Genomic DNA, 226,486 nt, shown 5'->3' with positions numbered 1-226,486 from the left:
CTCTGACTATGGTCTTCAGCTTAAAATCTAATTTATCTGATATGAGAATCGCTTCCCCAGCTTTGTTTTGAGGCCCACTGACATGAAAGATTCTTATCCATACCTTCATTTTCTGTCTGTTGTAGACAGCATATGGACTGGTCCTGTCATTTTATCCAATCTGCAGCCCTGTGTGGTTTTATGGGAGCCTTTAGGCCATTCTTGTTGAGAGTGATTATCAAAGGAATAGTTTTTGTTGACATCATGTTGCCTGTGAAGTCCTTGTTTCTATAGATTATCTCCATAAATTTCTGTTCTGTCACTCTTGCATTCTTTCTTTTTTTATCGAACACCCCCCCTTAGTATTTCTTGTAGTGCCAGGTTGGTGGTCACATCTTTTAAACCTTGCCTGTCTTGGAAGCTCTTTATCTCTCCATCCATTTTGAATGTCAACCTTGCTGGATGATATATTTTTGACTGCATGTTCTTCTCATTTAATGCCCTGAATATGTCTTGCCAGCCCTTTCTGACTTGCCAAGTTTCCGTGGACAGTCATTATTCTGATTGGACTTCTCTTCCCCCTAGCTGCCCTTAGGACTTCTTGTTAAAATTATGATACCTGGATTTCACAATCAAGTGTCTGAATCTTTCTAGACTTGATGATCTTGGGTGGGGGGTATCCTTTCTGCCTCTAGGACACAAACACTTGTTCCATTACCCAGACTGGGGAAATGTTCATCCAGAATTAGTTCAACTATAGTCTTCTTTCTTTCTCCACCCCCTCGGGGATCCCAATAATTTTGACACTGGAACGTTTCACGGCATCATTTATTTCCCTAATTCTGATTTCGTGGCTTCTAAGCTCTTTGTTCCAGGCCTCCTCCTGATCCTTCTTATCTATCCATTGGTCTTCTAGATCACTAATTCTATCTTCTGCCTCAGTTACCCTAGCTGTTAGAGTATTTAGATTAGACTGGATCTCATTGATAACATTTTTTAACTTCTGCCAGATCAGCTTTCACTTCTGCCCTTAGAGATTCTATGTTGTCACTAATGGTTATCTCCAACCTAGCCATTGCCTGGATAATTGTTAACCTGAATTCCCTTTATGACATACTGTTTATGTCCATATCCTATAGTTCATGGCAGAGGGCACAGTCTGTGATTTTTTTCTTTGTTGAGTGTTCCTTCCCCTAGTCATTTTGGTGAGAGGTAGTTGAGGGGATTAGCTTGAATATATCAACCACAAATCCAGGCAAGGTGCACCATGGAAAGTTTGGGAGCATTCGGAAGTCACCACCAAAAAAAGAAAAAAAAGAAAAAACAGAGAGAAAAGGAGAAAAAAGAGAGAAAAACAACCAAAATGAACCCCAAAAGTAAGATTTATATGGTACATAAACAAGAATGAACAAACAAAAAGACCGACAAAAGTAAATGACAAGAAAAATAAGAAAACCCAGCCAAAATGCATCCCAAGTATAAGATTTATATAATAACCAGAATAAAAACAAGTAGAGAAATACTAACAGAAGAATAAGATGGTAGGGTGGTTATAAATCCTTGATGTGGAGAAGGAAGTTTATTTTGGTTCTTCCTGGTTCCTTGGTTCTTGTTATCTTTGTTAAAGAAAAAGAAACCCTGGTATATGTATGAAAAAGTTCAAGTTAAAAAGTTATTATAAAATATGTTGTATTATGAAGTATGTAGCTGTAATGGTAAATAGGTTAAAAAATTTAAAAGAACAAGAATCGTTGAGAACGAATTAAAAAAAAGAAAGGGAGGAAAAAGAGAGAAAAAAAGAAAGAAAGAAAGAAAGAAAAGAAAGAAAGAAAGAAAGAAAGAAAGAAAGAAAGAAAGAAAGAAAGAAAGAAAGAAAGAAAGAGAAAGAAAGAAAGAAAGAAAGAAAGAAAGAAAGGAAGAAAGAAAGAAAAAGGAAGGAAGGAAGGAAGGAAGGAAGGAAGGAAGGAAAGGAAGAAAGGTTGTATCTATGAAATATACAGGTTTTGAGGCAATACCGGGAGCTTGATATATTATTTTCTCCTGATGTTGGGGTTCTACAGTTACTTGGGGACCCTGTGGTGGATGTCCTCTTGTTCTTTTGGCTTCTCAAGGAGAGACCTGTTCTGTTATTTTCCAGTCAATCTTGCTTCAGTTGAGTTGCCCTGCCTCCTATCAAGGGGCTTGGGCTCTATGCAAACTGGTTTTTCAGGCTTTTGTTCTCTGGAGGTTTTTGTTCTTTGATGGCTTTTTGTGGCTTTTCAGAGGGTCAGAACAAAGAATCTGTCTGTACCCAGACCTCCACCTCAGAGAGAAACCTCAGTCTGCACCCCTCTGGATGGTCCAGAACACACAGACTCCCCCTCTGCAAGCTCTGCTGAACCTCCCACAGGAGGTGTGCACCCCTAGCCATGTCCCACTTGTCACCCGAGGCCCCGCTTATCTCTGCACGCCCATGACACTAATACCGCAAGCGATTGTGGTCCAGGGAGCCCACTTCGGGTGGTTGCCTTTGCCGGGACTACTGTCTGGAGTCCAGGCCCACACCAGGTGCACTCAGATCCCACAGGTGCACAGGTCATGGAAGGCTGTGGGCTAAGGGATATGGACCGGAGTTTACACTGGGTTCTCTCAGGCACAGGCAAGAGTGTGCCCAGTCCTGAGAGGTGGTGCAAGCAGTGGAAATCAGCAGGCTCAGGGACCACTGACTCGGGGCCCACCGTACTCTGCCATGGTGGTCACTGTTGGTGACCATGCTGGGACCATGGACTTAGGCCCCTGCTTGTGACCGTTGTATTCCACCAGTTTCCCCTTAAGATCTTTTGCTCTTTTTGAGTGCTTTTAACCAGACTCCAAATTAATGCTGGTCCCCAATCACAGGGCACTTTCGTATTGTGGTATTACTTTCTGTTTATCCTCTGATATCAGTCAGAGCATTCCCACTCTGCTTTACCTGTCCACTGGTGTCTTCTGCCCCCATAGAGATCCGCAAGTATATAATCTTACATCTCAGGCTGATTTCATGGGTGTTCAGAGTGTACTGGTAGATATTTAGCTCATTTTAGGGGACCAGTTGAAACAGGGTCTCCTACTTCTCCACCATCTTGCCCCTTCCTCTCAGCATATAAATAAAATTTTTCACTATGAAATGACATACATAAAATAAGTAAATAAGATTAAACTTCTGCATTTATTTTAAGATTTCTCTATGCCTATTATTTTCAAAATTAAAATGTCAAGTAAAATCTAACTGAATCTAGAAGCTCTGTTTACTTTCCAGTGACATCTCACCAGATAGACAACTCTATTATTTACAGTCAATAGGGTTGACTTATAACTATAATTTGCAATTTTAATTCAATTTTATAAGCATGTAGTTGTTTAGAAATCTCATTGTAAAATATTGGCAGACACTGTACTGTTCTTTTTTTTTTCATTTCTGATACACACTTTTCTTTTATTAATGAGACTATTTTTTACAGCAGCTTTAGGTTCACAGAAAACTTGAGGGAAAAATACAGAATTCTCCCATATATCTCTTTTCCTGACAAATGCATCGCCTTCCCCCATGTCAATATCCTGCACCAAAGATGTACATTTGTTATAATTTATGAACATATATTGACATACTATAATCAGTCAAACTATTGGTAGTTTACATTAGGGTTCATTCTTTGTGTTGTCCATTTTATGGTTTTGGATGAATATAAAATGTATCCTTTATTATAATACCATAAGAGAATTTCACTGGCCTAAAAATCTTCTGTGCTCTCCCTCTTTAAGCCTTCCCCCAACCTACAATCCATTATGTTTTTACTGTCTCCATAGTTGTGCCTTTTCCAGAATGTTTTATAGTTGAGATCATACAGTATATAGCCTTTTCAGAGTAACTTCTTTCACTTAGTAACATATACTTAAGGTTCCTTCATGTCTGATGTCTGGATTTTCCACAGTTTCCCCTTAATACCCATTTATTTATTCACCACTGAAAGACATATTGGTTGCTTCCAAATTTTTGCAGTTATGAATATAACTACTTAAATATCCATGTGCAGATTTTTGTGAAAAGATAAGTCTCCAACTCTTTTGGGTATATACTTTACTTTAAATTAGGGTCCCTAGCAATTTACCATTTTATTAATGATCTAAATATATCAAGAAGTTAAAAACAACAGATTATATTGAAAATTTTAGTTGTTGACTATAAGTGGTGGACATTCCTGAATCTGGTACCCATTGTTAAAGACAAAGGTTTCAATATTCAATTCCATGTCTTTTTATTTTTCTGTATTTTTTTGTATTCCATGTCTTCCTTTCATACAAAACAAAACAGAGCAAAGAAACCACCAGAATATAATGAACACAAAGCCAATAGTAAATCCTTTCTAATCCATAATTACTTTAAACATAAATTAATTGAATTTTTATTTAAAAACAACAGGTAATTATAGGGTGCCTGTGTGTCTCAGTGGATTAAAGCCTCTGCTGTCATCTCAGGGCATGATCTCAGGGTCCTGGGATCAAGCCCCGCATCAGGCTCTCTGCTCACCTGGGAGCCTGCTTCCCCTCCTCTTTCTCTGCCTGCCTCTCTGCCTACTTGTGATCTCTGTCTGTCAAGTAAATAAGTAAAAACTTAAAACAAAAACAAAAACAGGAGATTACATACTGCCTACAATGATTTTCTTTACTTTTAAGAATACACATAGGCTTGGGGTGCCTGGGTGGCTCAGTGGGTTAAAGCCTCTCCCTTCGGCTCAGGTCATGATCCCAGGGTCCTGTGTTGGAGCCCTGACTTGGGCTCTCTGCTCAGCTGGGAGCCTGCTTCCTCCTCTCTCTCTCTCTGCCTGCCTCTCTGCCTACTTGTGATCTCTCTCTGTCAAATAAATACAATTTAAAAAATACACATAGGCTGAATGTGGAGGAATGGAAAAGAAATTTCCCATGAAAACGGTAACCAAAAGACAGTAATGTGACTATATTTATATCAGAGAAAATACACTTTAAGCAAAAATTGTCAAAAAAGACAGGAAGGTCACTATATAGTGATTAAAGAGTCAATTCATCAAGAGGATATAAAAATTGTAATAGACACATGCCTGAATTTCAAACATCTGAATATATAAAAGAAATGTTAACAAAACTGAAGGGGGAAATAGACAGTGATACAGCAATAGGAAGGAAACAAGGAAAATTTTTAGTGCTGGAAAGTAGAACTTAGTCAGTGAGAACTCCTAGTTTTATGCATTTTAATTGTTTGACTTTTACAAAATTTTATTTGTTTTACTTTAAAATGAAAATTAATACTAAACTATTAAATGTAAAAGCACAATAACATGTAAACTCCATAGATGTTAACCTCTAGAATTGCAAGTTTATTATAAATTTTTATTTTATTGCTCATTTAAAATAATTTTTGCATTTTTTTATTTTATTTTGGAAAATGTGTTTAGTTAAAAATGAAATACAAATGATTGGTCACTAAAGTGAAATTTTGAAAAGGGGATTAAGATAAAAAATTGAAGTTGCCAGGTCAATCGATGATAATTTTATTATATTTTGTATAGAAATTGAAGTATAGGTGTAGAAGTGGTGATAGCAAATGTTTACAAAATAACTAAATGAGACATTTTTGAGAAATTCAAACTTCACAAAATGTACCTTTCTCTGAATACAATGGCCATAATTTATTATATCCTATTTATTAAAAATGATTAGGGCAAGGCAAGGTACTTATCAAAAACGTCAATATATAGAGGTTGTAAATGTACTATCATGCAGGATCATGTAGGTAGTAATTTTGTCATTGACTATTATGTTGTCAAAATTTTCACTACTTTTTCTAGCATTTCTCATACAGTATTAATAAACAGAAAAATAGTGTTTTGTTCTTTTGACTATATACATAAGATATAAAAACTAATATAATTTATAGCAATTATATGACTTTTTTTTTTATTTCAGATATGTAATAATTTGGGTAATTGTCATTGCTTTCCTGGCTATAGGCCTCCACATTGTGAATTCCACATTGGTTCACCAGGGGGAAGTATTGATGATGGAAATGTGCAGAAATCTGGTGAGTAGAAATTAAACTTTTAAAACAAAATATATACTCTTTTATGAAATACTTAAAGAACTATAATGCTGAGTCAAATCTTTCATGATCACCTGAGTAACATTTTTTATTAACATATAATGTATTATTTGTTTTGGAGTACAGGTCCATCAGTTTCACACAATTCACAGCATTCACCATAGCACATACCCTCCCCATTGTCCATCACCCAGCCACTCCATCCCTCCCACCCTCCTCCCCTCCAGCAACCCTCTGTTTGTTTCCTGAGATTAAGAGTTCTTATGGTTTGTCCGCCTCTCTGGTTTCATCTTGTTTCGTTTTTCCCTTCCCTCCCTTATGATCCTCTGTCTTGTTTCTCAAATTCCTTATATCAAGGAGATCATATGATAATTGTCCTTCTCTGATGTATTTCACTCAACATAATACCCTCTAGTTTCATCCACATTGTTGCAAATGGCAAGATTTCCTTTTTAATGGTTGAATAGTATTCCATCATATGTATGTGTGTGTGTGTGTGTGTGTGTGTGTGTGTGTATCATATCCTTATCCATTTATCAGTTGATGGACATCTAGACTCTTTCTATAGTTTGGCTATTGTGGACATTGCTGCTATAAACATTGGGGAGTACTTACCCCTTCGGATCACTGCATTTGTATCTTTAGGGTAAATACCCAACAGTATGATTGTGAGGTCATAGGGTAGCTTTATTTTCAACTTTTTGAGGAACTCCCATACTGTTTTCCAGAGTGGCTACACCAGTTTGCATTCCCAACAACAGTGTAGGAGGGTTTCCCCTTCTCCACATACTCACCCACACCTGTCATTTCCTGACTGGTAAATTTTAGCCATTCTGACTGGTGTGAGGTGGTACCTCTCCGTGGTTTGGATTTGTATTTCCCTGATGCCAAGTGACATTGAACACATTTTCATGAGTCTGTTGTCCATTCAGATATCTTCTTTGCCAAATTGTCTGTTCCTGTCTTCTGCGAATTTCTTCATTAGATTATTTGTTCTTTTGGTGTTGAGTTTGATAAATTCTTTATAGATTTTGGATACTAACCCTTTTATATAATATGGCATTTGCAAATATCTCCTCCCATTCTGTTGGTTGTCTTTCGGTTTTTTTGACTGTTTCCTTTGCTGTGCAAAAGCTTTTGATCTTGATGAAGTCCCAATAGTTCATTCTTGCCTTTGGAGATTCTTCTAAGGAGAAGTTGCTGTGGCTGAAGTCAAAGAGGTAGCTGCATGTGTTCTCCTCAAGAATTTTAATGGATTCCTGTCTCACTTTGAGGTATTTCATCCATTTTGAGTCTATTTTTGTGTGTTGTTTAAGGAAATGGTCCAGTTTCATTCTTCTGCGTGTGGCTGTCCAATTTTCCCAACACTGTTTGTTGAAGAGACTGTCTTTTTTCCATTGTTTCCATTCTTTCCTGCTTTGTCGAAGATTAGTTGACCATAGGGTTGAGGGTCTATTTCTGGGCTCTCTAGTCTGTTCCATTGATCTATGGGTCTGTTTTTGTGCCAGTACCATACTCTCTGGATGATTATAGCTTTGTAACAGAGCTTGAAGTCTGGAATTGTGATGCCACCAACTTTGGTTTTCTTTTTCAACATTCCTCTAGCTATTTGGGGTCTTTCTGGTTCCATATAAATTCTAGGATAATTTGTCCAATTTCTTTGAAAAACGTTGATGGTATTTTGATAGGGATTCCATTAAATATGTAGATTGTTCTAGGTAGCATAGACACTTTCACAATATTTGTTCTTTCAATCCGTGAGCATGGAACATTTTTCCATTTCTTTGTGTCTTCCTCAATTTCTTTCATGAGTACTTTATACTTTTCTGAGTACAGATTCTTTTCCTCTTTAGTTAGATTTATTCCTAGGTATCTTTTTTTGGGGGGGTGCATCGTAAATGGAATCAACTCCTTAATTTCTCTTTCTTCTGTCTTACTGTTGGTGTATAGAAATGCAACTGGTTTCTGTGCATTGATTTTCTATCCTGACACTTTATTGAATTCCTTTATGAGTTCTATCAGTTTTGGGGTGGAGTCTTTTGGGTTTTCCACATAAAGTATCATATCACCTGAAGGAGTGAGAGTTTGACTTCTTCTTTGCTGATTTGGATGCTTTTTATTTCTTTTTGTTGTCTGATTGATGATTCTAGGACCTCTGGTACTATGTTAAATAGCAGTGGTGATAATGAACATCCCTGCTGTGTTCCTGACCTTTGGGGGAAAGCTGTCAGTTTTTCCCCATTGAGAATGATATTTGCTGTGGGTTTTTCTTAGATAGCTTTTACGATATTGAGGTATGTACCCTCTATCCTTACACTGTGAAGAATTTTGATCAAGAAAGGTTGCTGTGCTTTGTCAAATGGTTTTTCAGTATCTACTGAGAGTATCATATGGTTCTTGCTTTTTCTTTTATTAATATATTGTACCACATTGACTGATTTGTGGATGTTGAACCAACTTTGCAGCATGGAAATAAATCCCATCTGGTTGTGGTGAATAATCCTTTTAGTGCTCTTTTGGATCCTATTGGCTAGTTATTTTGGTGAGAATTTTTGCATCCTTGTTCATCAGGGATATTGGTCTGTAATTCTCCTTTTTGAAGGGGTCTTTGTCTGGTTTGGGGATCAAGGTAATGCTGGCTTCATAAAATGAGTTTGGAAGTTTTCCTTCCATTTTTATTTTTTGGAACAGGAGAATAGGTATTATTTCTTCTTTAAATGTTTGGTAGAATGCCCCCGGGAAGCTGTCTGAACCTGGGCTCTTGTTTGTTGGGAGATTTTTGACGACTGCTTCAATCTCCTTACTGGTTATGGGTCTGTTCAGTTTTTCTATTTCTTTCTAGTTCAGTTTGATAGATTATACATCTCTAGGAATACATACATTTCTTCTAGGTTGTCAAATTTGCTAACGTATAGTTTCTCATAATATGCTTTTATAATTGTTTGTATTTCTTTGGTGTAGGTTGTGATCTCTCCTCTTTCGTTCATGATTTTGTTAATTTGGGTCCTTTCTCTTTTCTTTTGGTTAAGTCTGGCCAGGGGGTTATCAATCTTATTAATTCTTTAGAAGAACCAGCTCCTAGTTTCATTGATCTGTCATGATCACCTGAGAAATGAAAAGAGTTATCTTGAATCGTGGCTTTAATTAAATTAGTGTTACACAATATTTGTGATAAGATTTTCTTAGATACTTAGTTTTCCTCAACTTAGTTACATAAGTTAGAAGACAGTCCTCAGGTGTTATAAGTGTCAAAGCAAGAAATAATGAACTTAATTAATAAATATTATATGTGCCTTGATTTCTCCGCCAATAAACTATTCCTCTTCTCTCTCTTCTTGGGCCTCCATATCCTTGATACACAACAATATTTAAGTTAGGCCAGTTAAAAACCCTACAAAGGCTCTAAGTGCACAGGAAAAGAAAAAGTCTCATCTCTGACTTTAAATCAAAAGCTCCAAATGATTAAGCTTAGTAAAGAAGAAATACTGAAAGTCACAATAGACCAAAAGCTAAGCCTCTTGCACCAGTTAGGCAAGTTGAGGATGCAAAGTTTTTGAGGAAAGTTAAAAATGCTAATCTATTAACATACAAATAATTTAAAAAGCAAAATAACCTTACTGCTAATATGGAGAAAGTTTTAGTGGTTGGGATAGAAGATCAAACAACCATTCCTTTAAGCCAAAGCCCAATCCAGAGCAAGGCCCTAATTCTTTTCTGTTCTTCTAATGCCAAGAGATGTGAAGAAGCTGAAGAAGAAAGTTTGAAAGTAGCAGAGGTTGGTTCATGATATTTAAGGAAAGAAACCATCTCCATCATATAAAAGTGCAAAGTGAAGCAGCAAGTGCTGATGTATAAACTGCAGCAAGTTAGCTAAAAGATCTAGCTAAAACAACTAATGAATGTGACTACACTGAACAACCTAATTTCAATGTAGACAAAACATTGGCAGAAAATGCTGTTTATGAATTTCATAGCTGGAGAGGAAAAGTCAATGTCTGGCTTCAAAACTTCAAAGGGAAGGCTGAATATTCCTGTTAGGGACTTATGCATCTGCTGGCTTAGTTGAAGTCAATGCTCATTTTCCATTCTGAAAATCCAAAAGCCTTAAGAATTAAGCTAAATCTACTCTTTAAATGGAACAGAAAAGCTTGGGTGACAGCACATATGTTTATAACATGCTTTACTGAATATTTTATACCCACTGTTGATGACTGCTACTGAGAAAAATAGAAGCTTTTCAAAATATCATTGTTCATTGACAATGCACCTAGTCCTGTAAGAACTCTGATGGAGATTTACAATGAGATTAATGTTGTTTTCATGCTTGCTAACAAAGCATTCATTATAAAGCCCATAGATAGAGGAGTAATTTTAATTTCCAAGTCCTATTACTTAGGAAATACGTTTCATAAATCTATGGCAGCCATAGGTAGTGATTCCTCTGATAGATCTGGGCAATGGAAACTTAATACCTTCTGGAAAGGATTCACCATTTTAAATGCAATTAAGAGCACTAATGATTCATAGGAAGAGGTCAAAATATCAACATTAACAAGAGTTTGAGACAAGTTGATTCCAACACTTACTGATGACTTTGAGTTATTCAAGACAGGTGGAGGAAGTAACTGCAGACATGGTTAAATAGCAAGAAAATTAGATTAGAAGTGATACCAAAGATATGACTGAATCACTGCAATCTCATGATAAAACTAACAACAGAAGTTGCTTCTTATGGATGAGCAAAGAAAATGGTTTCTTGAGAAAGAATCTACTCCTGGTGAAGGTACTGTGAAGATTGTTGAAATGACAGCAAAAGATTTAGAATATTACATAAACTTGGTTTTTAGCAGGGATTCAATTTTTAAAGGGGGTACTTTTTTATTTTACTATAGCTAAAAAATGCTATCAAACAGTATCACATGCTACAAAGAAATCATTCATGAAATGAAAAGTCAATCAATGTAACAAATTTCATTGTTGTCATATTTTAACACAATGCCACAGCCATCCCAGCCTTCAGCAGCCACCACCCTGATCAGTGCGCATTCATCAACACTGAGACAAAATTCTCCTCTGCAAAAATGTTATGGGGCACCTGGGTGGCTCAGTCAGTTGGGTGGCTGCCTTTGGCTTGGGTAGTGATCCCTGCATCCTGGGATTGGGTCCCCTGTTAGGCTCCTTGCCTGGCGGGGAGCCTACTTCTCCCTCTGACTCTGCCTGCCACTCTGCCTGCCTGTGCTCACTCTCTCTCTCTCTGACAGATAAATAAATAAAATCTTTAAAAGTATATTATGGTCAAGTTTCATTCTTCTACATATAGCTGTCCAGTTTTCCCAGCACCATTTATTGAAGAGACTGTCTTTTTTCCACTGGATATTTTTTCCTGTTTTGTCGAAGATTATTTGACCATAGAGTTGAGGGTCCATATCTGGGCTCTCTACTCTGTTCCACTGGTCCATGTGTCTGTTTTTATGCCAGTACCATGCTGTCTTGGTGATCACAGCTTTGTAGTAAAGCTTGAAATCAGGTAATGTGATGCCACCAGTTTTATTTTTGTTTTTCAACATTTCCTTAGCAATTCGGGGTCTCTTCTGATTCCATACAAATTTTAGTATTATTTGCTCCAGCTCTTTGAAAAATACTGGTGGAATTTTGATCGGAATGGCATTAAAAGTATAGATTGCTCTGGGCAGTATAGACATTTTAACGATGTTTATTCTTCTGATCCAAGAGCATGGAATGGTCTTCCATCTTTTTGTGTCTTCTTCAATTTCTTTTAGGAGTGTTCTGTAGTTCCTCGAGTACAGATCTTTAACCTCTTTGGTTAGGTTTATTCCGAGGTATCTTATGGTTCTTGGTGCTATAGTAAATGGAATCGATTCTCTAATTTGCCTTTCTGTATTTTCATTGTTAGTGTATAAGAAAGCCACTGATTTCTGGACATTGACTTTGTATCCTGCTACATTACCGAATTGCTGTATGAGTTCTAGTAGTTTGGGGGTGGAGTCTTTCGGGTTTTCCATATAAAGAATCATGTCATCTGCGAAGAGAGAGAGTTTGACTCTTTCCTCGCCAATTTGGATACCTTTTATTTCTCTTTGTTGTCTGATTGCTGTTGCTAGGACTTCTAATACTATGTTGAACAAGAGTGGTGAGAGTGGGCATCCTTGTCGCGTTCCTGATCTCAATGGGAAGGCTGCAAGCTTTTTCCCATTGAGGATGATATTTGCTGTGGGTTTTTCATAGATAGATTTGATGAAGTTCAGGAATTTTCCCTCTATCCCTATACTTTGAAGCATTTTAATCAGGAACGGATGCTGGATTTTGTCAAAAGATTTTTCTGCATCAATTGAGAGGATCATGTGGTTCTTCTCTCTTCTCTTATTGATTTGTTCTATCACATTGATTGGTTTGCGAATGTTGAACCATCCTTGTAACCCAGGGATGAATCCCACCTGGTCATGGTGGATAATCTTTTTAATGTGCTGTTGGATCCTGTTTGCTAGCTATACGTAGAAGAATGAAACTTGACCATTCTCTTACACCGTACACAAAGATAAACTCGAAATGGATAAAAGACCTCAACGTGAGACAGGAATCCATCAGAATCCTCGAGGAGAACATAGGCAGTAACCTCTTTGATATCAGCCACAGCAACTTCTTTCAAGATACGTCTCCAAAGGCGAAGGAAACAAAGGCAAAGATGAACTTTTGGGACTTCATCAAGATCAAAAGCTTCTGCACAGCAAAAGAAACAGTCAACAAAACAAAGAGGCAACCCACGGAATGGGAGAAGATATTTGCAAATGACAGTACAGACAAAAGGTTGATATCCAGGATCTATAAAGAACTCCTCAAACTCAACACACACAAAACAGACAATCATATTAAAAAATGGGCAGAAGATATGAACAGACACTTCTCCAATGAAGACATACAAATGGCTACCAGACACATGAAAAAATGTTCATCATCACTAGCCATCAGGGAGATTCAAATCAAAACCACATTGAGATACCACCTTACACCAGTTAGAATGGCCAAAATTAGCAAGACAGGAAACAACGTGTGTTGGAGAGGATGTGGAGAAAGGGGAACCCTCTTACACTGTTGGTGGGAATGCAAACTGGTGTAGCCACTTTGGAGAACAGTGTGGAGATTCCTCAGGAAATTAAAAATAGAGCTTCCCTATGACCCTGCAATTGCACTACTGGGTATTTACCCCAAAGATACAGATGTAGTGAAAAGAAGGGCCATCTGTACCCCAATGTTTATAGCAGCAATGGCCACGGTCACCAAACTGTGGAAAGAACCAAGATGCCCTTCGACGGACGAATGGATAAGGAAGATGTGGTCCATATACACTATGGAGTATTATGCCTCCATCAGAAAGGACGAATACACAACTTTTGTAGCAACATGGACAGGACTGGAAGAGATTATGCTGAGTGAAATAAGTCAAACAGAGAGAGTCAAGTATCATATGGTTTCACTTATTGGTGGAGCATAACAAATAATATAGAGGACAAGGGTAGATGGAAAGGAGAAGGGAGTTGAGGGAAATTGGAAGGGGAGGTGAACCATGAGAGACTATGGACTCTGAAAAACAGCCTGAGGGCTTTGAAGGGGCGGGAGGTGGGAGGGTGGGGGAAACAGGTGGTGGGTATTGGGGAGGGCACAGATTGCATGGAGCACTGGGTGTGGTGAAAAAACAATGAATACTGTTACGCTGAAAATAAATAAAAAATTTAATTTAAAAAAAAGTATATTATGACTCACTAAAAGTTCAAATGATACTTAACATCTTTTAGCAGCAGTGTGTTTTTACATTAAAGTATTTACAGTGTTTTTGTAATGATAATATACACTTAATAGACTACAATATACTGAAAAGATAACTTTTATATACACGGGGAAACTAGAAGACTAAGTTAACTTGCTTTTTTGTGTTATTTGCCTTATTGTCTTGGTATGGAACTTAACCTGCAATATCTTTTGCCTGTATTGTAATTCCAGAGTAAATACTAGGAAAACAATACAAAATTTTTAGAAAAAAAAAAAAGAATTAAAATTGTACAAGGTATAACTTTATACCAATTAATAAGATGAAGTCTAAATAAAGGAAAAAGAACATCAGGTAAATAAAATAGTTAAATATATATATAACTTCTATAATGATACTTTAACTAAATATCTATCAAGGAGACATTCAATTTAAAAGCAATTGCTCAGGCTTTCCAGGATAGTGATATAGGAATACTCAGAACTTAACTCACCTTCCCCCAAGGACACATCAAGTCTACAGTTACAGATAGATCATTTCCTCTGAAAAAGATCTGAAAACTAAAGAACTCTCCACAACAAAGAATAAAAGACCACACTGAGGACTAAACATGTTCTTGCAAACACACACACACACACACACACACACCCTTGTGCAGAGTTACCCAATAGAGAGGGATCTCATAAGACAGGCACTTCTCCCAGAGGAAGGAAGTGTTAATGCCCCATGTAGCCCCTGGGATCTACACACAGAGGTGAGTTCCCAAAAGACTTGGCTTAGAGCAAAAACAGTGGGAGTGACATCTGGGAATTCCAAAGTGCTATAGGAAACTGAGATTCTGCTTTTGGGGAGCTCATGAGTGGTCTCATTACAAGACCTGGTAAAAAAACAAACAAACAAACAAACAAAAAACAGCTCAGTTTGCAAGGCACTTAGCGTATTTAAGAATTTTCTTGGTTTTCTTTTTTTTTTTTAATTTATTTATTTGTTAGAGAAAGCGAGCGAGCACAGGCAGACAGAGTGGTAGGCAGAGGCAGAGGGAGAAGCAGGCTCCCCGCCGAGCAAGGAGCCCGACGTGGGACTCGATCCCAAGAGCTGGGATCACGACCCGAGCGGAAGGCAGCTGCTTAACCAACTGAGCCACCCAGGCGTCCCAAGAATTTTCTTGGCTTTCTGGGGACATTACCTCAAGGAGCATGGAACAGCTGAGACATTCAACAAAGACAGAAGCATTAGTAGATGCCAGTATTGCATTCTCCACATAGCCTGCTAATACGGGCTGGTGAGTTCAGATGCAGCACCCTTCAGCCATCTTGCTGTGTTGGACAGGAGTGGCAGGCATGGCACCTTTGAGTCCTAAAAGTATGAGCGGTTGCAGTGCTCCCCCACTCTCTGGCTCCAATAGGCAAAACTAACAGTTGAGAGTTCTTCCATTTCCTAGCATAAGTCTGAAAGAATAGGCAATTGTGACATTCTCCTAATCCGTAGCTGGGGATAAAAATTGTGATCATGATCAGCATTCTCCTATTCTCCTATTCCCAGACTAAACCCAACACACACAAATGAGGCACTCTCCTGCTGCATTGCTGAAGCCCACGGGTTTGTGTAATTAAAACAGTTTCTTGATGCTTTTCTGAAGCTGGTAAGAATGCTCCACCTCATACACTCTCCAGCTGTGTTGCTAAAGTGAGAGGGTACACATAATCCACACAGGAGACACACTTGATCTCCTAGCCTAGTGGCCAAAAGTGCTGGCATTCCAGAACTTCATGGAACTATAACAATCAGAAAGAGTTTTTGGCAGACCACCATTACTAGGATAGTGCATAAACAGCAGACTGAAACACAATGCCAGTCTTCCTATGAAGAGGCCTATTTAGTTAGTCTGGAGGTTAGGCCAGAGGCTTAACAAGTTTGCCACAAATGTAGAGGCTATATTTTAAAAAATATATTCTTTAAAAATATTTTAAAAAGAAAAACCTTTAAATATACTAACTCAAGAAAAGAGAAATAAATTTAAAAAATCAGAAATGGAAGTGGAGACATTACAACAGATACCACAAAGTAACAAAATTTAATTAATTAAATTTAATTTATTTGCATATGGTTATCCAGTTTTCCCCTACATGATGTGTTGAGGAGACTATCCTTTCCTCATTGAGTATTCTGGGCCTCTTGTCAAATATTACTTGACTATAAGTGCAGGGGTTTATTTCTGGGCTCTCAATTCTGCTTCATTTTTCTACATACCTATTTTTATGCCAGTACTAAACTCTTTTGATTACACTAGCTTTGTAGTATAGTTTGAAATCAGAAAGTGTGATACCTCCAGCTTTTGGTTCTTTTTCTGGATCACTTTGGCTCTTTAGGGTCTTCTGTGACTCCATACAAACTTTAGAATTTTTTTTTCTATTTTTGTGGAATATTTTTGAGGGATTCCATTGAACCAATGGATGACTTTGAGTCATATGGATATTTTAACAATATTAATTATTTTAATCCATGAACATGGGGTACATTACCATTTGTTCGTGTCTTCAGTTTCTTTCATCAAAGTTTTATAATTTTCAGTGTACAGATCTTTCACCTCATTGGTTAAATTTATTCTTAAATATTTTCATTTTTTTGATGCTATTGTGAATGGAATGTTTTTGTTTTTGTTTTTGTTGTTTTTTCTCTCAGATGTTCTATTATACATGTAAGAAACACAACTGTTTTCTGGATGTTGATTTGGTATCTTGCAATTTCATTGAATTTATTAGGTAGATACAATTTTTTGGTACTGTCTTTAGTATTTTCTATATATAGGATCATATTATCTGCAAAGATCATTTTTCTTTTTCATTACTGATTTGGGTACTATTTATATCTTTATCTTACCTGATTACTATAAATGGAATTCCAGTAGTGTGTTGAAAAAGAGTGGCACCCTTGTCTTATTTTTCATCTCATATGAAATCTTTCTTACCATTGAGTATATTAGCTGTGGACTTGTAAATGGCCTTTATTAAGATAGGGTATCATAGTAGATTTGTTGAGAGTTTTTATCAGGGAAAGATACTATATTTTGTCAAGTGCTTTTGTGATTTATTGAGATGATCGTATGACTCATATCTTTTTATCTCTCATTAAATTTATGTGGTGTTTTGCATTTATTGATTTATATATGTTGAATCATCTCAGAGATAAATCCTACTTTCTCATGATGAATTATCTTTTTAATGTGTTTTTGAATTTGATTTGGTAAAATTTTGTTAAGAATTTTTGCATCTATATTTATTACAGTTACTTGTCTGTAATTTTCTTTTCTTGTGGTATAAGGTAATGCTGCTCTTGCAGAATGAGTTTGAAAGTGTCTTTTCAATTTTGGAAACATTTGAGAAAGATTGCTGTTAATCTTTCTTTAAATATCTACTCGCATTCACCAAAATAATCTGGTTTGAGAATTTTCTGTTTTGAGAGACTTTGATTACATTCATCTCCATACTTTTGTTGGTCTGTTCAGATTTTCAATTTTAATGTTTCATTCTTGATAGATCATATGATTACAGGAATTTATCCATTTTATCTAGATTATCGAGTTTGTTTGGCTATAATTATTCATAGTAGTTTCTCGTGATTCTTTGCATTTTGTGGTATCTGCTATAATGTCTCCTCTTTCATTTCTGATTTTATTTGATTTCTTTCTCTTTTCTTGAGTTAGTATAATTAAAGATTTATCTTTTTCTTTCCTTTTTTTTAAAAGATTTTATTTATTTATTTATTTATTTATTTATTTGACAGAGATCACAAGTAGGCAGAGAGGCAGGCAGAGAGAGCAGGGGAGGCAGAGTCCCTGCTGAGCAGAGAGCCTGATGTGGGGCTCAATCCCAGGACCCTGAGATCATGACCTGAGCCAAAGGCAGAGGCTTAACCCACTGAGCCACCCAGGCACCCCAAAGATTTATCTTTTTCAATATTTTTAAAGAGTCAAGTCTTAGCTTCATTGACTTTTTCTGTTGTTTTTCTAGTCTCTATTTTATTTACTTTTGCTATGATGTTGATTATTTCCTTCCTTCTACTAACTTTGATCTTAGTTGTTTGTTTGTTTTTTTCTCCTAGTTCCATGAGGTATAAAATTAGGTAGTTATTTCCATATTTCATTCCATTAACTTCTAGTTTCATACAATTGTGATTGGAAAAGATACTTGGTAAGATTAAGGAACTTTTGTACACTGTGGGTGGGAATATAAAATGGTACAGCCAGTGTGGGAAACATTATGGAAGTTCCTCAAAATTTTAAAAATAAGAGTACAAAAGGATCCAATATTTCCACTATTGGATATTTACCCAAAGAAATTGAAAACGATAATCCAAAAAAAGTATGCATCCCTATGTTTATTTCAGCATTATTTACAATAGCCAAGATAATGGAAGACACTTAAATGTGCATCTATAGGCACATGAGGTATACATATACAGTGGAATATTACTCAGCCATAAAAAAGAATGAACTCTTGTCATTTGCAATGACATGGGTGGAGCTACAGAATATTATGCTAAGGAAAATGTCTGTCAGAGAAACACAAATACCATATGATTTCACTCATATGTGAAATTTAAGAAACAAAACCAATGAGTAAAGGATTTAGGGGAAGAGAGGAGGAGGCAAACCAAGAAACAGACTCTTAACTATCAAGAAAAAACTGACGTTCACCAGAGGGAAGGGGGAAGAGTAAAATAGGTGATGGGGATTAAGGAGTGAGTGTACTTGCTAAGAAGAGCATTGGATATTGTATGGAAGTGCTAAATCACTATATTGTACAAATGAAACTAATATTACACTGTATGTTACCTAACTGGAATTAAAAAAAAAACTTTTAAAAAAGACAAATGGATAAGGATGATTTTATTCTTCTTAAACTTGCTAAAACATGCTTTGTGACCTATCATGTGGTCTGCCCTAGAGAATATGTGCATGGAATATGTATTCTGCTGGTTTTGGATGGAAGAAATTTCTGTATGTGTCTGTTAGTTCCATTTAGTCTACAGCATGATTCAGGTCAGTTTCCTTGTTGATTATCTGAATATCTGATTATGCCAAAAGAAGATTATTGTGTCCTCTACTATTATTATATTGTTTTCTTTTTCTTTTTCTTCTTTGTTTTGTTTTTCTTCCTTCACACCTGTTACTATTTGCTTAATATATATTCAGGTGTTCTGATTTTGGGTGGGTGCATAAATATAATTGCCATATCTTATTAATTGATTGCCTATCATCATATAATAATCTTCTATGTTTCTTGCTACTATTTTGGCTTAAAGTCTACTTTGTCTGATTTCAGTATAGCTACTTCTGCTCTTCTTGTATGGAATATCTTTTGCTGTCTCTTACTTTGAATCTATGCATGTCATTGAAGCTGAAGTGAGTCTATTATAGGAAGCGTATAATCGAGTCTTATTTTTTATTCATTAACTCTATGCCTTTTATTTATTTATAATTTTTAAACATTTATTTATTTGAGAGAGAATGTATGTAAGCAGGGGAAGGGGCAAAAGGAGAGGGAGAGAATCTCAACCAAACTCCCCACTCAGTGCGGAGTCTGACATGGATTTGATCTCATGACCCTGAGATCATGACCTGAATGGAAATCAATAGTCAGACACTTAACCGACTAAACCACCCAGGTACTCCACTCTATGTGTTTAAATTGGTCTATCCATTAACATTAAGAGTAATTATTGATAAATAAGGACTTATTGATGTCATCTTGTTTTCTGGCTGTTTTACAGTTCTATTTTTCTTTTATTCTTTTTTTGATGCCTTCCTTTATATATTGATGATTTTCTTCTCTATCTTTTTTGTTTCTATTGAGGAATTTTTCTTTGTGGTTCTCATGAGGTTTACATTATAAAACATAAAACATAAAGTAAAAACATCACAAAACAAATAATATGTATGTATATATATACATATACATATAATTCTGATAACAGTTTAACCTTGATCATATACAAGTGTAATATTCTTTTATTCTCCCTTTTATGTATTGCATTTCAAAATTTATATCTTTTTGTGTATCCACTAAAAACTGGTGAAACTATAACTATTTTTAATTCTTCCTGTCCTTTAACCTTTATTCTAGATTTAAGTAGTTAGCACATTAGTGGGGCATTTTGAATCTGACTACATACTTAACTTTGTCAATGTGTTGTGTATTTTCATATGTTTATATGTTACTAATTAGCATTCTTTTGTTTCAGCTTGAAGAAAACTTTTCAGCATTTCTTATAGGGCAGGTTTAGTGGTGATAAATTCCCTCAGTTTTTGTTTATTAGGGGAAAATCTTTATCATATCTTCAATTCACAAGGACAACTTTACTACTTAAAGTATTCTTAGCTGGCAGTTTCTTACATTTAGTATTTTCAATATGTCATCCCATTTCTCCTGCCCTGTGAGGTATCTGCTGAGAAACCCACTGATAGCCTTATGGGGATTTTCTTGTCTGAGAGAGATTTTTTCTCTCACTTTTAAAATTCTCTCTCTTTAGTTTTAGACAGTTTTGTTATTGTCTTGGAGAAGAATATTTTGGTTGAAATTTTGCTTTATTGAAATATTTGCTTTATGAACTTTGATGTCCAAATCTCTCCCCAGTCTTGGGAATTTCTCCATCATTCTCTCTTTAAATAAGCTTCCCATTCCTTTCTCCCCCTCTTCTTCTTCCAGGAATCCAGTGTGTATATTATATCTTTTCATGATGTTCCATAATTTCCACAGGCTTTCTTGATTCTTCTTCCTTTTTTTTTCTTTTGTTTTGCACTTCTGATTAAATAATTTCAACTGATCTTTCTTCTAGATCACTCTCTCTTCAGCTTATTCAGGTTTGCTGTTGAAGCTCCTATTGAATCTTTACTCAGTCATTATATACTTCGGCTATGAGAGTTCTAGGGTTTGTTTTTTTTTTTTTTTTCTTTTTTTTCCCTTCTCTTTGTTGAACTTCTCATTTTTATTCCTGGTATGATTAAATTGTTTATCTATATTCTCTTGTAGCTTTCTGAGTGTCTGTAGAGCAGTTACTTTGAATTCTTTGTTGAGCAATTATTCGATCACTATTTCTTTGGGACAGTTATTGGAGATTTCCTATATTCTTTTGTTGGAGATATTTCCTGAATCTTCAGGATCCCAGTAGCCTTGCATGGATGTCTATACATTTGAAGATGTGGTCACCTCTTCCAGACTTTATGGACCACTTTTGAAAAAGGGAAGCTTTCACCTGTGAATGGAGCACACTTGATCATGCTGTGATTCTGGGTCTAGTGATGCAGAGTACTAAGTCCTGTGGCACCCAGTGACACAGGGTCCAGGGACCTGTAATGTCTTTTTGGCTCAGGTTACTGGGGTTTACCTTGTCAATGCTTGTATCATCCTTGGGAAGCACCTTATGGGGTCTATAGTTGCTGCAAGTGTTGTTTGGGTCCTAAGTGGCACTTCCAGGACCAACAGTTAGCAGCAAGTTTATGCAGTGTTGGTGGCTAGACCAGGTGGTATGCACACATTTAACTGTAGGGTCCAGCTGCAAGTGCCTATGTAATGGCAGAGATCAGTTGGAGACACACGTGTGATCAAGGCCAGGGTAAGAAGCAAGGGCCAGTGCCAGCTATGGGTCATGGGAAGTTGTAGCGGCTCTGGGTTTGTTTGCTCTCATGGTTTCACAATCTATCTGCAGGTGTGCATACTTCAGTGGAGGCAGTGATGGGCCTTTGGCTAAGAGGCATAGAGACGCACAGCTGGAGGGGTTATCTTCAGGTGCACTGTTGAAGTATTTGTATTTAGAATATACAAAAAAATTATATTAAGGATACATAAAGAACCCTTGAAACAATAAAAAGCAGACAACCCTACAAAAAATGGACAAAATATTTGAATTGAAATTTCATCAAAGAAGAGATGACAAATAAGCACATGTAAAAATGTCCAACTTAGTTTTTCACTGGGAAAATACAAATTATATTCAAAATTAGTACCATTACATCTCTATAAAAATTGGTTAAATTTAAAAAACTAACCATGGTGTGAAGATAGTGTCCCATATACTGTCATTGTAATGTAAAATTGCAATTTCACAGTTTCTTAAGAAGGTAAGCATTCACTTACCATATAATCCACTCATTTCATGATTTACCCAAGAAATAGAATGCTTATGCAACTACAAATCTTTGTATATAAATGTATTTGTAGTAGATAAAATCTGGAAATAACCTCAATATAAATTGACAGTAATTAATAAACAAAGTACTGTATATTTAAATAATAGATTGCTATTGAACAACAAAAAAGAATGAGCTATATAGTTACATGTACCAGTGTGGATGAATTTCAACATTACCCTTGTGAAAAGGAAAGGTTAAAAAGAATAATAACTTTATATTAAATTGTAAAAACTTGTAAACTAATTTATAGTGAGAGAATGCAGATAAATCAGTGGCTGCCTATGTGGGGGAGCAGTAGCATAGTGAGATTATAAAGGAACAAGAGGAAAGTTTTGTGGATGATGGATATATTCATTATTTTGATTGAGGTGATGATTTTATGGATGTATACATATAACAAAACCTATCAATCATAAATTTTAAATATATGTATTTATTATACATCAGAAATACCTCCAAGATGTTAAAGTAACAAAATTTAAATAAATGAGGGTATTCACACTATTTTGTTGTCAAATCTCAGTCACTAGCTAAAACCATTTTATTTACTTACCAAATAAAAAATTTTAAGAATTTTACACTAAATGTAGGAAAGCCACAGATGTCAAACAATCTTTAAATGTTTGCCTAATTGGGGTGTATATTTATCAAATGTTATCCATATGTACAGTTAAAATATTTGCATTTTATTGTTTATAAAGAACTATGATTAAAAAAAAGAAATATCATATATATGAAATATCCAAGATTCCCATCCACTGCTAATGGGAATATAATTGTTCATTTAGAAAAATCATTGGAAAATTTGCTAATGTTTAAAATAGGTATATCCTGTGAATAAGCATTGCTACTCAAAGGGCATATGTCTATTAAGAAGTATGTGTAGTGTACATATGTTGACTAAAAGACATGTAGTAGAATACTCATAAAGCACTATTCTATTCATTATACTCATAAATGCAAGTTACACAAATATTCATAAGGAATAGAATGCATTAATGGTTGGTATTTCTATGCAAAGATATAGCATACAGTGGTGTGAATGAACATTTTGCAACTACAAACAACAATGTGAGTGAATTCCCAAGTTAGGTAATAATGAGAAAAAAAAGGGGGGGGAAGTGTATACAATATAATTCTGTTTACATAAGGTTTAAAATATGAAAAAATTGATTCATGCTTTTAGAAACCAAAGTAGTAATTATCTTTAGGAAGAATAATGACTGGAAGGAGTCGGGTTGGGAGTTCTGAGATACCGATAATATTATGTTTCCTGGATTTGGTGTTGGTAACATGAATGTGTTTAATTTAGAAAATTCTTTAAGCTGTATAATTATGACATACATCCATTTCTGTTTACATGTTATACTTCAGCAAAAATTCACTAAATAAATAATAATAATAGAAGAAATCAAGATATTTATAAACTTTGGAAAGAAATGATGATTAAAAACATCCTGAGGATTCTCTTGGATTCTGGCAGGATCTGTTTTGAGATCTGAATAATTTTTGCTAATTCATTGCTAATATATTTATATATTGTGTACATTTCTGAATCATGTAACACTTTAATTTTTAAGTATAAGAAATAACAGATGTTTGTCTTTCTCTGACTGACTTATTTCATTTAGCATTGTTCTAGTTCCATCCATATCATTGCAAATGGTAAGATTCCATTCTTTTTATGGCTTGAATAATACTCCATTGCAAATATATATATATATATATATACACACACAAATATACGACATCTTTTTTTTTTATTTATCAAGTTTTTTATTTGAGTTCCAGTTAGTTAACATGCAGTATAATATTAGGTTCAGGTGCACATCATTTTTTTTCTCTATATATATTTTTTTAATTTAATTTTTTTTTCAGTGTTCCAAAATTCGCTGTTTATGCACTACACCCAGTGCTCCATGCAATACATGCCCTCCTTAATACTCACCACCAGGTTCACCTAACCCCCTACCCCTCTCCCCTCCAAAACTCAGTTTGTTTCTCAGAGCGCACAGTCTCTCATGCTTCATCTCCCCCTCGGATTTCCCCCAACTCATTTCTCTTCTCCATCTCCCAATGTCTCCCGTGTTATTCCTTATGCTCCACAAGTAGGTGAAACCATATGATAATTGGCTTTCTCTGCTTGACTTATTTCACTCAGCATAATCTCTTCTAGTCCCACCCATATTGATACAAAAATTGGGTATTCATCCTTTCTGATGGAGACATACTACTCCATTGTAAACGTGGACCATATCTTCTTTATCCATTTGTCTGTTGAAGGGAATCTTGGCTCTTTACACATTTTGGTGACTGTGACCATTGCTGCTATGAACATTGAGGTACAGGCGGCCCTTCTTTTCACTACATCTCTATCTTTGGGGTAAATACCCAGTAGTGAAATTGCCTGATGGGTCATAGGGTAACTCTATTTTTAACTTCTTAAGGAATCTCCATACTTTTCCAGAGTGACTGTACCAACTTGCATTCCCCCCAACAGTGTAAGAGTGTTCCCCTTTCTCCACATCCTCTCCAACATGTGTTGTTTCCTGTCCTGTCAATTTTTTTTTCCATTCTAACTGGTGTAAGGTGGTATCTCAATGTGGTTTTGATTTGAATCTCCCTGATGGCTAATGATGATGAACATATTTTCATGTGTCTGTTAACCATTTGTATGTCTTCTTTGGAGAAGTGTCCATTCATGTCTTCTGCCCATATTTTCATGCTATTATCTGTTTTGTGTGTGTTGAGTTTGAAGAGTTCTTTACAGATTTTGGATATCAGCCCTTTGTAGTGTCATTTGCAAATATCTTCTCCCATTCTGTGGGTTGCCTCTTTGTTTTGTTGACTGTTTCCTTTGCTGTGCAGAAGCTTTTGATCTTGATGAAGTCCCCAAAGTTCATTTTCCCTTTTGCTTCCTTTGCCTTTGGAGACATGTCTTGAAAGAAGTTGCTGTGGCTGATGTCGAAGAGGTTACTGCCTATGTTCTCCTCTTTCTCCTCTAGCATTTTGATAGATTCCTGCCTCAAGTTGATGTCTTTTATCCATTTCGAATTTATCTTTGTGTATGGTGTAAGAGAATGGTCGAGTTTCATTCTTCTACACATAGCCATCCAATTTTCCCAAGGTGTACATCTTCTTTATCCATTTATCTACACTGTACATTAACAGATTTTATTTAGATGCATAAAACATGAGTCCTTTAAAGATGATTTTCTCCGAGAAGAGAAACTGACTAGGCAAGGGTGAGGGAAGGGGTTTTCATAGAATATTCCTTTCTAAATTTTTAACTTAAATCCTATTAATGTGTTACTTTTTAAAAACATTGATGTCATAAATATGCTGAATATAGTAAGCAGTACTCAAAACATTTATACAGTTACCACAATAATTAAACTAATATCCATAAAAGACAAATATGAAATGTGATAAAAATGTCATTGTTGTTAGGGGTTATGGGTTTAAATGTCCTTTTATTTTCCTCTGTAAGAGTTGGCAATGTATTAAAATTTCAATTATTTATACAAATATTTATGTAAAAAGATTAAAGTAAAAAATAGTTTTATTTAAATATTTGGTGAAGTGAATATCCACTGATTTCTATGTTTCATTTCTAGATATAATTTTTATTAAAGAAGACTCCAATGCACAGCAGAACAACTGGCTTATTCTGAGTTTCTACATTGTTCTGCCCTTTATCATAATATTCACCATTATGATCATGAAACGAAATGAAATGAGAAAATCATGCAACAGAGAGAATGCAGAATATGAAGGGTAAATATGACTATGCAAATAATTTATTATCTTAATTTTTACTGCTCATCAACCAGTGAAATACATTCATAGTTCTATAATGCTTAGTGATATTCATTCTTAAGTATGCACTATTTTTACAATTTTATTTTCCAATAGATTGTTGCTAGCATATTGCAGCAAGTCAGAATTGTGGCTATTCTAGAATTGTTTTCCTCATGAGTATTTATAGTGTTTAGATGTTGCTATTCTTACATTTGTCATTCTTCTCTTCTGGTGACCAAACTGTTGATTCATTGAAAGTAAGAAACCCTCATTTAAATCCTTAAATGTAACATCACAAATGACGATTTCAGTTTCAAAGTAGTAATGGGTTTTTTTTTTTTTGAAGTCTATATTACTGGTCTATTTTATGAAGATATTTTATCTATACACACCTTGTTTGTAATATTGTTCAGGGAAGTGATGGATCATACACACTGAAAGAGAAAGTGACTTAATTGACCTATCATAATTCTCTGCAGAGAGAAAAAGAAAGAAATCAATGAAAGGCATCACAGGTAATGAAATTGAGGGGATCTGTGTAATGTGCATGCTCAACGCATCTCCACAATCCAAAAATTTCTACTGCCCAGACTCAATAAATATCCCTTTATAAACTGTTTTAGAAGGCCTGGGATATATATCTTTAGGTCTTTCATCTTGTGTATTCTATAAATAATATATACTTGGAACCGTTGAAAACATTATTTTAACCCGCTAGAAATAAAAGTATTTCATCTTATAAATAAATATTCATTTCTGTTATGTATTATCTTCTTAATTAATTTTATAAAGGACTTTGAATTTCAACTAAGTTTGGAATATCTAGCATAGAACCATCTATCCTGGAACCATCAGGTATTCCCTTAGGATGGCAACCCCTTATTTTCAGAGTTGCCTTAATCAACTTATTGATATCTTATGCTACAGGTAAGAAAATCTTGGCTCTGGAATACAATCATCTCGACCTTGAGTAAACAATGTATGTAAGAGAGTTTAATTACCTGGATTTTCTTTCTTATTTCTTCACTTATTTCCAAAGAAACTTTTTATCCACCTTTTTGTTATATTTTGGATGGCCTCTGCAAGAATGCCCTTTCATTCCTTGCTCTCCATGACACACTCAGTCTTTGATTTGAGTGAAATTAATGCAAAATTAATAGGTAAAATATTGGATCTTCTAACAAAATATGGTAATCTGGATCACTTGTCTTAATAAAAATAGTCATTGAAATCAATAAAATAACATACTACTAAAATGTTCTATTAAGTTAAACCCTGAAAAAAACTAGAAGACAGCATAGTGGTTATCAAAACATGAAGAAAGCTCCAGTAAGACTGGCAAAGTTAAGGAAGAATACTTGGAATAGCCATAGTATTTCTGGGGGCTTAAACAACTGGGAATGAAGGATGACATGTAAACTGTGCTGGGAAGCCAATTCAAACCCAAATCTAAGACCAAGATTTCACAACAAGAAGGGATTCAATTTTATTCTATGTGAGATAGGAATGATGATAGTGTTTCTTCTATACATATTTTAATTACTAGTAAGACTGCCAATCTTTATTTTCTTCTGGGCCATACTGTTTTTCTGTACACAGAAATTACTTGTCATATCATTTGACTTCTTCCCCCCATTTGTTTATATTTTATCTTTAAGGAAGTTATTTACACACATATACATACATATAGTTTACTCATGCTTTTTTAAAGATTTTATTTATTTATTTATTTGAGAGAGAGAGAGAGAGCACAAGTGGGGTTAGAGGCAGAGAGAGAAGCAGGCTCCATCCTGGAACTCTGGGATCATGACCTGAGCTGATGCTTCACTGACTGAGCCACCCAGGTGCCCTTACTAATGCTTTTTTATTCATACATGAATATTTCCCTGGATTCTTACTGAATTTATAAAGTATTTAGAGAAACTGATAGCTTTAAGGATTGTTTATGTTTATCCTGGAATGTGTAAAACAGGAATAAGTTCAAAAATATCAAATGATTTTTCATCACATAAAGGCATAATTGTTGATTTGCATTGATACATTGAATATGTGTGTGAGCTGTTGAAAACCTACAGGAAGCACACAACACAGTATGTGCAACTTTAGAAACATCAAAGTGGACACTCATATCCCCTCCAACAATTTAAAATGTAAGATATCACCAGTAACAATATCCAGTTCTGGGGTCTCTTTATAGGAAGAGTTTTAATATTATTTTGATGCCTTTATTTGTTATAATCTATTCATATTTCATGTTCTTTCTTGAGTCAACTTTGGAAATTTGTGTCTTCTAGGAATATTATTTCATCAAAATATATTTTGCTACATAAAGTTGTTCATAGTATATTTTCTTGAAATTATATTTAATTTCTGTAGGACAGTAGTAAATTCTTGTATTTCATATTTGATTTTGTGCCTAACCTCTTTTTTTCTCCTTAAATCTAGCTAAAGCTTCCTTAATCTTTACACTCACCACTGCCTCTGCACTGTTTTTGATGGAATTACCAAAACTCTGAGTTGTCAAAACTGACCAGTGTTTTAAAAAAAGATTTTATTTATTTATTTGACACAGAAAGAGAGATCACAAGTAGGCAGAGAGGGAGGTCGGGGTGGGGGGGAAGCAGGCTCCCTGCTGAGCAGAGAGCCTGATGCTGGGCTCAATCCCAGGACCCTGAGATCATGATCTGAGCCAAAGGCAGAGGATTAACCCACTGAGCCACCCAGGCGTCCCCTGACCAGCATTTTCTTTAATATTTCGCTTGTTTTGTCAGAATATTTCACTCTGTTGACTATTCTCTGCTTTCCTGAAATTCTTTTCTTAATTGCAAAGCAGGTCTACTAGCAACAGGTTCCCTCAGTTGTTAATTTTCCGTTTGTTCTGCCTTTTACTTGTAGTTATTTGGGATGACTAAGTGACAGATTTATTACATGCCAAAATAAAAACTGAAAGTTTCTATATACTGTTTTTTATAGTCAGGGACCATAATGCTTTCAGTTTTCTTCTTCTTTCTCCTGATTGTTTTGGCTATATGGGGTCTTTTGTTGTTCTATACATATTGTAGAATACTTTGATGTATTTCCATGAAAAATGCCATTGAAATTTTGATAGGGATAACATTGGATCTCTGGATCATTTGGGGTTACATAAAAATATTAATAATAAATTTTCCAGTGCATGATAATAGATTATCTTTTTTTTCTATCATCAATGTTTTATAGTTTCCATGTATAAGTCTTTTACTTCCACAGCTGAATTTATTTTCTAGATATTTTATTATTTTTTTCTCTTAACTTTTTTATTTATTATTTTTTACAGTTTTTTTTAATTTTTAAATTTTTAAATAAACATATGATGTATTTTTATACCCAGGGGTACAGGTCTGTGAATCGCCAGGTTTACACATTTCACAGAACTCATAGCACATACCCTCCCCAATGTCCATATCCACACCACACTCTCCCATCCCTCCTCCACCCAGCAACCCGCAGTCTGTTTTTTGAGATTGAGTCTTTTATAGTTTGTATCCCTCCCTATCCCATCTTCTTTAATTTTTTCTTTTCCTACCCCCCCTGCATTGCATCTCCACTTCCTCATATCAGAGAGATCATATGATAGTTGTCTTTCTCTGATTGACGTATTTCACTAAGCATAATACCCTCTAGTTCCATCCACATCGTTGCAAATGGCAAGATTTCATTTCTTTTGATGGCTACATAGTATTCCATTGTATCTATATACCACATCTTCTTTATCCACTCGTCTGTTGATAAAGATTAAGGAAGCTTTAGCTAGATTTAAGGAGAAAAAAAGAGGTTAGACACAAAATGACATCTAGGTTCTTTCCATAGTTTGGCTATTGTGGACATTGCTGCTATAAATATTCGGGTACATGTGCCCCTTCAGAGCACCATGTTTGTATCTTTAGGATATATACCCAGTAGTGCAATTGCTGGGTCATAGGGTAGCTCTATTTTCAGTTTTTTGAGGAACCTCCACACTGTTTTCCAGAGTGGTTGCACCAGATTGCATTCCCACCAACAGTGTAGGAGGGTGCCCCTCTCTCAGCATCCTCACCAGCATCTGTCATTTCCTGACTTGTTAATTTTAGCCATTCTGACTGGTGTGAGGTGTTATCTCATGGTGGTTTTGATTTGTATTTCCCTGATGCTGAGTGATGTGGAGCATTTTTTCATGTGTCTTTTGGCCATCTGGATGTCTTCTTTGCAGAAATGTCTGTTCATGTCCTCTGCCCATTTCTTGATTGGATTATTTGTTCTTTGGGTGTTGAGTTTGATAAGCTCTTTATAGATTTTGGATACTAGCCTCTTATCTGATATGTCATTTGCAAATATCTTCTCCCATTCTGTCAGTTGTCTTTTGGTTTTGTTAACTGTTTCCTTTGCTGTGCAAAAGCTTTTGATCTTGATGAAATCCCAATTGTTCATTTTTGCCCTTGCTTCTCTTGCCTTTGGCGATGTTCCTAGGAAGAAGTTGTTGTGGTTGAGGTCAAAGAGGTTGCTGCCTGTGTTCTCCTCAAGGATTTTGATGGATTCCTTTCTCACATTGAGGTCCTTTGTCCATTTTGAGTCTATTTTCATGTGTGGTGTAAGGAAATAGTCCAATTTCATTTTTCTGCATGTGGCTGTCCAATTTTCCTAGCACCATTTGTTGAAGAGACTGTCTTTTTTCCATTGGACATTCCTTCCTGCTTTGTCGAAGATTAGTTGACCATAGAGTTGAGGGTCTATTGCTGGGCTCTCTATTCCATTCCATTGATCTATGTGTCTGTTTTTGTGCCAGTACCATACTGTCTTGATGATGACAGCTTTGTCATCATCATTGTCAAGGTCTGATGACAGACCTTGAAGTCTGGAGTTGTGATGCCACCGACTTTGGCTTTCTTTTTCAATATTCCTTTGGCTATTCGAGGTCTTTTCTGGTTCCATACAAATTTGATAATTATTTGTTCCATTCCTTTGAAAAAAATGGATGGGATTTTGATAGGGATTGCATTAAATGTGTAGATTGCTTTAGGTAGCATAGACATTTTCACAATATTTGTTCTTCCAATCCAGGAGCATGGAACCTTTTTCCATTTCTTTGTGTCTTCCTCAATTTCTTTCATGAGTACTTTATAGTTTTCTGAGTGTAGATTCTTTGCCTCTTTGGTTAGGTGTATTCCTAGGTATCTTATGGTTTTGGGTGCAATTGTAAATGGGATTGACTCCTTTATTTCTCTTTCTTCTGTCTTGTTGTCAGTGTAAAGGAATGCGACTGATTTCTGTGCATTGACTTGATATCCTGACACTTTACTGAATTCCTGTACAAGTTCTAGCAGTTTTGGAGTGAAGCCTTTTGGGTTTTCCACATATAGTATCATATCATCTGCAAAGAGTGATAGTTTGACTTCTTCCTTGCCAATTTGGATGCTTTTAATTTCTTTTTGTTGTCTGATTGCTGAAGCTAGGACTTCTAGTACTATGTTGAATAGCAGTGGTGATAATGGACATCCCTGCATGTTCCTGACCTTAGTAGAAAAGCTTTCAGTTTTTCTCCATTGAGAATGATGTTTGCAGTGGGTTTTTCATGGATGGCTTTGATAATATTGAGGTATGTGCCCTCTATCCCTACACTTTGAAGAGTTTAAATCAGGAAGGGATGCTGCACTTTGTCAAATGCTTTTTCAGCATCTATTGAGAGTATCACATGATTCTTGTTCTTTCTTTTATTAGTGTATTGTATCACATTGATGGATTTGTGGATGTTGAACCAACCTTGCAGCCCTGGAGTAAATCCCACTTGGTCGTGGTGAATAATCCTTTTAATATACTGTTGGATCCTATTGGCCAGTATTTTGGTGAGAATTTTCGCATCTGTGTTCATCAAGGATATTGGTCTATAATTTTCTTTTTTGATGGGATCCTTGTCTGGGTTTTGGGATCAAGGTGATGCTGGCCTCATAAAATGAGTTTGGAAGTTTTCCTTCCATTTCTATTTTTTGGAACAGTTTCAGGAGAATAGGAATTAATTCTTCTTTACATGTTTGGTAGAATTCCCCTGGGAAGCCGTCTGGTCCTGGACTTTTGTTTCTTTCGAGATTTTTGATGACTGTTTCAATCTCCTTACTGGTTACCGGTCTGTTCAGGTTTTCTATTTCTTCCTGGTTCAGTTTTGGTAGTTTATATGTCTCTAGAAATGTATCCATTTCTTCCAGATTGTTGAATTTGTTGGCATAGAGTTGTTCATAGTATGTTCTTATAATTCTTTGTATTTCTTTGGTGTTGGTTGTGATCTCTCCTCTTTCATTCATGATTTTATTTATTTGGGTCCTTTCTCTTTTCTTTTTGATAAGTCTGGCCAGGGGTTTGTCAATCTTATTAATTCTTTCAAAGAACCAGCTTCTAGTTTCGTTGATTTGTTCTATTGTTTTTTTGGTTTCTATTTCATTGATTTTTGCTCTGATCTTTATATTTCTTTATATTTTTTTATCTTTAAAAATCTTTTTTTTATATATTTTTATATATAAAATCTTTATATTTATATTTTTATATTTTTATATATATTTTTATATATAAATTTATATTTATATATAATAAATATATTTATATTTATATAAATCTTTATATTTCTCTTTATATTTCTTTATATTTTTATATAAATATCTTTATATTTCTCTTCTCCTGCTGGGTTTAGGCTTTCTTTGTTTTTCTTTCTCCAGCTCCTTTAGGTGTAGGGTTAGGTTGTGTATTTGAGACCTTTCTTGTTTCTTGAGAAAGGCTTGTATCGCTATATATCTTCCTCTCAGGACTGCCTTTGTTGTGTCCCACAGATTTTGAACGGTTGTGTTTTCATTATCATTTGTTTCCATATATTTTTTTCAATTCTTCTTTAATTTCCTGGTTGGCCCATTCATTTTTTAGAAGGATGCTGTTTAGTCTCCATGTATTTGGGTTCTTTCCAAATTTTCTCTTGTGATTGAGTTCTAGCTTCAGAGCATTGTGTTCTGAAAATATGCAGGGAATGATCCCAAGCTTTTGATACCGGTTGAGATCTGATTTATGACCCAGGATGTGGTCTATTCTGGAGAATGTTCCATGTGCACTAGAGAAGAATGTGTATTCTGTTATTTTGGGATGGAATGTTCTGAATATATCTGTGATGTGCATCTGGTCCAGTGTGTCATCTAAGGCCTTTATTTCCTTGTTGACCTTTTGCTTAGATGATCTGTCCATTTCAGTGAGGGGAGTGTTAAAATTCCCTACTATTATTGTCTTATTGTCAATGTATTTTTCTGATTTTGTTATTAATTGGTTTATATAGTTGGCTGCTCCCATGTTAGGGGCATAGATATTTAAGATTGTTAGGTCTTCTTGTTGGACAGACCCTTTGAGTATGATATAGTGTCCTTCCTCATCTCTGATTATAGTCTTTGGCTTAAGATCTAATTGATCTGATATAAGGATTGCCACCCCAGCTTTCTTCTGATGTCCATTAGCATGGTACATTGTTTTCCACCCCCTCACTTTAAATCTGGAGGTGTCTTTGGGTCTACAATGAGTTTCTTGTGGGCAGTATATTGATGGATTTTGGTTTTTTCTCCATTCTGATACCCTGTGACTTTTGATTGGGCATTTAGCCCATTAACACTCAGGGTAACCATTGAGAGATATGAATTTAGTGCCATTGTATTGCCTGTAAGGTGACTGTTACTGTGTATTGTCTCTGTTTCTTTCTGATCTACTCCTTTTAGGGTCTCTCATTGCTTAGAGGACCCCTTTCAATATTTCCTGTAGAGCTGGTTTGGTGTTTGCAAATTCTTTCAGCTTTTGTTTGTCCTGGAGCCTTTTTATCTCTCCTTCTATTTTCAATGATAGCCTAGCTGGATATAGTATTCTTGGCTGCATATTTTTCTCGTTTAGTGCTCTGAATATATCATGCCAGTTCTTTCTGGCCTGCCAGGTCTCTGTGGATAAGTCTGCTGCCAATCTAATGTTTTTAACCCTTGTATGTTACAGACTTCTTTTCCCAGGCTGCTTTCAGGATTTTCTCTTTGTCGCTAAGACTTGTAAATTTTACTATCAGGAGACAGTGTGTGGACCTATTTTTATTGATTTTGAGGGGCGTTCTTAGCATCTCCTGGATTTTGATGTTTGTTCCCTTTGCCATGTTAGGGAAATTCTCTACAATAATTGTGTCCAATATACCTTCTGCTCCCATCTCTCTTTCTTCTTCTTCTGGAATCCCAATTATTCTAACGTTGTGTCATCTTATGGTGTCACTTATCTCTCGAATTCTCTCCTCGTGGTCCAGTAGTTATTTGTCTCTCTCTCTCTCTCTCTTTTTTTTTAAAGATTTTATTTATTTATTTGACAGAGAGAGAGACAGAGATCACAAGCAGGCAGAGAGGCATGCAGGGGGGTGGGGGAAGCAGGCTCCCTGCTGAGCAGAGAGCCCAATGCGTTGCTCGATCCCAGGACCCTGAGACCATGACCTGAGCCGAAGGCAGTGGCTTAACCCACTGAGCCACCCAGGTGCCCCTATTTGTCCCTCTTTTGCTCAGCTTCTTTATTCTCTGTTATTTGGTCTTCTATGTCACTAATTCTTTCTTCTGCCTCATTTATCCTAGCAGTAAGAGCTTCCATTTTTGATTGCACCTCATTAATAGCTTTTCTGATTTCAACTTTGTTACATTTTAGTTCTTTTATTTCTCCAGAAAGGGCTTTTATCTCTCTGGAGAGTGTTTCTCTAATATCTTCTATGTCTTTTTCGAGCCCGGCTAGAACATTGAGAATCGTCATTCTGAACTCTAGATCTGTCATATTACCAATGTCATTATTGATTAGGTCTCTAGCCTTTGGTACAGCCTCTTGTCCTTTTTTTTTTTTTTTTGTGGTGAGTTTTTCCACCTTTTCATTTTGTCCAGATAACATTTGCTTTCTCCTCCTCTGGAATTCCGCTGTTCTCCTTGGTGAATGAAGTTGGTCTTGACTGGGTTCTTGTTGATCTTCTGGGGGAGGGACCTGTTGTAGTGATTCTCAAGTGTCTTTGCCGGAGGTGGAATTGCCCCGCCCTTATCGGGGGCCAGCTAAGTAACCCGCTCGGGTTTGCTTTCAGGAGCTTTTGTTCCCTGAACATTTTCCACAGAGTTCCAGAGGATGGGAATGGAAATGGCGGCCTCCCAATCTCCGACCCGGGGGACCTGAGAGCTTGGGTTCCTGCTCCTCAGTGCACCCTCAGAGAAAAGCACCCAATCGCTCCAATCTCCCTGGCCTCTGGTCGTGCTTGGAGAAAAGCGCGCAATTGCTCATGCTTGGAGAAAAGCTCTCAGTCACTTCTGTCCCCTGGCCTCCAGCTGTGCACTTGGAGAAAAGTGTTCAGTCACTCTCTCTGGCCTCCAGCTGTACTCCAAGCTCACCCAGCCTCTGCCCGTTTCAAGGTAACCCCGAGTTGAGAGCTCATTCCTCGGCTCTATCTCTGTAGCCAGCTTCCCTGCTCTAATACCTGTGAGCTCTGTGACACTCAGACACCCCCGGTTCTTCTGTGACCCCACGGGTCCTGGGGTTATTCTGACCCCACGTGGGCTTCCTCCCAGTTTTGCCTCTGGAGTAATGTCCCTCAGTAGAGCAGACTTTTAAAAGTCCTGATTTTGTGTTCCATTGCTCTGCCACTTGCTGGGAGCCAGCCCCTCCCCCCAAGGTCTCTCTGCCCATTGCTTTGGATTCACTTCTCCACAGGTCCTACTTTTCAGAAAGTGATCAATTTTCTGTTTCTAGAATTGTGCTCTCCAATTTCCTCTCCAATTTCCCGTTGGATTTGTAGGTGTCCACAATGCTTAGATAAGCTACCTAGCTTTTCTCCTGCTACCTGATGTTTTAGCCTGCTACTTCTCCGCCATCTTGACTCCTCCCCCTATTTTATTATTTTTGATGTAATTTAAATAGCATTGCTTTCTTTCTGATAGGTAATTATTAATGTAAAAAATGCAGATGATTTTGTACATTGATTTTTCATCCTGCAGCTTATTTAATTTGCTTATTAGTTCTAACAATTTTTTGGTGAAGTCTTTAGGGTTTGCCATATATAATATGTCATCTGCAAAGTGACAGCTTTGCTTCATCCTTTCCAATTAGATACATTTGTATCTTTTCTTGAATAATTGCTCTGACTAGGATTTTAATCCTATGTTGAATAACAGTGATGGGAGTGGGCATCCTTGTCTTATTTATGATCTTAGAGAGCAGCTCAGCTTTTTCACTGTTCAGCATGGTGTTAGCTGTGCGTTTATCATATTTGGACTTCAATATGTTGAGGTATATTCCCTCTATACCTGTTTTATTGAGAGTTTTTTCATAAATTGGTATTAACTTTTGTCATGTTTCTGCATCTAGAAAGATGATGATATAATTTTTATCACTCATTTTGTTAATGGAATGTGTCATATTGGTTGGTTTGCAATTGTTGAAACATCTTTGCATCCCAGAAATAGATACTATTTTGATTATGGTATGTGATCCTTTTAATGTATTATTGAATTCAGTATGCTAATGTTTTGATGAGAATGTTTTGCATATATGTTCATCAGGGATATTGACCTATAATACCCTTCTATTGTGGCATACTTGTCTGGTTTGAGTATCAGGGAAATGCTGGCCTCATAAAATGAGTTTGGATGTTTCCTTCTGTTTGTTTGGTTTGGTTTGGTTTGGCTGAGTTTGGTAAGGACTGGTTTTAAATCTTTGAATGTTTCAAAGTAATCACCAGTGAAGCCAACTGGTCCTAGAATTCCATTTGTTGAGTGGTTTTTGGTTACTCTTTCAATTTCCTTACTAGCAATCTTTCTAGTCAGATTTTCTATTTCTTAAGAATCAGGCTTGGTAGCTTGGTTCTTAGAATTTATTCATTTCTTCTAGGTTGTAAAATTTTTGTTATATAATTATTCATGGTAGTTTTATGATTCTTTGTGTTTCTTTTTTAAAAATGTATTTATCTTAAAGAGAGAGAGAAAAGAGAGAGAGAGAGAAGGGGAAGTCGTAGAGGAAGAGGGAGAGAAAGGATCTCAAGCAGATTCCCTACCGAGTGTGCAGCCTGATGAGGGGCTTGATCCCACAACCCTGAGTTCATGACCTAAGCTGAAATCAAGACTTAGCCACTTAACCAACTAAGCCACCCAGGCGTGCCAATTTCTTGCATTTCTGACATCCGTTATACCTTCTATTTCATTTCTTTTTTTTTTTTAACTCTTCTCTCTTTTTTCCTCAGTGAGTGTAGCATACTTTGTTAGTTGTGTTTCTTTTTAGAGAACCAGCTTTAAGTTTTATTGATTTTTTTCTATTGTCTTTTTAGTCTCCAATTCATTTATTTTATTACTATCTTTTTTATCTCATTGTTTCTACTAACTTTGGATTTGTTCATTCTTTTTTAGTTCCTTGAGGTGTAAAGCTATGCTGTTTACTTGAGATTTTTCTTGTTTCTTGATGTAGGCATATATTGCTATGAAATTCCCACTTAGAAGTGCTTTTGTTGCATCCCATAAAATTGGTAAGTCGTATTTCCATTTTTATATGCTCAGGTATTACTTTAATTATCTCTTGATTTTTTTTCTTTGACCCATTGATTGTTCAGCAGTATATTATTTACTCTCCACATATTTGTGAAATTTCCAGTTTTCTTTTTGTAATTGTTTTCTAGTTTTATGCCATTGTGATCAGAAAAGATGCTTGACATTACTTCATTCTTCAAATGTATTAAGACATTTTTGTAGCTTAATATATCATCTCTCCTAGAGAGGTAGGATTAGATCTATCTTATCCAGATATCTATAGCTTAATTTATGCTGTAACATAGGCCTACACTAAGGTTCCATATATGCTTGAGAAAAATATGTATCCAATTTCTCTTGGATAGAATGTTTTGTATGTATCTGTTAAGTCCATCTGGTCTAATATATCATTTAAGGCAAAGGTTTCCTTAATGGTTTTTCTGTCTAGATGATCTTTCCTTTGATTTAAGTGGGGTACTAAAGTCTCCTACTATTGTATTGCTCTATCTCCTGGTAGGTCTGTTAATATTTGCTTTATATATTCAGGTGCATTACAATTGTTATATTCTCCTTGGACTGACCCCTTTATCATTATGCCTTCTTTGTCTCTATTACAGTCTTTGTTTTAAGGTCTCTTTTGTATACCCCAGCTTTATTTTGTTATATTGTTATTCTATATTTGATAAGACATTATTACAATACTTTCCTTTCCTTTTTTTATGGTTTTGTTTAATTCATGGAACAGCTGCTTTATTTATGACAGCTGCTTTAAAGTTTTTTCCTTCTAAATCTGACAACTATGATTTCTCAGGCAATTTGTTCCCTGCTTCTTTCCCTGGGTGTAGGTCACAATTTCCTCTTTCTTTGCAGTTTATAACATTTTTATTAGAAACTGGAAATTTTAGATAATACATTAATACAGTAGCAATTCTGGATACTTATGCCCACCCACTACACACCACACAAGACTCCTTGTTGTTGTTTGATTTTTTGTTTAATGACTTAACTGGAATATTTCATTGAAATAAATTTTCCCTATAATATGATGCCTCCATATTGCTCCTCAGATATCACAAATTGCCCTATTGTCTGATCCAATATATCCAATTGCCTTTACAAGAGTAGCCTTAATACACAATATCCTAATCTGTGAATCAAGGTCATTCAATGCATAAATCATTACACAATTTATGGTAAATCCATACTACCACATACTACACAATAATAAAAGAAAACAAAGTATTGATAGAAACAATTTTGAGGACACAAAGGGAACTATGCTAAGTGAAACAAAGCCCTTTTCAAAAGTTTATTTACACTATGATTCCAATTATATAAAGTTCTTGCCACATTAAAAATTACAGGTTTGGAGAATACAGTAGTAGTTGTCAAGAGTTAGGGATAATGGGGAGAGTGGGTGAGTATGTCTATAAAAGGGTAGCAACAAGAACTTTTTTTGATGGTATAGTTCTGTATCTTGATGTGATTATAGTTATATGAAACTACACATGTGATCAGGTTGCATAAATCTACACACACACAAATACATGTGTAAATGGTACACCCCAAGCAATTTCTGTGGATTGTATTACTGTCAGTTATCTTGCTTTCATATTATAGTTAGGCAACATATTAATATGGGAGAACTGGATAAAAAGTACATGAAACCTTTCTGTACATGCCTTTGCAATTTTCTATGAATATAAATTTACTTAAAAATAAAAGTTTAAAAAATTGGATCATGGGTATGAATTTAATAAGTTGAATTATGCAACTTTCCGAAGAAAACACAAATACTCTGTGGATCTAGGATTATAACAAGAGTTATTTTACATGAGAACAAATCATGAGGGGCACCTGAGTTTCTCAGTGGGTTAAGCATCTGCCTTTTGCTTGAATCTTGATCCCATTGTCTCCATACTCAGCAGAGAGAGTCTGCTTCTCCTTTTCCCTACCCCCATCTCCCCTGCTGATGTTCTCTCTCTCTCTCTCTCACTCATTCTCTCTCTCTCAAGTTAATAAATCTTAAAAAGTAGAAGAGGAAGAAGAAGGAGGAGGAGGAGGAGGGAAACAAATAATGATCCACAAGGAAAATTTGTATGTGGTCAAAATTAGAGATATCTGATCTAAAAAAAAAAAAAAATACCTTGTTAAGAAGGCAAAAAGACAAGCTTCAGTCTGATGGAATATATTTATATAACATATATTACCATATATCCCAGTGTATAGACCATATATCCAACAAAAATTTTTTATCTGTAATATATTTTAAAAGTTCAGAATCAACAATTGAAAAGAAATTTCATTAGCAAAGGGCAAAGACATGAACCGAGATTTGACCAAAGAATGTATAGAGATGGCATGCAAGCACATTAAGTGATGCTTGACATAATTAGTCATTGGAGTAATGCAAATTAAAACCATAATGAGATATCACACTTTTCCCAACAGATTGACTAAGATTAAAAAAATAATAATAATAGTCAGTACTAATGAAGATGCATAAAATTAGATCACTCATACATTGCTGGAGGAAACACAAAACATATAGCTACTATGACATATAACTTATCAGCCTTATTATAAAACCTGACAATTTTACTCTTGGGTATTTATCCTAGAGAGAACTTTTACATTTATGCAAAAAAAAACCTGTAAATGAACATCCATAGCAAAGTTATTTTTAATAGCTAAAAACTAAAAATTATCCAAATAATCTTTTGATGGATGACTCATTTAACAAACTATGGAACACTTATACCATGGGTATTACTCAGGAATAGCAAGAAATTATTAATACATGGCACAGTTTTGGTGGATCTCAAGGGAATTACATGAAAGAAAAAAACCAAAGCTCAAGAGCTACTATATGATGTCATTTATATAAAGTACTTGCATTACAGTTATAGAAATGAAGACCAATTAGTAGTTACCAGGGATTAAGAACTGGGAGTAAGGCAGATAGGTGTACTATGTAGAGGTTGTATGCTTTTTGTTGTTCTTGTTTGTTTGTTTGTTTTTGTGGTTGTGGAACAATTCTGTATTTTGATTTTGGTGTTGAACACACTAATCTATACATGTAATAAGATAGGATACACTTTTACACATATAAATGTGTCAGTTCATGTAAACAATGATGAAATCCAAATCAACCCTGCAGATTATACCAATGTTGATTTCCTGCTTTTGACAATGTAATTAATCATGCAAGTGTTTACCATGAGCAAAAACCAAGTGAAGGGTATACACATGAACACTCCCAGTAAAAATTTTTAAACTTCCTATAGATGTAGAATTATTTCAAAAAATTAAGTAAAATTAACTTTGGCTCCTAAAAAGCGTATTAAATGATTCCCAAGAATCTAGAAAAGAGAATAAAGAAAATGACAATAATAATATATACCAAGGTATTAAATTGAAAACCAACTTTATCAAGTCAATAAATTTAAGTAGTCTAAGTACTTCAATTTTTTAAAAAAGCAGAAAATGTAAAATTGGATAAAAATCAAGAGAAACATATACTATCAACAAGAAATCCACTTTCAATCTAAAGAAACAAATGGGTTAAAAGTAAAAGATGTACCATGCTAACACCAACACAAAGAAAGCTAAAGTGACTATATCTCTATCAAAGTAGCCTAAAGAAGAAATGTTATTTTATGCCAAAAGCATAATTTGATCATTACAATTATAATAAAAGGATCAAGTCTTTAAGAGCACACAAAATTCTTTCAGTTCTGACAGCCTTTGCTCTGTGTATTTAAAGCTGTTATTAGCTGCATAAGAGAAAAAGCCACAAATATCATTAGAAGTTTCAACATCTCTCTCTCTCTCTCAATATAAATAGATTTAAAAACAGTAAGAATAAAATAGAAATGAAAAATACTAATTAGCTGCATGATCTTTCAGAAGACCTCACTACAACAGCAGAAATCACATTTGTTTCAAACACACCTGAAACATTTCACAAGTTTGGTCAAATGTGAGCATGAAAAAGTAACAATGAATTCAAGCAAATTCATATCATGAAAAATATGTAGTCTGAACAAATAGAATTATATTTGTTGTCAATAACAGTAAAAAATCTTAAAATGGTTTGGAAAGCACACATTTTTTTAAAGCACACATGTTTTTAAGTAATTCACTAATCAAAGAAAAAAATCAACAAGGAAATTGAACATATTTGAACACAAATTGAAAAAAATGATAAAATTTGTCAGATATATACAAAGCAGTACTTTAAGGGAAAAGTTACACTCTTAATTATTTATATCAGAAAGTAAGAAATTTTAAATCAATTACATAAGCTTCCAAACAAAGAAACTAGAGAAGGAAGAGCAACCCTGTATAAAAAAGAAATGAAATTATGAAGTTTAGAAAATAGCAATAACAAAATGGAAAACAGGAAAAAAAATTATGAAACCAGTGAAACAAAAATTGTTTTTTGGGTAACATCAAAAAAGTACTAACTGTGTAGCCACAAGGTAGGAATGAGAGAGAATATATAACAAGTACAAATATCTAGAATGAGAGAAGATCCCTCATTACTGATCTTATAGAGAATGAAAAAATATTGAGGAAATTTTTTTTTTACTTTCATATATATTTTTTATTAGTAATGACAGGTTTTCCCCATTGCTTTGTTGTTGTTTTTTTTTTAATTTTTATTTTTTCAGTGTTCCGGGATTCATTCATTGCTTATACACCATACCCATTGCTTCATGCAATATGTGCCCTCCTTAATACCCACCACCAGGCTCACCTAAACCCCTACTCCCCTCCCCCCAAAACCCTCAGTTTGTTTCTCAGAGTCCACAGTCTCTCATGGTTTATCTCCCCTCTGATTTCCCCCAATTCACTTTTCCTTTCCTTTTCCTAATGTCCTCCATGTTATTTCTTATGTTCCACAAGTTAGTGAAACCAGAGGATAATTGACTCTCTCTGCCTGACTTATTTCACTCAGCATAGTCTACTCCAGTCCCATCTATGTATCAACATGGACCCAACAAAGTTGGGTATTCATCCTTTCTGATGGCTGTGTAATACTCCATTGTATATATGGACCATATCTTCTTTATCTGTTTGTCTGTTGAAGGGCATCTTGGCTCTTTCCACAGGTTGGCAATTGTGGCCATTGCTTCTATGAACACTGGGGTACATATGGCTCTTGTTTTCACTACATCTGTATCTTTGGGATAAATACCTAGTAGTGCAATTGCCTGATGGGTCATAGGGTAACTCTATTTTTAATTTCTTAAGGAATCTCCACACTGTTTTCCAAAGTGGCTGCAACAACTTGCATTCTCCCCAACAGTGTAATAGCATTCCCCTTTCTCCACATTCTCTCCAACACGTGTTGTTTCCTTCCTGTCAATTTTTTCCATTCTAACTGGTGTAAGGTGGTATCTCAATGTGGTTTTGATTTGAATCTCCCTGATGGCTAACGATGATGAACATATTTTCATGTGTCTGTTAACCATTTGTATGTCTTCTTTGGAGAAGTGTCTGTTCATGTCTTCTGCCCATTTTTTGATGTGATTATCTGTTTTGAGTTTGAAGAGTTCTTTATAGATTTTGGATATCAGCCCTTTGTCTGTAGTGTCATTTGCAAATATCTTCTCCCATTCCGTGGGTTGCCTCTTTGTTCTGTTGACTGTTTCCTTTGCTGTGCAGAAGCTTTTGATCTTGATGAAGTCCCATAAGTTCATTTTCCCTTTTGTTTCCTTTGTCTTTGGAGACATGTCTTGAAAGAAGTTGCTGTGGCTAATGTCGAAGAAGTTACTGCCTATGTTCTCCTCTAGGATTCTGATGGATTACTACCTCACGTTGAGGTCTTTTATCTATTTCAAGTTTATCTTTGTGTATGGTGTAAGAGAATGGTCGAGTTTCATTCTTCTATACATAGTTGTCCAATTTTCCCAGCACCATTTATTGAAGAGACTGCCTTTTTTCCACTGTATATTTTTTCCTGCTTTGCCAAAGATTAGTTGACCATAGAGTTGTGAGTCCATATCTGGACTCTCTACTCTGTTTCCCTGGTCTATGTGTCATTTTGTATCAGTACCATGCTGTCTTAGTGATCACAGCTTTGTAGTAAAGCTTGAAATCCGGCAACGTGATGCTCCCAGCTTTGTTTTTCTTTTTCAACATTTCCTTAGCAATTCAGGGTCTTTTCTGGTTCCATGCAAAATTTAGGATTGTTCCAGCACTTTGAAAAATGTCGGTGGAATTTTGATCAGGATAACATCGAAAGTACAGATTGTTCTGGGCAGTATAGACATTTTAACAATGTTTATTCTTCTGATCCAAGAGCATGGAATTCTTTTCCATCTTCTTGTGTCTTCTTCAATTTCTTTCATGAGTGCTCTGTAGTCTTTGAGTACAGATCATTTACCTCTTTGGTTAGGTTCATTCCCAGGTATCTTATGGTTCTTGGTGCTATAGTAAATGGAATCAGTTTTCTAATTTCCCTTTCTATATTTTCATTTTTAGTGTAAAAGAAAGCAGCTGATTTCTGTGCATTGATTTTTGCATCCTGCAACATTACTGAATGGCTGTATGAGTTCTAGCAGTTTGAAGTGGAGTATTTTGGGTTTTCCATATAAAGTATCATGTCATCTGCAAAGAGAGAGAGTTTGACTTCTCCTTTGCCAATTTGAATACTGAGGAAATATTATAAAAGTGCTAATACTAATAAATCTGACAACTTAAATGAAATGGACAAATTCCTAAAAGACTAAAACTATCAAAGCTTATTCAAAAAGAAATGGGGAGGGGTGCCTGGGTGGCTCAGTGGGTTAAAGCCTCTGCCTTTGGCTCGGGTCATGATCTCAGGGTACTGGGATCGAGCCCTGCATCAGGCTCTCTACTCAGCAGGGAGCCTGCTTCCTCCTCTCTCTCTCTGCCTGCCTCTCTGCCTACTTGTGATCTCTCTGTCAATTAAATAAAATCTTAAAAAAAAAAAAGAAAAGAAAAGAAATGGGGAGGAGCTAAGATTTTGGAGTACTAATAGAACCCTTGGTAGATAGATATCAACTCATTCTGAATATCCAAGAAATCAATCTGAGGATGAACAGAACAAACTACACAACTAGGAGAGAAGGAGCCACAATATGGAAGGAAGGGAGTGTGGAGATGTGATTTGGGGGAGAAATAGGTAGCAGATGCTGCCAAGGGGAGGGAACTCTGGTCATGAAGGCAGGCAAGAGAGAGAAAGAGAAGGACACAGGGGATCTGACAAGGAAAACACTTCCCCAAAGCCATTGACTGGATATAGAGGGGGCTGATATTCATGAGCTTTTTTTAAATCAGTAAGGCTCACAAACTGGAGTTTTAGAGGTCCATGGTGAGACTGGTATGGAGCCCTGAGGGTGTTGCAGTGCTCCTGTGGAGAAGAAAGAAAAATAGCCCAGTAACAAATAGTGACATCTGAGCATCTCTTGGGATATATAGGGAGAGAAGCTTTTCCCTTGTTGGACTGCATCTGGGAGAGGTGCATTTCCTCTCCAGGAACCAAAGAGCTGGTGAGAGCCATTACCTTCCCCTTCCACTCAGCATAGGTGCAGAGACACCTGCTGAGGGGGGCTAACTTGTACTCTGGCTTTTTGCTGCACTTTATTCCAAACTCCACTCTACTGCAGTTTGGTGCAACTGCTCTTGTAGGGCAAATCTATGTTAGTTGCAAAGCAGTGAGATCTTCCCCCAGAAGGCCAACATGGGCTTGTGCCACACCAGGCCCCTAAATTTGAGAGTTTTAAAACAGCCTGTCTGCCTGGGATAGAACACAGGTGCACTGCACTACCAGGAGAGAAGACACACATACAGGGTGTGGGCAGGACACACACAGGGTGAAGGCAGAGATCTGAGGGATGCCTGGGACATATGAGGGGAGATTGTTCACTCTTCTGGAAAGGCTTCCCAGATAGGGATGGGCATGAACTCCCCTCTCTAAGGATGAGGGAGACAAATAAATAACAACATAAGAAAGATTCTATTAATTTGTATCCCTCATGAAAGTGGATGGAAATTTTAACAAACTGAATCCAATGTTATATAAAAAGGGATAATATATCATGATCAAATGTGATTTATCCAGGGAATACAAAGTTGGTTTACCTTAATATTCAACCAACATTAGACTGGATTTTTAAAAGATCAACTCAACAGATGCAAGAAAAGCATTTGAAAAAAATCACAATATCAACATTCTAATTCCTAACCTACCTTAATTTTTAATCTCTGTTTCATTTTCTCTCTTGACTGCTGTTCCCTTAATCACTGAAATCATCAGCATGATCCACAAAGTCCTTTAGGACATCTACCTTTCTTTCTATGTATTTTTTCTTAAGTTATCTAATTCACTCTCTTTCCTTCAAGTCACCTTTTTAAGTGTTTAATTCAAATTATAAGGATGAAAATTTGTCTCCAACAACCTATTGCTGGTTCACAAGGACCTTAAATTCAACAAGTCTTCAACCCAATTGATTATCTCCCCACTCTTGCACAAATTTGTCTCTCTTAAAATTGGTGGTATTATCATCTGAGATGCTTAGTTGCCTTAACAATTCATCAAGCTTCATATCAAATTAGTCAACACACCTATTTTGTTCCCTGTATGTTTTAAGTGTAAATACAAACCTATGAAATAAAATGTTAATTTTACCAGGCACCACACTTGAAAGAAAGTAATACACACACACACACACACACACACACACACACACACACACACACGCTTCCTTTTCTTAGCTTATTTCCTTAGACAACTGTAATTGTTAATCCATTCTCTGTCTCTTTGAGACGTATGTAATTCTTCTTGAAAATTAAATAAAATTTGTCAATTTCACATTCCAGGAATATTTTTCTTAAGGACTTTGTAGGCAGGCATCTATTTCAAATATAAATATTAAGGAAGATAGCTTCCTGTCTCTCTGGCTCCTTGGGAATTTAACCTTGTTGTCTGGTTCCAAGCTGTAACTTCTTGGTTATCCTAAAGAAATTGAAAGTTTTCTTTGTACTTTGGATAAAGAAAGTTAACATGTGTGACATGGACTGTATCTGTCCTGTTATATAAAAGGGTAAGATTTCTTTCTTTCCTTGCAATCTCCCTAGCACACCTGTTTGGTTTAGACTTATTCAATAATAAAACTGCTTTGTTCCTTTCTACATTTGTGAAGAGGATTTTGGGTGGATTGATAGAGATACTATTTTTAATTACTTTTCCAAAATGCCTCTCATATTTCTATTTCCCCCCACTCATGGTTTAGTCATGAGGATATTGACATTTCTGGCCTAAACTATGCAAAATTCTTCTAATTAGATTTACTGTTTCCAGTCCTCATTATTCCTAGCTTACCATCCCTAGGATGATGATAAGGTTTTTTTGTTTGTTTGTTTTGTTTTTTTTTTGTTTTTTTGAGACAAAATACCATTCATTCATGCTTAAAGATTTTGGGTGATTTAATATTACTCTCAGGAGAAAATTATTGACTTTATACAAGTCATTTACTCATCCAATTATGGTTCAAAACTCAGATGTGACATCCTTTCTGTAACTACATTTGATATATGTAGAGAAAACAAATTAACTATATTCCCAGAGAATTTTGTATATCATGCTAACAATGAGTTTATAATTGCTAACTATGACATCTCTTATGCAAATCTGGTTACCTTCAGTCTCTGACCTGTTTGGTATATGGATAATTTCTCTTTTTTTAAGAGAGAGAGAGAGTACTACTGGCAAGGAGAGGCAGATAGAGGAAAGAGAGAATCTTAAGCAGGCTCCAGCCTCTGCATGGAACCTGACATGGGGCTCCATCTCATGACTCTGAGATCATGAATTGAACTTACATCAAGAGTCAGATGCTTAACTAACTGAGTGACACAGGTGACCAAGAAGTAAATACTCAAGCAAAATAAACAGACATAGATATCTTAGGATTAAATATTATATTATTTGCTACTGAAACAAATATTTAGAAAGAAGTATGAAAATTAAATTTTCTAAAAAAAACTATTTGTGTTTCTATTTACAAACAGGAGGAGCAATCAATATTTGAATTTCTCTATAGGTATTTATTTTAAGATATATAAGCACAAGTTTTCATGGAAGGCAAATTTAAGAATAACTTGAAAAATAGTCCTTATGAAATTGAAATTAGGTAATTCTGTTTTAAATAAGTGAAAATTTTTTCCCAATCTATATGCAGTTCACACATTGAAAGGCAATAAAGTTAACTTGGAAAGAACTACCATTTCATGGTTTAATATACAGGTTGGTTACTTGCCTAATTTCAGATTTTTTTCAAAATTAACTTTTTATGGTAGTAAACTACATCTAACCCAAAAAGTTACCATCTTAACCATGTTTATGTGTATAGTTCATTGCTATAGAGTGTATTCACATTGTGTGCAAACATCACCACCAAGTATCACCTGAATTCTTCATTTTGCAAAACTAGAATTCTATATTCATTAAATAAGTTCCCATTTCTCCCTCTTCCAAACCCTGGCAACAACAATTCTGCTGTCTCTAGGAATTTGGCTACTCCAGGTACCTCATGTAAGTGGAGTCATACAGTATTTGTCTTTTATCACTAGCCTATTTTACTTAGCATAATGTCTTCAAGGTTCACCCATGTTGTAGCATATTGCAGAATTTCCTTCCTTTAAAAAAAAAACAACTGAAATTTTCCATTGTATGTACATACCACATTTTGCTAATCTGTTCATCTGTCATTGACACTTGGGTTGCTTCCACTTGTTAGTCACTGTAATAATACTGCAATGAACATTAGCATACTAATCTCTCTTCTGGACCCTGATTTCAGTTATTTTGGATATATACCCAGAATAACAATGACTAAAAAGCAACCCCCCAAAATGGGAAAATATATTTGGAAAGCATGTATCTGATAAGGGATTAATATCTGGACTATATAGAGAACTCCCAAGATTCAACAACAAAAACAAGCACCTGATTAAAAAATGGCCAAAGGGCCACTTGGTCTCCTAAACATAGATTTTTTCTAAGAAATATAAGTGTACAGAGTTGAATGAACATATTTTATTTTTCAGTCATTTCATAGCCGAAATTACTTTGCCTCATGCTTAAATTACAAATCAATACTAGAATAATATACACTTATTTATATTTGTTCAGTGTTTTATTTGGACTCCTTAGTATTGTAAGAATCAAATTTATCTACAATAGAATTGATTTTTGAATTTTTAGTGTTCTTTCTTTTATGTATGTTTTCACCTGAGATTTAAAATTATGAATTCAGTAGTAGATATGGTTAAAAGAGGCAACTGTCTGCTGCCAAACATATTGTGAATTTCCATTTTCTGTTTTCCTTCACCACAGTAATTCAGTCATTGTGCCAGAAAACTACGACGTGGACTACTAACATTGCCAAGCATTTCACCAGCAAATGACCCGTTACTAAAGGAGAAAACGCATTTTATGACCCTTATGTCATCCCTGAATGCATTTCCAATGTCCGCAGTTTGAAAAATAAAGCCCAAGCCCACGAGGGCAGAGGACAGGCTGGCGTGTGCCTCCCTGTGTGCAACGGGCGGTGGGTGGGCTCCTGGGACTGCAACTGTGACTGTGCATGCGACTGGGCAGAGGGGAGGGGTGGGCGGAGCAGCCATGCCCCCCCCCCCGCCCCGCCCCGCTCCTCTGCCTCCCCACAGACCGTGCACTCCTCTGCCCCACCGGCAGGGAGCATGCAGGGCCCCACGGGAGCGGCCACCGTTAAGCAGCCAACAACCATCACCGTGCTAAAACCAGCAGGCTGCACAATGCTGTCTCTCCTGCTGATCCTCTATCCTCGCATGCCTGGGCAGGCTGACCTCCGTGGGCCATCTTAAGTGAAGGACTTTTCTCCATAGAGGGCCACATGCCACAGAGCCTCTGGGCATGGTGGACCCCAGAACCTTGCTCCAGAACCCTGATTCTGGCTGGGGAGAGCCCGGTGTCTTGTCACAGCTGGCTTAGAGTCAGCATCCTCCTGGGCCTGCTTCTTGGAGGGCTTGGAGCAGAACTGGGACAGTTGACCCTCACTTGCCTGACCTGAACTTGGAGGAGAGGGTGCCCATCTTCTGGGAGGTGGGGCCTTAAGAGCAGCACTTCTTCACCTGCTGGGGCTGAGGTCAAGTCCCAAAGTCTTTGGATGGTGGTAGGGTTCCCCCCCAAAGTGTATGGGTGGCGGAGGTAGCCTCTTCCTGTCATGTACAAAGTCTGATTTTGTGGCTGGTGAGTGAGTGTGTGTGTGGGGGGGGGGGGGCTTGGAAGTTCAAAAAGTGATGGGATATGACAGGACACATGAAGAATAAGGATGCTTCCAAGCATCGGGAATGCTCACTGTTAGGTCTGTAATCAAAGGAGCGAGACTGATAAAAAGTGAAGGTCAAGCAAAGCTTCATTTCACGCCAAGCATGGAGAATCAAACCGATGGGCTGGGGCCATCTCTTACAAAGATGCAACCCCTTCCAACCTCACGACTAACTTTTATAGAGCAAAGGCCATGTGGTTGAGCCTGGCTACACACAGGTAGCCAATGAGATTGCAACACACAGAAAAAACTGTACAGTCATGCTAGGTCACACACGGGTGGCCAAATGAATTTCAATTTACCCTAGTAGATATATGCGTGCCCCACTGATTGGATGTCTCTACCTGGCCTGACCCACCCTTGTATCTGGGCTTTGCTACCTGGAACTGGTTTCCTGGACTTGCTTTTAAGTAAGTTCCTCTGGGAGGGGCAGGGTCAATCTAAGTTTACTGCATAAACAACAAAATGGCTTCCTCTGGCTAAGTAGGCCCTTACACTCACACATGTTTTCCTTACTGTACATCCTGAAACATAACTTCTACAAATTGTAGTGCCACAGAAGATTGAGACAAACAGCAATGATGGCAAAGTTTCTTAAATGCATGCAATAATGGGGCCCCTGGGTGGCTCAGTGGGTTAAAGCTTCTGCCTTCGGCTCAGGTCATGATCTCAGGGTCCTGGGATCGAGCCCCACATAGGGCTCTCTGCTCAATGGGAAGCCTGCTTCCCTCTCTCTCTGCCTGCCTCTCTGCCTACTTGTGATCTCCCTCTCTGTCAAATAAATAAAATCTTTTTTTAAAAATGCATGCAGGGGCGCCTGGATGGCTCAGTGGTTTAAAGCCTCTGCCTTCAGCTCGGGTCATGATCTCAGGGTCCTGGGATCGAGCCCCGCATAGAGCTCTCTGCTCGGCGGGGAGCCTGCTTCCTCCTCTCTCCCTCTCTGCCTGCCTCTCTGCCTACTTGTGATCTCTGTCTGTCAAATAAATAAATAAAATCTTTAAAAAAATGCATTCAATAAGAAATCATTATTTGTATTTCCTGTACTTTTTATTCTATGTACTACATGGGACAAATCAATTCATACATAATCATTCGTAAAATTGTGTTCAAATTTACTTTGTTAAAGAGCTCTGATATTTGAATGAGAGCATTTATATTTTGATATTTAATTTTCAAAAACTATTCCTCAAGTAATATATAAGCATAATTCTATCTCACAAAAGGTCTATACAACCTACCAGTCTTTTATCTATTAAATTATGAATTTAAATATTTTTTTAAAGATTTTTATTTATTTATTTGACAGTGATCACAAGTAGGCAGAGAGGCAGGCAGAGAGGAAGGGAAGCAGGCTCCCTGCTGAGCAGAGAGTCCAATGTGGGGCTCAATCCCAGGACCCTGAGATCATGACCTGAGCCGAAGGCAGAGGCTTTAACCCACTGAGCCACCCAGGCGCCCTTGAATTTAAATATTCTTATACAAGTGCGATCGTACTAATACATTTGATTATTGTGGTAGCTATATTTCATAAACTCCCACCACACTGAATTAGCTCCTACTAAATCATTGCTGAATCATAGGTATATATCTCATGTATATAATCATTATATAATCTGAAATTATAAAAGCAATCCATCCTTTGGAGATTTTATTTTCTCTAATTTACAAAGAAGCAAAGGAGGTCTAGAAGTGCAAAGTGATTTGCATGGGGCCACCCCACTAATAGATGCCAGAGTTGAGATTCAAACACTCTCCAATGGCCCCTCAATGTGATCTTGCCATACAGTGCATTGCTCCCTACCTTTTTTATCCTCTCTGTAGAAGAACTGAAATAACAAGCAGAGTATCATTTGTTCAACCTCAGCAGAGAATGTGAACCTTAGAGTGACTGAATTTTTTCTCACCTTGGGCATTAATTCAAATGATCAAGTGAGATCTATGAATATTGATTTGGGGGAATAAATCCTAGCAAGTAGGCAAATTTGCAAATAGGGAATACTTGAGTAATGATTGACTATTCTGTAACATTGTTAGAAATAAATTTGAAGTGGATAAGTTTTAAAAGGTAAAAGATAGGGGCACCTGATTGGCTCAGTCAGAAGAGCATGCAACTCTCGATCATGAGGTTGCAAGTTTGAGCCCCACCTTGGGTGTAGTAATTACTTAAAAGTAAAATGTTTTTTTTTAAATCGTTTAAAAAAATCAATGAAAGGTAAAATATAAACCAGATTTTTTTTTTGCAGGTTATATGTTGAGTTGAAAGCTTGAGAGATTTTACATATAAGTTTTTAATATTAATTAGAAAGGTTAGCAAAAGATATCTGGGCACTGAAATGGCTAAGTGTATATAATACTGGTGAAAAAGCTGAAATGAGTTAAAGGAACTGATGCTTCCAGATCTCCATCACTTACTAGCTATGTGTCAAAATAAACTTAACATCTATCTTTAGTTCCCTTAATTATAAAATGGGTAAAATAGAACCTAGCCTGTAAGTACTATGAGACTTTAAAAAGATTACTTAGCTATAAGGCAAAGAATTTCTTTTTTTATATTTCCGTTATAACCAATAAGGTACAGATATATTTTGTTGTCGAAAAGATTTGGGCTTTGAGTAATGGTACATGATGAAACTATTACATGATATCCAGGATGTGGAAGGCAAATTATACATTTTTATTCTCAAACAATAAAGGAAGGATACTGAAAATATTTCATTGGTTTGTTTCATATACAGTTTATAGCAAATATAGTTATAAAATTAATTAATATAAAATAGTTTGTATATTTTGTTTATTATGCAGAAACAATGCAGCACACCACACTAATAGAATAAAGGAAAAGAACCACATGTTCACATCAATGATATGGAAAAAGCATTTGACAAAAAGCATACCCATTCATGACAAAAACAACAAGGGAAGAACAGAATGATACGGCCTCAAAATAACAAAGGATGTATATGAAAACCTATAGCTAACATTATGCTCAATGGTAAGAGATTGAAAACATTTCCCCTAAAATCAGGAAAATGGCAAGGATGCCCATTTTGCCACTTCTTTTCAACAAAATCCTAGAAATTCTAGCCAGAGCAATTAGGCAAGAAAATTAAATTAGAGATCCAAATTGCAAAGAAAAATTATCTCTATTCACAGATGATACCATCTTATACATACAAAATCCTAAAGATGTCCCCCAAAATTGTTAGACCTAATAAATTCAGCAAAACAGCAGGATACAAAATCAATACCAAAATATCAATTACATTTCCATACACTTAACAATGACAAGTCCAAAAAAGAAAACAATTCCATTTAGAATAACATCAAAAAGAATGAAATACTCATGAATAAACAACCAAGAAGATGAAAGAAGTATAATTAAAACTAGAAAACTTTTTTTAAAGAAGCTTAAAGAAGGTATAAATAGACTCCCATGTTCGTGGATTAGTCAACTTAATAGATGCAAATACTACCCACAAAAGTCTACAGATTCGTGCAACTTCCATCAAAATCGGCATGACATTTTTTGAGAAATGGGAAAATATATCCTAAAATTCAAATAGCCAAACAATCTTCAAAAAGATGAGAAAAATTGGAGGACCCACACTTCTTGATTTGAAAACTAAAAATCTACAGAAGAAAGAATGGTATTGACAGACATGTATACCAATGGATGAATATAGAGTCCAGATATAAACCCTTACATATAAACCCTCACATATATGGTCAAATTATTATTGAGAAAGGTGGCAAGACTATTCAATGGAGAAGTGACAATATTTTCAACAAATGGTGCTGGAAAAACAATATCCATATACAAATGAATGGAATTAGACCCTCGCGTGGCTGGTTTAGTGTTCAGGAACCTCTCTAATTTTTGTTTGTGTGGGAAACTCTTTATCTCTTTTACAACTCTGAATGATAACCTTGCTAAATAGAGTATCCATAGATGCACATTTTTCCCATTCAGCACTTTGAATATATCGTGTTACATGATAACTGGGCTTGCGCCAAGTTTCTGTTAAGAAATCCACAGTTAGCCTTATGAGTTTTCCCTTGTAAGTTAAGGACTTCTTTGCCACTTTCATGATTTCTTTTTTCTTTATAATTGTATTTTGCGAATGTAATTACAGTATGTGTTGATATTGGTCTGCTTTTGTTGATTTTGATAGTTCTTTGTGCCTCTTGGGTCTGGATGTCTATTTCCTTCCCCGGATTAGGGATTTTTTTTAACCTCTTATTTCTTCAAATTTTCTGCCTCCTTTTCTCTCCTCTTCTTCTGGGACTTTTATAATATGAATATTATTATGTTTGATGGAGTCACAGAGTTCCCCTAAGTCTATTCTTGTGTTCCACATTTCTTCTTTCTTCCTTTTATTCAGCTTCCTTATTTTCCATTATTTTCTCTTCTATATCACTAACTAATTCATTCCTCTGCTTTTTCCAGACAATAGTTCATTGCATCACGCCTGTTTCAAATCTCAATTATTGCATTCTTCATTTCTGACCTTTTTTTAATTATGTGGTAAGATTCTCCCTGGTGTCTTCCATTCTTTTCTCAAGCCCAGTGAATATCTTTATGATTGTTGCTTTACATTCTCTGTCAGGCATGTTACTCTTATCTGTTGCATCTAGATATCTGGCCATAACCTTATCTTATTCTTTCATTTTGAAAGAATACCTCTGTCTTGGCATTTTGTCTAAGTCTCATCCTTATTCTATATGTTAGAAAGACCAGTTACGTATTCCTCTCCTGAGAGTAATGGCTTTATGAAGAAGAGATCATGTAGTGTCCAGGATCTGGTGCTTCAGGGTGTGTCTTTTGTGTGTACTGCATATGTTCTGCTATTGTGTTTTGGTTCTATCCTTCAGGCCAGCCACCTACAGAGGCTCTCCTTGTCTGCAGTTGGCATTGTTTTGTCCTTGACCAGAATGTGGTAAGTTTTAATTAGGTGTGCTCTGGTCTGCTTGTTGAATGATGCCCGATAATACATTCAGTAGAACTTAAGACCTGTAAAACTATCTGGTTGGGAGATGTGGTGTGGAGAGTGGTTTTTGTTGGTCTTCTATGGAAGGGACCCATTGCACTGGGATTGAGGCAAACTTTTCTGAGAAGGGCAGTTCCACCATAGAACAGGGTGGGTGGGGATTGGTGTATGCAAGTTGGGCAGCTAGTGTTGACATTGTTCAGGTGACCCTGCATTTATACTTAAATGTGTAGTAGGGATATGGTCCTGGCCAGCTCCTTTGTCCCCAGAGAGGCACCTCCATGAATACAGCCTCTCAGGGACACACTCCAAGAAGAGGGAATAATCTCTCTTCTGTGTGCACAGGCATTCTTCAAATTGACATTTCCATGCCATCTGCCCCTGATTTGTTTGCCTGCCTTTTCTCCAGGGGTAGGGCAGTGCCCTCAGGGCTGTATCCCAACCAAGCCTGCTGCCCTTTAAAACTCCAGGCTTTAAGCCTTGCTGGTTGCAAGAACTAATGAAAATCAGTCCCTTTTTGTTTTCCCACACAATGGTTTTGGGAACATGTTTTCCTTTTGGGTTCCCCTGTTTGCTTAACTCTTTCTCACCCTTCTCTACAGCAATGGCTCCCTTTTTCCCACAGCACCTTGATCCATTTCTTCCCTAAATCTCATGTATGCAAATGCTATTTCAATGTGGCTTCTGTCCCTTAATTATGGAGTTAGTTCTGTTTCTCTTCAGGTTGATTTCTGGGGTATTTAGAATGATTTGATAGTTATCTAGTTGTGTTTGTGGGATCAGACAAGCCTAGGGTCCTCCTACTCCATGGCCATCTTCTCTTTTCTCAGCTATTTCTTCAAATAAATTTTCCATTCCACTCTATCTGTGTTCTCCTTCTGGGACTCCCACAATGCAAATATTTGTTTGATGTTGCCCAAAAGATAACCTATACTCATTTTTAAATTCTAATCTCTTTTAGCTGTTCAGCTTGGGTGCTTTCTAATATCCTATCTTCCAGATCTTTGATTTGTTCTTCTGTATCCACTAATCTGCAGTTGATTCCCTCTTGTGTGTTTTCTTAAATTTCAGTTATTATAATCTTCAACTCTGATACATTATTTTTTAAGATTTTATTTTATTTGTGTGTGTGTGTGTGAGAGAGAGAGAGAGAGAGAGAGAGATTGAGCATGAGCAGAGGGGAGGGGCAGAGGGAAAAACAGATTCCCCATTCAGCAGGGAGCCCAATGTGGGCCTTGATCCCAAGACCCTGGGATCATGACCTGAGCCAAAGACAGCAGTTTAACCAACTGAGCCTCTCAGGTGCCCTGATATGTTATTTTTAAGTATTTTCTTTATTTATTTCTTATTTACTTATTTATTTATTTATTTACTTATTTATTTATTTATTTTATTTTATTTTTACTGAAAATTCACTGAGTTCTTCCACTCCTCTGTCCAGTGAAGTGATCATCTTTATGATCTTTAAATTACTTATCAGGCATATTGGGTATCTCCATTTCATTTAGACTTTTTTTTTTAATGTTTTATTTCTTTTCAGCGTAACAGTATTCATTGCTTTTTCACCCCACCCAGTGCTCCATGCAATCCGTGCCCTCCCTAGTACCCACCACCTTGTTCCCCCAACCTCCCACCCCCTGCCCCTTCGAAACCCTCAGGTTGTTTTTCAGAGTCCATAGTCTCTCATGGTTCACCTCCCCTTCCAATTTCCCTCAACTCCCTTCTCATTTAGACTTTTTATGAGATTTTTTCCTTATTTATTTTGAAGCATATAAGGGTCTCCCCTTGCTTGCCTTTCTGTGTTTGTTTCTATGGATTAGGTGGACCAACTCCTTCTAAATCTGAAAGAATGATTACATATGGTCATCCTCTATATAGACTGTATATCCTTGGTGATTTTTGTTGCTGGCCTGAGCTTTTGCTGTTGTAGGGTAGGGGTCCTGAAGATTTCCATATAGTGGGCACGTTCAGGACAGCTGAAGTGAATGTAGGCCAGGATGTCATGGGTTTCTATGCTCTAAGGGCACTCTGGCAGGACAGCTGAGCTGAGGTGGTGTATGGGTCTGGGGGTCTGTGGGCTCTGCACAGAGGGTGCCCTGATATAATATCTTAAATTAGGTGCAAGTTGAAGGGCTCCTGAGCCCTACCCATAGAGGGTACCTTAATAGAATAGCTGAAGCTATATAAACCAGAGTATTCTAGGACTCTCCATACAAAGGGTGCTCTGAAAGGGTGATGAGCACTGGGGTGGGATACAAACCAGGTGGTCCTGGTGCTCCTCACAGGGGGGAAACTTGTCAGGACAACTGAAGCTGAATTGGGTGGTAGCCACATTTCCCACTGTGTTCAGCACAGTGGGTGACCTGGCTGGGCAACTAGAGCAGAGGCCATTGCAGGTAGGAGTGTTCCAGGACATTCCATATAAGGACTTCACTGGCAGAGTGTCTGAAACCAATGCAGGCATAGACCGTGGGTTCCCAGGGGGCTCTGTAGAAGCACCCTGGTAGAGTGGCTAGATTTGAAGCAGATATCAGCCACAAGGTTCTTGAGCACTCTGCACTGGGTTCCTGAGCAAATGACTTGGAGCCAAAGTTGTGCGGTTCCAGAATGTTCTAGGGTGATTTGTGCCTGTGTCACCTTGACACAAAGTCTGGGGCTATAGTGAGCACTACCCACGGGTTTCCCTGTGTGTACCACTTTGTGTCCACACTGATGAAATGGTGAGGGCTCGTGTGGGCTAGGCACCTGGGGCTTATTGAGGGATGATTGTTGTGTCTATCAGATGCTGTTCCTGTCTGGGTTTTTAAGATGGAAGAGGACAGGGAATTATCACAGCTCCTCAGCCCTTTTAAATTGTGGCTTTTTTTCTGTGTCCTAGTGCAACTGAGACTAGTATGGGCTTGCAGACCCTGAGCTCACCGAGGCTGCATGTTTGCAGTGTTAACCAAACCTGCTACTATGTGAACCCTGCTCTGGTGTGGCCTTTTAGAGTTGAGTGGGAATGTAAATTGTGTCATTCTGCCATCCCTCTGACTCAGGCAGCATTCCTGCACCCCGTAGCTGTTTGGCAGTGTTCCAGTGTTATCCCTTTTATATGCTAGTTGTTCTTTTAAACTGTACCTTTTTTCCTGTGCCCAATTCCATTGAATTGGAAGATGAGACTGTCATTTTTGTCATTTAAGGCTTCTTATGCCACTGAAAATGCAGAAAAATGCATTACTCTATGTAATGTTGTCAACTGATCCTGATTATCAAGGGTAAACTGAATGCTGTTACACAATGAAGGCACATGGGATAATGTTGAAAAACCAGGAAATTATTTGGGCTCACCACTTATTCCTTTGTATCCAATTACAGGAAAACTACAGCAACAAAAAGTGTAGCTCTGGGGCACCTGGGTGACTCAGTTGGTTAAGTGTCTACCTTTGGTTCAGGTCATTATCTCAGGGTCCTGGGATCGAGCTGCTGCTCCCCCCACCCCACTTGTGCTCTTTCTTTCTCGCTCACTTGCTCTATCTCAAATAAATAAAATCTTTAAAAAAATAAAAAATTACAAAATGCAGATATATTGGGAATTTAGATATTTTAGAAAGTTTGGGTCACTTTACCAGTTAAGATTTCCAAATAGTCAATGCTCTGGGTGTAAAAAAGATAGATAATTGGTAGTGGAAGAAGGAAATCATAATCAACTGTGGCCATATGATTAATTACAGAAATGATAGCTGTAATAGATTTACATATTTTATCTTTGCTTGTTAGGAATATGAATTAATTTTACATATTATTCATTTTTTCCCATTATTATTTTATATAAAAATTAGTGGTTAACTTTAAATTTAGTATTTAAAGACAAAACATTGAACAAATGTTGTGACTTAATATTTTAGAAGTAATTTATAGCCAATGATATATATGATTGTTAATAGGTCATTTCCTCTCATTTTTTTAGAAAGAGAAATACACTTGTATTAAGGATAGTCGTATTTTGTTAGGTAAAGCCATATAACTGCTTTGTTGTCTTATGGAATTCAAGTGTGGAGAAAGATGCATGTAGAGGCTGAATTGCCAGAGTGGTAGATGATGCTAGTTATCAAGTTATTGTCTCTCAGCCTCACATCTGCCTTTCTTACTCTTGCTTTGTGATACTGAATATGGACAATATAAATAACCGGCTAGAAGAATGCTTGATATTAACTGTAAAAGTCAAAGGAGGAGAACTAGAAAAGTAACAGCTTCTCTTTCTGGTCCTGGTGTTCTTTTCTTCCTATTCCCACAGCATGGTTGCCTGTGGTATGTGGGTTACCCTGTGGTGCTCAGTGTCTGATGAGTTTTCCTTAAATCTGATTGGGTGGCTTCCCACTCAGGAGCCTTGGCCTGCTGATACCCCAATAAGACAACACAAGATCCCTTGCTTGACAATACAAGATTACAGCTACCTGGTTAGTCTTCCGGTACACTGTTTGGAGGCTTCTTGCTCACCAGTAATATCTTGTGGTTTCTTCTTTGTGAATATCTGTCTGCTAACTGTGGACCAGCTCTGGTCTAGGGCAACAGAGTGATCCTCTCCTTCAGCAGTGAGTTGCAACCACAGGTTGCTGGTCTGAATTTCAGCCTTTCTAAATATTTTCCTTCTGAGGCTACTGCTCCTCAGCCCTGTTGTTAGTAGATGCTCTCTACATTGTTATTACTGTTTTCTTTTGACATCATCTTTATCCTTTTTAATAATCACCTTTCGCTAGTTAATAATTTTTGTATTAAAATTTGTCTGTTTAAATTATTGGTGTGTTTTTTGTCTTATGAAATGAGACCGACTGTTATAGACTGATATCTTTGTTTCAACTAAAAATATTGTTGCCACATTCAAACTTCATATAAAGAGTTGTTCTGAGCAACGTGGTGAGATAAAATCCTCCAAGCAGGCAAACTGAATAGTAAAGTTCTTTATAACTTTGTATGAAGGGGGGAAATGCCTTCATGTAATTATGTACATAGACTCCTTAACAGTGGCAAATATCTCTAATGGTTAGTCAGGGTCTTGAAGAGATTGATATTAGATTATATACGAGGAGGGCTCAAAGAGATAGATTTGAGTGGACTTATGTCCATCTCTTAATTTTCACCAATGAACATATACCACAGAGGAGGCATTCAGCTACTAGTTATAGTGGGTGATCAATCCTGAGGATGTCAGTCAAGATTTGACCTTAGTACTTAAACATGGAATGGCCATGGATTCAGGAATGAAGGCTAAGAATAAGTCCAACAGCACAGAGTTCTATCCATATAGTATTTAACTATTGCCTCTCCTGAATTCCAGTGTAGGTAGATGTCAATGGAGAGGCCTTGTTATAGTACTATCCCTTAAAACCAACCAGTAACTTGAATAGTTGGTTATTTATGTCCCTTTTTTTCTTTCAGGCTTAAGGGAGAAAGGTTAACTACTTTTTTCCTTGCAGGAATTGATACCTATCATGAACAAGAGTTTGCTTTCCTAGATAGCAATGCCTCTGCCAGCACTACTATAGGTATAGTATAGTAGATACCTGATTGACAAACAATGGTTTTTGGATAATACTATATTAAAGATACCTGATTGACAAACAATGGTTTTTAGACAATACTATATTAAACCAGTGCACTCATTTTACAGTGGATAAGGTGCAAGAATGGGTTTAAGACCACTGGGTATATACTACATTTTATAAAAATAACCAGCCTAACAATTCTACAGATAGGTGAGCAAGCCAACTCAGAAGAGTCAAGCCCAAACACCAGAAGAACAGTATAAATGAGTTCAGCGTAAAGTACCAATCTGTAGAACTGAGAGCTAAACAATTAGTTAGGTTTTTCTTTTTTTTCTAACAGGAGAAAAAAAAAAAAAAAACAAATTTTATTACATGCACCTCGACATCCAATAATGAAATTGAGACCCAAAGAAATGACCAAGGCAAGTGTTGTTTTATACTTTTCAGCCAAAGAGAAAATAAATCTGTGAGCATTTGACAGGACAAAGAAAACTTAAGACGGTTTGGTTTTTTTTAAGTCACTAAATGTTGAACTGGTTTGTTATGCGTCAGAAAAATCTGATTAAATCTTATATTCAACAATATACCTAAATACACATGTATCTGAACATTCTTTCAGGTTTTTTGTATGGACATTCATAAATTTTGCAAGTAATGAAGTGCTTATTTTGTTCTAATCTTTATACTTTAGAATTTCTATCTCTAAGCTTAATGTACTGCTTTTGACCTTTTGTATGGTGTTAATAACTTTTTATAACAGGTATTTTTTTACACTTATAACAGGTATTTTTAACTCATTTCTAGTCTCAGTAATTTTTCAAATTTTCACCATTAAGTGTAATGGTTTATCCAATTTTATAGAGGTCCATCAACAGATTATCTTCCTTCTATTTATTTTTAAAACCATAAATAGTTTATAAATTTATCAAATGCTTTTTATGCATTCATTAACATGAATTATGAGCTTATTTTTGTGATTATATATATGTGTATGTATATGTATGTGTATATATATATATTTGTTGTTATTGTTCAGAGATTATAATTATTATTTCTGGGAGAATCAGTCTCCTACAGATTACTTTACAACTGCAACTTAAAGTCAAGGTATCATCTTTATTAAATTTGCTTTTCCTTTTCAGTCCTATTTCCCCACTTGGATTACCTAAATTGTTCTTAGTAGTATTCAGTTATTCTTTATACATACTGCTTATGAACCATTGTGAGATTTTTATGTTGCAAATATTTCTCATATTCTGACTTGCCTTTTTACTTTCTCAACAGCATCTTTGGATGATGAGAATATATCCTGACTTACAATTTTATTCAAAATTTTCTTTGAGTTTATTGTAAGCATACTCAAGAAACTGCCAAACCCAAAGTCATAATACATTCTCCTGTTATCTTCTAGAATTCTAATTATTTTGTATTTTACATTCATGTTATTGTATAGTCTATAATATTACTATGTTGATTCATCCAAATTTACTATCTCTAAATATTATAAAATGAAAGTACCAGGATCCAAGGAAGATTTTCTTTTCATATTGATAACCAATTGAACCATCCGTATTGATGGAAAAAACCTTTCTTTCCCCAATGTTATTTTATCAATGGTCTCATTAACCAAGTGTTCATCATATATACTTCGTTGGCTTAGTTACTTAGTATTGAAATGTAGCTTTCTCTTGATAACATAAATATTGGTGTCTGGCAAGTTAAGTCCTCCAAATTCACTATGTTCTTAAATGAGTGACTTGGTTATATTTGGCTACCTGAATTTTCATATTAATAAAACTATCTGCTGAGATTGTATTGACATTGAATCAACTTTGTATAAAATTTGATAATGGGAACTTCTGCTTCTGGATTAAAAAACTAGAAAAAAACAATAAAAGCAAATGTCATGTGCTTGAATGCAGTCTAGAGTTGCTGAACAGTGATAAATAGATGCTTAAGACTTTGGAGAGGGGGGTCACCTGGGTGGCTCAGTTGGTTTAAGCATCTACCTTCAGTTCAGGTCATGATCTCAGGGTCTGGGGATCCAGCTCCACATCAGGCTCTCAGTTCAGTGGGGAGTCAAGCAGACTTGAGAGGGAGACAAGCAGTCCCTCTCAGTCTCCTTCTATGCTTTCCCCCTACTCTAATATCAATAAATCAATAAAATCTTTTTTAAAAAAGACATTGGAAAGGGGATAATGACACATTTGAGCTGACTTCTTTTGGCTGCTTCAATCTCCACATTTATAGATTTCAGGAACTGCTAATATTCTAAAAATCCATGCTTTTCTCTGCAGTAGTGCACTTTTGGGCATGGAGTGCAGAAAAGTAACAGAGACATGAATTCACCTGCATTCTGTCTTGGGACATTTGCCAATTCTTTTGCCACATGGGTTAGGAGACCCAGGAGAAAATATACTGAAAACTAGAATAGAGCTTTTAGCATTTTAATCAAACAAAGAATAGGGTTAGGAGACCACAAGCATTCAGTGGAATATCTTAGAGGCTCAAGAGCATAAAAAGTAATCTCGGCCTTATTGAGTAAGTAATTGCCTAAAATCATTATTACCAGGCAGAGAAATGGTAAACCATCCTTTAAAAAACATTAATATTATTTTGAGCCTCTACATTTTTTGACCAATGTCAAACACTCAAAAGTAATAAAACAATAATGGTGATAAATTTCTAGATATGTCAAATGACAGGATCTAAGAGAAAACACTAAAATAAGAAATAGACAGTAGAAACATTGGCAAAAATGATTGAGACAAGAAAGTTCTTATATAAGCAGTTGGTATTCACTTTAAGGTGTTTGAGAAAATAGAGATAAAAAATTTGGAAATTCACCAGATGAGTGGAATTTAGTAAGGCCTAATTTGAATTCAGAAACTGAATGATGTTATATCTGAAATAGGAATATATTATAAGAGGGGGCCTGGGTAGTTCAGTTGGTTAAGTATCTGCCTTTGGCTCAGGCCATGATCCCAGGGTCCTGGGATGGAGCCTCACATAGGGCTCCTTGATTAGTGGGGATCCTGCTTCTCCCTTTCCCTCTGCCAGGTGCTCCCCCAGCTTGTGCTCTCTTTTGCTCTCATTCTCTCTCTCTCTGTCAAATAAATAAAATCTTTTAAAAAATTATTAAATAATGTATTACATGATTTAATATTAGGTAAGACACAGCAGAATATAGCACAAGGAAACTGGAGCATATGTAAATAGAAATACTCAGTTTTAAACTGTTAGAATAAAATGTGGAAACATAGATTAGAGGTATGTGGAAAATAAGAGTCTCAGAATGAGAAGAGAGAGAATATGCAGTAGAAGCAAACATGAAGAGGTAATTATTAACAATTTTTCAAATCTTATAAGAGACATCAACTCACAGATTCAACAAGCTTTGTAAACACCAGGCAGTATAAATATTATAAAAGCCAACCTAATCATTTTATAGTAAGAATACTGAAAATCTATAGTGAATAGGAATTCTTCAGCTGAAACCAATAGTACACTCTATGTTAACTAACTGAAATCTAAGTAAAAAATTTTTAAAAAAGTAATTCTTAAAGCCAAAGAACAAGAAAGCATTACTTTCAAAGGAGCATTAAAGAAACTGAGAATTAACTACTCAACTCATATATTTTGGGGTTTTCAATAATTAAATTATATTAATCGTATCCTTACTGTACACAGAAAATGTTCTGGATTAGAAAGACTTCTTATTAATTTTTCATATTAAATAAGTTCATTGTTGGCACCTCTTTGCCCAGGCCTTACCCTTGGGTTGACACAATGAAAAATGTCAAGTATTTTTCCTACACAAGTATCTGGACATTCCCAAGAAGAGGAATAAGAAAAAATGACTTTTCTTTGCAGCTATCTTCCTCCCCTCTGGAAAGGATCTCCTACTTTCCATTCCATTCCATTCCTTCCATTCCATTCCATTCCATTCCATAAATCAAATCTCTCTAGAAGCCACATAGTCTCATACATGTTGGTTTTTATGATCTAGAGCTATCTCCAAGTTTTGGCACTTCAAGCATGTGACATGTGAATACCTAGAGAGATAATGCTTCCTGGAATCCTTAGACTGAAGCTAAGGACCTAGTCCAAGTTGGCATTATTTGACACTCTCTGGAATATAAGAGAAATTTTAGTATCTTCTTGGATAATAAATTAATTAGGCAAATGGTTATGTATCTAATTTTTATAGTATGTGAATGGTGTCAGGAGGCTAAGGCTATTACAGGAACAATAAAAAATCAACAAATGTTTTATTTCCCTCCATTGTAGGTCAGAAAGCAAAACAATAACATCTTTAGAGTGCTAATGAAGATTATGACACAAAATGCACTAAATGCAACCTAAAATTCCACTAAAATACCTTTTAAAATTGAAGGTAAAAAAGATATTTTCAAATAAATGAAAATATAGATTGTTTTACCAACACATTGACACTAAAAGAAGCAGTCGAGTGAGTTCTCCCACTAGAAAAATTATTATAGGAAGAAAACTACTAATATTGGAAAGCATGATTGAAAGGGTAAATATTGTCAGTACATAAATTGGATACAAGTAGGTGAAATATTCCATAAAATATTAAGATTAGCAGGTTAAATTCTGAAACACGACTAAGAAATATTTTAAATATGAAAATATACAAGCAGGAAAAAGATTTATATTCATATTCTGGAAGAAATCTGCAGAAGCTCAGCCACTTTGAGAAATTTTGTCTTTAAAGAAAACATGAGCAGAATTATAACAGCAGCATTTATTAAACATAGAACAGATGCCAACCAGGAAGATAATATATTCAAAATCTTTGTAAAACTCATTATAGCACCTCAAAATCTATTTTTAAAAATTGGGAATATTGTGATTTAAAGCAATATTAAATCTTTCAATTCATGAACATTGTTTTGTTGTCTTCTAATCCATGAACATTGTTTATGTCTTCATGTATTCAGGTCACCTTTAATTTCTCTTAATAGTAATTAGCAGTTTTCTTGTACAGGTGTGAAAGTTTTTTAACATGTTTATCTCCTAAGTATTTGGTTTATTCTTTGCTAATCAAAATAGTGCATTTTGTGGAATTTAAGAAACAAAACAAGTGAGCAAAAGGGAAAAAAAAAAGAGAGAGAGAAAGAGAGGCAAACCAAGAAACAGACTCTTGTTTTGTTTTGGTTTGGTTTTTGGTTGTTGGTTTGTTTTGGTTTTTAGTTTTTATTTAAATTTCAGTAAGTTAATATGCAGTGTGATATGAGCTTTGGGTGTACATTATGGTGAGTGATTCAACACTTACATAAAACACCCAGTGCTCATCACACCAAACACATTCCTTAACTCACAACACCTATTTCACCCATCCTCCCACCAACCTCCCCTCTGGTAACCATCAATCAGTTTTTTCTCTTGAGTTGAGATTCTGTTTTATGATCTGCCTCTGTTTTTTCCCCTTTGCTCACTTGTTAACTTTTCTTAAATTCCGTATACGAGTGATATCATATGGTATTTGTCTTTTTCTGACAGACTTCTTGTGATCTCACAACATCCCAGTAGGTGGGGCAAACATTTAGTTTACAATAAAAGGTAATAGAATAAGTAATAAGTAATAATATAGAGAGATGCGTATAATGTTTTGATTATTATGATTACTTACTAGTTACTTAATATTGCTAGTTTAGTTACATTTTCTTTTTTGTTTGTTTGGAACACATTTTAAGAATATTTAAAAGCCAACATCATAATTTTATCAGTGTTGATCAAGTAATACCCACGAACTCTAAGTTTAGAGATACACAGGAGTGACACTAGAAAAAAGTTTTAAGGTGACTTGGTAGCTTAGTCAGTTAAGCATCTGCCTTTGGCTAAGGTCATGATCCCAGGGTCCTGAGATCAAGTCCCATATAGGTATCCCTGCTCAGTGAGGAGTCTGCTTCTCCCTCTGCTCCTATCCCCCCATTCATGCTCACTCTCTCTCACAAAAATAAATAAAAATCTTTAAAACAAAAAAAGAAGAAAATGTTTTAATGTTTTTGAGTCAATAAGCTTTCCTCAATAATGTTTGTAAGTTTTAATTTAAATTCCAGTTGGCTGACATACACTGTTAGTATTAGTTTCAGGTGTAGAATTTAGTTATTCATCACTTACATGGAACACCCAGTTGTCCTCACAAGTATACTCCTTCTTTTTTTTTTTTCAGCGTAACAGTATTCATTGCTTTTTCACCACACCCAGTGCTCCATGCAATCTGTGCCCTCCCTAATACCCACCACCTGATTCCCCCAACCTCCCACCCCCCGCCCCTTCAAAACCCTCAGGTCCTTAATACCCATCACCCATTTAATTCATTACCCCACCCACCTCTCCTCTATTTACCATCAATTTGTTCTCTATAGTTAAGAGTCTGTATTGGCCTTTCTTAAAAATATATATTTATTTATTTGCTAATTAGAAAGACCACTCAAGTGAGAGGAGAGGGACAGAGGGAGAAGGAGAGAATCTTAAGCAGGCACTATGCTCAGCATTGAGTCTGACACGAGGCTCAACCTCACCACCCAGAGATCATGACCTGAGCTAAATCAAAATTTGGATGTTTAACTGACTGAGCCACTGAAGTGTCCCCTTTCTTTCTTGTTTCCTCTGTGCTCATATGTTTTCTTTCTTAAATGCTACATATAAGGGAAATTATATGGTATTTGTCTTTCTTTGACTTTTTTTGCTTAACATGATACTCTCTACCTCCACCCACATCATTGCAAATGGCAAGATTGCATTGTTTTATGACTGAATAATATTTCATTGTTATATATGTACAACACTTTATTCATTTATCACTTGATGGACATTTGGGCTCTTTCCATATATTGGCTATTGTTGGTAATGCCACTGTAAACATTGGGGTGTGTGTATCCCTTTGAATCAGTATTTTTGTATCCTTTTAATAAATACCTAGTAATGCAATTGTTGTATTGTAGGGTAGCTCTATTTTTAACTTCTTGAGGAAACTCCAGATGGAGTTTTCCAGAGTGGCATTCCCACCAACAATTGTAACAATTGTAACAACAACAATTGTAAGAAGGTTTCCCTTTCTCTGCATCCTCCTGAACATCTCTGTCCTTTGTGTCACTAATGTTAGCCAGTCTGACAAGTGCAAGTTTATTTTCCATTGTAATTTTGATTTGTATTTCCCTGATGATCAGTGATGTTGAACATCTCTTCATGTGTCTGCTGGCCATCTGTATATCTTCTTGGGAAAAATATTCATGTCGTTGCCCATTTTTTCATTGTATTATTCATTTTGGGTGTTGAGTTTGATAAGTTCTTTATATTTTTTGGATGTAACCCTTTATCAGATAAATAAGTCATTTACAAATATTTTCTCCTATCATGTAGGTTAACTTATAGTGTTGTTGATCATTTCCTTCACTGTGCAGCAGCTTTTTATTTTGGTGAAGTTCCAATAGTTTATTTTTGCTTCTGTTTCTCTTGTTTCAGGACATACATAGAAGTTGTTACAGTGTATGTCAAAGAACTTGTTGCCTGTGTTCTCCTCTAAGATTTAATGGTTTCATGTATCACAGGTTGTTCACCCATTTTGAATTTACTTTTGTGAATGATGTAAGAAAGTGGTCCAGTTTCATTCTTTTGCATGTCACTGTCCAATTTTCCTAGCACAATTTGTTGAAGAGACTGTCTTTGTCTCACTGAATATTTCTTCCTTCGTTGTCAAATATTTACTATATAGTTGTGGGTTCATTTCTGGATTTTCTATTCTGTTCCATTGATTTATATGTTCATTTTTATGCCAGCACCATACAGTTTGGATCACTATACCTTTGTAATATTACTTGAAATCTGGAATTGTGATGCCTCCAGCATTGCTTTTATTTTCAATGTTGCTTTGGCTATTCAGGGTCTTTTGTGATTACATACAAATTTTAAGATTGTCTGACCTAGGTGTCCCTGGTGGTTCAATTGGTTAAGCAGCTTCCTTCAACTCAGGTCATGATCTCAGGGTCTTGGGATTGAGCCCTGCATCAGACTCCCCTACTAAGTGGGAAGTCTACTTCTCTTTCTCCCACTGCCTACTGTTCTGCCTACTTGTGTTCTCTGATCTCTCTTATGTTCTCTTTCTCAAATATACAAACATAATATTTTTTAAAAAGATTGTCTGATCTAGCTCTGTGAAAAATGCTGTTGGTATTTTTATAGGGATAGCATTAAATGCATAGATTATTTAGGTTAATAAACACATTTTAACAATATTTGTTTTTTCAATCCATGAACAGAGAATAGTTTTTAATTTCTTAGTGTCATCTTCAATTTCTTTCATCAATGTATTATAGTTTTCACAGTACAGATCTTACATAATAGGTCACAAATCAGTCCTCAATAAATACAAAAGGATTGAGATAATGCCATACATATTTTCCAACAACAACACTATACAACTTCAAGTCAACCACAAGAAAAATTTAGAAATACCCCAAATGCATGGAGGTTAAAGAACATTCTGCTAAAGAATAAATAAAAAAAAATATTTGGAGATAAATGATAATGAAAGCGTGATTGTCCACAACCTCTAGGATACAGCAAAAGCAGTCATAATAGGGCAGTATATAGCAATACAGGCCAACATCAAGATGCAAGAAAAATTTCAAGTAAGCAACAAAACTTTACACCTAGATGACCTAGAAGAACGACAAATGAGGCCTACAACCAGTAGAAGAAAAGAATAAGGATCAGAGCAGGAATAAATGGCATAGAAACAAAGCAAAACAAAACAAAACAAAACACCCAGTAGAAGAGATCAGTGAAACTGGGAGCTGGTTCTTTGAAAAAATTAATAAAACTGATAAACCCTTAGCCAGACTTATCAAAAGAGAGAGAGAGAGAGAGAAAGAGAGGACCTAAATAAATAAAGTCACAAAGGAGAAAGAAGTAACCAACACCACAGAAATGTAAACAATTCTAAGAATATTATGAGAAATTTTATGCCAAAAAATTGGATGATTTGGAAGAAATGGATAAATTCCTAGAAACATACAAACTATCAAAACTGAAACAAGAAGAAAGAGAAAACTTGAACAGATGGATAACCAGCAATGAAATTGAATTCATATTCAAAATCTTCCAACAAACAAAATTCCAAGGCCAGGTAGCTCTTCAGGGGAATTCTACCAAATATTTAAGGAAGAATCAATACCAATTCTTCTCAAACTATTCCAAAAAAATAGAAATGGAAGGAAAACCAGTGGAAATAGGCATTACCACCTGAATAGGTGGTTGAGGACCTGAATAGGAAAAAAAAAGAAAAGAGAAAGAAAGAGGGAGAGAGAGAGAAAGAAAGAAAGAAAGAAAAAAGTTGGAATAAAGGTGAAGCTGCTCTCTGCTTGAGCTAAGACATCCACCTTCTCCTGCCCTTGGACACCCATGGGCACTCCTGGTTCTCAGGTTTTGAACTCAGACCTTAACTTACACCATTGGCTTTCCATGTCTCAGGGTTTTAGATCCATATACTACCAGCTTTCCTGGTTCTCTAGCATCCATATGGCAGATCATGGGACTTCTTGGCCCCCAAAAACATATGAACCAATTCCTATAACAAATCTTTTCATTTATCTATTTATCTACCTATTATCATCTATCATCTACCTATCAATCATCATCTATATATCATCTATCACCTATATCACCTCTATCATCTCTCAAGCACTGATATCCTATTGGTTCTGCTTCTCTGGAGTACCCTGACCAATGCATTTGTATTACTGTAATTTCCTTTTAAGGGTAACCCTTTGTGGGTATCTAGGTTGTTCAGTCCGTTAAGCATCTGCCTTTGGGTTGGGTCATGATCCCATGGTCCTGGAACTGAGTCCCATGTCAGGTTCCATGCTTAGCAGGGAGTCTGCTTCTCCCTCTTCTTCTGCCCTCCCCTCCATGCTCGCTCGCTCACTCTCTCTCTCTCTCTCTCTCTCTCTCAAATAAATAAATAAAATCTTTTAAAAAAGAAGAATAACCTTTTGTGTTATGATATATTTTTTATCTCTATGAATGTTTTCAGTGTTAAAGTCTGTCAAGCTTTCTTTTGTGTAAAGTTTCGTGGTATATATCTTCCCATCCTTTATCTTGAACCTTTATATAACTGAGCTGTGTCTTTTGCAGGCAGCATAAAAATGAGAATTTTTTCCAATTGTTAGGATCATTGTTTTTTGATTGGTAATAGACCTGACTATAACATAACTACATAGCACTGCAATTTAAAATATAACAGTGAGCTTTAGTCATGGTATTAGATTTATTATATTATCAACTTTATCACATTCCTACTAATAACAGAGTTAGTGCGTACTAATTATTAGTATGAGATAACTTTAAAAATAAGAAATATATAATATAAAAACTCTTAAGTATGCATTTCTTACAAATAATTCATCTGAGGAATTTTATATATAAACATAAATGTATATTATATTTATATTAAAAATCATCTATATGTTCTTGTCTATCATAACTATAATATGCAGGTTTTTGAATCCCAGATAATCAGGCCTTGCATGTAGTTTTGTTTTTGTTTTTCCATTTTTCCTGTCCATTGAAGATAATTACTCTGGAAGAATAAATAAAAGGGGAAAAGTTACCTGTTTGACCAACCAAGTTAAAAATGACAATTCAACAAAAAGCATGAGGTTACCCTAATTATAAGATAGAGTTCTATCATGCGATTTATTTGTAACCAACTTCTGAACACACAAATGCTAAAGGATTAGATATTATTAGAAAAAATTTAAAAGATCATATTGCAAAGAAGTTTTTAAATGGCAAATTAAAAAGTCATTTATAGTTTACTGTGCCTATGATCTTGTTTTCAATATTGAAAAATATTTTCCAATTCAATTTTATTATATGTAGCTATATGACTATCATCATTTATATATTTATATTATTTACATTTATCTGGTACATTAAATTTTCTCTATTTCTGTCTCAACCCCTAAACTATTTTATACTCACTGTGATATGATGGATTCTGTTTTGCTGGTTACTCTTTAGGTTCACTCTCACTTTCAAGTTGCCTATATGTTTCAAAATAAATATAATCATTTAAAATTATATTTTCTTTGTTCTACAAAACTTTGTATACACTATCAATATTGAAACAGCTTTGAAATCCTATTTAGGATCTGATACTCTGAGACCAGCTACTACTTGAGAATATCTTGCCACTGAGAACACCTCTCAACTAATAATCCTAACATGAGAAAAAACAGTAATACAAGTTTACCTAAAAATGATTTCATAATTTCAGTATTTGTAAAAAGTAGCTAATAGCCTTAAGCTTTCTCATGATTCATCTTCTGCCATATTTATTTCTACTAATTTTACTAGCTTTTCCCCTCAAAGATATGTTATCAGTTTTTCCATAATAAAGTCATCCAACATATGAATATTCTTTTAATTATGTTAACTATTTCACACACATTATTTCAGCAATTTTACATAAATTTATCAAAACATTTCTATGAAATGTATTCCCTTTTGGTATTATCTTATCAACTTTAATAGTTTAATAAAATTTATTTATATTAAATAAAATGAATAGCACAGATATAAAATTCAAAGACAGAAATTATTTTGTAGCAATTTCCCTGAAGTAAGCTGATTTTAATATTATTTTTATTTTGAAGCAAATTTTCAGATATTTCTAAGGTCTTTTAATGAAAACTAATGAAAAATTATTTGTTCTATTTTTTCAGAAGGTTAGCTTTGACTACAAACTAGATTTTTCAGTCTATTATTTATTAATTTTTAAATTTTTCTATCTCTAGCTGCCTCTCAATCTATTTAACTGCCTGAAAGACTATTTTTTAAGATTTCTGCTTCCTTTTAATAAAATATTCATAAAAGGGGCGCCTGAGTGGCTCAGTGGGTTAAAGCCTCTGCCTTCGGCTCAGGTCATGGTCCTGGGATCAAGCCCGCATTTGGCTTTCTGCTCAGCAGGGAGCCTGCTTCCTCCTCTCTCTGCCTGCCTCTCTGCCTACTTGTGATCTCTCTCTCTGTCAAATAAATAAATAAAACTTTAAAAGAAGATATTCATAAAATACTTTGAAATATATAAATATTAAAGAATAAAGTAATAATGCTTATATATATTTAATAGTTAAGATCAAAAGTAAATGGAGGTAAACATTAACTAAAAATCATTTCCACTTAATTTTACCCAAACAGAATTAGTTATAAGATTAAAATTAAAATTGCTGACTTTTGGAAAAATTCTGTTTGTCATCCATTGTACTAATTATTAATATATTATTATATTTTATATAAATATAAACTTAAATATTTATCTTTAATTTTGAGATATTAGTTACATCATGATGGTGTTATTTATTTATAAGTCATATATATGCCAACAAATTATAAAAGTAATAAATCTTAAATATGAAATCATATGAAATATGAAATCAATATACTCATCACTTGTATACTCCTCAGTTCTCCATTTTTTCCTTTGGAAATAAACTTTTACCAGTGTGATAATCAGTACACAGAGAATAATGAAAAAGGGAATAAGTAAGAAAAATGGCCATCTGGTAGGTTTGGGATGGTAAATATCCTCAATGTAGCTTCTTTCTAGGAGAGAAAACATCAGTGATTTAAAAGCAATTACCATGAATATAATAAAGACTTTTCTATATATTAATATGACTATTAACATACAAAATTTTAACTCTTTTATAATTTTATAATTAACATGTTTTTAAATAAAGTAGATAAGTTGACAGCATAAGTGCCCTCCAAAATATTTCTAACTTCCATAATATTCCTTTGCTTCATTATTAAGAACTTTTTATTTCACAGTTTCTTTTCAGAACGGTTTGATAATATAGATGAAAAGAAAGTGTGACCTCTGTAAAGAACTTTTTCTCAATACCCTATTTTTAGTAAATACTGTACATGTCATAACATTTTCATGATGTCCAAATTGCCTTTTATTTCTTGTATTGATATGTGTTTTCATTTCTTATCTAAGAAATTATTGCTTATTCTAAGGTCATGTGGACATTTCTCTGTTTTTTTCAAGAAGATATATAGTTTCATTTATATGTTCAGATTTATGATTTGCTTCTTATAAACTGTTAAGTAATTGAAGTTTTAAGTGTCTTTTGATCTTATTTGGATATTTAATTCTTACAGCACAATGTTTTGAACTGATTTCCTCCTTCATTGAACTACCTATATTTTCCTTGAAAAATTGATTAACCATAAAGCAATAGATATAATTACCAATGCCACACTAAATATAATCTATAATATATAATCTATATATAATCTATATGTAATCTATATGTAATCTATAGAAATATATAATAATTAATAAAGTAAATGCAATATAAGCCAAATGGACAAAGATGTCCTTCTTGTTCTTTTTCTGGGATTTTTTTTTTTTTTGGCTATTCTGACACTTTTTGCAAATATTTTAGAATCAAGTTGTTAATATATAAAAAGTTACATGGTTTTATGATTGGGTTTTTTAATCTATAAATTTTATTAGAATTGACATCTTAGCAATAGTAAATCTTCCAGTAGGTAAACATGACATATTTCTCCACTTATTTTGTTTCATTTAACATGTTTGCATTTCTGTTTTAGTTTCAGTGTAAAGGTATTAGACATCCTTTGTTAAATTTATTCCTAAAATTTATATTTTAATAGTATTGTAAATGGTACTAATTTTAAGTTGATTTCCATTTACTGCTGCTATTATATAGCAATACTACTGACTTTTGTTTTACTTTGTTTCAAGTTTTTATTTAAAGTCTAGTTAGTTGGGGTGCCTAGGTGGCTCAGCGGGTTAAGCCTCTGCCTTAACCTCAGGTCATGATCTCAGGGTCCTGGGATGGAGCCCCGCATTGGGCTCTCTGCTCAGCAGGGAACCTGCTTCCCCCTCTCCCTCTGCCTGCCTCTGTTTGCTTTCTCTATCACTCTGTCAAATAAAAAAATAAAATATTTTTTAAAAAGTCTTAAAAAAATAAAGTCTAGTTAGTTAACATATAGCATAATAGTGGCTTCAGGAGTAGAATTTAGTGATTTGTCAATTATATATAATACCCAGTGCTCAACACAAGTGCCATCCTTAGTACCCATAACCCATTCAAACCATCCTCTGCTCACCTTCCCTCTATTAACCTTCATTTTTATTCTCTATAATTAAGAATCTCTTTTAAAAAGTCTCTTAGGGTTTTCCTCCTTCTATTTCCCCTCTTTCCCCTATATTCACCTGTTTTGTTTCTTTAAATTTGACATATGAGTAAAATCATATGGTATTTGTCTTTCTCTAATTTATTTCACTTAGCATTTCACACTCTAGTTCCATCCTCCATCCACATCATTGCAAATGGCAAATTTCATTCTTTTTTAAGGCTGAGTAATATTTCATTATTTATCTATCTCTATCTCTATCATCTATCTATATCTACCTAGCTAGCTATCATCTATCTATCTAATCTCACATCTTCTATCTATATCTATCTTCTTTCTATCTATCTATCATCTATCATCTATCTTATCTATCTATCATCTATCTATCTAATCTCACACCTTCTTTATTCATTTATCAGTTGATGGACACTAGGGTTCTTTCCATAATTTTTGTAGATAATTATAAATATTTTTGTAGATAATACTGCTATAAATCTCAAGGTCCATGTGTCTCTTCAAATCAGTGTTTGTGACCTTTGGGTAAATACCTAGTAGTGCAATGCTGGGTCATAGGGTAGTTCTAGTTTGCAATTTTTGAGGAACCTCCATACTGTTTTCCAGAGTGGCTGCACCAATTTGCAACCCCACCAACAGTGTAAAAGGGTTTCCCTTTCTCCACATCCTCACCATCTGTTGTTTTCTGTGTTGCCACTTTTAGCCATTCTGACAGGTGTGATGTGATTATCTCATTGTAATTTGATTTGTATTTCCCTGATGATAAGTGATATGGAGCATATTTTCATATGTCTGTTGGCCAACTGTATGTCTTCTTTGGAAAAAATATCTATTTGTGTCTTCTGCCTATTCCTTAACTGGATTATTTGGCTTTTGTGTGTTGGGTTTGATAAGTTCTTTATATATCTTGGATATTGCTGACTGAAAATTTCCTTTGACCTTTCAAAAGATATTATTTCTAAAAGTGTTTTGCAGATTCCTTGGGATTTTCTATGTACTTTAAAACATCTTAGTCTCATTTCATCCTTTCTAATAATCTTTATGCTCCTGATTTCTTCTTTTTTGTTATTGCACTGGCTAGGACTTATGGGAAAATGCTGAATAGGCATAGTGAGAACATAATTTGTTTCCTCACTCTCAACTTAAAAAAAAAAAAACCAGTGTATTTCGTCATAAGCTATATTAGCTATGTTTCCTTTTTTTTTTAATATTTTATTTATTTATTTGACAGACAGAGATTACAAGTAGGCAGAGAGGCAGGCAGAGAGAGGGAGGAAGCAGGCTCCCTGCTGAGCAGAGAGCCTGATGCGGGGCTCGATCCCAGGACCCTGAGATCATGACCTGAGCCAAAGGCAGAGGCTTAACCCACTGAGCCACCCAGGTGCCCCACTATGTTTCTTTTAATTTTTTATCAGAGTAATCAAGTTTACTTCTGTTTGCTGCTTTAAAAGAATTCATAAACAGGTGTTGAATTTTTTTGTTAAATGATTTTTATGCATCAAGTGAGAAAGTCATATACTTTTTAAAAATAATTTTGTTGATTTGGTTGCACTGATTGACTTTCTAGTGATTAAGAAGACTTGAATTTCTAAGATAAAGTCCAACTAATTTGGATTACTATCCTTTTAATATAGATAGGTATAGAAGATGAGCTAATATTTTGTTAGGAATGTTTGCATCTATGTTTATGAAATATATTATTCTGTAATTTCTCTGTGTTAACTTCCTTGTATGGATTTGATATTGGGTTATATTTTCCTCATACAATTAGATGAAGAAGTCCCCTTACTTGTTTTTTATTTTTTTATTTTATTTTTTATTTATTATTATTATTTATTATTTATTTTATTTTATTTTATATTTTATTTTAAAGATTTTAATTATTTAAGAGAGAGAGAGAGAGAATGAGTGGGTGGGAGGTGAGCAGAGGGAGAGAGAGAAGCAGACTTTCCACTGAGCAGGGAGCCCTATGCAGGTGATCCTAAGACTCTGAGATCACAACCTGAGTCAAAGGCAGAAGCTTAACCAACTGAGCCACCCAGTTGACGCCCTACCAGTTTTTAAAATGATATTTCTTCCTTGCAAAAATTTGCTGGATTTGACCTGTGAAACCATCTATACCAATCTGTGGAGGGAGAGGGGTGTTTAATTCTGTTGGTAGTTACATTTAAAAATTATAAACCCACAGATCAAAGAAGTTTTAATTCTGGTGTCTTGGTTATATCCTTTGATTTATAATTCCTTTTTCAAAAGGAATAGCCATTTTTTAACAACTGAATAGCTTTATCAGCCTTGCTTCTTTCCCATACCTAATTGATACTCAAATAGCTTATATATTATTTTGATCATTTTTTGAGTTGATATAAATCCTTTAAAATGTGTGGGTTTCTTATATGTCAAATAAAAAATATACCCCATTAACCACAGGCCATGCCCACAAATCCTTTTTTTTTTTTTAAAGATTTTTATTTATTTATTTCACAGACAGAGATCACAAGTAGGCAGAGAGGCAGGCAAAGAGAGAGAGAAGCAGGCTCCCAGACGAGCAGAGAGCCCGATGTGGGGCTCGATCCCAGGACCCTGGGATCATGACCTGAGCCGAAGGCAGAGACCTTAACCCACTGAGCCACCCAGGTGCCCCCACAAATCCTTTTGAGATAAGTCTTTTTCTGCATAGAACCTTGGTGAGACTGCTATGGGATAACTGATTTAAGATTCTTCATAGTCTTATTGTTTGACAGTTTTTAGAGGCATTCTACTACATCAGTTGGAAGACCTTTTGCATAGATTAAGATGTATAAAATGCATCACTACCATCCTGAGGTTTAAAAAAAGTTGGGGGCGGGGGGAGATGTCTTATAGGGACACCTGGGTCTCTCAGTCAGTCAAGTATCTGCCTTCAGCTCAGTTCATGATCCCAGGGTACTGGGATTTAGTCCCACATCAGGCTCCTTGCTCAGCAGGAAGCTTGCTTCTCTCTCTGCCTGCTGCTCCCCCTGATTGTGTTTTCTTTCTCTCTCGCTGACAAATAAATAAAAATTTTTAAAAATATATAAATATTAATTAATATAAAAAATAAATAATTTTTAAAAGGGTCTTACAGTCACATGCTTGATTTAATTTTTGAGGTCAAATTTTATTTTTCGATATCTCAAATTTAGTTTTTAGCCATTTCTTACAATAAGAATGTTTTGTTGGAAGAGAGTCCAGGGATAAGAATGTTTCATTTTCAAACTAAATCCAAATGAAGCCAAAAACCCCCCAAATCCTGTCTTTATGTTTGATCTACATTGTACTTGAAAAGTGAGGTATTTTTCATCAATTATTACTATCTTCTCATGTTTTATCATAGGTTACTTAAATCACATTCTGGAAATCTTTACAATCTACCTGGAAATCTTGCTGACCAGAACCAATGAATTCTACTTTCCACACTACCACAGGCAGCAGTGATGACAAACAATTTACCATTTCATAATAAATGTCCCTATTTCTCCAACATCTAATAACATGTTTTTAAGCTGTCTTTGGATTGCTCACCAACAGTCTTCTCAAGACAATTTCAACAATATACTAAAAGTCTTCAACAGTTTCCTAGAGGCCTTTCTACCTTCTGTGCAACATTCAGTTCCAAAGCTAATGCCTTAATGTCTTAGATTCTTTTTATATAAATATACCATCTGATTATCAAATTGTTTTATATTACACACACACTACCATCTGACTATCAAATTGTTTTCTATTACACACACACACACACAGATGTTTTCATATATATAAAATATACAGACAGAAAGATGTAAGACATGCAGGAAACTTCTTAGTAATGTAGTAATTTATATTTTTAAGATTTTTTTATTTGGGGCACCTGGGTGGCTCAGTGGGTTAAGGCCTCTGCCTTCAGCTCGGGTCATGATTTCAGGGTCCTGGGATCAAGCCCCGCATTGGGCTTTCTGCTCCACAGGGAGCCTGCTTTCTCCTCTCTCTCTGCCTGCTTCTCTGCCTACTTGTGATCTCTGTCTGTCAAATAAATAAATAAAAATTTTTTAAAAAATTTAAAAAAATATATTTTTTTAATTTAATTTGTCAGAGAGAGAGCACAAGCAAGGGGAGTGGCAAGCAGAGGGAGAAGCAGGCAGAGGGAGAAGAGGGCTCCCGCTGAGCAAGGAAACCTATGGGGGACTCTATCATGACCTGAGTCAAAGACAGACACTTCACAAACTGAAACACCCAGGCATCCCCAAATATAGTACTTTAAAATGATCATTTACTTTTGTTCATTTTGTTCATTTTGTTCATTTTGTGTGTCATGAATTTGGGGAATTTGCATTTTGTGTCTCAATGTAATCAAATTTCAAATTGGGAAGATGATTTTCAACAGATGAGTGTTCCAATAATGAGAGTTGCAAGAATTAGTATTCTAAAAGACCCAGTCAGAATCTCACTTCTGTACTTTTTGTGGATCAATAACATCACTAAGGTCAAACTGAAATGATATGTGTGTGCTCAAAATATGCTTTAATTATCCTAAATTTAAGTTTTCATATATAGTCTGGCCCTAAGCATTGTTGGATATGCTGGGTTACTCTAAAACCCAATTCTCTTTGGACCAAAAAAAAAAAAAAATGTAAGAAACTACTTCAGACTTTAGTTATATTTGGCCAATAGGAATAACTGCATAACATTTGGAAATTCAGAATAATGAAATATTCATGATATTTATCCCCCTGCCTCCGCAGCATCTCCCATAGTGGCTGCATATACTCTACACCTCTACCTCATGCTGGGCAGTACCTCTCCCTATGATTTAGATCCTAGTATGTATCCCTGACCATAGTTACGTCATGAAGGTGCCTCAGATTCTGGTTCTAGTAATACCACCTCTTCCCTTTGTTCTTCTAGACTTGAGAAGTAGTAGTGGATTCCTGTGTTGCCTCAAGATTCTCTGATGGGCTTTCAACTCTGTCATTACGTGTTAGCTAATGCCTTATATTGAATTCCTTCTGTGTGAAGGACTAAAGTCATTTCTATTTTACTGGCTGGGCCTTTACTGATATATCTTATTTATAATGTATGTTACGTATCTTATATTACTCTCTACAGTAAAACATAAGTTAGCTTATATGTCTTATTATTTGATGTCCATACATAATTTAAATATAGATTGGCAGACAAATAAATAAAATGTTATTTTATTAAATTTAATAAATTAAAATAGTTTTAGTTATATTTTCAATTTGCTATTAAAACTTACCAGAAGAGAGACCACCAGATGCACCTGGAAAATTGCCACTGTCAATACTCCCACCAATCCATCTGTCAGAAGTAGTTTGGCAATTAGGAGGTAAATATTTGGGGTTACAATGACAGTTCTTTTTATTATTGCATATCTGAAACCAGGAGAAATATCACCTTATGAGATAGGTTGCTATAATTATTTGTGTTCCGGTAGAATTTTAAAAATAATACTTAGGTAAAATAAGGTCAATCTTGTTATGTGGTTTATGAGTATATAAATATGTGTGTGTGTGTGTGTGTGTCTGTGTGTGCGTGCGCACACGTGTTGTTATGTGTTTACATTCTAGTATTATTCTCAATGATTTATATTCTCACATCATATTACTGGTACTTACTCCTTGTTCATTGCATTTTTTTGGAGTACAGTCATAATTCAAGTATGCAGCATCTACACATTCTTTATTCCTACAAACCTAAAATGAAAATAAGCCAAAATAAATTAACATATGAAATAACATCTGAATTTGTCATTTCACTAAAAGAATTCTATATTATTCTGACATAAGAGACATCCATTTAGCAAAAAGTGTTAATACACTAAGTGATTATTTTATACAGCTACTATGTTTCCAGCACTAGATGAGACTCTGATTATCTGATAGTAAAGAAAACAACAAAAGTATCCTCCCTTCTTATACTGGGATAAAATGTATAGACATGAAATAAGTAAAAGTGAAGATAAATATGTCACAAATACTGTAATAAAAATGCTTTAATGAAAAAATAAAGAACAGGTAATTTATCTTATATGTGAGAACAGTTTTAACCTCCTCATCAGGTCTGGATGTTGAACAGGACTTAATCAAGAATAGAAATGAGGGGTGCCTGACTAGCACAGTTTGTTAATGGTCTGACTCTTGGCTTCAGCTCAGGTCTGATCTCAGAGTTATGAGATCAAGCCCTGCATCAGGCTTCACATTCAGCATGGAGTCTGCTTAAGTTTCCCTCTGTCTTTCTCTCTGCCCCTCCTCACTAAATAAATAAACAAATAATATCTTTTAAAAAAAGAATAGGAGTGAAAGACAAAGTACTTATAGGAAAAGAAATAATATTTAAAATTACACTGAAATATAGTATAGAAATTTGAGAAATATTAACAAGTGTAGCTGCTACACAAAGACTAGCCATTCAATCATTAATTCACTATATAATTGAGTCCCAAAACATGAATGCCCTGAAAACACACCAGTAAACAAAAAAATCTCATATTTATATTGCAACAAAAGATATAAAAATACACAAATAAAAAGGTCAAATGTGATGTGATAAAAATTGTTAGGACAGAACTGTGTGAGACCCTACATTCTTAAACAGAAAGTCAGCCTATAACTTACAAGCAATTGGTTGTATTTAGAGATTTTATTGGAAGATGGAAAGCCGATAAAATAGGTTTTGGAAACGAGGAAGGAAAGGACAAGAGAAAATGTAGAGACAAATTAAGATACCATTATATGGTATAGTAGTCCAGGAAAACGATAATCATAGAGTGAAACTGAGTGGATGTGGTGGAAGGAAAATCTGTGGTTGTATTTGAGACATAGTTTAGAAATTTAATCCACTGAATTATAGTTATGGATTTTATGTGAAGGATGAGAAGAAAGACAGCTCAATGACACCAAGATTTCTGGCTTACCTAACACTCTTGGTGGTGGTACAATCAAATGAGGTAGGGAAAGCTAAGCAGAAAGCTTGAAAGTATAGCAATTATTTTTTGAAATTTCTTTCCACTTCTTTCAACTACGCTTCATATTTTTTAAAAAAAACTAAAAATGTACTGCCTTCATGGAAAGGCTCTGAGTGACATGGAAAACCAGAGAACATGTAGTTGGTTATACTGTTTTTGTAAAAATGTTTTCCAAGTAATATTGTCAATATTTTTTTGGTATTCTTTCCTCTTGGAAATATATGATAATCCTATAAAATTTTTTAAGGTTTTATTTATTCGCTTATTTTATAGATGGGGGAAAGGGCAGAGGGAAAGAGATAGGGACCTCCATGCTCAGTGCAGAGCCCAATGTGGGGTTCTATCTCATGATACTGAGATCATGACCTGAGCCAAAACCAAGAGTCAGATGCTTAACTGACTGAGCCACCCAGGCACTGACATAATATACTAATTGTTAAAGCCAGAGAATGAATCTGCTCAAATAGATTTTGCTAAACATTACTAAATATGGAAAAATATATCATTAAAGATGTTTGATGATTTTGGCAACCGATACCTCAGTTTAAGACTTGGAAATATCCTGATTATAAATACATGGCCAGGTTATTCTGAAGGGTTGTGGTAATAGTATAAAAGTTCTGTTCTGAATACAGACTAGTGTTGCTATAGTTAAAAATACATGTGTTCTGTTAAAATGATGCCTTAACATCTAACTAGCACTAGGACAGAGAAGTTAAATATATAATTAGCAGAGCTGTTGTCCAGAAGAAGGTAAACTTAACTCTCAGAACCATTAAATAAATTCTATGAACCAGTGAGAAAAAAGTTAAGAAGAGATTGTTGGTATTATGAGTATTCTGTTTCTGCAATGGAGTTTTTTTCATTTGTTTGAACATGTTTAACTTCAGTTGTACCATGCAGAAAGGCTAGGGAAAGACATTATCCAAAGTGGGGAGCTAGCTACAAAACCACAGAAGTTATTTATCTCCATATAATAATAATATAAAGAAAACAATGGCTCTTCACCAAAGTCTATTGAAACAGATTTTTAAAAATTTGGCTGGAGATAAAAAATGATGCAGCTTCTTATACTTCTCACTATGATAGAATAAGATTCTGCAGAAATCTTCATGTATAGAGAACTTAAAATAGGGCATTTTCTTGTACACATGTTCTTTAAAAAATTATGTACACATGCTCTTTAAAAAATTATGTACACATGTTCTTTAAAAAAATATGGCTGTACCAGAGACAAAGTAAAAATTATTTTTAGGTTCACAAAATATGAGACGATGTGATTCCATGAAACTAACCAAAATTGAAGCCAGTATTCCTCCACTGGTCATCAGTGACCAATCACATAGGCTTTATTTCTTTTTTTAATCACATAGGCTTTAAATGATCAGGTTTACCCTACACCGGTGACAGAATGACAAGATTTTACCAAATATTGAAAAAATAATCTGGGGAGTGGCATCAATAAAATGGTGCACTGAGAAGTCCCAAGTTCTTATTCTCCCTTGGAGATATTTTTTAGAAGAAGAAGAAAAAAAGCTGGCTAAGATAACCAATGCGAACTCTAGAAAAACAATGATCTACAGCAACCAATAAAATGCCCAATCAAGAAATAAACACATTCAAAATGGTAGAAAAATGTGTGACATTTTTTATCAAATTTGCCCCACTCCTTCCCCAGCATGACACAGTCTTAGTCTGGAGGAGGAAACTGCTGAGTTCACAATAATTTCCTTTGAATTGAAGGGAGCAGAGGAAACCTTACTTTCAAAATTATTATTTGCCTGGGAGCTGCCTGAAGGACTGGTCTCTGTTCCACCTAACTTAAACCTCAGATAGGGAGAAACAATGAACACTGCTCAGGAAAGCTGCAAGGGGACTAAGACTTTCAGATAGACACCTGGAGCAAAACATTACAGGTAAAGACATACAATAGACCATCTAAAGCCCCAAGGAGAGGCTGGCATGAGACTATTTGGAAAAATAGACACTTGAAAGCATCCATGTATGTGAGAATTTGAAAAAGCCACAGGGAGTCTTAGGAAAAATGCATAATCACAACAGTTCTGAGAAGAACACAAACTTTCTTCTCAGAGTGATCCCAAGGCTCAGAGCACACCCAACTGCCCCAGCACAGAGCCAGTCTATAAACACTAGAAGTGCCTGTTTTTTCAAATGTCCAATTTCAACAAAAAATCAAAAGGTAGAAAAAGAAACAAGAAAACATGCCCCAATCAAAGGAAGAAAATGAAGTGATAGAAAGTTATTTTTAAATAACCACATTAAAGGGGTCCTTGGTTGGCTGAGTTGGTTAAGCATCTGACTCTTGATTTAGGCTCAGATCATAATTTCATGGTTGTGAGATCAAGCTCTGCATCATGTGCTGCATAAAGCTCTGGGCTCCAAGCTCAGAGTGGAGCTTGCTTAAAATTCTCTCTCTCCCTCTCCCTCTGCCCCTCCCCACCACTTGTGCTCTCTGTCTCTAAAAAAATTAAAATAAAATAACCAAACTAAATATGCTGCAATGCTAAATAAAAATTTGGATTAAGAATGAAAGAAAGTCAGAAAAATTGTATATGAACAAAATGAGAATATCAACAGAGATAGCAATTATAAATAGCAACCCAAAAATTATGATGCTGAAACATATAACAACTAAATTTAAAAATTTACTATACAGGTCAACAACAAATTTTGGTTGACAGAAGAATCAGTGATTTGAAGAGAGGGTATTTTAAATTTTGGAGTATTAGATGCAGAAAGAAAAAAAGGACAAGGAAAAATGAACAAAGCCAAAAGGACTTATGAAATACCATCAGGCAAATCAAAATACATATTATGGGAGTCCCTGAAGTATATGAGAAAAAAAAGGGGCAGGGAGATTATTTGAAGAAATGATGGCTTAAAATTCCCCATGTTTGAAGAATAACATGGATCTACAAGTTTTAGGAGACCACTGAATTCCAATAAGACAAATGAAGACAGACTCACACCAAAACACATTACAATAAAACTAAAATGACAGTGGAAAAAAAAGAGAATCTTAAAAACAGCAAGTGAAAAATGAATCACCATGTACAAGGAATCCTTAACAAGATTACAGCAGATTCTTCAGTAAAAACCTTCTGCTGATAGGTTGGAATTGCTAAATGGAAAAAAAAAAAAAAAGCCCTAACAACTGAGAATTCTATACCCAAAAAAACTGTCCTGAATTTGATAGGGAATCTAATACATTCTAGATTAAAAAGAAACAAATTTTTAAAAGTTGAGGGATTTAATACCATTAAGACCTTGTCAAAAAAAAATACTTAAAGGGAATACTTCAGGGTAAATAAAAGTATACTGGTCTGTAACTAGAATTTATATAGAGAAATAAAGATCTATGGTAAAAAATAAATGGTGAAATTATAAAAATTGGTATAATTGTAATTTTCATTTACAACTCAATTTTGAAAACGTCTGTGAGATTCAAAATATAAATGCATAAAATTAAATAATAAATTTATGTTAATGGATACACAGTATACAAAATATAATTTTTGATACAAATGTGGAAGGCAAGGCTGTATAAGAGTAGAGGTTTGTGTGTCCTTGAAGTTAATTTGGTATCAATTCAAATTAGATTGTTATAACTTTAGGATGTTGTATGTAATCCCATGGTAACAACAAAGAAAATATCTATAGAATATGCACAAAAGAAAATGAGAAGAGAATCAAAATATGTCACTGCAAAACATGAACTAAACAAAACTGAAAGTGGTATAGGGGATATGAGGTAGAAAAATCTATAAGAAATTTTAAAAAATAATAATAATAAAATGACAAACTAAGTCCTTCTCTATCACTAATTACATTAATGCTAATGGATTAAATTTCCCAATCAAATACCATAGATTGGCAGAATAGATAACATTGCACAACTATATGCTAAAAGAGACTCTTTCTGAAGGAAACACACTTGATAACAAATGACACAAATATGTTGAAACTGAAAGGATGGAAAAATATATTCTGTGTAAATAGTAACAAAAAGGAATGGAAATAGCTGTTAAAATAAATCTTAAATCAAACTACCATGACAAGAAAAATAAAAGTATATTCTAGATTAAGTGATCCACTCACCAGAAAACATACAGATTATAAACTGTATGTACCAAGCATCAAAACTCCAAAATATATGACACAGACAGAATTTCTGTGAAGAAATAGGTCTATAATAATAGCCTTCATACTCCACCTTTGAAAAGAATGAGGCAGAAGACCAATAAGAAAATAAAGGATTTAAACAACAACACTATACCAATTGGACATAATAAGACACATAGAATGCTCCTTGAAACAGCAAAATACACATCTGTCTCAACCACACATAGACATTGCATATATTAGTCCACATTTTAGTTACAAAAAGTCTTAATAAATTTAGAAGTTTGAAATCATACAAAGTTTTTTTTTTCCTGATTAAAGTGAAACTACAAATTAAAAGCAGAAGGAACACTGGAAAAATGACAAATATGTGGAAACTCTCCCATTTTAAATTAAAAAATTTGTCAAGAAAAAGACAAGGGAAATTAAAAAATATTCCCAAACAAATGAAAAAAAAAACACAATACAGCAGATTTATGAGATGTAGGAAAATGATGCTAACAGTCATTTTTAACTATAAATCAACATCTAAAATGAAGCATTTTGAATCAACAACTTAAACGTGCACCATCAATAAATAAATTAATTAATAAGCAAACCCAAAGGTAACAGAAGGAAGAAAATAGTAAAGATTAGAACAGAAACCAAAGAAAGAATAGAAAAAAAAACAAAGAATAAAAAATTGAAGACCAACAAAACTGAAAAAAAATTTTACTTAGAATGACTAAAATAAAGAATATTCAAATAATTAAATTAAGTTACAAATGAAACTGGGGACACTGCTATCTATTTTACAGAAATAACAAGCTTTATAAGATGAAAAACTGAAACTGAGAGCTAACATTTAGAAAAACTAATAAAATGAACAAATTTTTAGGAACACCCCATCTACCAACACTGAATCACAAAGAAGTAAAACGTCTGGCTAGATCTATAAATCATAAAGAGATCAGTAATCACAATCCTTGAAACAAAGAAAATTCCTAGACCAGATACTTTCACTGGTGAATATTTACCGAAGAGGTAAGTCAATCCTTCTCAAACTCTTCCAGTAAATATAACAAGGGGTCTCACACCAAGATGCATTCTCTGAGGCCAGAATTACCCTAAAACACGAACTAAGGACCCCATAATAATGGAAAGTTATAAACAAATATTGATTATGAATATTAATATATGTCCTCAACAAAACATAAGTAAACAGAATTCAACAGATATTTTTAAAAATTGTATATCATGACCACGTAGGAAAAATTCATGAAATATGAAAATGATTCAACATATAAAAATCAATGTATTACATTGATTACACCACATTCAAGGAATAATGGGGAAAAAAACACACAACCATCTCCACTGAAACATAAAAATTGACAAAATTGAATACCTTTTCATTATTAAAAATATATATAACAAATTAGGAGTAGAAGAAAACTCTTTCAATATAGTAAGGACTATCTGTAAAAAATACACAGCTATACTTCCAGGGAAAATGGCAGAGTAGGAGAATTCTAAGTCTACCACATCCCATGGAAACAACTAGATAACACCCACATCTGTGTAAATAACCCCCAAAATGGCCCAAAGACTAGCAGAACAGATTCTTCACATCTAACTGTAGAGAAGAGACCATCTTAGAGAAGATATGATGGACAGAGATTAGATCCAGAGAAACAGACCTTTGAGACTGACCACAGAAGGGAGAGATATTTCAGGTGTGGAGAGAGGAGAGAAACAGACTCATGTCAGAATGCTCAAGCAAGGGGAACTCACACAGGAAAGAGAAATCCCCACAATATTTGGCTTTGAAAAACAGGGCATAATTTCACAAGGGTTTATAATCAGTGGGACTTAACACTTGGAAGTTTAAATATCACTGGAGTTGGCTCTGGGAGAACCAGGAAGGTGAGAGGAAATTTGATTCCCTGCCCTTAAAGAGATAGCACAACAAACAGCCTTATGAAGGTGGAGCATAGAAAGCAGTTTTTAAAATACCTAAGGTATACAAGAGGCAGATTTATTTACTAATTTCAGAGCCTGAGCTGGAGGGGGATCTTTTAGAGACTTCTCTAGGAACAATGGAAATGTCAGGCACCATTGCCTGCCTCTGCTCCAAAGCCTATACAAACAGACACCTCTGGGAAAAAGTGCAACATCAACACTAGTTTGCGAGTTTGCTAACAGGTCACCCTGCCCTTTCATTCTCCTGCAGACATGCTCTTTCCAGCCAGGTCTTTTCTCATGTTTCCTCCCATAACAGCCCCACACAAACCTTGCTCACACCATCCCCCAAGGTCCCCTGCAAACTTGCCCCCTCCAGTATGCCCTTGACCAATGCCTATTCAAAGTAGTACCACAAACCTGGCAGTATGCAAGTTATCCCAACAGGGGCCAGTGCCTCACCAAAGTGACTCCTACTCTGGTGAGAGAGGAAGATAACCACATATACCAGTCCCATTGCAGCCCTAGCAGTGTGCTGGGGATAGTTATCTGGTCTGTCTGCAGGCCCTGCCCACAAAACTTCTCAGGGAAGAACACAGGGAAAAGTGTCCTGCAGTTTGGTGCTAACACATCTCTAAGAAGCTCCTGATCTGACCCAACTCAAGCCCTTGGATTTGCCCCCTAACTGCACAGGGACCAAGCACTGCCTGTAACAGGCAAAAAGAACTAAGGCAGGTGACTGCACTGAAGGCAAAAGCAGCTCAGCTATAATAGTAGGGTGTATACAATGAACATAGGAGATACCCTTGATACACCAGGTTCTGATAAATGGGGACATTGCACCTGCAGGACACTATAGGACCTCTTCTTCATAAGGCCTCTGCTTTCTAAAGTAGGACACATAACTTCCTTTCCTAACATAGAAACAGACACAAAGAGGTGGACAAAATGCAAAGGCAGAAGAATATGTCCCAAATGAAAGGAAAGGACAAAATCACAGCAAGACGCCTAAATGAAATTGAGAGAAGTAATATGTTTGAAGGAGATTTTAAGTTAATGGTCATAAAGATACTTATTGGACTTGAAAAGAGTGGAGGACATCAGTGAGACCCTTGACAAAGAGGCAGAAAACATAAAAAAGAACCAATCAGAGATGAATAACTCAATAACTGAAATTAAAAATGGGCTAGAGAGGGCACCTGGGTGGCTCAGTTGGTTAAGTGTCTGCCTTCAGCTCAGGTCATGCTCCCAAAGTTCTGGGATCAAGTCCTACATCCAGCTCCCTGATCAGTGAGAAGCCTGTTTCTCTCTCTCCCTCTGCCTCTCCCCCCTCTCAACTCTTCTCCTCTCTTTCTCTCTCCCTTCTCAAATAAATAAATAAATAATTTTTAAAAATACACTAGATGGGATAAATGATAGACTATAGGAAGAAGAATATATCAGTAACCTCGAGAAAAGAGTGATCAAGTGAATAAGAGAAAATAAAATAATAACAAATTAAAATGGACTACTTAGGGAACCCAGAAACACCTAAAAGTGAAATCTCATTTGTATTATGGGATCCCAGAAAGAGATAACTTGGCAGAAAATGTATTTGAAGAAATAATGGTAGAAAACTTCTTAAATCTAGGGAAGAAAACAAAAATCCATACTCAAGAGGTACAAGAAGCCCCCAACAAAATCAATCTGAGAAGGTCTACACCAAAAGACATGGTGATTAAAATGGGGGAGGCAGGTAATGAAGAGAATTTTACAAGAAGCAAGAGAAAAGAATACAATTATACACAAGAGAAACCCCATAAAGCTATCAGTTGATTATTCAGCAGAAACTTTGCAGGCCAGAAGAAAGTGGCATGATATATTCAAAATACTGAAAGAAAAAAAAGAAAAAAAAAAAAAAGCTGTGACCAAATTCTATCTAGCAAGCCTCTCATTCAGAATAGAAAGAGAGATAAAGAGTTTCCCAGAAAAACAAAAGTTAAAGGAATTCATGGCCATTAAACCAGTTCTACAAGAAATGTTAAAGGGGACTCTTTGATTGGAAAGGAAAAACCACAAGTAGGAATAAGAAAAGTTGGAAGCACAAAAGCAGTAAAAATAAATATATCTATAAAATGAGCCAAAGTAGGAGGGCACGTGATGTAATGAGCACTGGGTATTATATAAGATTAACGAATTACCTCTACCTCTGAAACTAATAAAATTTAAAAATAAAATTTTAAAAATGAGTCAAGGGATTCACAAAATAAAATGATGTAAAAGATGGTACTACATACCTAAAATTTAAAAAGAGTAAATAATGGGTTCAATCTTAAGCAATCATCAACTTAATATAGACTGGTATATACAGGTTATGCTATATATAAACTTGATAACCATGAATCAAAAACCAGTAATAAAGGTGTATAAAATAAAATATATCACTAAAGAAAACCAACAAATCATGAAAGAAGAGACCAAAAAGAAAGGAACAGGGAATGACAAAAACAACCATTAAACAAGTAACAAAATGGTAGTAAGTACATAACTATGAATAATTATTTTGAATGTAAATGGACTAAATGTTCCAATCAAAAGATACAGGGATGGGTGGCTCAGTAAGTTGAGTATCCAACTCAATTTTGCCTCAGGTCATGGTCTTAGGTTTGGGATAGGGCCCCATGTCAGGCTCTTTTCTGAGCAAGGAGTCTGCTTGAGTATTCTCTTCCTCTCCTCCTCCCTCATTAACACTCTGTCTTGCTCTCTCAAATAAATAAATAATTTTTTAAAAAGATAGAGTGACAGGATGGAAAAGAAAGCAAGACCTTTCTATATGCTACCTATAAGAGATTCATTTCAGACCAAAAACACATGAGATTGAAAGTGAAAAGACAGAAAAGCAATAATTATGACAATGGAATTGAAAAGAAATAACAATAGCAATACTTATATTAGAGAAAATAAAATTTTAAAACAAAGGGTGCAATAAGACACAAAGAAGGACTCAATATAATCATAAAGGGAATAATCCAACAAGAACATATAACAATTCTAAATATGTATGCAACGAACATGGAAGAATTCAAATACATAAATCAGCTAAAAACAAACACAAAGAAAATAACCAAGAGTAATATACTAATAGTAGGAGACTGTAACACTTCACTTAAATCAATGGATAGATCATCCAAATAGAAAAATCAACAAATAAACAGTGGCTTTCAATGGCACATTGGACCAGATGGATCTAACAAATACATTCAGAACATGCCATCCTGAAACAGCAGAACACACATTCTTTTCAAGTGCAATTAGAACATTGTCCAGGATATATTATGTATTAGAACAAAGAAAGTCTCAACAAATTCAAAAAGATCAAAGTAATGTCATTCGTCTTTCATCTCTCTGACTATAATGTTAGGAAACCAGAAATCAACCACAAGAAAAATCTGGAAAGAACACAAATAAATGGAGATTAAATAACATGCTACTTAACAATGAATGGGTCAACTAAGAAATCAAAAAGGAAATTAAAAAACACATAGAGACATATGCAAATGAAAACACAATGGTCCAAAAACTTTGGGATGCAAGATAAGCTCTTCTAAGAGGAAAGTCTGTAACAATACAGGCCTACCTCAAGAAGCAAGAAATATCAAATGAACAACCTAACCTTTCACCTAAGAAAGCGAAAGAAAGAAAGAAAATAAGAAAGAAAGAAAACAAAACTCCAAACCAGTAGAAGGAAGAAAACAAAGATTAGAGCAGAAGAAGAAAAAAAAAAAATGAAATGGGAACTAAAAGAACAATAGAACAGATCAGTGAAACCAGGAGCTGATTCTTTGGAAATATCAACAAAATTGATGAAATTTTATCCAGACTCAGAAAAAAAAATGAGGACTCAAATAAAGGAAATCAGAAATTAAAGAGGAGAAATAACAACTGACATCTCAGAAATACAACTATTTATGAGATTAGTGTGAAAAATTATTGCCAAAAAATTGGATGACATAAAAGAAATAGATAAATTCCCAGAAACATATAATTTCCCAAAACTGAATCAGGAAGAAATAGAAAATTTGAACAGATGGATAACCAATGATATTGAATCAGTGATTTAAAAAAAAAAAAAAAGCAAAAAAAAAAAAAAAACCCTTCCAACAAACAAAAGTTCAGGACCAGGGACACCTGGGTTACTCCTTTGGTTAAGTGCCTGCCTTTGGCTCAGGTAATGATCTTAGGGTCCTGGGATTGAGTCCCACTTCGGGCTCCCTGCTCAGCAGAGAGTCTGCTTCTTCCTTTCCATCTGCCCCTATCCCACTTGTTTTTTTTCTCTCTCTCTCTCAAATAAATAAATAAAACTTTTTAAAAATGTTCAGGACTAGATGACTTCATAGAGGAAGTCATCTACCAAACATTTAAAGAAGAGTTAATACTTATTGTCCTCAAACTATTAAAAAAAAAATAGAAGAGGAAGGAAAACTTTCAAATTAATTCTGTGAGGTCAGCATTACTCTGATAACCAAACCAGATAAAGACGTTACAAAAGAGAGAGAAGAAAGAACGAGAACTACAGGCCAATATCTCTGATGAACATAGCTGCAAAAATCTTCAATAAACAAACAAAAAATTCCTCAACAAAATGTTAGCAAACTGAATCTGACAATATATTTTAAAAGATCATTCACCACAATCAAGTGGGATTTACTCCCAGGAAGCAAGAATTGCTCAATATTCACAACTCAGTCAATGTGAAAATGTAATGTAAGTCAATGTAAAAGAAAGTATAAAAATCGTATGATCATTTCAATAGATGTAGAAAAGCATTTGACAAAGTACAAAATCCATTCATAATAAAAAAACCTCAGCAAAGTAGGTTTAGAGAAACGTGCCTCAACATAACAAAGTCCATATATGAAAAACACACAGCTAATATCATCTTCAATAGGGAAAAACTAGCAGCTTTTCCCCTAAGACTTAAGCAAAACAAAAATATCCAACCTCACTACTTTTATTCAACATAGTACTGGAAGTCCTAGCCACAGAAATCAGACAACAAAAAGAAATAAAATTAGTTAGGAAGAGGTAAAACTTTTATTATCTTCAGATGACTTAATACTATATATAGAAAGCTATAAAGAATTCACCAAAAAACTATCAGAACTGATAAATGAATTCAGGAAAGTCACAGGATACAAAATTAATATACAGAAATCCATTGCATTCCTATACACAAATAATGAAGTGACAGAAAGGGAAATTAAGAAAATAATACATTTACAATTACATCAGAAATAATAGAATACCTTGGAATAAACTTAACCAAGAAGATTAAAGATTCGTATTCTAAAAACTGCTAAACATTGATGAAAGAAATTGAAGATTACACAAATAGAAAGATATTCTATGCTCATGAACTGGAAAAACAAATATAGTTAAAATGTCCATACTATCTGAAGCAGTCTACAGATTAATGCAATCCCTATCAAAATACCAACAGAATCTGGGTTGCCTGTGTGACTCAGCTGGCTAAGCAACCAACTCTTGATTTTGGCTCAGGTTATGATCTCTGGTCATGAGATTGAGCCCCCAGGTCAGGTTCTGCACTGAGTGTAGAACCTGCTTAAGAGTTCCTTTTCCTTCTTCCTTTATTCCTCCCTGCTCATTCTCTCTCTCTCTCTCTCTCTCTTTCTCTCTCAAGAAAAATACCAACAGCATTTTTCACAGAATTAGAATAATACTAAAATTTGTATGGAACCATAAAAGACCCCAAATATCCAAAGCAATCTTGAAAAACAAAACTATAACCTCTGGATATTTTGATTCCTTAGGTCTGAGATGGTGCCTGGGAATCTGTTTTTGTGAATGGAGCTTCAGGTGATTCTTAAGGATCAAGCAAGTTTGGGAAATATTGGTGTGGTACTTAATGGCAGAGCTTTGGAAGCAGATGGACCTTGGTTCTAGTCACATTTCATTCAATTGCCAGCTGTGTGTTTTGGAGCACTTAAATAGCCTCCTTAAGTTTTAGCTTCCTCTAATATCAGTATTTGCCTCTTAGAATTGTTGAGAGAGCTAAAGGAAATAGCCTATATATACAGTGGGGCCCATAATAAATATTCAACAAACACTATCTATTATAATTATGTTCTATTTAACAATAATTAGAATATTTTTGAACATTTATGGCCAATGATGAAGAGTTATTCTTTGCCCTCTAGGTGGAGAAGAGATTTTATACCAAAGGCAGTAAGTTATATCAAGGGGCACTGGCTGGCTCTGTTGGTAAATCATGTGACTCTTGACCTTGGGGGGTCCTGAGTTCAAGCCCACATTGGGTATAGAGTTTTAAAAAGTTATAACATCAAGTAAGTTAAGAGCCTTTTTTTTTTTTTTAAGAAAAATCACATACGTGGAATACACTAGAATTAAGTTATAGGGTGAGTGATTGGGATAGAGTCATGTACTTTAATCATCTTAAAAAGGTACTTCGAATTGACCTGGCAATAGTGTGAATCCAAGAATTAATTCTGGGGAAAAATTAGAAGTTTGCTTCAATAATACTGGTGATTTAATAGTAATTCAGGTTTAATAAAAATGGGAATCCATATCTCAAAACAAAATGTAGATGCTTAAAATACATCTGAGAGGTACCTGGTATCTCAGTTGGTTAAGTATCTGCCTTCTGCTCAGGTCATGGTCCCAGGATCCTGGGATTGAGTCCTGCATTGGGCTCCCTTCTCAGAGGGAGTCTGCTTCTCTCTCTACCTCTCCACCCTGCTCCTGGTCTTCCTCTCTCTCTCTCTCTCTCTCTTTCATGTACTCAAATAAATAAATAAAATCTTTAAAAAATACATCTGAAAGATGCTCTGTTTAACTCCTACAGCCTAGGTAAATAAAGAAAAATGTTCATATTAAAGATTTTCCATACAGCCCATTAAAAAAAAAAAAGTAAAACAAGAATAAAACTGGAGCTCTCACAATCCCAGATTTCAAAATATATCACAAAGCTGTAGTGATCAAAAGAGAATGGTACTGGCACAAAAATAGACACAGAGATCAATGGAACAGAGAGCCCAGAAATAAACCCATAATTATATGGTCAATTAATCTTCAACAAAGGATGCAAGAATATGCAATGGGAAAAAAGTATATTCAACAACTGGTGTTAGAACTGAACAGCTGCATGCAAAAAGAAAAAAAAATGGCATCCATAAAAGATTAGTACAGAAATATATAAAGAAATTATATAATTCAATACCACAAAAACAAATAATCCTATTAGAGAATTTGCAGAAGACATGAACATTTATTCAAAGAAGACATCCAGGTGGTTAAGAGACACATGAAAAGATTTTCAACATCACCCATCATCAGAGAAATGCAAATCAAAACCACAATGAGATATTACCTCATATGTGTCAGAATGGCTAAAATAAAAAACACAAGAAACAGGGGCACCTGAGTGACTCAGTGGGTTAAGCCTCTGCCTTTGGCTCAGGTCATGGATCTCAGGGTCATGGGCTCGAGCACCACATCAGGCTTTCTGCTCAGCAGGGAGACTGCTTCCCCCTCTCTCTTTACCTGCCTCCCTGTCTACTTGTGATCTCTCTCTCTGTCAAATAAATAAATAAAATCGTTTTTAAAAACTCAAGAAACAAGTATCTATTAGGATGTGGAAAAAAAGGAATGCTTGTGCACTGATGGCAGGAATGCAAACTAATGGAGCCACCACGGAAAACAGTACGGAGTTTCCTCAAAAAATTAAAACTAGAACTACCATATTATCCAGCAATTGCACTACTGGATATTTACTCGAAGAATACAAAAGCACTAATTGGAAAAGATGTATGTCCCCTATGTTTATTGCAGCATTATTTACAATAGCCAAATATTGGAAAGAGCCCAAATATCCCATCAATGGATGAATGGATAATGAATATGTGATATATTTATATACTAGAATATTAGTCATAAAAAGAACAAAATCATGCCATTTGCAAAAACATGGATTAGAGAGTTTAATGCTGAGTAAATAAGTCAGTCAGGGAAAGACAATACCTTATGGTTTCACCATAAGTGGAATTTAAGAAACAACAACAACAAAAAAGGCAAACCGAAAAAATAGACTCAACTATAGAGAACAGACTGATGGTTACCAGAGGTGGATGGGTGAAATTGGTGAATAAAACACACACACACACACACAGTGAGAGACAGAGAGAGAGAGAGAGCTGACATAACACTCAATGATGAGTTAAAATTTTTTCTTTAAGATCTGGAACAAAATAAAGATGACTGTTTTCATGGCTTCTGTTCAACTTGGGACTGGAAATTCTATCTAGAACAATAAAAAGAAATAAAAGTATCCCAGTTGGGAAGAAAAGAGCATAATCATCTTTTTCCAAACAACATTATCATATTTGTAGAAAACCATAAACTACACACAGAGAGATACACACAATATTAGAACTAATAAATTCAGCAAAGTTGCAGCATACAAAATCAAGACATAAAAACTGGATGCATTTCTACACACAAAGGGTAAACTTTCTGAAAAGGGAATGAAATTATCAGTTCCGTTTATAATAACATCAACAAGAATAAAATACTTAGGAATAAATTTAATAAAGGGTATAAAAGATTTGTACACTGAAAACTACAAAACTCTCATGAAAATTATTAAAGAAGACACAAGTGGAAATGTATTCCATATTCAATGATTGGAAGACTTAGTATGGTTAGGGTGTCAATACTACTTACTTAAAGTGAAATGCAGATTCAATGCAATCCTTATAAAATCCCTTGGGTTTTTGTTTATCTGTTTTGCAGAAATAGGAAAACTCATTCTAAAATCATTATAGCATCAAAGGACCACAAATAGCTAAAAAGATCATTCAAATTTAATAAAAAGTTGTGTAATTAATAAAATGTAGTACTGACAAAGACAGCCATATTGACCGATGGAAAGGAATAAAGAGTCCAAATATAAAGTCTTGGATATATGGTCAAATGCCTTTCAGTAAGGCTGCCACAGAAATTCAATGGGACAAAAAAAAAGTCTATTTAATAAGTGATGCTGGAAAAACTGGATATCCACATAAAAAATAAATGAACAAGGACCTTTACCCTACACCATAAATAAAACTAACTATAAATGTATTCTAGGCCCAAACATAAGTACTAAAACTATAAAACTCCTCAAAAAATACTGGGGAAAAGTTTCATGATGTTGGGTTTAGAAATGATATCTTGAATATGGCACAAAAAGCACAGGCAAAAAGAAAAAAGAAATTGGATTTCATCTAAATTAAAAACTTTTGTGCATCAAAGGACACTATCAACTGTTAAAAGAATACCATGGATTGGGAGAAAATATTTTCAAATCATATATCTGATTAAGATTAATATTTAGAATATAAAAAGAACTACTAAAACTCTCAAAATTCAATTATTTTAAAATGAGGAAGGACTGGGAATAAACATTTCTCTAAGAAGATATTCAAATATCCAATATACATATAGAGAGATGCTCAACATCACTAACCATTAAAGAATAAAAATGATAATGAAGTACTACTTCATACTTATTAAAATGGCTATTATAAAAAAATGAAAAGAACAAATGTTGGTGAGGATGTAAAGTCATTGCAACCAGTTTGGGAGTTCCTCAAAAATTAAACAGAATTGTCATATGATCCAGAAATTCCTCTAGGTCGATAATCAAAACAAAACAATATAAACAAAACAATCAAAATCTGAACAGAGATTTGTACACCAATAGAGGTAGAAACTTTATTTACAACAGTCAAAAATGAAACAAACCAAATATCCATTTACATATAAGAGAATAAGCAACATATGCTCTAAACATGTAATGGAATATTATTCAGACTTAAAAAGGAATGAAATTTTGATAAAGCAACAAAATGGATGAATTTATGTCAGGTGAAATAAATGAGACTCAAAATGATAAATACTGGGGTGCCTGGGTGGCTCAGTGGGTTAAAGCCTCTGCCTTCAGCTCAGGTCATGTTCCCAGGGTCCTGGGATTGAGCCCCACATTGGCCTCTGTGCTCAGCAGGGAGCCTGCTTCCTCCTCTCTCTCTTTGCCTGCCTCTCCATCTACTTGTGATCTCTATCTGTCAAATAAATAAATACAATTTTTAAAAAAAGGATAAATACTGTATGATTCTACTTGGATTAGGTACCTAGAATATGCAAATTTATAAAGACAGAAAGTAGAATAGTGATTATCAGGGCTGTGGGGAAGGCTCATTGGAGAGTTATAGTTTAATGTTTACAGAGTTTCAGTTTATAATGATGAAAATTTTCTGGAGGTGGATAGTAATGGTGGTTGCACAACAATGTGAATGGACTTGTGCTGCTGAACTGCACACTTGAAAATGATTAAGGGGGTAAATTTTATGCTATGCATGTTTTACCACAAAAAGTAGTATGTATTTTATATTTGGTTAAAAACTAAGAGAGGAAATGCAGTCACTAAACTCATTGTGAGAACAGTATATACTGGTATTTATAGCAAACAAGGGCATTCTAAAAGACAATATACTGTTTGTTAATATATGGGGAATATACAGTCTAAACAAATTGAATTATTTTCCATGTTTGAAAGGGTGGTGGGAAAGCAGAATATTTATTTAATACACACTATAATGTGATTAAATGTAAATAAAATGCAAGATAAGTCAAATAAATCTAGACAGAAATGTTTTGAAAAATATTGAAATGCATTTATTATAATAAAAAAGCAATTTGGGGAGGAGGGGCAAGATGGTGGAGAAGTAGGAGACACTATTTCAACTGGTCCCCTAAAGTGATCTGAATATCTACCAGAACACTCTGAACACCCATGAAATCAGCCTGAGACGTAAGATTATACACTTCTGGATCTCTATGGGGACAAAAGACATCAGTGGAGAAGTAAACTGGGAGTGGGAACACTCGGACTGATATTGGAGGATAAACAGAAGGGGGAGGGAGCCACCAGAAGTGACCCCTTGGAAAGTATACACCAATACAAAAGTTCCCTGTGATTGGGGACCAAAATTAACTTTCATTGATTAACCAGAGTCTCGTTAAAAGCACTCAAAAAGAACAAAAGATCTTAAGGGGCAACTGGTGGAATCGGGTGGTCACAGGCAGGGGCCTAAGACCACATTCCCAGCATGGTCACTGCCAGTGACCACCCATGCCAGAGAGAACCACCCAGGCAGAACCTCAAGTCCGTGGTCCCTGAGCCAGGGGTTTCCCACTGCTTGCACCACTGCTCAGGCTGGGCGGACTCCTGCCCCCACCTTGGATAGCATGGTGTGGGCGCCAGCCTGAGATCTCTAGGATCACAGCCTTCCATGACCACCGGCAGGGTCTGAACACTCCCAGCCTGTGCCAGAAAGAACCCTGCATGATCTCTGGTTGGGATCCCACTGTGACAGCCTTCTGTGACCTGCATGACCACTGGGCTAGGAGTACCCGGCATGGGCCTGGACTCCAGACAGCAGTCCCCGCAAAGGCAGCCACCAGAAGCAGGCTCCCCAGACCCACTGGGGGCCTCAGGTGACCACTGGACATTGGCTGGGGGTGTGCATCACCTGTGGGAGGTTGCATTGTTCAGAGGAGTTTGCAGAGGAGGAGTCTGTGTGTTCCGGATCACCAAGTGGGGAACAGTCTGAGGTTTCTCTCCGAAGTGGAGATCTGGGTGCAGACAAATTCTTTCTTTGCTCTGACCCTCTGAAAAGCCACAAAAAGCCACCAAAAACCAAAAACCTCCACAGAACAAAAGCATGAAAAATCAGTTTCCACAGAGCCCAGCCCCTTGATAACCTGCAGGATGATTCAACCCAAGCAAGACTGACGGGAGAACAACACGGCAGGCCCCTCCCACAGAAGACAAACCAAAAGAATGAGAGAAAAGCCACCACAGGGTCCCCATAAAACTATAAAACCCCAACATTATGGAAAAACAATATATTAAGCTCCCAGTATTGTATATTTCATAGATACAACTTTTTTTTTAATTCGTTCTCACTATTCTTATTCTCTTAATTTTTTTTAGCCAACTTGCAATTACAACTAGAGGTTTAATACAACATATTCCATAACATTTTAATTTGAACTTTTTTCATTCACATACCTGTGTTTCCTTTTCTTTCTTTTTAAAAAATATACATATAGATATCAGCTTCAAGGTAATCCTTTTTCCCTAGTCAATACTACCCCTATATACAAACCAATTTTAATTTCCCTTTATCTCTGGAAAGTTGAGTCCTTTAACAAAAATATCAAGATACACTCAGGAAGAACCAAAATATCTTTCCTCACCCACATCAAGGATTAATAACCACCTCTTATCTTATTCTTCTGTCAGCATTTCTGTGTATTTGTTTTTGTTCTGGTGTTATATAAATCTTATTCTTGGGGTTCATTGTGGCTGGGTTGTTCTTTTTTTTCTTGTCATTTACATTTGTTGGTCTTTTTGTTTGTTCATTTTTGTTTATATACCTTATAAATCTTACTTTGGGGGCTCATTTTGACTGGGTTTTCTCTCTCTCTCTTTTTTTTCTCTTTCTCTCTTTTTTTCATTTTTCTTTCTTTTTGGTGGTGACTTCTAATTGCTCCGAAAATTTCCAGGATGCACCTTGCCTGGATCGTGGTTGATATATTCAGCTATACATCCCCTCGACCACCTCTCACCAAAATGACTAGGAGAAGGAATATCCAACAGAGGAAAAATTCAGAGACTGTGCCCTCTGCCACAGAACTACTGGATATGGACATAAACAATATGTCAGAAAGGGAATTCAAGGTAACAGTTATCCAGGCAATGGCTAGGTTGGGAAAAAACATTAGTGACAACATAGAATCTCTAAGGGCAGAAGTGAGGGCTGACCTGGAAGAAGTTAAAAATGCTATCAATGATATCCAATCTAATCTAAATACTCTAACAGCTAGGGTAACCTGAGACAAAAGATAGAATTAATGATCTAGAGGACAAACTGATAGAGAAGAAGGATCAGGAGGAGGCCTAGAACAAACAGCTTAGAAGCCATGAAAACAGAATTAGGGAAATAAATGATGCCATAAGATGTTCCAACATCAGAATTATTGGGTTCCCTGAGGAGGTGGAGAAAGAGAGACTAGAAAATATAGTTGAACAAATTCTGGATGAAAATTTCCCCAGTCTGGGGAATGGAACAAGTGTTTGTGTCCTAGGGGCAAAAGGAACCCCCCAAGATCAATGAATCTAGAAAGGCCTCCAGACACTTGATTGTGAAATTCATGAATAATTTTAGACAAGAAGTCCTAAGGGCAGCCAGGGGGAAGAGATTCCTTACATACAGAGGAAGGTCCATCAGAATAATGTCAGACCTGTCCATAGAAATCTGGCAAGCCAAGAAAGGGCTGGCAAGACATATTCAGGGCACTAAGTGAGAAGAACATGCAGCCAAGAATACTTTATCCAGCAAGGTTGATATTCAAAATGGATACAGACATAAAGAGCTTCCAAGACTGGCTAGGTTTAAAAGAGTTTGTGACCACCATGCTGGCACTACAAGAAATATTAAGAGGGAGCTCTATAAAAGAAGACAGAACCCAAGAGTAACATAGAACATAGAAGAGAAATTTATAGAGACAATCTATAGAAACAAGGATTTCACAGGCAATATATTCAACAAATATACATAATTTCCATGAAAAATATATGAAATAGCCAATAAAATATTTATAGAAAAATAATCTGTGTGTGAAAGAAGATTTAAATTTTTTTCTTATTTTTAAAGTTTCTTTTTTTAATTTTTGAAATCAAATGTGCAATTAAATTATGAGAAAAATATTAAACATATATTTGAAAATAGAGTTTAAAATGTTAGGAATAAAATAAAGCAAATATTAGGAATTTATTTGGGAACAAAGGCCACATACCTTATTAGCACCACAAACAGTTCCTTCTTTTACCCACATCATTTCACCATCTCTAACACCATCTGGAAAATCCAAAGCAACACAGAGGTGTCCATTTATATTGGCATAAATAGTAGTGGCATTTGGAATTTTTATTATTTCTTCGTTTGTATGTTTACATATTAATTTTCCACACAGCAGATCCCTAAAATTTATGAATAATTGAAATCATTAGAATTTAACAAAAAGATACTATAATATCATTTATAAAGCAAAAAGATTTAGGTAAAGCATTTAAGGCATGCAAAAAGATGCATGCAATTAATTATAAAATAACAGAAAATGTATAAAGACCTTGCCTGCATTGTTAAAAATAACAATATTTTAATAATTTTTAACTATTTCACAGTTAGCCTGATCACTTTCTTGGTAACAATTCCATCACTCTTTTTTTTTTTTCAATTTTTAAAGATAAGCAATTCCAAACTTACTCCATTTTTAAAAATTGGTACAATTAATCTAATTATCAGCCTCATTGAATTTTTTTTCCCTGTTCAAACATAACACCTACTCTCAGAATTATGGATTCCAAATAGACAAGACATTGAGATCCACATTCAAAAAGCATTATATAATAAATACTAAAATAAAACCATGAAAGATATATCATAAAAAATAGTGCTGTAAAACACATAAAAAGTGATATTGTAATGAGAATATAAAAAAGTATTAAAAGCAAAAGAGCAATAATAAAATTTAAGATGGACTTTCCAAGAAAAATAATGACCAAAAGATTACTGAATGGGAGATTCATAAAAGAAATAAATTGTCTTCCCACTCTATATGCAGAGAAAATATCTTTCAAAATGAAACATGGCATTTTCAGATAATAATTAAGAAAATTTATCACCAGCAGCCCTGAACTAAAGAAAATATAAGCCAAGTTCTTCACACTGAAAGAAACTTACCCTAAATGGAAGTTTTGCAGAAGTACAAAATGTATATAATTTTATCAGATTGAGGAAGTCTCTTTTTATTTCTAGTTAGATGATAGTATTTATCATAGGTCAGTGCTAGATTTTGTGATAAGTTAGACACAAAACCAAGAACACTGTGCTGATAAATGTAAATAAGAGGGTTATAAGAGAAAGGGAGATGATATATTTAAATCATCTATCCCCAAAACAAATATAAAACTGGTCAAATTAGTCAAAACAACCACTTCAGGGCTATAAAATCTGATCAACACCAAAAAAGTAGGAATCATTTATGAAAAGCTGCCATAAAATCAAGAATAGTGGGAGGTATGGTCTTTTTTGCTGAGTCTGCTCCTATGTCCTCTCCCAGTTGATGCTGTTATTTACCAGGGCTCAGGTGGCCATGAAAACATTTAAATTAAATGTCAGAGGAATGGTTCTAGATTTGGTGAAGAGAACAACAACAACAAAAAGAAAAACACACCTATCAACACTTTGAATAAAAATAGCCAATAAGGTCAGAAAAGAATGTAAAACCAGCAGCACCGTGAGCCCAAGATTGAGGTCCCAATTAGGGTTAGTGACAGATCAGACAGACACTAAAGGCATGATCCTGGAAATAATAGTTCCACAAAGGGTGGTGATAAACTCTCCTCATATCACATCACTAGCTGACAGGGAGGCTGCATTTCATATGCCAGAGCGACCTGAGAAGTACTGATGAGAAGTAACACCAGTGGGAACTTTAAATTTGCCTAAAATGTAAATGTGCTCCCCAATTACAAAGAAAAGCCCAAAGCCACATGGCTCTAGTGATAAATTCTATGAAATGAACAAAGAAAACATAATTCTACACAAATATTTATAGAAAGTGAAAAATCAATCAGTGTAAACCTCCACATTAATAAAAGAAAGGAAAAGAACCATATGCTCATTTCAATAGATGCAGAAAAAAAATTCAACAAACTACAACATCCATTCATGATAAAAACCCACAACAAAATAGAGATAGAGGGAACATACCTCAATATAATCAAGGTCATTTATGAAAAACCCACAGTTAATATCATCCTCAATGGGGAAAAACTAAGACCTTTTCTTCTCTAGAGTCAGGAACAAAACAGGCATGTCCACTCTCAACACAGTTATTTGATGTATACTGGAAGCCTAGCCACAGCAATCAGAGAGAAGAAGGAGAAGAAGAAGAAAAGAAATGAAAGAGAGAGAGAGAGAAAGAGAAACAAAGAAAAGGCATCTAAATTAGCAAGGAAGAAATAAAACTTTAACGATTTGCAGATGACATGATAATGTATAGAAAAGACCTGAGACTCCAAAAAACTGATAGTTCCAATACACAAATTCAGTAAAATCACATAATACAAAATCAAGGTACAGAAATCTGTCACATTTCTATACAAAAATAATGAAGCAGCAGAAAGAGAAATTAAGAAATTAAGGAATCGATCTCATATAAAATTGCACCAAAAACAATAACAGGAATAAACCTAATAATAATAAACCTAGGAATAACCCTAAAAAAGAAGTAAAAGGTCTGTACTCTAAAACTATAATATAAACATTGATGAAAGAAATTAAAGATGACACAAAGACAGTCATTCCATGCTCATGGATTGGAAGAACAAATATTGTTAAAATGTCCATATTACTCAAAGCAATCTACACATTCAGTGCAATCTCTATGAAAATACCATCAGCATTTTTCACAGAACTAGAACAAACAATCCTAAAATCTGTATGGAATCACAAAAGACCCCAAATAGCCTAAGCAAACTTCAAAGAGAAAAGCTGGAGGCATCACAATTCTGGACTTCAAATTATATTATGAAGCTGTAGTAATCAAAACAGTATGGTGCTGGCACAAAAACACATACATAAATCAATAGAACAGAATAGGAAACCCAGAAATGAACCCACAACTACATGTTCAATTAATCTTCAACAAAGCAGGAAGGAATACCCAACGGGAAAAAGACAGTTTTGTTAAGGAATGGTATTGGGAAAACTGGACAGCAACATGCAGAAAAATGAAAGTGGACCATTTTCTTACATGATACACAAAAATACAGAGTGGCTGAAAAACTTAAATGTGAGACAGGAATATCAAAATCCTGAGAAGAAAATAGGTGGTAACCTCTTTGACACTGACTACAACAACTTCTAACTACATATGTCTCCTGAGGTAAGGGGAACAAAATCAAAACAAAACAAAACAAAAACAAAAAACTATGGAGGCTTCTGCCTAGCGAAGGAAACCATCAACAAAACTAAAAGGCAACCTGCAGAATGGGAAAAAATATTTGCAAATAACATATCCATAAAGGGTTAGTATCCAAAATATATAAAGGACTGATATAACTCAACACTCAAAAAACAAATAATCCAGTTAAGAAATGGACAGAAGACATGAATAAACATTTTTCCAAAGAGGACATATAGATGGCTAACAAACATGTGAAAAGATGCTCCACATCACTGATCATCAAGAAAATACAGTGAGATGTCACCTCATATCTGTCAGAATGGCTAAAGTCAATTACACAAGAAATAATGGATATGTAGAAAGGGGAACCTCTTGTACTGTTGGTGGGAATGCAAACTGGTACAAGCCTCTGGAAAACAATGTGGAAGTTCCTCAAAAAGTTAAGTTATGATCCAGCAACTGCACTATTTGGTATTTACCCAAAGGATACAAAAATACTGATTTGAAGGGATGCTTGCACCCCTATGTTGTCAACAGCATTACCTACAGTATCCAAACCATGGAAATGGTACAAGATCCACTGACTAATGATTGGGTAAAGAATAAGTTATATATATATATATATATATATATATATATATATATATATATATATGAATGAATGGAAAATATTACTAAGCCATAGGAAATAATGAAATCTTGCCATTTGCAATGATGTGGATCAAGCTAGAGTATTGGGCTAGGTGAAATAAGTCAATCAGCAAAAGACAAAGACCATATGATTTCACACATATATGCAAATTAAGAAACAAAGCATATGAGTATAGGGGAAAGAAGAGAGAGAGAGAGAGGAAAACCAAGAAACAGACTCTTAATTATAGAGAACAAACTGATGGTTACCGGAGGGGAGGTGGGTGGAGGGAGATGGGTTAAATAGGTGATGGGGATTAAGGAGTGCTCTTGTGATGAGCATCAGGCGTTGCATATAAGGTTGAATCACTAAATTGTATACCTAAAATGAATATACTGTATGTTAACTAGAGTTTAAATAAAAACTTAAAAAATTAAGATTTTAAGACCTTAAGTTAGATTAACAAAAGTAAATGATGACTCCTGTAGAGTCATCACTATTTATGTTTTTTAAGGTATATGCAGTATTTTAATGAAATGGATATCCTGAAAATTATGTCTGGTGGATAATGTGAACATCTATTTATAGTAGATGTTATACCATAAAATTTTTATTTGGCTTATGAATAGTTTTGGAGGTCTCCAAATTCCACACACCCACTGAAATATCAGAGGATTCAACAAATTGTCCTGCACCAAAAGTAGGAAGGGAGACAAAGACCAAACAAAATATATACAACATGTCCTAAAAATAACATCCTAATCAGCAAAATCTTAGCAATGATGAAAATAGAGATACCTTAGAGCAATTTCCTATGGCCTGACCTTTTCTGCCTTTGGGCAAAAAAGGAAAATGGAAAAGAGAAAACAGCTCTTGACATTCAGGTGTAAGTATTAATAGCAAGACATGAGAGCTGTTATAGACTGTTATAGACTGACTTGCTCTTATAGCTAGATCATCACGCATAACTGTTGAATATAAGCAATATCAACTTTAAGCCACGTCACTCTGTGACCATAAAGGATCAAGAAAAAGACAAACCTGTTCCATAAATTATGTCTTGAATATAGAGAGACAAGATATAAATGTTGCCCAAACAACAAAACTACCAAACATCCCTCTCACCTAGCTAATATGAGTGACTGTTGCTTATTATCAGTTACAACTTTAACTTCTCTCCAGTCTTCCTTATTCATATATAAGATTATAAGTACTTTGTGGTGTTTAATCAAAAATAAAATTATTTCTTTAAGTTCATGTTTTAAATACAGATATACATGAACATATAAGTAATTGTGTGATACATGTATGTGCATATATTACATGTATGTTCTAGCTCTGTTGACTAAGAAGGCTTAGAGGTAATGAAAGACAGTGAAAATAAGCACATTGGTGTCCAAATATTTATTTTTTAAATATCATTCTCTACTCAAATGAATATGGGCTACTTGGATAAATAGCTGAATCCAGAGTAGGGGTAAAACAGGAGCCTAGAACATTCTGTGCTAGAAAAATTTGGAAGTTCTTAAAGACTCATATACACTTTTGAAAATGAGAACACGGTGGCCAAATAAGAGACTCTCAGTAGCCAAACTGATACATTTGAAAAAGAATCAACATAAATAATAACAGTAATGTAATCTATGCTATTGAATAAAATAATAATTGCTGAGTCTGAACTGACATAAATAAATACATAAACAAACAAACAAATAAATATAGTGAAGGGAATACTTCCTACAGTACATTTCTAATTTAAAGGCAGAGTCAACAATGGAGTTAGAAATCATCAATGGATTTTAAACCTAGTGAGTCTAAGTTTGAAAGGGAACAGAGTATGTCCATGGTCTCAATATAATTTAACCTAAAATATCCAAGATTGAGAAAAATTGTCATGTACCCTTTAAAAATTGCACCAAGACATACATCACATCAGTAGTAGGAATGCCAAAATGCTTAATTTGAGTCTAATTATGAAAAATATCCATCAAAGCCAAATTGAGGGAAATCTTTAAAACAATTACTCCATAGCATTAAAAAAAAAAAAAAAAAGACCCATGGAAAAGAAAAAAATTAAAACAAAAAAATTCTAGATTAAAGCTTAAAAATATATTATGACTAAATGCAAATATATGACTGGATTAGTTACTGAAAAAGGCGAAATAACTCTAAATATTTCACTGAGACAATTAAAGAAGTTTTAATACGAACCATGTTTTATAGCTACAATATAGTTATGTAAGAAAATATCTTTATTCTCAGGAAAGACCCATGATTTATTTAGAAGTAAAGAAGGATAGTTTTCAATATTCTTTCAAATGGTTTAGGAAAATCATTTTGATGACATGAGAGGAAAGTTGGAAAAAACAGAAGGATAAATAAAACAAACGGAGAAAATGTAAACAATTGGTAAACCTGGGTAAAGATATATGGGGAATCTGTACTATTTACGCAAACTGGAAGTGTTTTACAGAACTTTTACTATCAAACCAATCTTGAAATCATATCAAAATAAAATATAATAACAGTAACATTCTAGATCTAATATATATATATAAATTAAAAGATTTAATAATTAACTCTCCTATAGTGCATACTATGTGTCAATCCCACTCTAAATATTTTCAATAGAGTATCTAAATTCCACACTGGCATTAGCCCAATGGTGTTAGTGGAATTAATATTCATATTTTACGTATCAGAAAAATGATGCACATTATCACACAAGTAGGTAAGCAGTGGGATTAGTATTTGAAACAAAGATGTGTGACTATAGAGCACATGTTTTAAACATAGTGCTTTACTTACTGGATAGTAAAAATTCATGCATTTTCATTTCATCACTGTAAGAATGCTCATCTTTTGTAAAATTAAAATGACAGTATGCAAAATAAGAATTTTAAGTTTTAATTGGTTAAGTCCACTTAACCAATGTTTTCAATGTACCTATATAAATAAAACACTAAGTGGGAAGGTACAAGGGATAAGTGAATATATAAGAAAGAACAGTATAAATATTCTGTATTAAAGACATTTATAATTTATGGTCTCACTTTTTGATCAAGTAAATTCTGATTACTCATAAGCTTAATTATCTTGTGCTATTTTCTAATTTAAAGCAATAAATAGAATTTCTCAGTTAAATTTCTTAAAGCATACTTAGTTTTACACTGTATGTATCCTGAAGAAGTTGAACCGCAGTTCCCAGATATATCAGCCTTAGAATTAAGATGAGTATAACACTCTTCAGGAGCAAATTCTGAATCTGAAAAAAAAAATGTGTGGTTAGCCATATTGAGCTTATATTAATTTAAAATAATTTATTAGTATATTTGAAATTCTGAAATTGTTCATAATTTATTATAGGAAATATGACCATAATATGTTGAAAACAAAATTAGATTTAAGATTACACAAAATCATTTCAATTAAATATTTAAAAATTGAAAGCAAGGTGCCTCATTAGTGCAGTAGGTAACTCATCAGTCTCATAAAAATTGAAAGCACTCTTGTCTACTATCCAAAAAGATATCTTAAATTTAACCATGGTGTACAGTTTATTTTGCTAATATTTAGTAAGTCTAGATATGATAAATGTATAAGAAACTAAAAATTGATTTATTGATCAAGAATCTATTTTGCATAAATGTCTTTTCAAGTCAGGCTATGAAATTAATATCTTATTTTTTCATCATATTTTCCTCAGACCAAAAAATCTTGGGGAGTCATAATTTTTACATTCACTATCCAATCCATGTACATGATGTGTTCAATTCTCAGAAGAGCTAACCTACTTAAAGAGCAGTTTATTTATTATAACTTCCATTAGTTCTACTGTAGTTGAAAGATTAGCCCAAAAATCTCTGATAGAAAGATTAATCTTGTGGTGCTGAAGAAAAACAGCACACCTAAGAGGATCACAATGGACACATCTGGATCTCTGCTGAAACTCCTACAGTCTCTATTGAACTGAAAATAAGCACTTTATTTTACCCCGGAGGTCATTTGCAAACCTGGTTATGGGTGAGAAGTCAAAATTACATGTTTAGCTAATGAACCAGGCCATTGATGGTAGACATAAAAATAGGCCAAAGTTGAAAGATCTTTATAGCTATAGTAATAAAACTGAAGATCCAAGGAGTCTCAACGTATAGTTTATTATCCCCTCAAAGCTTTTTCCTGCTTCTAAACATGTGAAGAACAGGAGATTAAGCCATAAGAGATTCTTAACTATAGGAAATAAACTGAGGCTTCCTGGAGGGGAGATCAATGGGGGAATGGGGGAATGGGGTAAGTGGGTGATGGGGACTAAGGAGGGCACTTGATAAAATGAGCACTGGGTGTTATATGCAACTGATGAATCACTAAACTCTACCTCCAAAACTGCTAATACACTATATGTTAATTAATTGATTTTAAATAAAAATGTTAAAAATAACAAAATAAAATATAAGGAGATGACTTCCATAAAGCAGTGTGGATTTTTCTGCCATTTCTGTATTGTGGTTACATATCTGCTAAGGGAAAGAGTCTCAGTAAATGTAACAACTCTCAGTTGAAAACCCTGAAGAGTTATGCCATAGAAACAACAGTGAACTAGATAGACTGAACTTTATTTAAACTCTAACCAAAGCTTAATACATATCAGTTTCTGATTTAATTAAAGTGATTAGTCTCTCATTTCATACACTTAACAGAAGAAAAAGATGGATAATAATAGTATCTATGCAAAAAGCATTTTGAATGAAAGCAGGCATTCAAAAAGGCAAAAATTGAAAAAGATGAAAAAAATTTCACTAGAAATGTGTCTATCATCAAGAAAAAAATAAGATAAAGATATCTATTTACATTAAAATAATTGAGAAAGAGAACAATGATATATATGTGAAAATTAATTACAAAGATATAAATATGCAAGACAAGTATCAAAAATAAATATATTAAATTAATTTTATGGAAAGATAATTAAATGCAAATTGAAATTTTAAGAAAATCTATATAATAATAAAGTATTTACACCAGATTTCCAAGAAACTCACAGAACATTAAGAAGAATTAAGCACACACATCCAAACATAATATGAAGACTGGTTTAAAAAAAAAAAAACCCACAGGGAAAATCCTGATGGTTCAGAAAAAAGAGACACAATTTGACAGATTTTCTTTAGAAAATGTGGAAACCATATGACAATAGAGGAACATCTTTAAAATGCTAATGGAGTAAGTTTCTAATTCAAGATGGCAACATAGGAAGATTCTGAACTCAACCTCTTCCATGGGCACACCAGATCTTCCCCTCTACATGGAAAAATTTCATCTCAAAAACACTAAAAACTAACTGAGCAACTCATACATACTGGGCAAAGGAGAAAAAAAAACCCTCTTAGAATTTGGTAGGAGAGGCTGAGGCACAGATGTCACGCCTGGCATAGTGATCCACAATCACTAAGAAATATAAAACCCAGAGCAATAACACAAACAAAGCTGAAGTGCCTATACCAACATCACAAAAATACACTAAAAAAAAAAAATTACTAAAGACAACCAAAGAATTTTGACAATGATAAGAGAATCAATCTGTGAAGAAAATATTAGTTATAAACATTTTCCCTAAGGAAAAAGCTCCAAAATCTACAAAATAAAAACTGGCAGAAGGAATAAACAAAAATAAAGCCTGATTTTTGTCAAATTTCAGTAATGGACAGAACAAAGAGATCAGTAAAGAAATATAAAATTAGAACACTAAAAGTGAACTAGAGCTAACATAATCTGTAGAACATTCTACCCAACAATAGCAGGAAACATATTCTTCTCCATGCATACGTGAGGCCAAGGCAGTTAAAGAAATTGAAAAGGACTGAAATCATATGAATTATGTTCTCTGAATATCATGGAATTCAGTTAAAAATCAATAATAAAAGTACATTAGGGAATGTACAAACATGCGAATTTAAAAACACACTCCTAAATAACCAAAGTACCAAAGAAACAAATCTCATGGGAAATTAGAAAATACTTCAAAATTAATAGGAATAAAATCATGACATACAAAAATTTATGAGTAACATTGAAAGCAGCATTTAGAAATTGATATCAGTAGATGTTGAAAATAGGAAAGAATATTTCAAATTAATAACCTAGAATTCCATCTTAAGATACTAAACAAAGAATTCTAAACAGAAGGAAATAAATAATATGATTTATAGCAGAAAACAATAAAATAAAAAATAGACAAATGACAGAGAAAATCAATGAAACCAAAATATTGTTCTTTGAGAAAATCAACAAAGCTGATGAAATTGAATTATTAATCAGGAAATTTCCTACAATGAAAAGGCTGAGTGCAGATGACTTCATTGGTAAATACAGCAAAATTTTCAGACAACTAATACATTACAGATTCTTCCCCAAAATATGAATAATGAATTGCATCATTCACTATGACTTATTAAAACAACTCAAGCCATTTCAAAAAAAAGAAAAAAAAAGATTAAAACAATATCTCTCACAAATATAGACATAAAAACTTCAAAAATCTATAGAATTTAAGAAACAAAACAAGTGAACATGGTGGGGGTGGGGGAAGAGAGGAAAACAAAGAAGTAGACTCTTAACTATAGAAAACAAACTGATGGCTACCAGAGGGGAGGTGGGTAGGTGGACAGGTTAAATACGTGATGGGGATTAGGGTGCACATTTGTGATGAGCACTGGTTGTTACATGGAAATGTTGAGTCACTATATTGTACACCTGAAACTAATGTATTACACTGTGTGTTAACTGAAATTTAAATAAAAATGTTTTTTAAAAACCCAAAGATTAATGCCCTTTATGGAGAGTGACTTAAAAAACCTCAACTAGGGGTGCCTGGGTGGCTCAGTGGATTAAAGCCTGTGCCTTCAGCTCAGGTCATGATCCCAGAGTCCTGGGATCAAGCCCCACATCGGGCTTTCTGCTCGGCGGGGAGCCTGCTTCCTCCTCTCTTTCTGCCTGCCTCTCTGCCTGCCTCTCTGCCTACTTGTGATCTCTGTCTGTCAAATAAATAAATAAATAAATAACCTCAACAAAATGCTAGTAAACTGAATTTTAAAGCATATTAAAAGCATTACACTTCAGGGTGCCTGGGTGGCTCAGTCAGTTAAGCATCTGTCTTTGGCTCAGGTTATGATACTAGTGTCCTGGGACCAAGCCCTATATCAGAGAGCCTGCTTCTCCCTCTCCCTCTGCCAACTCCCCCTGCTTGTGCTCTCTCTCTAAAATAAATAAAATCTTTTAAATTTTTTTTAAATTAAAAATAAAAGCATTATACTTCATTTACCAAGTGAGATATTTTCCTGCAATACAAGGATGATTCAATATACAAAAAAAGTCAATGTTATACACAAAAATAGCAGAATGGGGAGGGGGAAATGCATGATCATGTCAATTGATGCAAAAAAAAAGCATATTAAAAATTCAATACATTTTAATGATAAAAAACACTTAACTAGAAGTAGAAGGAAAGTCCTTCAATAATAAAGACCATCTATGAAAAACACAATTAGCACAATACTCAATGGTGAAAAATTGAAACCCTTTCCTCTAACAAGGAGCAACACAAGGATGTAAGATTTTGTTACTTATTTAATGTAGTAAAAGTCCTAGTCTAGAGCAAGAGCAAGTAAAAGAAATAACAAACACATAAATTGGAACAGAAAAAGTAAAATTATCTCTCTTCACAGTTCCCCTGATTTCATACAGATAGAAAACCCTAAGGATTTTACACATATACACATCACACACATACAAACACACACACACAAAACTAATAAATTCGGCAAAGTTTCAGGATAAAAAATTAACACACGAAAATCATTTGTACTTTTATACATCAGCAATGGAAAGTCCCAAAAGGAAATTAAGTAAACTATTTGATTTATCAATGTATCAAAAGAAAAAATACTTACAAATAAAATTAACCAGAAAAAAATTGTGAAGTGAAACCCACAAGATGTTGCCAAAGAAAATTAAAGGAAGCACACCAATAAATGGAAGGTTATCCCATGTTTATGGCTTGGAATATAAACTATTTAAGATGGCAATATCACCCAAACTGATCTACAGTTCCAAAGCAAACCTTATCAAAATACCAACATGTCTCTGCAGAAATAGAAAAGTCCATCCTAAAATCTGTATGGAATCTCAAGTGCCTCAAATAGAAAAAACAATCTTGAAAATGGATAACAAACTTAGAGGTCTTATACTTCCTGATTTCAAACCTTACCACAAAAGCTACAGTATTCAAAACAATGTATATTTGCATAATAACACAAAGACAGATATATATATACACTTATAGAGACCCCAGAAGTATGCTAATAATTTTTGAGATGGGCACCCAAACCATTCAATTGGAAAAGGCAGTCTTTTCAGCAATTGGTGTTAAGAAAGATGTATATACACATGCAAAAGAATGAAGTGAAATGCTTACCTACATGATATTCTAAAATTAACAAAAATGGATAAAATACGTAAATGTAAGAGCTACAATTATAAAATTTCTTTTAAAATGATGGAGATTAAGGAGTACACCTGTTTAGATAAGCACTGGGTGTTATATGTAAGTGTTTAATCACTAAATTGTACACCTGAAACTAATATTACACTGTATGTTAAGTAACTGGAATTTAAATAAAAAGTTTAAAATAGGGACGCCTGGGTGACTCAGTTGGTTAAGCAGCTGCCTTCGGCTCAGGTCATGATCCCAGCGTCCTGGGATCGAGTCCCGCATTGGGCTCCTTGCTTGGCGGGGAGCCTGCTTCTCCCTCTGCCTCCGTCTGCCAGTGCTCACTCTCTCTCTCCCTCTCTCTCTCTGACAAATACATAAATAAAATCTTAAAAAAAAAAGTTTAAAATAGTTTTTGTGTGTATAGTTGACACACAATGTTAAATTGGTTGCAGTTATACAACATAATGATTCAACTTCTCTAGGCATTAAAAACTATACAATTCTTAGAAGAAAATATAGAGGAAATGTTTTTTGACATTGGATTTGGTGATTATTTCTTGGATATGATGCCAAAAGCACAGGCAACAAAACAAAATATAGATCAAAATTTTAAGAAGATTTTTACATGAAAATCAATAGTGAAGTCAACTTTAATGGATATGGAGGTTCAGTTTGGAAAATTGAAAAATTTCCTGGGATGGATGATGGTGATATTTGTAAAGTAACATGAATACATTAATGACACTGAATAGTATACTTAAAAATGGTAAAAGTGCTTTTATGTCATGTATTTTTTTCACAATAAGAAAAAAATTCAAGTATAAACCAACAATCCATATATATATATATATATATATATAAAAGGGTAATATACCATGACCAAGTGGTATTTTTTTCCAGAAATGCAAGGCCGGAAATTAAACAGTGTAATGTACTTATCAATAAGCTAGAAGGTGAAAAAAAAATGATCATTTCAATAAACACTGAAAAGAACAGGAAAACCTACCATTTAATTATTGATTAAAAAAAAAAAAAAACTTAACAAAGTGGGTAACAGAAGTGGAATTTCCTTAACCTAATAAAGAGGATTATGAAAAACCGTAGTTAACATCATCCTTAATAATGAAAAACTCAATGCTCAACCTCTAAGATAGGGAACAAGTCAGGATATATACCCTGAGTACTTCACTTAATATTGTACTGCAAGTACTAATCAGGAAAAATACCCAAGTAGAAAAAACAGAAGGCATATAGATTGTAAATTAAGAAATTAAAATATATCCATTTCCTACAACATTTTCTGATATATAGAAATTCTAGGAATCTGCTAAAAATACTTAATAGAACTATAAAGATCTTTAGCAATGTTGCAGGATAAAGATTCAAAATTCAAAATCAATTGATACCTATATACTAGTAATAAACAATGAAATTTTTTAAAATCCTATTTATAAAAGTCAAAAGAATATCAAGAAATATATTTACCAGAAGAACTACAGAGCTTGTATACTGATAATTATTAAACTATAAAACATTTAATTACAATTAACTAAATAAGATACAAATATTGTAAAGACATTTCATGTTTATGGATTGGAAACCTTAATATAGTTGATGTAACATTATACCTCAAATTGATGTACAAATTCAACACAAAATTACTATCAAAATTCCACAGCAGACTTTTTTTGCAGAAATTGACAGTTGATTTCAAAATTCAAGAAATGTGGGACACCTAAGATATCCAAGACAATCTTAAAAAGAAAAAAAAGTTGGAATGCTCACATCCTTGATTTCTAAACTACAAACCTACAGTAATAAAGACAGTGTGCTACTGACATAAGCATATACGTGTGTAAATCAATAGAGTGGACTTGATTGCCCAGAAATAAACCCTTATTTTTTCAATCAAATGATTTTTCAGCAGAGATGCCAAGTCAGTTAAATGGGGGAATAATCATCTTGTCAACAGTGATGCTGAAACAATTGGATATCCGCATTCTAAAGAATTAGGTAGGAACCATTTTTCATACCATATACAAGTTAGCAAAATGGATTCTAGACCCAAATTTAAGAGAAAAACATATAAAAACCCCAGGGGAAAAAGAGGGGTGAGGGAATAAGTCAGGATCTTGGATTAATCAATGCTTTCTTGTTTATAACACCAAAATCACAAGCAGACACACACAAAAAAATAGATAATTTGAACCCCACCAGAATTAAAACTGCATTTCAAAGGTGGCTATCAGGAAAATGATGACATAATATATACAATGAAATACAAGATTTGCAAAACATGAATTTAACAATAAACTGAATACAGATTATATAAAGAACTATTACAACTCAATAATAAAAAAACTAATTAAAATAAATGGCTGAAGGATATAAATAGATATTTCTCCAAACAAGATACAAATGGTCAATAAGTACATGAAAAAATGTTCATCATTAGTCTTCAGGTAAATGTAAATCAATACCACAAGATACCACTTCACACTCATTACATCATCCATGGAATAACATGGATATCAATTCAACTAAACTTAATGCATGAGTTAATGTATTAATCTGGTTCTTAAATTCATTAATCTGTTCTTAAGGAAAGTCATGTCAACATGTATGAAGAAGATACAAAAGCTAAGATGACTTATTTTTGAGATATTAAAATAATTATAAAGGGAGATAAATTAAAATAGCATAAGATTGGCAAAGTAGAGAAAAATTGGCCAAAGGCATGAGAAACATTGACACTTTGGGGTTTAAAAACAACCAACCAATCAGTCAAACAGACTATTTTTAGTAGATACTGCATGGCTGTGCATTCGAGAGTATTAACTGGTGTAGTAAAGGTGATTGATCATCAATAGGCTGTAGTATTAAACTGGATATATGTCAAACAACACACACACAATTACATATATCCTCTCCTTCCCTCCCTTAGCCTCAGGCAACAATTAATTTACTTTCTGTCTTTATATGTTTACCTATTCTGTAAGTTAAATATAGTTGGAATCAGAATCTATGGTCTTTTGTGACCTGCTTTCTTAGCTTAGCATAGGTTTTCAATATTTATTCATATTTGGCAAATATCATCACTTCATTTTTATTAACTAAGTAAAATTCTGCATTTTGTTCACTCATTCATCAGTTGATGGACATTTGGGTTGTTTCTACATTTTGGCTATTATGAATAATGGTATGATAAGGTTTTGTGGGGACATGTTTTCAATTCTCTTGGGTACATATACCAAGGATTAAATGGTTATGTTCAACATTTTGAGGAACACCCAAATTGCTTTCTAAAACAACTGTACCATTTTCTATCAAGCAATGCATGAGTTCGGATCTTGCCATAACCTCACAAAAATTGCTATTGTCTTTTAATTATAGCATATCTTAGTGACTATCTTTTTTTTCCAGTAATGTCTATTTAATTTTTTTCCTTATTTGTTAAACTACATTGTCTTTTTTATTGTTGAATTGAATGTTTATGTATTCTGTATGTGTCCGTATTAAAAATATTGTTTCCAAATATATTCTCCCATTCCTTGAGCTGTTTTTACATTTTCTTGGGGATTTTCTTTGAAGAACAAAAGTTCTTTAAATTTCTGAAGTCCAAATGATTTCTTTTTCTTTTATCACCTGTGCTCTGGGTACCTTATCTAAGAAAACATTGCCTAATCCAAGATCACTAAGATTTATGCATATTTTTTTTCTAAAAGTTTTATAGCTTTAGCTCTTACATTTAGGTCTACAATACATTTTAAGTTAATTCTTCTGTTTGGTATGAGGTAAGGGTTCAAATTCATTCTTTTGCCTGTGAACGTACACTTGTTCAAGCACATTTATTGAAAAGATTTTGTATTTTTGCTCATTACAGAATTCTGGGTGGGCAAATATTTTCTTTTAGGCCTTTATTTTTTTTTTTAAGATTTTATTTATTTGACAGAGATCACAAGTAGGCAGAGAGGCAGGCAGAGAAAGAGAGGAAGGGAAGCAGGCTCCCCGCTGAGCAGAGATCCCGACACGGGGCTCGATCCCAGGGCTCGATCCGGGCTCGATCCCAGGGCTCGATCCCAGGACCCTGAGATCACGACCTGAACTGAAGGCAGAGGCTTTAACCCACTAAGCCACCCAGGCGCCCCTCTTTTAGGCCTTTAGAAGTGTCTTTGTCATCTGGCTTCTGTAACTGTTGACAAGAAATCTGACTCACACTTGCTTTTTAAGTTATTGTGTCTTTTTCTCCCACTCTAGATGTTTTGTTTTCATCCTTTCGTTTTTTGTAGTAGTTTTGCTATGACGTCTTTATGTGTTTTTTCTTTAAAGACATTCTTCTTAAGATTCATAGAGCATCTTGAATTTGTGGGATTAACTTTCATTTTGAAAATTCTTGGTTTTATCTCTTTAAATATTGCTACTTTCCATTCTCTATTTTATCTTTTTAATGACACTTTACTGAATTAGGCAGATTTGGTAAGGTAATGATCACTGAAATCTAATCAGGCAATTAAATGGGCCAGGGCTGATGTACAGTTTTTTTCTGGATCTGCCTCATTGTCTTTGGTGTGACCCATGTAAGCTACTGATTGAAAGCCTTATCAATATTTGTTTTCACTGTAAGTCTGCCCAAGATAAATTCTTACCATTTAGAGAGTCTCGGAACAGCTTTCTAGCCTACTAACACAGGCACTTAAAACTGTAGTGAAATCTTTCAGAAGACTAAGGCTTTCTGGAGCAAGCTTCTTCCACCATTTGGTCTTTGATTATCTTGTGACTGCAGGGAAATTCATAATGCTTTTTTAATGTTCTTAACCTGGTTGACCAAATTGTTGAGCAGCTTCAGAGCTCCAAAAATGTCTCATGGAAAAAATTTTCTATGGTTTTGAAGTCCCCTTAAATTTAACTGCTAAAATTTTTCTTTTTTTCTTTCTATTAGAAGATCTCTGCCTAATCCAAGCCTGATCTTCAACTTTCAAAATCTCCAAATATATCTAGGAAAAACAACTGTCTAACATAAATAAAATATGCAAAATTTCTCTCCTGTTATAATTTAAACAATTAGCTGTCTTTGGTTTCCTTATAGTCTAATAGCTTTTTAAAATACGCCAATAAAATATATCTTAATTTTTCTAGTTATCTTCTCACAGTTATACCTGTCACTACTTGCTAAAAAACTTTCCCAAAATTCATTATTTAGTGCAGGTTTTAAATTTAATGTAATTGCTAAATACTTAAATGTGAATTAGTTGTCTTAGAATTTATTGCCTTATGTCCTTTTTTAAACTCTATTCTTGTCGTCTTTGGAATTAATCAAGTATTTTTATTGTTTTTGTTTTTCTCCTTTATGAGCTTGTAGTTTCACCTTATTCTTATTATAGCTATCTTAAATTATAAAATTAATACTTGACTTATGCCAATTTTTAATTCCACTTTGTGCTACATTTTATTGGAATAATTAAGCTTTGTTTCAGGTTTTTTTTTCCCTTGGTGAAACTATTTTTTTCTATTATTCTTCTTCTAGAGTTTAACATTTTTGACATATTAATATCTCCATTTCATACTATTCTTTATATTTTAAAAGATATATATTTTAAGAGATATGTACATCAGTCAAAAATGAATTTTGCTAATTTCTATGATGATTATTTCTTCTCATTTAATTCTTCTATCTCCTGGCTTAGAATCTCTTTTTTTGGACATCATTCACAACCAGTTTCTACAGAAATAAATTTGGAAAGCAAATTACAGGTGTTCAAATGTGTGCTTTCATATGCTTTTTTATTTTTTTAATTTTTTTAGTATCTACCTATTTAACTTTGGGTGAAATTTGCAATTCTACCTGCCAGCATAAGTTCTACCTTTTCAATGATCTAACCAATACGCTTATTTTTACATTTTAACAAGTATACCTTTCAAATCAGGATTTTCTTTTCCTTTCTCTTTCTCTCTTTTTCTATTTATCTATATGTATGTATAGGTAGATATAGATAGATGATATAGATGAAAAGATAGAGATGGGGTGCCTGGGTGGCTCAGTGGGTTAAAGCCTCAGCCTTTGGCTCAGGTCATGATCCCAGGGTCCTGGGATCGAGCCCTGCATCGGGCTCTCTGCTCAGCAAGGAGCCTGCTTCCCCCTCTCTCTCTGCCTGCTTCTCTGCCTACTTGTGATCTCTGTCTGTCAAATAAATAAATAGAAATCTTTAAAAAAAAAAGAAAAGAAAAAGATAGAAATGGTATAGATAGATAGATAAGAGGTAGAGCTAGATGAAAGAGAGAAAGATAAATGATAGATGATATATTTGATGACAGATTAGATAGATAGATAATAGAAAAATGATAGATGACAGATAGATGATAAAGGGAGATATGGAGAGACAGAGATCTCTTTCTTCAAAATTTTCTTTGTGGTTCAAATCACCCAGTTTCTTGGGAGAGCACTTCACCATTATATGTTTCTTTTCTTTTATCTTTGTGTTGCCTTTCTTCAAACCAATAGTCATTCTATGTTACTATATGTTTATTTTGGGAGTTGATAAACACTTTGCAACTCCTTTTTACACAGAAATTAGAGTAGGCATTTACCTGTTACCATTAAGAAAAGTTTGACCCACCCAGCTATTTTTATGAGTATCTTGAATACTTCCTCTGTTAATTGCTCTTGCTTCTCCTGATTAGAGACATAACATGCTGCTGCCATTGTTGCTGTCTCCATCTACTTCAGCAAATGATTCTGTGTATATTTTGTACCATGGTTTTCCTTTTTGCTTTCAACCTTGGTGCACATATCTTTCAATGATTTCATAGTTACTGGATCTTCATGACCCTTTTTTGGGATTTTCATAAGCTTTTCTTGTAGTTCCCAGGTTTGAATGCATGTATGTGGTTGTGTGTATCTGCATGTATGATTTAAATTGCACTCATATGCCAACTTACATTTATGGCCTTTAATATCCATAGCCATATGTGTTTATTTTATGTTTACTAAGAAAACTGTGGATATAAAGTGAGAGAGGAAAATGTAATTTATGTCCAGTCTGCTTTCTTCCTTCTCAAATGAAGATCTCATGGATTTTGAATGTTTCCCTTTATTATTTTGTGGAAACAATTCATAGCTCTAATTCAGACAACTTGTCTGATTTTTTTCTTACAGTATTTCTTCTTTCTGTAATCCTTTAAAATATTTATACTAAAAAATCTCATTATTTTTTGAAATCACAATTATGTATCAATTTCTATTTTTTTTTTTTTTGGTTTCCAGAAAAACACATATATGGGAAATCAAATTATAATAAATACCTTCACCAAATACATCTGTACATTGTTTTATCCCACTTATACAAGTTCCATTCAGACAAAGCCATTGGTTCTCTCCACATGGATGCCCATTCTGAGCAAAAAAGTTGTCTTGGCATGTCGCAGATGATCCATTGCAGTATTCAGGGAGATCGCATTCATCAGTGGGAGGCCTACATATTTTTCCTATTGTCGAATACTGATGGGGCGAAGTAAATGACATTGAATAAAGCAGAATGTGAACATATAAATATTATTAAGAAGAGACATTGTTCACATAGGCAATTAGAAAATTTAAAAAGGCTCTTACTTGGCAATTTGTACAGCATTTACCAGTATCACAAACTGAGCCAGCTTTTAGTGTACATGTGTCAGGATCACAGCATGTGTTTGACTGAGCTTCACAATCCTGAAAGGCAAACCAAATGCTCTGAACTATCTTCCAATTTTTACTTGCATTAGATAGATATTTTAATGGTAACAGTATATTATATAATATACAGATAGATGCTTAAATCCCATGTTGGCAAACATAAAAAATAAAACCACTTATTGATTTACATAATAGATATTTATTAGTTACTACTCAGTGCTATACTGTGTATCCCTAGAGTAGGTTGGACTCTATTGGTAGTAGGAGTTTCTGAAACCCTGGGGTCCACAAAAAGCGAAACATCAAGCTCTCTGGTGCTTGTAGACAAAGAGACAGTTAAATACAAGACATAAAATAAACAGAAGCTATGATATATCAATTTCATTAGAGTGACTAGTTCCTAATAAACTCTTATGAATCCATTGTATTTTAATAATTCTGTAACTCTTGTGGGATGTCCAAAGTTTACTTTACTTTTAATCCTCTAAAGACAAAGAGCCAGAAATGATTCTAAACATGATTGAAATTATCACCTTTTTATCACTTATGTATATCTTATTATGCCTTGGTTAATGCTATGATTCATCCATGACCAGTGATTTTGTTTTTAAAAATTCAATTATTATGCTTAATGAAAACAACAGATAAGAAAAGATGCTAGATAAACAATGCTTACACACACACACACACACACACACACACACACTTCTTGAATTCCTCAGGATTTGGAATAAGGTTAATTGGACAAAAGTTGCAATAAGAAAATAACAAATACCAAAAATTAATCATGCATTTCACTAATCTTAATATGAATTATATCATAATACTTACTAGGGTAAACTAAATTTGCAGTATTTTCCAGAACTATTTTGTTCTTTCCAGAACAATGTCATTGTTACTTCTATTTATATGAGATTTCAGAGAATAAAGTTATATCACAGGGACTAGCTCAATTATATAACAATTAATAGAGCTAAGATACACAACTGTGAATTTTTACTAGAAATTTTCAATTTCCATTCAGATCCAAACAAGAAAAGACAAGTAGGTATTGGGAAATAATTTCTTAAAAACACATCATCCAACTAGGAATCTAAAAGCTCACTTTCATATTGGGGAATGTACACATGTGTGACTTTAGCTACTGCTGTAGGAACAGCGAGCTTCTTTCATGTCTTGATTTTTTTCACATCCATATGCCCATTATGAGTCTCAGGATCTCTCTCCCTTATCGCATTCCTTTTATCTCAACTCTTCCACTTCTCTCCAATCCAGCAGCTTTATCTAAGACTTTTGTGGGTTAGAAAACATGCTTTTATTGGTTATGTATGGTCCAAATATTTCTTACTTAAATATTGACCTGTATTAAAATATTCAAAGCCACAAGTGTGCCTCATTTTCTTGTTGATTTGTGAAAACTGTATATATCTATTTTCCTGAATGCCAGCAGATCTTAGGTTTGGAAGAAATATGGGCATACCTTAGTTTATTGTGCTTCACTTCATTGCACTTTGCAGATATTACATTTTGTACAAACTGAAAGTGGTAACCCTACATCAAGCAAGTCTATCAGCATCATTTTTCCAAGATCCTCTGTGTCACATTTTGATAATTCTTGAAGTATTTCAAACTTTTTATTTATTATTGTATTTGTTATGGTGGTTTTTCAGTGGTTTTTGATGTTACTATTGCAGTTTTGGGCAGTGTCATGAACGATGCCCTTTTAAGACAATGAACTTAATTGTGAATGCTCTGACTGTTCCACTGGTGAGCTGCTCCTCTTTCTCCCTCTTCTCAGGCCTCCCTATTCCCTGAGACATAACAACATTGAAATATGGACAATTAATAACCGTACAATGACCTCTAAGTGTTCAAGTTAAAGGAAGAGTCTCATGTTTCTCACGTTAAGTCAAAAGCTAGAAATTATTAAGCTTTGTGTGGAAGGCATGTTGAAAGCTGAAATAGGCCAAGAGCCAGGAGTCTTACACTAAAAAGTTAGCCAAGTTTTGAATGCAAAGGAAAAGTTCTTGAAGGAAATTAAAAATACTGCTTCAGCAACACCTGAATGATAAGAAATCAAAATGGACTTAATTGCTGATGTGGAGAAAGTTTTAGTGATCTGGATAGAAGATCAAACCAACCATGCATTCCCTTAAGCCAAAGCCTCATCCAGAGAAAAGCCCTAATTCTTTGCAATTCTATGGAGGCTGAGAGAGGTGAGGAGGCCACAGAAGACCTGAAGAGGGCAGAGGTTGGTCCATGAGGTTTAAGGAAAGAAGCTATATCCATCACGTAAGAGTGCAAAGTTAAGTAACAAAATAGAAACCCTAACAAGTTATCTCAAAGATTGACTAAGAGAATTAATGAAGGTGGCTACACTAAACAACAGGCTTTCAATGTAGATAAAACAGCCTTCCATTGAAAGATGTCGCCTAGGACTTTCACAAGCAGGGTGGAGAAGGTAATGACTGGTTTCAAAGCTCAAAGGATAGGCTGTTGGGGGTTAATGCATCTGATGATTTCTAGTTGAAGTTAATACTAATTTACCATTTCAAAATTTCTAGGGCCCTTAAAAATTATCATAGATCTACTCTGCCTGTGCCCTATAAATGCAAAGTCTGGATGACAGCACGTCTGTTTACACCAAGGTTTAGTGAATATTTTAAGACACTGTTGAGACACACTGCTCAGAATAAAAGAATCTTTTCAAAATATTACTGCTTATTGACAATGCACCCAAGAGTTCTGGTGGAGATGTACAAGGAGATTAATGTTGTTTTTATGATTGCTAACACAACATCCATTCTGCAGTCCATCAATCAAAGAGTAACTTCAACTTACATTTCAAAAGGTTATAATTGCAATACAGAGGATTTCTCTAATGGACCTGAGTAAAGTTGTAAACTTTGTGGAAAGGACTTACCATACTAGGTACCATGAAAAGTATTCAGAAAGCATTAACAGAGATTGGAACAAGTTGATTCCAACCCTCATGAATAACTTTGAGGGGGTCAAGAATTCAGTGCAGGAAGTAATTATAGAAGTGGAAATATCAAGAAAACAAGTAAAGCCTGAAGATGTGACTGAATCACTAAAATCTCATGATAAAACTTCAACAGACAAGGAGTTGCTTCCAACAGATTAGCAAAGAAAGTGGTTTCTTGAGATGGAAACTACTCCCACTGAAGATGATGTGAAGATTGTTGAAATGACAACAAAAGATTTTAAATATTACATAAATTTGTTGATTAAATAGCAGCAGGGTTTGAGAGGATTGACTCCAATTTGAAAGTTCTATTTTGAGTAAAACATCATCATCATCAAACACCATCGCATGCTTACAGAGAAACTGTTTATGAAAGAGTCAATCAATGCAAGAATCTTCATTGTTATCTTATTTTAGAAACTGCCACAGCCACCCAATCTTCAGTAACCACAAGACTAAGTCAGCAGACATCTGCATTAAGGCAAGATTGTGACTTGCTGAAACCTCAGATGATAGTCAGAACTTTTTTAGAAAAAAAAAAAAGTACCAGCAAATGTATTTAGCAAAAAGGGAAAAAAAAAGGTATGAAAAAAAATTAAATTAAATTAAAGGTATATTTAATTAAGATATGAAACTTGTTTTTTACGCATAATTCTATTTCACATTTAATTGACTATAGGATAGTATAAACATAAAACTTTTTATGTACTGGGAGAACAAAATTTATTGTTATATTCACTTTATCATGGTGACCTGGAATGAAACCCACAATATCTCTGAGTTATGCCTATATTCAGGAAGAACACACTTAAGAAGGAAAGTAAAACCTAGGTCAACTCAGAGAATTAATGACCTTGAAAATGACCTTGAAAATCACCTGTATGGATAATCTACAAACCACTGAATCCATATACTGATATATAAGTGCACTTATCAGCTTATTACAATATAAAAGTGTGTTTGACGTATTAGGGAAAATGACCACATAATACTATAAAAATTTATAATTTTTCAAGTAATTCTGCTATATAGTCTTCCAAATGAGTACTAACCTCTGCACTTCCACAGTCACATCGTTCCCCTTGTTCCACTTCTCCATTGCCACAAACTGCAGCTTTGTATGATGGATCTAAGTGTGGCTGATTTTGAAGACATTGGGACTTCGGCTTTGAAATAAAATGTGCAAAATCCTCCATGCTGCAGTTACTAAAGCTCTTCACACCACTGGAATGACTACACATACATCAAACATCAAATTTTTGTTAAGTATTGCTTCATAAATTGTGCCTAGACTTGGAATAAAGCTATTTTATCACATTCCACAAGAGTCAAAATTCTCAATTTTGTTAGTGTCAAACTTTTATTTTCTGTACAAAGGAAGTCAATTGTGCAAGAACTTATATTAAATATTTTTAGTTACAATTAAATAATAAAATTTTATTGTTTCTTATATTACACTCACTTATGAAACTATTTCCTCTTATAGCTCCTACCTCAGAAAGTACTCCATCTAATTCATTTGTTGTTTCTTTTTCTTTTCGTGACTGGTAAATATTATAATAGCCTGTGTTAACAAAAGAGATTGGACTTTTTGCTTTTTTTTTTTTAAGATTTTATTTATTTATTTGACAGACAGAGATCACAAGTAAGCAGAGAGGCAGGCAGAGAGAGAGAGGAGAAAGCAAGTTCTCTGCTGAGCAGAGAGCCTGATGCGGGGCTGGATCCCAGGACCCTGGGATCATGACCTGAGCCGAAGGCAGAGGCTTTAACCCACTGAGCCACCCAGGTGCCCCACTTTTTGCTTCTTTTGCCTATATTTATTCATAGGTAATCTTATTCAGCACTGCATTTTGAATAACACCTATACCTGACAGCTTAGATAGTTGTTTCTCTGACTTAAATAAATTGCCTAAACTTGAGCCCAGTGTCTGATTCTTTATTCACTCAAAGATAACATTTCTAAGCACACATCTAAAATACTATTCTTTTAAATTTGCTACTCTTTATTATTTATTTTATTATTTATTTTAAATTACTACTCTTTATTCTTTTAGTGACATTTATTTTTCTTTAAAATCTTTATTAATGATGAAAATATTATTTATTTGCTCGTTATCTTCTCCTACTAGTTTTTTTAGCTCCAGGAGAAAAGGCATTCCAATCCCTTTGTTCTCTAGCACAGAGTACAGATTTTAATGACTTTTTTAAAAATAAATGAGTCTATGGTGGAAACCATCTGTTGTAAATAGTACATTCTTTGGTTGCTGTTACATTATGACTTTTATTATTCTGAATAGTATTAACACATGAAAAGATTATATTCAGAAAGGTTTATAATTTGATGACAGATTTAGCCAATGTGAAGTTACTGGATTTTTAAGGCAATAGACTCAAATCATAGTCCTTTGGGTTAGGACAGGGAATGTTATTTACAGGAGGCTCATGAACAAATCAGGGATTTTTAATGAATTACCAATTTTTTTAGAGGTCACATCCTGGTTGAACATACTGTTCAGTTATAATAACCACAAATAATGGCTTTATTGTTACATTGCAAATAATTCAGATGATTTCTATCTAAATACCAAAAAGCAAAAGAAAAAAAAAGTGATACAGCATTATATTACTTAAAACAAGGCAATGTAAAATATGTTTATTATGTGTAACTGGTTTATAGGGAATACACTTCTAGTAGTAAAATCAATGTCACTAAAAGAAAATATCAATCATAATTATATCCAACTAGAGAATTTATTTGCAGCTTGAATCTTTGCAAACATTTGTTGGACATTCCAATTCTCCATTCTCTGTTTTCCTTGATAATAGATCTTCTGATTTTCAGTTGAATACAGGACTTCCTTGTACAATCCTTACATTTCTTAGCCTTTCATAAAATTAGGAGTATACTTCCATAAACGTCAGATAATCAGCGTAAAACAAAACCGTATGTTTAAATTCTAGAAAGTAATATTGACAACCATGCTTTCATTCTATTGGTGACTACACTTTTTGTTAATTGTTATAGTTAAAGCTTCCATCATGAACTATGAGATGATCTTGGATAAGAAAGCCACTGTGTAAAATTAATGTGAAATTAATAGTGAAATTCTGTGCAATTAATACAATGCTAATTCCCAAAAATAAAATAAACTTCTTTTTGATTTAAGCCATTATTACTTTGGGATTTCTGTAACTTCCACTCAAATCTAAATATAAATTCCATCCCAAAAAATACAGATCTCAATCAGGGCATTGTTGTTTTAATCACATTTCAAACACTCATTTTCTCACCACTCACCACAAAATTGCAAAGTATTGACAGCAAGGTGCAGGATTCTCATTACAGTGAGGTAGAGAATGCTACAATAGATCATCTTTTGCTTAATCCATAAACAAAATATGTGTCCAATATCTCCATTTTTTTAGAGGAAGCAATACTCATCAGAAATAAAATGAATAAAACCCTTTATTCAAATATAACTGAGGAGAAGTTATTAGAGCATTTTGATTACCAATTGAAAAAGAAATATACTTCAACACATACTCTTTCTGTAAAGTTTGTAAATCATGGAGATAATCAAGCAAAAATGGGGAATAAAAGGATAAAAATAATTACTATCATTAAATAAGTCAAAATGAATTTCAAAATATGTACATCTAAAATAATAAATATTAAATTAAGAAATTAATAACAAAAAGGCATCCAGATGATCCACAAATATTTGAAAATCAGTGGACATACTCCTATTTTTTTAAAGATTTTATTTATTTATTTGACAGAGAGAAAGACAGTGAGAGAGGGAACACAAGCAGTGGGAGTGGGAGAGCGAGAAGAAAGTCTCTGTGGAGCACAGAGCCCCATCCGGGGCTCAATGCAGGGCTCGTTGCACGGCTTGATCCCAGGGTCATGGGATCGAGATCTGAGCTGAAGGCAGATGCTTAACCACTGAGCAACCCAGGTGTCCCCAACTGACATACTTCTAAACCAAACTACTAGACAAAAAAAAAAAAAAAAAAAAAAAAAAAATCACAAAGTAAATGAAAATATTTTAACCAAATAAAAATATATATAAAATTCAAAATGTATGGTATACAACTGATGTTGCAGTTAGAGGGAAACATATAGCTTTAAAGGGCTTACACAAAAAGAAAGAAGGTTTAAAATTAAATATTTGCATTTTCACTTTAAAAATCTAGGGGGAGGGGAGACAAGATGGCAGGGAAGTAGGAGGAGGCGCCTTTTCAACCTGTACCCTAAAGTGAGCTGATTACCTACCAAAGAACTCCGATCACCCGTGAAATCAGCCTGAGATCAGAATTATACACGTCTGGATCTCTACGGGGGGGCAGAAGACGCCAGTGGGCAGTGCTCAGAAGAGTTCCAGGGTGCACCTTGACTGCACCACGGTCGATACATCCAGCTACATCTGTCCAGTCATCTCTCACCAAAATGAGTAGGAGGAGGAATCCCCAACAGAAGAAAAATACAGAGGATGGGCCTTCTGCAACAGAGCTAACGGCTATCAACATAGACAATATGTCGGAAAGAGAATTCAGGCTAACAATTATCCAGGCAATAGCTAGGTTGGAGAAAGCCATGGATGACCAAATGGAATTGATTAAGGCAGAATTGAAAGCGACCAGGGATGATGTTCATAATGTTAGGGCAGAGCTGAAGGCCACCAGGGATGAGGTTCACAATGCTCTCAATGAGTTCCAATCTAATCTAAATTCTCTAAAAGCTAGGGTAACTGAGACAGAAGATAGAATTAGTGATCTGGAGGACAAACAGATAGAGAGAAAGGATCAGGAGGAAGCCTGGAACAAACAGCTTAGAAGCCATGAAAACAGAATCAGGGAAATAAATGATGCCATGAAACATCCCAACGTCAGAATTATTGGAATCCCTGAAGGGGAGGAGAAAGAAAGAAGTCTAGAAGATATAGTGGAACAAGTTCTTCATGAAAATTTTCCCAATCTTGCGAATGGAACAAGTGTTCATGTACTAGAAGCAGAAAGGTCTCCCCCCAAGATTATAAATTCAAAAAAAACATCCAGGCACCTCATAGTAAAATTGAGGAATCATAATTATAGATACAATCTCTTGAAAGCCGCTAGGACAAAGAAGCTCCTTACGTATAGAGGAAAGCCCATCAGAATAATGTCAGACCTGTCCACAGAGAACTGGCAAGCCAGAAAGGGCTGGCAAGATATATTCAGGGCATTAAATGAGAAGAACATGCAGTCAAGAATACTTTATCCAGCAAGACTGACATTCAAAATGGATGGAGAGATAAAGAGTTTCCAAGACCGGCAAGGCTTAAAAGAGTATGCGACCACCAAGCCGACACTGCAGGAAATATTAAGGGGGTTCAATAAAAGAGGAAAAACCCTAAGAATAGCATTGAACAGAAATATAGAGACAATCGACAGAAAGAAAGACTTCAAAGATAACACAATGTCAATAAAAACCTATCTCTCAATAATCACACTCAATGTGAATGGCCTAAATGCACCCATAAAACGACACAGGGTTGCAGATTGGATAAAATGACAGGACCCATCCATATGTTGTCTACAAAAGACCCATTTTGAACCTAAAGATACACCCAGACTGAAAGTGAAGGGATGGAGAAGCATCTTTCATGCCAATGGGCCTCAAAAGAAGGCCGGGGTAGCGATTCTCATATCAGATAAATTAGATTTTAAACTAAAGACGGTAGTCAGAGATACAGAAGGACACTACATAATTCTTAAAGGGACTATCCACCAAGATGATCTAAAAATTGTAAATATCTATGCCCCCACTATGGGAGCAGCCAATTACATAAGAAAACTATTAATCAAGATAAAGAGTCATATTGATATGAATACATTAATAGTAGGAGATCTTAATACACCTCTCTCAGAAATAGAGAGATCATCGAAGCAGAAAATCCATAAAGAAATAAGAGCATTGAAGGACTCATTGGACCAGATGGACCTCATAGATATATACAGAACATTCCACCCTAAAACAACAGAATACTCATTCTTCTCAAGTGCACATGGAACCTTCTCCAGAATAGACCACATACTGGGTCACAAATCAGGGCTCAACCGATACCAAAAGACTGAGATTATTCCCTGCATATTCTCAGATCACAATGCTTTGAAACTGGAGCTCAATCACAAGGAAAAGTTCAGAAGGAACTCAAACACCTGGAAGCTAAAGACCACCTTGCTTAAGAATGCTTGGATCAACCAGGAGATCAAAGAAGAACTTAAACAATTTATGGAAACCAATGAGAATGAAGACACTTCACTCCAAAACCTATGGGATACAGCAAAGGCGGTCCTAAGGGGGAAATACATAGCCATCCAACCTCAAAAAAACTGAAAAATCCAGAATACACCAGTTGTCTCTACACCTTAAAGAACTGGAGAATCAACAACAAATCAAACCAACTCCACACGTAAAAAGGGAAATAATCAAGATTAGAGCAGAGATCAATGAGGTAGAAACCAGAGATACAGTAGAACATATCAATGAAACTAGAAGCTGGTTTTTTGAAGGAATCAATAAGATCAATAAACCATTGGTCACACTAATCCAAAAGAAAAGAGAGAAAGCCCAAATTAATAAAATTATGAATGAAAAGGGAGAGATCACAACTAACACCAAGGAAGTAGAAACAATCATCAGAAGTTATTATCAACAGTTATATGCCAATAAGCTAAGCAACCTAGAGGAAATGGATGCATTCCTGGAAAACTATAAACTCCCAAAATTGAACCAGGAAGAAATTGACAACCTGAATAGACCGATATCTAGTAACGAGTTTGAAGCAGTGATCAAAAACCTCCCAAAAAACAAGAGTCCAGGACCCGACGGATTCCCTGGGAAATTCTATCAAACTTTCAAAGAAGAAATAACACCTATTCTCCTGAAGCTGTTTCAAAAAATTGAAGCAGAAGGAAAACTTCCAGACTCTTTTTATGAAGCCAGCATTACCCTGATCCCCAAACCAGGCAAAGACCACACCAAAAAGGAGAATTTCAGACCAATATCACTGATGAATATGGATGCTAAGATTCTCAACAAGATCCTAGCAAACAGGATCCAACAGCACATTAAAAAGATTATCCACCATGAACAGGTGGGATTCATCCCTGGGTTACAAGGATGGTTCAACATTCGCAAATCAATCAATGTGATAGAACAAATCAATAAGAGAAGAGAGAAGAACCACATGGTCCCCTCAATTGATGCAGAAAAAGCTTTTGAAAAATCCAGCATCTGTTCCTGATTAAAATGCTTCAAAGTATAGGGATAGAGGGAACATTCCTGAACTTCATCAAATCTATCTATGAAAGACCCACAGCAAATATCATCCTCAATGGGAAAAAGCTTGCAGCCTTCCCGTTGAGATCAGGAACACGACAAGGATGCCCACTCTCACCACTCTTATTCAACATAGTATTAGAAGTCCTAGCAACAGCAATCAGACAACAAAGAAAAATAAAAGGTATCCAAATTGGCAAGGAAGAAGTCAAACTCTCTCTCTTCGCAGATCACATGATTCTTTATATGGAAAACCTGAAAGACTCCACCCCCAAACTACTAGAGCTCATACAGCAATTCAGTAATGTGGCAGGATACAAAGTCAATGTCCAAAAATCAGTGGCTCTCTTATACACTAACAATGAAAATACAGAAAGGCAAATTAGAGAATCGATTCCATTTACTATAGCACCAAGAACCATAAGATACCTCGGAATAAACCTAACCAAAGAGGTTAAAGATCTGTACTCGAGGAACTACAGAACACTCCTAAAAAAATTGAAGAAGACACAAAAAAATGGAAGACTATTCCATGCTCTTGGATCGGAAGAATAAACATCGTTAAAATGTCTATACTGCCCAGAGCAATCTATACTTTTAATGCCATTCCGATCAAAATTCCACCAGTATTTTTCAAAGAGCTGGAGCAAATAATCCTAAAATTTGTATGGAATCAGAAGAGACCCCGAATTGCTAAGGAAATGTTGAAAAACAAAAATAAAACTGGCAACATCACGTTACCTGATTTCAAGCTTTACTACAAAGCTGTGATCACCAAGACAGCATGGTACTGGCATAAAAACAGACACATGGACCAGTGTAACAGAGTAAAGAGCTCAGATATGGACCCTCAACTCTATGGTCAAATCATCTTCGACAAAACAGGAAAAAATATCCAGTGGAAAAAAGACAGTCTCTTCAATAAATGGTGCTGGGAAAATTGGACAGCTATATGTAGAAGAATGAAACTTGACCATTCTCTTACACCGTACACAAAGATAAACTCGAAATGGATAAAAGACCTCAACGTGAGACAGGAATCCATCAGAATCCTCGAGGAGAACATAGGCAGTAACCTCTTTGATATCAGCCACAGCAATTTCTTTCAAGATATGTCTCCAAAGGCAAAGGAAACAAAAGCGAAAATGAACTTTTGGGACTTCATCAAGATCAAAAGCTTCTGCACAGCAAAAGAAACAGTCAACAAAACAAAGAGGCAACCCACGGAATGGGAGAAGTACAGACAAAAGGTTGATATCCAGGATCTATAAAGAACTCCTCAAACTCAACACACACAAAACAGACAATCATATTAAAAAATGGGCAGAAGATATGAACAGACACTTCTCCAATGAAGACATACAAATGGCTAGCAGACACATGAAAAAATGTCCATCATCACTAGCCATCAGGGAGATTCAAATCAAAACCACATTGAGATACCACCTTACACCAGTTAGAATGGCCAAAATTAGCAAGACAGGAAACAACGTGTGTTGGAGAGGATGTGGAGAAAGGGCAACCCTCTTACACTGTTGGTGGGAATGCAAGTTGGTGCAGCCACTTTGGAGAACAGTGTGGAGATTCCTCAAGAAATTAAAAATAGAGCTTCCCTATGACCCTGCAATTGCACTACTGGGTATTTACCCCAAAGATACAGATGTAGTGAAAAGAAGGGCCATCTGTACCCCAATGTTCATGGCAGCAATGGCCACAGTGACCAAACTGTGGAAAGAACCAAGATGCCCTTCAGTGGATGAATGGATAAGGAAGATATGGTCCATATACACTATGGAGTATTATGCCTCCATCAGAAAGGATGAATACCCAACTTTTGTAGCAACATGGACGGGACTGGACGAGATTATGCTGAGTGAAGTAAGTCAAACAGAGAGAGTCAAGTATCATATGGTTTCACTTATTTGTGGAGCATAACAAATAATATAGAGGAAAAGGGTAGATGGAGAGGAGAAGGGAGTTGAGGGAAAGTGGAAGCAGAGGTGAACCATGAGAGACTACGGACTCTGAAAAACAACCTGAGGGTTTTGAAGGGGCGGGGGGTGGGAGGTTGGGGGAACCAGGTGGTGGGTATTAGGGAGGGCACAGATTGCATGGAGCACTGGGTGTGGTGAAAAAACAATGAATACTGTTACGCTGAAAATAAATAAAAAATTTAATAAAAAAAATAATACTATAAAAAAAAATCTAGGGGGAAAAACTAGTTTACCCCAAACTATGCATAGAATTAAGAAAATAAACTGGACAAGTGACAAAAGTTAATAAAATCAAAATAAAGCTTTGTTAAAAATCAATTGATTTGATAAAATCCAAATTGGAATGATTAAGAAAAAAAAAAAAAAGAAAAGAAAACACAAATTGTACCAGAGATAAAAGAAGTAATACCACTAGAGTTTCCAGTGACTTTTAAAGAAAAATAAATGGAATTCAGGCTTGGGAAGATGCAGAGTAGGAGGACCCTAAGCTTACTTCATCCCATTTTACAAATAGACATCACTCTCATCCCATTAATAAATCAGAGAGTGATCCAAAGACTAGCCAAATAAACTCCATGACTAAATATAGAGAAGAAGCTACATCAGAGAGGTTAAAAAGGGCAGAAATGGTGGTCAGGAGCTGTCCATAAGAAAAGGGGAGCTGCAGGCTCTGAGAAGGGAAAGTACCAGGGGGCCCACATGGAGGGTAGTGGGAGTGAATCCCCATAACATCTGCCTTGAAAACCAGAGAGGCTGAATATCATGAACTTGTATAACCAGGACTTGCAGCCTGGAACTTCAGAAGTTTGGGTGAGCCAGAGAGTGAGTAAATAAATGGATCCTCACCCTTAAAGAAACAGAAGCTCTCAGAGAGACAACATAGAAGTGACAATTTGCACAACAAAGAAGCAAATGAGAGGAAAATTAGTTTATACTAATTTCAGAGTGTGATGAGGGACTTCTCCAGCAACAAAAGACCTAGCAGGCTCCATTCTCTTCCCTTGCAATCTAGCATAAACATAGAGCCACCTATGGGAGATGATACTGCACTGAAACTTGCTACCTAACTTGCTAGCAGTGTTCCCTGTCCATGAGTTCTCCGGAGGAACAACACCGTCCAAGGTTGCCAGCCTTAGCCTGGGCTCAGTGCAAGTTTTGTTAACTCCACACATGTCCTCTCCAGTTGCCTCAAGAATAGTATCCACAAAAACACATGCCATACTGGGTGTCCACTACACTGTGAGGGATCTGGCCTATGACTAGCAGCTCAGTGCAAATTTTGCTAAAGTCACTGCTCCACCCTTGCAGTCACATCCCTTCAGAGCCAGCCTGCCTGGGTCTCACTAACACCACAGAGAGCAAGCACAGCCCACAACAGGTAGAGAGCCAGTGTAGACATCTGGACTGAAAGATAAAGCAACTCAAACACAACGGCACGATGCAGACAACACACATAGAAGACTCCCTTGAAGTGCGAGATTCTGGTGAACAGGAAACACTGCACTGCAAGACACTACAGGACCTCTTCTTCATACAGGCACTAAGATGCAGAAGATGTAACTGGCTTTCCTAACACAGAGAAATAGACACAGAGAAGTACACAAAATGAGACAGAGAGATATGTCCCAAATGAAAAACATAACAAAATCATAGCAGGAGATTTAAGTGAAACAGAAATAAGTAATATGTCTGATAGAGAATTTAAAATAATGATCATACAAGGTTACTCACCGGACTTCAGAAAAAGTGGAGGATACCAGTGAGAACCTTGACCAACAGATACAAAATAATATATCAGAGATGAAGAACTTAATAAGTTAAAAACAAAATAGATGGAATAAATAGTATACTACAGGAAGTAGAGGAATATATCAACAACCTGGAAGATAGAGTAATGGAAAGCAAGCAAGCTGAACAGGTGGGAGACAAACATACTGCATAATGAGAACAGACTCAGAGAACTCAATGACTCCATCAAGCATAATAACATTTATACTATAGGGATCCCAGAAGGAGAAGGGTAAAGAATAAAATGTATTTGAAGAAGTAATAGTTGAAAGCTTCACAAATCTGCGGTAGGAAACAGATCCAGATTCAGAAAGCAAAGTTCCCCTCAACAAATTCAACCAAAAGAGGTCCACACCAAGACACCTATTAATTAAGATGGTTTAAGAAGAAAGAAAAAAATAGGGATAAATAATTGTAAAGGTTGTGAGAGAAAAGAAGATGGGTACATAAAAAGGACACTTCATAAGGCTATCAGCCTATTTTTCATCAGAAACTTTGCAGGTGGGAAGAGAATGGCACAATATATTCAACGTGTTGAGAGGGAAAAATCAGCGGCCAAGAATACCCTATCCAGCAAGATTGTCATTCAGAATAGGAGAGATAAAGCGATTCCCAGACAAACAAAAGTTAAAAGAATTGATGACCACTAAACCAGCCCTACAAGAAATGGCACGGGAGACTCTGTGAGTGGAAAACAAAAACCATCAGTAAAAGTAAGAAAATAGGAAGAACAAAAGCCAAAAAAATGAATTATACCTGTAAAAATCAGTCAAGAGAAGCAAAAAATAAAAAGATGTGAAATATGATACCAAATACGTAAACATGGAGGTGAGAGGAGTAAGAATGAGATCAAAATTAAGTGATTATTAGCTTAAAATAGACTGCTATATGGAGAGGATGTTCTGTAAAAATCGAATAGTAGAATAGAATAGTAGAATAGAAAGAATAGTAGTCTTTTTCCAAAAATTTAAAAAAAAAAGTAATAGATTTAAAAAAATGGTTATCTTCACTTGTATTCATCACTAAAGAAAACCAGCAAAACATGACCAAGAGAAAGAGAAGAAAGAATCAGAGAAAAACTACAAAAACAATGAGAAAACAACTAACAAAGTGGCAATATATATATATATATATATATATATATATATATATCAATAATTATTTGGAATGTAAATGAACTAAATGCTGCTCCAATCAAAAGACATAAAGTGAGAGTGTATTAAAAAAAATACCCTTCTATATGCTACTTACAAGAGACTCATTTCAGAACTAAAGACACCTGTAGTTTAAAAGTCAGGAGATGTTTAAATAACAGCTGTTGGCCAGGATGTGGAGAAAGGGGAACCCTCCTGCACTGTTGGTGGGAAGGCAAATAGGTACAGTCACTCTGGAAAACAAGATCCTCAACAAGTTAAAAATAGAACTACCCTATCATCCAGCAACATGCAAGTTAAATAACATAATATTAAACACTGAATGAGTCAATCAAGTAATCAAAGAAGAAATCAAAAATACATGGGAAAGAATGAAAATGAAAACACAGTGATCCAAAACCTTAGAATACAGCAAAAGCAGTTGTAAGGGGGAAGTATATAGCAATACAGGCCTACCTCAAGAAACAAGAAAAATCTCAAAAAAACAACCTAACCTTACACTTAATGAAACTGGATAAAGGAGAACAAATAAAACCAGCAGAAGAAAGGAAATAATTAAGATTAGAACAGGAATAAGTGATACAGAAACTAAAAAAAAATGAAGGAAGTGGAGGAGGAGGAGGAGGAGGAGAAGGATATCGATGAAACCAGGAGCCAGTTCTTTGGAAAGATCCACAAAATTTATAAACCTCTAGCCAGACTTATGAAAAAAAAAAGATTCATATAGACAAAATCACAAATAATGGGAGAAATAACAACCAACACCAGGGAAATACAATTGTAGGACAATATTATGAAAAACAATACAACTGGGTTTTTTTCAAGATTTTATTCATTTATTTGACAGAGAGAGCAAGAGAGCACAAGCAGAGAGACCAGCAGAGGGAGAGGGATAAGAAGCAGGCTCTCCACTGATCATGTGGGACAAGATCCTAGGACCCTGGGATCATGACCTGAGCTGAAGGCAGATGCTTAACCATCTGAGCCACCCAGGCACCCCTGAAAAGCAATACAATCATAAGAGAATATTATAAAAAACTATATATACCAAAACATTAAACAACCCAAAAGCATGGATAAATTCCTAGAAAAATATAAACTACCAAAACTGAAATAGGAAAAAGTAGAAAACTTGAACAGAGCAATAACCAGGAAGATCAAATTAGTAATCAAAAAACCTTCAACAAACAAAAGCCTGAGCTGTATGGCTTCACAGGCAAATTCTACCAAACACTGGAAGAAGAGTTAATATTCTTCTCAAACTATTCCTGAAAAATAGAAAATGAAAGAAAACTTCCAAATTCATTCTATGAGGCCAGCATTACCCTGATACCAAAATCAGATAAAGACTCCACTAAAAAAAAGAGAAATACATGCCAATATCACAGAAGAAAATGGATGGAAGAAATTCTCAATAAAATACTAGCAAATTAAATCTAACAGTATATTTAAAAAGTCATTCACTACAATCAACTGGGATTTTTCCTGGTTTGCAAGGGTGATCCAATATTGACAAATCAATCAACATGATATATCACATCAGTAAGGGAAAGGATAAAAACCTTTGAATCATTTCAGTAGGCACACAAAAAAAGCATTTGATAAAGTACAAATTCCATTTATGATTTAAAAAAACCTCAGCAAAGTAGGGATAGAGGGAATATCCCTCAATATAATAAAGGTCATATAAAAAAAACCCCACAGTGAATATTATACTCAATTGGGGAAAACTGAGACCTTTCCCTTTAAAGTGAAGGACAAGACAAGGATGTCCATTCTCACCACCTTTATTCAACATAGTACTGGGAGTCCTAGCTTCGGCAATCAACAATAAAAAGAAATAAAAGGCATCCAAATTGGAAAAGAAGAAAACTCACTTTTTGCAGATGTCATGATACTACATATAGAAAACCTGAAAGACTTCACCAAAAACTACTAAAACTGAAAAAAGAATTCAGTAAGGTCATAGGATTTAAAATCAATGTACAGAAATCTGTTGCATTTCTATAAGAAAGCAGCAGAAAGAGAAACTAAGGAACTGATCCCATTTATAACCGCACCTTAAATAATTAGATTCTTAGTAATAAACATAACCAAAGAGGTGAAAGACCTGTACTATAAAAACTATAGAACATTGATGAAAGAAAGTGAAGGTGACACAAAAAAATAGACATTCCATGCTCATAGATTTGAAGAATAAATTTTGTTAAAATGTACTATCTAAGGCAATCTATACATTTAATGCAGTCCCTATAAAAATACCAGTAACACTTTTCACAGAACTAGAACAAAAAATCCTAAAATTTCTACGGAACCACAAAAGACCCTGACTAGCCGAACAGTTTTGAAAAAGAAAAGGAAAGCTGGAGGCATTGCCATTCTAGTCTTCAAGTTATATTACAAAGCTGCAGCAATCAAAACAATATGGTACTGGCAAAAAATAGATACATAGAGCAATAGAAAAAAACGGAAATTCAGAAATAAACCCTCAACTCTATGGTCAATTAATCTTCAACAAAACAGGAAAGAATATCCAATGGGACAAATTCTCTTCAACAAATGGTGTTGGGAACACTGGACAGCAATACGCAAAAGAACAAACCTGAGTCATTTTTTCACACCATATACAAAATAAATTCAAAATGGATTAAGGATTTGAATGTTGAGACCTGAGACCATAAAAATCCCTAAAGAGAACAAAGGCAGAAATGTCTCTGATATCAGCCATAGCAACATTTTTCTAGATATGTCTGAGACAAACTAAATAAAAGCAAAAATAAACTACTGGGACTATTTCAAAATAAAATGCTTCTGCAAAGCAAAGGAAATAATCAACAAAACTATAAGGCAACCTACAGAAGAGAGGGATAAAAAATTTTAAATGACATATTTGATAAAGGGTTAATATCCAAAATATATAAAGAACTTATAAAACTCAACACCCAAAAAACAAATAATCCAATTAAAAATGGGCAGAAGACATGTACAGACATTTCTCTGAAGAAAATATCCAGATGGCCAATGGATATATGAAAAGATATTATACATCGCTCATTATCAAGGATATGTAAATCAAAACCACAGGGAGATATCACTTCACATCTGTCAGAATGGCTAAAATAAAAAAACACAAGAAACAAGTTTTGGTGGAAATGTGAAGAAAAGGAATCCTTGTGCACTATTGGTGGGAATGCAAACTGCTGCAGCCACTGAGGAAAACAATATAAAGCTCCCTCAAAAAGTTTAAAATAAAGCTAACCTATGATCCATTAATCACACTACTGGGTATTTACCCAAAAAATACAAAAACACTAACTCAAAGGGATACATGCATCCCTATGTTTATAGCAGGATTATTTACAATATAAAAGTCATGGAAGCAGACCAAGTGTTTATCAATTGATAGATAAAGATGATATAGTATATACACAATAAATATTATTTAGCCTTAAAAAGAACAAAATCTTGCCATTTGCAATAACATGGATGGAACTAGAGAGTATTATGCTAAGCAAAATAAGTCAGAAAAGACAAATACCATATGATTCACTTATATGTGGAATTTAAGAAACAAAACAAATGAGCAAAGGTTAAAAAAAGAGAGAAAGAGAGAGAGACAAACTAAGAAATAAACTCTTAACTACAGAGAACAAACTGATGGTTACCAGAGAGGAGGTAGATTGGAGGGATGGGTGAAACAGGTGGTGGGGATTGAGAGTGCATTTGTTGTGATGGGCACTGAGTAATACATGGAATTGTTGAATCACTGTATTGTACACCTGAAACAATATAATGTTGTATGTTAGCTATACTGCATTCAAAATTAAGTTAAATTTAAAAATAAATGAAGATTATAGAAACTTTATGACAAATTAATTTCAAAGAAATATTTTTTAAATCCCAAATAAATATCCTCATATCTTAAAATTAATTATTAAACACCTTTCCAGAAAGAGAAGTCTAAGATGAATTACTATCAAATAATTTGTGAAGAATTAATATCAATTTTCCAGATCACTTTTAGGAAATTTTAGGATGCCTGATAATAAAACCGGTCAAAATTATTAAAAGAGTAAACAACTGAAGACCAATGTCCTTCATAAATATACAGAGAGGCAAATATTAGGGAAGAAAAATCCAGCAACAAGTAGGGCAATACACAAAAAAGATTACTCATCATGTTCAAATGTTGTTTATCCCAGGAAAACAAGTTATTTAACAATTTCAACATATCAACTGAAAAAAGTAAAAACAATAACAACACGCAAACATCTTTATATGTAATGAAATCTATTCATGATGGAAATTTGGACAAAGAATAAAAAAAGTATTTCCTCAATCTGAGTGAAAGCCTCTATGAAAATCTTTCAGCTAATATATTTAATGGTGAAGGATTAAAGATTTTGCTCTTAAATTAAAAGCAAGAAAAATAGCCACACATTCCATATCCTCTAACATTGAATTTAAGGTCCTAACCACCATAGTAAGGCAAAAATAAGACTTGAAAAAATATGAAGATTGAAAAAAATGTAGAACTGTATATATAATATGTGATTGTATATGTATAAAGTTCTAATAAAGCTAAATTAAAATTCCAGAACTAAGTTAATTTAGCAAAACTGTAGGAAACAAGTTCCATGAAATTTTCTATATACTTGCCTCAAACAACTGGAAATTTTATAATCTTATATATAAAGAGGTGCAATTAGAAAGAATAGTATATGCTAATCTATTTACACCTAATAATTTCCCCAAAGAAAAAAATTGTGGAAACACTGCACTTTGAAAATTTCTAACCATGATGAGAATAATTTAGGCATCTCAACAAAATAAACTCTTTCAAAATTGAACAAAGAATACTTTGACAATATTGAGGGGGAAGGGGAGGGTCCATAGACCTATTAATATTCAGATCTTCTAGTCCTTCCTGTCATTTCCTCACCATCATAACCCTTATAATCATTGTAATCAGTATTAAAGGTAACATATCATTATTGTAAAAACTATAATTCAAAGATAAATCAATATTTAATAGGCAGTGTTCAACATTATTAATATGAGGTACATACACCATCATCCGTCTTTACTTAGATTAAAAACAAAAGCAAATGGAATGAACTTGATTGCAGGACATTTATTTAGGACATGATACTAGGAAATAGGATTAAAGAAGTAGGAATAGAAAAAGAGAGAATGAGGTAAAGTCAACATAAGTGTTTTTTATTGAGATGACAATTGTCACTCCATTCTGCTGGGACCACAGAGAAGTACAGAATATTTAATGGATTGTAGGGTAGCTCCGTTGCACTACTGGGTATTTACCCTAAAGATACAAATGTAGTGATCCAAAGGGGCACATGCACCTGAATGTTTATAGCAACAATATCCACAATAGAAAAACTATGGAAAGAACCTAGATCTCTATCAACAGATGAATGGATAAAGAAGAGGTGGGGTAAATATATACAATGGAATAGTATGCATCCTTCAAAAAAACCAAATCTTGCCATTTGCCACAATGTAGATGGAAGAAGAGGGTATTATGCTAAGTGAAATAAGTCAATCAGAGAAAGACAATTATCATATGATCTCTCTGGTATAAGGAACTTGAAAGGCAGGGCTGGGGGGTCATGGGGGGAAGGGAGGGAAAAATGAAACAAGGAGGGAGAGAAACTGTAAGAGACTCTTAATCTCAGAAAACAAACTGAGGGTTGCTGGAGGGGGGTGGGGTAGGGGGAGGGATAGGGTGGCTGGGTTATGGACATTGGGGAGGGTATGTGTTATGGTGGGTGGTGTGAATTGTGTAAAAGTGATGATTCACAGACCTTTATCCCTGAAACAAATAATACATTATATGTTAATTAAAATTTTTTAAAAAAATATTTAATGAAATTGTCCTTTGATGGTTAGGAAGCTGGTGTTCCAATTAAGTGTTTGAAGGCTGCCCCTGTGAATAGGTGATTACCTTTATTTTAAGGCCTCTTTTACATATTTTCCCTAGGGAAGAAGCTGATTGACCTTCATGAATTTTAAAATGTGGACCTGGTCATTGAGTACTTCTTGTGGGACTTGAACTTAAGATAGATATAAAGATCTGTATACTTCGTGCCCACTCTAAATCAACTCACATGCTTCTTCCCCATGTTTCCTTGTCTCTAAATGTACAAGCTTGCAGTATCCAGATCCTTGACCAAATACCCAACTTATTTGTCATTGCTGAGGCTATGTAGATCCAAACTGTGGCACTTCTCTCATACGAGATGGAGAGTTAAATGTATTGTGTGTAAATATGTTCATTGAGATGGTCTTAATCTAATTGGAGAATAGTATGAAATAGTGATTTTTTTTTCCAAAAAGATTCCACCTAAAATATTGAAAGGAGCTATTATTGAACTAAGTTTTTTTTTTTTTTCTCTGCAGCCAGTTTTAGGGAACTCCCATGTGACCACTGATGTGAAGTGATTGAGAAATATTGGTGCAAAAGATATAGGTGACATGGAGCTCTGTTATCCCCGTTATTTACTTACACTGGATGTTTTTAGTTAGCTACCATATATGTCATTTTGGTCATTTGGTAGATTAATAGGTCCATTTGATCTTATAATTCTAGAGACATGAAAATACTCAAATTATGATGAAAATAATTTTAGTAACACAGTTACTATTTCCTGGATGCATGTTCAACTCTATCAGTGTGCAATAGCCCACACCAAGAGTTTCAAAGAACTCTAGGGGCCTGAACTACAAATTTCTTATACTTGTCAGAAATTCCACATGTAACCTAATCTATTAGGAATATCTTTATTTATATTGTATCATAATGATCATAAGTGCCAAAGTACGAGCATTTTGCATCACAGCATGGACATGCAGTGGCCTCTCTCTACTATATCTCCTGCTAAAGACATCCCTGTTGTCACCAAATCATGAATTGTTTCTAGGTCCACAATTATTTTAAAAGGGCTTGCTTTCTATAGCCCCTTCTTTTTCTGTTGTTTCAAATTTATATTCAAATTCTAGTCAGTAATATTCAAATTCTAGTGTATTGATTTCAGGAGTAAAATTTAGTGACTCACCACTTACATATAATGTCCAGTGCTCAACACAATGAGTGCCCTCCTTAATACCCATTACCCATTTTTTTAAAAGATTTTTATTTCTTTATTTAACAGAGAGAGAGATCACAAGTATGCAGAGAGGCAGGCAAATAGAGAGTGGGGAAACAGGCTCCCTGCTGAGCAGAGAGTCCGATGTGAGGCTTGATCCCAGGACCCTGAGCTCATGAACTGAGCCAAAGGCAGAGGCTTAACCCGCTGAGCCACCCAGGCACCCCTACCCATTACCCATTTAACCCATCCTCCCATCAACCTCCTGTCCAGCAACCCTCAGTTTGTTCTCTCTAGTTGAGTACATTTTATGCTTTGCCTCCTTTTTCCTCCATGTTCATCTGTTTTAGCTCTTAAATTTCACATATGAGTCAAATCATATGGTTTTTATCTTTCTCTGACTTATTTCTTTTAGCATAATATACTCTAGCTCCATTCATGTTATTGCAAATGGCAAAATTTCATTCTTTTTGATGGCTGAGTAATATTCCTTTGTATATATATACATATATGTACACACACACATACATATCCTCTTCTTTATCAATTCATCATTGATGGACATTTGGGTTCTTTCCATAATTTGGCTATTGTTGATAATGCTGTTCTATAGCCCCTTCTGAGATAACTATTTCCATAGGAGTCGCTGCCAAATCAGAGCCTGAGATAAAGATTTGAGTGCAAGTATTCTTAAGAAACGATTCCAGAAGCAGAAGTGAAGGAATGGAGAAAATGTGATGTTACCAACTTTATTGCTGTAGGAAATGGGTCTTGATTTTCTAAGACATGTGAGAAGCAGAAAGTGGCTGTGAGAAATGTCCTTCAGAAACACAAGAGGCTGGCTCTAATCACTAACTGGATGGTGGTTTCCCTAAATCTTCTATTTGATCCTAATTCTATGAAATCTCGCCATTGTATACTCCACCAGATTCACTAGGTCTTTGAGGCAGGGCAAGGATATTGCAAAAAAGCCTTCTCTAGTACAGAAAAAGCTAAAAAACAGCACCTCCAAATTCAGACGATGCCAAGACTTCAGGTTGAGAGGGCAAAATGGAAGAGACTCATGCAGACAAAAATCATTCTTGTAGAGTGATCACAAGCCTGTATTGCTTATGAAATCATGCATTAGATTATAAAATCTGGCAAGTGACTTAGTGATAACTGTAGAATTAGGTCACATATGACAAAGCAAGTGTGGTATCAGATTACAAGTGACAGGGAGGTAGACATGCAGCATTGGGCATTGTTGGGACACAGCCTGTATTATTTTAGCAGCCTAGACTTTTTAAAACTAAATACACCGAAGTTGTTTTTACATAAACTATGTATATAAAGAATATAAAAGTAAAGCATCTTACATTGCTTCTGGATTCATTATGCAGACAGTTCCTGAGCACTGGCATTTGCTAATATCATCATAAGCTATTCCCATATTAAGGCTTAGTAATTGAGCTATAACAACTGCAAGCGATTCCAGACTTATGGTTCTGGGGTGCTGGAAAAAAAAAAACACACATGTACAAAAAAAAAAAACACACTCAAATTTTAGAAGATACTTCATTTACCTGGAAAATAATGTAATTATTAAAAATAGTCAATAAAATTGAATAAGGCATCTAATATGTTAACCACAGGTGAGCCAACCATATCGGTCTAACATGTTACAGGTACCATTACCAATATAAGAAAAATATAAAAAGGGAGATCTGAAATTTTACCAAGATGTAAATGCATGGTTCACTTGGTAGCATCAGGGCAAGAAAAATATTGTCCCAATAACTTGTTAATTATATATGAGAATTATTATAGTCATATTTGCATTCACAAAAGAAAATCTTTAGATACACACATATACACAAACTATATGTGTGTCAAATTAACAGGTTATGATCATTTACAATTTAATTATTTGGGGATAATATATTATGCAAATCTTTCATACATTTAAAAAAATCATAAATTAATCCATTGAATTAAGCTAAATAATGACTGAAATTAAAAATGCTGACTTTCCACCGTTGTTTAAACTTTATTTTTAAAGCTAAAGTAACTTTATAATTTTTCTTTTTGCAAATATAGGATACTTATTATAGCACATTTTAACCATACTAAAACATAGGCAGTTTAAGAAAAATACAAAAATCACACCGTCTGTTCATAGAGATCTAATAGCATTCTGTTAAGTATACTTCAAGATTGGTTTCTAGGAATACATTTTGGTATCTTCTGTTTGCCTCTTAACCCTGCAGCATTTTCCACCCTGCTGTCTAGCCCAGAAAGTGAAACCAATAGATTATGTTAAAGTGTTCCTTTACCCTCTGCTTTCACCTAGATTTAATCTAAAGAGATTAACAAGCTAAGAAAAGAGCAGGATGTTTAATACCATCACTGCCAGGGTGCCTATAACTGTCGGAATCCTTGAGTGGAAGCCTCTACCTTCTGTCTGTGACTGTAGGAAAATGACATTCTCGTTTCTTTCAAGTCTGAGTGACAATTAAATTTTTTTTATTGCTAGCCCTAAAGTATGGCAAAGTTCCTATATCTTGCATACACATTGATAAATGGTCCCTTTATCAAATTACCACAGTTTAATTTTCATAGAGAGAAGGGGAGAGGGAGGAATAGTGGAAAAGAAATTGAAGAAATCTGAGGATTCTAAATTTCAAGAATTTAAATAATTGGATATTATAAATAATAATAGTATGTTACATTTTTGCTGCAGTTACAAATTTTCCTTTTTGCAGGATAAGTAGAAAAGGTCTAGCATTATTCAATGTATCTTGACATTTGTTTCCTATTCTGTATCTGTTCCATTCCCTGTTATCTTTTACAGCTTAGTAAGATGAAAAAACCAATATTCAAAAATTCCACTTTAGTTATTTGTGTGAAAGTATTCTCCTCCCCACCCCATGCAACTGTTTCTTTATTTTCTATCTTCTTACTACCGCATGTATTATGACTTTTTCTTTCATTGTATGATAGGATCAGATACATGGTTTAGTTTTTGAGATGAACTTTCTTTATACTCTTTACTTCTACTAATCAGCTCAGGGTGCCATTACACAATACTACAGATTGCGATGGTTTAAACAACAAAATTATTTTTTCATAGTTCTGAAGATCAGAAGTCCAAGATCAAAGTACCAGCATCATTCATTTCTGGTGGGGTCCTTCTTCCACGGCTGCCTTCTTCTTTTCTCACTTGGTTTTTCCTCTGTGTATGTACAGATAGGTATCTCTGCTGTCTCTCTTTCTTTATGAAAGCCAGTTCTGTTGAATTTGGGATCCACTTTTATGATCTCTTAAGTATCTCTTAAGGTTAAATCTCCAAATAGAGTCACATGGGGCTTTGGGGTTCAATATATGGATTTTAAGAGGACATGATTTAGTCCATAACAGAACAGTATGAAAAATTTGAAAACGGTATGGACTAGAATATAAGAATTTCTTATAGGATATTGTTATGATTACTTCTGTTTTGAAAATAAAATAATGGGAAAAAATAAGTTATATTTAACATTAGATTTTTTAAAAATATTTTAGGAAAAATGTTACAACTAAGTAGACAAGTTTCTTTTTGTAAATAATACCTGCTTAGGACAATAGTTGTAGAATATTAACAGTAACTGACATTTATTAAGGCTTCTTAAGCACCAATCACCAGACAAAAAAGTTGGTAGAAAAGGAAGTATTGAGACTTCCTTTACTGTGCAACATGTGATTATTCTACAAATGCGCCTGACACTTATGCTCATAAAAACTTCTGATCTCCAATTTTAGAAACCAAGATTCTATATATGTCTTTCAGATAAAACTTGCTAATATTGTTCAAATCTTCTAAATTTTAGTCTGAAAAATTAATTATCCAAGTATGATTTATTTGGGCTAGTAGTTTTCAGTGTTTGCTTTATGTATTTTGAAGGTATTTAGTTGGATACATACGATTTCAGGTTTAATATATAAGGCAGGTAAAATTTTGTTTCATCCTAAATTGAATCACTTAAAATTCATATCTTTTTACCTGAAGAACATTTTGCTGCTTCATACTAATACTGATACATTAGTTTTCCTTTGGCACCATATTCTGTATTTTTATACTCATTAGGGTTAAAATTTCTGGCATTAGATACGTAGGTTGATTTGAAACATAAAAGAGAAAAAATCTGATTTTTTTATTTTTTATAGGTGAAATTAAAATATTTTTAACCACTTCTGGGTATTGCCTTTTCAAAATTATTGATAACATTTTATTTTGTGTGATGTTTTCATGCTGAGTGTACAAATCTTAAGTGCCTTGATGCAGTTTTATGTAAATATACACATACATATATATAGAATATTTATTTACACATATATATACACATTCATATACAATTTATACATATCGTATGTGCATACACATATACATACATATTTATGATGTGTGTGTATGGGTCACAAACCTGCTTAAGTACTACACTGTAGAAGATACAGAATGTTTTTACTACCCAGGAAGCTTTCTCCAGCAAGTTTCCAGGCATTACCTCTCCACTAAATGTAACTTCTAATTCTGACTTTTAGCAATATAGCTTATCTTTAGCAACACTTTAGCTTCATTTTTAAAAAATGGCATCATGCCCTTCTTTTGTTCAACCTACAGTTTTTGAGATCCATCAATTATTCAGTGTACCAATATTTCTTTTTTTTTGCTTGCATCATATGACTATACCACACATGTTTATCCAGTTCATGGATAAGAGGACTCAGTATTGTTAAAATGTCAAGCTTCCTCAAACTGACCTAAGGATTCAATTAAAAAGCCAATCAAAATCCAAATATTTTTTGTTGAAATTGACAAACTGATTCTAAAACAGAAATGCAGAGAACTTAAGATACCCAGATTAGTCTGAAGAATTAGTAGGAGGGTTTATACTACCATTGTAGGTAATATATATAAAACTATAGTTAAGACAATGGTGTTGGTGGAAGGACAGAAAGACCAATGATCATAAAAGAATCAAGAAAGAGACCAGGAATATGATGATCAGATTTATATAACAAAGGCACCACTTTAATTCTGTGAAAGAAAAATGGCCTGTTTACTAAGTGTCATTTAGTGACTACTTACCTAATGTGAATAAATAATCCTGACCCCTAACTCACACCAAATGAGTTATTTTAATGTGGTTTATATAGACCTATAATTGAAAGGCAAAAACACGTTTGTATTAAAAAATATAAGTGAGGGGCGCCTGGATGGCTCAGTGGGTTAAGCCTCTGCCTTCAGCGCAGGTCATGATCCCAGGGTCCTGCGATTGAGCCCCACATGGGCTCTCTGCTCAGCAGGGAGCCTGCTTCCTCCTCTCTCTCTGCCTGCTTCTCTGCCTACTTGTGATCTCTGTCTGTCAAATAAATAAATAAAATATTTTTTTAAAAAAAGAAAGAAAATGTAAGTGATTAGCTTTAAGATCTTTGAGTGGACAAAAATTTCTTAAAGGTGTTAATTTTTATAACTAGTTTGTTGACAGTTTTATCTCTCTTTTTTTGTCATAAACAGGTTCTAACTTTACCAAATGTTTTTTTTCTGCACCTATTATTTCTTTTGGTATGGTAGATTATGATTGATTTTCAAATATAAAATTGACTCTGCATTCCTGGAATAATTCCTACTTGGGTAATGTTGTGTTACTCTTCTGATAAATTGCAGAATTCTTTTGCTAACATATAGTTGGCATAAATCCCCAATTCATAACACAAGCAAAGAAACAGCCCCTCTTTTTATATTCTCTAGAAGAATTTGTTTCACAATGGTACTAAAACTTTTGGGACTTCAAGGAGGCCCTCTGAACCTATTGTTCCTGTGTGTTCATTTTCAAGTCTTACTTAAGACTCAGTTACTCAATAGGTCAATGTTCATTCAGGTTTTCTTTCCTATTCATTTGATAGATTTTATTAATCATGAAATTTAACTTTATCCAAATTTCTTGCCATACATTAGTTGAGAATCTGCCTTGTTTTATTTTTAATATGTGTAGGCTCTGCGTGATTGTGTACCTTTATTCTCAATGAGGTTTTTTTTTGTTCTTTGGTTTTTGTTTTTTGTTTTCTCAATGAGGTTTTGATAATTTATTTGCTCTTTTAGATGTAGGATACTAGCTTTGCTTGAGGTTTATCAATTTCATTTATCTTTTTAAACAAATTACTTTTGGATTTGATGATTTTCTCCATGATATACATATTTTGTATTTTTCACTGATAGTATTATTTTTTATTACCTTCTCCTTTCTAGAGTCTTTCAGTTTAACTTGTAACTGTTAACTTGTTTTTTTGAAATTGGCTTTACATCATCTACATTCAAGCCATCTTTATTTTAATTTGTTTAATTAAAGGACACATATTGCGTGGAGCACTGGGTTTTATACACAAACAATAAATCATATAATACTACATCAAAAACTAATAATGTACTGTATGGTAACTAACATAACATAATAAAAAATTATTTTAAAAAAGCTACAATGTTCTCAGTTTTGTTTTTTTCTGACAGCCCAGGAGTTTATTAGTGTATTTTTAGTGTCATTAAGTTCAAAATGGGTTCTAATTTCTCATGTTTTATTTGCAACCCTTTAGAGGTTTAAAGTGATCTTTCTATTATTTATTTCTAATTTTAATCCATAGTGGTCAGAAAATATTCTCTGTAAGATTTCTATCATCTTATATTGATATTGTTTTATTTATCACTATTTTATTTATTTCAGTAAATTTTTAAAAAGCACAGGAACAGAAGAAATCTTTTGTAGGTGATGGATATATTTATTCCTTTGTTTGAAATGATGGTATTACAGATTCATGCATATGATAAACCCATCAAAGTGTATACATTAAATATGTATAAATTTTATATTAAATATACTTTAATGGAGTTAAAATAATATTCTGCTGCTCTTTGGTATAAGGCTTTTAAATATGTTTCAGCAAAATGGAAAATAGGGCATTGCTGAGTTAAATTTCTCCTCATTCACAAATTATTATTGTGTATATCTTTTTTTCTTTTATTCTTTCACATTTGCTATATATATTTTTAAGCAATGTAATTAGGTGTATACAACATTATGATTGCTATGTCTTTCTTTTCAATTCCTTTGATTATCATTTGATAGTCCTCTTTATTGCTTTGTTTTGCTTTATTTTGTTTTGTTTTTAATTTAAACTTTATTTTATCTTTCCAGTGTTCCAAGATTCTTTGTTTATGCACCACACCCAGTGCTCCATGCAATCTGTGCCCTCCTTAACACCCACCACCAGGCTTGCCCAACTCCCCAAACACCTCCCCTTCAAAACCCTCAGTTTGTTAATTTCTCATAACACATCTTTCCTTAAAGTCTACTGCTATAGACCAAATTGTGTCCTTTGCAACATCCTATGCTGAAACCTTAGCCCCCAGTGTGATCAGTGTGACTGTATTTGGAGATAGGGTATTTAGGAAAAATTAAGGTTAAATATGGGCATCTGATAAAACTGTGGCCTTAAAAAAAAAGATCTCTTTTTCTCTTTCTCTCTTTCCCCACTTCTCCCCACTATTTGAGAACACAAGAAAAGGTAGATACCTGCAAGCAAGCAAGACAGAGCTCTCACCTGAACCTGACCTTGCTGTCCCCTCATCTCAAACTTCCAGCTTCTAGAATTGGAAGAAAATAAATTTGTATTGTTTAATCTACCCACTCTATGTTATTTGGTTATGGCAACCCAACCTAATTAAAACAACTATTTTGTTTGCTATTAATATACCCAAAACAAATTGCTTTTGTTTAGTATTTACATTGTATAAATTTTCATTGTTTAAATTTCAGTGTATAGACTCCATTTCCAGAAAGATGGAACAAACAAATGTCAGTCTATCTCTCCCACTGAACTCAGCTATAATACCGAGACAGAATAGAGACACAACTATTTGATTTTACAAGCCTGAAAGTATCAGCATTCAAAAGGGGAAGAACACCCAAATTCAAAGTACCAGTGAATTGGTCTCTCCCAGCCTAAAAGCCTTATAGTCTGAACTTGCAAGCGAGCACTGTAGTGCACACAGAGAACCAAGAGAAGTTCTGTAGTTCTGAATTGAAGAGTGGAAAAGGAAACTCTTAAATCTCAGGGAAAGTGGGTATATCCTATTTATGTCTTTTTTCTTTTTCCTTCTGTTCTTTCATGTTCTATCCATCAGGTGATTCTTCAGCAGCTTTAGCAGCACCAAAGCGGCCAAAAGGGGGAAATTACAAAACCAAAATTCCAAAGGAGGAGGATTTTTCCTTTCCTTTCATAGAGTTTTATGTTCATGAGTTTGGGATCAAATAAGGTAGTTCTGTTATATTCTCTTCTCCAGTGCTTGGTCTCCAGAGGTGATACAATCACAGAAATGGGAAGATTCTGGACAAAATACTAAAAAAAGCAGCCACAAATAACTGAAATGTACCAAGGAGATAGAGAGCTGTGAATTAAGGAAATCAGTCCCACAAAGCTATATTCTATCTATCTATCTATCATCATCTATCTATCTACATCTATCATGATCATCTCTATCATGGATCTATCTTTTAATATTTAAGTATATATTTTTTATATTTAAGTATTAGCCATTGTATTAATCTGGGCTCTCCAGAGAACCAATAGTATAGGGAGAAAGAAGCAGAGAGGAAAAGATATATTATAAGGAATTGGCTCACATGATTATGGAAGCTGGCAAGTACAAAACCTGCAGAGTGGGCCAGTGGCCTAGAGACCCAGCAGAACCAATGATTACATTCCAGTTTGAAGGCCAGCAGATGATGATGGTGCACATGAAATCTGAAAGCAGTTCTGCTGAAGAATTCTCTCCTGCTTGGGGAAGATGATCATTTTGTTCTATTCAAGCTCTCAACTGGATGAGGCCCACCCACATTATGGAGGGCAATATATTTTACTCAAATTTCACCAATTTTTTAAAAGATTTTATTAATTTGTTTGACAGAGAGAGAGTTCACAAGGAGACAGAGAGGCAGGCCAAGAGAGAGAGGGAATCAGGCTCCCTGCTGAGTAGGGAGCCCAACTCAGGGATCATGAGCCAAGTGAAAGGCAGATGCTTAACCTTCTGAGCCACCTAGGCCCTCAAATTTCACTAATTTAAATATTAATCTCATCAAAAACTCTCCAAGTCAACATACAAATTAATCATCACAAGCACCACTCTACCCTTTCAAGTTTCAGTTCCAAATTAAACTCCTCTTCTACCCTTCTACTTCCCTTATGCCTCCTGGCCCTTGTCCCTCTGCCTAGTTTTTCAAGAAAAATCTGAGGCATAATCATTTATTTTTCCATCCTATTGGTTATGTATTCAATAAGTTGGTAAGCCCTTTATGTTCTGTTTTCATAATATGTACTGAACAAAATCTACTCACATATCCAAGAATAAAACACCAGTTTATACCATTCATCTGCAATTATCTCCTATCTGGTCTCCTTGTTTTAAATCCTTACCACTGAATAATTTCTTTTAAATAAGGCGACTAGAAAAATATTTTTGCCCTGACCAAAAAACTTCCAGTGCCTTTTCATTGCAAAGAGAATAAAAGTCAAAACAATTTGCAAAGATCTATTAGGCCCTATATAATTAGACTCTGGCTGACTTAATATTTTTTTAGCCATCTTGTTCATGACATTCATTTCCATCTAAAGGCCTTTGTATTTAATGATCTTTTTTCTTATCCACTCTGACTTGTTAGACCTTGCCATAAATGTCTTTGTCTCATCCTTCATGCATCCTCCTAAATATTTTCTCCTTAAGGTTTTTCTTTTATCACCCTAGCTAAAATAGTCTATTCCTCATCCCATTATTTTAACTATATTATCCTACTTTCCTTCTAATTAGCAAATGCCATGAACTGAAATATTATAACATTACTTTTAGTTAAAAGATGTCAATAGATTTTCTAAGGTTAAATGATCCTATGTTCTTTGGATAAAATCATTTTCTTGGTCATGGTCTATTATTTTATAAACTGCTAGGCTCAGTTGGTTGGTATTTTTAATGAATGTTTCTACCTCTCCTCTATGTTTGTGGAAAAATTAGCCTCTAATTTCATTTTGTGTAACATTCTCCTTTGGTATTAATATATTATGGTAATTTTGGTTTCCAAATTTGTATTTTCTCTTTTTCTATTCTCTATAGATGTACGAGATTGAAATAATCAGTTCCTTCAAAATTGTGAAGAGTGCCTAAAAGCATTGTTCTATTTTCCTTATGAGATTTTAAAAATAATTCTTTTAATAATTTGATAATTCTGAATTTCTAGTTCTTCTTCTGTAAGTTTTAGTAAATGATGGATTCTTATTAACAATTCCTATTAACAATTCCTATTAATTCCAATTCCAATTAACAATTCCCAATAATTCCTATTAACAATAACCTATTACTATTTGTCCACATTTGCAAATTTATTATATCTCGCTATTATCTTAATATTATCTACATCTGTAGTATTTCCTCTTTATTTTTATAATTTTACTAGTGTATTTCTTCCTTATTTTATAAAATTAATTTTGTGAGAAATATGCTTGTTTTTAGTTTTTTTTGAGACCTAATATTCTTTTATAAATACTTCTATTCTAATTCATCTGTCTTACATTGGTTTCTGCTTTTATCTTCATTATTTTCTGCCTTCTATATGTCTTAAATGTTACTTTGTTTCCATCTTTTCACATTTGCTCACTGGTTTTTAGCTATATTTTCTCCAAAATTCATTAGATACTAATTTCCTTAACTGTTCTTTACTACTTCACTCCTAAAGTTTCACCATCAATTATTTTAGCATCAACAATGTTTTTTATTTAAAGTTTCTTATGAATATGTGATTCTAGTTTTATTATTCATTTTTGTTTATTGTATAACTGGAATTGCCTTGATAACTTGTCAAAAATCATTGATTATATATATCTGGGTCTATTTTTAGATTTCCTATATTGTTATATTGATCAGTTTATTTACACTACAATATTTTAATTACTATAGTTTTTCAGAAGTTTTTATCTTCTACTTTTCCCTCGATTTCTAAACTTGCTTTATCTATTTTCTTTTTAATATTTGTATATGAAATTTTTTATCAAATTTTATCAAATTTTTTGTCAGTATTTACAAAAAAAAAGAAAAAAGCTTGCTGTGATTTTGGTTAGGACTGCATCATTATTTCTATAAAATTGGAAAGACAATTTAATTTTATATGATAAGGATATTTCAACAAAATTTTTATAAGAAACAAAGATAGGATTAAAAAATAAAATACATTTTAAAAAGCTTAGAAAATTAGAAATAAAACTGAGCATCTTTATTATGTTACAAAGTATCTGTAATAATCTAGAGCAAACATAATACCTAATAGTGAAATATTGAGTTTTTCCCTTGAAATCAAATATGATACAAGGATGAATACAATTGATTCAATTAAACATTGTTCAATTCAGGGTTCCTGGGTGGCTCAGTTGTTAAACATCTGCCTTCAGCTCAAGTCAATGTCCCCGCTCAAGTCAGGGTCCTGGGGTCAAGCCCTTCATTGGGCTCCGGGCTAAACGGGAAGCCTGCTTCTTCCTCTCCCACCCCACTTCCCCCCTTCCCCCGCTTGTGTTCCCTCTCTCACTGTCTATCTCTGTCAAATAAATAAATAAAATCTTAAATAAATAAATAAATAAATAAACACTGTTCAATTCAACTATTTCAATTGAATATTATTCTTGAGATCCTAGCCAATTCAATAGGAGAAAAAGCCTTAAAAGATGTATGTATTAGAAAGGAAAAAGGAATGTAATTTTCCTTATTCACATAAGACAAAATTGGACACAGAAAATTTAAATCTAAAACTACAAATACATATAGAAATATACAAATCAGTGTATAATGTTGTTTTTCAACATAACAGAAACACATATTATATTTAAAATATAATATTCACCAATATTGCCAAGAAGGTCAAATAGCTATATATATGGTATTTAATATATGCAAAATATCTACATGGCAACCTACCATGAAATTTATGCCTATTTGTTATCTATAGTTTCTATAAATTCTATCTTCTCATATTTACTTGCTTCTTATTTAACTTGAATATATTTTATCTTTTTATATTCACCTTCACTTAGTCTTAGTATATCTCTTACAAAGAAATATTTGACCTTTAAATAATTTTTAAATCTATCAAAGATTTTATCACTTAGTTGGTGAGTTTAACCTATTTATATTCACATAATTGCTGTCATATTAAAATATATTAAACCATTTTATTTTATATTTTCTATTCATTTTATTTTGCATTATTGTTCTTATGCTTCTTCTTCCTTGGCTGTATTTTCATTTCTTTCATTAGATTATTACATAGTATAGTTTTGTTCTTACTATCTGTTCTTAGGACCAATATTCATCTCATATGACCTTACTTCTTTCTAAAATTTACTGTTATCTATACCTTTCTCTTTAGAAAACAAGTCCTATAACATGCTTTCATGTCAATTCTATAACTCCCTTAACCACACCATCATAGAATGTGCTCTAGTTTAATATTGATATAATACCTGTCATTCCCCACAGAGGTCAGTTCCAGCTCTTTTCATTTTAAGACAATAATAAAATTTAGCAATATTTATTCACTTTTAGTTTCCTGATCCTTGTAGTTTTTCATATTATAAGTAATTTCTACAAATGTATTCTCAATGTTAGTCATTCATTTGGCAAATCTTTTGAGGACTTATACACCTGAGACTGTTTTTATTGCGTCTTAACTATGAAGTCATTCTGAATATCCAAGAAATTGATCTGAGGACCAACAGAACAAACTGTGTAACTAGAGAGAGAAAGAAGAGGCCACATTATGGAAGGTAGGAGGTGTGGAGAGGTGATTTGGGGAAGAAAAGGATCCCAATGAGGGAACCTAGGTCAGGGAGAGAGACAAAAGGGAAGGAGGGAGAGAGAGAGAGAGACAGAGGACCCCAAAAGAGATCAGACTAGAAAAACACTTCTCTAAAGACACTGAATGGTAAAATGAGAAGAGCTGATTTTCATGAACTTTAACAACCAGTGGGACTCAAAGATTGGAGTTTTAGATGTCTACATTGTGATCAGTGTGGATCCTGGTAGGTGCTTGCATTGTTCCTGTGAAGGCGAGCAAAGAGCTGAGTAGTGGACCAAGAGATCTGAGGATCTCTTGATGTGCACTGGGAGATAGTTTCCCTTCTTAAAGAGCATCTTGGAGAGACGGCGTTGTTTCTCCAAGGACAGAAGAGCTGGTGGGTGCCATTCCCTTCCCCACCCTTCAACATAGGTACACAGACAACTGCTGGGGGTTGCTCACCTGGACACTGGTTCTTTGCTGCACTTTATTCCAAAATCAACCCCCCTGTGCTTGGTGTGTCTGTCCTTCTGGGCAAACCCACATCAACACCAGCATGACAAGATCCTCCACCAGAGAACCAATGGGTTCCTGCCATGCCAGGTCCATAAAGTTTAGAGTTTTAAAACTTAGCCAGCCTCCCTGGGATAGAATGCAGGTGGCACAGTGCTGCCAGGGTGCAGTTAGTCAGTGTGAAGGCAAAGATCTGAGCCCTTCCTGGAACACATGAGGGGAGATTGTTCCTTCTTCTGGGAGAGCTTCCCAGACAATGACAAGTAAAAACTCTTTTCTTCAGGATGAGGGAAGGGGCTTGCATCATTTTTCTCCTCTTCCCCTCAGCATAAACTAACTTCAGTAAGCACAGCACCAACAGTGGCAGCCTAAACTGCTTACACGAAGCCCTACCCTCCCATACTCTACATATGCTGCCTTTCTAGAGCAACTGTGCCAGAGAACAAAATCATTGGACCCCATACCAGATGAGTAGCACAAACTCTGCATGTACCATATCGACTGACCATAAAGTTCTATAAAGCTTCAGTGCTAGTAGAAATAGTATCAGGTCTCTTTTAACAAGCAGACCAGAGCACACCTGGTTAAAATTCACCATACTCTGGACAAAGTCCAAACACTCTCCACTGCAGGCAAGGAGAAACTCTGCAGAGGACTGACTGGAAGAAAACAGCAGCCAAAATATAACAGCAGAGAGTACACAAAATACACCAGAGACACATCCACTGTGCCAGGACCTGCACAGTATATGACTTCTTCTTAATAAAGCCATTACTTACAGGAGCAGGAAATATAATAGGCTTTTCTAACACAGAGAAGAAGAGAGGTACCTAGCCAAAATGCCAAGATGGAGGAATCCATCCCAAAATAAAGAACAAGAAAAGGTCATGGCTAGGGATCAAATCAAAACAGATATAGGATCTAATTGAAACAGAAATACGGATATGCCTGATCCAGGATTTAAAACAACAGTCATTAAGGATACTAGGTGGGCTTGAGAAAAGTACAGGAGACACCAGGAGTCCCTGGAACAGAGATATGAAAGACCTAAAAACTAGTCAGGCTGAAATAAAAAATGCTATAACTAAGATGTGAAAGCAAATGAAGGTAATGGCCACAGGATGAAAGAAGCAGAAGAATGAATAAGTAATATAGAAGATAAAATTATGGAAAAAATAAAGAGAAAAAAAATACTGGATCACAAATGTAGACTTAAGGAAATCAGCAACTCCAGAAAGCATAATAACATTCATATCATAGAAGTCCCAGAAGAATAATAAAGGGGGGAAAAGGGGAAGCAGAAGGTTTATTTGAGAAAATTATAGCTGAAAACTTCCTTAATCTGGGAAAGGAAATAGATACTGAAATACAAGACACAGAGAACTCCCATCAAAATCAGGAAAAGCTGCCCAACATGTATTTTAGTCAAATTCACAAAACACAGACAAGGAAAGAGTCCAGAAAGCAGGAAAAAAAGTCCTTAACCTGCAAGAGAAGGCAAATCAGATTTGCAGATCTCTCCACAGAAACTTATCAGGCCAGAAGAGAGTAGTATATATATTCAGTGTGCTTAATGGAGAAAATATGGATCCAACAATACTTTATCCAGCAAGGCTGCCCTTCATAAAAGGAGAGACATAGAGTTTCCCAGACACACAAAAACCAAAGGAGTCCATGACCACTAAACCATCCCTGCGACACTGAATGGGGGGAAAAAGACCAAAAGCAAAGAAGACTAGAAAGGAACAGAGAACATCACCAAGAACAGCAACTCTACCGGTAACACAATGACACTAAATTTATATCTATCAGTAATCACTCTGAATGTAAATGGACTAAATGTTCCAATCAAAAGACACAGGATATCAAAATGGATAAAACAAAACAAAATAAAACATGACCCATCTATATGCTACCTGCAAGAGTCACTCTAGATCAAAAGTTACCTTCAGATTTAAAGTGAGGAGATGGAGAACCATCTATCACATTAATATGTCAAAAGAAATCCTAAGTAACAATACTTATATCAGACTGTAATAAAAGATGAAGAAGGGCACTTTGTCATAATAAAAGGGTCTATCTAACAAGAAATTCTAACAGTTGTAAATATTTATGCATCCAACTTGGGAGAACCTAAATATATAAATCAATAAATAACTAAAATAAAATGATTGGTAATAATACAATAATAGTAGGGGGACTTCAACATCCCACTTGCAACATCTTAACAGAAAATCCACAAGGAAACAATGGCTTTGAATGACACACTGGACCAGATGGACTTAACAGATATATACAAAACACTTCATCCTAAAGCAGCAGAATACAGGTTCTTTTTGGCTGCACATGGAACATTCTACAGAATAGATCATATACTGGGTTACAAATCAGACCTCAACAAGTACACAGAGGTTGAGATCACACTATGCATATTTTCAGACCACAAAGCTATGAAACTTGAAATCAACCACAAGAAAAATTTGGATAGACCACAAATATATGAAGGTTAAAGAGCATCCCACTAAAGAATGAATGGGTTAAACAATACTTTAAAGAAAAAATAAAAATATATATGGAAACAAATGAAAATGAAAATATGACAGTCCAGTACCTTTGGGATGCAGCAAAGGCAGCACTAAGAAGGGAATACACAGTAATACAGGCCACCTTAAGAAGCAAGAAATATCTCAAATCCACAACCTATCTTTCCACCTAAAGGAGCTAGAAAAGGAACACCAAATAAAGCCTAAAGTCAGGAGAAGAGAAATAATAATGACAAGAGCAGAAATAAGTGATATAGAAACAAATAACAAAAGAACAGTAGAATAGATCAATGAAACTAGACGTGGTTCTTTGTCAGAATTAATAACATTTATAATCCCTAGCCAGACTAATCAAAAAGAAGGGAGAAAGAACCCAAGTAAATAAAATAACAAAAAAAGGAGAGATCACAACAAACACCACAGAAATATAAACAATTATAAGAGAATACAATAAAAAAGTATATGCCAAGGAACTGGTCAATCTGGAAGAAATGGTTAAATTCCTAGAAACATATAATCTACCAAAACTGAAACAGGAAGGAATAGAGAATGTGAACAGCCCCATAACCAGCAAAGAAATTAAGTCAGTAATCAAAAATCTCCCCCTCCAAAAAAAACAGTCCAGGGCCAATGGCTTCACAGGCAAAGAGTTAATTCCTATTCTTCTTAAATTATTATAAAATCTCAAAAAGGAAGGAAAACTTCCAAATTCATTCTAAGAATTTAATATTTATTTATTTAATATATATTTATTTAATGTTTCACATTTAATACTCTATAGTACATTAAAATTACCCCCAAAGAAATCAAGAAATTGATCCTATTTGCCCTTGTACCAAATATCCTTAGGTATAAACCTAATGATGGAAAAGACCTGTACTATGAAAACTAAAGAACACTGATGAGAGAAATTGAAGAGGACACAAACAAAGGAAAAACATGCCATGCTAATGGATTGGAAGAAAAAATATTGTTAAAATGTCTATAATATCCAAAGCAACCTACACATTTAATGCAATCCCTATCAAAACACCACCAGCATTTTTCAGAGTTAGAACAAACAATCCTAAAATTTGTATGGAAACACAAAAGACCCCAAATAGCCAAAGCAATCTGAAAAAGAAAAGCAAACCTGTAGGCATCACAATTCCAGACTTCAAGTTATATTACAAAGCTGTAGCCATCAAGACAATATGATACTGACACAAAACAGGCACAGAGATCAATGGAACAGAATAGAAAATCCAGAAATGGACCCACAACTATATGATCAACTAATCTTTGACAAAGCAGGAAAGAATGACAGTCTCTTCAACAAATGCTCTTGGGAAAACTGGAAAGCAACATGCAAAAGAGCAAAACTGGACGACTTTCTTACACCATACACAAAAATAAACTCAAAATGGATGAAAGACCTAAATGCAAAACAGAAAACCATCAAAATCCTTGAGGAGAACACAGGCAGTAACCTCTTTGATCTCGGCCATAGCAACTTCTCCAGAGGCAAAGATGGCAACGGAGGCAAGGGAAGCAAAAGCAAAAATGAACTATTAGGGCTTCATCAAGACAAGAACTTCTGCTCAGTGAAACAGTCAACAAAACTATAAGGCAACCTTAAGAATGGGAGAAGATATGTGCCAATGACTTATCTGATAAACGGTTAGTATCCAAAATCTATCTAGAACTTATTAAACACAACAACAAAAAACAAATAATCCAATTGAGAAATTGGCAAAAAGAAAACATGAACAGACGTTTTTCCAAATAAGACACATAAATGGCCAACAGACAGATCACCAGGGAAACAGAAATCAAAACCACAATGATATATCACCCCATACCTGTAAGAATGGCTAAGGTTAACAACACAGGGAATAATATGTGTTGGCAAGGATATAGAGAAAGGGAAAAATTTTTGCACTGTTTGTGAGAATGCAAAGTGGTGAAGCCACTCCAGAAAACAGTACAGAAGTTCTTCAAAAAGTTAAAAATAGAACTATCCTATAATCCAGCAGTTGCATTACTAATTATTTACCCAAAGGATACAAATTTTATATTTATGAAGTTCAATAAGATCTTTTTAAAGTCCCAACATTTCCAATCTGTAGCAAGGACAAAAATCCTCAGAATCATTTTGCAAATTTTAATGTACATAAAAATAATAAAATAAAGAAACACTTCACTGTATATTGATCTAAATAGCATTCTATTTATACATCTCAGCCAAATAAATTAAACCATATCATACCAGAGCAACAGCTCCTCCATAATGGCTATCACACATCTTCCCTTGAAAAGTTGCACCAACATAATTTGATTTTTCTCTGTAACTTAAGTTTAAAAAAGGATCATAGTCATATAATTTTGTAAAATTAAGCACAATTACTATTAAATTTTCCTAATAACATTTTTATTTGCATATTTATATAATAAATTAATAAATATTTCCACTTAACATTAAGGTAATGAAGCTTGGAAGTGACTAAATATGTTTGCTTGTCTTGAAAACAATGAAATACTTTTAAAAAACAAATAATAGAAAGTTTATAATCATACTGAATTTTTAGAAAACAACATTCTTTATTATGTAGTATTTTTTAAAATTGGGTAATTCCTAAAATATCAAAATAATAAAAATAAATAAAATTCCTTAAAGTTAGAAAGCTAAAGAAATACAATTGATAAATAAAATGGGCAGAGTCACCTTATGGGCTGAAGTTTCTCATATAACTGGATAGAATTAGACAACCAGGATCATGAGAATATATGGCATACTTGTGGAACAGAAAATAATTTAAAATATTATAATTTTATAAATATATTTTATATAATATAGTAATGTATTATATATAGATCCTAAATATTAATAAGAGAAAAACAAAGAACTTATTAAATAGAAAGGAAGCCTTATATTTTTTAAAATGCAGCACAATGTAAATATGGTCTGTTAGAGATATTAAAATTTACAGTAGTGTTGTCATATCCTTGGGGTTTTTTTTGTTACCTCATGAAAATAAAGCATTCAAAGAAGTCCTAATTACTACATTCATCATGTGTGTTTCTTCAGACAGATACTATTAAGTATTGTTAGGGACATTTAATGATATGGTACACATTCTAAGGTAATGGAGCATATAATAACAATATTGAAAGAGTGAGTTTTAACTACAAACAAGTAAATAGAATGATTGACATCAATAATTCTGCTATAAAAACTCTTTGAAAAATAATATTCACATGATGTATGTAGAAAAAAATTGTCTATTTTCCCTAACATCCTGTCAACTATCAGAAATTAGGCCAAATATGGATGTTTTCCTCTGTATAAGACTTAGTAAAACCAAAATATGCTTACACAAGTAAAAATGCTATATCATGTGGACGCAAAACAAGATAAGATCTTTTCCATTTTAAAAATCTGTATAATAATTCATTAGCATCTCCGGTTACTGAGATTTTATTTTCATCTATCCAAAGTTCCAATGAAGAGAGAATTATTGTAACATTAAATGGTGTAAAAATCTAAAATAGAAAACATGAAGAAAATATGTTCAGATATCATGGTTTAAATAGATCTGGAGATTTATCTATAAAAATAAACACTACACTGATGACAAATATTAAACAACAGAATTGTTAAGTCTGGATTGGATCTTAGAGAGTATATTAATAAGTAATAAGTATGACTTATAAAACAAGTAATAATTAAGTTTGAAAAGCTTGTACTTCAGCAAGCCCTATGTGAAGTGCTTTATCAATTTTATAATTAGCATAATTAGGTATATATTATTATAGTATACATAATTATAGTATACATAATTAGGAATATATAATAATTATTATTCCTATTATTATTCCTATTCAGAAAACTGAAACTTAAAACAGTTACATAATTTGGCCTATTTTATACATCATGTGCATTCAGACAGTGCCATAGATAAAGTATGGGAATTCTTTAAGTAACACAAGCAAATGCAAAAAGAATTAAAAAGCAAATACTTACAGCATTGGTCAGTCCAATCAATTGGAAGATCTTTTGAGTGACAACAATTGTATCAGAACCCATATGATTATACTGAAAAAGGTAAGAAATTGCTTAACTTACCAATTTATTAGTTTTTAAACATTATTGTTATAGAAGTAATATTATACTCAGTGTAAAATAGGAAAAATATTTTTAAAAATACAAAAGACACTACAAACTCTTCCAAATATAAGAGGAGGGAAGATTTCCAAATTCATTTTATGATGCCACCATTACCCTAATACCAAAATCAAACACTGCGAAAGTAAAATACAAACCAATATTCCTAATGAACACAGATGCAAAAAATCCTCAACAAAGTATAGGCAAATCAAATTCAACAGCATATTAAAAGGATAATACACTATGATGAGTAGGGATTTTTTCTAGTAATGTAAGAATGGTTCAACATCTGCAAATTAGTCAATATGCTACACTACATCTACAAAATGAGGGATACAAATTACACGATCAGATGATGAAGAATCATCAGAAGATGCAGAAAAAAAACATTTTAACGAACTTCAACATCCTTTCTTTTTTTTCTTTTTTTTTATATGATATTTTAAGTTGTTACAAATTGAAAAAAAAGATACACATGATCTTTATATATCCTTTTATTTTGATATATTTTATTCATGTTTTATTCAGTAAAAAAGAAAATTGACACTACTGACAATGTGTACACATAAACCACACAAATCCATAAACACATAGATATAAATTAAGGTGATTAGTCAACAATGTAAGCACTCTATGCCAACATTGGAGATAACAAAGCTATGTTAAATGTTTCAAACCAAATTTATAACTCACCCATCTGTAAGTAATAAAGAAGACCAAGAACATAATTTTTGGAAGGCAGATGGGACAGAAAGTTCATCAAAGAAATTGAGTACTTGTTTAAAAGTGCATTAAACCTAGGATAGGGTAAATATCATAGATTTTTCAGGATTAAATGAAAGAACAAGATGGTTTGAGATACTCAAGAGTAAAAACTCCAGAATAAAAGTTTTTGTTTGGGGCCAATGGATTTATCACACAAAATAATCTTTAAATATTCTTATAAATGCATATGAGTAAACAACTATTTCTAATAAAAAGATAATTTTTAAAAACTAGAAAACATGCACTTAGGACAAAAGGAGATAGTAAGGGAGGAACAAATAGCTATAGAATAGAGAAAAAATCAAAATGACAGACATACATATAGACATATAAATAATGACATTAAAAAAGGATGAAAAAATCACTTAAACTATTAAGAAATTAAAACTACAATGAGATAATACCTCACACCTGTTAGAATGCCTGCTATCAAAATGACAAGATATAAGAAATGCTGGTTAGGACATGGTAAAAATTTAAGGGTCCATCAATGGATGAATAAGAGCTTGTGAGATGTGTGTGTGTGCACATGCACACACACACACCACAATGGAGTATTACTTGGCCATAAAAAAATGAAAATTTTCCATTTGTGATATCGATGGACCTTGCTATAAACATTAGGGTGTATGAGAGCATTATACTAAGTGAATTAATAAGTGAATTAAGCCAAACAGAAAAAGACAAATACCTATGATCTCATTTACATGTAGAGTTAAAAAAAAAAAAAAAGCACATACATACAAAGAAAAAATTGGAAATTGCCTGAAGAAGGGAATGGGCAAAATGAGTCAAGAGAACTACTTCCAGTTATAAAATAACTTCCAGTTATAAAATAAACAAGGTATGGGGATGTAATGTATAGCATGGCAACTATAGCTAACAATACTGTACTGCATATCTGAAAGTTGCTAATAAAGTAAATCTTAAAAGTTCTCATCACAGGAAATAAAATTCTGTAATTATGTGTGCTGTGGATATTAACTAGACTTATGGTGGTGATCATTTTGCAATATATACAAATACTGAATCATTATGTTGTGCACCTGTAACTAATATAATATGTCAATCATACCTCAATGAATAAAAAGTGGAAAAGAGAAAATATTCAAAAGTCTTAAGCAGGGGATAGATACAATTTGATTTATGTTTTAGAAAGGTAAAAGGCCCTAGCCTCATGAGATTTGGGGTATTAAAGATTTTGTCTATATAAAATGAATTAGGAGCCTTTTTAAATTATGTCAGTCACCATACAGTACACATCATTAGTTTTTGATGTAGTGTTCCATGATTCATTGTTTGCATAGAACACCCAGTACTCCATTCAATATGTGCCCTCCTTAATACCCATCATTGGACTAACCTATCCCCCAACCTCATTCCCCTCTAAAATCCTCAGATTGTTTCTTGGAATCCATAGTCTCTCAGAGTTCATCTACCCCTCTGATTTTCCTCCCTTCATTTTTCTCTTGCCTCTCCCAATGTCCCCAGTGCTATTCCTTATGTTCCACAAATAAGTGAAACCATATGATAATTGTCTTTCTCTACTTGATTTATTTTACTTAGCACTTAGTAATCTCCTCCAGTTCCATCCATGTTGATGCAAATGTTGGGTATTCATCCTTTCTGATGGCAGAGTAATATTCCATTGTATAAATGGACCACATCTTCTTTTTTTTTTTTTAATTTTTTATTTTAATAAACATATAATGTATTTTTATCCCCAGGGGTACAGGTCTGTGAATCATCTGGTTTACACATTTCACAGCACTCATCATAGCCCATACCCTCCCCAATGTCCATTTCCCCACCACCCTCTCCCGTCCCCCTTCCCCCCCGCAACCCTCAGTCTGTTTCTTGAGATTGAGTCTTTTATGGTTTGTCTCCCTCCCAATCCCATCTTTTCATTTTTTCTTTTCCTACCTCCCCCCAAACCCCCCCACCTTGCATCTCCCCTTCCTCATATCAAAGAGATCATATGATAGTTATATTTCTCCGATTGACTTATTTCGCTAAGCATGATACCCTCTAGTTCCATCCACGTCGTCGCAAATGGCAAGATTTCATGTCTTTTGATGGCTGCATAGTATTCCATTGTGTATATATACCACATCTTCTTTATCCATTCATCTGTTGATGGACATCTAGGCGCTTTCCACAGTTTGGCTATTGTGGACATTGCTGCTATAAACATTCGGGTGCACGTGCCCCTTCGGAGCACCACGTTTGTATCTTTAGGATATATACCCAGGAGTGCAATTGCTGGGTCGTAGGGTAGCTCTATTTTCAGTTTTTTGAGGAACCTCCACACTGTTTTCCAGAGTGGTTGCACCAGCTTGCATTCCCACCAACAGTGTAGGAGGGTTCCCCTCTCTCCGCATCCTCGCCAGCATCTGTCATTTCTTGACTTGTTAATTTTAGCCATTCTGACTGGTGTGAGGTGGTATCTCATTGTGGTTTTGATTTGTATTTCCCTGATGCCGAGTGATGTGGAGCATTTTTTCATGTGTCTGTTGGCCATCTGGATGTCTTCCTTGCAGAAATGTCTGTTCATGTCCTCTGCCCATTTCTTGACTGGATTATTTGTTCTTTGGGTATTGAGTTTGATAAGCTCTTTATAGATTTTGGATACGAGCCCTTTATCTGATATGTCGTTTGCAAATATCTTCTCCCATTCTGTCAGTTGTCTTTTGGTTTTGTTTACTGTTTCCTTTGCTGTGCAAAAGCTTTTAATCTTGATGAAATCCCAATAGTTCATTTTTGCCCTTGCTTCTGTTGCCTTTGGCGATGTTCCTAGGAAGAAGTTGCTGCGGTTGAGGTCAAAGAGGTTGCTGCCTGCATTGTCCTCAAGGATTTTGATAGATTCCTTTCGCACATTGAGGTCCTTCATCCACTTTGAGTCTATTTTCGTGTGTGGTGTAAGGAAATAGTCCAATTTCATTTTTCTGCATGTGGCTGTCCAATTTTCCCAGCACCATTTGTTGAAGAGGCTGTCTTTTTTCCATTGGATATTCTTTCCTGCTTTGTCGAAGATTAGTTGACCATAGAGTTGAGGGTCTATTTCTGGGCTCTCTATTCTGTTCCATTGATCTATATGTCTGTTTTTGTGCCAGTACCATACTGTCTTGATGATGACAGCTTTGTAATAGAGCTTGAAGTCTGGAATTGTGATGCCACCAACTTTGGCTTTCTTTTTCAATATTCCTTTGGCTATTCGAGGTCTTTTCTGGTTCCATATAAATTTTAGGATTATTTGTTCTATTTCTTTAAAAAAAATGGATGGGATTTTGATAGGGATTGCATTAAATGTGTAGATTGCTTTAGGTAGAATAGACATTTTCACAATATTTGTTCTTCCAATCCATGAGCATGGAATATTTTTCCATTTCTTTGTGTCTTCCTCAATTTCTTTCATGAGTACTTTATAGTTTTCTGAGTATAGATTCTTTGCCTCTTTGGTTAGATTTATTCCTAGGTATCTTATGGTTTTGGGTACGATTGTAAATGGGACTGACTCCTCAATTTCTCTTTCTTCTGTCTTGTTGTTAGTGTAAAGAAATGCGACTGATTTCTGTGCATTGACTTTATATCCTGACACTTTACTGAATTCCTGTATAAGTTCTAGCAGTTTTGGAGTGGAACCTTTTGGGTTTTCCACATATAGTATCATATCATCTGCAAAGAGTGATAGTTTGACTTCTTCTTTGCCGATTTGGATGCCTTTAATTTCTTTTTGTTGTCTGATTGCTGAGGCTAGGACTTCTAGTACTATATTGAACAGCAGTGGTGATAACGGACATCCCTGCCGTGTTCCTGACCTTAGCGGAAAAGCTTTCAGTTTTTCTCCATTGAGAATGATATTTGCGGTGGGTTTTTCATAGATGGCTTTGATAATATTGAGGTATGTGCCTTCTATCCCTACACTTTGAAGAGTTTTAATCAGGAAGGGATGCTGCACTTTGTCAAATGCTTTTTCAGCATCTATTGAGAGTATCATATGGTTCTTACTCTTTCTTTTATTAATGTATTGTATCACATTGATGGATTTGCGGATGTTGAACCAACCTTGCAGCCCTGGAATAAATCCCACTTGGTCGTGGTGAATAATCCTTTTAATGTACTGTTGGATCCTATTGGCCAGTATTTTGGTGAGAATTTTTGCATCTGTGTTCATCAAGGATATTGGTCTGTAATTCTCTTTTTTGGTGGGATCCTTGTCTGGTTTTGGGATCAAGGTGATGCTGGCCTCATAGAATGAGTTTGGAAGTTTTCCTTCCATTTCTATTTTTTGGAACAGTTTCAGGAGAATAGGAATTAATTCTTCTTTAAATGTTTGGTAGAATTCCCCTGGGAAGCCGTCTGGTCCTGGACTTTTGTTTGTTTGGAGATTTTTGATGACTGTTTCAATCTCCTTACTGGTTATGGGTCTGTTCAGGTTATCTATTTCTTCCTGGTTCAGTTGTGGTAGTTTATACATCTCTAGAAATGTATCCATTTCTTCCAGGTTGTCAAATTTGTTGCCATAGAGTTGCTCGTAGTATGTTCTTATAATTGTTTGTATTTCTTTGGTGTTGGTTGTGATCTCTCCTCTTTCATTCATGATTTTATTTATTTGCGTCCTTTCTCTTTTCTTTTTGATAAGTCTGGCCAGGGGCTTATCAATCTTATTAATTCTTTCAAAGAACCAGCTCCTAGTTTTGTTGATTTGTTCTATTGTTTTTTTAGTTTCTATTTCATTGATTTCTGCTCTGATCTTTATGATTTCTCTTCTCCTGCTGGGTTTAGGCTTTCTTTGTTGTTCTCTCTCCAGCTCCTTTAGGTGTAGGGTTAGGTTGTGTATTTGAGACCTTTCTTATTTCTTGAGAAAGGCTTGCACTGCTATATATTTTCCTCTCAGGACTGCCTTTGTTGTATCCCACAGATTTTGAACTGTTGTGTTTTCATTATCATTTGTTTCCATGAATTTTTTCAATTCTTCTTTAATTTCCTGGTTGACCCATTCATTTTTTAGAAGGATGCTGTTTAGTCTCCATGTATTTGCGTTCTTTCCAAATTTCCTCTTGTGATTGAGTTCGAGCTTCAGAGCATTGTGGACCACATCTTCTTTATCCATTTGTCTGGTGAAGGGCATCTCGGCTCCTTCCACAGTTTGGCTATTGTGGACATTGCTGCTGTGAACATTGGGGTGCATGTGGCCCTTATTTTCATCACTACATCTGTATCTTTGTGGTAAATACCCAGTAATGCAAAAGCTAGGTCATAGGGTAGCTCTTTTTTAACTTTTTGAGGAACCTCCACACTGTTTTCCAAAATGGCTGCACCAGCTTGCATTCTCACCAACAGTATAAGAGGGTTACCTTTTCCCACCACCTCTCCAACATTTGTTGTTTCTTGCCTTGTCAACTTTTTGCCATTCAAACGGATGTAAGGTGGTATCTCAATGTGATTTTGATTTGAATGTCCTTGATAGTTAATGATGTTAAACATTTTTTCATGTGTGTGTTAGCCATTTGTATGTCTTCTTTGGAGAGCTGTCTGTTCATCTCTTCTGCCCATTTTTTAACTTGATTATTTGTTTTTTGGGTGTTGAGTTTGAGAAGATCTTTATATATCTTGGATACCAGCCCTTTATCTGTAGTGTCACTTGCAAATATCTTCTCCCATTCTGAGGGTTGCCTCTTTGTTTTATTGACTATTTCCTTTGCTGTTCAGAAGCTTTTTATCTTGATGAAGTCCCAAAAGTTCATTTTCACTTTTCTTTCCCTTGCCTTTGTAGATGGGTCATGGAAGAAGTTGCTGTGGCTCATGTCAAAGAGGTTACCGCTTATGTTCTCCTCTAGGATTTTGATGGATTCCTGTCTCACATTGAGGTCTTTCATGCATTTAGAGTTTATCTTTGTGTATGGTATAAGAGAATGGTTGAGTTTCATTCTTTTGCATGTGGCTGTCCAATTTTCCCAGCATCATTTATTGAAGAGACTATCTATTTTCCATGGCATATTCTTCCCTGATTTGTCAAAGATTAGTTGACCATAGAGTTGAGGGTCCATTTCTGGGGTCTCTATTCTGTTCAATTGATCTATGTGTCTGTTTTTGTGCTAGTACCATGCTGTCTTGGTGATCACAGATTTGTAATATAGCTTGAAATCAGCCAATATGTCATCCCCAGGCTTGTTTTTCTTTTTCAACATTTCCTTGGTGATTCAGGGTCTTTTCTGGTTCCTTACAAATTTTAGGATTGTTTGTTCCAGAACTTTGAAAAATACCATTGGCAATCTTATTGGGATGGTGTTGAAAGTGTAGATTTCTCTAGGCAGCATAGACATTTTAACAATATTTATTCTTCTGATCCATAAGCATGGAATATTTTTCCATCTTTTTGTGTCTTCTTCAATTTCTTTCAGAAGTGTTCTGTAGTTTCTAGAGTATAGATCTTAACTTCTTTGGTTAGGTTTATTCCAAGATGTCTTATGGTTTTTGGTGCTATTGTAAATGGAATCAATACAAATTAATCCTAAACCATGCACAAGAAGAGAAATAATTAAGATTAGAGCAGAGATCAATGAATTAGAAACCAGAAATACAGTAGAACAGATCAATGAAACTAGAAGCTGTTTTTTTGAAAGAATAATATCAATAAACCACTAACCAGACATATCCTAAAGAAAAGAGAAAGGACCCAAATTAACAAAATTATGAATGAAAGGGGAGAGACCACAACTAACACCAAGGAAATATATATAGAAACAATTATTAGATATTATAATCAACAACTATATGCCAATAAATTAAGAAACCTGGAAGAAATGGATGCCTTCCTGGAAATCTATAGACTACTATGACTGAAACAAGAAGAAACTGATAACATGAATAGACAAATAACCAGTAATGAGATTGAAGCAATGATCAAAAACCTCCCCCAAAACGAGTTCAGGGCCTAATGGATTCCCCGGAGAATTCTACCAAACATTTAAAGAAGAAATAATACCTATTCTCCTGAAGCTGTTTCATAAAATAAAAACGGAAAGAAAACTCATTCTATGAGGCCAACATTACCTTGATCCCAAAACCAGGCAAAGACCCCATCAAAAAGGAGAATTTTTTCAGATAATATTCCTGATGATTATGGTGACCAAAACTCTTAACAAGCTCTTAGCTAATAGGATCCAACAGTACATTAAAAGGATTATCCATCATGACCAGGTAGGATTTATCCCTGGGATACAAAAAGTGGTTCAACACTCATAAATCAATCAGTGTGATAAAACACATTGCTAAGAGAAGTGACAAAAACCATATGGTCCTCTCAATTGGTGCAGAAAAAGCATTTGACAAAATACAGCATCCTTTTCTGAGAATAGGGATAAAGCCCACAGTGAATATCATTCTCACTGGGGAAAAGCTGAGAGCCTTCCCCTTAAGATCAGGAACACAACAAGGATGTCCATTCTCACCACTATTGTTCAACATAGTACCAGAAGTCCTAGCAACAACAATCAGAAAAAACAAAGAAATAAAAGGTATTCAGATTGACAAAGAAGAAGCCAAACTCTCTCTCTTCACAGAGGACATGATATTTTATGTGGAAAACCCAAAAGACTCCATCCCCAAACTACTAGAACTCATACAGCAATTCAGTAATGTGGTAGGATACAAAATCAATGCACAGGAATCAGTTGCTTCCCTACACACTAAAAATGTAATGTAGAAAGAGAAATTAGGGAACTAGGAGCTTTTAAAACAGTTTAGAAAGTAGCTCTCAGATTTTGGCAGGTCAGAATCACCTGGAAAATGAGTAAAGAATACAGAGACCTAGATTTATTGAAGTACAGCAGGATCTGGGTGTCTGATTTTATCACCAAGTTTCCTTAGTGATTCTTTTTTTTTTTTAAGATTTTATTTAATTTGACAGACAGAGATCACAGGTAGGCAGAGAAGCAGGCAGAGAGAGAGGAGGAAGCAGGCTCCCCGCTGAGCAGAGAGCCCGATGCGGGGCTCAATCCCAGGACCCTGGGATCATGACCCGAGCCAAAGGCAGAGGCTTTAACCCACTGAGCCACCCAGGTGCCCCTCCTTAGTGATTCTTATTCATACCAAAGTTTGAAAATGACTAGATTATAATGTGATTATCAATTATTTAAAGCTTAGAGAAAATGCAGATATGAGATCATAAATTCCTGAATTTTTAATCAACTTTCAGGCTTCTTCTGTGGTAATTGATCTATTTAATAAAACTATAAAACATCTGTACTCATTAATATGAATGCAAATTTTATAAATGTTAGTCAGTAAATTCCAGCAATGTATCATAAGAACAAAATGTGAAGATAAGGTAGTTGATTTCCCGTAAATTCATGTTCAACATCAATAAAATATGTATCATTGCATTACATCAACAAATAAAACCTGCATGGTTGATATAATAAATTTGAGAAAGAATTCTATAAAATTCACCAGCAATTCCTAATAACATGTCAAAACATTGGAATCAAGTGAAATCACTCAGATGTGATAAAGACTAAACACAGCAACAATGGCAAAAATCAACAACAAAAAACTAATAATAAATATCATTCTAAGTGGAAAAACTATTTCAATTAAAATGAGGAGCTTATCTATTATTCTCTTCATTATTTAACATGGTCAGGGAAGTTTTTGTGAATGCAAAAGCACAGGAAAATAAAATAACTATGGCACACATTTGTGTAGAAGAAATAAAACTCCATCTTTGAATTTATGATGCATTTTATACTAGAAAACACATGAGACTCCAGCAAAATTACTACAATTATGAGAATATGGTAAGATTGCTAGAGATAGGAGATATTTATAAAATTAATGATTTTTTTTCATTTTATATAAAAAATTCATTTGCAATACTGAAAAATTAAATCATTTTACTTAAGAATAAATTTTAAAAAGGCAATATCTATAGAAGAAAACTACAGTAATCTTATTAAAAGACATAAAATCAGTCTAATCACAAGAGTACACATTATTTTTGGATAAGGAGACTTTCTATCATAAGTTTGTTAATCACTCTAAGTTAGTATTAAATTTTAATTAGAGTTCTCCATTTTGGGACTGAGGATTAAGAAAATGATCTTAAGTTTTATACATAAGAAAAAGAACCAAGAGAGAAAATATGTTAAAGTATGAGAAAAAACAGGATGAGATTTGCCTTGCTAGATATTATACCATAAAGCCACTGTAATTGTCGCTATGATGTTAGTTTATGAATGGAAAAATATTAATAGGACACAAAATAGAGAAATCAAAATGTATCCCAATCACATGTGAGACTTTCATATTTAAGAAATAGTGCTTACAGAACCAGCTATTCATCTGAAAGAAAACAAAAGTAGACCCCCATCTCGGGTCATAGTTTATCTTATACCATATATAAAAATAGATCCCAAGTGAATTAGAGTTAAATGCAGACAAATCTAGAAAACTACATAAAAAGTATAGGCATTATTGATACCCTCCTAAATAAAATTGCAAAGCTGAAAATTGTATAGGAATAGGAAGACATATTTAAATAAATGCAAATCAAAGTTTTCTGATACAAAAAATCCACAAATGAAGTTAATTACCAAAGTCAGCATTTTGATAATATTTTATTTCAGACAATAAAAATGTGAATATTTTTAATATTCAAAGATTTCTTATAACAAGGCAAACAAATAAAACATAAGAAAAGGCATAAATTATCAATTCAGAGAAAAGCTAATACCAGTGACCACTAAATATTAAATGATTTTTAAATTAATTCTCAAGGAAATAGAAATTAAAATCACATTTAGATAAAATTTAATGTGCACTAACAAAAATTAAAGAGAAATATAAAATTGATGATTACTAGGTATGAAAGGAACTTTATATTTTCAGTTTTAACTTGGTTATGTGAAAAAATTTACAATCTTTGTGAAGCAATGGATGATATCAATTAAAATTAAACAACATAAATCTTTTGAGCCATCATCCCTATTCCCGGTGACCTTTCTCATAGGAGTTAAATGCCCAAGATGGAAGTGCTCATGAATAAGGATAATTCATAAGCATTATTTATGGTGAAAAACAAAACAAAGAAAGAGAAAAGAAAAGAAAAAGAAAAAAGAAAGGAAAAGAAAAGAAAACTGGAAATAAAGTGAATACTCACCAAAAAGGGAATAAATGAATCCATTACAGTACATGCATACCATGAAGCACTATTCAGACCTCAAAAAGAATGAGTTAAATACTCAGTTGACTTGAATAAACTCCCATACACAAAAAAATATTTAAAAATTAAAATAATCCAAGATCCTTGCATGGCTCCGTCAGTCTAGTGGCTGCCTTAAGCTCAGAGTGCTGGGATTGAGTCCCACATTGGGCTCCTTGCTCAGCAGAGAGACTGCTTCTCCCTCTGCCTGCCCCTCTCTCTGCTTGTGCTCTCTCTTGTTTTTTTTCTCTCTGACAAATAAATAAAATCTTTAAAAAGGTTAAATAATCCAAGAAAATATCTGAGGCTGCCAGACTTGATAAAGGGAAAAGAAGAGAAGAACTAAATATATATTGTTTACAGAAGACATACTACATTTTATTTTCAAAGATACAAATAACTTGAAAATAAAAGTACTGAAAGAGAATAATATGCAAACAACAAAAAGAGAACTGACATGTCCATGAAGAAGATATAAAACTGTAAATACATCTAAAAACAGAGTCTGGGGAAGGAGTTAATATGGTAGAGGAGTAGGGGTCCCTAATTCATCTGGTCCCTGGAGTGCATTCTGAACACCTATGAAATCAATGGGAGATCTGAGAAAAGAATTGCTGCAGTTCTGCAAATAGAAAAGTGATCCACTTTTTGCAAGGTAGGAGGTGCAGAGGAGATGTGAATATGGGGCCATGGAGGGGAGGAAGCACTTAAGCAGGCTACCAGAAAGTATTAAAAACATATAAGCATCAGTGCAAAATGGGAGCATTAAGAAATCTGCCAACTTGGGAACATCCCTGGCTCAAAGGTGCTCAGGTTGTGAAGTGGGGCCAAGTGGACAGCGTGGTCTCAAGATCCTCATGGTCACAAAAAGAATGGTGGCGCCTGACTGTGGCAGAGTTCCCAAGCATCAGAGAAAGGAAGCCAGCTGAAAGCAGCAAGTCTAGGTGCCACCTTTCTGCTCAGTGTTGCCATAAACCAAGTACCACTGTATGGTGGGGTGACACTTCTCTGGGCAGGGGCCCAGCAAAAGGCAGAAGTTCAATGAGAACACCCCCTTCCCCAGGAGGAATGGCTCCAGTCCACACTGGAGGAGCCCAAAATTTGGAGACTGGAAACTGGGTCATGTGCTTAAAATAAAAACACTCAGTCACAGGCTGGGCGAACACAGAGTTAGGATGGAAACCAGGGAGACAAGAGTGATTGCTTTTCTGTGAGGGCTCACTAAAGAGTTGGGGGCATGAACTTTCAGCTCTAGGGCTAAAGATAGGGGTGCTGTCATTTTCATCCCCTCCATTGGTGCTGAAAGTCTTCAGGTAGCAAAACACCACCAAGAAGTGCAATCTGGAGCCACTTACACTGAGCCCATCCCCTAGCAAGGGAGGCACAATTCCACCCATGCAAGGATATCTGAAAATTAGTGCAACGGGCCCCTCCTACAGAAGACCAGCAAGAACAACAGACTAACACCAAGTAAACCAATCATACAGAACTACAAAACTTTAGCTCTTGGAGAAAACAGTATATAGCATTTGTGGCATTTTTATTGTCCTTTATTATTATTCTTTAGTCTTTCAGGTTTTTTTCCCAGCTGTTTTCTTATTTTTTCAATTTTTTAAAATTCCTTTTTAATTTTTATGTATACATTTTTTATTTAATTTATATATATAAATATTTATATATTTGGTTTTCTTCCATTGTATTTTAATTTTGTGTGTGTGTGTGTGTGTATATATACACTCACACACACGCATATATATGTATATATATATAAAATAGAAATAGAAATAGAAAGGAAAACATTTATATATATATAAATATATTTATATTTATATAAATATTTATATAAATATATTTATTTATATATATAAAATATATTTATATATTTATATATTTATATATGAATTTGTATATATATATTTATATATATTTATTTATATTTATAAATATTTATATAAATATAATAAATATTATTAAATAATAAATAATAATAATAAATAATAATTTAATAATAATAATTTAATAATTTATAATTTAATTTAATAATTTAATAATAATAAATAAATATTTATATGAATATAAATATTTATATTTATATTTATTTATATATATTTATTTATATATATAAATATATATATATTATATATATTTATATATATATAAATGTTTTCCTTTCTATTTTCCTTTCTATTTTCCTTTCTATTTTATATATATATAAATATATATATTTATATTATATATATATAATATATATTATATTTATATTTATATTTATATAAATATTTATATAAATATATTTATTTATATATATATTATATATATTAAATATATTTATATATTTATATATTTATATAAATATATATATATAAATATATATTATATATTATAATATATATATTATAATATAATATAAATATATATAATATATATATAAATATATTTATATATATATAAATGTTTTCCTTTCTATTTCGGGATCTAGTTTCCTTTAACAAATAGACCAAAATACACCCAGGATCTAGTTTATTGTTTTGTCCTGTTTTACTTATTGTTTGATTTTTTTTCTTCTTTTGTTTTGTTTTTGTTTTCTTCCAGTTTGATTTCTTTGTATTTTTCTGGTGTTGTTGTTGCTATTTTTGTCTTTTCTCTCTCTTTCACTAATTCTTTCTAGACACAATGATGAAACGGAGAAACTCACCCCAAAAGAAAGAATAGGAGGCAGCACTCACTGCCAGGGATTTAACCAGCATGAATATGTCAGAATTAGAATTCAAAACAATAAGTATAAAGATACTAGCTGGGCCTGGGGGGAAAAAAAAAAACACAGAGGACAGTAGAGAATCCCCTACTATAGAAGTAGAAGCAATAAAATCTAATCACGTCAAATTCAAAATGGTATTACTGAGATGCAATAAAAAATGGAGGCTCTATCTGCTAGAATAAAGAAAGTAGATGAGATAGTCAATGCTATAGAAGACAAAATGATGGAGAATAAGGAAACTGAGAAAAAAAAAAAGAAAAACAACTACTGGATCATGAAGGCAGATTTTGAGAAATCAGTGATACCATAACACAAAATAATATTTGAATAATTAGGGGTCCCAGAAGAGGAGGAGAAAGATAGAGGTGCAGAGGTTTATTTGAACAAATTAGAGCTGAGAACATCCCTAATCTGTGGAAATAAGCAGGCACTCAAGACCAGGAAGCATAGAGAATGCCCTCAAAGTCAATAAAAATAAGTCAACATCTCAACATATTATATTGGAGCTTGCAAATTTCAGAGACAAAGAGAAAATCCTGAAAGCAGCTTGGGACAAAATGCCATAACCTACAAGGCAGAAACAAGGCCGACAGCCAGAAAGGACTGGCATGACATATTCAACGTGCTAAATGGGAAAAATATGCAGCCAAGAATACTTTATCCAGCAAGGCTGTTATTTAGAATGGAAGGAGAGATAAAGAGTTCCAGGTCACATAGAAACTAAAAGAATTTGTGATCCCTAAACCAGCCCTCCAAGAAATATTCAAATGGATCCTTTGAGCAAAGTAACAAAGACCAGAAGGGAAAAGACAATCTACAGAAATAGTGACTTTACAGGTAACACAATAGCACTAAAGTCATATCTTTAAATAATTACTCTGAATGTAAACGGACTAAATGCTCCAATCAAAAGACATAGGGTATCATATTGGACTAAAAAACAAGACCCAGTGATATGCTGTCTACAAGAGACTCATTTTGGACCCAAAGACACCTCCAGATTGAAAGTGAGGGGGTGGAGAACCATTTATCATGTTAACAGACATCAAAAGAAAGCTGGGGTAGCAATCCTTACATCATACAAACTAGATTTTAAATCAAAGACTGTAATAAGAGATGAGAAGGACACCATATTATAATAAAGAGGTCTAGCCTACATGAAGATCTAACAGTTGCAAATATTTATGTTCCTAACTGGGAAATAGTCAATTAAATAAAGCAATTAGTAACAAAAACTTAAAGAAATTCATTTGTAACACTACAATAATACCAAGGAATTTTAACACCCCACTCACAGCAATGGATAGATCATCTAAGCAGAAGAGCAAGAAGGAAACAAAGGCTTTGAATAACACACTGGACCAAATGGACTTCACAGATATATTCAGAGGATTTCATCCTAAAGCAACAGAATATACATTCTTCTAGACAATACATGGAACAGTCTCCAGAATGCAGCACATACTGGGCCACAAATCAGGGCTCAACTGGTACCAAAAGCTTGAGATTACTCCATGAATATTTTCAGACCACAATGCTTTAAAACTTAAACTCAGGGACACCTGGATGGCTAAGTCGTTCAGTGTCTGCCTTCAGATCAGGTCATGATCCCAAGGTCCTGTTTCAAGCCCCACACCGGGGTCCCTGTTCAGCAGAAAGTCTGCCTCTCCCTTTCCCAGTCCTCCTGCTTGCGTTCCCTCTCTTGCTGTCTCTCTCTCTGTCAAGTAAATGAATAAAATTTAAAAAAGAAAAAAAAGCTTAAACTCAATCACAAAAGAAAATTTGGAAGGAAAACAAATACATGGAGGTTAAAGAGCATCCTACTAAAGAATGAATGGGTTAACCAGATAATTGAAGAATTTAAAAAATACATGTAAACAAATTAAAATGAAACCACAGAATTTCAGAACATTTAGGATACAGCAAAGGCAGTCCTAATAGAAAAGTATATAGCAATAGAGGCTACTCTCAAGAAACAAGAAAAGTTTCAAATACACAATCTAATCTTACACCTAAAGGGACTGGAAAAAGGAGAGCAAATAAAGCCTACATCCAGCAGGAGAAGAGAAATAATAAAGATTAGAGCAGAAATCAATGATATAGAAATTAAAAAAAAAAACAGTAGAATAGATCAACAAAACAAGGAGCTTGTTCATTGAAAGAATAAGCTAGATAAACCCCATCTCAATAGATGCAGAAAAAAATTGACAAAATAGAGCATCATTTTTTGATAAAAACTTCCTGCAATGTAGGGATAGAGGGAACATACCTATATCATAAAAGCCATATATGAAAAATCCACAGCAAATATCACCCTCAATGGGGAAAAAACTGAGAGTTTTTCCCCTAAACTCAGGAACATAACAGGGATATTTACTCTCACCACTCTTGTTCAACATAGTACTAGAAGTTCTAGCTTCAGTGATCAAAGAACAAAAGAAATAAAAGCATCCAAATCAGCAAAGAAGTCAAACTTTCACCCTTTGCATGATACTCTATGTTGACAACTTACAAGACTCCATCTCCAAATTGCTAGAACTCATATAGGAATTCAGCAAAGTGGCAAGATATAAAATCAATGCACAGAAATCAGTTGCATTTCTATACACCAAGAATGAAGCAGAAGAAAGAGAAATCAAGGAATGGGTTCCATTCACAATTGCACCAATACCATAAGATACCTAGGAATAAAGCAAACCAAAGAGGTAAAAGTACTTTGAAAACTCTCCAACACTTATGAAAGTAATTGAAGAAGACAAAAAGAAATGGGAAAACATTCCATGCTCATGGATTGGAAGAACAAATATTGTTAAAATGTGTATATTACCTAAAACAATCCACACTTTCAAAGCCAGAGCAGTAATGTTTATATGAGACACACTGAACTTTAAAACAAAGACTGTAACAAGAGATGCTATATAATTATAAAGGGGACAATCCAACAATATTTATGCCTCCAACATGGGAGCACTCAAATACATAAGAATTAAAAACAAACATAAAGGAATTCATTGATAATAATAATAATATGGGACTTTAACACATTACTTATATCTATAGACAGATCATCTAAACAGAAAATAAAGAAACAATGGCTTTGAATGGCACATTGGAACAGATAGACTTAACAGATACATTCAGAACATTTAATTCTAAAACAGAATATAAATTCTTTTCAAGTGCACATGGAATAATCTCAAGAATAGATCATATATTAGATCTCAAATCAGGCCTCAAAAAATACAAAAAGACTGAAATCATGCCGTACTACATTTTCTGCCCACAATGCTATGAAATTTGGAGTTGATCAAAATATAAAATTTGGAAAGATCATAAACACATGAAGGTTAAACACCATGCTACTAAAACAACGAATGGTTCAATGAAGAAACCAAGTAAGAAATTTAAAAAAAATACATGGAAACAAATGAAACAAAACAGTCCAAACCTTTGGGATGCAGCAAAAGCATTTCTAAGAGGGAAGTATATAGAAATACAGGCCTATTCCAAGAAACAAGAAAAATCTCAAATAAACAACCTAAATTATTACACCCAAAGAAGCTAGAGACTATAACAAATGAAGACTAATCCACCAGAAGGAAGAAAATAGTAAAGGTTAGAACAGAAATAAAAAATATAAAAACAAACAAAAAAACCCAAAAACCTCAAAACCAAACCAAACCAAAACAAAACAAAAACACAATAGACTAGATCAATGAAACCAGGAATTGGTTCTTTGAAAAAATAAATAAAATTGATAAACCTCTAGCCAGGTTTATTAAAAGAGAGAGAGGAAGAAATAAAAATTAAATAAATAAATTCACAAATGAGAAGAAAAATAACAATCACTACAGAAATATAATTATAGGAGATATTATGAAAAAGTATATGCCAAAAAAAGTATATGCCAACAAACCGGACAACCTGAAAGAAATGAATAAATTCCTAGAAACATATAGATTATGAAAACAGAAATAGGTGAAATAGAAAACTTGGAAAGACCAATAACCAGTAAAGAAATTGAATCAGTAATCCAAGAAATCCCCCAAAAAAACCCACAGAAGTCTAGGACCAGATAGCTTCACAGGCAAATTCCACCAAACGTTTAAAGAAGAGTTAAGGGGCACCTGGGTGGCTCAGTCAGTTAAGCCTCTGCCTTTGGGTCAGGTCATGATCTCAGGGTCCTGGTCTCAGGGTCCTGGGATCAAGCCGCACATCAGGGCTAAGCAGAGAGCCCGCTTCCCCCCTTCTCTCTGCCTACTTGTGATCTCTCTCTCTCTCTCTCTGTAAAATAAATACATAAAATATTTTAAAAATAAAAAATTAAGAAGAATTAATACCTATTTTTCTCAAAATACTCCAAAAAATATAAGAGGAAGGCAAACTCTCAAAGTCATTCTGAGGCCAGCATTAACCAATACAAAAGCCAGATAAAGGCTCCACTAAAAAAAGAGAACTACAGGCCAATATCACTGAAAAACATAGATCCAAAAATTCTTAATAAAATTATAGCTAACTGAATCCAACAATACATTAAAAAAAATCACTCACCAATCAAGTGATATTTATTCATGGGTTGCAAGGGTGCTCCAATATGGACAAATCAATGTGACACACCACATTAATAAAAGAAAGGATAAAAACCATACAATTATTTCAATAGATTCAGAAAAAGTATCTGAAAAGTACATCCATTCATGATACAAACCCTCGACATAGTAAGTTTAGAGGAACATACCTCATCATAATCAAGAGAATTTATGAAAAACTCTTAGCTAACATCATCTTCAGTGGACAAAACTGAAAGCTTTTCCTTTATGGTCAGGAACAAAACAGGGATGTCCACTGTTATTTAAGATAGTACTAGAAGTCCTAACTACAGCAATCAGACAACAAAAAGAAATGAAATTCATTTATATTGGCAAGGAAGAAGTCAAACTTTCACTATTTGTATATGACATGACATTCTATATGGAAAAACCTAGAAGATTCCACCAAAAAATTGCTAAAAACTGATCCATGAATTTAATAAAGTCACAGGATACAAAATTAACATAAAAAAATTTGTTGCATTCCTATACACCAATAATGACACAGAAAAAGGAGAAATTAAGGAATCAATGCCATTTACAATTGCACCAACAATCGTAAGACACCTAAGAATAAACCTAACCAAAAAGTTGAAAGACTTGTACTCTGAAAATTGTAAAATAACTAATAAAAGAAACTAAAAAGAAATGGAAAGGTGTTCCATGCTCATGGATTGAAATAACAAATATTGTTAAAATGTCCATAGTACCCAAATTAATTTACACATGTAATGTAATCTCTGTCAAAATACCAATATAATTTTTCACAGAAATAGAACAAACAATCCAAAAATTCGTATGGAACCACAATACATCTTTCATAACTAAAACAATCGTGAAAAAGGAGATCAAAGCTGAAGCATCATAATCATAACTTCAAGTTGTGTTACAAAGCTGTAGTGATCAAAACAGTATAGTACTGGCACAGAAATAGACAAATAGACCAGTAGAACAGAATAGGAAACTCAGAAATGGACTCACAACTACATGGTCAATTAATCTTTGACAAAGCAGGAAAGAATATCCAATGGAAAAAAAGGTTTTCTCTTCAACAAATCATATTGGGAAAACAGGATAGCAACATGCAAATAATGAAGCTGGATCACTTTCTTACACTATATACAAAGATAAATTCAAAGTGGATGAAAGACCTTAATGTGAGACCTGAAGCCATAAAAATACTTTGGGCAGTAACCTCTCTATTGACCACAGCAACTTTTTTCTGGATATAATATGCTGAGGCAAGAAAAACAAACTATCAAGACTTCATCAAGATAAAAAGTTTCTGCACAGCAAAGGAAAAAATTAGAAAAACTAAAAGGCAGCCTACAGAATAGGAAAAGATATTAGCAAATGACATATCTGAAAAGATTAGTACACAAAAAGAATGTATAAAACTGAACACCAAAAAAATGAAGAATCTGATTTTAAAAAGGGAGAAAGACATAAACATTTTCCCAAGAAGATGCACAGATGGTCAACACACATGGATGCCCAACATCACTCATGGTCAGGGGAATACAAATCAAAACTGCAATGAGTCATAACCTCACACCTATCAAAATGGCTAAAATCAACAACACTAAAACTAGCTATTGGTGAGGATTTGGACACAAGGGAACCTTCTTGCACTGTTGGTGGAAATGCAAAGTAGTGCATCATTCTGGAAAACAGCATGGAGTTTCCTCAAAAAGTTAAAAATGAAAATACCCTACAACCAGCAGCTGCACCAGTAGGTATTTACCCAAAGTACACAAAAATACTAATCCTAAGGGATGCATAAACTCCAGTGTTCATAGCAGCATTATCTACAATAGCTGAAATATGGAAATAGCTATAGCCATTGACTAATGAATGGATAAAGAAGAAATAGTATATATACAAAATGGAATATTACTTAGCCATAAAAAAGAATTAAGTCTTGCCATTTGCAGTGACATGGATGGAGCTAAGAGCATTATGCTAATACCATATGATGCCACTCATGTGTGGAATTTACAAAATAAATGAGCAAAGGTTGGGGGAAGGTTAAAAAACAGACAAGTTCTTAACTATAGACTATAGAACAAACTACAAACTGATGGTACCAGAGGAGAGGTAGATGGAAAGATGGGTGAAATAGGTGATGAGGATTAAGGAAGGTACTTGTGATGAGGACCAGGTGTTGTATGGAAGTGCTGAATCACTATATTTTACACCTGAAACTAATATACTGTTTCTTAACTAACTGGAATTTAATTAAAAACCTCATAAAAAGATAACATAAAATATGTTAACAGCTAAGAGAAAAGAAAGAACTAAGGAAAATCAGGAAAAGGAATATATACATGAACAAAATGAGAATAATAACAGACATAGAAATTATAAAAAGAAATGAAACAAATTCTGGAGTGGCATTATACAATAAATGAATTAAAAATTCATTAGAAGGGTTCAACAGTAGATTTGAAGAGACATAGGAAAGAAACAGTAGGTAGGATAATTGAAATTACTGAGTCTGACCATGAAAGACTGTAGACCCCAAGTAACAATCTGGGGGTTTCAGAGGGGAGGAGGGAGGTGGGTAGGGGGTAATAGGGTGATGGATATTGGGGAGAGTATGTGCTGTGATGAGCACTGGTTGTTATACTCAACTAATGAATCCCCGAACACTGCATCAAGGACTAATTATGTACTATGCAGTGGCTAACTAAACATAAATAAGTAAATAAATAAATAAATAAATAAATAAATGCATGAATAAATAAAATAAAAATAATAAAAAAATTACTGAGCCTAAGGACGAGAGAGAGAAAAAAAGAATTATGAGACACTATTGTGTGTAAAAATATGTGAATTATGGAAGTCCCTGATAGAGAATTTTTAAAAAACAATGGCCAAAACCTTCCCAAATTTGATGAAACATGTGAACATATAAATCCTGGAAGCTCAAAAACTGTAAGAGGCATAAATCCAAAGAGAACCATACCAAGACACATTATAATCAAAGGCATTATAATCAAACTATCAAAGCTAAATACAAATATAGAATATTTAAAGCAGCAAGAGAGAAGTAATGATAAGATTATCAGTCAATTTTTCACCAGAAACCTCAGAGTTCAGGGACACCTGGCTCAGTCAATTAAACATCTGACTCTTGATTTCAGCTCAGATCCTGGTCTCAGGATTGTGAGATGGAGTCCTACATCAGACTCTCTGTTGAATGTGGAGTCTGCTTCAGATTATTTGCCCTTCCCCCATTCTTTCTTTCAAAAAAAAAAAAATTGAAAAAAGAAAAAAAGAAACCTCCGAGGCCAGAAGACAATGGGATGATATATTTAAAGCGTTAAATGCAGAATGATGCAGTCACTTTAGAAGAAATTCTAGAAGTTTCTAATGAAATGAAAAGAACTCTTACATTATGATCTAGCAATAATACTCCTTGGTATCTTCCCAAAGGAGTCAGAAGTTAAATCCACACAAAAACCTGCATATGGATGTTTTTAGCAGTTTGGTTCACAATTTTCCAAACCTGGAAACAACCAAGATATGCTTCAGTAGTTAAGTGTATAAATAAATTGTAGTATATCCAGATAATAGAATTTCATTCAGTGCTGAAAAGAAATGACCTATTAAGCCATGAAAAGGCATGGAATAAAGTTAAAAACATATTACTAAGGTAAATAAAACTGTTTGTAATAGCTACATACTGTATATTTCAATTACATGACATTCTGAAGAAGACAAAACTATGGAGACAGTAAAAAGTTCAAGTATTCCTGAGCATTAAGAGGATGGGAAGGACAAATAAAAATTACTAAGAAACCATTCTAAAGGTAGCAGTTGTTTTAATCTACATTATTTATATAAGGCTAAGAACAAATTTATAGAGATTTGATTTCCAATTTACTACTGATATTAATAATTTAAAATACATTAAAGCAAAAATGGTCATTTATTGTCATTTGTTAAAAATTTATTCCAACTTTTTTATAACCCTTCATTGTTAATATAAATGGACATAAAACAAACAAATTAAAATATACTTACCAAATTTTTTTCAACTACAACATGCATTTCTATATACTGAGAGAACTCTGAAAGTGGCTGAAAAAAATCCACAAATTTTATATCAAAATTGAAATATTACTTGTTTTAATATATATCAGTTTCATGAATTCAGTGTTGCAAAATACAATTTTATATATAAAAAAGAATTAGATAACTTAACCAAAACTTGCTATCACTGAATCATTTTCAGAAATTTTGCATTTGTCACTTCTTTTGCACTTGATCAAATATTTAATTTATTAAAAAAAAAACTTTCTTGTACTTCCATTGTCCATATTCTCATTTGTATTGGGCTATTTGTATTATTTTCTCTAAGGAAACTTTTCCATTGACTTTCCATTACAAGATGATGTTTAATTAGCTTAAAAATTCTATTAAACTGTAACAGTATGTGGTCCTAATAGTTTTTTCTATACCCCAAAATAGTGAAGACATAGCTCTGAGTCTAGAAGAGTGGGATTTCATTTGAAAGATAAACTTAATATTTGTATAATTTGCCTCAGAAAAATGTCAGCAAATTAATTTTTTTTAAAAAAGGAAAATGTTATCCAACAGAGAATCAAAATGACAAACTTTGTTAAACCATACCATAGATATCTCAAGATGTATATTCTGGATTTCACGTGATCCACCTTGATCATAGTGGTTAAATTAGGCACAAATGTGAAGCCTAATGGTATTTGAAATCTGGCTTATCATTTATGTGACTTAGAGTGTTTCCCAAAAATTAGGATAAAGTAATAATTGTTAGTTACTATTAATAAAATTACTTCTATTCATCATTACTTTTTGGTGAAGGAGGAAGGCACTGGAGAAAACATAATATAAGACAGTCTTTGTAAGTACTTAAACAATGTATGTGTGGAAAACTCCAAATATTTTGTTACTAAAATAGCATACATCTACATGTACTGGAAAATATTTGGAAGCAGAAAAGGATCATCAAATTTCAGAAACTGAGGAAAATTTTATCAAGTTTATTTTAGTGTCTACATGTTTTCTTCTTTAAACTGATATTTAATCCCTTAAAAGTTCAAAACCATTCCATTTTAGGTGAACTGTTTTCCCTAACACATAGAAAGGACAATTAAAGAGGGAACAACAAATCTGGGGTTTAGTGCAGAAGAAAAGAGTAATGATTTTAGTAACTTAAAGGAAAAAGTTGAGAAAGTTCAGAAAAACAAATTTAGGGATCATTGATTACTCATTCCCTGCCCCCTCACTTTAAAATTCTCTTTCTTGGCCCAAGTTTTGGAGATTTGAGTGTTTTATTTTAAAAATTCTGATGAAATCCCTTTATGGTCTAACTGGTTTGTTATCATTTCTTCCAAAGTTAAGTACCAAATGCTGCAAAATAGTTTTGTTTATAGGACTCTATCCTTTAATTAAAGTCCCTAAACAATTAAGTAACACTACCTTACTGGACAATAAAAATAAACATTTAAATTAATTGAGAGAAATAATATATTAATGGATTGAGGGATTCAAATTTATTTCTTTGTTTTAATGAACATAAGTGTTGTCTAGCATTCCCTGAAGTAATTTTGACCTTTGAGATGAGGATTGTTTAATATTTAGTTAATAACAATTTATTTTCTCATTTAATGAACAGTATGCTTCTATGCAGAAAAAAATACACTGTCCATTCTAGCCAAATAAAAGCTTAAGACAAAGGTGCATAAAATAATTTGAGAAATTGTGTGTGTTGGAAACGTGAGCAGATATTTGATTTTGAAAGACCTCTAAAACTATCTTATTTAGTAAGAGAAAGTAACCATATACAGAGACAAGTTGTTTATATATCTGTTATGTAAAGATGACTCCTATTGCAGGGAAATTTGCTTTAATCAAGTAAATACTAAAGAATTGAATCAAAGCAAGAAGATCATGTAATGCTATCAGATGATCCAATTGCAACATGGATAGATTAAAGATTTAAGTTAAAAAATGTAGAAGTCATGGGTTGGAATATTTAGGGACTGAGAAGGGACATAAGATAAGTAGACATGATAGATGATAGATGATAGATGATAGATGATACAGATATAGATAGATCATAGATAGATGATAGATGATGATGATGATAGATGATAGACATATAGGAGATACTCAGATATATAGATGATAGATACAGGTAGATAAATACACAGATTCATAGACATATAGATGATAAATAGATATAGGTAGATAGATAATATGTATTTGTGTATTTTAACATGAGATAACTCTGGGAAAATTTTAGAAAGAGAGTGGGAGATCTGTAAATCACAGTATATAAATCCATGGAAAAATATATGAAAAAACAAATGAAAACCTGAGACATAACATAGGAACTATCAGTATCTAGAATGTGATTGTGTAAGAAAAAGTCAGAAAAAGTAGGATGGAATGAAAAACAGGAGAGTTTTATCAGAGGGTAAAGCGAGTCAAAAATTCCACAGAGTTTTTATTTTATTTCACCAATAACATACTTGATGACAGTAGACTGAATCCTTTCCACCTAAGTTTGGAAAAAGACAAAGATATCTCTTCTTACCTATTCAACATTGTACTTGAGGTGCTAACCAGGGCAATTCAGCAATGAAAAATAAGTGAAAGTTATCTTAATTGCAAAGGAAGAAATAAACTACCTTTATTGAAGATGACATTATCTTATAGATAATGTCATCTTAGAAAACTACATTTCTATGTCATCATAGAAAACTACAAAAAGTTCAATAAGAAACTAATAAATAATTTAAACAAGTTTGCAAGATAGAAAATCAGTACAATGAATTCTGGAACTGAAAAGAAATTTAAAAAAATAAATAAAAATTAAAAAAACAAAGGCATAATAAATAAATAAATAAATGCACTGTAAGTACATCTTAAAAAAAAGAAAATCTGTACATATAAACCAATAATTTTCAAACTCTAATAGTTAGAAACACAACTTTGAAATAAAAATTAAATGTACCTTAATATTTAAATAGAAAATATAGAAATAAATTTCACAAAAGAAGTTGTGACGACAATTTGAAGACTGAACTATATAAAACATTACAAAATGAAATTAAAGAAAACTTTAAAGTAAAAGGCTATTCGATGTTCATGGATAGAAAGAGTTAATATTGTTAAATGTTAAATTTCCCAGAGCAATCTACAAAATCAACATAATCCTATCTGGCTTTTTAAGGGAACTTAAATAAATAAAATTTAAAATTTGTTTGAAAATGAATACTACCCCAAATATCCAAACAATCTCATAATAGGACATCCCTAAAGAGTTTACACTTACTAATTCCAAAACATACTTCAAAGGTATAGTAGTTAAGAAAAAAAAAAGTGAGGTTCTGGCATAAGAATAGACACAAGGATCAATGAAACATAATTGCAAGTACAGAAATAATCCCAAACATTTATGGTCAACAGATCTTTGGGTGAAAAAAAGCCATGAAAATTCAGTGGAACAAAGTATAGTTTTTTCAATAAAAGGTGTTGGGAAAAGCACATTTCAAGTAAAAAATGATGAATTTAGAAGTCTACCTCACTCTTTACAAAAATTGACTTAAATTGGATCATATATTAAAATGAAAGAGATTAAACAATAAAAGTTTTAGAAGAAATACAGTAATGAATTTTCTCATTCTGGTGTGATAGTTAATTTTAGCTGTCAGCTTGCTTGGACCACAATACTCTGAATTGTAGTTAAACATTATTCTGGATGTTTCTGTGAAGGTGATTTTAGATCAGATAAACATTTATATTGGGGGACTTTGATTAAAGAAGATTATCCTTCAAAATAGTTGAACCTCATCCAATCATACATACACATATATATGCATCTTGGTTATGTTTCTCTGGAGAAATGTCTGCCCTGAAAGATACCCTTAACTACTGTATTTGTTGAGCTGAGATTGTTGAAAAGCAAGCTCAGAATCTCATTTGTATGAATGGATGAATTATAACACAAGCTGAACTTCCAATGTTACATGTGTCTACTATTAAATTATGGACATTGATTAGGAAGAAATGAGATCCTGAAAACTGGAATGAAGACATATGGGAAGATTCTGATGAAGCTGAGATTCACTAAACCCCTGAATTCTAATGAATCTTCTTTGCCAGTAGAAGTAACCTTTCCATTCCTGAATGTGAAGATCAACCCTGTCTGTCTTTAAGATAATGTAAGGCCCTGTCTTCAGGCAGTTGCTTTAAAAGATGCTGGTGATTCTCCTCAGGACTCTAAATATGTATCTTCAATATTTATGTGAATTGCATTTGTGTTAATTATTTGACATAATAAATATGGAGAAAGGAGTGCATCTCCAGACAATAAAGATCTAGGTATCACAAGAAAAAAATGCAACTAACAGTAGAAAATGCCAGCTTGGAGTTCTAAAAAATTGAATGACAAGTTGTAAGGCCTACAATGCAAGTCATGATGTTTCTGGTACATTTATCTATCATCCTTCATCTATCTATCTATATCTATCTATCTATCATCTATAATCTATATTAATGTAAATAATTTATATGTTAGAAAAATACATTGTTTATATTGCTGCATATCCATAATCATATATTTTACTCAATCACCTACCTCTATGCTTTGTATTTTATAGGGCATTTTTCTTGACTCAATATCCTTCTCAGCATATAAAGAAACACCTTTATTCTTATGTTCTACTTGATAAATCACATGTTCAAAACCAATTGAAGGTTCCAAGGGCTCAATACCATAACTTACATTTTCAAACTGTAGCAAGCCCCTACAAATTTCAAAAAGACAAGTAAATAAATGAGATGATGCATTTTTAAAGTCAACACAATAAATATGAAAATGACACTGAATGAGTTTTTTAAATAGTATGTAGATTATTTTGAGTCTTAGTCTTAGATGGTAATATAGGAAAAGGTTACTGAATATCCACAAACTTACTGAGTAGCACAGAATAGTAACATTATTGGTATTTACTTAGCAATTAATATTTTATGGTTACAAATATATCAAAAATCTTAATTCAAGATTGGATAGGAGACATCGTAAGAATTTGCATACTCTGCTTTTCCCCTTAGAGTTTCCCACAATAAGTCATGCCTCACTTTAGAACCCCTGAATATAATTTTAAAAATTTAAAAATTTCTAAAACACTATTCTACTTCATAACCATAAAATGATATAACATAACCTGAGTCCAGTACACGTGCTAACAATCACCATAGAATTTGGATAACCTTCAATATACCCTTGGTAGTAGCAAAAATTCTGAAAAAGATAAAATACAAAAAGATAAAGATAAAATACATGCACCTCTATTACAACAATTAATTAAAATAATTCATGTTAAAGGAACTATTTTCAAATATTTAAAACATATATTTTATTTGTGTGTATGTGTAAATACTCAGTTTCCAAAATAGATTTCTAATATTATTAAATGAAGATTTGTTTCAATTCTCCAAAAATTTCCCTGCAGGGTCAAAAAGAATTAAGTTTGTACTGATTTTGAGAACTTCAAAATTGCTCCCAACTACACTATTTTCAAAGGGCAACCATAAAATATTACCTCACAGTATTCAGATAATTAAAACTTTTAAGTATTAAAAAATTAAAAAAAGAATTAACTACCTTTTCATGTTTTTTCCTGTTAAAAATTTAACACAACATTTGTAGTCATTAGGATGAAAGTAAAAATCATTAAAAACTTTTTTCTCCACTCTCTTCACTTAATTTTGCAAGACTGAGGTTTTGGGACTTCATTCAGATAAAAAGCTTCTGCACAGCAAAAGAAACAGTCAACAAAACAAAGAGACAACCCATCGAATGGGAGAAGATATTCGCAAATGACACTACAAACAAAGGGCTGATATTCAAGATCTATAAAGAACTCCTCAAACTCAACACTCAAAAAACAGATAATCACATCAAAAAATGGGCAGAAGACATGAACAGACACTTCTCCAAAGAAGACATGTAAGTGACTAACAGACACATGGAAAAATGTTCATCATCATTAGCCATCAGGGAGATTCAAATCAAAACCACACAGAGATAACACCTTACACCAGTTAGAACAGCCAAAATCAACAAGACAAGAAACAAGTGTTGGAGAGGATGTGGAGAAAGAGGAACCCTCTTACACTGTTGGGGGGAATGCAAGTTGGTGTAGCACTTTGGAAAACAGTGCGCAGATTCCTTAAGAAATTAAAAATAGAGCTACCCTTTGACCCTGCAATTGCACTAGTGGGTATTTACCCCCAAAGATACAGATGTAGTGAAAAGAAGGGCCATCTGTACCCCAGTGTTCATAGCAGCAATATCCACAATAGCCAAACCGTGCAAAGAGCCAACATGCCCTTCAACAGACGAATGGATAAAGATATGGTCCATATATGCAATGGGATATTATGCCTCCATCAGAAAGGATGAATACTCAACTTTTCTATCAACATGGATGGAACTGGAAGAAATTATGCTGAGTGAAATAAGTCAAGCAGAGAGAGTCAATTATCCTATGGTTTCACTTAATTGTAGAGCATAAGGAAAAACATGGAGGACATTAGGCGAAGGAAAGGAAAAGTGAATTGGGGGAAATTGGAGGGGGAGGCAAACCATGAGAGACTGTGGACGCTAAGATACAATCTGAGGATTTGGGAGGGGCGGGGGGCGGTGTATAGCTGAGTCTGTTGGTGGATATTAAGGAAGGTATGTATTACATGGAGCACTGGGTGTGGTGCATAAACAATCAATCTTGGAACACTGAAAAAATAAAATTAAATTTAAAAACCAAGATTGAAGTTTAAAAAAATGAATCCAAAGGAGACTTTTTCTTTTCAGTATTACTTGAGTGTAATGCCAGAGTAGCATGCATCAATTCTCTCACTGATAACAAATATAAATTCTGGAAAAATAATTTTTAAATGATCACTACAAGGGACGAAAAGTAAAGCAGGGGTCAGGGAATCCAAACTAGGAAGAAGAAAACTGCATTTTCTGAGATTTGCATTTGTAATGACTTTCACCTGAGGGCACTCCACAAGACAGGGCAGCATAAAGCAGCTAATGTTCAAACAACAACAACAAAAATTACTGAGTGTCTAGAAACTGAGATGCAATATTCAGGAAAGGAGGAGGCATAAAGTGAGGGCTTAAAAATGGGTGCTATTAACATAGGTGTAGGTTCTTTTCTTACATCTAAACTGAGACTAGACTATATGAAAGAAATCTCAAGTAGCTTAGCAGAAACTAAGACCAGAAAAACTGGAAGAACTAAGGAGAGATTTTTGGCTGTCTCCAAACACAGGAGAGTAGAATTTAGAAACTGGTTCCAATCAACTTAATTGTCTGCAATAGTGGGAACAAAAACAGTCACAAGGTCCAATGTATCATTGAATATGGCCAGTGTATGATTTTAAAATATTGTATATATGAATAAAAGAAAAATGTGGCCCATAGTCAAGAGAAAAATCCAAAAGAGAACTGACCAGGAAATAACTCAGGATTTTGTAATTAGTAAAGAAAAAAAAAGGCATGAAAATAGATATTAAAAAAATGATCAAGAATATAAAGGAAGGGACGTCTGGGTAGCTCAGTGGGTTAAGCGACTGCCTTCAGCTCAGGTCATGATCCCAGGGTCCTGGGATCAAGTCCCACATCAGGCTCCTTGCTCAGTGGGGAGCCTGCTTCTCCCTCTGCCTGTGCTCACTCCCTCGCTCTCTCTCTCTCTCTCTGACAAATAAATAAATAAAATCTTTAAAAAAATATAAAGGAAAATTTGAGCACACTAAGGAAATTCAGCAGAGAAATAAAGGTTATAAAAAATGTCAACTCTAGGGATGTCTGGGTGGCTCAGTCAGTTAAGCATCTGCCATCAGCTCAGGTCATGATCCCCGGGTCCTGGGATCAAGTTCCACATTGGGCTCCTTGCTCAGCAGGGAGCCTGCTTCTCCCTCTGCCAGCAGTTCCTCCTGCTTGTGCTCTCTCTCTCTGCCTCTCTCTCTGTCTCTCTCCAAAGACATAAATAAATAAGATCTTTAAAAAGATAAAAATAAAATAAAATGAAATATACTGGGTAGGTCTTACCTGCACAATGGAGAAGGTAAGAGAAAAGTTTTTTTAAAAATACCTAGAGTATGAGCCTATGCATATTATAAAATCTGAAAGAAACTTGAGGGAAAAAAAGAGGCTTTAAAAATTAAATGTAGTTGCAGCAATCAGGGAGACAATATTATCTAATATAGGTTTAATTGGAGTTTCACATAAATGGAAAGAAAAAATGGGTAGAAAATTAGTTGAAAAGATAATGGCCAAAGTTGCCCTAAATTTAGTGAAAAACTACAATTATAGATTGAAAGACTGAATATACAAATGGACAAAGGCCAGACTAAATATAAAAAGAGAAGTGTGTCACACAACCTTCAGTAACCTATCCAGGAAACCAATCTCATTTGTGAACACAAATAACCTAGAAAGCCAGCCCACTACAAGTCAGACTCTGTAGGAAGTCATATCGCTATCTCCAGTAACAATCCAGAAAACTAAACAAAAAGTTATATAACAGTTACTCTCAAATAACCAAGACTTGATTAAAAACTGTCAGCTTACCTAAATTTTGTCTCTCCTTCCAACTTAGAAGCAAGCAGAGAAAATCAAATATGTAGTCCTAAACATAAACTGTTTCGCCACTTCTAGTTAGCCTACCTACAGATTTCTCATGCAAACAACTTCCCATCAGGGTATTCCTGAGGCTTTCCCTTTTTTCTACAATATAAACATTCCCCACTCTTTTCCTGCTCTTTTTTTAAAGATTTTATTTATTTATTTGACAAACAGATCACAAGTAGGCAGAGAGAGAGAGGAGGAAGCAGGTTCCCTGCTGAGCAGAGACCCCCCCCCCCATGTGGGACTCAATCCCAGGACCCTGAGATCATGACCTGAGCCAAAGGCAGAGGCTTTAACCCACTGAGCCACCCAGGCACCCTCTTTTCCTGCTTTTAAGTGCCTGCAAAATTCAAGTGATGGTGGCCGACTCTCTTACTATGGCAAGCTCTGAGTAAGTAGTCCTTGCTTATTCTCATTTGTTTGGTTTTCATTTGTTTATTTCCCAAAATTATTAGTGTGAAAAAAGCAAGCATTAGAAACTACTTGTGAAAGTGACCAGATATTGGATTTAACAGAAAAAAACCTCAAGCAGACATTATAATTATATTCAAAGAATTATTGAAGGAAACTGTGATGTAAAAAATAGATGTATGTTAACAATATATCAAATAGTCTACCAATAAAAGGTAGAGATTGACAGAAAAGGTAAAAAACAAGACACAACTATAGTCTGTTGATGCGTATCATGCTTTAAATTCAAAGATGCAAATAGATGGAGAATAAAAAGAATGAGAAAAGATGTATCATGCAAATAGCAACCATAAGCAAATCAGAATGACTATTTCTAATATCAGACAAATAGACTTTAAAACAAAAAATTGTTACTAGAAATAAAGAGCAACATTTTTATAATAATAAAAGTTTCAACCCACCAGGAAGATATAACATTTTTTTTAAGATTTTATTTATTGATTTGACAGACGGAGATCACAAGTAGGCAGAGAAGCAGGCAGAGTTAGAGGAGGAAACAGGCTCCCCACTGAGCAGAGAGCCCGATGTGGGGCTCGATCCCAGGACACTGAGACCATGACCTGAGCCAAAGGCAGAGGCTTTAACCCACTGAGCCACCCAGGCGCCCCAAGATATAACATTTATAAATATATATATGCACCAAATAACAGAACACCAAATTGCACAAAACAAAACAAAAGGTAAAAATATAAGGAGAAATAGACAATTCAACAATTATGGTTGGAGATTTCTTTTCTTTTTCTAACTCACTTTCAGTAAGGGATAGAACAACTAGGTAGAAGATCAACAAGAAAGTATAAAGCTTGAAAACACCATAAACCAGTGACACCTAACAGACATCTATAAAACACTCCACTGAACAACAACAGAATATACCTTCTTATGTACACATGGAATATTTTCTAGGACAGACCATATGCTAGGCCATAAAAGAAGCCTCAATTAATTTTAAAGTATACAAATAATAAAAGTATGTTTTCTGATAACAATAGCATGAAATTAGAAATCATTTACACAAAAATCTGGAAAAACCAAAAAATATGTGGAAATTAAAGATCACATCCTAAATAACCTATATGGGTCAAAGGAGAAATAACCATGAACCCAAAAAATACTTTAAAATAAACTAAAATGAAGACACACCATACTAAAAAGTATGGTAGGTAGCTAAATTAGAGATAAATTTATATGTAAGAAAATCTTAAATTAATAATCTAACCATCCACCTAGGACACAGGAAAAAAAAAAGAAAGTAAACCGAAATCAAGCAGAAGAAAAGAAACAAAGATTAGAGTGAAATAAAATAAATAAGGATAAAAAATAAATCAATAAAACCAAAATGTGACTCTTTAAAAAGATAAACAAAAATGACAAATCTTTATAACAGTCTGTGTTTGATACAGAAACTTATTTCTCAGAAAATAAAGTACAGCAGTGGGTATATGTGCTTGAAATTAGCATATGCTTTACTATAACTCTATCAGTTGAAAGCAGCTAGCCTAGTTGGAAGATACACCAGGTTACTAAATAGTCATTTACCATGCCAGTTAGTACTCTGAAAGGCTGGGGTTATGGTTGGTCAGTATATGATACAGTTTCCTGATAGCCAGAATACATAGGTTCAGGAATTAGTGTTGAAGTGGGAATGTCTCCTGTCACCATTATACCTAATAATCTTAAAGAATTTTTGATTTCCATCTCAGTAACTCTTAGCTCCAAGTCCTCGGTAGGGAACTTCTCCACCAAGGGACATATTAACAGTTCCACTAATTTGGAAGATGGAAAATTCCATATGTTGAGATTCTTACATCACTAAACACAGGATAATGTAGTGGTTGGAGTGACTGACTGAATATGAAAGGGAAATTGGTTAGTTTTACCAATAAAAGTGAGAAGGGCTAGCAAACAAAAGAAAGTATGACTAAAGATGCAGACCCTCTGGGAATAAAGATTTGCTCTATTCTGCTTGATAAATACCCTTAATAAGCTAAGGTTCTGGGTGAAAGCAATGGAAACAAGGAATAGTTGGGGGGGGGGGGGTTGGCCGTAGATAGCAATCATGACTTAATAGAGAAATGAAGACAACAGTGACTTCTCATATTTTCTCTTTGTTTCTTATATGTATACATATGTGCTTATTTATATATGCTAACCTTTTTCTTTTTTCTTCTTCCTACAAGCTGTTGGAAGTTAACTTCACAATTTAGTCTCTAGTTAACATAGTATTAATTAATGGACACGATCGCTCTTGTGATTGTGTGTCTACTTAGTTGAGGGGAAGGGTGGCAATTTCTTCACTTGTAAAAAGGGTAGCTGAATCTTGTTAAATAGAAATATGGGATAATTATGCTGTTTTACCAGAGTTCAAATGTGTGCAAATGAAAGCTGAATTTTCATTTAGCTAACTTTATTTAAGATGACTTCATTTCAAAGCTGAAGTCAAAGTTGTAGACTTTATCAATCATTGATGTCTTGGCACTCAGCTTCTAACAAATCTTTTACCTGCTTTGTGAAAATGAATCTGGGCCCCTAAATTATTTTCTCCTTTGCCGGGTGGCTCTGAAGTTTTGCCAGTAGAGGGTGTAGGAGAGCATGTCTCCTGGTTCCAGTGTGCCAGTCTGGAAATCTTCTGTAAGTGTCCTGCACATTGAACCTCCAGGATCCCTCAGTGCTTGGTGATTCTCCAGTACACAGACCCTTCAGTGTATCATGTTCACTAACACCCATCAGCCTGTAGGTTCCTCCCATAATTCAAGTCTCTCTCATTTCACAGCAGAGTAACATTGTGAGATACCTCTTTGTGAACAACTTTCCTGACTACCCTAAAAAGATTTCTGGGAAGTTCCAAAGAGAAATTCTATGGCAATACCTACTGGTACAGCATCATTGTGACTTCCTGCTATTCAGAGATCCACAGCTGTGTCCCTTCTAACAAGGTTCAGATCTCAACGCTGGGATAACAACATTGTCTTCTTCATTCCAGTCCTAGGGCTGCTGGCTGTTTCTTGTATCTGGTATTCCTATGTTTTTTAGAGTTCTCTTTACTTATTTTTTATTCCAGTCTCTGTTACAGTTAATAACTCTTTATATTATACCTTCCCTGTTCAAGTTACTGAGGGAGCAGGAGGCTGGCTGAGGACAAAGCAAAAGCTGGCACCTTGCGCCCCCTCTCCTCCCGCTCCCCTCCCCTCGGTAATATATGTGACATTCCTCAGGCACCTCTAACTGCCCTAAAAGAGAAACAAATAGTTAACTTGCAGAGATCACAATCCTGTAAGACAGGAGTCTCCCTTGGTTTACCAATGTCCTAGAGATCTACAAACAAAGAAGTTACCTTATCAATAGCACAATTTCCAGAGGCAAATAACTTAGTTCCTCAAGCCCTAAATAAAGTTAAATTTCTTCTAAACCCAAATCTCACTAACAAGGACACTTGATAGGAGAGATGTGAAACTTTATCTCTGGATCTCCAAGATAGTGTCAAGAATCATTCCCAAGCATATGGCCCACTGATATACATCTAAAGGGTCTCATAAGAAGATTTTTACTACTAGTAATAAATAACCTTTCTCCCAACAATAGCTAGCCCCTCAAAGTCCTGGAGACCTTGCTTCCAAAATTCCTTAGAGACTAACATCATCCCCTTTGTTCTCACCTACCCAACTCCTGTGTCTATAACCAGCCACTCCTCACATCCCCGGGGCAGCAGCTCTTCCTGCCCATGGGTCCTGTCCCCATGCTTTCATAAACCACCATTTTGCACCAAAGATGTCTCAAGAATTCTTTCTTGGTCATCGGCTCCGGACCCCAGCCCACCGAACCTCACCTAGGTTCTAGAACTTCATCAGTTACTATACGATTTCTTTACATTAATTAAACATAAACTAAAACAGTGTCTTGCTTTTTTTAATATTTCATTAACATACCATCATGATGGATTTCTTTGTATTTTTTTTTTTTATTGTGGACCCATGCAGCATTTCAGTTGTATGAATCATACTTTTTAAGATCAAGATAAAATACCTGGACCTTCCCACCAGGTTAGTCTACTTCCTTCTAAATGTGGTTTCTATTACTCAGATTGATAACATTTCTAATTCTTTGGAATAATCAGCTATACCAGCATTATAAATAATTGGAAAGGTTACAAATCAAAAAGTAAAAAATCATTTTTAAGTAAGCATTAAGAGAAAATTTTCATGGAGGAGTCAAAAAGCTCATTATTATTATTATTATTATTAATCTATTTCCTTCTTTGGTTTTTCCTGTTCTAATCATTGTCATTTCTTGCACTGTTTTCCTCTGTTATATCTTGTTCAGTGTTCTCTTTGCACTGAAAAGAACGTGCTACTGTGTGTTAGCTCCTATAAATGTTGATTAGATGAAGTTGATTGATAGTTCCACTCAAAATCCAAAAGATTTGTTGAGTTTCTTTCTTTTCAATTACTGAGAAAAGAATACTTAAATCTTGAATTATCTTAATAATTTATCTATTTCTCCTTTCATTTCTGTCAATTTCTGCCTGATGTAATTTGAGGTTTGTTTTTATATGCATACACATTTTGAATTGTTATGCTGTTCTGGTGATTTTACCTTTTAGTCATGATGAATACTTATTTGTTCTATAGAGATTGTAAAGTCCATGACAATGATGAATGCCTTATACTTGTAAGCTCTAGGCACTGGTAACAAATGCTTTCTATGTATAACCGGCTGATTTGTTCTAAAATAAGTCTGTATTTATCAAGATAATATGAGGTTGAAGGATAAAAATCATTTGTAGACTTCATTAAAAATAAATTTACCTACTTTCAATCTAATTTAATAAAATTTCCTGATTTTTCCTGCACTGGAAATAGGTTTGCAGCTTTAGCAAATGTAAGTTATCTATACAGCACCATATATTGATTGCATTTGAAGCTGACACTAACAACCTACTTCATTCAGGTTATCAATAAAACATTCATTGCTTTGTTTTTTAAATTATACATTTCTCTCTCATGGATACTTCCTGGGAAGTAGGAAGCAGAGTTGGGTGTTAACTATGGCAGAATTACATAAAATTCAGGTATAGGATATTATAGCCCTGTGTATCTCTTTGTCTCACTGGTGCTAACTCTGTCTCTCTCTCACAAAAGAAGAACAGCATTTCAGACACGAGTAATCCCTGCAATTCTACGCATACTTCTCAATTATTTTTACAACAAATTATAGATATTATTTTTTAAAGTTTTGTTTTGTTTATTTTGTTTTGGGTTGTTTTTTTTTTTTTTTTTTTGAGAGAGAGAGAGAGGGCGAGTACAAGCAGGGGGGCGGGCAGAGGAAGAGGGAGAAGCAGGCTCCCGGCTGAGTAGGGACCCCAACACAGGACTCTATCCCAGGACCCTGGGATCATGACCTGAGCCAAAGGCAGTCGCTTAACCAAATGAGCTATGTCTATGTCTATGTTATAGACATTATTAAATGAAGCTCCAAGCGTTCCAAATACATGAAAGTTTAATATATTCTTAAATGCACATGAAATTCTGTGTGTATTTATTTGGTCCTTGAACGTATGTTAGACAAGCCTTTGGATTTTCCTTTTCTTCCCAAATTTACCTTTCCTGATTTAAATCATTTTTTTTCACTTCAAGTATTTCATGATATTTTCAATCCTATTGCTACATGTACTTAAGCACATACATGTACATCACTGTGAAATAATAGCTTAAAGACCACAATTGTTTTTGGTTTGGTTAACTATCTGTTAATAAGGCTAACTTGAGAGACATTTTAAGCAGAAAGCTCAGGGTTCCCAGAAAAAGAAAGATGAGATATAGCTTTTGTGATACAAGAGAAGTCATTTTAGGTCCCCAACTCTTTTCTGTGATCTATGCCCTACCAACACTATTTGCCCAAGGATAGTTTTTGCAGAGCTTCCGAGGAGGTATCAGAATTATAAAGAAATGCAAAAACCTCAGTAGTTAAGGATTTTAAGGGAACAAAGGGAATACAAAAACTAAGTCTCGATCAGGCCAGGAAATAGCCTAACCATATCAGAAACAATAAATCTGTAGTAAAATAAGTAAGACTCTGCATTCTTTACTCAAGATAAGAGCCCAAGATCCTATCTAGTTTACACTCTCTGAGTATCCCCATAGCCCTCCAACACTTACCTCTGTTTCATTATAATGCTAAAATCTCCACCCTATGAGGAGTACAAGCTTCCTTAACAAGCATAAAATGTGTGTATAGGCATGTTTTCTAAGGACACCTGCACAACTTCATGCCTACCTTTATATGCGATGACAAAGCTCTCCTTTCTGAATCTTCATCCTAAGCACTAAATAAAAAGAACCTGCTCCTTCTTGCTTAGGCTTTGGAGCTATGCCCTATGATCTTATTTGTTGCAAAATTTGTTGCAAAACTGGCGGCATCACATTATCTGATTTCAAGCTTTACTACAAAGCTGTGATCACCAAGACAGCATGGTACTGGCATAAAAACAGACACATAGGCCAGTGGAACAGAGTAGAGAGCCCAGATATGGACCCTCAACTCTATGGTCAAATAATCTTCGACAAAACAGGAAAAAATATCCAGTGGAAAAAAGACAGTCTCTTCAATAAATGGTGCTGGGAAAATTGGACAGCTATATGTAGAAGAATGAAACTCAACCATTCTCTTACACCGTACACAAAGATAAACTTGAAATGGATAAAAGACCTCAACATGTGACAGGAATCCATCAGAATCCTAGAGGAGAACATAGGCAGTAACCTCTTTGATATCAGCCACAGCAGCTTCTTTTCTTTTTTTTTTAAAGATTTTATTCATTCATTTGACAGACAGAGATCACAAGTAGGCAGAGAGGCAGGCAGAGAGAGAGGAGGAAGCAGGCTCCCTGCTGAGCAGAGAGCCCGATGCGGGGCTCGATCCCAGGACCCCGGGATCACGACCTGAGCCGAAGGCAGAGGCTTTAACCCACTGAGCCACTCAGGCGCCCAACCACAGCAACTTCTTTCAAGATATGTCTCCAAACGCGATGGAAACAAAAGCGAAAATGAACTTTTGGGACTTCATCAAGATCAAAAGCTTCTGCACAGCAAAGGAAACAGTCAACAAAACAAAGAGGCAACCCAAGGAATGGGAGAAGATATTTGCAAATGACAGTACAGACAAAAGGTTGATATCCAGGATCTATAAAGAACTCCTCAAACTCAACACACACAAAACAGACAATCATATTAAAAAATGGGCAGAAGATATGAACAGACACTTCTCCAATGAAGACATACAAATGGCTATCAGACACATGAAAAAATGTTCATCATCACTAGCCATCAGGGAGATTCAAATTAAAACCACATTGAGATACCACCTTATACCAGTTAGAATGGCCAAAATTAGCAAGACAGGAAACAACGTGTGCTGGAGAGGATGTGGAGAAAGGGGAAACCTCTTACACTGTTGGTGGGAATGCAAACTGGTGCAGCCACTTTGGAGAACAGTGTGGAGATTCCTCAAGAAATTAAAAATAGAGCTTCCCTATGACCCTGCAATTGCACTACTGGGTATTTACCCTAAAGATAGAGATGTAGTGAAAAGAAGGGCCATCTGTACCCCAATGTGTATAGCAGCAATGGCCACGGTCGCCAAACTGTGGAAAGAACCAAGATGCCCTTCAACGGATGAATGGATAAGGAAGATGTGGTCCATATACACTATGGAGGATTATGAGAAAGGACGAATACCCAAGTTTTGTAGCAACATGGACGGGACTGGAAGAGATTATGCTGAGTGAAATAAGTCAAGCAGAGAGAGTCAAGTATCATATGGTTTCACTTATTTGTGGAACATAACAAATAATATGGAGGACAAGGTAGATGGAGAGGAGAAGGGAGTTGAAGGAAAATGGAAGAGGAGGTGAACCATGAGAGACTATGGACTCTGAAAAACAACTTGAGGGTTTTGAAGGGGCGGGGGGTGGGAGGTTGGGGGAACCAGGTGGTGGGTATTAAGGAGGGCACGGATTGCATGGAGCACTGGGTGTGGTGAAAAAACAATGGATACTGTTATGCTGAAAATAAATAAATAAATAAATAAATAAATAAATAAATAAAAATAAAACAAAACATAATTCCAACCCTTTGTGTTCTAACAGGCCAACCCTAATTAAGGTGAACACAGAAACACATAGTAAAGATAAAATAGACAGTAAAAGTCATACCTGAAGCTGTTGTTCAAGAGGCTTCATACTTCCTGTGCCATTATAACCATAAACTCTAAAATTATGCGGTAAAAAAGCTCTGTAAAATAAGGTAAAATATATTTAATGGGGAATTTGTTTTCTAAGCTCCTATCTTGAAAAGGTGTTTATTGTATCCGACTTATTATAGATAGGTAGAAAGACAGGGTTGGGGAGAAATAGAGAGTCCTGAAAACATGGACTTCATTCTAATTTTACTCAAAAATACTGGTGTCTAGATCTCTCCTCATTCACTTTACCATCACACTGTCCTCTAGGCTGTTTTTTAAAATATAATCACCAAGGGGTGCCTGGGTGGCTCAATTGGTCAAGCATCTGCCTTTCACTCAGGTCATGATCCCAAGGTCCTGGGACTGAACCTGAATTGGGCTCCCTGCTCAGCAAGCAGTCTGCTTCTCCCTCTGCCTCTCCCTGTGCTTGTGCTCTTCCACACTCTCTCCCTCAAATAAATAAAATCTTAAAAAAAAAAATAGACAAGTTTGCCTCAGAGTATTTGTACCAGTTGCTGCCCCTTCTTGGAATGTTCTTCAGCATAGTTCATAGTCTCATTTGCTTCAAGTCTTATATATCAGCCCTCTCAGTGAGGCTGATCTTGGTAAGTTTATTTTTAAAATGCAATTTTCCTAATTATCAAAACATAGGATTTTCAAACAATACTTCTAACTTTACTATTTTTGCTTAAGCATTTATCGCCTTCTAACATTCTTCCTAATCCACTCATTTATGATATTGGTGTAGGAAAGAGATTAAGGTTCAAAGCTGATAGCCAGAGAAGAAAGAATTCTTGAGACATCTTTGGTGCAAAAAAGTGGTTTTATTAAAGCACAAGGAGAGGACCCGTGGACAGAGAGAGCTGAACCGGGATCATGAGGAGTCACTAATTATATACTTTCAAGTTTGGAGGGGATTAGGGATTGTGTAAGTCTCTAAGAAATTTTAGAAGCAAGGTTTCCAGGACCTTGAGGGGCTAGCTGTTGTCCGGAAAAGTTCACTTATGACTGTCTAATAAAACCTTAGTCATGCGACCCCCTCAGATGTATATCAGTGGGTCATATGCTTGTGAGATGACTACCAACATACATCTTTGGGGATAGAGATAAAGGAAGTTAGGAAGTTTCCAAAGGAATTTTTATATGTTAAAGTAGACTTACACAATCCTGGGGGTTGGGCTAAGATTGCCTTTCACCCTTAACAAAGTCTTAACATCAAGGCAGCAGAGTTTCTCAAGAAATGTCACTCTGCCTATTTCAAGGACTTGTCATTAGGCTGTAGGTAGGTAAGGAAATTTAATTTTTCCTTTGCCTTTGTTTCCCACAGTAATATTATTATTAGTTTCATTTGATAACAATATAAACAGAGATTCTTATCCATTTTGTTTACTAGTGCATCTCAAGTACTTAGAAGAATATTGGTAAAATAGCAAATGGTCAGTAAAATTGAACTAACATGACAAGAATTCAACAGATTAGAATGGAGAACTCACATGATAGTATATTATTTGTAAATATGGGAAGGATATGACAAAATGGTTTTATAAAAAGAAAGGGTAAATGTAGATATCCCATTTCATTTCTCTAGTAAGTGTAATATAAAAATTTGTGACTACCATGGCAGTCTGGATTTGTTGGAAGCAAAAGGTCAAAGAGCCAAACACTGATAAACAGAGCAAGATTTTTTTGCATTTTTGTCATACCAAAAAAATAATATGACCCACAGTGGGGGAGGGGCTCCAGGAAACACACAGATTCTCAGTACAAGGTCCTATAAAGAGGTTTAGCTGGTCATATGCAGGCACCGGCTTTTTGGAAAAGAAAGAAAAAGCCAAATGTCTGTGTTTGGGCAAGAAAACTGCTGGGATGTCTAGAAACAGGCTGAATCTCTGGTGTCCTGTACCCCTAGAGAGAAAGTAATAAATTTTTGAGGTATATCAAATACGTAGCTTCTCTCCCTGTAAAATCTTTTGCCAATGTTGGAAAATGTGCAGAGTGGCCAAGGAGCTAAACTTAAATTCTCTGAAAACAAGAGCAAATTTAAAAAAAAAAAATAATAATACAGAATCAAGAAGCTCTATGTAATTCAAGAATGATAAAAGCAAAGAAAAGTCACATTTGATTTGTTTAAAAGACTAATGAAAATGAAAATAAAATCTTCAAATTATCAAGAGGAAAAACAAAGATATTACCTTCAAAGAATCAGCAATAAGACTGGCAACAACTTTGTCTATAAAAATGAAGAAAGAAGACAATAGAATGACAAGTTTAAAAGTCTAAAATCATTTTTAAAAATGTTATCCTAGAATTTATTTCAGCAAAAAAAGGTTTAAGAGGAAGGTTAGGTAAAAATTTAACAATGAATACAAACTAATATAATTTTTAAAAGGCAGACTCAAAACAGAAATATAGATAATTCCAGAGAGATATATAAATTAACTCCATATAGAAACAGAAATTGGGAAGGAAATGAAAAGCACCAGAATAAGTAAATTTATGGTTGAATATAAAAGAATGTTGGCTATACAAAAATAATCTCATTGGGGTTTAAAAGTATCAGGATTATAATGGTTGAAAAAATAATGAACACATAATAGAAGGCAAATGGAATTAAAAGATTTAATAATTTGACAATACAGGGTAACTGATAAAAGTAATAATGCATATTAGGGTCAGTAACTCAGAGATTAACATGTTAATCTAAATAAACTACTAAAAGAATAGTAAAAGAACATATAATAAAGAATTTAATTGATTGGAAATGATACAATATAAAATGCAGATTCATTAAAATGAAGATAATAAAAAAGAATATAAAATAAAAGGCACAAAAGAAAAATAATAAAATGATTTCAAAAATTATATGGAAAATCAAAGGGTCAAGAAAAGCAAGGACATCTTAAAACTGTTGAACACGACTGGGCATCAAGAACTATAATAAATTCACTGTAATTAGTATAGTATGGTATTTGTATAGATCAATAGGATGCAAGAATAAATATATAAACTAACAGAAAAGAAAAAAGTGTCCAGAGTCATTCAATTTATGACATCGATTACATTACAATGCAGTGAAGGAAGGTTGTGTTTTCTTCCAAATGGCCTTTGCTAAATCCATACAATACTAATATGAAAAAATAATTAAATCTTCACTCTTATGCTCACAAAACACATAAATAACAATTCTGGATAAATTTTAGAGCTAACTGTAAAAGTGAAAACAATAAAAACATTAGAAGAAAATAGTAGCTTTGACAGATATCAGTATGTAGACAATCACTTCTTTAAAAATTACAAAAAGAATAATAACTACAAAGTAAAAAATGATCATTTGTACTGCATTTAAAGAAAGAATGTTACACTCAATAAAAGAAAAATCCAGACCGGATAAAAATTGAAAGACAATGGTAGGAAAAATGTAGTTTACAAATACTAAACAAAAGAAAGTTTGTGTAACTATGTAAACATCAGAAAAAATGTAAAATAATTAGTAACCACTTCATAATGTTAACATTTTATTCACCAAAAAGGTAAATATTTAAAAATTTTACTTAATTATTTACAGTCTCAAAATAGGGAATTCAAAAATTAATCAATTTGAAAATCACTGTGGAAGATTTTAACACATATATATTACTAAATAGAAAAATCATTTTTGAATATGGAAGAATTCCATGATATGATTTTAAAAGAACATAATAGTAAATAATTATAGGATACATGCTATTTTCTAGTACATACAGAATATTTACAAAAACTGAATATATATCACATCACAAAGTTAGCCTCAATTTTTAAAGGATTGAAATCAAAGAATATTCTGTGATTAAAAATACTAGAAATAATTCTTAGAAAAGTGCCACATGTATTGATGTTTAGAGATACAGTGAAATAATTCATGGGGCAAAGAAGAAATGTAATATAAAGTTTAAAATGTTTGCTAATGGCCAACCAGAGAAAATTCTATACACCAAAGATGTAAGGGGCAGCTAAGCAGTATTTGGAGAAAAAAGTTAGCCTTAAATCTTTAAACTGGAAAATAAAAATGGTGACAAGTAATCAACTTAGAATTCTTTTAAGGAAGTTATAAACAAAGTTCAAAATAAACACAAAAATATTAAAAGCAAAACAATAATACAAAATTCATATCATGTAGAGGACACCTGGAGTAAAGGGGCATTTTTTATACTAGATAAAACTAAAATTTTTCACAAAGGAAAAATTCTCTTTACTAAAATACCATAAGTGTGAAAACAGAAGGCATAAAATAGAAGTTATTTGAAAAACACATCATGAATTTGGCTTTTAGGCAAAACGTTAAAAGAATTCCTTAAAATAGGAAAGAAAAGGTCAGATTAGTCTTTTTAGGAAGTATAAATGTCTTAGGAGTACAATGGTGGAGGAGTAGGAGATTTAAATATTCTCAGGTCCCGGAAGTTCAGCTACATAGCTATCAAACAATGCAGAACACCTACACACTCAACAGGAGATCAAAGAGAAGAGGAGCAGCAATTCTAGGAACAGGAAAGCGACCACTTTCTGGAAGGTAGGACGAGCAGAGAAGTGAATTTGAAGTGAAATACGGGAAGATTGGCCTGGGCGGGGGAGGGGCCAGTTCCCAGCAAGCGGTAGAGCAGCGGAGCATAAAATCAGAACTTTTAGAAGTCTGCTCCATTGAGAGATGTCTCTCCAGAGACTAAGCAGGGGGTGAAGCCCTCATGGGAACAGTGTGGTCTCTGGACCCACAAGGTCACAGGAAGACCGGGGGTACATGAATGTGGCAGAGCTCCTAGGTGTCAGAGAAGGGAAGCCAGCTGCAAAAATGGAGCCGAGCAGTGGACTCTCAACTTGGGATTACATTAAACCATGATCTGAAGCACAGTCAGGTTGCCACTCTTTGAGCAGAGACCCCTCAAGTGGCAGATCCGGGAAGACCCACTTCCTTCCTTCACCGGGAGGAGTGGCACAGGAACACACTGCAGGAATCTGCTGGGTTTGGAGACTCCAAACTGGGCCATGTGCCAGAGATAGAAATGCTCGGTCACAGGCTGGGCAAGCATGGAGTGTGGCCCGAGACCAGGGAGACAGGAGGGGTTGACTGCTTTTCTCTGAAGGCACACTGAGGAGTGGGGCCCCAAGCTCTCAGCTCCTACAGGGCCAGAGATTGGGAGACCGCCATTTTCATTCCCATCCTCCAAAGCTGTACAGAAAGCACTCAGCGAACAAAATCTCCCGAAAACAAAACCAAGCAGATTATTTAGCCTGGCCCCTGGTACGGGTGGCACAATTCTGCCTCAGGCAAAGACATTTGAGAATCACTGCAACAGGCCCCTCCCCAAGATCAGCAAGAACATCCAGCCAAGATCAAGTTCACTAGTCAATGAGAACTGTGGAATTCCAGAGTTAGGGGAACACAGAACATGGAATTCATGGTTTTTTTCCCCATGATTCTTTAGTCTTTCAAAGTTAAATTTTTAAAATTTTATTGTTTTCTTATTCTTTTGATTTTTCCTCTTTACTATATTAAACTTTTTAACTATTTTATCTCATCAATACCTTTCTAAAAATCTTTTTTACTTTTCATTGTTATAGTCATATTCTATCCCTTCATTGTATTTAACTTTATTTTTTGTATACATATAGGTTTTTCTTTCTTTAAAATTCTGGAATACAGTTTCTTCTAACAGATCAAAATATACTCTAAATCAGCACATAGCTTTGTTCTAGTCTCCAGCCTAATCACATTCTTTTCCTCGTTTTTTTTTTCTTTTTTCAACCTTCTTATCAATTCCTTTTTTAGAATCTTCTTTAATTTCCATCTTTACAGCCATATTCCATCCCTTCATCATGTTTACCCTTATTTTTGTATATATGTAAGTTCTTCTTTCTTTAAATTTTTCGGAGGCACTTTCTTCTAACAGACCAAAATACACCCAAATCAAGTGTGTGGCTCTGTTCTATTCACCAGTTTAATCATATATATATATACATTTTTCTTTTTTTCTTTTTCTTTCTCCTTCCTTCTCTGCTGGTTTCAGGTCTCTTCTGATTTGGTTAGTGTATATTTTTCTGGGGTCATTGCTACTCTTTTAATATTTTATTCTCTCATTCATCTATTCTTATCTGGATAAAATGACAAAGTGGAAAAACTCACCTCAAAAAAAAAAAAAAAAAAACAAGAGGCAGTACCAACAGCTGGGGACCCAATCAATATAAACATTAGTAAGATGTCAGAAGTAGAGTTCAGAATGACGATTATCAAGGTGCTAGCTGGGCTTGAAAAGAACATGGAACATACTAGAGAATCCCTTTATGGAGAAATAAAAGAACTAAAATCTAACCAAGTTGTACTCAGTGAAATGCAATAAAAAATGAAGGTTCTAACTGCTAGGATAAATGAGGCAGAAGAGAGAATTAGTGATATAGAAGACCAAACGATGGAGAATAAAGAAGCTGAGAAAAAGAGAGATAAACAACTACTGGACCACGAAGGGAGAATTCAAGAGATAAGTGATACCATAAGATGAAACAGTATTAGAATAATTGGGATCCCAGAAGAAAAGGAAAAAGAGAGAGGGGCAGAAGGTATATTGGAGCAAATTATAACAGAGAATTTCCTTAATTTGGTGAAGGGAACAAGCGTCAAAATTACTTTTAACAACATTGATAAATCTCACAGACATTATTTTGAGTGACTGTAACAAGTTGTAGGAGAATAAGCTATGATTCATTTAGAATTCAAAGCAAACAAATATAAATATGTTACTTAGGATAATTAAATAAAATCAAGGAAATGGTTATCACAACGATCAAGAAAGTAGTTACAAATAACAGGGATGGAAAATGATATCTGTATGGCTTTTGGAGGGCAGTCAATGTCAGGGGGTACAGGAATGTTTATTTCATAGTTATTTTCTTAACTGCATAAACATATTTCATGTATTTTAACTTGTACTTAATATATTGTACAATAAGGAATATTAAAACAACAATTAAATAAAGGTAATTGGTAGTGATTTTTATGAAAAGAGAAGATCCAATCCCCTATTTCCATTTCCACTCTCATCATTCAGAAATGACCAATTAACCATTAACCATTTTTAAATATGGTACTACATTTTAGACAATAAAATATGTTGGCAAAGTATGGCCTATAGGCCAAACCCAACCCACCACTTTTTTTACATAAAGTGAAATTAGAATATAGCTATATCCATCTATCTGCATATTCCCTATGACAGCTTTCACAGTAGCAGAACTAAGTGGTTGCAAGAGAGACCATATGGTGCCCATTCTAAAATGTTTGCCCTGTGCCAAAGGAGTACTGATTCTTGCTTTAAACAGAATGATCAAATGGGGCACCTGGGTGGCTCAGTGGGTTAAAGCCTCTGCCTTCAGCTCAGGTCATGATCCCAGGATCCTGGGATCGAGCCCCACATCGGGCTCTCTGCTCAGCAGGGAACCTGCTCCCCCCACCACCACCTGCTTCTCTGCCTACTTGTGATCTCTGTCAAATAAATAAATAAAATCTTTTAAAAAATTATTAAACAGAATGATCAAAGAAATAAAAGTAAAGACTAGTGCTGCAGCTGAAAGAATGAGCAGGTGACACTGCAAACAAGGACAGAATCTGGACCAGAATTGTGGCCTTACGGATGGAGGGTTAAATAACTTCTGATCTCTAGCATGAGAACACATTGTGGGCTTTCCAGTAAAGGGCATAAAGCTAGAAATATCCTCACAATTTTTAAACAGAAGGAGAAAAAATTCAATACCTGCTGTCTATAGACAATGGACAAAATGAAGCTATCCAACCCTGACAATGGCAAAAGGAGCATCACATGCAAAAATGAAAACCCTAAACTACATCTCATGCAGATGTGGAATGGATTACAAATAGCCCCATCACTGCTGAAATTCTTAGGTGATGAATTATATAAACATTGGAGCCAGCTAAATGGATCCACTAAATGGAATGAAGCCACTTGCTTGACATAGGGTTGCCACAAAAACCCTTAATATGTAAAACATGTAGTATGTGTACAATAAGATGAGGTTTGCCTGTAGTATTACCCTCAATATTTTAATCTAGAACCATTCCTGAGTTTGGCAGGAACACCTTTGAGCAATGTGATAAAACTGGTGTTCCAATTTTGTGTGTTTGAAGGCTGTAGGGGATTATCAAGTTTCTGTGACAAGGCACAGATTGCTGCTAGATCTGCACACAGCCAAAGCTTCATAGGCTGTTCAGTGTGCAAGTGACATCACTGTTTGCATATAAACTGTTGACTAAGCCTGAAGCCAACTACCTGCCAAGACACCCTGAGTCCCTAGGACAGTGGTCACTGAAGGCTTTGTGACTCCACCAACAAGGATTCCCTGGCCACATATTATTCTGTCTCCTCTTCACCACGGTATTATTCACTATATTCTCATCTGTTGCATATAAAATGAAAAAAAAAAAGAAGAAGATGAAAGTTTTACATTTTACCTTGTATAGTTTTGGTCAGATCTAAAAAGTTGAGTTCTATTTGTGACTACTTTTTTGACATTTTGCAACAATATTTTGAATTTTTTTAAGCCAAGACTTACTAGGTAACTCCTACTTAATTTCCAAAAAGCTGGTTCCTCTTTGATTAAACATTTGTAATTATGTTCTAATTTTATCATGCTAGTCATTGAGAATATGGTTACTCTTAAAAGACTTTGTGATGGTTTTTCCCTAAGTGTACTTTGCTTGTATGCATGAAAAAAGCATTAATTGTGGGGTGTGTAATACTCAGTTCATCGATTATATCATCATCAGCTGTATTGTATATTCTATACCCTTTTTTCCTAGTATAAAAAAAGACAGAGCTTAAGAAATATACTGCTACTCAGAAGCCAACTTTGTTAATATTAGGAAAAAATATAGAATATACAATACAACTAATGATGACACAGATGGTTAACAGACACATGAAATAGCAGACACGTGAAATGATCAACATTACTCATCATCGGGGAAATACAAATCAAAACCACAATGAGATATTACCTCACACCTGTCAGAATGGCTAAAATAACACAGGAAACAAAGATATTGGCAATGATGCAGAGAAAAGGGAACCCTCTCACAGTGTTCATGGGAATGCAAATTGATGCAGCAGCTGGCATGGGACTGAGTTTGGCTAATTACAATTATATTCTAAGTCCTAAATACATTCTGATATGATGTGTTAAGTAATTTTCTTTTAGTTACCACTATTCTTTCCACCCTAAAATTCAAGATGTTTTCAAATGAATAGTCAGTAACTAGGAACATCTAGAAATGCAAAATAATTAGACTCCGGATTAATTATAAATAATAATTAGAACAAATAGAGATGACAAAATAATATAGAACACCTACTTTTGCATTAGGTTCACCGTGTATGTTTTTCCTTCAATCATAATGTTGTAGGACACCTAGAAGAAGAGTATATTAAAAAGGCAAAGAAAAGTGAGAAGAATGTTAGAAAGGAACACTATCATTTTATATCAATGCTAACTACATTCAAAGCACATGAATACAGTAAAAAGAGGAAAATTTATAATTTAATGTTGATTTATTTCATAAACTTGATATTTAAATATTGGCTTTCTTAATAAAAATGATGGAAGAATATGATTTGTCATTTCTTATTTGTTAATTTTCAAATGTAGGTAATAAAACTTTTGAATCTGAAAAATTTGTTTTTATCCAATAATTACATTAGTTTAATGAGGTCACTGCAAAACTTATGCTTAAAATGAAAGAGTATAAATTATTCAACACAAAATTTATATATTAGAACAAAGATTTAACAGCACATATTTGCAGATTTTATAAAATTCATTCCAAGGTTGGATCAAAACTCATTGATTTATTTTATTTTAGTAAGATTAAGAAATGATGTCTCACAAATGGGCAATTCAGTCTTTGCAGATCAATTTGGGTAGCTTTGACATTTTTACATTATTGAGCCTTCCAATCCAATAACATGGATATACTCCATTTATTTAAGCCTTTAATTCTTCTCATCTTGTTTTATTGTCTTCAGAGAGGAGGCTTTGCTTATTTTTGTTAGATTTGGATTTCAATTTTTATGTAGTGTAAAATTTTCTTTTTAAAATTTCATTTTATATTTTTGTTCTGTAGAATAGAAATGAATTGATTTTTGTTTTGATCTTGCTTCTTTTTGTTTTGTTGTGTTTTGCTCTTGTTTCTAAAGAATTTACTAAATTATTATGCTATTTCTAATTTTCTCTAGATTATTTTGGATTTTATTTTGTATAGAATCATTTAATCTCTAAATAGTGATAGCATTATATTTTCTAATTATTATGCTTATTTTTAATTTTTGTTATTTTCTTTCCTTATTGCAGTGGCTAATATTTCCAGGCAAGGATAAATAGAAAAGTTAATAGTGGACATCCTTATCCTTTTCTTAATCTCAGGAGAAAAACCTTTCAATATTTCAACTTTATGCATGATTTTTTTTCAAAGGCATTTGATCTCCTCTATAAGCCACAATTAATTATTATTTTTAATTATTATATATTTTGGACATATAAACATTACAGAAAGTCATATAAAATGCCTGTCACCAATGTCTATGTTAAAAATTAAGAGCATTTCAAGTATTTGAAAGCAATTTTAAGTACTCTCTCATCCCATGATCAATTCCCTTTCTTACACTCCAGCTAACCAACATCCTGAATTTCATGTTTATCATTCCCATTCATATTTTTATATTTATACTTATTATGGATGTTTAATTTTTTGCATAAATTTTTGTTCTTCATAGATGTAATCCTACAAATTACGTATCTCATTGCTGGATTACATCTCTGCTTGAAACAGTATCTCATACAATAAGCACTATGCAAACATTGCTATCATCATCATCATCAATACATATAGCTTTCTAATTTATTTTTTCGATGGTATAGTATGCCATTTTCTGAACATAGCACAGTTTATTCATCTATGCTGTCAATAGGTGTTTAGTTTTGTTTCATCACTATTTTAAGCAATGGCCCAATAAATAATCTTAGACATATATCTTTGTGCATTTTTGTTAGATATGTTAAACTAAACCTATGAGTGAACTTCTTTTATTGAAAAGTACTTTTGCAACTTCACTCCAAGCTTAAAATTAATCTGCAAATTTGTTACACCAATGTAGACATTCACAAAAAGTGAGTAATATTATCCTTCTATCCATCTACTCTAATTGCATTTTGTTTTGTTAAGAGTTAACTTTTGCCATTGCTGATGTGAAATAGTAATTTATTGTGTTTACTTGGCAATTCCTTATAAATATCCTGATTTGTATATATGTTTGATAATTATTACCCTCTCAAGTTCAACCCTTGTCATTTATAACTTTGTACATGTTTCTATTTTTTTTTTTGTTTTTTATCTTATTGACTTGTAGGAATTCTTTTTTTTTTTAAGATTTTATTTATTTATTTGACAGACAGATATCACAAGTAGGCAGAGAGGCAGGCAGAGGGGGGTGGGAAGCAGTGCTCCCTGCTGAGCAGAGAACCCGATGTGGGGCTTGATCCCAGGACCCTGGGATCATGACCTGAGCTGAAGGGAGAGGCTTTAACCCACTGAGCCACCCAGGCGCCCCATGACTTGTATGAATTCTTTATATATTCTGGATACCTTTTCTGTGTTATATGGATTTCAAATATGTGCTATGAGTCTGGAATATTTTTCACTTTGTTTATGGTATCTATTTATTTTTATCTTTGAATCTAGATATTCTTTAATCCTTCATTTAAGTATTTGTATTCCTTTTTCTTTCTGGTATAATTCTTCCCTATTATAAGGTCCTAGAAATAATCTTTTATCTTGTCTTCCAGATTTTTAGTATTTTACTCTCAGATGTAAGCATTTAAATGATCTTAAAGCAATTTTGGTGTATAATGTAGCATTAATATATACTTTATCATTATTCCATATCATTAATCAACTGTGCCTTCACCATTTATTAACTAGTACATTTTTTAACCAATGATTTCATTGCCACCACTGAACTGAGTAAGTTTGTAGTGTGTGGGTCTTTAGGAGGCACTCTTCCTGTTAATTTATTTGTCCCTTAGAATTATCACATTATATTAATTACTTAAACTTTAAAATATGTTTTGAAATTAAACCAAAGTGAATCACTGTTTTGTTCTTCAAAGTTAACAATTTTTTAGTTTTAACCTTTCCATACATATTTTAGAATCAACCTGCCAATTTCCACGAAATTTCTTATTGGAACAGCAGTCAATCTATATAGATTTGGTGAAAATTAGCCCAAGAAAATACTGCATATTCTTGACTGCCAACATGATTTATTTTTTATTTTTCCACTTTTATTAGTGGTTGTATATTTTTTTAAGATTTATTTATTTATGTTAGAAAAAGAGAAAGAAAGAGGGGGCAAGCAAGAGGGGCAAAGGGAGAGAGAAAGAATCTAATGTCTTTCAATAAAGGTTGACTATATCCTAAAAAGTCTTTACCTTTACATATATATACGCATACATATTTATATGTGTGTGTGTGTATATATATGTATATATGTGTGTGTGTATATGTATATATGTATATATATGTATATAAACACATGTGTACAATATACACCTTCATCAAAAATGTTATTTACCAATAATTATTATTAAATATGTATGTGTGTGTGTATATTTTCCCTTTTTTTTTTGTTCTACATTTCTACTTAATTTTAATATTTGAATCTTATTCTTTGTTCTTGTTTTACTCCTCTTTTATAATATCCAAGTAAATGTCCAGTATTCTGATTTCTCTATGTCGGGGTGTTGTCTATACTGATTTCTATTTATTCTGTGTTTTCATACTTGCATCTAAAGATTCTCTTTTTCTGTAATTTCTCAGTTATTATATTTTAATTTAGTCTCTTCTCCAGGTTTCTTCCCCCTCTTTCAGGAATATCAGTTACTATATACTTAAGCTTCCAATTCTATCTATCTTCTCCCATAGTCATTCATATGTTGCATTTTCTGATATCTTTAGCTGACTCTGGTCTACTGTTAATTCTTGATTTTTTTTCCCACTTTCATTATACTTTTCACATCTAGGCAGGCCTTTCAGTTTTTTTAGAACTTCTAGTGAAGAGTATCTTCTTATAAATTATATCATTTATTTATTAATTATAAGTTATTAACATACACTATATTATGTTTATAGCAATTGTTAAACCCATAAGTACAATATAGCCTCACTAATTCAAAAAATACTATGTATTCAGCACTATTCTAGACATGGGGGATAGAGACATTAACAAAATAGTCAAACTTTGTCCCTCGTGAATTTGAAAGTTGAGGACAGGTTATTTTTTTAATACTTCTCTTATGAGAATTACTATCATAGAAGGTGGTGATGCCTGGTTGAAGATATTTCCTTCTAAGGAGCTTCTGTATATATTTTCTAATAAGAGCAAGCAATTCCATATTATTTTTGCATTGAAAAATAAAACTCTCTCAAAATACTGTTAAATGCCTCACCTTTTTTTCTATTTAAATGGTTAAATCTAATTTTTCATAAATATGCATTCCTTTTAAAATGATATATTTAAAATTTTAAGCTTGTAAGTTAAGGTGACAAGTGGGTAGTTGGTAAGGAAATATTTGCACTCAAATTACCAGAACATTTACTAAAAAGAAAATTAAGGTGTGATATTTGAAAAAACACATTTCACATCTTGGATTGATTCCAGAGATTAGTAAAAAAAAAAAAAAAAAAAAAAAAAAGATATTTTCTAATTCAAAGAAAACAAAACCTAATACCCTGAACCAAGATTAACTAAGATGGCATGAAAAAAGTTTTAATAATTAACATTTTTGCAATCAAGATGGAAAAACTGGTCATATAAACTTCACTAAATTAAATGATCATTATACAGTATAAGGAAGCCATAGGCTTACTTAACAAAGACAAAAACCCCTCAAATATAGCCTAGTAAGTGAGTAAGAAGAGAATGTCTAGATGGATCAGGTCAATGATTATTCAAAGATTTAGATGATGGGACTTGGGGCTTTGATAGTAAGCATCACTATACCACATTTCTATGAAGCATGGTTTATCTTGGTTCATTTCTAAAAGGGCTTTTCCACTTAAGGAAAACCAGGTATAAATATAAAATTCACCAAGTTTGCATGGATGAAAATGCCAAGTTTTTCTTACAAAAATAAAAAAATCCACATCATTTTAGAATGTGAAAAATGCTAGTGCTTAATTACATGTGATTCAACTCCTCCACTTAATATTGACAGTATTTTCTCTGGTATTGTAATTTGCACACGTAGTCTTTCAGAATCTGCAAGGTACAAATGTTTTATTAGAGTAACACCATCACCCCATAGCTTCCTCCATTATTTCCTCATCTAAATCTGTAATCTTTCATCTGCTACCTTTTTTTAAACTATCTTTCCACATACACTCAATTCCCACTTCTTCCTAGAATTACAAGACTTTAAAGAGAAATTAAGTACAAATAAAGTCAGGTCTTTTGGACTTTTCCAACTACAGAGTCTACAGGTCAAGAATGTAGAGCAATAAATGAAATTTTAACCTTGATACATTCACTTAAACCATGGCCATCTCATCTTTCATATGGTACCAAGACGAATGGGAAAGCCCCCTCACATCCAACGTGGATTTTGGTTGGGGGAGGTGATGCGGTGGTGGGGTCTGGCTTACAGAGTCGGAGCCCCTACAAGAAAAGCACTTTCCCAGGGATACCTGGCATCTCAGGAAAAAATGGAGAGGAGAGCCGACATTCCCAAAATGTCAGAAGAAAGGTTTTTGTACTTACTATTGTCTGTCTGGACCCCGATGAGCCCGATGAGAAGTAGTAAACACAGCATGGCTTCATGTACGGATGCCAGCCCGAATAATGGCGGTTGGCTTGCCTAGAGGGCAGTTGGGAGCGCGAGGAGAACCCTCCTGGCCACGCACCCAGCAAGAGTCAGTCGGCTGTGAGAGCAGAGGTGGGTCGAGAGAGTGGGTGCTGTGCACTGTTGAACATAGGCTGTCTTGGCCCCTAAGTCTGTGCAGAAGACTTCGAATCAGTTTGACGCCACTTTTGGGACTAACAGAAGAGCAGAATCACTTCGATAACACAGGGCTGAAGAAACAGTTAATGAGCAGGAAGATTCATATGCACTTCTTACAGAACTTTTCATTGAAGATATCTATACATCTATATAGATATATTCTACAAACCATAGGCTAACAATTTGATTAATATTCAAGTGAACAAACCAGTGTAATTAACACCTAGATTCAGATCAAGAAATAAAACATAGAACCACCAAAACCCACAGAGTGCCTCATGACTTATCGCTACCATCATAGTTTTGTTTGGTTTTGAACTTTGCATAAATGGAACCAATCACCGTTGTACTCTTTTACATCCAACCATCCATACTGTGAAGAGTGATAACTTTAGTTTTTCCTCATAGGTGTTTATCGCCCATTAAATGAATATAATGCCAACGGTTTTTACATTTTATTGTTGATTAATGTTTGTTTATTTATGGTGGTGGCTATTAAAAATCGTATTTGGCTATTTTATTTCTTTGGTGAATGTATGTAGTGATTTCCTTCACGTATATTTTTAGAGTGAAGTTGCTGAATCACAGGGTATGTTTTATAGATACCTCCAAGTTTTCCAAGATTGTTGGACTAATTTATGTTTCACCATAAATGTATGAGAATTCCAATTCATATCAATACCTAGACTTGGGGGGGGGTGTTTGTTTTTTTATTCCATTATATTCATTAATTTGCATTTTCACAGTTATTAATGAACTTTAGCACAATTGTATTTATTTATTGGTCTTTATTTGGTAAATGCTTAAGATGTTGGTCTATTTTTCAATTGTGTGGCCTTGCCCCTTTCTTATTATATGTTGAGCCTATTAACACATTCCAGATATGATTTTTTGTTGTTATTGGATATCATGGTTTACAAGTATCTTCTATACTAGGGCTTACATTCAGTGGATTTTTGTACATACACATTCCTATTCAGAAATTTACTCCCCCAAGTTTGCTGGGATTTTCATATGTGTCTTACTGCAAATGTGAATTTTATCTAAAGTTTTTGTTATGGACACCTGGGTGGCTCAGTCAGTTGAGTGTCCAACTCTCACTTTCAGCTCGGGTCCCAGGGGTCGTGATATTAAGCTTCACAATGGACTCCGCACTGAGTGTGGAGCCTACTTAGGATTCTCTCTCTTTCCTTCTACTCTTCCCCCATCCCCACTCCCCTACACACCCCTTGCTCTCTCCAACTCTTCCTATTTTTCAAAAAAGCTTTTGTTATGTAAATTGAGGTGATCATATAGCTTTCTTCATTTTCTGTTAATTTACTGAATTAAAATTATTGATGTTCTAGTGTTGAAACAAATTGTATGCTGGAGTACATATTATTTGATGTACTATCTTTTTACATTTTGCTGGATTGATTTGCCAGCATTTTGTTTCACATTTCTGTATCCATAGTTGTTAGAAATATATGTCTGTATTCTCTTTTATTGTAAGAAGTTTGTCAGTTTTTGTACCAGATTTATGCTGGCCTTATAAAAGAAACTGGGAAATGTTATTCCTTCCTCTAGTCTTTGAAAGAGTTAGTATAATGCTGTGAACATTTCTTCTCATGTTTCTTGGAATTTAGAAATGGAGTGATTTGTACTTAGAATTTTATTTGTGAGAGACTCTTTCTTTAAATTATGAAATCAGATTTTTAAAAAATATATGTATTCAGATACTCTCTTTCTCTTTTTGTTAGAAAAGTTGTTTCTGATAAATTTTATCCATTTCTTCTGAGTTGTTAGATATATTGGCCAAAGTTGTTCACAATACTTCTCCCTTATCCTCCTTTGAACTGTATAGAATCTCTACAAAACCCTTTTTTTCTTTCTCAATATTGATAATTTTGTGATTTTTCTCTACATTCTTCATTCATTCTTTGAGTTTATTATTTTATTAACTTTTAAAATAACCAAGTTTGGGATTTTTTTTCCTATTGTTTGTTTCCTATCTTACTGATTTTTGCTCTTGCGTTCCTTTTTCTACTTTGGGTGTAATTTGTTCTTTTTCTAGCTTTCAAGAATGGAAGTTTGTCTTATTCATATTAAACCATTCTTCTTTCTAAAATTTAGGGGTGCCCAGGTGTCTCAGTGGGTTAAAGCCTCTGCCTTCGGCTCAGGTCCTGATCCCAGGGTCCTGGGATCGAGCCCAGCATCAGGCTCTCTGCTCAGCGGTGAGCCTGTCTCCCACCTCTCTCTCTGCCTGCCTCTCTGCTTACTTATGACCTCTGTCTGTCAAATAAATAAATAAAAATCTAAAAAAAAAAAATTAAAAATATACATTTAAAACTATAAATGTTCATCCACCATCACTTTAAATTTATCACCAAATTTATATGCATTATATTCAATATATGTTGATAGGCTTTATTTCCATTAATAGTCATTTCAAAATATTTTCTAATTCACATCATGGTTTCCACTTTACCCCATGTGCCATTTAAATTCCACAAGTTTGAGGATGTTCCACTTACATTTTTCTTATTATTATCTAATTTTATTCAATTGTGGTCACAGATCATACTCTGAATCATTTTAAGCCATTGTAATTCACTGAGAGAAGATTCATTGTTCATTAGATGGTTCATTATGGATAGACAGTTCCATGTAAACTTCAGAAGAGAGTGGATTTTTCATCTCTGAGCTCTATTATTCTATAGATATCAATTAGGTCAAGTTAGATAATAGAGTTTCAAATATTTTACAGCTTTGCTAATTCTTTTGCCTGCTTATTCTTTAAATATACTCAATTAAGATAGTAGATATTTCTATTAGTCCCTTGTGTTCTTATATTTTCAAGACATGTTATTTTATATATGCCTATTTAAGGATGATTTGTCTTCTTGATGAATGACTTTTATCATTATGAATATCACTTTTTGCCTTTTGTAATACTCCTTGTCATTTTCTATTTTGTCTCACACTTCTATACCCAGGTTTGTTTTTTCAGGATTAGAATTTATGTGGAATATTTTTAAAAATTCTTTTACTTTATAAGTGTGTCCTTATATTTACAGAGAAGGGTAAACAGCACTGTGAATACACAAATAGCAATATTCAGACCAGGAGAAATTACAAGAAACTACAATTCAAACACTTGGGGTCTTTAAGAAATAAATTATGAGGGGAGTAAAATAAGGGAAAGGGATTAAGAGATTCAAATTTCCAATTATAAAATTTTTTAAAAAGTTATAAGGGAGGGGCACCTGGGTGGCTCAGTCAGTTAAATGTCTGCCTGCGGCCCAGGTCATGATTCCAGGGTACTGGGGTCAAGCCCCGCATTGGTCTCTCTGCTCAGTGGGGAGCCTGATTCTTTCTCTCTCTCTCTGCCTGCCTCTCTGCCTATTTGTGATCTCTGTTTCTCAAATAAATAAATAAAATCTTTAAAGAAAAAAATGTTATAAGGGAAAGAGGGGATGAAGGGGAAACCTGCAAATTAAAAGAAACTTAGTATATTATGAACTGTAGAAAACACAAAGGACAAGATTAAATCATAATGCCCAGGGATGCTTTTGGGTGACAGAAAAATAAAGACATATGGATATAATTGTTATGAAATCTGCTTGATGTCACTTTGGTGGGGGAGATGGGTGTGACTGAGGAGCACAGGGAGGAGCTGCTGGGTGACTGGGATAGTTCTGTTTTTCATCTAGATGGTGGTTACAGGGATGGCATCTCATAAAATGCATTCATATGTTGGTTTTCTGCATCGATGTTTTATTTTACATTAAAAGTAATAAAAGTGTATCTTTATTTTTAAAGTATGTATGTGTATTTGTAAGCAGCATATAGCTTTCTTTTAACTCTAGATTGACAATATTTAGCTTTAATTGAAGCAATATGTCTATTTCATTTACTGTTCATACAGACATGTTAAGTTTACTTCTCTCATCTTGCTAGAATTTTTCTATTTTTTCCCGTTTTTTGTCTTTTTTTTTAAAGATTTATTTATTTGTTATAGGACGGGCAGAGAAAGAGGGAGAATTCAAGCAGACTCTCTGCTGAGTGCAGAGCCTGATGTGGGGCTCGATCCCATGACCCTGAAAGCATTAAATCAAGAGTCAGATGCTTAACTGACTGAGCCACCCAGATGTCCCTTGTCTTTAAATTGTTTACCTTTTTGAAAAATTGTTGTTATGAGCACTAGTTGTTGTATGGAAGTGTTTAATCATTATATTGTATACCTGAAACAAATATTACACTGCAGGTTAACTAACTGGAATTGAAATAAGAATCTGAAAAAAATAAAATCACTGTCACCTCCCCTCCAGTAACCATCAGTTTCCTCTCTATAGTTTAGAATCTGTTTCTTGGTTAGTTTCTCTCTTTCTTTTCCCCTGCCTTTGCTCCTTTTGTTTTGTTTCTTCAATTCCATATATGAGTGAAATATAAAGTATTTGTGTTTCTCTGACTGACTTATTTCTCTTAGCATAACACATTCTAGCTCCAGCCACGTCATTGTAAATGGCAAGATTTCATTATTCTTTATGACTCAGTAATATTCTATATGTATATGTACTGTTAGGGTCCGTGATCAAAGGAGCGAGACTGATACAAACTGAAGGTCAAGCAAAGCTTTATTTCGCGCCAAGCATCGAGAATCAAACTGACTGGTAGGGGCCATCTCTTACGAAGAGATGATGACGACAACCTCGACAAGGCCGCTCCCAAGAAGGCCGCTCCAGACGAGGCCGCTCTGGACGAGGCCGCTCCAATGAGGCCGCTCACCGGATGAGGCCACTCTGGACGAGGCTGCCCCCCGGACAGGCTGCTCCCTGGTTGAGGCCGCTTCCAACGACGAAGAGGCAATGACGACTACGAGGACGACAGCCCCAGTGATGCAGACTCTGCTCCCCATGATGCTGCTCCCGACAAGGCCACTCTGGACGAGGCCGCTGCCGATGAGGCTGCTCCCCAGACAGGGCCACTCCCCGGAATGAGGCTGCTCCAGCGAGGCCGCTCCCCAGACGGGGCCGCTGCTCTGGCGAGGCCACTCCAACGAGGCCACTCCCCGGAGGAGGCTGCTCCGGACAAGGCCTCTCCCCGGAAGGACGCAACTCTGGCAAGGCCATTTCTGACAGAGCCAATCCCCGGTGGAGGCCGCTCTCGACGAGGCCGTTCCCTGAGGGGGCTGCTCCGGCGAGGCCGTTCCCGATGACTCTAACAGCTCTTACAGGCCCCACTAGCCTCGCAAACTAACTTTTATAGAGGCACTTTTAGCCGGGCTATACACAGGTAGCCAATGAGATTGCAATACACAGAGAAAACTGCACAGTCATGCTAGATCTGCCACACACACACACACAAAACTGCTAGGTTACACACGGGCGGCCAATTGAATTTCAATTTACCCTAGAAGATATATGCATGTCCCTCTGATTGGATGTCTTCACCTGGCCTGACCCGCCCTCGTACCTAGGCTTTGCAAGGAAGTTCTTCTGGGAGGGGCAGGGTCAATCTAAGTTCACTGCAACAAAATGGCTCCCCCTGATTAAGTAGGCCCTTACATGTACAATCTCTTCTTTATCCACTTATCAATGGACACTTGGGCTACTTCCATGATTTGCCTATTGTAGATTATACAGCTATAAATACAGAGGGTGTGTGTATCCCTCTGAATTAGTATTTTCATATTTTTGGAGTAAATAGGAGTACAATCTGAGTCATCAGGTAGTTTCTATTTTTACTTTTTTGAGGAAATCCCATGCTATTTTCCAGAGTGTCTGTACCAGTTTGCATTCCCACCAACAGGGCACCAGGTTCCCCTTTCTCCACATCCTAGCCAACACCTGTTATTTCTTGTGTTGTTGATTTTAGCCATTCTCACAAGTGTGAGCTGGTATCTCATAGCACTTTTGATTTGTATTTTCCTGAATACAATGAGGGATATTGAGGATATTTTCATGTCTATTATCCATCTGTATGTCTTCCTTGGAAGAATACTATTCATGTCTTCTGCCCATTTTTTAATTGAGTTCTTCATTTTTGGGGTGTTGAATTTTATGAGCTCTTTATAGATTTTGGATATTAAGCCTTTGTCAGATATGCCATCTTCTCCCATTCCATAGGTTGCCTTCTACTTTTGTTGATTGTTTTCTTTGCTGTTCAGAAGATTTGTATTCTGATAAAGTCCCAATAGTTTATTTTTGCTCTTGTTTACCTTGCCTCGGGAGACATAACTACAAAGAACCTGCTATGGCCAATTTCAGAGGTTACTGTCTGTTTTTGTTCTCCTCTAGGATTTTTATGGTTTCAGGTCTTTCATCAATTTTGAATTTATTTTTGTATATGATGTAAGAAAGTGGTTCAGTTTCATTCTTTTGCATGTTGGCTGTCCAGTTTTCCTGGCACTATTTGGTGAAGAGAGTGTCTTTTTCACATTGGATATTTTATCCTGCTTTGTCAAATATTAGTTGACTATGTAGTTGTGGGTTCATTTCTGGGTTTTCTATTCTGTTCCATTGTTCAATGTATCTGTTTTTGTGACAGTACCATAATGTTCTGATTACTATAGCTTTGTAATACAACTTGAATTCCAGAACTGTGATGCCAACAGCTTTGCTTTTCTTTTTCAAGATTGCTTTGGCTGCTTGGGGTCTTTTGTGGTTCCATACAAATTTTAAGATTGTTTGCTCTATGTCTGTGAAAAATGCTGTTGATGTTTTGATAGGTATTGCATTGAAAATGTAGATTGCTTTGAGTAGTATAGACATTTTAACAATATTTGTTTTTCCAATTCAGAAACACAGAATATCTTTTCATTTCTTTGTGTCATCTTCAATTTCTTTCTTCAGTGTCTTACAGTTTTCAGAATACAAGTCTTTCACATTTTTGGTTAGGTATATTCCTAGGTATCTTATAGTTTTGGTGCAAGTGTAAATAGGATTGATTCCTTAATTTCTATTTCCTCTGCTTCATTATTGGTGCATAGGAATGCAGTAGATTTTTGTACATTGATATTGTATTCTGTGACCTTACTAAGTATTTGTTTATTGTTCTAGCAGTTTTTTGGTGGAGTCTTTTGGGTTTTCTATATAGACTATCATATCATCTGCAAATATTGAAATTTCACCCCTTCCTTGCCATTTTGGATGCCTCTCATTTCTTTTTGTTCTATGACTGCTGAGGCCAGGACTTCCAGTACTATGTAAATAACAATGGTAAGAATGGATATCCTTGTCTTATTCCTGATTATAGAGGAAAAGTTCTCAGTTTTTCCCCATTGAGGTTGATATTAACTGTGGGTTTTTCATAAATAGCCTGATTATGCTGAGGTATATTCCCTCTAAACCTACTCTGTTGACAGTTTTTATTATGAATTTTTGTTGTACTCTGTCAGATGCCTTCTCTGCATCTACTGAAATCATCAAATGATTCTTATCCTTTCTTTTATTAATGTGGTGTATCATGTTGATTGATTTGCAAATACTGAACCATGCTTGTAACCTAGCAATAAATCCCACTTGATCACGGTAAATTTTTTTTTAATGTATTGTTGGATTCAACTTGCTAGTATTTTATGGAGAATTTTTGCATCCATATTCTTTCATCAATTTTGGCATGTAGTTCTCCTTTTTAGTTGTATCTTTATCTGGTTTTGGTATCATGGTAGTTCTGGTCTCATAGAATGAATTTGGAATTTTTCTTTCATTTTCTATTTTTCTAGGATAGTTTGAGAAGAATATGTGTTAACTCTTCCTTCAATGTTTGGTAGAATTTGCTTGTGAAGAAAATTGGTGGTCCTGGGCTTTTGTTTGTTGAGCTTTTTGATTACTGATTCAATTTCTTTGCT

The 226,486-nt window shown here is 34.5% G+C and overlaps 2 protein-coding genes across 2 annotated transcripts in view; one reads left to right on the top strand and one right to left on the bottom strand.

Moving 5' to 3' along the window:
* ADAM18 (ADAM metallopeptidase domain 18) overlaps nt 1-48,796 on the top strand; it is a gene marked incomplete at both ends in the record, with an annotated part of 160,731 nt that extends 111,935 nt beyond the window's left edge. The window contains 3 exons of the mRNA XM_080796291.1: nt 5,938-6,052; nt 25,662-25,821; nt 48,754-48,796. Coding sequence (XP_080652417.1) covers nt 5,938-6,052; nt 25,662-25,821; nt 48,754-48,796 — 318 coding nt within the window. The remainder of the gene's footprint in view (nt 1-5,937; nt 6,053-25,661; nt 25,822-48,753) is intronic.
* Nucleotides 48,797-71,280: 22,484 nt separating this feature from the next.
* ADAM2 (ADAM metallopeptidase domain 2) lies at nt 71,281-218,466 on the bottom strand (the record flags this gene model as incomplete). The annotated part of the gene is made up of 20 exons (XM_080797335.1): nt 71,281-71,314; nt 72,713-72,872; nt 79,711-79,846; nt 80,090-80,167; nt 101,443-101,626; nt 108,410-108,515; nt 121,038-121,233; nt 121,345-121,443; nt 125,446-125,626; nt 145,118-145,254; nt 161,948-162,029; nt 163,055-163,221; nt 163,703-163,774; nt 186,192-186,248; nt 190,795-190,963; nt 191,384-191,460; nt 203,537-203,615; nt 212,957-213,012; nt 217,840-217,916; nt 218,415-218,466. The coding sequence occupies 20 exons, from the start codon at nt 218,464-218,466 to the stop codon at nt 71,281-71,283; spliced, it is 2,199 nt and encodes a 732-aa protein (XP_080653461.1).
* Nucleotides 218,467-226,486: the final 8,020 nt, after the last annotated feature.

This window comes from Martes martes, assembly GCF_963455335.1.
Source record: "Martes martes genome assembly, chromosome: 2".
NCBI lineage: Eukaryota > Metazoa > Chordata > Mammalia > Carnivora > Mustelidae > Martes > Martes martes.
Note: the sequence above shows the minus strand (reverse complement) of the source record. Positions and strands in the feature narration are given on the sequence as shown.